Below are 288358 nucleotides of genomic sequence, written 5' to 3'. Positions count from 1 at the left end.
ATCAGAAACGTGAGTTGGAGACCTTGTCCTTCAATGGAATTTTGGGTTTAAACCTCGAATGCCTCTGGGGTTGCTATGAAGATTTATTGCAGTATAATTACAAATTAAAATTGCACATACTTCAGGTATCCATGTAAATATTTGATGTAGCCTTGCACCGGATAATGATTATCGCAGTGAAATTAATTTATACTGCCTTTATCACCCATAGTTACTTTTATGAGGTATCCACAAGACTGCTAAGGCTAGAGTTCAAGCCAATAGGAAGTCGTTATTAGCTGGCTAGTGACTAAACCGGGTCTTCCAGACCCAAGCACAGTTCCAAGCCTTTTCCAGTGTGAGCTTTTTTTTTTTAATTTATTTTTACTTATATACACACACCTGCATGTGTGTATACATGCCTGTGCTCACAGAAGTCAGAAGAGCGCATTAAATCCCATGGAGCTGAAGTTTTGTTTATTTATTTATAGTGTCTTTGACTTCACGTGTCTTGATCCCATTAATTTCTCCATCCCTTCTCATCCACCCTACACCCCCATCCCCCCCAGTAAAATGAAAAGAAAATAGAAAAGGGGAGAAACTTAAAAATCTAACCATGGAAACTGAAGTGAGACACAGTAAGTTATGCCACGAACCCTCTGTCCATTTATCTTTACTTTCAAGTGTTCATGGCAAAGTCATTGGCCTGGTTCAAGGGCTCTGGTCTCTGCTACCCTGTCGATGCTGCCCCTTGCTAGGACGCCTGGATATCCTGTTGCTGCCCTTGTGTTGTGGAGATCCTGTGGCTTTGTGTCTGCAGGGCAGCTCCCTTCGCAGCTCCAGCAGATCATAGGTGGGGTGAATGGTGGGGCGGGCCAAGTCATATCAGCTGTAGGGCTGGTCTTCCAGGTGAGAAGTGGGGACAGCTCCCCTATGCTTGCAACTTCAGGACCCGCACCGTCACTGACAGGGTTGGCTGTGTTGTGCTTCCCTGGCGAGGTGCAGGCAGGGCTGCTCTTCTGAGTGTTGCAGCAGGTGGAGGCCATGGAGAGCTCTCCACCCTCTTATGACCACAGGGCCAGCTCTTCCGCCTGCCCAGACATTACTGGGTAGGGGCAGCTCTCCACTGCCCATGGCGCCAAGAGACAGAAGGGTAATGGGGGCAGCTCTCCCCTGCTCACAGTGTTGGGACTGGCTCATCCACAGGGCTGGCTCTATTGTGCTGTCCTGGCCAGGTGCAGGGCCAGCTCTCCCATCTGCCTCTGTCATTGATGAGCTGGGGGGAAGGCTTTAGTCCCCTGCCCATGCCACCATCAGGCAGATGAGCTATGGGGATAAGTCTCCCATGCTCACAACTTTGGGGCTGGATCCCCCACACTTTCACTAACTGGGTTGATCTACTGTGCTGCCCTGGCATAGTGCAGGGCCAGCCCAAGGTGAACGTTTAAGCACAACAACCACATCCTGGGTTAACACACCTTGTTTAGCAAGAACATTTAGCCAGAAATGGAACTTCAGAAGTCCCAAAGCAAGGTTAGCACATTTAGGGGGTTTCTGAGAACGGTGGACGGCGATGGGTTAGGTCTTTGTTCTTGTTTTGGCAAACATTGTTGCCTATATGCTGGGTTCCAAGGCCTGAATGGTACTTCTGTCATGTTGTGCCAAGGTCTGGAGCCTACCAAGGTTTGGGAACCTGTTTTACTATTGTCATTGTATGTGGGGGCTGTATGAGTGTGTGTGTGTGTGTGTGTGTGTGTGTGTGTGTGTGTGAGAGAGAGAGAGAGAGAGAGAGAGAGAGAGAGAGAGACAGATGGAGGATAGACAGAGTCGGAGACACAGACAGACAGAGGCAGAGACAGACACAGACCGAGATAGAGACTGGCAGGCACAGAGGGACAGAGAGACAGAGAGAAAAGCTTAAAATCTACCTTATTATAAAATTTCCAGAGATAGCACATATTATCGCTACAGTTGCTGTATTATCGGAGATTCCCCAGAACTTATGGAGCCTACCGTTGAAAGTCTGTACCTTTGGTCAGCATCACTCCATTTCCTCTGAGGCTTTAATATAATTTGAAGTCCTTTCCAGAGAGAGGTCCCCATACTTCAAACACTCGACTACCCGGACCCCATGAGAGTGTTTTACCCTGCACTTGACAAAAAGGATCTGTGTGTGTCTTTGCACCATGCTACTTGGGCCTTCCGCGCGATGAAGCGCCCTCCTTGCGACGTGTGGGCTATCCCCCCTTTCTTCCCCACAGCGCCCCTTCTCCCAGCTGCTCCACACCCTGTCCACCTGTCTGTCCGTGTGTGGGCCTTCCGCCCACTTCTGTCTGTTGCGGTGCATAGCCTCTCCGCACTCACACACACAGCACAGGTATGGAGATGGAGAGGCCAGCTCTCATGCACCCTCAAGTTCTGGCCTTCCATCTTCATTCCTTTCCTGCTGTTTTCCATTTGCCAGCCAGTTATAAATAGCTTAAAGAAGATTTTATTTCCAGCTTCGAAGTGACATGTGCTGTCAGCAGCACCACAAAACACTCCATTGATGTTTTTAAGGGGGTGGGGAAGAGGAAATCAAATTGCTTATTTGCCCAAAGCGATGTTCAGTGAACTCAAACCCCACTGACTTGCCGTGAGACTCGGCTTTCCCCAAGGGACTGGATTGCGAAATCTGGATGGCAAGTCCTGGGGCTGAAATGGCTGGACCTCCTCAGATGAAGTGGTTAAAGCCTCACCTGAAGGAGGAGGGATGAGGGACTGAGCAGCCTTCCAAACCTGGCAGGAACCCCATGAGCCACAGTGGGGGTAGCCACTCTGAAAGCTTCAGGGCCTTATCTGAAAAGTACAAGTGATTGTTTTTCAGTTGAGGCAAGTCAGGGCAAAGCAGGAGTGAGAGAAGAAATTCCTTAGCATGCTGAGCTGTCCCAGCGGAAGAAAATCACAGCCAGAGCTTTGCAATTACAGAGGGAAGGGGCTGTGTGAGACACTAGGTTCTTACACTGAGACTGCCCGGGACAAGAGGGGTATAAACAGGCATAGACAGATGAGTAATTTGGTCGTAGTCTTTGAGGCTGGGACACAAGCCCAGTACAACGCTCCGAGAAGCTGGGGTTGCCTGGTCCCTGTTAGCAAGTGATGCTGCCGGTCATCTTGGAAGAGCAGGTTGGGGGCAGCATCACACAGTAAGAACTCTTACTCTGTGCTGTGTTCCCCTTCAGTGGATCGATGTCTTTTGACGTGGAAACTATTGTTAATTGCACCCATTCTATAGCTGAGACAGTTGGTGTGTGAAGAGGTGAAGTCATTTGCTGGAGGTCAGCAGATGTGGCTGGGGTGAGCAGTTTGGTCCTATGTAAGGAGTACGGATTTTCTGCCCACCGCTGGTCTTGTCCTGCCGACGCACCAGCCCCAATTGACACACAGAGGCTCTGTATTTGATATGATGCTGTTGGCCAGGTACTAGTTTCTTATCGGCTAGCTTTGCCTTAATTATTAACCCATTTCTGCTGATCTATGTATTTCTCTTACCAGGGAGCCGGTCAGCATTCTGCTTTCTCTGGTCTCTCCATCTTGACCCCTCCTTACTACTTCCTCTTCCTCCTTGTCTCCTTGTCCCTCCTATCTTCCTTTCCTATTGACCAACAGGGCTTTATTCATTAACCAGTATGAGAAACATATACAGAATGACATCTCCTATCATCTCCTCTTTTCTGTCTAAATAAAAAGAAGGGCTTTAACTTAACATAGCAAAATATATCACACAATAGTTATCAAATAAGAATCACAGTTAACACTATTTAGTCCATTAACATTTATCAAGATTTAAGAAAATATTTTATCATCTATTCTATCTGTGTGTGTCTAAAGTCCTATATGTAACTTATCTTTAATCCTAACTAAGGAAAACTATAACTATAACTATCTGTCTTCAACTCCTTCGAAGACCATAGAAGGATAGTATATAAACTCTAGAAATGACAGAGACATCTTGCTTTGTCAGTCACCCGAAGTTCTTTTGTAATCTCCCATCTTCAGCCCATAGGCCATTGTGTGTCTAGCAGACTCTTCAGCAAAGTAGGAAACTTTAAACTGTCTTCTTGTATTGGCAGTTTGTCAGTCACTTTTTTCTGTGTCCTACACACTGTCTGGCAGACTCTTCCATGAAGCAGGAACTCTGTAGCAATGTCCATCTTGAATCAGCAGTCATTTTTCTGTGGGTTCTGCATGTCTAGTTTATACAGCATAAAGTCAAACAGTCCAGACAAGAGTAGTATCTTGTCCAAATGGCTAGTCTTGCCATATTGGAAGTAAACTCCATAACGAGTTTCTTCGATGCCAATCTTCCTTTTTGACATAGGTGGTGTTGCCAGGAGCATTTATGTCTCACTGTCAAGAAAAACCCTAAACCATTTTAAATGCCATATTCTGTAGGTCTTTGAAAGGTTTGAAGAATGCCTATCTATCTCAAATACATCTCTGTGTATCTTGAAAAACCTAACTAACTTAACTCTAAGCTTTGACTATCATAGGTAATTATCTATAATCTGTACTACATTATACATTACATTTCTAAATGAGCTATATAAACACAATACATAAATAAGAAGAGAAATATACATATCACAAAATTGACCTTAAATTGTATCAATAAATGAAATCCATTCCAAAACAAAGTATTCATATCTATACCATAATCCCCCTTTTACCTTTAAAAATATTGGTTGTGATCATTAACCATATATAACCAATCCCATTTAAATGAAAACAAACATTTATAAACAATATTTGGGAATTTGGGCGTCGCTCTTTCCAAACTACTTCCTGCTGATAGGGGGCGCTGTCATGGGGATCCTAAGAGGATGCAGAAATCCTGGCTGTGTAGTCCTCAAGGCTGCCTTGTTCAAGCTGTTTTGAATGTTGGATCACCAGGAACACTGTTTCAGGGGGTCTGGCTTGATCAAACCACATTAGTCTGGAAGCTTTTCATTTTCTGTGGAAACAAAAATAGAAATCCTTTTCCCCAGTAACTTGTCCTTGAACTTAAATTTTGAAGTCAAAGCATTTTTAAAATATATAAATTGTATTAATCCAGCAGTATTTCCTTTGACAGTTGTTTCCTCAGCAGTCAAACGATATAAAGACAATATAATACCATACAGTATCCAGATTCTCTCCATCTGTGGCTTTTTTATTATTCTGTTTTTTTTTTTTTTTTTATTGTTTGAGACAGGGTTTCTCTGTGTATCTTTTATCTGTCCTGGAATTTACTCTGCATTTACTTTGTCCTGGTTTACTTTGAAATCACAAGTTCTGCTTGCCTCTATCTCTCAAGTGCTGGGATTAAAGGCGTGTCATGTGCCACCTCACCCAGTTCCTCTTTGTCTTTTAAAAACCATTTTATTCTTTTTTTTTTCCTTCCATGTCTATGTATATTTTAAACCTTTAGCGCGTTTTCTTAATGTGAATCTGTCTTTACTGTAAATCTTTATCTTTTTCTGGCCATGAGTCTTTTATCTGGTAAACAACAACATTGCTAAAATGAAAATCATAGTTGTTTCTGCCGTGGTTTACCAAAGATGGCGGCGGCTATTTTGCCGCCAGCAATGAGAGCTGTGGTCACTGTCTTGGTCTACGGGCAGCAAGCAGCAGGTTGCTAGCTTGGAGATGTGGTCACTGACATTGCCAGCACTAATACACACCAATAAATTGTTAGCAGAGTTATTTAAAAGCCTTGCAGTTTTTTGCCGCTTGTGCTGAGTCAGGAATCCTCCCTTAAAGGAGCCGCACAAATATCTGCTTGTCTCTCGCAAAACAGAGTCCCACCGAGAAAAATGCTGCTACTAAGAAACCTTGCTTGTCTCTGTTCTTTTGTTTCTAAAACATTTTTAAAGCTTTTGTTAAATTTTAAGTGGAAGTTCTTATTAGCCACGTGGGTGCCATTTGTAAGGAGTACAATTTTTCTGCCCTCCGCCTGGTCTTGTCCCGCCGCCGCGCCAGCCCCAAATAACACACAGAGACTCTGTATTTCATATAATTCTGTTGGCCCGTTACTAGTTTCTTATCAGCTAGCTCTGTCTTAATTATTAACCCATTTCTGTTGATCTATGTATTTTCACGTGGTCTCCTTACCAGGGAGTGAGGCAGGTGTCTGGTCTCCCTGCTCTCTCCATCTTGACCCCTCCTTACTACTTCCTCTTTCCTCCTTGTCTCCTTGTCCCTCCTATCTTCCTTTCCTATTGGCCAACAGTGCTTTATTCGTTAACCAGTATGAGAAAAATATTTACATAATGACATCTCCCATCAGTCCTACGTTTGTCTTCCTAATCTCTCTGTGTTGTCGTCTTGATGGGAAAAGCTTCAGAGTGGAGAGTAGCCCCAGTACTCCATAGGAAAAATAAAACCAATTGCATGCTTGGGCTGCTTATTGCTTTGTCCGGAGATGCCTCACACCGCCCAAGGGACAGAGAAACAATTAGACCCTGAACTAAAAGGACAATAGTGGCCCTAATCACTTTGGGCTCTGATAAGGATAATAATGAAAGCTGAGCTAATCCATGCCCTGACTCCCTTACTCTGAGATAGCCATCACCAGGTTACCTGATGCTTTAGAATCTACCACACAGGCCAGCCATCGGCCATCATTTTCCTTCTTAAAGAGAAGCAGCAGGAAGGGGCAGGGAGACAGACAGAGAGAGGGAGGGACGGACGGAGGGAGGGAGAGAGAGACAGAGAGAGAGAGAGAGAGAGACAGACAGACAGACAGACCTGGCATGTAGTATAGAGATCCCGCCCCTCCATTAGACACTCTTGGCAGTAAATCTGGAGTAGGGAAGGGGGAATGTGCTAAGAGTCTCTTGTGGCCTGGCCCATTCATTCTCTGGAATGCCATTAAGGGCACCCATTTACCTTATGCTATGTAGGAGAAACTACCAGCCAGCCTACCCAAGCCACAGTTGCCCTGCACAAACCGGCATGCATGAGCATGTGCGGCAGGCACTTCCTGGCTGAGCCAACCTAAGGCCTGCTGCTGAGTCCAGAGATGGCCGACAGAGAGACACCTGACTGGAGACGTGAGTGAGGAGAGGAGAACCCAGCAGAGTCAGCTGCCTGAGCCAATGGGACCCCGGGATGGGGTATAAAGGCCGGTTTATCCTGCTTGATAAATGAGCCTGCAGCATGCTCTGCAACTCACTGGATTTCCGGTGTCTTGGCCATGTCTCCTCACCCCCTCCCGCAAGGGGTGTCCAAGCAGGGTCACCTGCAACAATGCTATAAATGAAGTATTTGAAATGATCACTTAATTTCCTGGGTTGTTTAGCTTCCCCGCCACTGTTCTGGAGTAGAAGCCCCTAGGTGTGTTGACCTTGATGACTTGATTGTCATGTCTTCAGTAGCTAGCATAGTGGCAGGATTTGCAGTGCTTGGAGTAAATGTGTAAAGGGACTTGTCCCAGTGTGGGGTATCGGAATGAAACTGAGGTCTCCATGACAGTACCAAGGAGAAGATGCCAGATACACGAGTTCCTGGGAACTGGAGTTGGTCTGAATGATTAGAGGGGATGGGGACAATGTGTACACCCTGGGAATCTTCCAGCAGTACCGGAAAGAAGTCCATTACACTCAAATCAGTGTGTGTCCTTCAGGATCCTTCTGTGTGCCTAGACGAAGTAACACTAAAGAAATGTAAGTCAAGTATCGCCTCAGCTTTTGAGGAGTTCTTCCTCTCCACATGGAATCCAGATGAGCACATCAAGGAAGTTCAGTCTCAGTTCCTTTATGTGTAAACTGAGTGCTTGCTCAGTATAAATGTCCCCCACAGGTACCTGTGTTTGAGTACTTGGTCCCATGTTGATGGTGTTGTTTGGGGAATTGGTAACTTAGTGGTCTAATGGGGTCACTGGGGTGGGCCTCGCAGGGAATGCATGCCTATGATTCTGGCCAGACTCTCTCTGCTCCCTAATCTCCCATGAGGTTGTTTCTGTGACTGGAAAAGTAACTAAATCCCAGGTCTTCTCATTAGATGGTAAACTCTGACACAGTAGCTCCCTTGTCCCCAACAGATGGGACACGAGTGTTTGGGTACACTTCAAAAGGAGTTGAGTTTTTATTTTTCTAGATTTATTTATTCTACATATCTGAATACACCATTTGCATGTTTGTCTTTATGCCAGAAGCGGGCATCAGATCCCACTACAGATGGTTGTGAGCCCCCATGTGATTGCTGGGAATTGAACTCAGGACCTCTGGAAGAGCAGCTGATGCACTGAGCCATCTCTCCAGCCCAGGAATTGAAGTTTTAAATAGCCGAATGTTTAGAAAATGTTGGAAATGCTGTCAAGCAATGAGTTGTAGCTAATACCCATTGTTAGGCTGTTCTAGAAGTGTCAGCAGGTACAGATGAGAAGACCATGTGTTGGTGAAGCCAGCACAGACCCAAGACACCGAGGAACTGAGCCCTGTCATGACTGAAGCACCTTGCCATTCATGCCTGAATTTGAGAAGTCACTGGGAATTAAAGTTGATTGTCTCTGTAAGTTACTATTGGAGTCCCCTGAAGCAACACTTATTTCTATATGGAAAAGCTGAATGTTAAAGTTGTGTTAGACATCTTCTGGCTAAAACTGGAGTCACCTGTCTAGGACTCCAGAGCTCATTACTAGGCCCTTATCCAGGTCACTGGCCTCGCCTCGCTGCATCCACATGCCCGGTGCTCCCAGCCTTCCTGTGTTTGTGGTGCTCTGAGCCCATTCTGCTGTCTCATCCTCGATGGCTTTGCAGTGCTGTTCTTACTCCTGTGAACGCTCTTCCTCGCTGGCTTCCTCCCGCCTGGGTGCTCTTGCCTGGAGGCGCTCCCTGGAGCTCACTGAGGCTGGGGTAGTGCCGGTCCTCTTACTGGCACAGGAGACACTGGTCCTGCCACTCCTCATGCTCTCTTGAAGAGCCTGTTCTTGCTAAGACACTTCACATTCACTGTCCAGGCTTTTAGCTGTGAACAAAATAGCTGTGCAACCTTAAGGCCTAGCACAGTGTCTACTACACAGAAGATGCTCCAAACACACCTATGGTGTGATTCACAAACACCCCTGTGAATGGAGAATAAGACAAATGAAAGACAAGTACAACATGCCAGATTTCAACACACCACAAACCTCCGTGTGATTTGTTAAAAACTTAAGACCGTCAGATCCTCAAGGAAGCAGCCTGTGCAGGAGCCCTGCAGTCGAGGTTCCCATTGGTCCTGCCAGTGGCTGGTGTGGCTGTGTCATTGACAGTGAAGCCAACATCCACCTGACAGGTGCTTGATTTAATAAAACACCCTAAACTCATATCAACCCTGACATGCCCAGGGAATAAGGCTGCAAATTAAAGAGATGGATTCTCCACTCTGGTGCAAGCCAAGATTTAAAAGACCCTAGTCACTCTTATTTATAGAGTTTGGATTTCCCTTTAACCCTTGGGTTAGAATGGGACAGCTGGCTTGCCCTAAATACTAATGAGTCCTGGAGTGAAGTACCTAATAAATGTTCCCACCTTTCTACAGGGAAATCTCTCTCTGCTAATTGCTGTCAGCATCCATCAGGATCAAGGAGCAGAGAATCTCAACAGGGGGGCCTTGGGGCCAAACTCCTTCACTAGGAGAAAATATCTTCAGGCATCTGAGGGACCCTCAAGTGGCTGCCTCTTCAGGGATGTTCCAGTGTTGAGATCAAGAGTTCGTTGAAGGATGGTTCTTGGGGTTACACGGCCCTGGAAGTGGCCGGAGCCATGAGTTCTCTGGCCCTAGGGTGGTTGAGTAATGTTGGCAGATTCCACCCACCCCTTGCCCCGGTCAATCCTCTTTATCTCTTCTATGGCTCAAGTTGAGTGGGCAGATTCTGTCAGAAGTGTTCTGTTGACGGAACAAGAAAAGTTTGCAAACTGCAGATCAAATCCAGTTCCCATCTTTAGAAGCTGTTTGGGGAGTTGGGTAGGGAAGGATGACAACGTCACCTAAGCCACAGCTCAGGTACCCAGTTGAGCAGGCAGCAACACTTCCGGTATATCATGACTACCTGCGACAGACTTTGACTAATGCTCAAGCCTCCACCCATGTCTGGAGCTCTGAGAGTGCCCGTTAGGAAGGATGAAGGGCAGGGAGCTTCAGTAGATTTAACAGAAGTTTAGTGCTTGTGAATGGTGTGAATGGGGTACATATAACATCAGAGTTCAGGTCTTGATTTTACAGAGACGATACTGCAGTAGAGCAAGGGTAAACAGCAAGCAAACATCTTGTGGAATGATGGAAAACAGCCATCAGCCATACACTGTGGTAGGTAGGCATGGACAGCCATACTTGGTGAGTGCATGCTCACAGGTGACCATCGTGATGGACTAGGACCCACATCTGAGGAAGGATGCTTCAACTGAGTGAGGCTTGAGTTCAAGGAGCCAGGCAATTCCAAGACGAAGCTATGGGTGGAGCCCTCCATGAGTAGTTCAGCACCGTGCATAAGGAAGAGTGGGTGTGCCACTGGCCTCTGAATCCCTTCACTTCTTTCCCAGCTCCTCCACTGCACACCCAGCTTTCTAGAGCGCACACTCAGAGACCAGTTTCAGAGAAGCCCCACTCCGTTGGTATCTGTGTTTCCACGTCACTTTCACGATTGCCTACTGCTAGTCAGTCTCCTTTCCTCTTGTGGCTTCGTTCATGTGCATCAAAGTCCGTACTGTGCAAGTATGAGGACCTGACTTCCGATTCCCAGCAGCGATGCAAATCCAAGTATAGCTATATGCATCTATATTCTCAGGTGCTGAGGGTAGGGGCGAGATCCCAGGGGCTCATGGCCAGCCAGCATAACTAAATCAGTGAGCTCCATGTTCATTGAGAGACCTTGCCTTGAAACAATACAAAACAAAACAAAAAACAAAACCAAACCAAAAAACCTGGTATCCATACTCATATTTGCATATGTGTAAACATGCCAGGACATACATTCCCCCTCCCCCCATACCAACAGAGCCTTGTACTTGCTTTGTACACATTTAAAACAAGTAAAGACCAAGACACTGCAATTTCTCCTTATGTCCAAGTGCTCCTCATCTAATATCTGACCCAGACAGACAGCAAGGAATGCCTTCTTACTGCTGTCTTACTCCGTGCATCTGGATGCCTCGGGGAGATATGCACAGCTCTACCGAGCAGCCCTGTAGGTAGGCAGGCTCTGCGGGATGATCACAGCCATTGCTACCCATTTCAGATGGACGCTCAACAATGGCTGGCCACCTTAATGCGCTTACAGTTTCTTTGAACTTGGAAGAGCCCTGACCCCCCTTCCGAGCTTCATCCTCAGTTAGTTTTACTGCTAACATAACTGAGAAGAATCCACACCAGGAAACTTCTCCTTCACACCTCAGCCCCTTGCTTGATCTGCATCCATTTGCTCCCGACTCTCACTTTCTGACTTTCCAGTGAATGGATGGTCCCAGCTCAGTGTAAGGACCGCCTGGGTTGCTGGACTTCGTTCTTGTACCTTGAGTTGGTCTGTAAGAATATGAGTATATCCCATCATCTCATACCACGACCTTCCTCCTGTTGCCTCTGTCCCTTCGCTCTGTCTTTGGCTTCCTCACCATTGTTCTTTTTACCCCTTATGCCCCGTGTCCTCTGCTCCCTACTCCAGGTTTGCTAAGTCTTGTCCCTCCCTCTGTGGAAACCCCCTCTTAGGTCATCACCTCTCTCCATATCTGGAGAGCCCAGGGCCTCTTCTCTGCCATAACCTTTACTTCTTAGTACCTTGCACGTGGATGACGACGTTGGCCCAGCCCCACTCACAGCCTCTCGTGTGTCCAAGCTCAGCGTGTTGTGTTAGTGCTCAGTGCGTGCGTGCCGGTGCATCCTGTGCCCTTTTCAGTTGCCTTTGCCCCGGCACCTCCTCCCCCGCACCGCATCTGAGTGCTAACCACCACTGCGTTAGGCTCAGGGTCCCTTTGTCTTCCTTACCTGCACTCTCTCCTGAGCTGACCCCATCCACTGCCATGGCTTTAAATATCATGTTCATAATGACTTCCAAATTTATATCTGCAGCTCTTCCGTGCCCGTTGCAGACTCGTCTACCCTGCTGCCTGACATCCCACTTAGATGACTAATGGGCACCTCAACTTAATGCATCAAAAGGAGAAAAGTCTTCATTTCCCCACCTCACCTCCAAAGTACTTCTTCTCTTAGTGTTCTCTGTCTGAGTAAATGTCACCGCCACCCTCCAGATCACTCAAGCCCAAGCCCCAGGGACCCTCTTTAATGCCTCACTCCCCCCCCCCCGCCATATCCAGCCCACAGAGAGTGTGTACTGTGGGTGCTCGTGTTAGGAGACAGTGATAATCTGTCCACTTTTCTCACCTCCCCCTAATGCTCCAAATGCCTCAGACCGTTGTGACTGCCGCATCTGCTCATTGCCCTGCCTGCTTTCTCTTCTATTATCCACCCTCTACACATCACAGCGTCAGATCTTACCACTCACCAATTTACAGATCCCTGTCCCAAGGTGCCTTATATGAGTTCTCCTCGCTTACTCCTTCAGGCTTGGGAAGAGTGACCCATCGGCGCTTGAATGATCTTTAGAAGGGTCTCTTCTGTCTCGGTCAGTAGTTGGGTACATGGGACATTTCTGCGTAGAAGTAACTGTCACTTTGGAGCCAGACACCCACGAGCTCCGTGAAGAAAAACCCTTTGTGTGGAGTAGCTGCTTTATACCACGTGTGTGGTGTGCTATGTGCTACCCAGCATGTACTATATAACCCTGGTTGTTTCTTCCTTAGCATCCCACTTGGTCAAGGGGGGAAAAGGCCATCCTTAGGCCTGGGGTAGAGTACAAGAATAGCTTGATAGAGGGGTCTGTGTAGGAAGGAGATGTGGAGCTTTGTCTGCCTCAGACGCTTCAGAAGAAGCAACTGACTAGTGATGAAGGGGACCACATGTGTTACGTAGGGATAACAGCACTTATCAGAGTCCTCTGTGGCAGAGTCAGTGACTGGTTCCGGGAGTCACATCAAAGGGTCTTCTGGGAGGAGGTCTGTCACATCCACAAGAGCCGGGTTAGTCCAGTGGCAGTTACCGGCCTGCTCATCCCGCAGATACAGCTCTTCTAGTTCTGGCGGAGTTGGCAGTGTTGTGGGGCAGGCATGTGAAGGGACACCAGTTTTCCCTGGGTGGCCATGGTCAGGCGGGGGTGGGGAACTCTCCTGGTGCCCATTCACCTTTGTCAAGCAGTTTTTACTTTTTTCGCCTGACCAGCTTTTGGTGACTGCTCAGAATTCACCTCCCCCTGCTGTTGGTTGGGGTAAAGCCTGCATATTTTTTAGGCTTGCTCAGACACTCCACCTTCCAGAGTGATTAATTTCTTTTTGCCATACTAGACATGCCTCTCTGAATTCCCATTTCCTTCTCCTTCCTGTAGTGTGATTAGATACCCGTACCTTTTGAGCTTCTAAAGGACAGGTACAATGTGTTTCTCTACCTTTTTTTGCACCAACGTTAAAGATACCACTTGGCAGTGGACCAGGAAAGCTAGTTCTTTGCAAAAGAAGATCCTTGGTAAGGTCTTGGTGACAAAGGACACTTCTTCATTTCGGTAGCTTTCTGTAGTCCTGCACCTTACCTCCAGCCTCCCAATATTGTGACAGTATCTTCATTTTATAGATGATGAGAGTCATAGCCTATTCAAATGAAAATATAACAGATGAGGTAACAGCTTTAACTAGGACGTTGGAGCAGCATTCAAAACCCTGACAGCAAAATTTCCTGCATGAACCCACCAGGGAGACAGAATCTGAGGGACGTTGGGATTGTGGCACATCCTGCAGGAAATATTGTGTGCTTTGCTTATGTCAGTGGGCCTGGGGTCAGGAACCCCAGGGTTCTCCTAGTCCTTATGGGCTTTGATGGGATTTTGAAACAGTGTCATTTCACAGAATGATCCAGCATGGAATACAGGTTTCTCTGAGTCAGGGAGATCTGGTCTGGGCATCTCTTCCTTGTATAAAAGGCTTTATACAAGTTGTGTTTGGCAGAGTTGTGTTTGGCAGAGGTAGATTTAGAGATGAGTTTTGTACAGGCAGTGTATAGACGGTGCTCAAGACAAACCAATATGGTGGTGGAGAAGGGAAAAGCTAAGGAAGGGTGGTTCATAAAATTCCCAAGATCTCTTCCAACTTGATACCAAAGGAAGCTCTGAGCATTTCGCTTTGGGGTGCTCACTCCTTCCAGTAGGGAGCTGGGTGGGAGTCTCTTAGTCTTGTGGTCATGGGCTAAGTCCCACTCCATGGGATGTATGCACTCTGAGAACTTCCCACAAAACAAAGTGGCTGTAGCATCTCGAGAGGCAATCTTCTTATGAATAGTCTTAGGTTTCAGTCACACCAAAACCCAAGCGTAGTGGTTTGAATGAAAATAGGCACCCATAGACCCATAGGAAGTGGCAGTAGTAGGAGGTGTGGCCTTGTTGGTGTAGACATGGCTTTGCTGGAGGATGTATGTCACTGGGGGGGGTGGGCTTTGAACATTCACATGCTCAAGCCAGGACCACTATCTCCTCTCTGCCTCCTGCCTTCAGACCCAGATGTAGAACTCTCAGACACTTCTCCAGCACCATATCTACCTGCAGGAAGCCATACTTCTGCCATGATGACAGTGGACTGAACCTCTGACAAAGCCCCCTAACGAAATGTCTTCCTTCATAAGAGTTGCCATGGTCACAGCATTCTTTCCAGCAATAGAAACCCTAACTAAGATACCAGGGAAGGGTCTGGACAAAGCATTCTGAGTAGAATTCAGTAGAGCAGTCCAGTTGGAGGATTAGAGATGATTTTTGTGCACCTGGTGTAGAGGAAGACAAAGACACAATATCCCTGAGATGGGTCAGAAAACCAAGGGTACAGTACACAGTGCTCCTCTTGCAGGTGTGAGATGTAAATGATAAGTCCCGGGGGGAAAAGTGTATGAGTCTCAGCTCTTGTCCGTTTCCCCCTACTGTGGCAGAGAAAATAATCGGAGCCCTAGTTCTCTATAATTCAGGGTCAATTATACTTCCCAGGCTATAAGCCATGATGGTGAACCGGAGTTAACCTGAGTTAAGTGTAACTAGTTGCATGTTATGCATTGACGTCTTCAACCCTAGGTGGCAGAGAATCCAGCTTCCAGTTTTCCTGATTTGAAAATCTAGACCAAGCAAATGGCCAAGTTACCTGAGCCTTTCCCATAGCATTGTGGTACTTTCATCCAGGCATGGCACAAGCAGCCACTAACAGGCTGATGACTGATGCTTTCTATTTCTTGTGTACATCTGACATGTCCTTGATTCCAGCCACAGTAAAGGGGAAAAAATCACCATTCAGATAAAAGAGTGAAGATGCATTGAGGTGACAGATGGTATGCCATTCAGAGCCCACATGTGTCACACCTGCAAAATGCAGCTGCTGAGTTCTGAGATGAGTATTCTCTGGGGGCTCCACCCTGGTGTCAGCTGGTGGGGGACATCATTAGCTATAACAGATGAAGGGGCCTACTCAGCCAAACCTGTCCTTCCAGTGACAGCCCCTCAGTCAGTGTAGACCCATCTTCCTACCCTACCTGGCCTCCCCACCCACATGAACATACTGCAGCCCAAACCATACGATGGACAGAGCAACATGGTGTTGCTCACTCAGCCTGAGAATCATCCTGAAGTTCAGGGGAGGCCAAGTGAGGTCAGGGGTCTTGGGGGATTCAGAACCCCAGGAGCTAGACCCTGAAAGCCAAAAAAGCTGTGAGAGGAAGATCCAGGGCCTAAGTACAGCAAATACTCTGCTATCTAAGACTGGAGCAGATACCCTTGTTTTCAGGAAATAGCCTCTTGGTACAGAAGGGAAAATGCGTCTAAAGGCACAAGGAGACATAACAACTCCCTGGTGAAATTGAAATGTTCTATTTATTTTTCAAGACACCCCACCACCACCACCACACAAAACTCCAACTTTTCTATATAAAACATGGAATGGACTTATGTGTGTGCATAAAAGCAAGGGTGGCACAGATAGATGGAAGGAGAGAAGCGGCGGAGACCATGGCGAAGAACAGTGAGGCTGCTCAGCAAAGCGTAGTGTGCAGGAGCCTGGGAGGTGACAGGGGCCACCCCTCAGAGGGCCTCAGTGAGAGGCTCACAGGGTTGGAGTCTGCTAGGAAAGTGGGCCGCGCCAGAGTGAAGCTCCTGCCCCCCCCAGCCCCTCTCTTCAGCTTGTTTTTGTTTCAAGGTCAAGAAGACACAAAGGAAAGAAAGATCGGCAGCATCAATTTCCTAATCAAGCAAATGTTGATCCCTATGCTCTCCTCTATGAGCAATATGCCAAATGTTAGACGAAAATGACTTACTTTTATAGGGAAATCTTGTTCTCTTGTTATACATGAGGGCCAGTCCATGACAAGTCAGAAGCAGGTGTCACATCTCATTACCTCCTGGAAAGAAAAACAAACAAACAACAACCTCAAATTAGACCTGGGTGTGGAGATCTTGCTGGAAGCTCAGCACTGCCATTTGCAGACATTATGGCCTTAGTTACGTGTACAGTTTCGTTGAATCTACTTCTTTTATCTCAGACTCGTGGTCTGCCTCGTCCACCCACTGAGCGGCCAGGCAAGAACCATAGCTGAAAGAGAGCCTGGGTACAGGAGGTGGAAGAGGAACGCTGGGAAGTTAGGCCGCCTCGCTGGTGGCGCCATCTAAGTCCCCCCCCCCCCAGGTCCTATAATGGTTGAACATCAACAATTTCTACATTGAGGTTTAATTTTTTTTCAGAGGTGCTCTTGGGTTCTAAATACAACATCTCTGCGTGCATCTCAAAGGAGGGCAGCGTCGTTGCCACGTTGGAACGTGCTGGCGTGGCCTCCTGCACCGTGCTGTCCCTGCTGGCTCTCCATGTCAGAAGCCAGAATCGTGTGGTTGAGGTCCACCCAGGGATTACTTTGATGAGGCAAAGACAAGGCCACGCAGGCCGCAGGCCGTTCAGTGGGTGAAAGGCTTGCTTTGCAAGTGTGAGGATCTGGGCTCCATTCCCAGCACCCACATTAAAAAAAATTCTGGGTATGGTGTAGTTCCAGGACTGGGGAGGCAGTCCAGGCAGATCCCTGGGGCTCACAGGCCTGCCACACTAGCCATATTGTTTAGTTCCATACTAGCAGGGGACCCTTTCTCAAAAAACAAAAACAAACAAACGAAAAAACAAAACCAACAGAAAAACAAAAACAAAACAAAACCCCAAACATTAGGGGTGGAAAGTGCCTGAGGAATCACATTTACAGGTATGAAGATACCCTTTCATACATGAGAATGAACACACACACACACACACACACACACACACACACACACACACACACACGCGCACACACCCCAAAAACAGCAGGCAACTTTCAGGTGGTGACTGATTCTCACACTTGAAAACCCAATCTCCATGTCTACCCCATCAGACCCCATCCACATCAGTCGTCTGGGATGTTAGAACATTGCAGCTCATGGCTAGGGTAGCAGGGCACTGGCAGGAAAGACAATGGCTGTGAATGTGCAGGAGAAGGAGCTTCAGCAGGGGAGGGGATGAGTAGGGAGGGATTCTCAGAGGCACAACCTTCCTAGGGTATTATTCAGGATGTCACTGCTCCAGATGTGCTTGGAGGTTTGTTCAGAATGGACAGTACAGGGTAGGGAGTACTGGATCTGCCAGGGGAGGCTTCAGCCTGTGATTGAAGACATTATCTAGAGTCTCTGAAACTGTGTAATCCTAGCCCACTGACATCATCCATTCATATCTGGACTCGGCTGTATCTAGAACTGAACCACCTCTGAACAGCTCAAGTGCAGGAGTCAGTGATTGATTTAGGTTTATATTGTGTGTTTTTAATTGCTTTACTTAGAAATTGGGGTTGATATTATGGGATAATGAGTGTGATGGCTCTGGGTTGGCAGACACGTCGGGCAAGAGATTTGGATAGCCTGAATGATTCTTCCTGACTAAAGGGATCTTACTTAGGTGGAGTGTGATGGATTAGGAGCTCTAGGAAGGAAGAGGTAATGCCGGGTCTCCCCTGAATCCAGGCTGGATCTCCCTGGCAGAGCAACCACAACACCATCCAGAGCTTTCTCATTTGTACCAGGGAGGAAGTATTAAAGCATCCATTTTTTTTCTGAGTTTCAGATGCAGATGCTCTGGGGTGCTGTAGACATGTGCATCCCAGTAACACAGCAGGCTCCTGGGCACTGCAATTTCCTGCCTAGTGGTGGTATTTCTCACTCTGATTTTTTTTCAGTGTGATTACACTTTGCACACTGGAATTTTCCAAACCTCGGAGCACTGTTCCATGCGGTGGCTGGATTCCGTTGATGAAGGTGTTTGTCTTTAGGTTGTGGTGGCTGCTGTGGAACTGATATTTAAGGACTGTCTACTAGGTCTCATGCAGATTTTACCTGTGTATCTACACTATCCAAGGCAAGGATAGCCAGTCCCACTTTTGGTTGGAAGCTGGGCTTCCGCGAGGCTGGTTGATGTGTCTTGGGCCACACAAGAGACAAATGATGGGAGTCCAAGTACAAATCGCAAAGCCTCATCCTCCAGCTGGGCGTGACAGGTGCATGGTGCTGGCTCACGTTCGTGGCTTTACTCAAGAAGAGTACAGGTCTCCTGGGAGGAGAAGAAGCATAAGGGTGTGGCTGCTGTCTGTCCCTCTCCTAAGCTCCAACAGGGCCCTCTGGGGACTGTGATGTAGTTTGTAAGGCACCCTGGTCCAGCTAACTGTATCTCTCCCGTGCTTTCCCTAAGCTAAAGGGAAAGGTCCCCATGTTAGTGGAATCACAGCTTCCTTCTCTCCACCCTAACACTGGCAAAGCCACTCCCCCTTCCTCCCACTGTGCAGGAAGACTGCTCAGAAGCCATCAAGGTGACAGCTCAGAAGTGAAGACAACTCTGACAGCCCCAGATTTTCCCACAGGAGCTGCCCAGAGTGCTGAGCAGGAGGGTTGCCTATGCCTGTAAGAGAACCAAAGGCTCCCCACCCCCCTTTTTTCAAGTAAAAGGTTTGAACAGTTCCCCACACATCCTCTAAGTGGAATAAAATTATAAATGGGTATACTTCCCTGGGGGAAGGTTTCTGTGCAGTCTTTGCTGTCTGTTCAGGTCAGAGCTGTCTAGGCTAGGATGTCTGTAAATATATATCATATATGTATGTAATATTTTATTTATAAGTGCAATCTTACTTCTACACACTGAACACAGTTTGAGATATCAGGTCATGAAGGAGAATATGATAGATTTTTATCTTTAAGGAGGTCATAGTTCATGAGGAGATTATGGGGTTATGGTAAAGGATGTTCAAGTTTAGATGCCATGAGGTTGAGCTTGTCATACTGTTTGGTGAGTGATCCTGGGAGAGGAAAGTGCATGAGAAGCAGGCATTGGCCATGTAGTTTCATGTATGACAGAGAGAGGCAGGATGAATAAAGGCTCACAAACAAGAAAGGGTATTATTTGGGGGCTATAGAAATAGCTTTGTTAGTACTTACTGTAGTGTTACTCTTTTAAATAATAATATCTTATTTTGCCATAATCGTAATCATTAATGCACACTAATTGTGCTAACATTAATAGGCCTCACTGTGACACTTGCGTACGTGTGCATTAAGCTATGATTGTGCTCACTCTCCCTGTTTCTGTTTCTGTTTTTAGTGTATTACATATATCTCTATCTGTCTGTCTGTCTGTCTATCATCTGTGTATCTTCAATCTATATCTTTCATCATCATTATCATACACACACACACACACACACACATATATCTTTCTCCCCCCAATATACCATCCCTCCCTTCCTCTCCCTCATTCAATACTGTTTCTCATGGTGTATGTGACACACTATGGTAATGTTGTATGTTAGCAGGTATATAATAACCAGCAACTTCATGGTCCTTAATATTTGACAAACCTTTTTTATCAATATTAATATTATTTTTCTTATTTTGCATATCTATCCCAGTTCCTTCTCTCTCCCACCCTCCCATGCCCCCCTGCCCCCTCCCGCCCCATCCCCCACCCTCTCCACAGGGAGGGTGATGCCTTCCAGGAGGGATCATCAAAATCTGTCAAGGCATTTGGAGTAGGGCCTAGGCCCTCCCTCCTGCCACTAGGTTAAGGGAGCATCCCTCCATGGGGGATGTGACAAACCTTTTGACAGCTAATACCTCACTGGGTTTCACAGTGGCCCTGTGAAGTGTGCTGTTACACTTTCAAGTTCATACATGGGAAAACCAAGGCATAGAAGATGCCCCTTCTGAGCCTGAGCATGCTCCGTTATTGGGTCTTCCTTCACGTTCGTTCTCTATTAGTACACAACAGCTTCTTATCAATGCAGCAGCTTTAAGGCAGACACAAATCATCTCATGGTTTCTCTAAGCCGCAAGTCCCCATGGCTTAGCTGTGGTCTCTGCTGCTGAGTGTTTCCAGGCTGTAATCAAAAGGTTTTCTTTTTTGGACTACATACTCAGCTGTAGACTCAAATGGAGAGAGAGGCTGTTCTGAGCTTTGATTTGTTGGCATAACTTATTTCCTTATATCTATAGGACTAACAACAGGTGCTTGTTGTGTTTGTTTATTTGTTTGTTTTTAATTATAGCAAGGACAATAAGATTCTGGGTCAAATCTCTAAGCATCAAGACTCTCTGAAAGTTATTATTATTGTTGTTAAATTATTTTTAAATCCCAAACACAGTTTCCCCTCCCTCCTCTACTCGCATCCATCCCTTTTTTTCTCCCCTCTCCTCTGCCCCGTCCATCTGTTGCCCTTCAGAAAAGGGCAGGGCCTCCCATGGGTAGCAACCAAACCTGATATATCTAGTTGCAGTAAGACTAGGCACCTCCTCTCCTATTAAGGTTATACAAGGTAACCCAGCAGGAAGAAAGGGGTCCCAAAAGCTGGCAAAGAGTCAGAGGCAGGCCCTGCTTCCAGTGTTAGGAGTTCCACAAGAAGACCAAGCTGCACAACTATAATGCAGAGGTCCTATTAGGCTCTCTGGTTGTTAGTTCAGTCTCCGTGAGCCCTATGAGCCTAGGTTAGTTGATTCTGTGAGTTTTCTTGTGGTGTCCTTGATCTCTATAGTTCCCACAATCCTTTCTCTCCCTTCTCTGTAGGATTCCCCAAGGTCCACCTAATGTTTGTATGTGTTTCTATCAGTTGCTGGATGAAGATCCTCTTATGAGAGTTGGCCTCAGCAATAAACTGTGAGTGTAGTGGAGTATCATTAGGAATAATTACATTGACAATTTTTGCCAGTTGTGTTTGCTTCTATCCTAGGTCTCTGAGATTTCCAGCCTCTGGGCAGTTATCAGGGGTGACCTCCCTCTCATGGCATGGGCCCCAAGCTGGACCGGTCATTGCTTGGCCACTCCCACAACTGTACACAAGACAACTTGTAGGTTGTAGGTTATGTGGCTGAGTTGGTGACCCAGTCCCTCCACTGGAAGTTTTCCCTGGTTACAGGAGATGGTTAGTTCAGACTCCACTTCCCCCATTCATAGAAGTCTTAGTGTGGGTAACCCTCATAGATTCCTGGGGGGTTTCCATTGTATTGTTTCTAGCTCACCCCCAGATGCCCCTCTCCAGTTCCAGTTATTTCTCCCAGTACCCTCCCCCTCTATCCTCCCCACACCCGATTCCTACAGTTCCCATCCCCCACCCCCTGTGCACCCATGATGTCTACTTCTATTTTTCCTTTCCAGGGAGATTCATGTGTCCTCCCCCGAGTCCTAGCAGGAAAGTTCTTATGTGATATAAGCCAACCACAAGAGGGAAATCTCAGCCCTTTGCTTAGAACAGGGTCTGTCAGTGTCTTCCGTGGGGTCCTTGGGGGCATCATAAAGTCTACTCAGGACTATTATGAGGTCCTTGTTGTCCCCTTACCTGGTCTGTGACAAGCTCCTGACTCCCCTCCCAACAATAGTTCAGACACACCCTCTTTAGAGGTCTCCCTGACTATGTCCTTTGTCTTTTTTAGGCAATGTCTTCCCATCTCCCCTCTCCATTTCAGCAGCCATCCCTAGTACTTGATGCATACTGAGTGACGAGTAAGCATTTATGACCAAATCAATGAATTAAGTGATTTTTGCTTTAGGCCCAAAGAAGTTGATATTAATTACAAGCTTTACCATGCTTAAAAACCCAAATCAAAGCTGCTTTTTTTTTTGCATTGTGGATTTTCATACTGGGAATAATTGAATAATTGGATTTAAGAATCCAACTCCCCATAAGATATAATGGCAAAGAATGTTAACACATACTGTTTTAATCATGATTTTTTATTTTTCCAAAGCACTTTCATGTCTGGTATTTCATCAATAAACAATTGGGTTTGATATTTGTATAGAAAGATAAATTGAGACTCGGGTAAATTAAAAGCTTTGCTTGAAAAGAGGGAAAAGCATCCTGAGACTGTGACTCAACCTGTGGGTTTGTCTCTAGTCATTTACAAAATGTTTGCAGCATGCCAATTATCTGTTGACCACCAGTGAGGATTGAGATTGTAAATAGGTTTGCTGTCCTACCCATAAAGGGTTCATTCTCAGTGATCAAAATAGTCAGAAAAGATTGTTAATATAAAGCAAATACAGAGTGTGCTGGCAGTTATACATAGTGAACTTGGGAAGTTCAGAGGAAAAATACAATATCCAGATGGGAAAGGAGCATATAGTTTGTAGTTTTAAATTTTCACTTGTAACACTCAACAATCACCCAAGAAAACATTCTCAATGAGGGATTGGCTAGATTAGCTTGGCCTGTAGGGTATGTCTCTGGAGGATTATCTCAATTTCATGAATTGAGATGGGGAAGCCCAGCTCACTGTGGGTGGTATCATTCCATAGGCAGGGGATTCTGACCTTTGAGGGAGTAAAGAAGGCAAGCAGAACCCAACTTGCATGCATTAAAGCGCTGCTCTCCGCTGTTGATTGGAGATATGGTGTGCCTGCAGGGATGTACTGTAACTCGGAATTGGGAAACAAACCTCATTTCCCTTAAGTTCCTGTTGTCAGGGTATTTTATCAGAGCAACAGGAAAAGAAACTAAGGGCGTCTTCAAAGTAAGCCCATGACTTCACTAAAAGTTGGGAGACAAGGGAAGATCCAGCACAGAGATCCATAGAAGAGAATGCCAGCATGATATGCTTTGGGGGCTAGTAGACAGTGTCTGTTTGGAGAAGATGATACCAAAAGATGCCATCTTCACTACCCTGTCCCTTCATACTCACATCCCTCTTCTCTTTCCTTCTCAACACACGTCTCTGATCTTGTCATAAACCCTTCATTCTCCCGGTCCTGACTCATTGTCCTCATAGGACTCCCGATGCTATATTCTCTGATTATTACCTGTGTTCCCTTTGGCCACCATGAAACGTCTTTTACTTTCTCCAGACTCCAGAGTTTTGTCTTCTGCTATTTTGTCTTCTCAGGAAGAGGAAAAGAGCATGGGCAAAAGCTAAGACATGCAGAAACTTTATTGTTTTTGATAGCATATCAGGAGAAGGGCTTATGTGACAGGATCTGTTAGTAGAGGTTGAGTCCTCAGTGTATGGTGAAATGGTGAAGATACTGGCAGAAGTCAGGTCACAGTGCCTTTTGCAAGTTGTTGACAATAACTTGATTCCTCTGAAAATGTATGAATTCCTTAAAGATAACTTGAAAAGAAGTGACTAAAAATGGATATCTGTGGTTTTGGACAATAACCCCAATTTCTCTGAGGAGGCTGCACAGGAAAAGGCAAGCACACATGGCAGAGCAAAGCAACACACACAAAAGGTAGAGATAACAATATTTGCTAATAGATGGAATGTGAGGCCAGTCCATTTCAATGGAGGGCTGGCTCAGTTCACCTATTACTTGTTTAGTTGCACAAAATACGTTTCTTTTTTTAAGTCCAAGTACTGGGAAGGGTTTAAGTCAATGTCTGTCAGATATAAGTGATGTAGATTGTAGACTGATCTAGATTACTTAGTGAAAAAATTTGTAGAAGGTATCATTTTTTTTTCTGGTCCTTGTGTCATGCTTTGAGGAAGGAGCTCCAGACAATAGAGGCAGAATGAATAGTAACTATGCCACATTGTGGGCTGCTCATGGCTAAGGGTAGGTATGGCTTAAAAGTATATGCTGTGGCCTCCAGAAAGTCTCAGGTAGTGATGAGATCCTGCCTCATAGTAGCATCCCAGGTAGGTAAAGAGGTAGGCAGTATGGACCTATAAGGAGTATGGTTTTTCCGCCCGCTGCCTGGTCTGGTCCTGCCGCTGTGCCAGCCCCAAATAATGCACAGAGACTCTGTATATGATATAATTCTGTTGGCCAGTTACTAGTTTCTTATTGGCTAGCTCTGTCTTAATTATTAACCCATTTCTATGTATTTCCACGTGGTCTTACCAGCGAGAGGCGGCTGTTCTCTCCAGGCTCTCCATCTTCACTCCTCCCCTTTACTTCCTCTTTCCTCCTTGTCTCCTAGTCCCTCCTATCTTCCTTTCCTATTGGCCAACAGTGCTTTATTCATTAACCAGTATGAGAAACATATATACATAATGGCATCTCCCATCATCTCCTCTTTTCTGTCTAAATAAAAAGAAGGGTTTTAACCTTAACATAGCAAAATATATAACACAACAGTTATCCAATAAGAATCACAGTTAACAATAATTAGTCCATTAACATTTAGTAAAATTTAAGAAAATATTCCATCATCTATTTTATCTTTGTGACTCTAAAGTCCTATATATAACTTATCTTTAAGCCTAACTATGGAAAACTATAACCATAACTATCTGTATTCAACTCCTTCAAAGACCACAGAAGGATAATATATAAACTGTAGAAATGACTGAGACAACTCATTGCCTGGTTAGTCAACAGAAGTTCTTCTGTAATCTTCCATCTTCAGCCCACAGGCCATAGTGTGTCTGGCAAACTCTTCAGCAAAGCAGGAAACTTTAAACTGTCTTCTTGTATTGGCAGTTCGTCAGTCACTTTTCTCTGTGTCCTACACACTGTCTGGCAGACTCTTCCATGAAGCAGGAACTCTGTAGCAATGTCCATCTTGAATCAGCAGTCACTTTCCTGTGGGTCCTGCATTTCCAGTTTATACAGCATAAAGTCAAACAGTCCAGACAAGAGCAGTATCTTGTCCAAATGACTAGTCTTGCCATATTAGAAGTAAACTCCATAACGAGTTTCTTCAATGTTCATCTTCATCTTCCTTTCTGATTCAGGTGGTGTTACCAGGAGCATTTATGTCTCACTGTCAAGAAAAACCCTAAACCATTTTAAATGCCATATTCTGTAGGTCTTTGAAAGGTTTGAAGGATGCCTATCTATCTCAAATACATCTCTGTGTATCTTGAAAACCTAACTAACTTAACTCTAAGCTTTGACTATCATAGGTAATTATCTATAATCTGTACTAATTAGACATTACATTTTTAAATGAGCAAGATTTAGGTCCATTTTGGTCATTGCAACATACCTAGAAATGGAAGCATTCATGACATTCAGGAAACTCAGTAGATATCAAGCAACTAATTGAAGAATCAGACAGAAAGTGCTGACGTAAGATTAATGGATATAGCATGTGAAGGACTTGGAAGGTTCAGGGTAACTCCTCACCTCCCTGCTTCCTGATAAGAATATTTGTGGTTCTGTAATCCAGAGAAGCACCAGGAGGAGGAATAAGTCTGTGAGGCAGAGGAGACACTCACTTTCCCATAGTTTGTTTTCACTGTGTCTGCAGAGCACTCATGTGACGTGGAGATGTTTAAGGAATTTCTGAGTAAATAAAGAGAAATGAGGTACATTTTCTCCCTTCATGGTGCTCAAAGAATTACAGTCACAGGCCAGTGGTGCAGGGAAAACGGGGAGAGGACAAGAGGAAAAAGGATGGGAACTAGAAGGGCAAGCCTTTCGTTCCGCATAGCACTTTCCCACCCTATGGCAAGGCTCTTTCATAGCACCGAGGAGGAAGTGGAGTCACTCATCAGTCTGAGGGAAGCTATTCTGGTCTTGATACTTAAGCAGTAGGGTGTCTGACATTGATTCTATTCTGGTAGTAGTTATTCACAATCCTCCCGATTAAGTAATGTTTCATCTCTCTGCCATACCAGATTTTCTTATTTTTTTCTTTCATTTTTTTTTAAAGGAGATAGTCCTGTAATAACCCTGCTTTTCTTAATTAGTATAAGTGCTCTTTACCTGTCTTCTTAGCATTGCCTATGTGATTTGAGGAGTTAGATGTCCGATTGAGGTGGACAGAAGGGAGAAACATGATAGCCACAGAAACACAGATGCTCACGATACTTCACACCACCCATGGTGGACCGCTCAGAGCGTCACAGGGAAGAATGAGGTCCAAAGATGATAAATACAAGTTCTCAGAGAGGAGTGTGAAGATTATACTGGGAAACTTTAGACTTTCCGTAAGTTATGACCACATTCTCTTCCGTTGGCATGTTTATATGACGGGAGGAGGATTTGAAAATGGGAAAGATCTTGGGAATGTTCAAAATGAAACTATTCTGATTAATCTGAACTCTTCCCATGTGGCAGATTTGAAGGACCACATTTCTGACTTTGTTGACCCTTTGTCTCTGAGGTGACTAAGAACCTCCAAAATTTCTATAAACCCATGAACATCTAAGGATATAGGAGGTGAATATACCACTTTCACTCATGCACACAGTTCCCCTCTGTCCATACAGCAGCACAATGCAGATAGTTGCCATTGATGCATTTTATTTAGCAAGAACATAAACCCTCAGATTAATGAGACTTCTCCAAGATAACAAAGCCAGAACACACTGCATGCTCTTAGGTTTCTTGATTCTTGGTGTGAACCTTGTTTTTCACCATGCACAGTGTGTTGGGACCTTTTCCCTGACAGAGTGCCCAGTTTCCTGGGTGTTCTTAGGAAAGTTAGCTCAGTGGCCCATTTTACTTAAGTAGGTCAAGTGTCTGACACTCTCATTATGGGGCTTGAAGAAACATCATTCCCTTGCCCACACAACAATCTGTTTGAAACTCAGATGAACTTGCCGTGTGGGCTGGGTCATATCCAAACTGCACAATGACCGGGAGACAAATGAAGATTGTCTGGTAGAAGCCCAGCTACCTCTGTCGTGGAGGAAAGGGTGTAGAGCGGTCAGGGGGCCTAGGATGCAGCCGTGTTCCATGCTCATTTTAGCCATTTCTCTGGGATCCATTGTCCTTGTGTGTCACTCAGGAAGGCCAGTGTGCCCATCCCTTGGGCAGGTAAAAGAATTGAGTAATCTTTCTATCTCTGTACAACTTAAAAGCAGGGCTGTAATTATCTTGGCCGCATTTGAACCTGAAACTCGGTGTATAATTGCTTCTCTCCACATGGGAAATGTGATGAGGCACTTGCTCATTTCTTTAACTCACCAGGGAATAGCAGTTATCTAGGGGCATCTGGTTTGGCTTTTAATCGTGTGCAGGTGTTGTAAGAATCTGGCAGCTCTGAGCCTCTTTAGGTACCCCTTCACAATCTCTGCATGCAGAGACAGAGATAAGATTATTTACACCCCATTCCATTATTCACAGCCTCTTGGAATGTAGCATTAAATAATTCAGAGACCATACAAGCTAGGGGATTGATGGGAGAGCTGATAGTTTTGCAAATACAGCATCAGCAGCTACAGAAAAGTCCAGTTCCATTACAAGCACATAGGGCAACCTCTGCTAGGTATTAGGCGTTCATCAGGACCCTGGAGAGGACATTCCCTGTGATCTAATACCCAACAGGATGCCAGTTTTATTATATATGAAATTTCTCAACTTCCTGTCACTTTTTGATCTAGAGAGCTCCCTGTGGGTAGGAGGAGCCACTTGTTTATGCTAGAATTTGTATAGTTCCTGTTCAGAAATTTGTTTTGATGCATTGTTGCTTCATGAAGGCCAAGCTGTCCTTAAAGTCATTGTGTGTGCAGTCCAGTCTGGCCACAACCTTCCTAACTCTGTTTTCTAATTGCAAGGCTCATAGATGTGGGCTACCACTCCTGGTGAGCTTTCTTCTTTGAAATGCAGGATTCACATTTCATTTGTTGTTTCTAGTTTATTTTCAAGAGGAATGGATCAAGCAAAGTTAGAAGATCTCAGAGTTAGAAGACCAGATGCCTAGCTTTTTTTTTACCTGCTGTTCTCGTGGCCTTATTGACTCTGGAAACCCTAAAGGAAGAAGAGAGAATTGGGGGCAATTGGATACAGTGAATTAGCAGAAGGCGAGGAGAATGTCAAAGAGGAAAGAGAGCTTCAGGTCAGGAGCAGGAGGGGTCATTTGAAGAGGCATCCTGGGGACCCATCCTGGTTTTGTCAATGAGGAGGCTGTCTTAACTCCTGAATCTTATCTGAAACCTTCTTTTTCAAACACCATTGCATGCAGGCATAGGCAGTTGCCTGGTGGGCTCCTCCAAGCCCAGCCGCCTGGGTCTCACTCTGCATTTGGCTTAGAGCTCTCTGCTCCCCGTCCATGCTTGACTACAACATTTCTTTTGGTTCCTGTGTTGATATCTCATTTGTATGGATGAAATCAGAGGGTGGAGCTCGTCACTAGCTAACAGACAGATAAGAAGTGAGATGTCTAGGCAGAGACAGGATCATAGGTGGGGAGAAACAAGAACTCACTCTCTCTTCAGCTGGGAAGTTGGTGAGGTAAGCTGTGGCTGTGACTTGCTCCTTCATCTCTCTGATCTTCAGACATGCTTTATTTGTACAAGCAAGATATCGCCACGGGTTCCAGTCCTCTATGCAGCTCTGACAAGAGTCACATTTCCTTCTAGTCCCTTGGCCCCATGGAATTTCCCAGGGCCAGATGACTCCTTGTCTTCATGTGGACACTACTGATGACCTATAAAAGGGTCAAGACAGTAGTTCATTGTCTGATCTGAAATCCTTTAAAGAATCAGGAGTATAACGAACACTTTAAGGCTACTACTAACAGAGACCTAGTGGTGTGGTAGAGTCTCAGGTAAGGTTGACGGAGTAGACTCTAAGACAGAGTGTAATGTAGCCAAGTCCCAGAGAAACCGTGATGGAGCAGAGTTGGAGATAAAGCCTGGTGCAGTTGTCCGAAGCCAGGGAATGAAGGCGCAGCACTGCTAGATAGGTGTGTTGGGGAGAGACTAGGACAGGCCTGCTTCTTCTTGAAGAAGACAAAGGAGCTGGAGCATCTAGGTTGGTAAAGAATGAGATGTAAGGGGTAATATGGAGATGCAAGCCAAGAGGGACAGGCTGGAAAGCAGGGGCTGTGCCTATGGCCACAAATAGAGCTGGGACCCAGCATGGACGCCGGAACACGAAGACCTCTGAGGCTGTGAGGCAGCAGGAGCAGTCCTGGGGATGGTCTGCAGCCTTAGCGAATAGCGAGGAGAAGACTAGGGACCACATAGAACTGGATTAGAGCCCAAGATTGAGGGTGTGGCCATAGCCAGGGAAAAAGGTGCCCTACCTGAAATGATCAAGGAAAACCTGAGTGGAAGAAGAAGGGACCCAAGAGTCACAGAGCAGTGGCTCCAGAGAGGGGTGTGAACCCTGGGTCAGGGAATGCCTGGTGAAATCACTAAGGAACTGGGGACATGTGTTTGATTGTCATCCCAGTGTATGAGGGGCAGAAGCTATAGGATTATAATGTTCAGGCCAGTCTAGGGTTCAAGGCCGGTCATAGCAACTCAGAAAGACTTACCTCAGAGTCAAAGGGCTAGCCGTGGTAGAACACTTGCTTAGCGTGAAAACAGTAAATCAAGCAAAGAGCTGAGGTGTATAGTGGCTGATGCCTGTGGTCCCAGGACTTGGGAGGATGAGACGGCTGGATTACTGCATGTCTAAGTACAGCCTGGGTTAAATAGCGAGTTCTAGGTCACCCTGAGCTGCAATGTGTACACATTATAAAAGAAGAAGAAGGAAAAGAACTGGGATCTCATACATCAGATTTACAGCAAGGAAGCGAATCTCATTCTTCAGGGTTCAAAGCTGTAAGCTCACAGCAGATTTCAAGCATTTGACCAAGAATTTCTCCCTACTCTTCAGAATGAAGCTGCCAGGACTGTATTGCTCTGCCCCATTTTTCAAACGACGAATTGGAGGGTCAGAGAGGTTAACTGGTCTCACTGAGGCCACATGGGCAAATGACAAAGGTAGGATTCTAATCCTAATCTCTGTGACCAGGAACGGTGGCCATGTTTCATCACCGATTCCATTTACCTCCAAGTGAACAACAGTAATCACGAGGGCTCTGAGAGCATTAATCAATTCCACCTGGGTGACTTTCCATGGCTTGTAATGTAGGTGTTTTGTCAAATTTTTTTCTTTACAACAATAATTAACACAGGACAAATAGCCTTACCAGGCCGAACAGAGAAAATAAAATTGGCTAGACAGGTTCAGGGCCAAGTAGTTGAGATGGGAACTAGACCCTTCAGTGTTTTAATTCAAGCCTGTTGGGGTCTCATCCTGGTCCTCATGCACGATGAGGTTTACTACATGTGCCAAGCAGTTGATTGGAAGAGGAAGGTTGCCTTGGTAGCTGTCTGCTTCCCCATCACTGCTCGGGGTCCAGGCCTTACGGAGTGATGCCGTCTGCATGCATGACTGCAGAAGGCAAGGATGAGCAGGAATCCAGCACCTACTAAGTGCAATATTTAGAGCACCCAGCATCTCATTTCATTCTAAAAAAGAACGCAAACCTGGAAAGCAGGTGCTGTCGTTGCACCCATTTTAAGGGTAAGGAACAGCAAGTGAGTCCAGTAAACATGACACTCAACCCTTTCTCAGTCTTAGACCCCTGCTTTACAGGTTTAACCCTGAACATATTCTTAGCTGTTAGATGCAGACAGACCCACTGTCGGCAACTTGGAAAATTTCTCTCCTGGCTTAAGAATTATGTGTCCTCCGTACACACACTAAGGAAATGGATTGCAATGATGGGTTTTTCATATTTCCTTTCCTGAAAGATTATAAGCTTAATGAGGCAGGGACTAAGCTTGTGTTGTTGACCATGAATTCTATGTATCTGGCTCATTTTAGATGCTCAAGGAATACAAGAGGGACGAATAAATCCCGTTTTATACTTGTGGGACTTCCAGTCCCAAGGTGTTAATAAAATGAGTCAGAATGCAGATTTACTGTCCTTCTAGAGTTGGCCCACTCCCTACTCTTGAAAAGATGTGCTGCACTTTGTAAAGAGAGGGGGAGAGGAAAACATTGAGGATAACGCAGTCCCAGGAGACTAGGAGCTCTCTGCTGCTAGACCTGCCATCAAAGTAAGGAAGAGGGTTGCAGGGACCGGTGATGCCTGTTTTCCTAGACTCTCTCCATGTGATAATTTAGAAGCTGCTCATCTTAGAGCACATGACAGAGTGAGTGGTAAGTTCAGGAACACTGGGGATGAAGAGCCCAGACTGAACTCATGAGCCAGACCCTGGCTCATGCTCTGTGGGCGCTTTTCAGCCAGCTATCGACCCTGAGTCCATTTCTTCACTCCCGCCTCTGTCTCTGGCTTACTCTCTGCTTTTGCGTTTCTCAGGAAGGCATAGAACATGCCTTAGCAGGCATTTATCGGGCACGCTCACTCAGGACAGTTAGACTTATAATTTCAGCCTGAGGTTTCCCGCCAGTCTCCCGGAGTTTCAGGTATAATTCTAGCCAGCGTAGCTTTGTTATGTGGGGAATATGGGCATGGGATGGGCAGTCATCCTTGAAACCCATCAATCCATGTGTGGTGCTCAGCTCTGTCGGTCTCCTGCTTTGTGACCTGGAGAGGGCGTGAACGGCCATCTGCTGTTGGCTTATACTTCTGGTCTGTAAGATGGGGCTAGGGAGGGAGGCTCCTGCAAAGGTTGCTTAGAGGTCAGTGCAAGCACATTTGCCTAGAACCCTGATACAGCACACGACCAGTGCAAAGTACAAGTTCTGAGCAAATGGGCTTCAAGCTTGTTTGGGCCCAGCAAGGTAACATTGACAGAGTCACTCAATCAAAGGATCCAGACATCAGTCTTTGCACTGTAAGAACACATACAGGGTTTTTGCACGATATAATATACCACTTGCTTTCTTTGCTCATAACCATAGCCAGCTCCTATTCACAGTTCTGTGTTCGGTGGTGTCGTCCCTGCCATGCACCCTGCTGTTGGGTTGTTTGCTGCTTTGCAGCACCTGGTGTAAACCTCCAGGCTCACAGGAGGGTTATTGTTCTTTGACAGTCTGGGTTGTGTTGACTTCTTCACCCCCTAGACTCTAAGCTCAGACGACTCTGAACTCTTGGGGTTTCTCATTCCTTAAACCCACTCAGGTTTGTGCCCAGCCCAGAAGATGGCACGTAGACTCTGGTATCCATGCTGCCTTGAATTGAAGATCCCATGATTCACAGTAGACAAGAAGTAATTTATAAAATTTGAAAAAAAATTACCTATCATTTGCAGTGCTTGGTACAGAAATATAACAGGAGATTTAAATTGCTTGCTTGCTTCAATTTAAAAAAAAAAAACTTTTAATAATGGAAAAATCTACCAATGGATCCTCCAAGAATTTGTTTTCTGCCTCATTAATAGAAACTCTCCTACATGCTGAAAAGAACCTTTTCCTCCCGTCTGCTGGAGAGGACAGTGAAGAATTGACTTGCGTTTTATTTTTTTTTCCATAAACTTAGGATAGGTATTTGCTTAAAAATGAATTTTGGGCCACTGACAATCCAATTAGGGTCTTGGGCATAATTGTTCCTGTGTGACCTGATGCCTTTTATTCTTCATGGCTCTGGGGTTTGAAGTTAGGTCTCTTGGCAACAGCATATCACTTTCTGTGGGATAAAGGAACACAGCCATTTGGGGGGGATATCTTTATTCAGTAGACAAGAAAAAGGAAACAGAAAGCAGACACAAAATCATGTGCTTGTGAAGTCACGATTACGTCCTCTATGCACACACTGATAGATACATCAGTGTCTGAAACATAATTAAATAAATGTCCTGTATATTCCTACAAGCCTAGCATCTGCTCTCTTGGTACTCTGTGGCATGATAAAGATGAAGCAGTGGATATGTGTCTTGAGCTTTCATCAAACCTGCCAGAGTGAGGGACACGGGTGAGGTGGAATTGCAATCTTCCTTTCCCAGCAGAGACTCAAAGGAAAGATAGCCCAACGCCACCAGAAAGTTCAGAACTAGGCAGCAGTGTATCTGGTTTCTATTACGACTCCATTCACCTCACTGAGCTTCTAAAGTTCTCAGTAGAGAGAGCCATTGTAGGTTAGAAGGAAGGCGTACACCATTGGTCCATGGGTCAAATCTCATGCACAGTCCTATGTACATGGCTACAAAATGTGTAATTCTGCATGATTTCAGACCACCTGGCTACTTACTACACTGTAGTAGTTCTTGCTCATTCTCTTCCTTATATGACTTCCTTTATTAAATGTTTAATGGAAAGAGAATTGAGCTTAAGTTTTCCTTCTACAAAATGAAAGGTTAGACAGTGGAAGCCTTGATCTCCCAACTCTAAGATTCAATAATTTGGGGTCCATTTACTGTCAGAAAGAATGAGTTAATTATCAATACTGGAAATTCAGAGTAAGTTTCATGAAACATTGCATTTCTCCATCTGTTTGCAGAAGCAGAAACTTAGATACCCGAGGCCATATTCTTCATATAGATAGGTAGACTGAGGACTCTCTTAGTTTACTACAGTCCCTACCATTGCCTATTATCCTAACCCAATTGGTAACCTGCTTACTTTACCTATCTAGTTCTATAGGCGTGAACCCCTAGATCAGGAATTCCCTTCTCAGATTTATTAGCATCTGCCTAAAGCTCATTGGTTGATTCTGTTTTTGGTTCCTTTTTGATGTGAGTTCTCATTTCATGGGCGTGGTTAAGGCTTATTGAAGTCAGTGATTGGCCAGGCCATCAGGTTGGTGAGTGGTAGAGTTGGTGCTAAGACTTCAGGGCTCCTGAACTTCTAAACTCCCAGGGCCTTCAGTTGTCATGTCTAACAGGTATATTTTCTGTTTCATTCATAGATTCTTACCAGCCCTACACATATCTGTGTAGGACCAATCAAAATTGGATGGGTAGAACTATAATCCAATATTCTTTAAAACACTTGGATTCTGGAGCTGGTTGTATAGGTCTAATCACAGCCATCTGGGGGATTGTGACAGGAAAATTTCAAGTTAAGGCCTGCCTGAGAAATTTGGTGAAACATCTTCCCAAAATACAAAGTAAAACCCAGATGGCTAGGGTACACAGCTCCGTGATAGGGTGCTTGCCTTGCATGAGTTAGGTCACAGATTTTTTCACAGTACAAAAAACGTGAAAAGAAAGATAATTTTAAAAAAAGTAACCCGAGTATATTCACTACTTTTCTGTTGTTGTGATAAAATACCAAGACCAGAAGGAGGAGGTGATTTTGGCATATGGGTCAGGCCATAAAAGCAGGGAAGATATGGCCACAGGAACAGGGAGCTCAGAGATCACATCTTAACCACATAGAGTAAGCAGAGAGAGGGAGCAGGAAGTCACCTGAAGCTATAAGCCCCAGAGCCCACCTCACTGACTACTTCTTCAGTAAGGGTTCACATGCTAATAGTTCCGTGACCTCTGTAGACAGTGACACCAGCAGTTCCCATCTTAATTTGTTAGCATCTGCCTAAGGCTCATTGGGTGGTTCTGGTTTTTTCTCAGTCCAGAGACTTAGTATCAAATTTTAGAGTCTCTGGGTGACATTTTTCATTCAAACCAAAACACTTATCAGACCATTCTAGAGATTCAATTGCAGATTCAGAAAATACAGTGAGTCGTGAAATTTTGAGCATGAGGCAGTTTTTTTGTGTATTACTGATTTTAAGAATGTAAGGAAATAATCCTTCAGCTGTTAGAGTTTAATGGTTCCAGTCATTGAATTTGTGAATCTTGTATGAATTTAGGCTTAGCACTTTCTGGCTTTGTCATTCTGGTGTCTTCACCTGCGATACAGGGAGCCTTTTTGACATGAGCTATATCCCGGGTGTGTCACATGCTTGTCAGTGTTGGTGTAGTACTGAGACTTGATTATGCTCACCTCAGGGTTTGCTAGCTTTCTCAGCATTCAGTGGGCAGTGATATCCCTATGTGCAGTTGCACGGTTGAGATTCGGGTTCTATAAACACTTTTTATAAGTTCATATGCCTAATAAGTAGAACTCTACACAACTTCAACCTGTAGAGTCTCGTATTAATCATTCCCATCCCTGTGTCATTCCTTTTACTGAATTCTTTACTCAGAATGATAATATTAAGGTCCTTCTTAGATTTTATTATTGAACTACAAAAGTAAAACGAGACTGTTACTTTTATTATTATTTTACAGTATAATAATATAAAGATATAAGCTTAAACATAGTCTTTCTTTTGCTTAAAGGGTATCAGGTAGCACACACCTGTATTCATAGTAACTGGAAGACAAAAGGCAGGAGAGACCTGAGTTTTCAGGCCACTGGGTTATGTAGTTGCAACCTTATCTCAACAAATAGCAACAAACCAGTCAATTAGAATAATTAGTGTAACTATAAGGAAGATAAATTTCTATAGAGTTTATTCATTTGTTCTCTTGGAAGATTCATTTGTGTAGGACAAACATTTGACCCTGGTAAAAATCCTCTTCTTTTTCTACAGTCCCACTTTAGATGTAGAAAATAGTTCTGACAAATTATTATTGATGAGGCAAAGCCTGGGGTTAGTGGAACAAAAGGCCAAGTCTGTGTATAAGTGCTCAGCCTGCAGGAGACAAAGAGGCAGTGATCTAAAGAGAATTCTAGCACATCCTCCGATTCTCAAAATTAGTCATGAGATCTGCTCTTTTCTTTTTTTCCTAGGGAAATTATTACAAGATTAGCAATGAATAGTCCTCAGTAACTTCCCTTTCCTTCTTTTCCCTTTGTTTTGGTCATGGAAAATTGTAGTATTTAGCCTGGGCAGTTTAGATATCCCAATTTAGGGGGTACCCTCTGGAACACCGTAGTTAGAGGTCAGTCCAATATACTCCTTTTCAACACACCAGACCAGATCAAGGTTGGCCTTGTCCAGCCAAGGTCGTAGAGTGTCAGAACAGCTTATCTGATGTGGCACTTACGGGTTCTATGGTTCATGATGGACAGAAGCCTGATGTTTTCTTTATCTTCCTCCCTCCATTGTAAGGGGATTTGATTGAGAAGTGATCAAGGTTGTTCCCCCTACCAGTCTTCTCCTTAGAACAGCCTGTGCCGTCTTAAGAGCCATAGTCCCTTGCTTTGCTGGAGTGTGGGTGACACAGCAGCGTATTTTTGTCCCATGGGTACCTTTTAGTCTTTAAGTTTTTGTATCCTCTTCTGTTTTAGGAGGGGTTTGGTGTTTCTTCTCTTTTAACATCTTTGTGCAAATGCTCTTGTCTTTAAACAAACAAACAAACAAACAAAAAACTAGCCCCTTCTTTAATTAAAAATGCAGTACATTGTGATAGAAATGACTGAAAATCATTTTTTTATTGTAATAGGGATGTTATCAGATATAACTTGATATTAATGCATCGATGCATGTACAGTCTTCCAATTTATTTTACACACACACACACACACACACACACACTTATATAAAATCTCCCGCTGTATTTACCGATTTTTTTCTCAGGCTTTTTAATTAACCTGTGCATCTGGGGTGGACGAGTCTGCATCATTTACCACATCTGTTTCCCGTGTTCACAGTTTTTCCCTGCCATGCGTGATCCCGCCATAGATGATCTTGGACAGTTGTCTCGACTCAGGTCTCTGACTTTTTGAGCTGGCAGGCGTTGTAAAGACTTACTGTGTGGGAATGAAAGTGCCATTTGCTCAGAACCAAATCCTGGCAACTCCTTGTCTCTGCTCTCTTCCTTATGCTGTGCTCTTGGGAGAGGTCCCAAGCTATTTGGCAAGTACTTAAAGCCTTGCACGATATGGTTCCTTCCAAGATATCTAGATTCCTCCTCCACAGCATCCTCACGTTGCCCTGAGAACATCTACTTGCTCTGTGCATTTTCACACTTTCCTACATCAGTTCATTGAACCCTCAGACTCCAAACATTCAAACATCACCTTGACAATACTTCTGTTTTCATATGTCCCTTACACCATTATTCACTCCTAGCAATAGTAGAGAGGATATCTTAATGGGTCTTCCCCTGTAATCATATTAGTAAATATCCCAACTATCATCATAGAACCTTCATCCAGTAATTGATGGAACCACACAGAGATCCACAACCAAGTACCAGGCCAAGCTCCAGGAATCCATTGGAAGAGAGGGAGGAGGGAAAATATGAGCAAGGGAGGTCAAGGTCGTGATGGAGAAATCTAGAGACAGCTGAACCAAGCTTATAGAAACTCATGAACTCTAGACCAACAGCTGTGGAGACTCCAGAGGGACCATACTAGGCCCTCCATGTGTAGGAGACAGCTGTGAAACTTGGAGTATCTGAGGGGCTCCTGGTACATGAGCTAGCTTGTTGGAGCCCATTCACTATGGTAGGAGGCCATGCTGAGCTTTAATGCATGGAAGAGGGGCTTGGTCCTACCCCCAAACTATTGTGCCAGACTGTGTTGACTCCTCATGGGAGCCCATACCAGTGAGAAGGAGTGGACTAGGAGTGGGCTGGGGGGGGGGTAAGTGAGGGGAGTAGGAGGGAGAATTGTTGTTAGAATGTAAAATGGAAATTAAAAGAATAAGTAAACTATAAATATATTCTTACAGATTTTTTAACTTATCAACAATAGATGTGAGAGGATATAAGTTTGGTATGTTGTGTGTGTGTGCGTGTGTGTGAGTGTGTGTGTATGTGTGTATGTGTGTGTTTATCACTGCTTTTCAAGTCACATGCAAATACATTAATAATTATTAAATAAAAATCTTGAAGATGTTTCTGATATTATCTAAAATGATTTTCTGCCCGGCACGAACGTCCTGTGTTAAGGACCCCTGTATTTACCCCATTGTTCTACAAAGACTAGCACCTAACATCCCTTTGGTTCTGAAATGGCTCCCTGATGAGTTTTCAGTTGTACTGGAGGAGCTCATCGTCTTTGTGCTGTCCCTGCTGATGCTATGGGGACCCTGAGAACAACTTCCAAAGTAGTCAGGGGCTCATGCTGGGTGGGCGCTGAGTCAGAGAAGGCTTTTAGTTGAAGGCAGTCCCGAACTGAGTGTAGAAAAATACCTGTTTATGAAAGAAGTCTGTAAAAGAGAAACGCAGTGATGAAAATGACAAAACACTCAGAAAATGATTAGCGGTATAACACACATGGGATACAACATATTGGCGACTACGGGGAACACTGGAATGCAAAGCAGTGACTCTGAGACTGGCTACAGAGTGAAACAGGATCTAGTCATGCGGTATCTCCAAAAGGACCCTCCTCAGATGCAAAGCACGGGATGAAAGTTAAACAGCGAAAAGATAAACCACCAGAAGGTCACCACAGGAGAGCTGGAGTGACTCTAACAACATCCGGCAAAACAAAGCCTAAATTAATGTGCGCGGACTCTACATGAAAAGCTGTCATGTGTCCGTTTGCGGTTTCAGGTGGAGAAGAGGGAGGAGGGTTTGAAGCAGTGTTTGAAAGGGTAACGGCTGGACTTCTTCCCTGCACTGGCAACAGAAACGCGCGTCTCCAGAAGTGGAGTATCTGGGAAAACAGTCTCCTGCAAGTTAAAACGAAAGGAAAACCACATCTAAGGCAAAAACTCGATAAAAGTGGAATACCAAGGTTGGAACGAAGGACATAAAGGCACAGAGAGGGAAAAGGGACACAGTTCACATACTATAGCATCCACTCCCATGCCTGATTTCTCTGTAGCAACAGCACAAAGCAGAGAACAGTGGCAGCGAGCTTCTCCACGGTGGCACCTGGAATCTGCACTTCTGAAAGAGATCTTTGAGGTACCATTGCTCAAGAAAGAGTGTATTTTAAGTAGTGGGTGGTGGGGGAACGATCTTTATATATAGTTCTCTTATTGGTTGATGAATACAACACTGATTGGCCAGTAGCCAGGCCGGAAGTATAGGCGGGGCTACCAGACAAGGAGAATTCTGGGGAGAGAGGCAGAGAGAAGCGGCCAGTGAGATGCCATGTAGATGCTGGCGGGAAAAAGGACACACTGGGTGTTCTCTGGCAAGGTAAGGACATAAAGAACGCATTAGTAGTTATAGGTTAGTACTGAAGGCAGAGCTAGCCAGTAAAAAGCCCACGGCATCAGCCAGTCTCTAGTTAATGCAGTCTTCCTGTTCCAGAAGATACAGTCTCTGCTCTTCCGATGCTCTTTGCAGCCCAAGATAGCGTAAGTCAGGCCTTTCTCTACCTTATAATGGGTCATGTGTGCATGAAACAATGCCTAAAAGGTATGGCCACCACTACAATTGGAACTAGAGAAAGAAGGACTCTTTTTTTTTTTTTTTTTTTTTTTTGATACACGAAACTGAAGGAATTGGTACCAACTGACACTTGGTGAAATTCTTGCAGAGAGGAGATAATAACAGCTGGAATGTTTGGGGTATAAGAAGAATTGGTTAAGAAAAAAAGGGAAGTGTTAAAAACATGAATTAAAAACTAATCTTAAACAGTTAAGGAAAAAAAAAAGCAGAATTACACAAGCATTCTTCAAGGTAAGCTGGGAAGGAAATGAAGGAATTTCAATGCCTCATCCTACCCATATTGCATTGTAAGGTACTGAATTATGAAATGGTAAGTATGTCCAGGGAATGTGTGAGGGTTCCTAGGGTAGATCTTAAAAGGATAATAGTATGGAGTATAACTTCCAAATACAGACATGGAAACATGTGAAATGGAAATTTGAATTGAAAAATACCATTTAAAAAATTATAAATGATATAAGCAAAAGCAAAAAAAAAAAAAAAAAAAAAAAAAAAAAGAAACAAAACAAGGTCAGTGAGCACAGAATATAATGACGGAGTCAAATGCAAATGCATCAGTAACTAGAGAAACTGCTAAAGGACAAAGATGTCATGCACAATTTAAAAGTTCACTGGTCCCATGTTCACTCATACCTCAAACATAAAGCAATGGGAAGAATGAAAGGAAAACGCCCCAAGTTATAGTCCTGGAAAATGCTAAATAAATCTGCCCCGGCTACTTTAATATTAGGCAGAATGAATGCACAGGGCAAAATATAAGGTGAAATCTTGCTAGAGATGAAGGGGTTCACCATACAAAGGAATAACTTTCCATTCCTATGGATATGGAGCCAATTAAACTTTCATGCATCTAATTACACAGCCTCAATATATTCAAACCAAGATTGACGGGACTGGAAGGGGAGCAGACAATTCCAGCATCACATGAGGTTTTTAAAAACACTTCTCTCTCAATAATTGATAACATAAATAACCAAATAATCAGCAAGGCCAAAGGAGATTCAAACAGCTAATTATTCACCTTCCTCTAAAGGAGAGAACTAGAGAATTTCACTCAACAGTTGTGAATTAATTAATTTAATCATGCAGTGAATACGTGTGGAACTGACCACATTTTGAACTACAAATGAAGACTAGAATTCTGGCATTGGGGAGCATAAAGACCATCTATTTTCTCTGGCTTCAATGAGACTATGTAAGGATTATCAGTAAAATAACTAACCAAACTCCTACATGTTCAAAAACAAATACCTTATCTTACTACCATTTTATGGGTGGAGATATTTAGAATGAAGTAAAAAGTTTCAGTCAGACCCTCGTGGGATGCGTCAAAATGGTTGCTTAGAGGTAAATTGTAGTTTTGAATGTTTGTATTAGGAAAATAGAAAGACCAAAAATTAGCTGAGGTTTGCATTTAAGAAGTCAGAGAAGCAATAATGGCACCAAACCACACAAACAAAATGAGTGAAGTAGTAGTGGCAGAAACACTGGATGGCATGCTTAGCAAACCCGGAGTAGCAAGTGTCGGTAAGCCCAAACTGGACATCTCTGTGGCGTGATTGAGTAAGGGAGAAAAAAAAAGAATTAAAGATACGTATTAAACTGGGAATGGAGGTGCAGACCTGCAATCCCAGATCTCAGGAGGACACATTTTGTCTACCCAAGCATACCATGTTTTTAGCCGTTGGAGTCTGTTCCACCTGTGAAATGGAAGAATGTCTTCTGCCTTCATTCCAGTGGTGCCTGGGCAAATGTTTAAAAACTGGCTTTCCGAAAGCAAGCAAGCCAGGTATAAAAACTAAATACGAATAAGCGAACAACAACAACAACAAAACACTGAATTGAGGCTCTTGCCCATTGTCTGTGGTATAAATACTCCTGGAAACAGCCACTGTCAGTCATAGCGGTCAGGAGACCTTACCCCAGGTAACTAAGTAAGAGCAGCAAGAGTTTGAGTTCCTAAATCTGGCAAGAGTGAGTTTGAATTTTAGCTCCACTTCTAACTAATTGCAATCCTTCAAAAACATTGTTTTCTAAGCTCGTATTGCCTCGTCAAGACAGTTCTAATGGCAATAGTATTTCCAGCACAGCGTCTATCCACCCTTCCATCTAGCATGATGCTGGGCCAGGCTTAGGAGGACTAGCTGTGCTGGGAGGGTTACTTTAAGTTCCAGGTGCTTCCTCTGAGAGGCTTTCCCTGTACTTCATCCTTGGCTGGCTTCCTTCTTATGTTGGACTCTTTCTCCTATAATGCCTTCTACCTCATTTCGTGGTCTGTGTCTGGTGTCTGGGTGACTTGCTAGGCATCATCTTCATGGTTTCTCTCCATAGCATAGACTTTGAACACAGAGACTCCAAGTAAGCTCTATAGCTGGTTCTCTGCACCTTCTCTGCACCTTCTGAATTCCTCCCTCCCCCAGAGAGAGGGGCTACAGATGCCCCAAGGTTTTGGAAACTCATATGGAAAGCCATCCACAGCTAAGCGTCTCTTTTTATGGGAATAGTTGCTATGTGCAAAGCCTTGCTCATAGGGAAATGCTAGGCCAGATCCAACTACACTTTCAAGTTTATCTTGTATAGCTCTTGCTGAAATCGATATATAGTGAATTAAATGAGTAAACCAATGGTGAGAGTTTCATGCACCATCATGGGATTTGAGGGAAGCTATTTTGGGGTGTAGTGAGAGCAATTGATCTCTCTGCAATCACATCATTCAGACAACTATACACTTTGTCATTCCTAAGCTGAGAGCTGAGACTTAATGTGATTTTTCTCAAAAAATTGATGGATTGATTGACTAGTTCGTTCATTCATTGCTTCTTGTATGTAGGACATACATTTCAAATACCCACTAATGCGCCAGATGCTTTTCTGGGTTCTGGGGATACAAAGATGACCTGAATATAAGTACAAGGATCTCATTATCTAGTTGGAGGAAGATTTAAAAAAAAAATGATTAAATGGGTGCGATGATGGATAGATAGCTAGAAGAAATGCTGCCTGCACACTGAGGAAAGAGTGACAGGTCTGAGAATCAGAGCAAGCGTTTCTGAGGCAGTCACATTTGTTTGAGGCCATGCAGAGGGGACGGTTTACCAGCAGGGAGAAAGGTGGAGGTGGAACAGGAAAAGGAAGGTATTCGTGGGAGGCAGCAAGGTGTCCATGGTATGGCAGCAGAGCATGATGTGTCTGGTTGGTCCTGGGACCCTGCTGTGAATTTCTCTTACGACACGTGTGATACTCATGTGAAGGGGCCATCCAGAGCCAGCATACACCTGACATCATCTAAGCCACGAGCCCCATCCCAGCCGGAGCGGCCAGCCACCTGGGTATTACTGAGGAGACACTCTCCAGAGAGGATTTGAATGCACTCATTCATGCATGGCACTTTGCTGTTGGTCATGAAGAAAGTGACAAGAGGGACCATCCCACACAGGTCCCATGAGTCATGATTTGGAGTCCCAAGGTTCAGGGCCGTTTGTCCCAGCAGCCTTTGTGGTCAGTACCATGGCTTGCTGCCTTCCACAAATTGTCACAAATCCTGATTTTCAGAGAAAGGCCGCTTCCGTCTTCTGCTTCAAGGCAAAGGCTGCAGCGGGTTCCAGCAATAGCAGTCCCTCTACCCTCAACCACTCCTTAGATAATAACAAATCCCTTTGCTTGGTCCCCATTATTTCATTGTAAATGAGAAAGTAATAAAGTGAGGCTGCAACCGGACTAATTAAATCAGCTATTTCTAAATCCCATCGATCCGGGGAAGACAGTGTGCAGGGCCAGAAGGGAAAGTGCTTTTTGATTTGGAGTAAGCCAAATCCATTTCTGTCACAGTGTAGGGACCAAAGAATGAGAAAGAAGCTGCTTTGGCTTGGGATGTGAGGCCTGTAGGGGAAGGGGTGGGCATGCCTGGGGCTGGCGAACACCCTCACCTAGCAGGGTGGATGGAGTTAGCCAACGGTTTTTCTTCTGAGGACAAAAGGTCTGAAGCAAGAAGAAAGGCAGTTGGAGCAGGAATCTCATCCTTTGTTGCTGGGGAATATGCGACGCAGGGCGAAAAATCAGTACCAAAGGCGACAAAAATAAGAATGTGAATAAATAAATAAATGTTTTAAAAGCAACCCGCAGGAAGCCAGCCACTCTGTTTTTTTTTCTTTTTTTTTTATTTTATGGGCCAGCTAAACATCACATGTCAGTATTGAGTTTAGAAGTATCTTTTCTTTCCTTTGGAAGGTCACTTTTTTTTTTTTTTTTTTTTTTTTAAATCTGTCACATGGATGAGCCCAGCTCCAGCCACCCATGGCCTACAGTTACATATCCCTTTCCAGGACAGTATGGACTGCTGGCAGTTATTTGAAGGCACCAGCGATCGACCTACATTCCCTCAATTTTCCTCCTTATACCCAAGTCCGTGGGGATCCTCTACTCCCTCTCCCAGGATCAGTCATGATCGTGGTGTGATCTGTGCTCAGGTCACAGTGAAAAACTTGGGGATTGTGCTGAAAGCGCAGTCCCAGATCTGAAGCCCCTAGTCTGAGCCCTTTTTTTTTTTGCTGAATCACTCCTGGATGCATGAGCTCAGGGTCCTGGACACAGTGGATGATTTGTAGCAGTCCCAGGGCTTAGAACCTCTGGGTACCATTCTCTCTGTGTGAGAACACCCATTCACCTCCCTCTCCAGCTTTAGCATGTTGAAATATACACAAAGTTCTCACGACTTCAGTTTTACACATGGCCAGGAGTATTTTTTATTTGATTCAAACTAGTAAACTTTTGCAGAGGGAAGACAATGAATTGTAACGTCCAGCCCAAAAAAGGCAAGCGGATTTTATGGTAGTTGGGGAACAAACATCTAAAGGGAGAAAAAGAGTTTATTTTAAAATGGGTTAAGTTTGAGTTCAGTTGCACACAGAATGAATAACAGTAAGTGGAATTTATGAGCTATCATTACTTCTTACCTTACAGATATTTTATGGCCTTCCAAAGTAAGCTAAAACATATCAGGAAAAAAGAAAAACCCTGACAACCATCTAAACGTGAGATTTATAATCTAGGAGAGCTAAGACTGGTTTTGTAATAGAATATCACTAGAAAGTGCACTTGCTTCCTTTGGTTTTGGAAAAGGAATAGGAGGGCAGCTCAGGATGAGTGGCTAGTCTTCCTGGGTCTAGGGAAGGTTTTGTAAAACAGCCGTTCAGAAGTAGAATGGTTACTGTGAACTCAAATAAACCATCCAAATTGAGGCTAGGGAGGGGTAATTTTTCAACTCAAGCGGAGTACGGTAGGGTCAGGACCGGAGGCCAGCAGGTACCACCTCTCCTTCCCTCCCTTCACCCCCAACTCTCTGTTGTTCATGTACCATGTGAACTCATCCCTTTTAGGAATAATTTGTCATCCACACCACAGGGTGGAAAATAGACATTCTGGAAGGGGCATGCTAGTTGAATTTCTGTAGTTTTTTTTTTCCAACTTTGCCCTGTTGCTCTGATCAGTGCTCATTGTACTGCTTTTTTTTTTTTCAATGTTAATTAATATTTCAGGAAACCTTGGTGTTTAAAGCTTAACCTTGTGGTTTTGACTATTTGGGAGAGTCTCTGAAGATACCTGCATATGGTAATTTGTAACTTTGTCAAGGCAAAGTTTGAATTTCAAGGGCTGGAGCACCGGTTCGTCAGAGTGAGAACGTAGCTGGGAATAGAGCTCTGGGTGTCTTGATCTTGCTACCCTTGGCCATGTGGCATGTATGTATTATTATGGAACCATTGTGGGTAGCTCAAGCCAACTCTTCAATGTGCATCTGGATCACACCCTGCACTACGCATTCCACATGCGTTATTTCATTTATTCCTCCCCAAACCCTAGTGAAATGCTGTGTCTCATTTTGTAGGGAAACAGAAGTACTGAAGCAGTGCAAGCTGTCCTCAAGTGTCGTAACCGGTACGTTTCAGGGGCAAAATTTGAACCTAACTCTGTCCTGCAAAGCCTGACTTCCCAGTGTCTCTTTTCAGGCTCCGGAGGGACCCCAGTTATGCACTAGGATGCCGTGGATTACTTCTTTTTAGTATGTAGCAAAGCCAAGGGCACTGTTTCATGACCCTCATCACAGAACTTACCTTCTTATGGCTTCCACTTAAGTTTACAGAGACAGGCAACCAGCAATACGAATGCTAGACACATTAGTGTGGGATGATGACAAGTTCTAGAACAACTTATCAAGTCATAGGACCATGAAGAGTAGCGATTTTGGGCTTTGGGGCAGCGATTCAGTTGTACGTCCGTGGCAAGGACAGCGCATGCAAGTGCTCGGTGGTGAGGGAGTATGTCACGAAATGAGTAGAATGTGCTGGAATACCCAACTCGTGATGAGGGTGGTACCTGCAATGGTAGCCCGGAGGCCAGGATAGGCTGTGGTATGAAATCAATGGAGGGAGTTGGAAGAAGAGGCCAGAGAGGCTACGGGGACAAAGAACTTGAGGCCAGGCTTTGTTGAACTCTGCTTCTACTTGGAGGGAGATAGGAGGTTTTGAAGATTTTTTTTTTTTTTTTGTGAACAGTGAGTTGTTACGGCTTGCGTTATGAAGAGAGCACTAAAGTGTGGAGAATCTATGGAGGAGGGCACAGGCAAGGATGTATGGACAGTCCAGAAGAAGGGTTTTGTTAAGATCTTTGAAAGAGATGCTGATGATTGAGATCCAGAGAATCTGAGAAGCACTCAGGATGCTGAAGGCAGACACAACAGAATTAACTGGACCTATGTTTAGAATGTCCAGTGGTAGAGTTTAATTAATACATTTTCTTCATATCCTACATGCTGGCCAAAAGAGGAAACTAGAACTCTGATGGGAACTCTGAAGTATTTTGCTTCTTTGTTTTTGAATTTTTTTCAGAGAAATTCATGGAGTGAGGACTAATGAAAATCTTGGCTTGCAATCATTAATAATGTCTATTATCTAGTCCTGGGCTTGGATCAGAGATATTGACAAGGAGACACCAGGAGGACCTAAAATTAAAGCAGGAGCTCATCTCTGAGGGGTTGGAAGCATGGAATTTACACCCGGGACAAGCTGAGGTGGTGACAGTCGCCTTCTGCAGTGGGAAAACCAAGAACTTGTTGTTCCATGAGGAAGATGCCTGGAGAACGGGTTGTGGTCTTGGCATCGTGGACTAGCAGATGTCTTCTAGTTTCAAGGCAGCAGATTCAAGAACGATATTATGGCTCAGAACAGAAGGGCAGGATAGGGAAGTCCAACCCTTTGTTCTATCAGCCAGACTGGTGAAGGGCAATGTGGCTTTCAACATGCTTAAAATGGACAGCACAGAAATGTGTCCTCAGGAAGTGGGGGGGGGGGCTCCTTGGCTTATTGTGTAGCATTTCCTAGCCAGAGGGTCATTAGCTAGAAAGAGATGGGGAGAGCTTTTGTTCAAGCACTGAAAATATACCTCACTGCCTACTGCAGGTCAGTAGAATTCCAGCCCTAGAACTATAGTCTCATTGTTTGAGTAAGCACATTAAACAGGTAAATGCCCAACAGAGAAGATATGCATGGCTTTATTGTTTTATAGGTGCATAGGTGAGACTGTAAGTCTTACAGATTCCATCACTCTTTTAAAGAAACCATATCCAGGGATATGTGATCCTGTTCTGTTGCTTAGAAAAGTCAGTGTGGCGAGCCCCTCTAGGAACAAGGTAGTGACACTCTTCCAAGGAAACAGCGTGTAAGGTAAATGACCTGAATTTTGACCTGGTTCTTCTTCCATTTAGCTCTGCCATTGGATAGTTTATGTAATCCATTTAAAGCTTGGCTGAATTGGCTTATCCATCCTCTTAAAAAAATTGAAAATTTGTTTTGGATTGATTAATATTTGTACATATCAATGGGTTGCATGTTGTCTCCCCCCCCCCCATTGCTGTGATACAGTACTCTAACAAAAGGAATTTAGAGAAGAAAGGGTTCATTTTAGCTCATGAATCCTGATCAGAGACCATTATGGTAGGGAAGTTGAAGGGGCAGGAACATGAAGTAGCTAGTCACATCTATCGTCACAAACATAGGCTGAGAAATGTTTCCTTGAGGACTTCAGTTCAGGCTTGAGTATAATTACCTGAGTGCCAGTGTTCCCGTTTGATTTGAATGTTTATAGATATGGATGTATGCATGTGAATGTGTGTGCTTTTGTGTGAGGTATGAGTCATCCTTTGATAAATGTTCTCATGGGAATTTAGGCTCGAACCTTTGCGTTTCTATAGTCTTCTGTCTCTTTCTTTATTTTCTCTATAGCTATCATGACCAGTAGGTAGACACTGTCTCCCTGGGTTTGTGGAGCTTCTGAAACTAATCAAGTGTGGCTTATGGATTGTCCTTTCCTCAGGTAAATGTTATGTCCTTTTATGGCATCCTAATGTTCGTTGATTGTATTGTGTGAGTCACATTTTAATAGAAACACCTACAAATGGGAGAGCTTCAAGCATAGGGGGATATGTTAGCTTGTGTGACTATGACAGCAAGCTATTTGAGACAATTATAAAAAAAAAGTATCTATTTTGGCTCATGGCTTTGGAGGTTTCCATTCATGTTTGTCTGACCCATTGCTTTTATTTTGTGGTGGGAGTACAGAATGGTAAAGGCAGGGAGTATTTGCCAAGAAAATTGTTTGCCTTATGTCAGGTAACAGTGAGGAAAGAGGAAAAGAATATGGTCTTACAATGCTCTTCAAAGGTAATTCCCCAGTGACCCAAGGGTTTTAGGATAAGCTCCATTTTCTAATGGTTCTCTCACTCGCCAAGAGTGCCACCTGGGAACCAAGCCTTTAGCAGGTTGGTCATTACGAGATGTTCAGCCCTTGAGTGAATGAAACTTCTGTGAGGCATCTGCAATAAGTTTAGGTTCCAGAAGTTGATAGCAGGGGCTTCACAGGGAGACACCAGTCCCAGCTGTGGGTTAGAGTTAGTTCTTTGCTAACTACCAAGTGCTGTTTAGCCCTGGGCAACATCCTTTTCCTTTAGTCCTAATTTTACCCTCTGTCCAACAGACAGCTGAGAAGGATTCTTAGATCCTTTTCTCTCACACTCAAACTCTGATCTTAGCAGAGATTTCCTCTACGAAGACCCAGATTGACCAGAAAGGGCACATCTTGTCAGCAACAGCTGCATGCGTGGCCTCCTCCTTAGCTAAATCCTCAGAGTTTATACCTGCAAGACCCTACACTCTCACTGACGGATGTCACTTCCGGCTTTATTAGGGTTGAGTAAATTTTGCAAACAATATCTCAGTACCTTGCTGATGATATGTCTTTAAATGCTACTTAAAATACCCCTCGTACCTTGCTTGTTCTGTACCTATTTTTTTTTCTTGCACTTTGTTGGACCCCGATCAGATTTCTATAAATTCCCTAGAGCAGCTGGCAAGGAGACTGAAGGTATAGCCCAGTGATGGTGCTGTCCCAGTTTCTGACAGGTTTCATAGCTGATTTTCTGGCTTACCAGAGTAACACAGATTAAACGGTGCAAATATACATGTCCAACAGACCCAGCTTAGTACCCCTATCCCATCTCTCTGACAGGTTGGCTGGGCAGTCTTGGATAAACTAACTTGACCTCTCTGAGCCTTCCTTTAAAGTGAGGGATTATGGGTTCATTGCACAGCATATGTACAGGGGAAGAGGGGTGACAAGTGCCAAGCGTATGTCCCAGTGAGAAGACAATGTCTATTCCCAGGAGAGTAGATGCTTAGCAAAGGGGGAACCAATAAAATGATTATGACTCTGAAGGAAGACTCCTAGCCCGTGCTCAGGAAGCCTCAGAGGCCAGTGTCAGGGGTTGTAAATCAAGCCATCCTCTGTTTTAATACTGAATTAACAACCAGGCAGGGGGGAAAATGGAACATTTAAATATTTAAACCAAACATTTAATTTTTAAACACGGACATTCTTTTTATAACTTGGACTGCTCTTCAAGGCCTGTGGAAATTCCCCGAGCCTCTCTCTCTGCCCTCATTTACAGTGCATGCTAAAGACCATGGCTGCTATGGAAGCTGCACACGTGCACGGGGATAATGCACTTGCTGTGTTGTGAAGAAGGCACTTTTGTGTCCCAATAAAGGCGTTACTGATGAGTTACTACAACGGAGACTAACTCACTTTATAATAAGAAGGAAACTAAGTCTCTTAAGCAAGGGAAGGGACTTTGCATGCCACCCATGATTCCAGCATCTTGCCAGATACTGTCCTAACTTTTTGTATGTTATCTTTTCCAGATTGAACTAGCAAAACATGGAAGATTTATGCCATCATCATCTCTGTATCTGTGATGGAATTTTCTCAGGGAGGCAGACTAAGTGACCCAGAGTTGTTTTGGATAGCGGATGTTTCTACTCTGTCTCCTTAGCATCTTTCCCTTCTGTAATAACCTCTAAATTTTGCTTGTGTCCTGTCTTTTCCTCCTTTCTGTTCTTGGTGTGACTGAACTCTCATACAGTCCATAACGTGTCTGGGTCTTATGACATAGACCAGTGGCCATGGCAATTGGTTCATAGATGTGACTATGAATCAATCAGAGTCAAGCAAAGGCATTAGGTTTTTACTGGGATGCTAGAAGAGGGTGGATACTGCTTTTGGCCTTTTTGTGTATTGGTATGTGCATGCCAGAAAAGGTCATGGGATCCTCTGGAGATGGAGTTACATGTCCTTGTAAAGTACCCAATGCCACCAAAGGTGCCAGGAATGGAATTTGGGTCCTCAGCAAGAGCACTATGTGTTCTTAACCACTGAGCTATCACTTTTTTTTTTAACTTCAGAGAACTTACCATGGGAGACTATAATTTATAGATAGTCTAATTGAATGTCTGAGATCACCACATATCTTTCAGAAAATGGACTGTTCTCTCCTTTTACTGACCTCTAATTTTTTATACACAAGTCTCATGTACTGATGAGCTATGAAGCAATAATTATGTTATGTTCTTCATACTCTTCTTGAGCCATGTGTATCTAATCTGTCCCTCGTTTCACCAATCTGTGATTACTAAACACCAGAAAATTGCTTATAATCAAGTTTCTGTATGAATTTCCCATCCTTCAAGGCTTGCTGGCATCTAAGCCAAGAATCCATAGGGCACTGCCTCACTTTGGGGCACAAATCTCTTCTCAGCCTAGTTGGCATGGTTACCACCTTGGTAACATCTCTCTCTTCCCTGGGTATCACATTAAAGATGGCAGACGGTTTCCACTGCTGCTGCTGGCTCTTCTTGAACTTTAAGGTTGAACCTCTTGTTTCATGGAAGTCTGTGTAAATGCTGTTTCCCTTCTTAGCTCTGACTTGTCTGGTAAAGGGAGGAAATCTCCTAGCTTCCATTAAACCTCTTTTCAGGATCTCCAGGGCCCCTGTGTCAGAGACCCTGCTAGCTAAGTCCTAAGCCCTGAGAAGGCTAAGGGTTGTTTTCCCCAAAATGATGGCAGGTTGGTACCTATATTAACAAATCTACACAGATCCTTCCAGAAGGATGTATAGACATGAAGGATGACTTGAAGATAAACAAGTCTCCACCTACTATGGTTTGAATATGATTGATGTCCCCATAAGTTCATTATTAGCATGCTTGGCCCCCAGATCACAGTGCTGTTTTGGGTGCTTCTGGAAACTTTGGTGGTAGAGCTGAGTTGGAGATAGTAGGTCACTAAAGGCAGAGTTTTAGGGACATATTATTCAGTGATCCTCCTATTGTGAGCCCTTTTTTCCTAGATGGTCATGAAAGGAACATCTCTCCTCTACTACATATTCTCAACATGGCAATGTGCTGTCTAAATTCATAGGGAAAGCAAAGTAGTGAGCTAAAAGAAATCCTTCATAACTTGTTTCTGTCAAGTGTCTTGTCAGAGTGATGAGAAATGTGACTAACTAATAGATAGAAAAAAAACACCAAACAAAAACCAATAAATCAAACAAAAAACAAAACAAGGCCCCCCAAACCATAAAGCACTTCAAAAATTTAAGATGGCTCAAAACAAAATCTAAAACCAAAACGCAAGGCTCATATATAAAACAGCATCAGCGGCTAAAACGAATTTCATTATTATAGAGAAAGGGGTGAAAAAGAGAGAAGAGCAGTGAGGCACAGGGAAATGCACGCAAAGGGCATAATATATTTGCGTAAAAGTGATCTTATGTAACCCTGTACAATAACCAGAAGACCAACACTGGCCACATAGAGCCTCTCCTCTATCTCCATCGGGCTCTTCGTGATTTATAGATTGTTGATTCTGACCCTCCCATGGTATCTGCCAGGCTACTTACCCTCTGGAAAGACTTCAACATCCAGCTATTTTGGGTTCTCAGAATGTCTTCTAAGGGACCACATGGAAATGCAGCATCTTGGAACAGTTCATTGAGTAGATGACAGAAAAGGAACGTGGTTCTCGCTCCTCCTGGGCCCCTTCTTTCAGTGGCCATAGTTTACCTAGCAGGAGGAATTAATACCCCACCCTTCTTGATCATCATAACAGTGCCACAGCAGCGGTTGCCTAAAGCCTGGTGAGCCCTGTGTGTCGAGCCATGAAGGGCAAGAAAGTACTACCAAGTTTCTTGCTCTGTAGTGCTCACAGGTTCTGCATGGGATTGGAAGCTGTGGTAGAAGGCACCGGGCCAGGTGTTGTTGAGTCATGTTGGGTCACATAGAAAGCAGGATGAGAGGGTCTAATGTGTCTTTAAGGGTCCATTTGAGGAGAAGTATACAAAGCTTAGTAAAGCAAGAGGAATGGGTGTAAGCCATAGCCCCCAAATCCTTTCTACAGTTAACTTGCTTCGTGACTTGGATTGCATCTTTAAACCTCTCTGTGCCCAGGATCTCTCCATGAATGCTACGAGAGTGATGGCTATGCCCTTGCAGAACTGCCAGTTTAGTTCTCCTGAGCTTTATGCAGGTAGAGGACCATTCTTCCCTAGCACTTTATGTGTTCTTATTTCACATATTCAGAGAGTGAAACAAGTTAAAGATGCAGCCTCACCAGGAGAAAGTCACCAATGGTAGGTAATGAATATCCAAGGCCGTGGGCAACTTTCCTCCTGCTGGAATTCTAACAGTGTAGGCTAAATATGGCCATTGAAGACTTCCACTTAAGGCTGGTCAACTCCAAATATTTAACACATCTTATCAGGGAAGAAATGGTCACCAATCCCCAGCAATCAGCAGCAGTGACTGAAGAGAGCTGAGGGCAAATCTCATTCACGTCAACATTCTCAGTTGGTACTTGTAATGACCAAGGCGTGTTTGGTACCTTAACTGACTGTTTAAAGGTGACTATGAGACTGTTGAGTCTTTTATCTTCTGAACGTTTGCTAAAATAGGACTCCAGAAGAATTTTCAGTAGGTAATTTAAAACAAAATCTGAAGTCATTGGCTGATTTTCGTACACTTAGCCCATACCAGGCACACATTTTTATAGGTGTCTATCTTGCCTTCATAATCCCCTATGAAGTGAACTCTAATTTGTCCTCATTTTATAGATTAGGAACTTGAAATTCACAGAGTTTGAAATCCAAGCTAAGAAATGACAAACTCAGGGTATAGAATACAAGCTTTTGACCATGTTTTGATTCTATGTCTTTTCATGAAAACCTTGACTCTAATCTTGAAACAGGGAGCAGAAATAATGTTAGAGCCAGAGGACAGGGAGATGTGCAACAGATGGCTTCTTATGAATATGATGTGGCCACTGCTCCTATGAACTCACTACAGCTGTGGTCCATAGCATATGATTTGTACAAGAATCATCAAAGTATGGCAAGGGGTTATTAAGTCCCACCCCTCCCTGAGGGAATATGGGCATTTTTTGTTGTTGCTATGGGTGGGAGAGATACCATTTTCTTTAATGGTGCAGACAATGATTGGTTGCTCATGTTCCAGGAAATAACCTCCCATCCACATTTATGTGAGGAAATCTAATTCAACTCAGTAGGTCATGCATAGGAAGAAAACATAAAGGAAGGTCCTCACCTATTAGGAAGCTGAAGTGTTCCAACAGGAGGATGTTTGGGACGAGATGGGAATAATGGGAAAGGACTGAAAACTATAAACAGAAAAGGAAAGAAAAGCCTTGACTATAGGACCATCTATAAATAGAGCATCATGCCTGTGATACAGATGGCCATGCCCTTGGAAGCAGAGGGGGAGGTTTTTTTTTTTTTTTTTTTTTTTTTTTTTGTCTTTACCCAGCACAGTACTTGGCAGAGATACCTGTCTACCCTAGATCAAAACCACACAGAAGTGTACAGAAAGCTGGAGTCATATTTGATCATTTTTCCCTCCTCCTTCCTCATCAGCTGGGATTGGACTCAGGCTGTTCAGATCTGCCTTTTACCCAAATTGTTGCCATTGGCATAGTTTTGAAGAATGAACATAAACTGTAGAACACTGTAATAATGATATTTATTAACTTAGTGATGTACTGGGCACAGTAACGGCACTTTTCACAGGTTATTTCATTTAATCTCTGTGACAGCAAACCACCTGTTATCCTTACCTCATTTGTCAGATAATGAAATCAAAGCTAGGATAAATCAGCATGGATAAAGACGGCAATAGCACCACCTTCAGCACAGGGTTTCCTGTGATCATATCTAATGTGTAGATTGTGTAACTGTGCCTTATTTGCTAGAGGACAACTGGGCTTACTATTAAGTAGAATTCTTGCTAGGTGTTGGGTCCACCATGCTCATTCTCGGACGCGATTCCCCAGAGTCCTGTTCCCCTGCTGTGACTTGTTCCTACCAGTGCTCCATTGCCCATTTCTCACTTTCCTGGGAGCTGTCATGCAGGAGCCCGAGAATGGCTTCCGGGTCATATCATCATCAGGAGGCTTCAGGCATTGGTGTGAACTACTGTAGGCTTCTTTGGATACTTCTTGCCGGAGGTGGCCCTGAACTTTTGGAAGGGAGCCTTGGGGTTAGAAGGCTGGCTGCAGTTCTGAACCCCTCACTAACAGTGTCTGTGGGCTTGTAGTTCATGTTTCTTCCCTGAGCCTGAGGCACAGCATGGCTTGCCTTTACACAGTTTAGGCCATAATTAAAGCAAGCTAGTCATGAACTTTGACTTCATACTCTTTTCTCTAGTTTACCCGAAGGGGATAGTCTAAGCGATTTCCTTTGGGAGAAGAGTGTGTTGAAGAACGAAGGGAATGGAAGGGTCCTGGTGTAGTGGAGAGGGAGCGCTGAGCTCAGACTGATGCTTGACGGAAGGCCACTCAGCTACTGGTAACACCTGGGAGACCCCAGGCAGGTCACCTCCCTTCCCTGAGAGGATTTGCTTATAGTGGAGGTGAAGACACATTTCTCCCTTTCTCCCAGGGTCATTCTAAGTGTGATAAAAGGATAGATGGGATGGCAGATTGATTGATGCCTGCCTTTCCTGCACAGACTGTGTGGTTGTCTATCAAAATGTATGCAACAAAAAAAGAAAGAGAACACGTCATAGAGAGAGTGCGATGTGGCTGAAAGGAAGAGGGAATTAACCTGGGGATCACAAGTTGTCACTGTAGTAGGACCATGGATCCCTTTACTGCCTCCTACTGGCCAGTGCAGCCAAGGAAACTCCATCACTAGCATGCTTCCTAATATCCTTGACTCTGGAGAGCTGAGAACATGACATATAAAAAACTTTCCTGGCACCCAACGAGGGTCCAGTGTCACGGAATTGTCTTCCCCTTTCCCACCTGATCCCTAAGCACTGTGACCATTAGTTTATTTGTATTGGACCTGGTTTCTGTGTCTTAGAGCTAGTATGGCCACACACAGCAGGTTTTCTTTGGTGGTGGTGGTGGCTTCATGGAGTCTGCGGTTGTCATCTAAGAGGAGCTTCCCAGGGGTGCTGGGCCTCATCGCACCTCGGGATGCAAGGCTGAATTAATTGTTGTGCTTCGGTTTCTGTTGACAGGTACCTGGTCTGTGTCATCCTGGGTGTTGCACAAGCATCTGTTCTCCTTTGTTAGAAGTCATACTTGTGTCTCCTTGCAGAAGTGGAAAATAATGGTGCCAAGGAAGTTAAATAGCATGGTTAAGAGGACATGCCCCATGGATGACGGAGCCGGGGCTCCAATGCAGGGCTTTCTAAGTCTCCTGCTTGCCCCCTTTAAGTACTACTGCAAGAAAAGAGGGAGGAAGCGCTCCATTCATTATAAATCTTTTGAGGTTCTTAATTTTTTTCTGGAAAGAACGAACAAACTGTACTTGCATAAGCCACTGTTCCAATGACATGGGTGGATAGTGTCCTCTTTTCCAGGCTCTAAAATACAAAACAGCCATATGTCTGCTCCCCACGGAGCTTGCATTTCACTAGAAGAACTTGAGGATGTTAAGAAGAGCCGCTGTTGTCTGGTTTATTTAGAAAATACCCACAGCTCCTGCTTCTTTCCAATCTCCCTCTACCTCTACGCACACAGTGAGCACCTGCTGCATTCCAGGGAGATGGTAGAAGCTACACAACAAGACTAAACCTCACCTTTTGAAAGCAGGTGGATCAGCAAGATTAGGTACTTGTCTAAGGTAACACAGGTCTAATGGCAGAGCTGTAACTGAAACTGAGGTCTGGCTGCTGACTTTCATCTGGGTTCCAGTCTTCTGGTACTATTTGCGGTGTAGCCTTGGCTGCAGAGCTTTGCCTTTCAGATCTTAGCTATCTGACTCACCTCTAAACTGGAATAACTTGACCACATGGTCTTCAATGTCTTCTAAGTTGGGTATCTTTGGCAGTAAGTCTTTGACATAAGAAAGTATAGGTGTCTCCATGATGTCAAAAACTTGATTTCAAAAATCAGCCTGTGCCGCCCTCTCCCAGGAGTGAAGGAAGGTAATACCCTTCAAGAGTCCTAAAGCCTACAGGGTTCTCAGAGTTTCTCCCTTCCTAGTAGATCAACCCATGGTTAAGAGTTCAGGCAGCTGCCTGGTAACGCAGGTGGAGACAGAGCCACAGTCACTCAGGCACCCATGATGCTGGCTTTATGCAGCTGACTTATGGATCCTTCTTAAATTCCCGAACTTTGGGGTTGTTGTGACCTAACATGAACCATGAATCTAATTAGAACTAATTAAGGAGGCAACTCAATGTCTGAAGAACCAAACTTGGGAAGTTTCAAAATCAAGCTGTTGCCACCCCTTCAGCAGCCTTGCACCTGTCATGGATAACGAGGGGAAGAGGGGACATTCCCACCCATGAGCAGATGTCAGGTTTGCCTAAGGATGTTTTATTTTTGCTGGTTTCATCATATTTTCTTTTGTTTTTCTTAAGATAGAGATGTGGTAATTCAATACCAGCTCCAATTTTATGCTAGTTTAGTGCAAGACTGAAGCCTGGTTGTCATCCCCAGCCGTGTGTGATGGTATGACTTAAGGGGACAACAGCTACCAACAAGACATTGTGTTGGTTGATTCCAAACCTGCACATCAGAAACCATGCACACTTCCACGGTGGCTCCTCCATACTGGGTTGAGTAGAGAACGAGAGACCTCCGTGGATTAAATAATTTCTGGAGCCCAAACTGAAGGGTCCCAAGGTGACACTGAACATTCTGGCCAGAAGATGGCAAGGGTCAGTGAGTGGCAGAGCCCATGGGAGTTTCTGATGTGTTATAGTTTTGTTTGTCATTTTTACTAATTTTTTACAGTATCCATCCAAAGCAAGCATTGTCTCTTCTTTATAGACACAGATGCTGAAACAAGGAGCCTAAAAATAACCTTTGACAGCTCCATAGCCACGCTTGGAGGCAGCTTTGAGTGACCTAGTTCCAAAGCCTGGCATGACGCCTCTCTAATAGACACCTAACTAGATTTTACTCCTGACCAGAGAGCCAGAGAGAGGAAACTAACAGCATTCTTATATTCACCTCACAAACAGACAATGGGGAGGTTTCTGAATTTGTTTGCAAGTCCAGGACACTTAGCATCTGACAATGTATTGGTGTTCACGCCTTATGAAGTTACTGGGTTGAACTTGGCCACCATACAGATTCTGGTCAAATGAGTTTCTGTTCAAATAAATACGAAACTACATAGATCCCTTGTCTCCACGCTCATTTTGGTGCTTTTCTCCTGGAGTGGGGATCCCATTTAAGCACAGATCCCTCTAGAGGTAGGGCTAGGATTTACCAAAGGTCTCTCTGACCTTAGCCTTTACCCTTCTCACCCACAGAGGTTGATACTGGGTTTGCAAACCGACATCTTGTTTGCTTCCTCTAGTCTTTTTTACTTTTCAGAAAAGTTGCCACTGATTTTTAGTGCAGTGCTGGCAAGACTTGGAAGATGGTCTGAAAGTTGAGGAATTTGGGTCGCTTCATTAATAGAGAGGTCATCTGTAGCAAGCATTTGAACTACGTGTTTTATGACTTTGCAAATATAGTCTGTTATACTTTTCTCTTCTGGCTTGCTTTCCTTCTTCCAAAATCTTCCACCTAGAGAAAAGGTGCTTCTGCCATAATCATTTGAGCTGAAGGTCAGAGTGGGTGGAATAAACTAGAGAATTTACCTTCAGGTGTTGCCCTAAATTTAGTCTCACCTGTACTTCCTGTTCTGCAATAGTGTTCCTGGGAGGAAGGAAAGGCTGAGCTTGTAACATCTCCTGTGCAAGTACAGACTCTAGGAAGGCACCGTGCAGAGCCAAGTTAGCACTGGGATTTTCATCTAAATAGGAATTCTCCAGAAAGTGAAAGAGAGCACTCCTACACACCATTCAAGAACAGCAAGTATAACCAGTACTGTTCTGGATGGAGCAGGGCATATGGTAAATGTTTCACTGTGGGCTTCCATGAGGTCAGAGCTGAGAAAAACTGTTGCAGGATGAATATATCTTTTGATTGTGAGCCAGCTCTCCTGGGTCTTAGGACTTAAGTTAGGCATGATGGCTACTTAGATATATAATAGGCTACTTACTGGTTGTTGGTACCTTTGTCTGAAAAAAATGGGTGTTACAAAAAATCCCCATGTTAAGAGGTGCTGTGTCAAGAATAGTTGACAATCACTCCATTGGTACAGGTGGGTATAACTGAATTTGAGGCCAGTCTGGTTTATGTAGGGAGTTCCATACTAGCCAAGGTGACATAGCGGAATTCTGTTTTAAAAACAAGAACAAAACAAAGAAGAGAGAGAAGACTTTGTAAATGTGTTTTCACATGCTCTGTGGCAGGTAGCACAGTGTTCCTTCCAACACGCCACAGCCTCCCTCCTACACTCCTTTGGTATTTTCCATGTGTGTGGGGGAATACCGGATTAAGCACATACAAGATCACACTCTCCCTGTTCAGCTCTTACCTTTCTGCCTTTAATAATAACCATATACCCCTGAAAACTCAAGTTTACAGCAGCACTCTAAGCCCTATCCTCTTGATTACTTAAAAGCCGTGTGGCTTCCAGAAAGAGTTCTATTCCTCTGTGCTCCGATTCCCTCACAATGGTGATAATAGTGGCACCCACTTCCCTGAGTTCTGGTGAGGATTTAAGGGTCAATGCCTGTAACTTGTCACACTTGGCCCAGTGTCCATCCAGACACTCCAGATTTGGAAAATTATTTCTTTTTGGGAAGGGTCTTATATCTGAAGGTCTTAGATCTTTTAGGGAGAAATCAGATATCCTCAGGGTTCCCAGTCTAAGAATGATCATCCTGCACTGTGTGTGTACACTTGGTTGTTATATTGTATTCATCTCTGCAGAAAGACATTTCCCCTGAGGATTTGGGGTGTATGTGGTTATTCAGCACCAAGTATAAGCAGAGGATCCACTGGGTTGGTTAATTACCCTTGAAGGAGAAAGGAGGTCGGAGGAGGGCATATCTGACAAAGCTTATTGAGCTTTATGGAAGGAAGCCAAATCCAATAGATATTGAGCTCTCCCTTCTCTCGTCGAGGTGGCAGGGTATGGGCGTTCAGCAAACACTGCGATGCATCAGAGGTGGTTAGTCCACAGAGCCGGGAGCCTTAGTTTGCTTACTTCTTTCCCCCTATTTCATCGTGTGACCTCGAGAAAACTCAGTCTTGGGGATGAGGAACAGGGTCACAGCCTCACTGTTTTGGCTCAAAAAAATGTGCGGTTCAAGCAAAGTGAGGCTGGAAAGGTTTTCCTGCTCTGGCATGCCTTGGTTATCAATTCGATGTCTACAGCTCAAGCTCCTCATCATGGTCTTGTGTAAAGTTCAAAGCCATGGTCCATGATGGCTTCCTAAGCCAAGAGGAACTATCACAGACAAAGTACTAGCCAAGAGTAGAAAAACCATTCATTTACCTTGAGGCAAATTGTTGACCTGTGAAATGGTATGAGAGCTGAATAAACAGGTTTTGATTTAAACCACTATGTTTCAGGGTGCTTTGTTCTGGGAAAGAAAGAAAACCTGATAAACCCTGATATGTCAGACTTCGAATGTATGCTTTACTCAGCCTCCTTGGATGTGTCCATATTTTCTCCCTGCCTTCTCCCTGCCCGCATCTCTCTCTCACACACACATTTGGTACTTTAAACCATCCATTTTCTTGGAACTTTCTGAATTACTTAGTGCTTGGCACAAGCAGCTTATTCTTCTGTTCTTGACTTGTTCCTACTAAATTCAAACCATATGGTATCTGAGTACAGATAAATGTCCAAAAAGCCTTCAGAGCCTCTTTGTGAGCTTAAAAAAAATCTCACCCAAGTCCTCTGTAAGGAAGTCGTGCTTGGCCGAGGAGAAGGGAACCTAACAGCTTGAGTTCTGCCTAACTCTTCCTGAGAATGGAAACTACTTCTATACTTAGGATAATTTCTTTTCTAGCTTTGAATTAATAAGGTGGTCTTTGCTTGACATTAGTTTAGTCTGCATAGAATTTAGTAACTGGAGGAAGTCTCAGATTTTCCATGGCACAATTCTATCAGCTAATATATGGAAGAATCCCAGGTTTCTACATCAGAGATGAATACTTGCAGTGGTCTTATTTGAGTTTCTCTGGACAGTGCTTTCTTAATTTCTGAAATTTTCAGGTGTGTGCACACATGTGCGTGCATGTGCTTGTGTGTTATAAGGGTTGGATAATGCATGTACGATGTAGCAGAATCAGTGTTGGCATCCTGTTGACCTACAAAAAGCCTCTGTGACCAACCATGTGCTCTTTGGGAGAGGAATGTGGCTTGGTTGTTGCTGCATCTCCATGTCTGTCATGGTGTCTGGCACAGGGAAGACATAATGTAGGTTATGTGACCAACTCACTGCCTCAGAACTTTGCACAGCTCTTAGAAATCACTGAATCATCCCCCCCCATTTCCATTGTTTCTGTTTCATGTTTCTTATAAGGCAGACGGAAGCTTATTGCAAATTCAGTTATAAACAGAGAAGTAAACAAGACCTAATGTTTGCTGTGGAGGCATTCGTGGTCTACCAGGGAAGACAGATGCACGAACAGATGAATAAAAAGGACCCTCGGCAGTGGTCTTGCCTCTGAAATCTTGACAGCAAGCGTCTAGTGCTCACTTGAGAATTCGTTAGCCCTCTCTTTAGCGTATGTAGTTGTCAGCCCCCTGGCACTAAGATGGCAGTGAAGACTGAGCATCCGAGCCTGGCAGAAGCTTTCGTAGTCTGGGAAGCCACAAAGAGTGAAGCGAGAAGTTCGAGGGAAATCATGAAGGTCACGATGGTTCCCATTCCCACACTGAACTATAATTCTACCTTTGCAATGGTAAAAAGAAGTGCCTTGGAAACAAATCTCATTACAAGCTCACCACCTGAATTTCCTGAGCTCGGATTCCTTTATTTCTAAAGTATCTGTTGGTGGCTGGTTTACATTAGTCCTTTAAAAAAGTGTGATGAGTAAATTATTATTTACTGTAACATGTCAACTTGCCCCAGTGTCTAGAACAACACTCCTGAAATGCCAGATTTGGAGGTTGGAATTAATTTTTAGAAGATTATTGCCTTCTAGTTTCTAGGAACTTTTATGGAGAACAAAGTTATCTCAATCCTAAATGTAACATTTCCACCCCCCCCACACACATACACACTCACACGCACACATGCACACACACGCCAAGACTCAGGGAACATCAAGGAAGATGGGATATAATGGGCATAAGAACTAGAAGCTGTTTAGGAATTCCGTGGTGTGTTGTATTCTGGACTTGTTATGGCCACTGTATGCACAGATTTATAGCATCTGTATATATGGATGTATAAAACTGCTAAAAAATAAATAACAGACTTTTGCATAGACATGGAAACTGCCAGCAGTATAAAGAGGTAGCCTATAGAATGGGAGGAAAATCATTACCAATCTATACATCAGAAAGGGGGTTCACTTCTAGAATACATGAAGAACTTTGAAAATTAAACATCGAACAAACCAACCATCCAATCAACAAACGGTCTAATGAATGGCATAGACATAAAATAGGAACAGATCCAATGGATGTTTCAAAAAGTATTCAGTGTCCCAAACCAGCAGAAAACTGCAAATGAAATCAGCTTTAGAGTTCTGTCTCACCTCAGTCAGAATGGCTAGAACTATTTGCCTTAGAAAACAAATAGCAGCAAATTCTGGGAAGGATGTGGGGAGAGAGGAGCCCTCATTCACTGCTGATGTGATCATAAACAAATACAGCCACCATAGAAGTGAATATGCTACTCAAGCAACTAAAATTAGAACCTACCATATGACCCAGTTTTACCCCTCTGGAGACATACTTTTGTGTTTATTGATGCACTAAGAAAGCTAACCAACTTGGGTATCTATCAGTAGAAGAATAATTAAGATATTATGGGCTATATACACAATGGACTTCAGTTTAGCCATTAAGAAATATGAGATTATGATATTTGCAGACAAATGTATGGAATTGAAGACTATTAAGGGAAATTATCCAAACTCAGAAATGGAAATACTACATGTTTTCTTTCATATGAGGAATCTGAATGTGTGTGTGTGTGTGTGTGTGTGTGTGTGTGTGTGTGTGTGCATACATGAGTGCCTGTGTGCTTAGGTCAAGAAAATGGGGAGGGGATTGTTGCTTGATGTTTTTTACTCTTTTGGATTTTTGAGGTACTCACCAACCAGCTCCCAAATAACTCACACATGGAGGTTTATTCTTAGTTAGGAATGCCTGGCCCTTAGCTTGGCTTGTTGCTAGCCAGCTTTTCTTAACTTAGTTATCCCATCTACGTTTTGCCTCTGGGCTTCTGTTCTCTTACTTCTGTAAATCTTACTCTTACTCCGTGGATGTCTGGGTGACAAACCCCTGGCCTGCTCTCCTTGTTCTCTCTCCTTGCTTCTCCTTCTACTTATACTCTCTGCCTGCCAGCCCTGCCCATCCTGGCTCCTGCCTCGCTATTGGCCATTCGTCTCTTTATTAGACCATGGGTGTTTTAGATAAGCAAAGAATCACAGCTTCACAGAGCAGAACAAAGGCTGCACAAACAAAAGTCACAAACATTACAATAATATCCTACCACAGGGGACCATGGAAACGGGGACAAAGTCTTGAAGGAAGGGAAGAAAATAAGAGAAGGAAATGGAGTCCATGTGTCATGTGCAGTAACTGGGAGAGACAGGAGACCACCAAAAGCGAGACAGGAAAGAGCAAGAGCCCAGTGTGGGAGAGGGAGAAAAATGTAATGGCATGTGTGCATGGAAATGCCATAATGAAAGCTATTGATTTGTGTGCTAACTCAAAGTAATTAAAAAAATGTTAATTGCATGAAACTTTAGGCAATTCTTTATCTGCTTATACTCATGCATAATTAGAGATACTCAAAACTGTTTTTTAATAAATAAATAAATGAGAAAGCTTGTGTCTCCCACAGTCCTCTCTGCTTCTGTTCAATGTTTGCGTTCCACCCACATCACCTGGGCGCCTCTCTCCTCTGCCTTAGAAGCTCAGAGCAGCCAAAGGATGGTTGTATGAGAACCACCTCTAGCCATAGAAAACTGGTTCTGCTGTGACCTGTGCCCAGGAGGTAATGGCTAGTAAACCATTTATGTGCCAAGATCTGAAGGCGAAACCTCTATACCTCTATGAAATTCCCATGGGTGTCCAGGTTGACTCTTGGAGCTTTTTTTTTTTTTTTTTTTTTTTTTTTGTGGTCCTAGAATTCAAGGGATTGAGATGCTTATACTTTTGGTCATGTGCCTTTCTGTTTCTTCTGTCCCTGGTGAGGGCAGAGGCTCATGTTGCTCCTTTTAGAGGCAGAAAAAAACATGATAGTAGATGATGGTGCCAGCAGGAGGCAGAGAGACCAGTTACCAGCAGTGTCATGAATGGCAATGTCAGCATGGATGTGACCCAATAGGTTTGCTCTAGGGGCTTGAACAACAAAGAAAGTGCTAACATCCAAGCACACTTATTAATCACAGGTGTGGGAGTGAACATTTGTACACATGCTCACATGTACACACACACACACACACACACACACACACACACACACACCAATACATGAAGTCAAAATTCAGATGATTTATTTACAAAGAAGGCTACTCCTTTTCAGTGAGAAAAACGAATGTTCTTTGCCCAGAATCTTGTGGTGTATCATATTATGGGGTATGCTCTGAGAATCCAAATCCACTAGTGGATTCTTCCCTCCAATGGGATGAGTCTGAAATCTAAATCTGAATTTGTATCGGTTTCTTGAATTCCACAGCCTTTGTTCATGCTCATCTACCTAAGCTCGTGGACTCCACAAGCAGTGGATTTGGCTCTTAAACACATATTTTCTTGGCTCTGTGGCAGGCACTCTTAGTTAAGTCATTGTTTTGTGTCTCTAGTGATAAGAATAGTTTTGCCCTAGTAGTTAGTGTCTCTCTCTGGTGCAGGGCGAGGCTGCCCAGCCAAATAGCTTCCCCCCCATTTTCTGTGCTGAATATCATGTTTAAATATTTACAAACCAGAGGACCATTTATTAATATTTTCTCATGTGCCTCAGAAAAATTGTCTCTTCTTACATACACTTTTTATTTGTTTAGCTCCTGGAGAATGTATCAGTGGAGACATTTCTGTATATAAGAGAAGACTGAACCTTTCCTGAGAGTATTCAGCACTTAGCTGAAAAGCACAGACATAGGTCTCCTTCGATAGCTCTGTAATGTCACTAAGTACAAGCACTTCTAATGCCCCACTCTGCCTTCGGTGACTTCTTCTTCATCCCAATGTTGGTCCTCATAGACAAGAAACGATGGCTGTTCCTCTCACTCACTAAGCTTTCTGATTTTTCCTACTTAAATTCAAACTATATTATGATTACTGATGGATGCGGGAGGGCAGTTGGTTCTGGATTGTTCACGAAGCCGTATGTGCAAGAAAGAGAGCTGGTAATCAGCATTGCTCTGTGACTCTGCTTCAGTTCAGCTCTTGCCTTGGTTTCCCTTGATAATGGACCATAACTCGTAAGCTGAAATAAACCCTTTCTTTCCAGTGATGGTTTGAACAAGAAAGGTCACCCATAGGCTTGGGTGTTTGAACATTTGGTCCCTAGTTGGCAGTTTTGTTTGGGGGAGTTTAGGAAGTGTAGACTTCCTGGATCATCCCTTACTGAGGTGGACACTGAGATCATAAAGCCTTGCCCTATTTCCTCCTTCCCCCTCCCTCCCTCCTCCATCCCCTCCCTGCCCCATTCCCTCCCTCCCCCTTCCCCTTCCTCTCTCCCCCTCCCTCTCTCCCTCCTCTATCCCCTCCCTGCCCCATCCCCTCCCTCCCCCTCCTCCTTCCTCCCTCCCCTCCCCTCCCCTCCTCTCCCTCCCCCCTCCCCCTCCCTTCCTTCCCCTCCCTCTCTCCCTCCTCCCTCTCTTCTCTGCTTCATGCTTGCATGCTTGGGATCCTTTGAGCTTATTGCTCCTGCTACCTTGCCTGCTTGCTGCCATGCATCCCTACCATAATGTACTCTTATCTTTCTGGAAAACAAGCCAATAGAACTCTTCTTTCTATAAGTTGCCTTGGGCATGATGTCTTAGCAACAAAAAAGTAACTAACACTAACATGCTATACTAACATACTCCTCCAAACTGGTTTTGATCTTTTTTTCTTTTTTCAGAGATGCAAACTAGTACACCAGTAGGCCATGAACTATAAGCTCTGGAACCGTGACCATGAATCAAGTTAAATATTTTTTTCTTCCCAGCAGTTCTTTCGGGCCTTTGCTACAGTGAAGAAAAATCTGGTACATACTCTCCCTATGGCTGTCTGTATTCTGGTGATCCCTCCAGACCCAACCAATCCCCTTGCCTCTTTGGATTTGGAAGCTGGAGCTGCTCTTATCATTGGTAGCTGGGGATTCCACACTGTTTCCTGTTAGTCTTCTATTAAGTTTGCATACCTCTGGCTTTCACGTGGCATCACTTATCTGTCAAATGCTAGACTGATGCCACCATCATTTACTCAGGGTTATTGTGAGACAGGTTTAATGTATCGTATCTTGGCTGTGTTCTCCCTGACTCAGGGTCTTGCTTTCTTATCACTAATCTGTCATCTTTGCATTGTGATCACAACACCACTGTAGACTCCATCACTGAAATCCTAACTACATACGACTTCAAATTAACTACAAGGACACCACTATCAGAGAACATGTTTTTCTACTTGCTGTGCTGCTATAATCCATTCAGTTATTCATGAATCCATTCAGTTATTCATGACCAAATACTAGCAGGCAGGGGCCGTGGCGAGTGGCTTGACAGATCCCTGAGGATCAGTGGTCAGAGAAGGCAGGCATTTTGAAGTCGTAAGTTCTGAGACAGAGCTAGCTCTAAAGGCAAAGCCAAGGATAGAGCTTACAGCCTCAGGGGCCTCCTGTCTTAACTGCAAGATGCACCAATTAAATGGGCGGGGGTGGTAGGACAGGGTTAGGGAGGACAGAGAGATGCACGAGAAACTGTCAGACTTGCTCAGACTCCATCCCACAGAGCATGAACCCCGTGGGCTCAAGCCCCAGTCCTCGGAGAGGTGACATCTCCCCTAGATACCTGTCCCTTGTAGCAGTGTGAGTCATGGTGTCCTGCTTGCTCCTACAGCAACCCTCCATAGCCCTGAGCTGCAGGAGGATCTGCAAGTCTTCCTTTTGGGAAAAGCAGAACGGGCAGGGGCCCGGGCTTGAGCCTCCTGGGGCCCACAGCATCTTTGTCTTCTCTTCTCCTCTCCCCAGAGGGACTGTGGGGCAAAGGGGAGAGGGAGTGGGAGGAGGAAGAACTGAATGTAAGTACTTGGAACATTTGAGTCATGATGTGTCAGAGTAGAAAGGGGCCTGGGAGGTCATAGGCTCATGCTTACACCCTGTTCATACAGTTATGGATACATCTAAGCTGTTGCTTTCATCCTGTTTTGTTAGTCTCCAAACGGTTCCTGCCTATTCTTCAGCTCGAAGTGCTCACTTGCTAACTGTACCTTGCACATCACTGTAGTCAGAGGATGCTGGCACGTGATTGTCCTAAATTCTCTGCAGCTTTCATGGCTGTCTACAGGAACTCTTGTCCTGGTATCTGTGCTTTTGACGAGGGACCCCATAGGGAAAGGCTTGTTCTGTTCATCTCTGAATCCTAGTGCCTGACATATTTCACTCTATGATTGCACCCACAGGGAACATAGGACAATGTCTTGAGACATATAAAGTATGAGAGGGTTATTATTGCAATTTAGTGCATAAGGGCTAAGGATGCTGCTGAATACCCAACACTTAAAAATATAGACTCATAACAAGAATTTTGTCCCAGAAACGTCAATGTTAACACAAATGGAGACACTTCATTCAACCCCACGGTTCTTGCTAAAATGTTAAATTGCTAAAATGAGTTCATAAGGTGGACTCCCAAGATCTAGTAGTAACACCTGCTGCATGTTGTTGTTGTACAGGGTGCTTTCCCTGTCTTCTTCTGAGAATTCCAACACAGAAAGTTTTAGTCATTCTCGGGGTGACTTCCACAGACCTCGGTACCCTTGTATTAAGGAACATGCTTAATCCATCAAGAGATTCAGTAGATATATGAAGGAGTGATGCTCAGAGAAGTTATATGACTTCACAGCATCCTAGCTGGCAGTCAGACCTTGGCTGTTTTCTTCCTGTTTTCAGTGAATCATAGAGTTACTGCCTTGAATTCCAGTGGCTCTGATACCCAGGCTTCCAAATCTTGAAAACTTCAAGTAAAGCAAGTTTTATTAGGATCACCTTTAGAGTTGAGGTAATTGGCATTTGAGGGAGCTCAGGTATTTTGGGTTACTGGGCCACCGCAAATCACAATCAATGAGTTTCTAGTATAGTTCTCCCTCTCCATGGCTTGATCCTCAATGTGATGGTGCTTCGAGGGAGATTTTGAGAAGCGTTTAGGGAGTTATGAGAGATAAGTCCCCTGGCATGTGTTAATATTGTTCTGGATAGGATGTCATCAAGCAGGCAGTTATGAAGCCAGCAAGCTCCTTTGCCTCTCTTCATTCCTGCATTCACTCACATTCCTTTAGGCTCTTCTGATATGTAGCATGTAGACCATCCTCACCACACGCCTGACATATGTTACCATCGTAGTCTTGGATCTCCAGATCTGTGAGCCCCAGATGAATATCTTTATGAATTTTCCATTTTCAGCTGCTCTATTACAGCAACAGAAACGGACTAGAAGGTGGGTAATGGAGATGTTTTGTCTTTTCCCCAATGCTGAGGTGGACATTACTTCCTCTCCTGTCAACATGCATTGACGAGAATCAACATAGCATGTCAGGATCCCGTGTTGATATACATAGTGATGATTCAGGTCAGTTTGTTTGTCTGATTACAGAGTTCCTGCAGAGGCTTGGGTGGCCTGAGGTTTTCTCAACATTCTAATAAGGTCCAGGAGGAAACTTGAAAGACCCTTGAACCTGAGTCAGGAGATTGTGGTTATAGGATCTTGCTCTGCCACCATCTGGATGGCTTTGACAAGTCCCTAAAACTTCTCTTATCTCATTTCCTCCCTGTGACTGGATGGAGATAATGTCCAGTGTGGTGGACATAAACAGAGTTAGACTCTGCAATGCTGTTCCAATGTGCGGGATGTGATGATGGGTCGATCTCTGCATAGCAAGTGATTCTTCATCATACTATGTGAAACAGTCAGACACAGAGCATAAAATCCATATGGTTCCACTTATATGACGTACCTAGAACAGGCACATTAATACAGACAGAACGTAGAATAATAGTTATCAGGAGTCAGAAGGGTAGGGGATAATGCTGAATGGGCACAGAGCTTCATTGCTATGTTAAACTCCTGTAAGGAGGACTGATAGTTGCAAGATGACATGAATATACCGAGCACCATTGAAATGTACACATAATGAGGTTAAACTTTAGGTTACATGCACATTTCTAGAGTAAAAACATCAAATTAATAGTGTTTCGTACTCTTACCATCTTGAACTTCTTTCCTTAAAAAAAAAAAATCCATTCTCTAGAGTTTTGTCTAATGCAGCTTGATCATATTCACCTCCCTCAGCTCCTCCTCACACACTTCCTTTCCTACCCATCCTATTTTGTATCCTATTTTATCTCTCTTTTTAACCCATCAAGCCCGGGTTTTGCTGCCCACATATTTTTGGATGTGTGGTCCTTCCACGGGAGTGTGGTTTACTTCCTAGGGACAACACTCTTAAAGAAAACTGACTTCCCCCCTTCCTAATAGCTATCACCTGCTAATAACTCCTTCACATGTTTTCCTCACCTCTTCATGCTGGGATTTGGTCTGGCTTGAACTTGCATAAGTCTTGCACATGTTGTCACAATAACTATGAGTTCATATGTGCAGCTGCCCTGTTGTGTCCGGAGGACACTGCTTTATCTACCCAATAGTTCTGGCTTACACATTTTTCCCCTGCTTCCTCCTACACAATGATTCCTGAGCATGTCTCATTTAAGGCTGAGCATTCTGTTGTCTCTTGATTTCTACATCATGGCCGTTTGTGAATCTCTGCATTAACCACCTACTGCACACAGAAGCTTCTTAGATGAGGCATGAGAGATTGGTATAACAATATGCCATTGGGAGTTGTCTTAATACTATGTCTACTTACCAGAATAATAGTAGTAGATGTTTTCCCCTTAGGGGCCAGTACCTGCCTAGCCCCACATTCTTGGCCTGACAATGATGCAAGGCATGGCTTTTATCTTGTTGAGCAGGATTTAAATCCAATTAGAAAATGGCTGGTCACTCCCTAGACATTTATGTCACTATTGGACAAGTAGACATGTCTTGCAAGGACAGAGTTTTTTTATAGCTCACAGGGTTCCCATGTGGGTAAGGTTGAGTGGAAGCTTACAGTACTATGAAAGAGAGCCATTAGGGTTGACACTTCTAGGCCAGTGGCAGTTTAATTTCTCTGTAATCTCTGACTTGAATGTATGGAGGTCATACCATCAAGTTGTGGATAGTAACCAATAACATTGGCAGTAGACTATCTTGTTTTGGGAGGCCTATGGGACATCACTAACAAACAACTCCAAAATACATAACTCGTTCCTGACTCTGGGCTTTTCATTTGTTAGTCTGTGGTGTCTGGTGTCATCCCATCATAGGGTAGCTCCATGTCAACTCCATATATAAATATGGACACTTCTTCAGTAGCAGCTATGTTTCCATGTAAGTGATTTTTTTTTCCTTTTTAATTTTTCAGAAGTGTTTCTGTCCCCAGACTTTCAAGATAAAGGTCATCATCTTAGATTTTGCTTCTGCTTGTTTCTGTGATAAGATATCCCAACAACAGGTGTGTTCAGGAACTTATCCTCCAGGCAATTCCAGATTCTATCAAGTTGACAACAGCCATCGTATTCTCTATTCACCTTTTTGTGCCACAAGTAAAGGCACTGAGGTGAAGACGGCAAATGAGTGTTTTAGGGACACACAAGTGCAAGACTAGACCATAGGGAGAACGGGGCCCGGGCTGCAGGTGGATTCTGGAAGGTTGCAGTCTCTTTTGTCACATGCATAGCCTCTTAGCTAAAGTGGGTGCTTATCTCCCAGAAAAGGCGTTTGGCACCTTAACATTAAAGCAGAGCTAGGAAATGAATGTTTATAAAATCAGAAGCCAATTGGATGCTGCCTTGTGAGCATTTGTGCCCTTACTGCACAAGAGAAAGCTCCTCAGCTTTGTGTGTGTGTGTGTGTGTGCGCGCACACACACACACATGCTTATCACCACAGGAGGTATCTGCATCAGATGAGTGACAGCTGAGTAGTGTAACTCTATCCATCAATGATGTTTCTTCTCATGTAGAGTTGCCTTGAGCTTGGCACAGATGTTTTTTCAGTGAACGCATAAAGAACTAAGTGTGGAAAGCTGTGGAGAGGGTACAGTCACATCGGGGGCTGAATCTCAGGCTTTCTACTTGCTTCTGGGGTCCAGGGTTCAAGCCACAGACCCTTCCAAAGACTCAGTTTTCTCAGCTCTAGCAGCATGGGGATAAGCATGGCTCTTAGCCCGCTGGGTAGTGATGAGAGGCAAGTCCAAACCTTGAGATGCCGACAGCTCACATACATACATACATGTGCCAAGCAAGCATTCAGCGTGTTTGCTCTACAGAAGGCATCTCACTGCTGAACTTGCTGCAGGAGATCCAGGCCATGCACCACTGTCAGGGTGATCAGGGAGGCCTGCTGCCTCAGATGGTCACACAAGAGTGTCTGTGAGTGTGGGTGGCTGAGCCGGGTCTGAGAACATAGACTGTGCTTTTGGTCTCCCGCCTCTGGTTTCGTGGGAACAGGGAAGTCTTTTCTCCTTCTGCTGACCTTCAGTCTCTGCTGCTGTCACAGGGATGCCATGGCCTTTTCCACCCCCCCCCCCACTGCCCCCTTGGTGTCACTGTAGTCTCACAGGAGGCAAACCCTGAAAGAGAGACGTATAAACTGCAAAGCGCAGACAGCGAGCTGTGCGTGCCCATCTTGCCAGGGATCCAGTGAGGAGGCCGGGCCACCAGCGGTAGCTTTTGTGCCCTCATTCCCTCATATTTGTAATGGGAGATAGGGGTCCATTCCCTACGAGGCTGGGGACCAGGGTGCCACTATTCTCTATGATTGCTGTCCCTCAGAACAGCAATACCTGCAAATTTCTCGGGAGAAAAGTTCTGCCTGCTTGCAAGACGAGTCTATAATTACCATTTTTTTTTTTTTTTTTTTTTTTTTGATTTAGAAAATAGCGTGACTCAAGCTTGGAGTGGCGGGTACTGTGGGTTGGTACGCCTTGGTTTCTTTCCCAGAAAGTCTTCCACTAGGCACAACACACCTTTGATGAATGTACAGTGCAGCTCTTTTCTTTACTTGACTTTGAAGACCTCATTAATGCATTCCGAATATTAATTAAGGCTATTTTCAGCTGTGAAGTACAAACCTAATGCAGACACTTTTTTGGATCTTTCCCATCCCAAGGGACTTTCTTTTCTTTTTTGACCAGCAGTCCTCAGCTCGGGTCATTTGAACACAGGCAGGATGCTCACCACAGGGAGGGAGGCAGAGTGAAGAGTGAGCATCCACAGTGCTGTGCAAATGCTGTTTCTTAGATTCCCCAGACCCTCGGGAAGGTTGACATGCTTATCACTGATTCAAGTCAGGTAGGAGAACTCAAGGAAGGAAGGTATGTGGACCAAGGTTATGTGGACAAACACTCAGCATCCCGAGACCCAGGCCCTTTCTGTTCTGCCAGAGACCTTCCGGGCCCCCGTGGCTGGCATGGGGGTTGGGGAGTAGAGAGGGACACAGAAGGTAGATGATCTAAATGAATGGCTGGCAACAGAGACAAAGTAGAAAAGCACCCCAGACAGTCTGGGTTCAGCTGCTTAAAATAGGCCAAGAAATTCTTTGGCTAATGCATAATCACCACAGGGATTAAGGCAGCTCTGCTCCTTGGGGTTAATTTATGCTCCACGAGCCCCTATTAGATAAGATTTCTAAAATGCATAACAGCACCAAACTCGTTAGGGACCTTCATAAAAGCCATGTACGGGGAGCAGAAAGGAAGCCTGGTGCCTTGACGCCAGCCCAGAACAACCTGGACCAGGGGCCTCTGAGGCAGGTAGAGAAGATGGCTCCTGAGCCTCTGGCTCTCACCACCGGTAGATCAAGCAGCCCTGTGGGACTGACTTAGCCCCAAAGGGAAGCAGCATGGGTGGGAAGCACAGAAAGGGAGCTATCCTATCATCAAAATCCAAGGGTAGCAGAGCCAGAAGAGTCTTCGGAGCTCCTCTTTTCTGACTCTTCCCTGCCAGTGGCTGCTGGACAAACGGAGAAAGTGTGTCCTCAATAAAGAAGGTTCGTTGTGTAACCCTTTCATCCTCCTGGCTCCTGACATAGCCTAGTCAGCTCGAGTTCAGTGCTGAGCCTCCTCAGTTCTGAGCCCCGTGGAGACCATCGCTCCTTTGCCGTTTACTCACCGACTCCATTCAGGACAAGCGCATTGACCTCGGCAGAGGCCAGCAATGCACTCACCATGCTGTAACCGCACAACTTCTCTGCGACGGCCGTGCCATTGTACATCCCTTCCACCACAATGCTTGCTCCGCTTCCCATGACTCTTTCTCCCTCCCCCTCTCTCCCCCCCCCAAGCCCAGTCTTCCATCCTCTCCAGAGAACGCAGATGAATAAAGGCTGTGTCTGCCCATAGAGAATTCTGTCTGATAGTCAAGGTAACGTTGCACGCAGTCCTACTCTTTCGGTTTCCTTTATCTCGTCTTATTCAGTGTGTCCCTGCAGAACAATTAAGGTATCTCCGCATTGGTTTGCCTTCTCAGCTCTCTGTCTATTCAGAAAACACATACTGTCATATTAATCCTCCAGAACACAGCTCTGATCACTAGAGGTCTTCAATAATTGCTCATGGCCTCCAATAAAACCCAGGCTCTTTCATTCTCTTTAGCTCCCATATCCTTTCTAGCCTGGGTGCGGTCTTCTCTCTCTCTCTCTTTCACACACACACACACATATGTTCCCGTGTGTAAGGGCATAGGGCATATGTGTATGTGTATGCACACATATACGAAGGCCGGAAGTTGATGTTGGGTGTGTTCCTTGATCATTCTTCACCTTAAGTTTTGAGACAAGGTCTTTCTTTGAGCCCCCAAACCCTGGATTTACTTGGCTAGACCGGCTGGCCAGTGACCTCCAGGGATGTGCTTGTCTCTACTCCCGACTTCCCAGCACTGGGGTTAGAGATGCTTTGTAGTGCCCAGCTTATAGGCATATGTGGGGGTTAGAGAGCAGAATTCAGGTCCTCCTTCCTGAATTCGGCACTCAGTGAGTGAGGCGGCCCGTTCACTGATGAGCCATCTCCCCAGCCCTAGCCTGGGAGAGCTCACTGCTGTTTTGTTCCTAACGGGGGTGGCAGGTTGTGTTAGGGGTTTTGGTGCTGTGGAGAGACACCATGGCCACTGCAAACAAAGGAAAGGCTTAACATTTCTGAAGTTCAGTCCATCATCGTCATGGCGGGAAGCATCGCAACACGCAGGCTGACACGGTGCTAGAGAAGGAGCTGAGAGCTCCATGTCCAGATTGGTAGACTACAGGGAGTGAACCAACCGGCTGGAGCTTCTGAGACCTCAAAGTCCACCCCCACACCAGTGACACACTTCTCCCATCAAAGCCACACCCACTCCAAGGCCACGCCTACGCCAACATGGCCACTCCCACTCCAACAAAGTCACACCCACTCCAACAAGGCCACACCCACTCCAACAAGGCCACACCCACTCCAACAAGGCCACACTCACTCCAACAAGGCCATACCCACTCCAACAAGGCCACACCTCCTAATTCTGCCACCCCCTATGGACCCAGAATTCAAGCACATGAGTGTATGGGCCCACACCTATTCAAACCACCACACAGGTCTAATTACCAACACCTGGCAACCTTCTTTCCCATGTCCCCTTGTTTGAAACAGAGCCTGTCTGTTTCATATATCATATTTCATGTATCCCTCCATGACGATCTTTCTGAACTCTTTCAAGAAGATTTGGCACATCCCTGGATTCCTGGAAATGGTCAGAGTTTGAATTTTATAACTGCTAAGGTTCTGGAATCATACTTAAGCCATATGCATTTCAGTTTGTTCATCTGTGAAATGGGGGGCCATTTGTGGAGACTACCTGTAGATATGTGAGCCTGGGCAGATCAACCGAGCTGGTGATTATGTTGTCAAACCTGCCAGTGAGCTCCTGGGTAAAGAATCACATTTGTATCAATGACTTGTTCCTTCCCATATGTGAAACATAGTATCTGGATGTTAATTGGGTGTTAGCACTTCAGACAGAGAATAATTGTTCCTACAACATGCCAGGTACTGAGGGAAGTGAACCCAGCCCTCCAGAATCTCCTAGCCTGGTGCGAACTTTAAACACAAAGTACAAAATAAGGATTCAGTTGGATGGGGTGGGTGGGTCAGAGAGGGGACAGGGTATGGTGGGTTCTGGGGGCACTGTGGAGCACTTACTCTGGTTGGAAATAACAGCAATTATGACAAGCCTGTCAGAGAGGAAAGTGGTGGGTTTTTCTTTTTACTAAACTTTGGCTGAACCTCCGAGATTTAAAGCATATGCCATTAAGTGCTTGAATGTTTAAGAAGTGAAATGAGTAATCTCTGAAGAACTTGCTAAGCTGTAGCCCCCACAGCCAATCAGGCCAGAGAGGTCCCAGCTCATCACCGCCTTCGAGGAAGGAGTGGGTTGACTGGGAGGTTGCTCAGGAGAGGGAGGGTTCATTGCCGTGTCCTCATAGGCAGCAGGGCTGCCTGTCCCATCCCAGTCAGGGGAGGGGGCCTCCTGAGCACCATTGGATTGCTGAACTTGGAGACGTTGGAAGCCAAGCAATGAAACGAAGAACATAGCAGCCTATGTCCTGGGATGGCCAGCCGGAAGGAACCCAGGAGGATAAGAGGACGTTGTAAGTCACTATTCAGGGATGCCATCACTGTAGTCAGGAGTCCTCAGTGAAGGAATCTGAGGAGTTAGCAAAGGAGTTCCACAAGAGAGGCTGAGCACCCCGCAGCAGCATCCCTGGCGATGCAATGATGGCTGCTGCTTCAAGTCTACGAGGACGCTGTGCACTGCTTCTCCTCCCAGGATCGCTGCTGCCGTCCTTTGATCAGCCCTGGGGCGTCTGCAGGGAGTTTAGAGGGATAGGGATGAGAGGTGGTGATGGCGCTCGAAGGTCCCCTCTCCCTGAATGGGAATCTCAACCCAGGAAAGGAGGTTCTGGGTGTGTCCTAGGTAGCATGAGGCTTTAGTGCTGTAATATTGGGCTGGAGGAGACGGGATAACTGCCAAATGATAGGATTTACTTGTTTCCAAGCCTGGTTTAGAGTATCAAGAGTCGATTCCTTTACCACATGAGTCAGCCCAGCTGGGTGAGGGCCAGTGATGGAGAAGGACCATGCCACCTTGGGCTCTGGCCTTACCCAGTCTAGCTTCCTTAGGTACATGGCATACATCCCCTCCAAAAAGTGACTCTGTTGCCACTTACTGTTTGGATCCGTAGCAGCTCACTTATTCTTTCTTGTACAGCCTTACAAAAGACATCCTACAATCAAGTCTCAGATAGCGATGAGGGCTCACAGAAGGCCTCCTAAAGGTTAAATGTGTTGCTCAAGGAGGCACAGCAAGGAAGCAGCAAAGCTAAGTCCTAGGAAGAAATGAACTCAAACCTTGCCACATACATAAGGAAGAGACAGAATGATGCAGCACTTGGGAAAAGCCAGCCCCTTTTCCAGGCTCAAAGTAGGACATTGTTTGGCCAACAGGTCCACGGTGCTGAGCATTTGAAGTTCCATTAGAGGCGGGCAATAAAAATGCAGCCTGTCACCTCCTGGAGCAGAGGGCCATGTGAGCATCCCCACGCAGAGGGGACTCCTGTCTCCTTCCCATAGCTGCCATCGCTCGCTAAGGAATGCAGGCGTCCTGGAAGGAGGCTACCATCACCATCAATCAAGATACTGACTATGGCTCTGACCTGTTTGATAGAGTAGCTTGCTCACCTCCTGGGAGGGGGGCCATTGCAGGAATCCCCCTGGGGTTGGAAAAGGGCTGGGTACAAAGCTGGGTGCGATTGGTTGGCATCAGCTGCCGGTGAGAAAGCCCAGTCTTGCGGACACAAGAGCCGGTTGGGAAGGGTCAGCCACCCAGCAATTACACTGCACAGTTAGACACTCCATTTCTGGACCGGGGGCAGGAAAGTGCTAGTGTGCAGGTCCCCAGATAGATCCAGCACCCCGCCGAGAGGTGGAGATTGTTCATTCCCTTGTGACTGAAGGGAGAAAGGCACCTCAGGAAGGAGAACAGGCCCCAAGAGAAGTACCAGGGTATTTAGACACAGCCCAGCTTTGAGCTCTGGCTAGCGTAATCTGCAAAATCAGCGAGCAAGAGAAAGACTGGTCTGGCTCTGGACCCACTGTCCTCTCCTCAGAGTGAAGAGTGATTGATGCTTATGCGTTGCCATGGTCTCAGGGAGGCCTTTGTCCAAGAATGGCTGCGTAGAAGGAAGAGAGATCCAGTGCTTAGCCCTGATTTCTCTGGTGCCAGACTCAGGACCAGCGGCTGGGGCCCTTGACTCAGACACAGTCTTTTCTGAAGTTGGTATACACGGCGGCCTCAGTTGGCGCAATCATCAAACTCCCCCTCCCCTCAGCCACGCTCTCACTCTTTTCATTTTTCGGATGACTTTTCGCATGGCTTTGCTTGGGTACCATTCTGTGTCTGGGACCACCCTGACTATAATATCCCTGCCTTTTCTGTCCTGCTTTGGGGCCCTCAGCTGCCTGAGCATCACACAATGACGGCCCTCCCTGCACTGCATCCTAACCGTCTCCTCATTACTCAGCATCCTTGCATCCCTTTAGACTCCCGAATTACCATATGCTTCTCTAGCGTGGTGTACCAAGGCAGCCGGCGCTGCACATTAACTGGGGGCTGCGGTGACAGCCGTGTGTTTCGTGTCACCCAAGCCCTATTGGCTAAGTATCCCGAGACCACACAGCTACAGGGCACCAAGCTGAAATGGGCAGATCTCTGAGTGACTTTTATTTATCCGTAAAGTAAGGGTGACAACTTCCTTATGATGAAATCAAATGTTGGAATGTTGGGAAGGAAGAGTGACTTTCAGGGACTTTCTAGCACTCCACTGAAGAGCTTTTAAGCAAAGCAGCGGCTGTTGACACCGACACTGTAAGTGCTCAGCAGCCTGAGTGCCAGTGTGAGAGCAGAGACAGAAAGCAAATGACAGGGAAGAAGGCAGGCAGAGATGCAGTCAGCCCCCCACCCCCAGGTCCAGGTCCAGGTCAAGGGCTGTGTTTAGGGGTGATTTGAAAAATGAGGCTTCAGGGAGAATAGCTGGGGCAGAAGGAAGAAAGAAGCCACAGCTCGGGAGCCTGCAGCTGAGACAAACCCCGGGCATAGGAGATGGGAAAAACAAAGCAAACAAACCCCCTCCCCCCGCACAAATCCCTACCTCCAAGAGGGTCGAGAATTATAATACAGTAATAAGCATGGGGAAATGCAATTAAAACAGGAATGCAAATAGTTCTCAGCCCAGACTGCATATTAAAACCAACTGGGGAGCTTTTAAAAATACCACTGTCCAGTCTGTTCCCAGAGGGGTAAATTTAACATCTCTTGTGGGGGCGCGGGGGCTTCTGTATCCAGTTTTCTTCATCTTCCCAGGAGATGCTTGATGCCAGCAGACAGGGATGGGCTAGGCTGACCCTGCCCGTCCAGGAGGAAGACGTGAGTTAGATGAGGAAGGCTGGGTCATGGGCTTTTATGGAGTAAGGCTCAGGCACATGCAGAGGCACAGAACGGTCACGCATGGCACGATGGAGAAGGATAGGTTCTGGGTGAGCAGAGACAACCTAGACAGATGAACACCAGGAAATTCAACCCGATCCTCTCCTGTCCGAGTCACGCCAGCAAGAGAGCTTTTCCCGGCTCTCCCTCCGACCTCCTTCCACAGGTCACTTCCACCCATCGCTCCACCCCCCAATGGGCGTGGTCAGTGCCACAGAAGGACTATCTCACTGCAGGATGCAGGCCCAGAGCAAGGGACGTAGTAGAATGGCCAAGCCTAACGCCAGCCTAGAGCTGGGGAAGTCTGCTCTCACCACGGGGCAGGGAGGATGAGGCTCTGTGTGGATGGTACTGGTGAGAACTGGGGCCAAGGGTCCAGTCTATTCCAAGTGCTAATATCAACTCCAGGCAATGTGACTTTAAACATCAGAACATAGTTCTTCATCCATGGTTAGCTTCTTCATTCCTTCAGGTTCTGTTTATCACAGAGGCATCTTGGCACTCTGGACTGAGACAAGGAAGTCATCAGGCATGGAAATTACTTCTAGCTATTCTTAATCACAGACTATAGCCTTTTTAACAAGCCCCACCATCCTCTTACACTATAATTTTATGACCTGTGAAAAGAGAAACAGTTATGTCCCTTCAATCCTGTAAGGGTGTATAAAGAAACAAGTGTGGTCATTGTGGAATTGTCTGGTAATTGCAATGGGCCATGCATGTGTCCCATAGTTTTTTTGTTTGTTTGTTTTTGTTTTGTTGTTGGTTTTTTTTGTTTTTGAGTATGGAGTGCAGCATGACATCATCCCAGACACTATTGGGGTATGTGATCCCACATGACCACACTCAAATGTGGCTTCACCACCTGAATGTCATAACCTGCCTTGCCACAAATATGGTTATGTCTGGGAATTCTTTCATCTTATGCACACTGTTATGCTTCTGGCTATGAGCTGATGCTGAGAAATGCAGACATACCTGAGGAGCTGGACCAGCAAGAGTCCAGGTGGTACATTAAGAAGAAGGAGGAAGGGGGATGCAGGGGAATAGAAGGGCACCAACATCATAGACCTGAGATGAAAATCAAAGGCCAGTTTTGCTCTGATGTAGAAACTTTGCCTACACTGAGCACCATTTGTTAGTATTGTGAGTTCACAGACTCAGTAGTTTTCAAGGATTTTTTTTAATGAGCGACCTGCTCTGCCTTATAAATGACTAGGCATTGCAGGCAAGAGGAGTCGGTATTTTCTAGTGCAAAGTTGGAGACACCGGCAGGAAGTAAGGGTCGGGACTTGTACTTAAGGCCTTTTAAAGTCAAGTTCAGTGACTGTGTTTGCTTCTGGAATACCCACCCAGAAGTCTCACCATGTTCTCCAAAGAAACATATCTTCCACTTAAGAGTCAAACTATGGTGGTGTTGGAAAAGCTAAATCCTAGCCTCACCATGAGTTTTTCTGTGACACAGGAAATGGTTTAATCTCACTCTTGTTTTAACATGGACTCTCTGTGTCTGGTGTGGATATACACCAGGCTGCCCCCTACTTCAAGGCAAGCCTTGCCACCCAGGGCCAGAGAGTATGATCAGAAACTGGTCAAAGTTAAGTCAGGGGATAGCCTCCAGCCTTCACTGTCAACTTCCTCCAAGGCTGTATCTTCCTGAGAGTAGCCACATATTATCACTAATTGCGGCACGATGTAAATGGCCACATAAGCCTGACACTGGACAATTTAAACGACATTGAATGTTCCAGATGTCATAGCTAGTTTGGCTGAAGTTTCACTACATTTTCTTTGTTAACCTTGCTTTCTTTGCCTAAAGTTCTCACCCACCCCAACATCACTGTTCCCTTTTACAGGGTGGGTTCTTACTGAGTAGCATCCCGCATCCCAGACCCCTGCCCCCTGGAACTGAGAACATGTAATAACATCTCAAGAAAGTGGGAGTATGATCTGGACTGGGAGCTTGGACTTTCACTTGTCTCCCGACAATGACTGTGAAAGGTCAAGTGTGGTCAGCATTATCTACTTCTTAGAATGGCTGCAACAGCTTGTCATGTAAACCTCACAGAAATTCATCTATCTCTCAATGCTAAAACCAAGATGCTAGCGTGTTGACTTCCTTAGAGGTTCTAGGATGAATCTGTTTCATGATTCTGGCAAAATCTGGTTTGTGCATTTTAGGAACTTAGGTTCCCATTTCCCCATAAGCTGTACCAAAGACATTCATAGCTTCTAGAAGCCACCACAGTTTTTTTATTTGTTGTCATCAAAGCTGTAATAACTGGGGAGTCCTCACACTCCTAATCTTGGTCTCATTTTCTTTTTCAGTTTTCGAGAACTTATGGGATTACAGTGAACCTATTGAGATAAACCAGGGTGGACTCAGGGTAGATCAGGCATCTCAGAGTCCTTGACTGTAGAAAGGAGAGGGAGGATATTGGTGGCCTTAAATAATACAGCATGGCATTCAGGGTGTATCCTAGATGAAGAATCACAGATCTTCTGCCTGAGGACTAAACCACATGCCTCCAGCTGAGAATGACTCGCCTTAGGGAAGTCACTCCTGGTCCCCTACGAGGTACATCTCTGTGAGACTTTAGGTGGCCATGGAATCATGAAGTCACTGCTGGGCGTGATCTGAGCTTATGGAACTCACCAAATATTGGAAAAATTTCCATGGTGTTCTGCATCTTTCCAGGCCCCAGAGGAATGAAACCAGCCAAACATGGAGGGAAACCCCTCAAACTGTGAGCTAAACCAAGCATCTCCTTTCTGTGAGTTATCTTATGCCAGGAGCATTGTTACGGCTGGAGAAATCTGGCAAACAGTGTGCTTTGCTCTTTTTACAGATGGGGAAACTGAGGCTTGCTGTGCTAAGACCTCAGGGCTCTTTAAAACCAAAGCTTTCCTGGAAGTCTCTAACCAGGTCCTTCGTGAGTATCCCTCCTCAGGGCCCAGTTTTAAATCTTTTCCCGTTAGAAGGTTCTTATTTATGTTAACATGAATGAGTTGGCCACAGAAAGCACACAGAAGCAAGCACGGGCAATGAACCTGCCAGGTTTGGGCCCGAGACCCAACCTGATCAACTGTTCTGTGACTTCTCAGTTTCTTAACTTCTTGGACCTTGGTTTTCACCATTTCCATAATGAAGAGCTACTAACACAAACTTTCTGCAGTAGCTATGGGGGATCCCAAGCAGTAGAGAGTGCAGAGTCATGTCCTGTCCATCAGCAAATCCATCATCTACCATCCAGCTACCATTCTAGCTCCAGTGGACTGTTTTAAGCATTTACTCCTGTGGTCTTGGGGCCTGAAGGATTCTTGGACTTGGGGTCTGGACATTCGCTTTTCTCAACAGAAAACCCCATACCTGTCCTTCAAAAGGATAACTATTGGAAGACATTCTGAATATATGGACTGTCTCTTTTTGCCCACCTTGTTGAGATATACCTTAGACTGCCTTTCTTCGTTATTTCTCCCATTTTCTTTGATCAATGTCTTTTACTTGGACTGGTTTTGGAGGGCCTACTTGAACACAAGCTGTGATAATATTCAGATATAGTAGCGTTTGGATCACTATGGGATCGGGCACTTGCAGAAATATATTCAGTATAAGGTAGCCCGCGCAGTGATGGACAAAACATAAGAAATTAAGGCAGAGGTATCTTGGTGTGTTATCTTGGTATATTGTAGAAGGCTTCGTGAAGAAAGAGATCTCTAAGATGAGATCTTTGAAAGGTATTGACTAAGAAGTATGTGATGTTCAAGTATAAAGCGATGGCAAAGGATAAGGGCTTTTCTAGGCAGAGGGCAAAGAAAACATTCCAACATTGTGTGGATGAAGTGTGACACCAGTGGAGAGGTACAAAGAGTCGTGTAGGCCTGGAGTATGGAGTGTGAGGGCAGCAGTAGCTATAAGTAGAGATGCGATGCTGCTGCAGCGGGAGACAGGGACTCCATGACTGCATCTCCTGGCCACTGTAACCCAGTCACCTTAGGGATACACCAAGGGCTATGCTTATAGATGTGGAGTCCAGCCCAGACATTGCCCTAAAACTTAATACTCATTCGTGTTGAGAGGTCTTTTCTTCTTCCTCCTCCTCTCATTCTATTTCTCCCGCTGTGTGTGAATATCAGTACTCAACACACACACACACACACACACACACACACACACACACACACACACACATACACACACACACACACACACACACACCTGCCTACCTGCTGTCCATGGTGCTGACTTGATCCTCACCAGTATCAAAAGGTTGGAGGACTTTCACTTGCCGCCTCCCGGCAAGGTTCTTCAGAGAGAATACCTGCCCCAGAGCCTCTTTCTATGAAAGAAGAGGATGTGTCTGGAACATTCTCCCAAGACTCAGCATTTCTCACTGACTGCAGCACAGGGTCATGGCCAGCCAGGCCAGTCAGTTAGCAAGGATCAGGACTGAGTAGTCAGGGGGCCTTGAACCACTTCTGTCTGGAAGTCAGTTGAGGGTTATCAGTTTCTGCAGTTAGAGTCCACTCAGAAATTCTGAGCCCCAGGTCCTTCTGAAATGGGTGGAGTCAGAATTTCCAAGCTTGGAATTCTCCCAAATCTGTGTGGTTTAAACCAAATCGATGGATTTGATGTTCATTTGGGGAACAATTTGGTCTGACCTTGGATGGAATGTTTGTTGTTGAATCAGCTCTAAGGGTCCATTTAATTACCCAATCTGTTATCTTGTTTGCTCGGTACCAAGCTCCAAGCCAAGTGCAGGACTTATCATGTCCTTATATGGAACCCAGCCTTATCTCTAGTGCTGTGCTCTTTCTAAAGCATGGGACACCCTTCTGCCCATATTTTAACACACAGTTAAATATCCTGTAGGTGAGCCTCTCTCCATGTCCTGCACGTCTTCCCGTGAGTCTGCGCCACTCTCGGTTGTAATCTGTTTACATTATTGTTCACAGAGTGGCTTGAGCTCTGAGTGAATGCTCCATATGCATGGGTGAGGGGAACTGAGAGGGGAAACACTCACTCTGGGACGTCAGAAGATTGGAAGGATGATGAGTTTTATCAAACTCCCAGATATGATGACTTCCTGTATTTACTATGCATTATGGTGGGGCAATCCCAAGGTTTGGAGTCAAACCAGCTAGAGAGCGAATCCTACTCCGTTGTCTCTGGTTCTGTAGTCTTCAGTGTCAGCCTCAGTTTCCAGCCTTAATTTCTTTAGCTATAAAATGGGATTGGCGGTGATTACCTCACATGGCTCTCGTGTAGCTTGAGTGAGGACATAGCCTTGAGAACCCCAGCATAGAGGAAGCACTTGACTTGGATTCACAGCTGTAAACAGATGCACACGGAACATTCTGAGATGCCCTTTCTTCATCACACAGGTGACAGCGAGAATACAAGCCCTAAACAAAACATCTGGGCCTGCAGGGCAGGAAGGGCAGCGCCCATATTGCAGTGAGGTGTCTAGTTCAGGGTGTCTTAAACTTCATCCGCTTGCCTTCTCAGGAACTGTGTAAAATCAGCCAGAAAATTTCTCTTTTGCCTCCGTTTATTTTTCTCTTCTTGCACTTACAGGTGAAGGAAAGCGTGGGGTGGGGTGGGCATTTCCCTTTTCCTCTGAGTTTATAGTAATCTTTCTGATTTATTCCATTTGTCATGAGCAGGAAAGGTCTGTTTACAAAGTCAACAGAAGGGCCAGGGAGCTGCCTCACACTGCAAAGTGCTTGCTGCACAAACATGAAGAAGTGAGCTCAGAACACACGCATGAACACATGAACATGTATACACATGCACATCACATGTACACATCATATATGCACTGCTATATAGATACCTAGATAAATAGATATGTAGTTTCACAGATATGTTGACTTACATATGCATGCATACATAAACACACGCATACATAGAATTAAAAACCCAAAGAATAAAAACGTGACGTTTCAGCTCTATTTGGTTTTGGAAGCTTGGACAGAGTAGCTGGTAGGAGTTGAGAGGTGGAGGCCATTCAGTTTTAGGAAGCTGGGAAATGGCTGGATTCACCAATTTTGAGTTTGAAAGTTCCTCCTTTTTAGCAGAAACATCACATGCTCATTCATTTGTGATGCCAACCATTTTTACATGTCTATCTGATTTCCATCCATTCTAGAATCACATTCCCCTTACTTCCTGGTAAAGGACTGATCTCCCAGGACAGAGGATCACAGCCTAGATGGAATCCTGGGTGGGATGTCAAGACTTCTCTCCCAGCTGTTTTTTTTTTTCCCCTAGCACCTTGCTTCGTTGCTTTGGACAAGTGTGTTTTCATTGAGACATCACCCTTTGGAACGCTAACCTAGGGTGGGCAAGAGCTGAGCGACACAAAGGAAGTGACCCAGTGAGCCTTTGGCAGGACGGGGGGGGGGGAGTCCTTGGGCTCTGCGGTAGCTCCTCCCATGCCATCCCATCTGGGTCAGGTTAGGCTAAGGGCATAGAGTAGCATGTACTGAGATTAACGTGGGTGGGTACCAGAGGGAAGAAGGCTAGCCAGTACCCCTGGCTCCTCCTTCCACCATTGCCTTAGTGCACAGGCACGGCTGTAAGATGCACAGGAACCTTCGTTTAGCTGCTTTGGGGACCTGAGGGTAAAAGTGGCAGACACTGGGACCAACAGGGTGATTGAAGCAGAGCAGAAAATGCTTCCTAGGGACATAGGAGGGAGACTGATTAGAGAAATAAATGTTCAGACAGATGTGTGGAAGCAGGTAAGCATAGAAACAAAACAAACACAAGTGAGCAAAGAAATCAGTGTGTCGTTGCTAGGATGGCACGGTAGAGTGAACCATAGTGAGTGTGTGAGTGTGTAGAGGGAGGTAACTACCCACACATATATCAACTAGGAGAAGGGAGTCAGAGCAGAAGGGACAAGCTGCATGCCCCATGGCAGGATTGGGCCATCTTCTCTGAGAAACTGCTTACTGTAGCAGAGAAAGTGGAAGGTACCTCCTAGTCACCCCCAGGCCCAGAGGCACCCTGCATCCCATAACAGGAAGAAGGAAGGAGGAAGGCCACTGACTATCCAGGCTCTCACTCTGTGTTTGCTGCTTATTACATCATTATGGGAAAATTCACTGTAGTTCTGCCTTGACTGTGGTCCTGGGTGAGTCGTGTCCTTGAATGACCAGGCTAAGCTGGAACAGTAGGGGTGACAGTGTCAGGGGTTAGACGCAGGCTCATCTTTTGACTCTTCATGACTCGCGAAGTTCTTTTCTCGTGTGCATGTCTGGTAGAGACCATAGATGGGGAGGAAATGCAGTTAAGGGATATTTGACCTCTGTATAATAATGATGTGAGGCTCATTAGCAGTCACTTCATCATGGCTGTGTAGTGCATCCTTCCTGTAAGTTCCCAAGGGTTCCAGGTTTCTTACCTACAGCTTGTTTTTCCCTTGTTATCTTCTCTTACCTCTGGAAGGTGCTTCCTCTGTGGTCCTTAGAAGCCAGGAGAGGGCAGAAGGCGAGGGACGGAAATGTCAATGCAATAATCACTGTGTCTTCCTGACAGTTTGCTACGAGCTACTTGAGTGGTTCCTTTTAGAATCACCAAAGAATCTGGGCAAGAAATTATTAACCCTGAGCATTAGCTTTACCTCATCCACATGTTGCAGAAATAAAACCATATGACTTCAACTCTAGGGAATGTGTGTGAGTCATTAGTAAGCAAAGAGAAGGAATTGTGCAGTGTAAGAATTGTGCAATGAGAACTGTGCAATATAAACAGCAAACTTCAGGAAGGTTCTTAATCATAAGCCTGTCCAGCTATGGATACTTGCCAGCTGTTTCCCCAGTCTGTGCTCCTCTGAGGATCTGAACACAAACTTTAGTGTCCTTCCTTACACATGAGCATGACCACTAAAAATGCATGGTGCTAACATGTCTGTCCTGGATTTCTGTTACAAATTCAGTAAATCAAGAGTCTCTCTCTCTCTCTCTCTCTCTCTCTCTCTCTCTCTCTCTCTCTCTCTCTCACACACACACACACACACGTGTGTGCACTGTATCCACGTGTAGTATATCCCTGTTCATGCACATGTATGAGGGTGTATATGCCCATGGGGAGACAAGGCGCTGATATCAAGTGTCTTCCTCTAGCTCTCTCTACCTTAGCTTTTCAGGCAGAGCTTCAAGGCGAACCTAGACCCAGAATTTTGGTTCCATCTACTGGCCACCGAGCCCTTAGATCTGCCTGTCACTACCAACCCCCCCCCCCCAGAGCTGTCCACACCTGGACTTAATGTGAGTGTTGCAGATCTGAACTCTGATCTTCATTCTTTCCCAGCAGAGCATTTACCCACTGAGCCACGTCCTCAACCTTGCTTTCAGATTTTTAATTTACAGTTCCATAAGGGTTTATGTTATATTTTGAACACCCCACATGTCCCTATATCTTCCCTTTTATACTTTCACCAGACAGCCCTTTAAGTATGCATACATGTTTCATGTAACTATATAAATTACAGGAACCACAAAAGAAAGAAGATATGTTCTTTATCTCTCTGCGACTGGCTTAATTAACTCAATATTTCTAGCTAATTTGATTATTTCTAGTTGCACCATTTTCTTGTAAGTGGTGTAAATATTATTCTTATTTATGGTTGAAAGAATTCCATTGTGTGTGAACACAATACGCTCTTTGTCCAGCCTTCTATTGTTAGACGCCCAAGTTGGTCCTATAACTTAATTGTAGTGAATAGTGCTACAGTAAGCACTGATGGGCAAGTGTCTCTGTGATGTGTTGACTTGGCGGCCTTTGGATAGATGCCCAGAAGTTTATAGCTGGGTCATATCATAGATCGAGTTTTAAGTTTTTGGAAAATCTTAATAATGGCAAGAATGGGAACAAAAGGGAACCTTTATATACTGTTGGTTGGGATGAAAACTATTCCATCAACTATGGAAAAGGTATTCAAAGTGTCCAGGAACATGACCATTCAGATCAGGTGGAGAGAAAAAGGGACACTCCTGCCAGTCCCTGTGGGTGGCAGCCTGGGCTGGAGAGCAGAGGAAGGCCAGGCAGAAATAGGAACAGGTTTCCCTTGCAGTGTGCCTTGTATGGCTGAGGGAGCAGCTGTAGAGAGCTCAGGTTTGTGACATCATACAGGCAGTCTGCAACAAAAGGGAATCGGTACACTGTCGATCTGGCTCCACAGACTTGTCACTGTGTTTGGTTTTCTTCTGTAGTACGGGCACATAACAAAGATAGTATTTGAGATGCATGCAGGCGCCATACAAATTAGTGTTTTCAATACAGTGGGTCTCAGTAAAATAACAAGCATAATATGAAACCTATAATATAGAGCTTTGACAAAGGAGCATAGGGATCCAAATGGAGGAAAGATGGTCTCTTAAGCTGATAGCCACATATAAAAATAGCATCCCAGCATGGAGCTCATGCCTTCCTCAGACATGAACTCAAAATGAAGCAGAGACCTCAATGTGAAAATACAAAACTGTAATTTCTGGAAGAGAAGAACCTAGGAGGTAAAGCAGACAGCCTCAAGTTTGATAACATTTGATACAAACTGAGTTCATATGCCATGAAAGATGGGTTTGTAAGCTAAATGTCATTAAAATTTAAAAAAGTCTACACTGTGAAGGACTCTGTCAAGAGAATGAAAAGACAAGCCATAGAGGGGAAGAAAGTCTGCACAAAACACTTACCAGATAACGACTTGTTGCCCCAACTTCATGCACTCTCAAGTGTACTAGTAAGAACATACCCAACTAAAAGCCCAATTAAAAACATGCCAGACACCGCCAAGGGAACTTTACCAAAGAAGGAACGAAGGTATCAAATAGCAAATGAAAAGCACTCCGCCTCACAAGCATCAAGGGTGTAAGAAAAAGAAGGGCGTGGGCTGTATCAGTTAGAATTTACAAAACACAAACTGCTGACAGGACCAAGCGCTGGTGAGCACGGAGAAATAGAAATTCCCCTGCATTGCTGCCGGGAATGCCTCCTCCTTGGAGGAGGTTTGGCAATTCTTATAGAACTAAACAAGCTCTTAGGCATATGGCCCTACGATTGATCTCACAGGTATTTCTCCAAACAGAATCCAAAACGTACATCCACACACAAAAACTGTTCATGGCAACTTTATTCATAATTGCTGTAACTGTCAATGTCCTTCAGTCAGTGAATAGATAAACACAGTGTGGCATATGTAGACTGTGAATTTTCATTCTGTGCCAAAATGAAAAGAGACACAAAGCCATGAATAAAATGAGAATGCATAGTACTGAGTGACTACATCCAGTCTGAGCACACTGTGAGTGGACATCAGTGACATTTTGGAGCAGGCATAACTAGGACAGTAGTAAAAGTTTGTCAAAGGTTAGGAGGGTGTTAGGGATGTGCAGGCGGGGCGCAGAACACTGAAGAACCCTGGGACAACCTGTGTGCTATGGGAGGCACGTGTCACAAAGCATTTTCTCAGTGCCTTAGAATGCAGAAAGGCAAGGATCAACTCTAAGGCAAACTGTGGGTTTTAGGTTCCACTGCAGTGGATTATAACAGCCTGTAGGGGGACACAAATAGGCTATGCATATTTGGGGTAGTATATGCGAATGATTAAAAGCAACATAAGTATTCCACACAATAGAAGCCGAAGGATCATTGCCAAACTTTTTAAGAGGCTACAATTACCTTGGTACCCAAACTACACAAAGACACAACTAAGACAGAGAACTACAGACCAATCTCCCTCATGAACATTGATGCAAAAATACTCAATAAAATAAAGGCAAATAAAATCCAAGAACACATGGTATGTACTCACTCATATATAGATGTTAGACATAGAGCAAAGTTTACCAGAATACAGTCCACACCTCCAGAGAAGCTAGGAAACAAGGAGGACCCTAAGGGAGACATAGGGGTCCCCCAGCGAAGGGGAAAAGGACAAGATCTCCTGAACAAATTGGCAGCATGGGGGGAGGAGGGAGGGATGTAGGAGAAAGAGGAAGGGAGGAGAACATGAAGGATCAGGAAGATTGAATCAGGAGATGAATAGAGGAGAGCAAGAAAAGAGACACATCAATAGAGGGAGCCATTATAGGTTTAAACAGAAATCTGGCACTAGGGAAATGTCCAGAGATCCACAAGGATGACCCCAACTAGGAACCTAAGCAATAGCGGAGAGGCTACCTTAAATGCCTTTCCCCTATAATGAGATTGATGACTACCTTATATGCCATCCTAGAGCCTTCATCTAGTAACTAATGGAAGCAGAAGCAGAGATGCACAGCTAAGCACTGAGCCATACTTCTGGAATCCAGTTACAGAGAGGGAAGGATAACAAACAAAGGGGTCAAGAACACACTAGGAAAACCCAGAGAAACAGGTGACCTGAGCAAGTGGGAACTCATGGGCCCCAGTCTGACAGCTGGGGAACCAACATAGGGCCAAACGAGGCCCCCTGAGCATGGGTGTCACCTAGGAGGACTGGGCAGTCTATGGGACCCCGGCAGTGGAACCAGGATATAGCCCTGGTGCAAACGGACTTTGGGAGCCCATTCATTATGGAGGGATACTCCCTTAGCCTAGAGACATGGGGAAGGCCTAGGCCCTACCCCCAAATGATTTGACATACTTTGAAGATCCCTCATGGAATTCCTCACTCTCCCTGGGGAAGTCTATGGGGGACATGGGAGGATGGGAGGGAGAGGGAACTGGGATTGGTATATAAACTAAAAAAAATATTAAATAAATAATTATTTTAAAAAGCGAGATAATAAAAATGCAAAGCCAGTGAAGCATAGATGTGTGGTGGATAGTTATGATGGACAGAGTTTCCCTCATTGTAAGTGACCAGTGTTTGGTATATATCAGCAAGGGGTTGGGTTCTTGTCCACTCAAGAGATCCCCAGCTCTCACAGTATTTATTCTTTTTTGTTTATCTGCCTTATCTCTTCTCTCCCCCCAAAAAAACCCACACCAAACAAAATGAAATAAAGCAAACAAAAATTCAAACAAACAAACAAACAGACAGGAAAAGCCAACAGGGTAGAGACTTCACTTTCATCTCTACATTGGTTCCCAGTCACAAGCAGCAGGTAGTCCCAGACTACCTCCTCTCTGCTCACACATCACCCAGAGAAGATGCCAGGAGGGCGAGCCTTCCTGCAGCCTCCATTCCTCATGGCAAGAGCTGTGCTTGCGTCTCCAGGTACAGTGTAAGTAGATACCCACCCTCACCTTTGTAAGGAAACTTAGGGTTGTCCCAACCATCCCTTTAAAGGCTGTCATTCCATGCCTTCCGGCTGTCTCCAGGGTTAATCCTGGAGCTCAGAGGCCTGTGAAACTCAGTTCCTCTGTTGCCTCCAAAATATTCTCCCTACTGAAAGCCCCCCCCCATCCGTTATTGTGAAGGCATGCTACATGAAGGCCTGTTCTGCTGGCATCTTGTTTGCATGACATTTGAGCAAAGAGTAGAAGTATCAGGAATATTTGTTGCCTACATCTGGAAACCTCTGTTGAGATGATATCACAGTCTCTCTGCTGTTGGATTTTGTTGTTGTTGTTATTGGTTTTAATTTTTGCTCTAGCGTTTGTTGAGAGTCCCTGGCCTTGTGGACGGGCATATTTCAGGCTGAGGATGCGAAGTTCAACAGTGCACAGCAAGTTGTAGTGGTTTGAATGTTTAGCTCTCCCGTGGGTCTGAAATTGCCACTCATCTGGCCCTCCTTGGGTTCTGTAGGCATTAGCTCAGCCCTACCATATCCAGGCACAGAGTACCTATTTCGGAGTCCTTTACCTGACAGAAGACATTGTCCAAGACCATTGCTCTTCAACTCAAGGACTTTCTTAACACTTTCATTTCTAAACGAGCTCTTCAAATAAAGAGCTTCTAAATGTCTCTAATGAACTGAACCAAAACTGCCTAAAACTGGACAGACACTGAATACATGCTGGTTTTAGTAATTGTTTTATTTTTGAAGTTTCCTACATGTACACAATGAAATGTTATACCTATCCCCCGTTTCTCCCCTTCAACTTCCCCATATCCTCCAACATGCTCTCCTGACCAATTTTATCCCCCCCCCCCTTTTTTTTACACTTTTTTTGATAACCTACTAGTTGGTGCTGCCCATATATGCATGGGTATAGGACCATCTCCTAGAGCAGAGGGAGCTTAATCATAGCTGCATCATCAACAAAGAAAGATTGTTCCTCCCTGAAGCAATTACTCATTGCTAATGACCCTTCAGTAAGGGGTAGGACCTGGATATCATCTATCAACCTGTGCCAGAACTTTGACGACCTTGACCTTTGAGTTGATCTTGATCATGACTGCTCTAGCCTTCAGTTATGTTATGTTCATGCACAAGAATGCATCTTGACCATGAGAAAATAATTCTGTCTATATCTTAGCTACGCGGTTTCCCCCCAAGACTCACCTGCCTCCCTTCCTTTGAAGAATTTAACATCTCACACTTGCTGGCCCTGCACTTTCCAGTGAACTGCTACACTGTCAATGCTAGTTCCCCATGCTGTATAAGGAGGTCCCTGGGAAGGACTGGGTCCATTCGCTGAGAACGTCTAGAGCCTGGAGGTCAGTGCTGTCTTCCTCCCTGGGGTCCATTGCAGGCATTGCCAGTCAGGCACAAAACACCTTTAAAATATTGCTGGAGACAGATCCAGGGACAACAGTGAGCTTTAGGAATGGTAAGAATCTATTCTTTGCCTACATGTGCCTAAGTCTCAGTTTGACCAGGTCTCACCTTACGCTGACCTGGCTGCTTGTTGCCTTCCCTTGCCTGGTTCCGTGCTAGGTTTCTCACTTGCTATAATGGCCGCTTTCTTGCCCGTGAATATGTACACCTATGGCAGGGAATTATCCATCACCCTGCCAGCCCCTGCTCATCTTTTTAAATTTACGTTCAGCGCCTTGACAGCTCCATTTCCCCTTCTCTGCTTGCTCCCGAGGAAGCAGAGCCCAGTGTGGGAGCAGCCTCACCCGCAAAAGCTCGCCTGCATTTGTTTTATGACACACGTGGCATTACTGCAGAGTCTTATCAACATGCTCAGCATCCCGAGTCTTGAGACACTGTGAAGTCGTTTCCTTGGCTGCAGCCTGCACCAGGATTCCATGGCGCTCCAGGCGAGGACCTTTGGTCCTTCCATTTACCAAGAAAGCTGAGGCTGCAGGAATGTCTGAATCTAAGTCCAAAGAGTCCCCTTGGGGGTAAACAGTTTGAACACAGGGGAATTTATTTGCAGGTGCTGTAGAAACGCTAACCGACTCAGAGCATCCCATCCTAGAAAAATGATGAAGTTCTCCAGAGCCGTGCCTAAGGTTATTTCTGAAAACCCAAAGCTTCCTATTCCTATCTTTGCCTTGGTCTTGTTTTGATCCCACTTTGACCATATGGGTGTATTATCTGATATCTCTTCTCTCTTCTTGGGAGGCTCTTTAGGACAAGGACAGTTTCTTTTCCCGCTGGATCCCAAGAGTAAGCCACAGTGCCTGTGAGTTCAGGGACACCAAAGACAGAATTAAGAAGAATGCATAATAAAGAACCTGGGCTCGTTTGTTAAGGTTTCTGAGGTTAGCTCCCACTTTTGGGGTGTGTGTATATCACCTGTGGTTTTTGTGTTTAACAAGGTGGTTGGCTTTACAGATTAAGCAGAACAGAACAAACCATTTTCATAATAAAAGAGCAACACCCTCTGCTCTTGTGTTTCTTAGGAACAACCACTTTCAACTCTTCTAACTGTTCCTCCTGGTGGTTCGCTTCATGCCCTTAGATGGAATTCAATAGCATATTTCTATAATTGATGAGGATTTCACCTCACTAATAAATACCCCCTTTAGGTGTTCCCACATTCACTCAGAAGACTTACACCGTGGTTTAAATTTAACTTTTCAACAAAAGTTTCACTTTTATAAGTTGAGTTTGCTCTAGAGCCAGGTTGTGTACCCCCAATCCTGTTTTATTTCTTCTATAGCCTTTGTGGTATTTCATCATCTCTTTTTTTGTATCACACGGCCTCCTTTATAATTTTATGTTGCGTTTCTTCCTCCAGAGAGCAGGTCCTCTGATGAATATTTGCATTGCTGTTCTCCTTGAAGGCTGATACACATGACTCCATCCTACCCACCCCTCACCTGAGTGGAGGTCTCTGCCTCCAGCATCTCACCTCTCCGTATTTCATTACCTATTTCCTTATTTTGCAGGAGCACACCATTTCATGCTGCATAAATAGTAGCAAACATTCCAGGGCGTGTCTGAACATGGGGTTACTTGTTAGTTGTATTAGGAGACAGTGAGAAATGTTAAGAATATTCAACCATGTCCTCTCTGGGTCTACTGGAGGTAGAAGCCTGGAAGCCAGAGTGGGACGTTTGAACATGTGGTGTTCTCTTGTGTGTTTTTTCACATTGTTCTTTATAGTCAAAATGGTATGGGACTGGTGACTAGGCTTGAGATCTTGCATGTTTTTCTCTGCCCCTAGAGAGTAGCTGCAAGATTAAGCCTTCCTCGTGCGGTGGGGAGTATTGGTCGGTCAGACTGTTATTGTGAAGGGCACAGGCTGGCCAGACGGTCTCCACAGTCTTAGGGGGTCTGGCTCTGTTTTCCGCTATAGGAACCTCTTCACACACTTTGGGAGCAAGGGCCCATAGGGCCACTGTTGCTCGGGTCAGAGGTCTAAGTCCTCTCAGGGGATCATCAAGGTAGTGCTAGAGAAAGCTGCACAGACCTGCACATTTCAACTGCTGGTGAACACATGTGGTGGCTCACTGATACTGTCCCCAAACTGTTCTTTAATCATCCCCGAGTGGAGTAGCCCCTTGACCTTTCAGGTCTGTGGCTTCTAGTTAGTGTGGGAGTCCAGAGGCCACAAGGTTCTTACATTCTGCGTGGCTATAAACATCATTGATGTAAATCATTTTGGTTTGAGGATAATTACTTTATTTGCCTAGTGCCCCGTGTTCTTATTAAAAAGTAAAAAGTTTAGTGCCATCCATATTCCCATACTGTTCTTTGTAACTCGCCCTATATAGGTATTTAATATATATATATATATATATATATATATATATATATATATATATATTTTAATTTGGAAATTTCAGATGTACTCTCATTTGGGACGTCAGACTTTTAAAAATCTTCTTTGTATTTTGTAGTCAGAGAACAGTTGTGTACATTCATTCTGGGAAATGATAATATCTTACCATCTATTTTCTCTGATTTCTTGGGAAACTATTAGTTGGACACTCAACCTCCTGGATTGATCTAATTTTCTTGTCTCTGCTCCCATATCGTTAATTGCATATCTGTTTATTCTACTTTCAGGGAAAAATTCTTAACTTTATTGTCAAACATTTATTTTGAAGTACTTTAAAACTTGAGTCATCATATTTTAAAAAAAAGATTCCAGGAATGCTCCCTTGTTCACCATATCTACCATTTATGAATGCATTTCTCTTGCTTTATGGATTACAACTTCTTCCTTTATTTCTCTGAGAGTATTAATTACATGCTCCTTGGAGATTTTTACGTTTCCTGCATTACTACAGTTGGCACTGGCGTCTTCATTCACGTCTCTCTTCTCAAGTAGGACAGTTCCTTCAAAGTTCACTGGGTCTACGTTGTCTCTGCAAAATAATGAGCTATGCTATGGCTCCACTTCTGGGTCACAGAAGGCCAGGGGACATCGCCTTAGGGAGTGACATGTCTTTTCCTCAGACTCAGCTTTTTTTTTTTCTTTCAGAAAGATTCTTGAATCCCAGGGCCATGGCTTTCCTCCAGTCACGTATATAGGCATTCCTCCACTTTTCATCAATATACACCCAACACTCAGCTTAGTCCTCCAGAACAATAAACCTTTCTCACAATGGGTCAGAAAGGGGGCTTCGATGCTGACATCTCTATTACTCCAGTCTTCCCGTCGAAGGCAGGGTTTAGATGATTTCACCAGACCCAAGATAAATGCTAAAGAACATGAGCCAGCCCCTCTTCTACCTGAACCTGAAACCACGCCCAAAGGGTGTGGCCACCACCACAAGTTCACTGGCCACGCCCTTTGCCATTACATCCCCTCCCTTTCCACCCTGCCTTCTGTTGCCAGTGTGCACCTAGAAGAGTGGATTAGACTGGCCTTTTCCCACACCGGCACGTGTGGCTGACATGCTCCCCGTCCAAGCCATTTACAGTCTTCCTTCCACGTCCCATCTTCCCAGTCCGTGGCTGAAGAAGTTTCTTATTCTGACTGAAGATGACCAGTGAGTGTCCTCCCCCCTCCCCCAGCTCCTGCTATTGGCGAGTGTTTGGGGAGGGCGGAGGTGGGCAGAAGTGTATTTAGTCTGATGTCTTAAAAGAAGTCGTCTTGAAAATCTTTTAGGCAAGTTTCCTTCAAGAACTTTTTGTCATAACCGAATGCTAATAAACTTTTGGAGGCCCCTCCTCTCTTTGCCTGATCAGGACTTGCCCTTGAGTAACCTCATCTTATCAGCTTGGAAGGCTTAGGAAACTCCGTTAAAAGACACCCCGAGATGTGCTGCCCGTGGTGGGGGAGGGGTGCGGTTAACCATGCAGAGGGCTAGCTTGGTTCAGAGCGCTGTACTGAATGTGGGTGTCGCTGGAGAAGACCAGTTGGGGCACAGTTTTTCAGCGCGATCTCCTGGCCCAGCTCCCTATATTGGCAATGCTTTCCTGTCACCCAACTCACCTAAGTTCTGGACTGTTTTTTTTTTTTTGTTGTTGTTGTTGTTTTGTTTTTTGTTTTTTGTTTTTTTGTTTTTTTGTTTCATGGTGCAAGATAAAAAATAAATTCACTGGCACATGTAAATGGACATTCTTTCCCACCCACCAGTTCCTGATTAAACATTCAGAGGCTTAATATTAGTTATAACCATTTGGCCAGTGGCTCAAGCATATTACTGACGAGCTCTCACAATTAAATTAACCCGGTTTTACTCATCTGTGTATGAGCACAGGTCTGTGGCTTACCGGTAATGCTCTGGCATCTTGCTCCTTCAGAAGCTACATGGCGTCTCCCTGGCTGTGCCTTCTTTGTCTCCATATCTCTGTTTGGATTTCCTGCCTAGCTATATTCAGCCCTGACTTAGGCCAAAACAGCTTTATTAATCAACCAATAAAAGCAACACATATTCACAGCACACAGAAGGATATTATTGCACATCATTTTTAACTTTGACATTGTAAAATTACATATAATAAAATAATAGTATATTTGTGTTTGATAAATTTAACGAAAATACTCTCACCATCTATCCTATCTTTGTGAGTCTAAAGTCTTATATATAATTTATCTTTTATCATAACTAAGGAAAACTAAGGAATATAACTATATTTAGTCTTCAACTCCATCAAAGATTCCAGAAGGATATAATATTACCTAAGTAAACAGGAAGTACATTGTAAGCAACTTTTAAAACTCCAGAAATGACAGCCATATCTGACTGCGTGGACAGTCACCCAACGTTCTTCTGTAATGTTGGGGCATCCATCTTTATTTAGCCTATAGGCCTAGAGTGTCTGGCAGACCTCTCAGTGAAGCAGGGAATTTGAAACTGTCCCACCTGTATTGGCAATCTGTCAATCATTCTTTTCTGTGTCCTGCAGAATGTCTGGCAGACTCCTTCCATGAAGGAAGAACTCTGAAGGATGGTCCCATCTTGTTTCTGGCAAGTTCAGATGTCACTTTCCTGTGGGTCCTGCATGTCCAGTTTATACAGCATACAGCCAAACAGTCCAGGCAAGAACAGTTTCTTGCTCAAATGGCTAGCCTTATCACACTTAAAGTAAACTCCATAAGGTGCTTCTTTGATGCCCATCATCCTTTTGAAGTAATTGGTGCTGCCAGGAGCAGACATATCTCACTGTTGAGAAAAGTCCAAGTTCTTAAAATATTTTAAATGCCATATTCTGTAGGTCTTTGAAGTGTTTGAAGATTACCTATCCATCTGAAATGTATCTCTGTATATCTAGAATACCTAACTAGTGTTTCTATAAGTTTAACTATTATAGATGTCTATTAATCTGTATTTTTAACTATATATTATATTTTTAAATGAGCTGCATAAACATAATGCCTTATACAATAGTGAAAATGTACATGTAGTATAACAAAATTGACTTTAAGTGTGTATCAATAAGACAAAATCATTTCTGTGTTACACATGCATGCATGTGTACACACACACACACACACACACACACACACACGCACGCACACACAGAATTTACACTTATTTCACTCTGTTAAAACACAGCTAAGACTCCATCTACCCCATGACATCAATTACTTCTCTGTATGATTCTTTCTAGAGCTTTGATGCAGTTCTTCAGCTGAAAATGGAATTTCTGCAGGTGTTACCTTTATTGAGGCATAAATACCTTTTAACCCTTTGTAGCTGCTGAGACTCAGAGCAAAAGGGCTGACTCCAACTGTCTGGCAAGTATTACTATTATCTGTCAATAACACTGCACAAGCGTCCAGCAGCTTTTGCCTCAGTTTTCAATCTGTAAAATAGGAACAACTATAAAACATTCCTGGTAAGATCTTCTGTGAGTATTAAGTGAGGTTGCCCAGTGAAATTAATCACAACATGACATACGATATAGAGACTCAACGTCACTTCACGAATGTCATTCATCATTATAACCTTAGTGGAGTGTTGGGATGGAAGGAGGGCGGGCATCTGCTTTCCATCCTCTGCTGAGAACTCGAAGCTGCGCACCTGGGCTGAGATTGACATATTTGTGTAGGTGCTTGAGGAGCAAATGAGCTTACACATTCAGAACACACAGCTCATGGCTGACCTGCAGCCATTCCTCCTGGTAGACACTCAGTTTGTGATTGCCGACGAGGATGTTTATACGTGAAGCCAGTGACAAGCCCGGAGGACATGCAACTGCGTTAGTGCCCGATTGCCCGACTTTCTGCACCTCACCTTTCCCCCCATCTGTGAATGGGCACAGAAGTGGCAGACACTTGCCAATACCATAGCATTGAAGAATATGACTGGTTTTATATAAACTGTGAAGGGAATGGAGTGTCCACGCCTGCTCACAAGCATGTGAGGTAGCCTAATGACAAAATGAGAGGAAGCCTTGTGTGCCTTTTCCTGTGGATGTGTGAACAAAGGTCTGTGCCACTCAAATCCAGCTTAGTGAGGCAGTTATTTCCTGGGGTTATTTCCTGGAGCATGGCTAGGTCAAAGACAGCCACATCAACAAAACAAACAAACAAACAAATAGATAAATAAATCCCACCCAGCATAAGTGACAGCTAACAAAAGCTGGTCCCCGAGCTCCACGCTCAGCTTTCAGGAAGCTCCACTGCAGAGCTCCTCCTCTCTGCTGTCTTAGTTGCTTTTTCTGCTCCTGTGATAAGGGAGAAAGGTTCACTCTGGCTCACAGTCCAATCAAGGGACTGTCCATCGGCAGGGAAGTCAAGGCCGTAGAAGCTTGAAGCAGCTGGCCGTATTGAGTCCGCAGAGCAAGGCGTGAAGGTATGCTTCCTAGCACTTGGCTCACAGCTGCGTTGTCTACGGCCCAGGATACCCTGCTGCAGGAGCAGTCTCACCTGTAGTCAGGATGGATATTCCCACCAATTAACACAGGCCAGCTCAGAAGCCCATCTCCCAGGTGACTGTAGAGTATATCATCCCGTTGACTACTAACAGTAAATATCACCCACAGGAATTGTTTATTGCTTATATGACTTTGAGGGAGGGCCTTGCAAATCTTGTGCCTTTCTCGTAAGTTTCATTAGTTTCCCGAGGTTTGCGGGGTCATTCCCTCACCCCCTCACTCCCTTACCCCCTCACTCTCTTCCCCCAGGAGGGAATGTTTCGGTTCAGAGAGGATAAGTATACAAGAAGGAATGCCTACAGGATTCTGTTCAAGATAAAGCTCTAAAGCCAAATGCTGCATTTTCCACATGTGGTTACTTGAGTCTGAGTCTGGTGGTAAAGAGTGGCTAATTAGTGCCAGAGTGTCTAGACTTCCCTGCTATCTTTGATTTTCAGTAAGCCTACATTGTGTGTGTGTGTGTGTGTGTGTGTGTGTGTGTGTGTGTGTGTGTGTGTGTGTATGTTCAGGGAGAGACGCTACCACCCATGATCACAGTGGGAAGCAAGAACTTATTACCAAGTTATTTGTTTACCTGAAATCCACAAATTCTGTTTTGATGAAAAGGGGCAATAATAAGAGGCTACCTGTTTCTTCTGAATCTCTGCATGGAGACCCGGGATCACTATTCAGTGTCTCTGAGCCAAAAGAAGACTACTTTTCAAACATACCCTTTATTTTTGTAATTTTTCTCTGTTGCCACTATCTCATACTTCCAAACACCCCTCCCCGCCTAATTCCATCCTATGAGAATCATCTGTTCATTTCTAAGGGTCCTACTTCATCTCCTGTATGAGCCCCAGCACACACAGCCTTCCAGAGGCAGACCTCTGCACTCAGTTCCTTGTGGGCCCTGTTTACATGGAAGCTAATTATTTTTCCTTGTGCAAAAGATCACGTTTGACTTGGCAGCTGTGCACAGCCTCCTGGAGTGGGGGGATGGGGGGTGAGGGGGTGAGGGGATGGGGGGGTGAGGGTGTGGGAGGAGAAACAGAGAGGAATTTCACTGTTTCTGACTGTACATCAGGTAGCCTAAAAATACTCACAAATTGGCCCTCTCTCTTTCCTAACCAGGCTGGGCCCTAATGGAAAGACAAACTCTTCTGAGAATTCAGAAGGACTATTACTTCCCACGGATGGCATCGTCTATAAATAGCAATGCTTTCCAGGTAGTGTGATGCTGCCTTGCAGAGCCCGGTGCTCATATTATTCTGGGGGAGATTTAATGCTGCAGGAAAATTCTGTGAGCCAGAAGGTTGGCTGGGAGCTCCAAAGCTTGGAGATAGACACAATGAGCTTCCCCAGAGGGAGCCCTGCTCTCAACACCAACCCTGTGAGCAGAGGCACCTGGGAAACACATTTGCATCAGATGAGCTGGGATGTTCAGGATCTCGAGGCAGAGAGCTGCTGCCCATCAGAAATGCAATGCAAACCGTGGATACATTTAAATTTCTTCTAGCAGTCACATCTTTAAGAAGGGCATGACATAATTTTAATATTACATCTTATTTAACCCTCTAGATACAAAGCATCAGCATTTCAACATGCAGCTACATAGACAGGAGATCTTCTGCATTCCTTTTTACTGCATGTTTGAATATGGCATTCATTTAGACATCTCATGCATCCCGAGGTGAACTCTTACATTTTATTGGAGTTATGCACATTATGCTTGAATGGTTAGAAAAAGATTTCCAACAACTCCAAGAGCTTTCTAATAAGTGACTTGAGTCCTGATGGTGAGACAAGTATTGAAAATTATCAAAAGTAAAAAGTAACTTTTCAGGGTACCAACCACATTTCAAGGACTCAGTGGTCGTCTGTGGTTGGTGGTGACTATGCTTCACAGGGTCAGTGTCGGCGATGAGACAACAGAATGAGATTGGCCCCACTTGTGTGGGCAGAGCCTCTATCTAAGATCTACTACTCTGGTCTGGATAACCTTGGGTGTGTAGCTTAAGCTCTTGCTGCATCAGTTTCTATGTCCTTAAAAGAGAGGTGTGGCACGTGAGGGGTGTATGGAGGGTGACATCCTGGCATTATGCTGATCCCACCCCCTGACAAGTGGCAGGGTACGCACAGGCACACCAGCATTCAGGCAGTTACTTAGCCAAAAGGGCCCTGTGTTGCGTGGCTATGTCGTGCGTGTGCTGTGTGGCTGCGTCCTCTGTACTCATGCGCAAGCCCTCCCTTTTAGGCGAGCGCCTCCCACCTGTTCACCCCCTTCCATCTCTGTTCCCAGTTGGGCGACACCTTCTCCTCCCTTTGCTCCCTTTCCCCAATAAACTCTACGCGGGTGTTGATGAGTTTTGTGGTTCGTGTTTCATCACCCACAGCTGCAGCAAGCAACAGCTGTGCCTTGAACGAATTTGTGTCTTGCCTGGAGTTGGTCAGGTGGAGACAGTCTGAATTGACGGTCATGGAAAGGGTGCTAAGGCTAAGGAGTGCAGGGTGTATTCGGATGGTAGAGGTGTGCCTGATGTGTTAGAGCGAGCTGACTTATCACCACCACAAAGGCTCACAAGGCTGTTGATTGATCTTCAAAGCTGGCCCGAGTCCTTGTGTTGTCTTGGTCCTGTGCTGGTCTAAGTAACCATAGCTGCTGTGAGTTCATAAGATCAAGGACATGTCTGTGATTCTTTGTTTTTTATTTTTTTCATTAAAATTAAAATAACATAATTCTTCCTTCTCTTTCTTCCCTCCAGTCCCTTCCATGTGCTCTTCTTGTTCCCTCTTGAAATCATGGCTTCTTACACACACACACACACACACCTGCAAAGACAGATAAAATAATGTGATTCCTTATGGCTTTTTCAAATATCCCTATTCCTTCTCTCTCTCTCTCTCTCTCTCTCTCTCTCTCTCTCTCTCTCTCTCTCTCTGTTGCCCTCCTTTCCCCTCTCCAGGTTTAGTCTTTACCACACCTTGTGAAATTTTAACAATATAGTTGCCTCTACAATACCTGTACTGTGATAAATAACATCCTTTGACATGCCAACAGAGATGGAGGAAATATCACAAGGCCATACTTCAAGTTGAAGAATGATAAGCAATTAATTACAAGTAAGCCAATTCCAGGTGGTCATCCCTAAACACATACATATGAGCAATGATAAATGGAATAAGCAAGTAATATATATGTATATAGACATATGTATGTGTAACAATAATTGAAGGCAAGTTCATAAACTTTATAGAGTTGAAAAAGGACACAGAAGAAATAGGAAGGGCACAAGGTGGGGTGGAGACAGCATAAACATACTACTCGTTTACAAATTGGTAAATAAAATAATACAAATATAAAAAATAAAGGTGGTGTGGTTTCCTCTGGACACATTGAGTAGATGAATAGTTTTTATTGGAGAATAAACAAATTGTTTGCCACCACTGGTCTGTGAACTGTATTGGGGGATAGTACAAGAAAAATATTCAGTAAATGTATTTGAGAAGACCAGCTATGAAGCACTAATAAGATGTGAGAAATTGTGGCTCCCCTAGCTCCACAGGGACTACAAAGGCTGGGAGTGAGGTCATTTATGCCCAGCAGCTGGGGCTGGGTACAGATCCACCGTATAGGCGTAAAGGCCATAATCAATTGGAAATCCGGGAGTCAGCAAAGGAGTCACTGAGTTTGTACTAGGGACTGTGCTTATTTAAGTCCCAGGCCAATGAGGCAAGGTGGGGCAGTGGAAAAAGCGCGGGTTTTGCAGTCTTAGCTGTTGTAAGAAAAGCGTGCAAGAGAAAGATGCCATGTAGCAGGGCCCAAGCAGAGCGATCTTAAAAAGTGGAAGGGGGGGGATCATTCTCTGGTGACAGGAGTAGCAAGAGAGAGGAAAGGGGGGGGAGAGGGAGAGGGAGAGGGAGAGGGAGAGGGAGAGGGGGAGAGAGAGAGAGAGAGAGAGAGAGAGAGAGAGAGAGAGAGAGAGAGAGAGAGAGAGAGAGGAAGGGAGAGAGGGTAAGGAAGGGAGGGAGAGGGGGAGGGAGAGGGGAATAGAGGGAGAGGATGGGAGGCGGGCGGGCCCTTTTAAAGGGAACATGGTGAATGTGCACAGGTGATGCTCTCAGTGGCTGCAGCTGAGGGCGTGTCCTGTCAGGACCCCAAGGGCAGGCCAGTGCAGATGCCTGAATACTAACACTAGCTACTTGCTTTAAATCCCAGCTCTGACATTTAAAATCTATGGGGCTAGAGGTAAGTCATTTTGCCTTCAAGCTCCAGTTTCTTTCCTTGTGGGCAGGGGCAGGAGCTCCTGAGTAAAGTGGCTACACTGCAGGATTGGGTTACTTGATGTCCTGGACATAGCCCATCCCCAACCTCTTCTATGCAGCTGCTGCTTTGCATACATCCCCAGAGCTTCCCTTGCCACCTGGCAGCGTCTTGCTTGGGCTGCCGTTTCTTGCTTCCTGTCTCAGGACTTCTCTGAGATGGCCATACTCACCTACTCAGCCGCCCTTATGAAGCAGCCGAGAAATGTAGGGGAGGTGGCGTGTCTCGGCGACACCACGAGAAATGGAGTGTGAGTTAACTGAGAGCAAGCTGCCCTCCGTGGGACGTCTGACAACACCGCTTATTTCAGCTTTCCTCCCTGTGACCGCATCTTCTGTCTGGGTGCCCTTGCTGTACTAGGACCCAGATCCTGAAGGCACAGTCCCTGTCACCTCCCAACTGCTACAAAAGAGCTGACAGGCCACGCCCAGCTGCAGCCATTTTCCTTCTCCACTCTCATAAAGAACAAAGTTTCCAGGCTCCTTGGACATGGGTCCTTCCAGGTAGCAAAGTCTCAAAGGAGAATGACTACAGGGAGTCCAAGTGAGTACTGTCACATCCCATGTTAGCTAGGCCTGCTGTTCTTATACATGCCCCTTGTCTAAAAAATGGCCCTAGACTTTTCAATATCTGCTTCAGCCGAAACTCCAGAACAGCATAGTGTCTCTTAGTTTGGTGATACCAACTGACACCCCCACGTCCTTATTTCCTCATAGGGGACCTTGAAGGAACTGGCCTTGCTCTCCAGAGATAGGCTAAACTTTTTATCTCAGACCCATTCCTCTCTCCAGATCTCCAATAAATCCTTTGCCTGAAGAATGAAGTGATGCCATGTCTTTCTATCAAAACTTTTCCTCCATTAATTCTAACAGCAAAGAGTCCCACGATGTGGCTGTAGAGCAACAGACACTGGCCCACAGTTATGGATGCCCAAAGGCTACTACACTCAGGGTACCAGCATCCTATGGTCCTCCAGAGGCTCCCTTAGACAGTCCTTCATTTTCTCTGTCAGCTCCAGGTGGTTCTGATATGTCCTGGCTCGTGGCAACGTCACCGTCATCTCTCCTTCATCTACTTGGGTCTCTACACGACCTTTCCCTGTCTATGTATCATAATCCTAATTACCTCCAGTTTCTTTCAGTTTGAAGCAGTGTCTGGATTCAGGGCCATCTTAAATCCTGTAGGGTCTCACCTCAAGATCATTAACTAGTTACAATCTATGAAGATGTTATTTTAAAATAAAGGTCACTTTTGCAGCCTCTGGAGATGAGGGCTTGAGGATATTTTTTTATTTTTTTGAAGGACACAATTCAGCTTGCTGCTCTTCATCTATTGTCTCCCGTGGCTGTTGGTCATCAGTAACACACACACATACACACACACACACACACACACACACACACACAGAGGCTTTTTCTCAGGCTCTGCTTTAGGGGAAACTGCCCTGTGACATTAAGACTGGGATAACTGTTCTCAAATAAACTATAGTATATTTTGGTATTGTTTCAAGGACAAATGGATGGAAATAACAGGAATGTGCTTTCTCATGTGGAAGAAATGGTTTGGGCAGTTACAGTGTAATGTTTGACATTCTGAATTCCAGAAATACAACGGTGACCAGGAAAGCACCTCCCTGTCAGAGAGTTCATAACCCAGTATTTTGAAGGATTCTTCCTCAGATACGTGTGATGTCCAAAAATTGTACAATTTCCCCAAGTGCCATTGGAGCCCTCCTCCCTAAATATCCTCAGATGAATAATAACAGGTCTTTCATTAAATCTGTTTCAAAAACATTTGTTTCTATTTCTTTGTTTTGAACTCTTCTAGTAATTAGGTTAGAAGGTGTGTAGTCCCTAACAAGAGTCCTATGTTTCAGAGTGATTTGTATTATTATTATTATTATTATTTTGCCAAGTTTCCAGGTACATGATCCTCAACTTAGTCTCCGAAGTCTTGATCTTTTGTAATGGATGGACACTCTCAGAACTGTGGACAGTCATTGGTGTGAGAACACCCTTATCTGTCACCAGTACATCAAATACAGTATGCTTCAGGAAGTTTCAGTGATGGAGTCTGTCTTTGGAGATGAGTTAGGAAGATACAGGAAGCTGATACCTCACAGTTCCTTCCTTTTAGGGCAGGTCCAAAGTCCATGAGGGGTGTCAGCTCTCTGTTCCTGTCTTTTGAGACCATCAGGAACTAGGGATACAGTACTGCACACCCCAGCCTGGACAGTCTGTCTTAGAGCCCTGCCCAGTGGCCACACTTACTGCAAGGCTTCTTCCATCATACACACTGTCATGATTCCAGGCCACACCCAACACTGTCTCTTTAAGCTGCATGGGAATTTCATTCTTAATGCAAGTACACTGCTTTTGAAAGCAGCTTTCCTTAGGCTTTGGCCTTTAGCAGAACATTGCCGTTCGTTCCAGCCAGCTTCATCACCCTGCATCCCTCAGCGGTTGGTTTCCTTCTTGGTCTGTGTACTTAGAAGTCTTCTTTCATGTTTAGCTCCTTTTCCAACTTTTTCCAGTCTTCTGCTGTGAACTGGTAAATGTCAAAGTTTGCCAACATGATGGATTTTGCAGCCTGGCATTACCTGCTTTTTTTTTTTAATTTAAATTTATTCATTTTACATACCAACCAGTTCCCCTTCCCTCTCCTCCTTCCACCCACCCCCCTCAACCCTACCCCCATCCATTCCTTCCATATCCAGTTAACAAACCTTAGCACATCAAGTTGAGGCAGGACCAAGCCTCAACCCCCACCCCACCATATCAAGGCTGAGAAAAGCATCTCACCACAGAGAATGGGCTTCAAAAAGCCAGTTCATGCCCCAGGGATAGATCCTGACCCCACTGCCTGGGGCCCCACAAACAAACCAAGCCACACAACTGTCACCCATATGTAGAGGGCCTAGTTAGGTCCCATGTAGGCTCTCCAGCTGTTGAGTGAGAGTCTGTGAGCTCCCATGATCTTGGGTCAGCTGTCTCTGTGGGTTTCCACACCATGATCTTGACCCCTGCCCCTTGCTCATATAATCCCTCTTTGACCTGACTCCCAGAGCTTGGCCCAGTGCTTGGCTGTAGATCTCTGCATCTACTTCCATCAGTTACCAGATGAAGGTTCTATGATTACAATTAGGGTAGTCACAACCTGATTACAGGAGAAGGCTACTTCAGGAACCCTCTCCACTATTGCTAGGAGTCTTAGCTGGGGTCATCATTGTGGATTTGTGGGAATCTCCCTAGCACCCGGTTTTTACCTGACCCCATAATGGCTCCCTCCATCAAGATATCTCTTTCGTTCTTTCATTGTTCTCCCTCTCCATCCCTCCTCCAACTTGACCATCCCATTCCTTTAAGTTATCATCTCCCACATCCTCCCTCTACCCCCTCCCTCTTGCAGTTTACCCAGGAAATTGCATCTATCTCCCATTCCTAGGAAGATCCATGCATCCCATGTATTACCTAGTTTCTGTGGGGCTGTGGATTGTAGCCTGGTTATCTTTGCTTTACATTTAATATCCTCTTATAAATGAATACATACTGCCTTTTTGGTTCTGGGTTACCTCATTCAGGATGATTTTTTTTTTTTTAGTTCCATCCATTTGCCAGAAAATTTCATGATGTCATTTATTTTTTACAGCTGAGTAATACTCCATTGTGTAAATGTACCACATTTTTTATTCATTCTTTGGTTGAGGGACATCTGTGTTGTTTCTAGGTTTTGGCTATTACAAATAACACTGCTATAAAAATAGTTGAGCAAGTGTCCTTATGGTATGATTGAGCAGCCTTTGTGTATATGGCCAAGATTGGTATGATTGGGTCATGAATTAGCTTGATTCCCAATTTTCTTAGAAAGCTCCATTCTGATTTCCAAAGTGGACACTGTCTACTTTGAAATCCTTTGTTGCCAGTGATCCTTTCTTCCTTCCTTCCTTCCTTTCTTTCAAAAATTTTCTACAATTTTTTAATTTAAATTAGAAACAATCTTGATTTACATGTTAATCCCGGTTCCTTCTTTCTCCCCTCCTCCACTGCCCCCACCAATCCCCATCATATCACCTTTCTGCTCCCCAGGGATGGCGAGGCCTTCAAAGTCTATCACATCATTTGGATCAGGGTCTAGGCCCTTCCCTGTGTGCCTAGGCTGAGAGAGTATTCTTCTATGTAGAATGGGCTCCCAAATGCGTTTGTACATTAGGGATAAATACTGATCCACTACCAGAGGCCCCATAGACGTCCCAATCCTACTAACTGACACCCACATTCAGGGGGTCTGGGTCAGTCCTATACTGGTTTCCCAGCTATCAGTTTGGGGGTCCATGAGCTCCCCCTTGTCCAGGTCAACTATTTCTACAGCCTGCTCTTGACCCCTTTGCTCATCACTCCTCCCTCTCTGCAACTGGATTCCAGGAGTTTGGCTCAGTATATAGCTGAGGGTGTCTGCTTCTAAGTTTTAGGAGGTTGCATTTACTAATTGTGGATCTCAGTGTCTGTATTACTGATGTTATGTTCAGGAAGTGGTCTCCTGTACCAATTCATTCAAGGATACTTCCCACTTTCTCTTCTAAGAGGTTCAGTGTGGCTGGATTTATTTGATCCATTTGGACTTAAGTTTTAGGCCTGGTGATATATATGGATCTATCTGCAGTCTTCCACATGCCAGCATCCAGTTAGGGCAGTGCCATTTATTGAAGATGCTTTCTTTTTTCCATTATATAATTTTAGCTTATTTGTCAAACATCATGTGTTCGTAGATGTGCGGGTTAATATCAGGGTTTTCAATTAAATCCCATTGGTCTACCTGTCTATTTTTTGCACCAATACCAAGCTGTTTTCAGGACTAAAGCTCTATAATAGAGCTTGAAGTCAGGTATGGTGATGCCTCAAATGTTCCTTTATTGTACAGGGTTGTTTTTTGGCTATCCTGGGTTTTTTGATTTTCCATATAAAGGTGAATATTGTTCTTTCAAGGTCTGTGAAGAATTGTTCTGGGATTTTGATGGGGATTGCATTGAATCTGTAGATTGCGTTTGGCAAGATTGCCATTTTTACTATGTTTATCCTACCCATCCAAGAGCATGGGAGATCTTTCCATTTTTCTGGTAACTTCTTTAATTTCTTTCTTTAAAGGCTCAAAGATTTTATTATATAGCTTTTTCACTTGTTTGGTTAGCATTACCCCAAGATATTTTATGTTGTTTGTGGCTATTGTAAAGTGAAATGTTTCTCTGATTTCTTTCTTAGCCCATTTATCATCTCTATTAGTAAGGCTACTGATTTTTTTTTTTTTTTTTTTTAGTTAATCTTGTTTCCTGCCATTTTGCTGAAGGTGTTTGTCAGCTAGAGGAGTTCCCTGGTAGAGTTTTTCTGGTCGCTTATGTAAACTATCGTATCAACTGCAAAGCTTGATTTATTCCTTCCCATTTTGTATCCCCTTGATCTCCTTTTGTTGTCTTATTGCTCTAGCTAGAACATCGAGTAGAATTTTGAAGAGATGTGGAGAGAGTGAACAGCCTTGTCTTGTTCCTGTTTTGAAGGAATCTCCATTTAATTTGATGTTGGCTGTTGGTTTGCTGTATATTTCTTTTATTATGTTTAGGTATGTTCCTGTTATCCCTGATCTCTCCAATACCTTTATCATGAAGGGGTGTTAGATTTTGTCAAAGGCTTTTTCAGCGTCTACTGAGATGATCATGTGGTTTTTCTTTTTCAGTTTGTTTGCATAGTGTATTACATTGAGATATTTTCGTATGTTGAATCATCCCTGCAACCCTGGGATGAAGCCAACTTGGTCATGGTGGATGATTTCTCTGATGTCTTCTTACATTTGATTTGCCAGTATTTTATTGAGTATTTCTGCATCAATGTTCATGAGAGATATTATAATTCTCTTTCCCAGTTATGTCTTTTGTAGCTTGGGTACCAATGTAATTCTAGCCTTGTAAAAAGAGCAATGGCCTTTCTGCTTCTATTGTGTGGAACCCTTTGAGGAATATTGGTATTAACTCTTCTTTGAATTTCTGGGAATTGTGCACTGAAACCATATGGCCCTGGGCTTTTTGTTTTGTTTTGATTGGGAAACTTTTGATGACTCTTCCTTTTCATTAGGGGTTACAGGTCTGTTTAAATTGCTTATCTGTTCTTTATTTAATTTTGGTAAGTGATATTTATCTAGAAAATTGTCCACTTCCTTTACATTTTCTAATTTTTGTGGAGCACAGGTTTTCAAAGTATGACCTGAAGATTCTCCAGATTTCATTAGTGTCCATTGTTATGTCCCCCTTTTCATTTGTTAATTTGCATGTTCTCTCTCTGTCTTTTGGTTAGTTTGGATAAAGGTTTGTCTATCTTGTTAATTTTCTCAAAGATCCAGCTGTTTGTTTCCTTGATTCTTTGTATTGTTTTCCTACTTTATTGATTTCAGCCCTCAATTTGATTATTTCCTGGCATCTACTCCTGCAGGGTTAGTTTGCTTCTTTTTGTTCTAGAGCTTTCAGTTGTGCTGTTAATTCTCTAGTGTGACTGTTCTCCAGTTTCTTGATGTGGGCACTTAGTGCTGTGAACTTTCCTCTTAGCACTACTTTCAAAGTGTTCCATAAGTTTGGGTATGCTGTGTCTTCATTCTCATTGAATTCTAGGAAGTCTATAATTTGTTTATTAATTCCTTGACCCAGGAATGGTACTATTACACATTGTTCAGTTTCCATGAGTTTGTAGATTTTCTGCAATTTGTGTTGATGTTGAGTTCTAACTTTAAGGCATGGTGATCTGAAGATACAGGGGGTTGTTCCTATTATTATTATTATTATTATTATCATCTGCTATGTTGCTGAATATGTGAGTATGTGGTCAATTTTAGAGAAGGTTCTGTGAGGTGCTGAGTAGAATGTATATGCTTTTGTGTTTGGATGGAATGTGTTAATGGATCTCAGTTAAACCCAATTAATTAATTCTTTTGTTTTTTGTTAAGTTTCTGTCTGGTGGTTCTGTCTAGTGCTGGGAGTGGGGTGTTGAAATCTCCCCCTATAAGGGTGTGAAGTTTTATGTGTGATTTGAATTTTAATAATTTTTTTCCGAATGTGGTTGCCTTTTTTGGGGGGCATAGATATTCAGAATTGAGACTTTGTCCTGATGGATTTTTTCTGTGATGAATATGAAATTACCTCTTTCATCTCTTTTGATTGATTGTTAAATTAGGATAGCTAAACCAGCTTGTTTCTTGGGTCCATGTGATTGGAAAATCTTTTCACAACCCTTTTTTTTTTTTTAAGGTAGTATCTGTCTTTGAAGTTGAGGTGAGTTGTGTTTCTTGTCTGCAGCAGAAGGATGACTTCTATCTTCCTATCCATTTTGTTAGTTTGTGTCTTTTTATAGGAGAGTTAAGACCATTAATATTGAGGGAAATTAAGGACTATTTGTTGTTAATTCTTGTTTATTTTGGATTTGTTGTTGGTTGTGGTAGTATGTGTAGATTTACCCTGGTCTTTCTTTTTGCTGTTGGTAAAGTGGTATTATCTATTGCCTATGTTTTTTTTGGGGGGGTGTAGTTAACTTCCTTGGGCTGGAGTTTTCCTTCCAGTTCTTTCTGTAGGGCTGGATTAGTAGATATGTATTATTTAAATCTGGTTTTGTCATGGAATATCTTGTTTTCTCCACCTATAGTGATTGAAAGCTTTGCTGGATATAGTAGTCTGTGCTGGCATTCATGGTCTCTTAGTGTTTGTAGAACATCTATCCAGGACCTTCTGGCTTTCACAATTTCCATGGCAAAGTCAGGTGTAATTCTGGCAGGTTTGCCTTTATATGTTACTTGGTCTTTTGCCTTTGCTGCTCTTAATATTCTATCTTTATTCTGTATGTTTGGTGTTTTGATTATTATGTGGTGAGGGGACTTTATTTCATGGCCCTCTCTATTTGATGTTCTGTAAGCTTCTTGTATTTTCATTGACATGTCTTTCTTTAGGTTGGGAAAGTTTTCTTCTATGATTGTGTTAAATATATTTTCTGTACCTTTGAGGTGGGTTTTTTTCACCTTCTTCTATACCTATTATTCTTAGGTTTGGCTTTTTCAAGGTGTCCCATATTTCCTGTATATTTTGTGTCAGGGATTTGTTGGACTTAAGATTTTCTTTGGTCGATGAATCTACTTCTCCTAGTATATCTTCAGTGCCCGAGATTCTCTCTTCTCTCTCTTGTATTCAGTTGGTTATTTTTGCATTTACCTAGCTTTTCTAATTCTAGCATTCCCTCAGACTATGTGTTTTTTTTCTTTTTCTTTTTCTTTTCTTTCTTTCTTTTTCTTTTTTGTTTGTTTCTATTTCTGCTTTCTAGCCTTGCTCTGTTTGAACTGTTTCTTACAATTTTTGGTTTGTCTTTTCCTCCATTTCTTGAATTATTTTGTTTTTTTCTTCCATTTCTTTAAAGGATTTTCTCATTTCCTCTTTTCAGGTCTCTATCATATTGACAAAGTTGTTTTTAAGGTCTTTCTCTTCTGCTTCATATGTATTGGGATGTTCAGGTCTTACTAGTGCTGAGTCCCTAGACTCTGGTGGTGTCATATTGGTTTTCCTGTTGTTGAATGTTTTCTTTATTGTCATCTTCCCATTCCTTCTTCCAGTGGGTGCAGGTTGCAGGTGGGGTCTCTTCCTTTCCTGGTGGGTATGGGTCTTAGGTTCTTTTCTGGTGGGTGCAAGCAGGTCAATACTCCAATTGGTCTCATGATGGATGCAGGTGGGTCTGAGAGACTCCCTTTCTGGGTGGTTGGAAGCTGGACTAGCACTGCAGTGTCAGTAGACTCTGGATGGCTTGATCCACCTGGGGCAAGTGGACCTGCCTACAGTCCCCAGGCCAGAAGATCCCAAAGAGGGCAAGCAGAAATCGGGCAACCTTCTGTTTCATATTACTTAGTTCATGTCTCTGGCCACACTCTAGGCTTTAGTAGGTATATCTGTGGATCCATGAGTCCAGAGTGGGGATACTCCCTGTTCCTATTTGTCTTCATCTTCCACTGCTGTTTGCTCAATCAGGGATGGAGACTCTGTAGATTGTATCCACCTGTCTTTCTATCGATTCAGACACTGACATTCTTTATTTCCCTCTCAAGTCCTATTATAACACACTTATAGGTTTTTTTTTCCTGTATGTAGCTCTGCAATCTGTTTAATATAGACAGGAGAAGAAACAGAGCCACGGTGTTTATCTTGTGAGAAATGGGGGTCCTTCTCCACCCTTCCTTCTTCCTACTTTCTGTTATTTCTCTGTATGATGAGGAGTCTGGGAAGTTGAAGCTAGGCTTCTAAGATTTCTTTAATGTATAATCTTGTTGCATGGCTTTTGAAATGGCAAAAGTGAGTCTTTCCAGTTATCATTAGATTTCGTGTCTGAGTAGATGTTGCCTCAGTAGTGAATGCATCATAGTGTCTGTGACAGTGTTTTTGAGGGTTCAGAGGAGACAGACAGCAGTGATTTCCTAATCCCCAACAGATGTTCTTTGGGATGTGTTCTTAAACTTCTCACTTCCTGTGATGCTGTAACCTGGACCCTATGCTGATATATTGGTTGGAGAGGAGATACTACAAAGAGAAATATGTCTGCTTTAACTGCTATCTACTAACCAAACATTTTTTTTTCTAACGATGTCTTAGAGATGCACTAATCTATGGGTATGAAATGCAAATTTAGACAGCAGTTAAACACTATGTCCATTTAGAAAAAGAGCATCAGTAGGTTCATCTTGAAACCTATGCACCCCAGCTGAGTTCTTAGCTAGAAATACAGTCTCAGGTATTTGTTTCTTCCTTTGGAGTGGTCCTTAAGTCCAATCAGAAAACAGTTAGTTACTCCTATAACATGTATGCTACTATCACACCAGCATCATATTTTTCCAGACTAGTCATTATTGTCACTTACAGTGCCTTCCACTGAGTAAGAGTATTGATGACTTTTACCCATCAGCATCCTGTATAGCACCTTCTAATATAATAAGAAAACTAGCCAGCAGGGAGGAAGCTTCCCAGCAAGTGCCATCTTGACTTCTCCATGTCCTTTGACAAAATGTGTGGTGTCTTCAAGTTATGGTGGGAAATCAAGATCAGCATGTATTATTTGGGGAGTATCTGCAGAATATCCTTCACCAACAACTCAAATGGGGGTATTCCACATCTGAAACTGGGCTAATAGGCTACAAATGACTTCTGGGAGGAGCAGTATTTACCCTTTGTAGGGTAACTTCAGTAAAACTCTCTTAGGTGATACATGTACATATAAGTTAGTATATTTCCCTGTGGTATTTTCAAGCATGCTTTATATATATTTTTTTAGTTATTCCCCCGCCCTCCTCTGATGTGTTGTCTCCCTCAACCCATGTAAAACTCCCTCTCCATTAATTTCTCTTTCCCCGTCATATCACAAAAAGTACTTTGTCCTTAGGCAGTCACTAACTCTTAGAGGAGTAAGCTTCAGCCTCCAGCATGGTATTTCCACCAAACTGTACAGTCCAGACAGCTTCTGTCTATTGTTTGGCCAGGAGGGTGTGGACTCGCAAGGCCAGTGTTACTCAGCACTTAGATTGATTAACCTTCCATGTAGTTTCTCTGTATTTTGGATTCTTGGCCAGATTACTGCAGTAGGCGCATTTTATCAACCAGACAACAGTTAGTTACCCCTACAACATTTGTGTTGCAATTGTGCCAATGAACATATCTTTTCAGACTTGTTATGAAACAGAAATTGGCATACAAAAATATTTAGATTTTGGCCAAGGGGATGGGGAAGAAGTCTAATTTCCACCCCATCATGTGTGTGACTGTCTTTCAGTTTATACAAAGCTATACAGTAAAGACTTACCAGTTTTAACCATCTCCCAGTTTTTACAGAGAAAAGAATTTCAGAGATTTATGGGATATCAGACCCCCACCAATTTCAGTTCTGGCAGAGTCCTTTGTGCTAAGTCTATTTCTTTGTTATGCAGAGAGTAGAAACCATTTCTGTGCTTTCTCTAGAAGTCAGTTTCAAGCTCTAGACGCTTGGATTCCCTTTTGCACTAGTCACAGTACAGGGAATAAGCATCTGTGGTGTGCTCTGCCATCAAGGGAACATCTGTATTACACAGCTCCCCACAAGGCTTAGATAGTATGTGAAAGGGCGAGAAAAGAGTTCAAAAGCCAGATGTTGCAGAGGACTGAAGAAAACCACTCTTCTGGACATAAGAGGGACTCTGCACTCATGAACTCATAGTAGCCACTTAATACATGCATAGGACCAAGCCACTCAACTTTCCAGCATGGAGGGATGAGGGCACATGAGCTTCTACATGTATCTGAGGAGCTATTGACAGTTGATGGTCTGGGGGCAGGCAAAGTTAGTTTTCTTTAAGTGTGTGGTTCCTGGTAGATGGATCAAACTCTTGAGTGTGTGTGGGCAACACCACCTGCACTCAGTGGCTCATTTAATATTTTTAGGCAGAAACAAAAAGTGGAGAGAGTTGAATCCTGTAAGAGTTAGGAGGAAAGAATTGGAGTGAGTGAATGTGTTCAAAATATATTGTATGAGTATATGAAATTCTAGAAGAAGTAATACAAATATTACATTTTGAAAAAAAAGAATTGTTTGCTGTAAAAGGCACATTTCAATTGATAATTCTTTTTAAAAAATACCCAGCATTTAGACAAAGAGCTGCATGGGACATAAGAACCTCAGTAGAGTTAGATCTCTCTTCTTAGCTGAAGATCCCTTCTATCCCTCCTCATTTCAGGATGGACACGAGGACTCTTAAGAACCATCTATGCATAACAAGATCAAAGAGTAGAATGAAACCAAACTTTTCATGTTTGGAATGCCGGGTCCTCCAACTTTCAGGCCACAGGGTCTTTTTGGACTCACTGAACTGCCTTTGAGTCTCCATGCCCTCAAAGGGGCATCCAGACAGAGGAAACCAGATATGTCTGTGCATCCCTGGATGTTTCCATCATGCTTCTCTCTAAAATCAAAGGTATGAGAAAAAGATGTAAATTACATATTCGGTGAATATTGCCATTAGGTGAGACCTGGGTCATAATGTTAAAGGTGATAAAGGAAAGCAAGTGATAAAGTTATTAGCTGGAGGTAGTCAGGGAAATTTCACCCAAAGCAATGGGTGAGCCTGATGAGGGAGAAGATTCATGGAAATGTGTGTAGCTAGTTATAGTACACGAAGACTCCATGCCTTTCTGCTGAGCCAGTAATTTTAATATGTAGACATTCTGGGCCCATCAGTCACATCTCGGCTCAGAGGAAACATTCTGGTTCTGTGGGAAGGTCTCTAGATTGCTCTTAAATATTTGGCTCAGATACCTCTCACATGTCATGTTGTCCTTTCTCTTTCCTTCTTTCCCTCACATTGTAACGTCTGTCCATCCATTAGTCATCATTGTATCCATACTGCACTCATTGAGTTTATATGCTTCCTCATTGTGAGGGCATGATGTGGCCAAGGGCCAAAGAGAGGTCTTGGCATTGGTTAAACCAGAGTGAGAATTCTGGCACTGTCATTGTGCTGGACAAGTTACTGAGCAACAGGAGAGACATGAATAAAGAATATATATTGGTGCTGATTCCCTTCTTAGTGCCCCATGCCTTAAGGAAACTCTAGGAAAGTTACATGGCATCATTTTGTTCCCTACCTCCCAGTGCCAACTTACCAGGGACAGGAGGGCCAACTGGTAGGAGGTAGAGGCAGATGATGGAGCAGAGAAGTAGGATGGTCAGACAGTCTAGAAGTGCTGATTCTCAAGGGTGGGTGAAACTTGGCCAAGAAGCTAAGAGCATATGTCCTAAAATGGTAAGTCCCTTCTTGTACCACCCCCAAGACACGGCACAGTGCTACCAGGACTGCAGATGGAGTTCCAGTCATTCAAAGAAGAGAAAGGGCATGGAGCTGTTAAGACAGCTGGGCTGCATCAGAAGTGCTACACTAAGCCCACTCACACATGTGCTCTCTCAGAAGCCTCTGTGGAGCTTAGTCGATGCAGGAGAGGCGTCTGTGGTCCCGCTGGATGTAGCTTTCTGTGGTTAGTCGCATGCTCCGTAACGGAAGTTGATTGAAAGTGTCGGTGTCCGAAATTTTTCATGTGCTGCTTGCATTTGTTTCCACCTGTGCACCAACCCCAAAGCAGGAATTATCATTTCCATTTTACTGGTAAGGAAATCAATGCTATAAGAAACAAAGCAGTTCTTTTAAGTTTACGCTGCTGGGTTTGCGTTTGGGTACTTTTAGCTGCAGGACCTGTGATGATCTGTCCTAACTCATCTGTTCATTCACTCATTGACTCCTGGAAGTGGTGAAAGTAGACTAGATCCCTGCTCACACGGTGCTTTCATTGAGTGTGATATAGAAAATTAATAAAAATGTATAATTTTATATGTGGTATGTTTTGTAAAGCCAAAACAAATAAACAAAGGAGAGCATGGGGTGGCTGGCAATAGGGGTTACTTTAGACTTAGTGTCTTGAGAAACTTTGTGTATTGACTTGGCAATGATCTGACACTTGAGTGAGAATAGTAGTCAGCCCAAGGATAGATCCCACCATCACAAGCTCCATCTATCCCATCTCACCCCGCTTTGTGCCGTCTACCCTGTCTCACCTCATCCTCTCCTACTGATTCCTTCCCATGTGTCCCATTCTGTCCCATCCCATTCCGTCTGTCGTCCTACCCCATTCCATTTCTTCTCTGACCCGTCCCATACTCTCTTAACCTCGTACTATCTACCTTATCCCATTCTGTCTCGTCTATATAGTCCCCTATCATTCCATCTCATTTCATCCTATCCCATCAATCCCATCACATCTCATCCCATCCATTGTAATCCCATAATACCCATCTCATCTCATCCAATTTCATCCTGTCCCATTTCTTCCCATACCATACACCCTGAAAGCCATACTGTTGAATACAGAAAGGCTCTCCTTGCATTCTGATCATTGATTTCACACTTAATCATGGGCACTTACATATCAGGATTGGTAGGAATATTACTTGGTAATTCACCCCGTAACTATCAGAATTCTTTGAAATAATTGTCATATGATAATGCAAAGAGCCAAGCTGAGAAGAAAAGCATGCATATCTCCATTTTATTTCAGCCAAATAAAGAGAAATAGAAAAATAAATTTCATTAGCAGTGACCCTTTTAGTCAGACAACTCTTTGCATCACCTGATAGGTAGGGTCTGGCCCAACTGTGCCCAGTAGATGAGTAAATACTGGCTGAGTATTGTTGAATGGGGAGTTGGATATTTACATTTCTTTCTGATTGTGCAAGATCTTTCCTTTTCATCTACAGGACAATCTACTGTTTGAAACATTCACCATGTTTTAAATCTATGTTCCTCCTCTTGCCTCCTCCAGATTCACCCCATCAATCCTCAGTTTCTCTGAAGTTTGAAATCATCAAATGGTAGGACTCAGATTTATGTATTCTTTCATTCATTCTGAGTCACAGAACCATTTGGAGTGGTTTAAAGAAGGACTTTTGTACAGCTGTAAAGAAAAATAATGTTATGAAATTTGTAGGAAAGTGGATGGACGGGTTGTTCTTGGGGGAGAGGTTCAGTCTCTTGCCCCCATGCCTTGTTCTCATAGTCTATCTCCATCACTCCTTTCTCTATTTTGCTCCTGTCTACAATAAGGTTAAGAAGCTCTTACACCAAATGTTCCTTCTGCCATGATGCTGAGCTCAAGTGTGTGTGCTAAGCAGCCAAGGACTGAAAGAACCGTGTGAGTCAGTGAGCAAAATAGAGCCATTCTCCACTTCTTTTGTTGGGTATATTGTCACAGTGACACGAGAGAAACTAATATGGTTGTAGTTTTGTGGTTTATTCGTCTCTCTATTTTTGCTTGGTTTTAGGTGATGCTCCAGCTTTGTTTGAATTTCTTGCTTATTTTAATGTATAAAAACTGGCAAGAAAGGTCTACACACATGATCTGAAAAAACAAACTGACAAACCACCAAATTCTTTTTATTGTCTCCTAGACCTGCCACATTGAGAGGGGCTCTCTTCCTTCCACAACAAATCGCTGCCTTCAAGGTTACCACTGAACCCTGCAGTGTTAAATACAGTAGCTCATGTGGGCCCTCATGCCTCTTGTCCTGTTTGCATCCTTTGCACAGATGGTCCCTCATTCAGTACTCATTGTAACACTCTTCCTTTGCTATCTGGATTTCTGGGATCTCCTCATTTCTCTGTGGCGGCTCTCTCTTGATCACCTTTTAGCTGCATCTCTTTTCCTGACCTTGAAACTTTTGAGGATTCAGAGCTCAGATCTAGAGTTCTTCGTTTTTCATGCTTACATTCTGTTTTGTGATCTCATCTAGTCTTGGAGTTTTAAAAAGCATATATCCACAGACAACCTCCTTTGCACTTCAGATTCTATACTACTAGATATCTCATTTGAATGCCTAAAAGACATCTTAATTTAACATGTCTAAAACCAGATCTTCCCCCAACAAACCTGTTCTTCCTCCAAACATCCTAAGCTTGGTAAATGAGTTCTCAGTAAAAGTCCTTCTGCCTTCTCTGACTAAAATCCTTGGAGTTGTACTTAGCAACTTCTGTCAGACCCCACAGCTAACCCATTAGCAAATCATGTTGATTGTGCTTCAAAGCATGCTGCTCCTCTGATCTCCAGTATTCATTCTCATCTGCTCCACAATGTTCTTTGGCTTGGATTATAATACGAGTTCTTTTCTTCCCTATCCAGTCTATTTCGAATACCACAGTCATTAACAAATAGCAACAGTAATTGTAATTACCATATTGATGCATTATTGGAGTTCACACTTGCAGATATCTCATTTATATCTCAGGCAGTATAGGAACGTGGGAAGATTTGTAAAAATGTCCTTCTCAAAGTTCTCTCCTTCATTGTTTAATCAAACATTAGTCAAGGTTACCTTTTCGAGGGATTTTGCAGATGTAATTAACATCTCAAATTAATTGGCCTTACAGTAAAGGTACAGGCATTATCCCATCATCTGATGAGCTTTTTTTTAAAAGTAGAATTTCCCCAAGCTGGTATCAAGGAGTAGAGACTGGAGGCAGGGACCCTGTTGCTTTGGAAGGAGAAGGGATGGCGTATCAGGGAAGCAAGTGGCCTATAAGATATGGGAGTGGCCCCCAGAGGAGAGCTGGCAGGGAAATGTGGACCTTAATTGTACAACCACCAGAAGCAACTTGAACAAATATGCTTCCTTGGGGGTTTTCAGAGAACAGACCACCTCATACTATGATTTTAGATCTCCATCTTTTATAGAATATTTCCGTCTGCATTTTCACCCACCCTCGCGATATTCCACAAGGTATATTTTAGTTAATTTTCTATTCATGACTAATGTAACTTACAGGGGAAAAAAAGAATCTATTTGTGGCTTACAGTTCCAGAGAATGTGTCCGTGACCATCATGCCAGGGATCATGGTCGCAGCAGGCATGTAGGAATGGAGATGGAGCAGGAGATGGAGCTTACATTTTGATCTATAAGCAACACATATGGCATGAGCATTCAAAACCTCAAAACCCACCCTCTGTGACATACTGCTTCCAATGAGGCCACACCTCATCTTCCTTCCCAAGTAGTTCCACCAGCTGGGGACCACATGTTCAAATATATTAGCCTATTGGAAGTATTCTCATTCAAACCACCATAGGGAATTATTGTCAATCTGACAAGGAAAGCAAAGGGCACCATCTCCCATTTCCCCATCTCTTCCCGTGGCCTGCTCCCAAACTACCATCTCATTAATGTTTCTATGGTCACTCAACACAGTCAGAGTCCCTTTACTGCTATAGATGTGGAAGTATCTGGAAATCCCGAGACTAGGTTCTACCATAAGACCAAAACCCTAGGTGTCAGGGTCAAATGAACCCCATCAAGCTTTAAGAACATTATACACACTACTGTGTAAAAGGAAAAGATTTCATTTTCATTTAAAAAAAAATCAATATTTTTATCTTGATTAGAACTGAATGTAAACCCACCCCCAGGTCACATTCAAGAAATTGACTCCATCCTTCAAATGTGGCAATGAATTCAGGCTACCAAGGAACAATGGCTTTTTTTAAAAAAAAAAAAAATAAGTATTGCAGTAATAAGATAGCAAGTATCTCTGCTTACATTCTAGATCTGAAATAGCCTGAATGCTGGGATGTGGGGAGAGGATGTGGGAAGATCTCCTTATCCTGGACTCTTGTGGAGACAGTGGTCCTAACCAACTCTTTCCTGGTAGGGGTATAGAGACCAGGCAGATTCCACAAACTCTGAAAACCAAGCTCTATAAGAGTGACAATTTAAAGCCTTCTGTGTAGCCTTTGGTGTCCCAGCTTCCTCCCCCAGCCGCTGGTGTATTACATCTACTCCTAAAATCCCAGGAACTTGGAGCTGAGAAGACATTTGTTTCATCATTTGACAGATTGGTCTGTAGCTCAGATAAGGCAGTCCTTTAAGAAAAAGCATACCAAGAAGATTTAATTACAGTTAGTTGGAACTAAAAGCCCCATGCAATACAATGAAGGTACTGTTATTATTTCTAATTATCTCTTGTGGCAAAAAAAGAAATGTATGTTTTATGCTACTTCACCTTCAGGAGAGAAGTGGTTTCCCCGAAGACTGTAAGGAGCCATAGGTGGGGCCGAGACTTCAGTTCACACTCTGCTCAGTAACAAGAGTAGTGCGCTTCTACTTTGCTTTCATTGTTGATGTTTCCAGTAGTAGTCTTTTTAAAATTTATTTTATTTTTTCTTGTTTATTGAAAATAGATTTTTTTCATGCATATGTTCTGATTGTGATTTCCCCTCTCTCCACTATTGAAAATAGATTTTTTATGCATATGTTCTGATTGTGATTTCCACTCTCTCCACTCATCCCAGTCACTCTTTAACCCTCCTCTCATCTGGCACCACCCCAGTTCTCTCATTAGAAAACAGAGAACTAAGGGATAATAATATAATATAAAGTTTTAAAACAAAATACACAAATTGGAAAAGGGCAAAACAAATGGAAAGAAAAGAGCCTAAGAAAAGACAAAAGGAACTGATATATGTGCATAGGCACACTTGCTCACACATTCAGGAAGCACTTAAGAAACAAAACTGGGAGATATAATATATGTGCAAGATAGATAGATAGGTAGATGATAGATAGATAGAGGATAGATTGATAGGTGATAGATAAATACGTAGATGATAGAGGGTAGATTGATAGATGATAATAGGTAGATGATGGCTAGAGGGTAGATTGATAGATGATAGATAAATAAGTAGATGATAAATAGATAGATTGATGATAGATAAGTAGGTAGATAGATGATAGATAGATAGATGATAGACAGATAGATGATAGATAAATGATAGAAGATAGAGGATATATTGATAGATGATAAATAGGTAGATGATTAATAGACAGATGATAGGTAGATAGATAGATAGATAGATAGATAGATAGATAAAAGTAAAGCAACATGAACAGGTCTGCACCAGATGAGGTCCTAGAGCCTCTATCCCTAACCCAGAAACTATCCCCAAATGATAACCACTTACAAATGAAAAGTTACTTTTCTCCAAGGAGTCTCCCTGGGGAAACAACCTACTTTTAAGGGTAGGCTCAAATGTCTATAGCCATAGATGGCCAACAGAAAATGTCCTTACACCATCTTCAGTATAAGTGAACCCCACAGACTACTCTCTAACAATGCGAGACTAAAAGGACAGGCTGCAACCTTCATAAAGAGGATTCAAGGAGACATGTTTCTGTTGGTGTTTCTTCTCTCCACCCCATCTATAGACCTTGTTCAAGGAGAAGCAAATACCCATTAGAGAAACACATGACATTGACAGACAGCTAAGGGATCTAACCTACCAATAACAGTAACTTTTCCCTGAGTCCAACTTTAAGATATACATAGCCATAGCCAACACCTTGACTGCAGTTTCATAAGAGATTGGGAGTCAGGGAAGGTCCCAGCGGAGCAACTCTCAGATTCTAACCTGCAGAAAGAAACAACAAATGTGGGGTAACCTCTTATATGGCAATAAGTAGTAGAGGCTATTCCTCATACTAGCACTACCACAAAAATAACTACTGCTTCTAAAATATCTCCTAGTGTCAAGAACACATTCTAAGATCTCCAAGTGCAACAACTTGTATTCTACGTTCAATAGCCCTACTCCATGTCCAAGACTGACAGGGACACAGGGAGGTAGGTGCAGCAGTACCTACACATCTAAGATCCGTGTCTGGAAGTGAAGCCTTCTCTAGAGTTCTTTACCACCAAGAAGGGCCACAGTGAGAGAACAGACTCTGCTGTAAAAGCTGGTTTGCCATAGCCTGGTTGAGTAGATGCTTGGGATGCTCTACCAGTGCTGGTGTGAAAAGGCAGGTATACACAAGTCCTCCGAGAATGTCCGTGACCTTTAGACCAGTGCAAGGAGTCTCATTAAGTATCACATTTTGAGACTCTGCTTGAATGGCTCTCTGGAATGTGTGCTGTCATTTGGAAAAAAAAATTAAATCCCTTTGAAGGGCAAAAAGAAACACATGAGGACAGTCTCCTAATGTTTGTCCTTGGAACTGGTACCTTACCATTCCATCAACTAAAGTACATTAAGTAGCTCAGCTCCATACCAGTGGTGCAGAAACTGCTCCTGTTCTTGGAGGTAGGGTGGGGAAAGGAGTCGCTGAACACAGATCCCAGCTCCATGTTCAGATCTGCCATCAAGGAGACACAGAACTAATTTGGAAGACTACATCCAGTACTAAGGTGCAGCTCTTTGTGGCTTTAAACCTATGCTTTTTCTTTAAGAAAGCTTCCACAGTCCTAGTACTGAAGGGTTCTTAGATTCTCTATGCAATAAAAAATAAATTAACCATAGCAACAAGGTGCTCTGAGGAAACCCAGTAGAGGCTAGATTAATTAGAAAAGGAGCTTCAACTGGGAATAGTCAGGGACCCGATGGGTTTGAGCAGTGGAAAATACAGGAAGGTTAAGCAAAGTGGACACAAATGAAGTCCGATACTCATAGGCTAGCAAGGAAGGGAGATCCAGTGGAGTGCTGCTGCTTGAACTGAGACACACTGATGCAAGCTTTCTCCAGAGAGAGGTCACAAGTTCCAAAGCAGGGACAGCCCTAGAGTACTCTGATGGGGCATGGTGAGCAAAGAGTTCTGCAAGTGAGGTAAAAATGTACCTGAGCAGATAAATCTTTCTTCCTTACCTCCTTAGTGTTTTGTTCCAGAAAGTTAGAAACAGAGAAAGGGGTCTTGGAGCAACAATACAAAAGAAAAGTGACTTGGTAGCTTTTGATGTCTATGTTGAATGCCTCTGCCATTTTATTTAGAAAACAGTTATTCTTCCACCACAGTTTTGCGCTTCTGTACCAGGCACGTAGTTACTATTGTAGGAGGCTACTACATCGTCGAACAGGGTTAAGGTATTTTCCCAAAGGAACCTGAAGGCGGTGAGAGGAAATTCTCATGACCAGTCCAACAACCCATGGTGAGTCCTACAGTGGAAGTGAGTGGGAGTGTTGTGCGGCATCCTGGAGCAGGTGATGCAGACACCTGGAGTATGGGCCTAGAGGGTAAGAGGGAGAACTGTGTGCGCACAAAAGAGTGGCTTGGTGAAGAGAGTGCTGATGCATGATGGGAATGTGGGTTCGTGAGAATGAATGCATGAGAGCTAGGAACCTACCTCACCAGGCGTACAGGAGGGCTCACATCTCCTCCCATCCTTCTTCTGTCTCCCAGCTCCCGTAGGAACCATTCCTGTTTCTGTCTACTTCAGGGTTAGTGCTACTGTTGACTCCATGGACTTGTTGATGCACATCTCTGCTGATTCTCATCTTTCTTGTAATATTCCTCCTTAGACTTTAAGGCAGTTGGAAACCCACTAAAGATTTCACTGTGCTGGGTTAAGTAAAGCCTTTGCTTCTCCCTGGGACTTTTGTTTTGTTAATGAAAAAAAAAAAGGACTATAGTTTTTTTAAAGAAGAAATGTTCACTTCCCTGAGCTCTATGGTTCTTTGGACACTGAGGTCTTATTCTCATTTCTAACATGCATGGTCTACCTTAGGGCCTGTCAGCACTTCACTGATGAGTCATGAGACGCACAGACCATCTTCTAGGCTCTGTGTAATGTGTGTAAGGACTATGAAATTTTCTGTAGTCCTATTGATAGGCATTTTGGAATCATAGGCATTGGTTTCCTCAGGTTGTGGGAAAACAAATCTATGCTTATAGAAGTGTATGCCATTTTTCCCAAGACCATAGAGGCAGAACAAGGCATAGCTAGCATCTGGACCTATGTCTGAGTTCCAAGTCTGCGATTCACAGAACATTGTCACTTCCCTCTTACTTGTTCAACAAAGGCTGATGAACCTGCAAGTGTCTCCTCCCCCAAACTCAATAGACCCAAGTCCATCCTAAACAAGTGCCCAGCATCCATGGTCACAACAAATACTCTGGTTATGGCAACATATCTCCCTCAGCTTTTCACAAAAATCCACAAGTCAACTTCCTTCCGGATGCTCTCAACTCAACAATAGCACGTCTGTGATTATTTTCATATATAGGACAAGTCTGTTGGGCTGTGATGACAATGAGTGGTGTGGTTAATAATTTACCAATTTCTAGGCCAGAGGATTTACAGAAATCAGACTGTTTAAAGCACTTCAGAAATGCAGAAGAAGCCTTAAGGCCAGTGAAACTGGACCCGTGTGGCCTTGAGAAGTCACTAAAGTCTTCACATTCTCCATTTTATAAAGCACTTCTAATTGTGCTGTTTCACACTTGAACACACTGACTTGTGGGGCTGGCAAAGGAGTCTAGCTAACTTGAAGCCAAGATTATAACCAAACCCCAAGGCTTTATTTCAGTGATTTAACATGGGCATCCATCTCCCCTCTCTTCTCACATTCTTAAAACACAAGTAAAGGAATAGAATCACATGACCCACAAGAAAGGCAAACGGGAAAGACACTGACATTTGATGAGAGAAGTCAACAGATGTCTATCCACGAAGAGAGTTCTCTAAGTCAAGCCCTGGGATCCTGGCAATAGGAAGCATAATGTTTGCTCTTGACTGGAGCACAGAAGTACACTGGGACTGAACACAAGAGGCCTAAAGAAAACCTGAAAACGAGGGAAAGTTGTAATGAAAAGCAGAATACCAGAAATACTTCATGGAAAATTCATTAATATAAAACATAGAAAGATTAACAGAAAATAGAAAAAAAATGATAGCCAACTAGAATATCAATCCAGAAAACCCACCATCTGATGGAGAGCAAGAAAAGGAGGGGCAACAGTGGCTTTTAAAAGTATGTCTGTCTCCAGGGAGATGGGATCTATGCTGTCTTCCCTACTCCTTTTACTATGAACAGAAGAGACCCTGGGCGTCGTATATACAGCGTATACATTAAGAGTGTGGTATATGCAAAGAACGCTGTTATGCAGCCAGACTCAGGGCTTGGACAAAGGTAAGTTCACAAGCTGGTCACTCCTGAATCACCAGCAAGTATGGACAAAAACAAACAAACAAACAAAAAAACTCAAAAAACAAAAAACCCCAAATCCAACCAAAACCCACTCTTTATCCAAACAAGGCAGCCTAAAAAGGCAGTCCTATAAATCAAGACGTGCTTTACTCCAAATGGTACGGAAGAAACTGTGCCCCCCCCCACACACACACACTAGGCAGAAAAGCGCTCAGTGGGGGAACCTCAGCTCACTCTCATGCATCTGTCATGGAGCCATTTACCTATGATGGTGTTGGCAAAATCCAAGGAAGGATTCTGGATCGCCATGTATGCTGGTCAGTAAGACATGTTCCCTTGCCTTCCGCGGTGTGAAAGAGATCAGATAGGAACCCTGGCTTGCTCCTGTAAACAGCAGGAATGGAGCTCTCCTGTCATGCCCTGTGCGCGGTGTGGCGTCAGGTAAGGCTTAGTTGGAAGTGGGGAGTTTCACTCCTGCCTCCCAGTAGCAATCGAACAATTCCAAAGCAGTAATAGAGAGAGTTTCTGTCTCCTTAGCAGTAACCAAGAACACCCTGTTGGTGTCAACAGAAGCTTGCACAGTGTTTGCATGTCTAAGGGCAGGAGAGATAATTTGGTGCTTAAGAGCACCTAGAGCTATTGCAGAGCACCGGATTTAGTTCCCAGCCCCAACAATGGTGACTTGTGACTGCCTATAACGCCAGTTCCAGGGGATCTAATACCTTCTCCTGGACCCTGTGTGCCTACAGTACAGTAAGTCATGCAGTGACACACACACATAAACATAAATGAAAACAATGAATTTAAAATAGAACTCCATACTTCTGACTTCAGCCATGCCTGGCAGACCCTTGTAAACACTGCTGGAAGTATCCAAAATGTCAGCTAATATACAAGTTTTATCCAAAATCTTAAAATGTATTATCCTTATGTTCAGGGCCCAGAGAAGAATCAATCTTTTTGCCAACAACCAGGAAAGCCTCAACCTAGAGAAAATAGAAAAAAAAAAAAAAACAATTAACATGAATGATGATGTGGCAGGACTATTAGAATTATCTAACAGGTTTTAAAGCAGTTATGCTTTAAAAGGCAGATTTTTAATAATTAATTAGTGGCATTTTTGCTATGAATAAAAAAAAGTCTCAGAAAAATCTGAAAATATGAAGAGTCAAACAGAAACTTGGGAGATTTTAAAACTAAAAACTGTAACAGCCAAGATAAACAGTTCAATGTATGCACTCAAAAGCAAAATGGAAGAAACAGAAGAGTCACTGACAGAGAGAGATCTGTGGGAATTACCTGGTCTGAACAGCGAAGAGAATAAAACAGGCTAGCAAAAACACAAGACCACATTCCTGTCCTCACCATTCCAGTGAGACGATGGAAAGGAGGGCCGGAAAAATGCTTGAAGGAATAATGACTGTAAATGTCATGAATTTGGCAAGTAGCATGTTATTCATGAAAGTGAGAGAGGCTCCATCCCAAAGCAGTCCTCACAAGGTCTAGCACGGCCAAACGTCAAAAATCTTAAGACAAAGAGGCCACGTTTTAAAGAGCATGGGAGGAATTGGAGGGAGGGAAGTGGTGAGGAGTTGGGGGGATAATGTAATTATTTTATAATCTCAAAAAGTAAACAAAAAATTACAATTAAAAAAGAATTGCACTTTTAGTTGTTGTGCTAATCCATTAACATAATTATGTCATTATAACACAGCATTCAATACTTATTTAACTAAAAATTATAAAATGAGTTTTCAGGGATAACAACAAATAGAAGATGGGTAAGAACAGAATGGAAGGAGAAATGGAAGGGCTATTTTATTTGTGTCAACTTGTATTTTGTAGAACAGACTTATAAAACATCAAAACAGAAGTTAAGCATCACAGTATAAATGTTTTAGCTAAAATATAATTGTGTGTGTGTGTGTGTGTGTGTGTGTAGCACAAAGCTAAGAAATTGACACCAGTTACTTTTAAGACTAGAGAAGGGAAACACCGTTAATGACTTGCTTGTAAATATTTAGTAAACTTTAACTGTTAAAGCATTGCACACGTATTTCATTTATTAAAACAAACAAACAAAAAAAAAATGAGGAAGTAACCTAGCCATAGATTTGATTCATCTAGTCGGTTACTCTGTAGAGGTGGTTTGGTTGGGTGAGACATATTCACTCCCCTGGAAATGTTCTAGAAGACAGAGGCTCACTTTCAAATAATCTCTCAGTACCTTCACTGCACCTGATGGTGTTGATAACGACGTAATAACATGATTAGATCCTCCAGTGTGTGGAGCCAGTGAAGGGCACAGGAATACAATGGTGATATGTGCTACTGTTCATCTTCTCGACTCTTATTTGAGATCTTTGCCTCTGTGAAGATGGAGGATTTGGGGCAGTGATAAAAGAGCAGATCCATGTACCACCCTAATGATCCCATCTTTCTCCTTTATAAACCACTGAATGCCGAGTGACTGGAAAACAGCTGTATTTAAATGCAGCCACCAGCCCAGCTATACCAACAAGGAAAGAGAAAAATCAACACTATGGATGGTTTTTTAATTGGATCAAAACAGGGTCATTTATTGAGCTCTCCACATTGGATAGGCTAAGATTTCTGATTTGCACCATGCTGTATGCATAATTTGGAGGAGTCTACCAACAGGTAGAACGTCTCCCATGCCTCATGGAGCTGGAAATTTACAAACCATCTCTGCATGAAGCCTGCATCCACAGGAACCACACCATGGTACATAGAAGGTTCTAGAAAGTTATCTGCTTCTGTAACAGGAAGGAAGTTAATGATGATCCTTAAATATGCCTTGTTTTTTAAATCAAAGAAAGAAAAATGTTACAAGAGAACCCATGGTTCTATTCATGAAAGGTAGCCACCAATGAAATGGGGGCTATTGTTTTCCATTCCATTAAGAGAGTGGTGGGAATTAAGATAGGGAATGCTGTATTAATGCCTACACTTTTGTTTCCTTGTATTCTTCGTTAGTTTTCACTTGCAGCAATCCATGTCTTAAAAATCTGGTTACCACAGATTTTGAACATTTGATATCACAAGGTAAGCACTTCTTTACTTTGATAGTGATTTTTCTGGGAAAGAAAAGGGGAGGTACAGAGAATATTTTCTAAGTCAGGCTTCATGCTGCTATTTCTCCCATACCCAATCCTTTGAGCCTCACTGTGACCAGTAGGGAAGCACCATATCTCTCATTGGACAGGTGAGGAAACCTTGACATAGGCTATAAAGAGAGCCTAAATTTTGACTCACATCTGCGATTATAGTGTCTGCTCTACCTAAAGCAAGATGTGTAGCTAGAGAAGCAACACACTTCATCCAAGTCATCTTCTGACTACCAAAGCCTGAGCATAGCTCACTGAAGAGCCAGACAAAGGAGGGGGGGCTTACCATGTGATTTACTCTGCAAGTAGGGGTACATTTGAGATGCAAAATGGTACTGTTAATAATTGTAGCTGATTAACACCAATTGCAGGAAGCCTCCCTGAGACAAACAGAGGTGCAGATCATTCTACATGAGCAAAGCTCATAGAGCACTGGGTGGGTTCCTCTTTGCAGGAAGGGCAACCCCAAACAACAGAGCTGAAGTTCAGGGCAGCTGGCATTCTCGCTCAGGTCTGTATGATTCCTGAGTCCCAGGTTCCTTTCCAGCATGGCTTCTCAAAGGTCCCAAGTCCCACATCTCTGAAGTTCAGATTCCCCGTGGGGCTGGACATGAGATAGACACTGCCAAGAGCATCCCTCTAGTGCCATCACACGAGGGACACCATCTTCTTTTCAAAACTGTTTATTTCCAGAGACATCCTGTCCTCTCTTCCCCATATGGAGGCTCCCTCTGCACCAGGTCTTGCGGACTTGGAAGGAAGACAGAAGCTTCCCTTGTGCCAAGTGCCGCATGCTCTGTGGTCTCAGGATTATTTTTCCCATCTGACTGCCCCATGTGTGTTCCTTCATCCAGGTCCATGTGCTAATCTGTTCAGTCAGTAGTTTGATAATCACTGCTTTAATTTACCATGGTTTTTTTTTTTTTTTTTTTTTTTTTTTTTTTTTTGAGGAACAACTCTAGGCAGAATCTCTGTTAACTGGTGAGACTAAGAGAAAACTAAGGTATTCATACAAGTCCTTAGTCTTTAAGGGTCTCACAGACCACAGCAGGATGCAGATAGTTCCCGCTGTGTAATAAAGAAGGTGCCAGGGACACAAAAATGGCCATTTCCATCTTAGGGATAGTCAATGACATTTTCTTGGGTGAAGAGATAGAGGTACTGAACAATATACCCACTTACCTTTTATCCATGGCTTGCCCCTCTGATAACTGGGCTGGAGTAGATTTGTACCTAATGAGCTCTGACTGGTCCATATAATGGTTTCCCAGATACCTGGTAGTTTACTATGGCAGGTAGTTAGTTACAGCAATGGACATGCTCCAGAACTCCAAGTCTCTTGAAATTGGGCATCATAATCACATGGGGGGATTTATTAACAACACAATGTTTTAAGCTTCACTTTTCAAATTCTCCATCACAGAGCAGAGAGCACAATCTTTGCATCTCACTGTACTGTTGTACTTGAAGCATCCCTAGTCAACGCAGGTGGGTCACACATCCAGAAACTTTGAGTGGAGAAGCTAAGGACAAGGCCAGGCATTTCAGACAGAGGCACGTTAAAGAAAGTCTCAGTCATATGAAAGCACAGTGAGTTGACGGATGGAAGATGACTCAATGACAGGGCGTTGGGATGTGTAGGACTAAGGCAAATGGTGGGTGGAAGGAAATGAAAATGCTGGAGGGTAGGTAGAAACTAGGCTCTGATTCCATGACATACTCATGCTGACAAACCTGACTTCATCATACAGGCTGTTGGAAGTGAAGTGTGGGAGGTATTTTAAGGAAACACTGGGAAAATTTCCAGTGAAGTTCCACAAGATAAAGGCCCCAGAGTCTCTGTGAACAGAGATCCCCTTCACCCAGGAGTAGCTATGCTGGCCTTTGGGGTTAAGTGGCCGTTGTTGTCAGCATATAGCAGTTTCCCTCTTTGCATTATCTCTGGGTAATTGTTTGGTGTCCAGAATGATGTATGCAGCAGAGATGCCCAGTGCTGGTCTGTGAGGCTCTAAGAGTCAGGTGGGAGCAGAGGGCCCTCACCGAGAAGAATTGATGGGGACAGAGAGCGGAGACATTGTTCTGTCAACACTTGTTCATGTAGAGGGGATAAGATAGAAGAAATCAATAAAAGATGGGAGTGATTATTTCATACTTGGCTCTTTATACATAGATCCCTACTTCAGAATAACTTATGGCTTAATAGTGATGAGTATTCATAATCCCAATATCCCAGTTCAGGGAAAAAAAAAGCCACTTGCTCACAAGCCAGCCTGTGAATGCCATGTCCTCTTGATGGTGACCTTCCTCCTTCCATGTGTTCTTCCCACTGTTCCCAACTTCTGTTTATACTGCCTTTCCTAGAAGCCAGCCTGCTCAAGCCAAGGTACTAGAGAGTCAGGAGTGAGAGTGAGGTAGCCTCCAGCCTCCTGCCCTGCCTGTAGGGCAGACTGCAGGCGGCTTTGCCATGTGGCTTCCAGTGCCCTTCACCCTCCAGCCTTTGCCACTTCACAGCAAATGCCCCAACTCGTCTTCTCTCCTGTCCACTGGGCGCTGTGTTCTGGGAATATTACCCAGTCTAATGTGGCGTGCTTTTCTCACTAATGAATGCGCTGGGTGTGTGCCTGGAAGTCTATTAAAGCTCTTGATTCATTAGTTTTTCTCTGTTCCCTTGGCCTAGAGATTCTAACCCCGTCCCACTGTCCATTGGTGCCACCCTTGTTGATCCAGCAAGAGGGGGAAAGCCCACCGGGGAGGGGATGAAGACCAACAGTACAGTCACTGCTCAGATTTTTTTCCTTTAGGTTCACAGGGCACTTCTAGTGGTCCCAATAAGTCAGACTCGGGGACAAGGACAGGGATATTGCTCCTGTGGAATCCATGCCTGGAGAGAAGTCTCATAAAGTCAGTAATCACTCAAGGGCTGAGTCACAAGGATTATAGCTACCAGAGACTATCAGTGGTCATTAGATTCCATGTGCCCTCTAAACTGCACTAGAAACTTTTCAATTGGCACCTGCTTTGAAAAACAGGACTGGTGTATCAGAGCCTCTTCAATTCCTGTGTCTGGGAGGCTAGAAAGGACCTCAGCCAGTGTTAATCAGCATCCTCATCTTATGTTGAGACTATTCTAAATATACCTTTGCCTATGATTTCTCTTTTGCTTATTTTTATTCCCTATATTGTTCACTCCTCTTCCTGGTCAGTTTCTCCTGGAAGCATGTGACTCGATTACCCCATCACCCCAATCTTTTACCCCGCATCTATATACTAGAACTCTGCCAAAAATGGCTATACCCAAGCAAACTGAACCAAGTGCACAAAACAAAGGAATAGTTATCAGAAAGATGGCATTGAAGCCAAGTCCTGGGGAATGACTAATGCCACCAGGAAGAAATACTAGAGGGCTTGTGTTTATCTTTAGAATTCTCACACCCTAAGTCTCATCTTCTCAAGGTCACAACTGGAAATTACTTTCCAAGGCAGGTGAATGGATTAGCAGGTAGATGAGTGAAGAGGTGGATGTATGGGTGTTTGGATAAAAAGGTGTGTAGATGGGTGAATGAGAGGATGGATGAATAGGTGGATAGATGGGTGGATGGGTGGGTGAACAGGTTGATGGATGGTTGTGTGGATAGGTGAATGAGTGGATTAGTGAATGGGTAGATGGATTGGTAGGTGGAGTATTAGAAGAGGGGCACCTTGAACAGTTTCTTTACAAATGTTACTAATACAGCCAAGCTGTGAGTATATTAGGAATTTTGACTCAAAGAAATTTAAAATTTACAGCATAATACTGACTTTGTAAAATGCAGCATTGGTATAATTTATTACTATTTCATTATGTTATTCAACAAATAATTATTTTACATAGTTCCAGCAGGCAGTAAAGTAAATATGTTGAATTCATATCTTTAAAACACACAAGGTGGCTTTCATATGAGATTGCATGAAATAAATGGTGATTCTCAAGTTCCAGCCAATGTGTGTTTGCTGTGAACAGCATGAAGAGGCCCCACAAACCAGAATGATTTGGAAGCCTCTAGAATTTGCCAATGAGAAGTTCTAGAAACCTCCTAGGGATGAGTGATGCAGTTTGAGCACTCTCCACACCTTCTGGAGTTAATTGACATCAAGTGGAGGGAATCTCAGGAGGGCAATTGCTGGCAGTAACTCTGCTCACTTCCAAACCTCAGGTCTGATAATCCAGGAGAAATATTGTGTGTGAATGCGTTCATGAGAAAACTAATAGATTCACTGAGAGGGAGGGAGGAGTTGGGGTTGAACAGTCCACAGTAAAAGGCTCACACAAAAGCTTGGGCAAAATAAAGGAACCTAGAACAGTAAAAATGTGCCCCAAACACTAAAAGTCATCCATGAAGATCTAGTTGAAATTGAAGAGCTTTAAGAGGGAGGTTTTACACACCCTCAGACGGCCCCCAAAAGAGAAGATTTAAAATTGAATTTCCATTTTCCTCTTATGGGCATTGCTTCTTATTAATATTTCCCCTGTATTCCAGTTGCTAATTTTCATTTGGCTTCACCAAAGGACATTATCCTATATTTACTCCAATGCAGAAGCTGAGATTCTGCAATGAAGCAAGCCAGCCAAGGCCACACAGCCAGTACGTGCTCAGCGTGAGCCAAGGGAGGAATCATTTCTTGGTCTGCAGCTTACCCTTCAACTTACTAACCTATTCATTCTCAAAATGACTTGTCTCCTGCAGGGATATCTTCAAAATGTTGTATTGAAACAAAGTATAGAAAATGTACATTATTAATATACAATTGGGATGCATTTTCACATCCTGCATGTATTTCAAGAAACGCACTAACATAGAAGCACAGGAAAGCCTACTGGTGGCCCCTGTTAACGCTGTCTCGAGGGTGGCCACTGTCCTTGTTTCCAGCAGTCTGTTAATTTTTCCTGCTTTTAATAACCACGTAAGTGTGCACTCTGGCAAGCCCCATCACTGGGCATGGCTCCTCTCACTTTTTTTTTTCTTTGTGAGATTCTTGCATGTCCTTGCATGTGTCTGTGAGTTATTCATTATTATTGCTGCTAAAATTCTATTATGTGAGAATACCACAATTTATTATTCATTTTATGTTGACAAGTACTCAGGTTGTGTCTAGCTTAGGGCCATTACAGACTGACTGAGATCATGGGGGATGTATGCATCTTCATTAGATATGGACTAACAGACTCCCCAAGCAGCCGGACCAGTCTTTTCCCTGTAGCAATTCATGGCAGTTCCCCAATGCTCTATTTCCCCAGGCTCTTAATATTTCCTATGGTGTTAAATTTGGTCATTTTGATAATGACAGTGCTGCTTTATTATTGTCTTTAAACTCAGATATTTCGTGAATAATGGACCTGATACACTTCATTTGTTTATGAAATCCACAGGCAGCGTCTGGGCTCAGGCCACAGTTTCAAGACACAACAGACAGAGAACCTTGATCAAGCGAGACTGGGGAGTGAAGGTGTGGCGGACTTTGTGGGAGGGCTGGCTTCTGTCCTGGACTAGCCACACATGAGACAGCTGAAGATGGAGATGATGGAGATGGGAAGATAGAAACAGAGATGGATGGATAAAGACGGATTAGATACAGTATTATCCCATTTCCCAATACTACCACATAAAAGAATTAGAGCCCCAATATATAATATTTAGGAAGGGGACAAACATTCAGTTCATAAATTAGCAAATAGTACACCCTCATGTAATGTTAAAATCTTGGTCACATGCCGGGCACTGGTGGCACACACCTTTAATCCCAGCACCCAGAAGGCAGAGTCAAATGGGTCTCTGTGATTTCAAAGCCAGCCTGGTCTACAAAGTGAGTTCTATGACAGAGCTGCATAGAGAAGCTCAGTCTCGAAAAACAAAATGAAGCAAACAAACAAAAACAAAAAAATCTTCAGTGGCTTTTGTCTGCTTCAGTTACTGATGCATAAGGGAACTTCCAGGAATTCTTTACTATAGCAACACTTAAAATCAAATCCATTATATTAATGTAATTTGCTTTCCTTTATTTAGTCTTTACTCTGTTACAGGCAGGCTCTTTACTTACACTATACTATGAACAGACGTAAGTCAGTTTGTCAAACAAGGCCATTAAGCAGATAGCCATGTATTTATGTACATGTAGGTGTACATGCACACTGAATGCCAACCCTCCCCCTAATCCTGGCTTCCTCTTTTCCCTCAGTCTTACCAGACATGAATGTAGGTTAGTGAAGTCCATGGCAGACATGACTAAGAAACACATTTCCTTCCAGATCCATTGAATGCCTCTCCTTCATTTATTCAGTATCGTTAGCTGGGGGGGGGGGGTCGTCTGCTTCCACATACTGTCCTTTTTACAGGGTACAATAGCATACAACCCAGGAGAAAATCTCACTCACATCAAGTTTACAGTCTATATCTCTGTAAGGTGAAGAAGGATTGTAGAAACCAATCATAAGCCAATACCCCTCTGGGGTGTGTGTGTGTGTGTGTGTGTGTGTGTGTGTGTGTGTGTGTGTGTGTGTGTGTGAATTCATGTTACTACTTTGGAGTTAAGCAAGTACAGGAATAAATTATTGTTTAAAAGTGAAGCTGTGTCTACAGAAAGATCCAGCTTCAGGAAGAAGTGTGTGATGGGATGTGAGGGATCTGAGTGACCTATGAGAATGCCACCTGCAATTAGAGTTCTTGAAAATTTAACTTCTCTAATAGAGGATGCAAAGAGAAACCTCTCATGATTCATCTCCAGTGCAAGGTGATGTTATAGTCTCCTAATAAAACTCTTGGAGAAAATAGCTCTGTTTCATTGTTCACAGAATGGAAACGCCACTTAATTTGAGGGGAAGGCTTCATGGATGCATATTTCATTCTAGGACTCATTATTTGTTATAAATTCACAAGCATCTAAGTATACATGCACACAAAATGTATAACATGTGCATTGACTTAACATGAGTCCCTTTAGATCATCATGCAATTTTTATGGAGAAGGAATAAAAATTCATAATTTGGTTAGTTTCCTTTTGGGCTGAGACATTTCATTAAATGCGTCTCATCCCTAATTCCAGCCTTACCTGCATGAGTGACCACTCCGTGTTTCTGGATTTTATTCTGCCTTTACCCCCCTCATTTCAACAGCCATTTGTGATTCCATGTTGGCTGACAGGGTAACGTCCTAACTCCTGAGGGTTTCATCCAAGGCTGTGTTCAGCCCACTTCTCTGCCCTTCTCTCCTGCTTCCCGCTGTAAGTGTGTAAGTTGTGGGCACAGCAGTGCTTTCGGCTTCCAGCTCCACACCAATTTACATGCCCTTAACCCTACGAGACAACCTCCCAGGCCACTGCTACTGAAGATTCCTGCTGTTTCTCCTGAAATTCTCTTTGCTCTCCAGTCTCTCAACCTGATTGAACTCTTTGAGAAAGCCCAGTAAAAATGCCTGCCCCAATAAAGAGTACTTGAAAGCACTGGAAATCCAGGCTCACCTGGGCCCTCATTATGGTTTTGACCTTGAGACAGCTCTTTAAGCGTGGCAGACTAGTCGATTCTTTACCCTTAACAGGGGTATGATAATGCCTGTAGCATTTTTTGTGGGGGCGAGGCAAAAAATTCAAAGGGTTTTGCACAGTAACCCGAACATTATGGGTGCAGACTGTGTCTTTTCCGTTTTTAAAAATACATTAGGAACACCACCCCATGGCCTAGTATTTTACCAGTAACACGTGTCCAAAATAAATATTCGACTATTTACCTCTTACTGAGGCTTATAAAGAAGAAAGAGGACACTACAGGAAGTGGATATAGGTGTGTGTGATGCTGAAAAATTGTTAAAGCATGGTACAGCCTAGTGCAGAATTAAGAGGAGCATGACGGCGGGATTCGGTGGCAAAGCTGGCCATTGGCAGGGCAGAAATCGATCCTTTCGCGCTTCTTCAAGCTCCAGTCAGCAGAAACGTCACCTTGCAGGCAGACCTAGAGGACTGAGGCTTTGAAGGGGTCTCAGAGTGTCCTTACCTGCTGTGAGGGAGGAGAGGAGTGAGAGCACATCAAACCCATCCATACCTGTCCACCCGGACAGGCTGCCAGGAGCTCTGCTCCCAGTGGATGGGTTTTGATGATCATATAAAGGCAAGCGCTCTGCCATTTTGCTAGCTCAGGAAAAGAGGCCTTGAGTTTTCACCAGTGTCAAAGCAGAAATAAAGACTTTCTCTGCCTGGCAGGGAAAAAGAGTGACCCACACAGAGCTAAAGACGGAGGCTGAGTTCTGGAGGGTTTGCTGCAGGCAAAAATGAGGGGGGAAAAATGGTGTGACTTTGACAGCAGCATCTTCCTTCTCTACTTAGAGGACAATTGAAAGCTGGTCTGAGGTTCAGCCCCTAGGATGTCATGTGACATGAGAGACACTAGGAAGGAGTTGTCCAAAGACATCACACTCACTGGAACTCTGTCACTGAAAGTCATGTCCTTGAATATGCGAATGGAGTTAGCTCAGTGAATTTGTGTTTTGTTTATACCAGGCTCAGGCCATAAAAAATGTTAAGTGCCTTACCAGAATGTATTTACTGTATACTAAGGTGCTACGGTTTGAATATGAAATGTGCCTAATAGCCTCATCTTTGAATCCTTGGTCTCCAGCTGTTGGTGGTACTTCAGGAAGTCCTGTAACTTTAGAAGTTAGAAACTAGCTGAAGACTGTGGCTCAGTAAGGACATGTCCTTGGGGTATATTATCCTTGGCCCCTTCTGCTTCCTTCTCTGCCTCCTCTCTGCCAAGAGCTGAGTTGAGCAAAGGACCAGGGGTCAGAATGAATCCTTCCCCTCTGTCAACTGCTTTTGCCAGGTGTATGGTCAAAGTGATGAGAGATCTAATTAATACATGAACGATAAAGAAGAATTAAAAAAAAAAAAAGACCAAGTAGAAGTAAGAGAAGAGAACTACAGAGGTGTAAAAGTACTGTAATTATGAAGTCATCGGGGTCTGTGACGTGCTACAAGAATGCTAAGTTCTGCCTCTTGGCTAAGAAAACCCAACAGAAGATAGTTGCACGATGCCCTCTGTCAGGTAGAAGAAATACAGACACTTTCACAGTAGAGGCTCCAAGGAGCCAAACAGAAGTAGCAGCAGCAACTGTTGTTTGCATGTTACGTGGCCTAGGAATTGTCCTAAGTGGTCGTATTATTTCATCTGTCTCACAGTGGCCCACGGAGCGCACTGCTGGATAGAAAAACGGAGACCCTGGTCCTTCCTTTGTGCCTTCCTGAAGCACAGTACTTGTGACTCAGAGACTGTGTGGAAAGAGCGCCTTCAGCAGTTGGAATCGTCACAAATCTGTCCCAGTGCAGAGCTGAGCAACATACCTGGCTGTTGAAGCAATGACCTTGGTGGCTTCTTATTCCCTGAATCTTCAGGTATTGTGTTTTCCCAAGTCATGCATAACCTTATGACATCCCCCCCCCCGCCACACACTTTTCTAATCTTGAGAGATTGGTGGCTTCCTGAAAATTCATTTACATTTTTTTTTAATAAATTGCTCTGGCGGGTTCACCTCAGCTTGGCCTATGCTGTCCTCCAGAGCTCTGTGGTCCCTTGCTTCCCTTCATTGGGTCCTTTTCATCTTAGAACAACTTGATACATGGACCAAACCTTGTCCAGCACAGGCAGATACTAATATCTACTTTATAGGTAAAGCCACTGAGTCTGGCTCACACCTGTAATCCCAGTCCTAGGGAGATTGAGACAGGAGGATTGCCATGAGTCCCAGGCCAGCTTGGGCTTCAGAATGGGCTAAGGATAGACGGGGCTATAGTATATACACATCTACCCCACAGCAACAACAAATAACTTAAAGTTTGTACAAAGGCACATACTTCATGGAGTAGTGGACATCTTAAACTCTTCCATTTTAAAGTTGGAAATCATACAGAGAGGAGTGGGAGAAAGAGAAAGCAAAGCTGTTTACATCCCAACCCCTCCTACCTGCAGCCTCAACTTATGACTTGGGATGAGTCCAATTTCACCTGAAGCTTGGGCAAGCCTATGTGTTTCCGTTTCCTCTGCTGGCCTCCTGCACGAGGCCCTCAGTGTCTTATGCCCTCAGTGTGGGAGTCATGGATACTGTGCTTATGTTAACTGCTTCAGGGGGACATGGAGCTTGACCCTGGCTGGAGGAGCCATTAAGTCTGATGGTTCCTCTGGGGAAACTTCCCACACTGCTGTTCGTGACAGTCCCAGAGCTTCGGACAGGCAGCTGGATGGAACACACCCTCAGGGCTGCACAGCAGAGAGACATGCCTGATTGCCCGTTAAATTGGAACATGCACTAGGACATCTGGAGCAAGGGAAAGAAAAATGTCAGCAGTGTCATTGGGGCTGAGTGGTAGGATCAGGGCTGGCAGGAAAGGGCCCGCCTCTGTCACTGGCTAGCGGTGTGTCTATGGACAGGTTATTCTGGACACTTCTGGATTTGGGTTTTCTTTATGAATACAGGGATTGGATCGCATGACTGGGAAGGGCCCTTTAGCTCCAGGAGGGTGTTGTGAAATGTGAAATAGTTACTCAGTTTCGAGAGTGCCACCAAATGCAATGGGATCACACATTGGTCAGTGCAAAGCTGAAAACATGCGCCGTCCAGGAGTAAGCCTGGTGAGGGCCTGCAGCAGGTAAGAAGGTACCGGGGTCATTCCCAAAGCAACGGACTCTAAACAAAGCTTGGTGGGTTTTGTTTGGGAAGCCCACACATACCAGATAAGAGAGCGCTCAGTTTTCTCTAGTCAGTTACAGTTAAACAAATAGAGAGGACATTTTGAAGGTGTGTTAACACAGGAGTTTGCTTCTGAAGGTGCTTGCCCCTCTTGGCTAACCGAAGCCTGCGAACACAGACTCTTGGATTTTGCAGAGTCGTGAGTGCATTGGTTGTGTTGTGTTTCCTCGTAAATCACAGTGTAGTGCAAAGACTTGCAAGAGGCAGCACAGGGAAGAGGGTGGCCAGGCTTGGATCGGGACTCACCTAATCCAAGATGCGCTCACCAGACACTAGCACCCCCGAAGCTAGCATGGTTGCTGCACCAGCTCTTGGCTGAGCTTCCGTTCACCCTGCAAAGACCAGTCCAAGAAACTGGCAGGGGACTTTGCTCCTCAGTGATTTGGGGGGGCCACATGGAAGCAAACAGGGTAAGGAGGAGAGAGACGACAAGAGAGGAAAGGGTAGAAGAAGAAGAGGAGGTAAGCAGGAGAGGAGGAAAAGACAGCGGCGGCGTTTGGCATTTAACACATATTTGGAGAAAAATGATACATGTGCATCGATTCCTTTTTCTTTGAGGTTACTGGGTCAGTGGGAGAGAGTCTCCAATCCTGCAGTCCAAGGGCTGTCCTTATTAAGGCAGGGCCATGCTGTTCCTGGATGACTCTACGGCTCTTACTTTCTGGCCATTTGCTTGACTTACCCCTTGTCCAAATTCCCTTCCAGTTCATTCTGTCTCAGTGCCTCCCCCCAGGTCAGTTTATCTCAGACAGGAGGCACGTAACTAACGTCTTAGCCCACTCAGTTCCTCATCGGCAGTACTGCTTTCGATGCACTTTGTTTTCGGCAGTGGGGAAAAGTAGAGCTGAATATGGCGACGGAGAAGTGACAGGCTCGGGTAACACCTACTCAGTCTTCCTTCCTTTAGTCTTTTGATGTTTATCTTCACATATGTGAAAGGCAACCTTACGTTGCTGTTTCTTGATTTAAGATGTTACTAATTTTGTGTCAGATCCAATCTATTGAATCTTATTTTTGCAAGATAAGGCCTGTATCCCCACCACCCCATTAACCCTAGACACCTTTAGCATACACAGATGTCCTGTCCCACACGCCTCAGGAATGACAGTTTTAGATACATTGCTATTCAGTGTTTATGTTATTATTACCGTAGAATACTGTTTTTTGATTTGGACTGTGTATCACCATGATTAATTTTCTCTTGTAGCACTTTTTATTTCCCCTGGAAATAATAAGAACTTGACATTTTGTTTGCTTAATTGTCTCTATTATTATTATTAATTTGATCCAAAATCTCCTAAGATATTCAAACTCCCGGGCATTCCATCCATTTCTTCTCTTTGGAGGATGCTTTTATGGAGCTTTCCTAGTGTTGGACCTGCACTTAGTGTCCAGGGGCCACCATGGACCCACCCTTCCCCATCCTTGTAGGTCCCTTTTGTCTTTTATGTCCCAGAGTCAATGTTTTCATTTTCTTGATCTATTTAGTTCTTTTGCTTTAGACAATCATTGTACTCTCTGATACCTTCCTGACAACGGGTGCAGTTAAAACTGGATTCTCAAGGCTGAAATGTCTGCATATTTCTTTATTCTGTCCTCATACTATATCGAGAGGTGTGTATTTTTTTTTAAAGGCATGCCTTCATCTTTTTTTGTTTCATGACTTGTTTGGGGATAAGTGAACAGTGTTGTTTTCCTATTGGTAGTTTATATGATAGTTCCTTGTCACATTCTTATGAATTACTTTGAATATTATACTTGGTTTGGTTTTTGTTTCCCCCCATTGAGTTGGGCCCTGGGATCCTTTCAAATTAAAAATTCAGCTCTTGGATATTTTCTTAAAATATTTCTTAAGTGACTTTTATGCCTTGTGGCATTTTTATTTGTTTGTTTTTTGTTCCAGTTTTTATTTCAGGAATATCTATATGTTTTTAGAGATATGTTGTATCTCTATAACCCAGAATAGCCTTGAAATCTCCTGCTGCCTCAGCGTATTAAGTGCTGAGATCACAGGCATGCCCAGCCACCCTCAGGTTTTATCTCCTTATTTGTTACACAGGTTACCTGGCCCACAAGCCTCAATGTCCTGTCTCAGCACAGGAGGGTGGTGTTAGAGATGTTTCATGTGGGTTCTGGGGATCCAAACTTATATCCTCAAATTTGCTCAGCATTGTGGTTGATCTCACTCATCAATTTGATAGAATCTAGACTCACCTAGACAGTTATCTTCTGGCATGTCTTTGAGGGATTGCTAATAATAATTGCAGCTGAAAGGCTCACTCTACACGTGGGCAGCAACATTCCCCAGGATAGTGTTCTAGATGCTTCAAAAGGAGAACACTAGCTGAGCCACACCATTCCCTAGGCTTCTGTTCTAGATGCTTCAAAAGGAGAACACTAACTGAGCCACACCATTCCCTAAGCTTGTGTTCTAGATGCTTCAAAAGCAGCAACGTTCAATGCACTCTGCTTCCTGACTGCAGAAGCAATGTGACCACTGGCCCTTTGATGCTTCTGTATTGTTTTCTTTTCCATGGTGGCCTATATTCTCCTCAGCACAATGGCCTAAACTCTTGAGCTACTAGCCAAAAGCTAGAACACACCTTTTAAATATTTTAAGTTGACTTTTATTAGGGTATTTTATCATAATAACAGACAAAGTATGTTTTCCCACTGAGTCTTTGTCACAAGTCTACCTGTGCTGTATGTATGTATGTATATAGTGTGTGTGTGTGTGTGTGTGTGTGTGTGTATGTGTGTGTGGTGGGGTAGGAATAAAAGAGAAGTATAGTTTACTTTGAAGAATGTATTGTCTTCTTAAGAAGTAAACAATACTGAATGGAAGCTATCTCTTGTCTCCAAATGCTCTGGGTGTGTGGGTGTCTCTCATGTCAGTAACAGTTTTGGTATGAAAGTTGGAAAATAACAAAGCTTATTCATCAAAGCTATCTACTTCTCCAGGTTTTTTTTTCTCTCCCTCTCTCTCTTTCTCTTAAAAAATTTGCCTTATTTGGTTGGTAAATTGAGTTTGTTTGCATGTCTTCATCTTAACCCCCTAAAATCAGAAACCCTAAAAAGATCATGGCCTTCCTTAAGCAAGTAGACTATTTAGGGTAAAAGCAATTAATTTAAATGTCATTGTCAACTTAACATCAGTCTGCAGAGTTAGAAATTCTCTCCATTCAAAATGTCAACCACTTTCTCTATGATTGATAGGAAATTGGAAATGATTTATCTAGATAAACACACATCCAAGGGAAATGTCCAGCAAATTTTATTTAGAAGGGTAAAAAGAACCATTTGCTAGGAACTATGACAGCAGATGGTTTAAAGTCAGTTAATAAAACTAGTAATAATTGTGTCTATTTAATTTGCCAAACACAAAGGCTGTGATTAGAGGTCAGGAACAGTTGTGGTCTGGCCTCTTGGGATCCAGAGGTATCTGAGTCCTATGACCAGGCTAGGGAGTGAATCAAGGATTCAGGGTGGAGGACATGGCTTCTGGAAGCATCTAAGAAAATATCTCCATAGTAGACTTCATTGAAGCATCGGGGAAGTAGTTACACAAAGAGTAACATGATGCCAATGGCAGGGACAGCTTGATGCAAATAACTACAGAGTCCTCAACAAGTGGAAGCCATAATGCTCCATTGGGTCAATTACAGACTGAGGACACAGAAAGCCAGAAAACACTACAGCCTCCTATGAAGACTTGTGGCTAATTCGTCAAGACAAATTCTGTTCCTTAATGAAGCAGCCCGGCAAGGGATGAGCTATAAGAAAACATAAACAAAAATATTCATAACAAAATTAGAGAGCACTGATTGTTAGTATCCAGGCATCTGTACTGGCCTGCCCTTGGGGTTCTGACAGGGTTCACCCTCAGCTGCAGCCACCGCGAGCACCACCTGTGCACATTCACCTTGTTCCCTTTTCAAAAGGGCCCTGCCCACCTCCCATCCTCTCTCTTTCTCTCCCCTCTGTCTGTCCCTTCTCTCTACCTCTCTTGTCCCAGGAGGCTAGTCCCCCTCCCCTCCTCTTCCCCCTTTTTACAATCCCTTTCCCTAATAAAATCCCCTCTACTTGAACTCTTGTCTCATGAAGTCTTTCTCTTGTGCTGTTTTTTTTCTTTTTTAAATTACAACACTGATATTCGTAGGATCACTGGGAGACTCTACAGGCCTGAGAATTAATGGGGAGTACAAGAAGTGTGAACATTTTGTTGACACTCTAAAAGATAGTGTCATGTACCAGAGACCTACTAATATGGAGATCCATCAACTAAGCAATACTGCCACATTGCCTCATGGAGTCTGGACTCCGTCTTCCTTTCCTCTCTCTGTGTCTCTGGCATCTGTGTCTCTCTGCCTTTTCTCTACTATTCGACTCAGTGTCTCTGTGCTTCTATCTCTGACACACGTTATGTATGTATATAGACACACACATACACATGTTTACATGTATCTCTCCCTCCCTTCCCTCTTCTCGTTTTCCCTCTCCATGAAACAGATTTACCCAGCTCAGCTCTCAGCCCATAGTGAGAAGTCTGTTTTCCCTGCAGTGCTTAGCAAATCACATAAGAATTCAGTTGTTTTTTCACATTTAGTTGAGATCTTGGTGGTTGCTCTATGCATGTGTAGTTCATTCACCAACTAACAATTAGGGAAGAGTTTGTATCCTTCCCCTCACATCCTAGCTGGCGTGGTTTTCTTGAACTCTGTTCTCTGAGTCTTCAGTAAGATTTCAGCTGAATGCTAGATTTTTTTTTTGAAAGAACGGACTAAATTTACCCTCAGGCATAACAAATGAGAAACTCATTCATTCCATCCTTTGTAAAATGTACACGTACAGACAAGTTCCTTTCTGTTCTTGATCTTCTCCAAGATTACTGAACACACACACACACACACACACACACACACACACACACATTTTTCTCATCTCTCTGTGTCTCACCTATGGAAGTGTACACTAATACAAGAATACAAGCCACTTTACCATTACTGAAAGCGGAACTATAAAACTCAATTTTACTAGACAGCAAAATGTTATGTGAACCAGGGAAGGCAATAAGCTATGGCTGTGCACATTTTTCACGTGTTTATGTCTGCTTCCACACTGCAATAGTGGCGTTGACTGCCTACAACAGAGATGTGCAAAACTGAATGGCCCACAAAAGTCTAAAACATTCACTGTCTGACCCTTTCTAGGGAAAGTTTGCCAATCCTTAATGCATAAAAGTGAATAGGGCAGGTATCCTAGGCGACTCAACCCATCACTAGGATGTAGACAAGAATTAAATGGCAGATAGTTTCACTTCCTGTGTTTCTGGTCTGAATTTGCTTAGTAACAGCATGTGTGGTTGATTAGGTCCAGATCCACCTACTTGGATAAATTGGGAGGAAACTTCGGGGAAAATCCTCAACTAAGCTTACACAGATGGAGAGACTGCAACACGAACTTCACTTGGCCTAATTTCCCCAGGTAGTGTGTCCTTGCCGCTACACTGCAAGAACTAGTGATTTAACTTTCAGATGAGCAGGGAGCGCTTAAGGCAAGATCTCATTATGTAGCCCAGGTTGGCCTGGAACTCCATGTGTAGCCCAGGTTAATTTCAAATCCAATTTTCTTGCATCTGCCTCCCAATTTCCAGCATCACAGGCATGCTCTACCAAGCCCACCTCTGCAATTCAGTTTTTCTTTCTTTTCCGTGAGGCCGGTACAAAGAGAAGTGAAAACTGCCTTTACTATATTTGTCTATTCCTTTTCTGGTTATATTCCAAAATTATACTTCCAGCCAGGAACTTTGATGTGAAGGCTCAGTCTTGGGCATATAACTACTCATCCACTATTTCCACTCACAGATTAGACATATATTCCCCAATTAAAGTGTCAAGAAGGAGAGATGGAAAGAGAAAAATCATCCACTTCTCCCTCTTCAAAGCTGTTCCACTCCTTTGGAATATATGCCCCCCCACCCATTTTTCTGGCAATATTACCTGCTTATTGAATGTAAAGCTGAGTGAGGGCTATTGTGGCTAACTCTGACCTCTCCTCACTTGGAACGTTTAGCTCACATTCTTAGTCACACACTCTTAACACGTTAGCACTCTTGCAGGAAAGGGGAATTGCGATTTGGCAGGGTGTCTACCCAATCGTGTTGTGCTGGTAGACCTGGGCCTTGCATTGAAATGTGCTGCAAGACAGTATAGTCCCTCTTTATCCACGTGTTGGCTGGTGACTTGTGTGGGAAGCCCATCTAGGGGAACCTCCATGTGGCTACCCGAGAAAGAGCTTAAAGCTGGCTTTGGAGAAACTGCTCCTGGGTCCTGCAGACACTTTCCAGGGTCAGAGTCTGAGAGACGAATGGAAGTCTTCACCTGGTCCCTACTTTCCAAATCAGGCTTGGGCGCTGTCTTAGGGTTTTTATCTCCGTGAAGAGACACCATGAGCGTGGCTACTCTTATAAAGGGAACATGTACACAGGGTGATATCCTGGGCATAGGAAACCTCAAAGCCTGCCTCCACAGTGACACACTTCCTCCAACAAGGCCACACCCACTCCACCAAGGCCACACCCACTCCACCAAGGCCACACCCACTCCAACAAGGCCACGCCTCCCAATAGTGCCACCCCCTTTGGGGACCATTTTCTTTCAGACCACCACAGACGTAGAACTATTATTTATCATTCTCACGATTTTTTTCCCCCTAAGTATTAACCGTCTCCGGGATGCTGAAAGGGAGGCAATGTGAAAGCATATTTGGTCACAGAATATCAGTTCTAAGTTTCTCATAAAAATCAAGTGAAACATCTTAAGGAAAGAAGAAAACTGTGTCCTAAAGACGTGTGAGGTGCCAAGGTATGGTCACCATTCACCTGGATTCTTAGGATTTGAACTATCTACATAGTTTCCCTCTATCTTTGCCTCATTTCAAGCACTATTATTCTCTTATCTACTTATGGTAGAGTGGGGACAGTCACTCCCCCCTCCCCCCCCCCGCTGCTTGGCTCACAATCACCTCTCTGGACCGTGTGGGTACGTCCTCCTTTGGGATCCAGCTAGTCCCCAGAGAGCTCCACTGAGCCCGTCCCCTTCATCCGGTCTTCTTCTCGGTCCTCGCTGTGTGTGCCACACTTGTCAGACATCGCCTGGCCGTCTCCCATCTCAGCAGGGTTGACCCCCACCCCCTCACTCGCTACGCTTCTGCCGGTTCCCCCCATATTGTCACCTCATCACCCGCCAGGTGGCGTGCCCATTTTAAGTGTATTAGCCATTGTCGACCCCCCTCTTCTGGAATGCGCACATACCCTGTGGCGATGTATGCCATTACTCCCATTATTAATGCATGCAACGTGTGCAGAATATTCAGCACGGTGCTTGCTGACCGTGGGACCCAAAGGCCTCCTTTCATACTGAAGCTCACGTCTCTGTCGTACTGTGGCTTCGTTTCCACGTCCACAGCGGTTCTCCCTTACTTCAGGAGGGGCCACTCCCCAGAATTCCAAGACGGCCGCTTTCCCCAATGCTGTGCTGCCATGGTAGCACTGGATTCAGAAGAGGGAACACCTGTGCTGCTGGCCCTTCACCTCCTTGTACTCAACATGCACTTCTGTGACCTATTAGTCTCCCCCAAGACGCCAGTGCAAATGTGCTGCACGTAGACTGCCGTAAGTTGTTTTTTGTTTGTTTGTTTTATTTACTTTTTAGTCTTTGGGGGCTGCCACACAGCTCCCAAATAAATACACAGAGACTTAGGAATGCCTGGCCCTAGCTTGGCTTGTTTGTAGCCAGGTTTTCTAACTCAAATCAACCAATTTCTCGGCTACATTTTGCCCCGGGCTTTTTAGCTTTCTTAATTCTGTGTGTCTCTCTTGCCTTCTTTCTCTGTGGCTGGTTGTGTGACTGGGTGGCCGTCCCCTGGCTCTCCTCCTTTTCCTTCCCCCCCCTCCCTCTACATGTTCTCCTCCTCCCGTTTATCCTCTCGGCCTGCCAGCCCCACCCATTTCTCCCTCCTGCCTGGCTATTGGCCATTCAGTTCTGTATTAGATCAATCAGGTGTTTTAATAGGCAAAGTAACACAGCTTCAGAGTCAAACAAATGCAACATAAAAGAAAGCAATGCATCTTTGCACCACTAAACAGATATTCTGCAGCATAAATGAAGACTTCAACTAATATTCCACAACAGGCTTCAAAGGGCAACTTGGATTATTAGGGTAGAGGAGCATGGGAATCGGAAGAGGATCAACTTTACTTTGAATGCCCAACTTTATAGTCATTCCTATCCTACAGAACATTTCTTTTGCTGGGTCCTTTTAGATGATAACTTTCTGCCAGGTTGCTATGTGTTCTTTCCCTATGATGACTATTCTTTCCTTTCCTTATTTTTCTGGGTATTCTGGACCAGGTGAATTCAATTCTATGCAACAACTATAGGATGGCTTCAGAGCTCACATTCTACCGTTGCCCTTGGTCAGTGCGCGTCTTCCCCACGTCTCCACCCAGTGACTTTGAGTGTCTGTGAAAGCCACAGCAAACCTCTAGGCAGGTTTTCCCTGCCACCTGCCATGTCTCTAAATGGAAATCATTAATGGGAAATCAGGCTAGCTAAAGACCCCGGGCATGACAGAATCACTTTCATCCTTCTACATTGATGATTCTTAATCTAGCTGAGTATGAGAATTACCCAGGGAGCTGTTAAAAACCCTGATGCTGTGGATGGGGAGGTGGCTTGTGGGTTAAGTGCTTGCTGAACAAGTAAGAAGGCCTGAGTTCAGATCTCCTGGACCTGGATGCAGCAGCACATGCTATAATCCTACTTCTTCAAATGTTTGATGGGAACTAGAGGCAGAAGAACCCCTAGAAGCTCCTGACCCGGTCGTCTGGATCACATACAGCAGTGAACAACAGAGACCTTGTCCCAAATAAGCTGGAAACAAGAACTGACATACAAGATTGTCCTCTCTACTGCATATCTGTGCTCACAGGAAGAACACACACACACACACACACACATACACGCACGTGCACACACACATACCAAGCAAACAAACAAATAACAAAACAATAAAAATCCCTAATACTTAGGCACCTGTGAGGCCAGTTAAAGAAGCATCCCCAGGGTGGGCACAAGTCCTGGCATTGTGTGCCCTCAAGCTGTAATGAGAACCGTTATTGTATACCTCTGCTGGCTGACATGTGAAGCTCACACATCTTCCAGGATGTGAGCCTTAGAAGTAAAATGAAGCCAATGTTTTCACAGCTCCTGGAGGAGTGCACTAACCCCAGGGAAAAGAAACACACTATGCTCTAGAGTTATTCATGTCCATAGAAGTGATGTTGCATCTCCCTGTAGAGCAGGACAAGGAAGGAATCCCTTTGTGATGCCATAGTAGACAGTAGATATGTGGTAAATGCTTTGTAATCATGGAGGGGAGGCAGCTTACCCTCATGTGCGCGGTTAGGAAACAGACTTGTATGAGTTTTTTCTACTTTTGGGTAGTAGGGATGTTTGTTTGGGCCTGCCTTTACCTAGAAAAGCAGGCTGAGGAGGAAAAACTGAGGCTGTGTTAGTGTGACTCTATTCCCCCAAGGGAAGAATCTTCACACATCCCCCAGTGTGTGCTAATCCTTCTCTTTCATTAACCAGGTAGCAAATTTCCCTGCTCCTGTCCTGGGATGGCTCATTAGCATCAGACCCATTTTCCTTCCCCTGAGGCCTGTTTTGAGATGACTCTATCAGGATTCTCAATGTGAGCTGAGAGACTCATGTCTGTTTCTCATAAATGGCTGTCTGGGGATATGGGCAATCGGTGGTTTTTACCTTTCAGCACCTGGAGGTGGGATTTTACACCAAAGACATGATTAAATTCTATGACAGATTGTGTGTGTGTGTGCGTGTGTGTGAGTGTGTGAGTGTGTGTGTGCGTGTGTGCGCGTGTGTACATGTGTGAGTGTGTGAGTGCGCGCGTGTGCGTGCGTGCGTGTGTGAGTGTGAGTGCACGCGCGTGTGCATGTGTGTGTGAGTGTGTGCGCGTGTGTGCGTGTGTGTGTGTAACAGAGACAATGCAATTTTCTCAACCCCATTCCTCTGCCTTACCATACAGAAGATTATATTTCTCAGTCTCCACTGAGGTTAAATCAGAATCATGCATTTGCATTTGTCTGGTGGTTTGCATAGAAATTATATAAGCAACTTCCATCCCCAGCCTTAAAAAGTATCTAATCATGCACTACTCTCTTCCTTTATTGCAGCAAGCAACCCCACCAACTGGATTTTAAAATAAATTTCTCATAAAATAGAGAAATTTGAATCTCTTGAGTGGAAATTGTATCAGAGAGTCCCTGGCCTCACTGGACCTCACATAGACTCAGTTAAAGTGTGAGACTTTGAAGTGTGTCTGCCTACAGCAGAAGCTGTGAGGCATAGAGATGCACCGTACTTCCAACCTACGTATAAAATACAGATGACCTTAGGACATATTTGTATGCACACAAGTACAAAGACAATTACATGAACAATGACAGTTGTAAACACACACACACACACACACACACACACACACACACAATTTCAGTTCACCCATAAGTGTTTGCTCCGGCTTACAAGGCACACTGGCATGTCTTTTGTTTGCCTCTGGCATGCAAATACACAGGGAGCCATCCAATTCCTAAGTAGCAGCATCTCTAGGAGTTGGGAGCTTAAGCTGTATTAACCACGCTCCCTCTCAGTTCCCAACTCTGTCAATCCCCCTTAATTGACAAAAAAATATTCACTCTGGGTCCATTATCTAGACAATACAAAGTCTTCAAATTACTCATCCAAGGCCTTGTCAGATTCAAGCTGTCCTTGAACTAATCCCTTATGATGCTATCTCACTGTATGAGATGGGCTTGGGTGAGGGACAGGGTCTGAAGTATGTGATGTGTCCAGCTGGGGACAGACAGGTTGGCAAGCAGACGGACTCAGTTCTGAGTCCAAGTGCCTGTGTTTGTTCTGCTCTTGTTCTGGAAGACTCGCTCACCTCAGTTCACTACCATTAGATGAGATCATGGAGAAAGTGCTCCGGCGGCAGCAAACATGGCTGTGAGCCTGCTGGGTGCCATGCTGTGGCAGATGATGACTAGACAATCATCAGGCTAGGAAGCTTTTGATTAGAAGGCAATGAGCAAAGGTATTGTAGAAGGGGCAGGAGTGGGAGAGTGAAGGAAGTCGTCCTGGAGGTGGACCTTGTGCTACCTCTTCAGGGATTGGATAGAAGCCTGACAAGTCAACAGAGAGGAAGAAACGATAGGCAGAGCATTAGCATCCTCAAAACCACAGAGGTGTAAGAGCAGAGCCCTCTCTGTGGGTCTCGGTACAAAATCGACCTTATATCTTTCATTTCAGATTTGTGTTTTCCATCTTAGTGTTTTAAGTTATTTTTTAAAAATTAAAATTATATTTGCTTACTTATTTCATAGCTCCCACTGTGTGTGTGTGTGTGTGTGTGTGTGTGTGTGTGTGTGTGTGTGCGCGCGCGCGCGCGCCTGGACATATTAGAGGACAGCTTGCAAGAGACGGTTCTCCCCTTCCATCGTGTGGGACTCAGGATTGAACTCAGGTCGCTAGGCTTGGCAGCAAGTGCCTCTTGTGGCTGATATACCTGACCACCCTTTATTTAAAAATCTTTACGGGTTTTAAAACCAAGATCCACGACGGAATACACGGGTTGACTTTCAAAGACTGACATTCCAGATCACAAAATTTTGTAAGAAATGCCTTACGAAAACAAAACAAGACAGAAAAACCACCACAACAAATAACAAAATAATGAACAAAGATTGATGACCCATGGGCCAGAAAGTCTGGGTTATCCTAAATCATCTTTTTATGTCTAAATGTTTAGAGTGGGTGCTTCTAGCTTGTACTGCTGTGAGGCTATTGGATTAAGGAATGGTTTCTAGGCCAGTCTGTCAGCCAAATTAAGATTTAGGTACATTATATAAAAGCACAACATTTAAGTGCGGTGTCTCAGTCCTGCTCATTTTCCATATTGGGGATGATTTTTGAGAGGGTACGTTGGGAAATTTGCAGAATATCTGCTCATTTGTGGTGTTTAGTCATTTAGGTCCTAATTTCTCTCCATCCAGAGCCTGGAAGAAGTTATTTCCTCAGACAGAAATAAATGCCATTGCCTCTCGAAGATTTTGACAGCTGTGAGATGTTTCTCATGCCACTCTCCATGTTAGGCATGCAGGTTGCTCTGTGTGTCTAGAGCCTTGCTGGGAACACAAAAAGCAGAAATCAAGATTTGGAGGTTTTAACTGAGACAAATACAAGGCGTTAATGTGGGAGGAAAGTTGAGATGATCTGGGTGGAGGGAGGATCTTCCTGTGGATGATGTCCACGAGAAGGCCAGGAACATTCTGGAAATTTTATGCAAATTTAAAGATAAATGCAGTGACCCAAAGGTTTGCATCAGTTAAAAGAAACACCTTGTTTTATATTATTTTTTTTAAAGACCAAAATGTCTGCTGCTTTGGGTTCTTCCAGGTACACAAAGTGCTGCTCCCTGAAACATCTCAGAATGAATCTTTTTTTCCAGATTAGGAGCCTTCCTTCATAGAGAAAATGACTTCTTCCCAAACTTTGGTGCAGTAGCTCACAAGAATCACTTTGTTACCTCCCCAACCGTTCACGTTAAATCATGTCTCCATTCTCCACATGCTCGGGCATGGTCACATTTTGCTTAAGAGCTTCAAAACACTTGAGTGTGCGTTTTCAATGACACCAGCAGTCTGCCCATGCCCTTTCCCTGTTCTCATGACTCTGTTCCGACTTGACTACAAGCACATCTTCTCAACAGTTGACACTGTTCCCTCTGTTTGCAGCAGGCTCGCGCTGTCTGGCAACCCACTGGATTTTGTCTCATTCCTAAGCAATGGCATGGGCCTGAACACACCTTCTTCGTGTTTTGACATGTGTCTTCTCTGAGGAACTTTTACTTTCTGACATTATTCATAAGAGAATTGATTTAAACGAAGAGATATTTGACATTACAACAAAAGCTCTCAGCAGCCTGGTAAAGTCTGAGCATTAGCAGTTTTATTTTTTCTTTTCTTTCTTTCTCTCTCTCTCTCTTTTTTTTTAAATTTTTATTCAGATGGTTTGATGGCTTCATTATGCTGACTCTTAAGATTTTTTTCCCCCTTAAAACTCAAAACTCCAAAATAATGGGCTGAATTTATTAACATTTTAATCAATTATCAAATTCACACGCATGTAAATTTGTGTGTGTGTGTGTGTGTGTGTGTGTGTGTGTGTATCTGCGTGGTACACATTTCAGTAACAAGCCTCCTGTACTGGTATAATGATAGTGACTTTATTTTTTTTTTAACCTTTTATTTATTTTTTGTGGCTTTCACATCATGCATCCTGATCCCTTTCATTTTCCTGTCCCTTCGTATCTGTCCTCTACCCTTGCAACCTCCTCCCCACCCTTGCAAATAAAATAAAATAAAATTTAAGAGCAAAGAAAAGAAAAACAAAAATCTCACAGTGGAAGCTGTAGTGTGACATAGGAAGTTACACAGTGCACCCTTTAGCCCATACATCTTCAATTGCAAGTGTTAGTTGCAAATAGACATTGCTTTGGTTCGAGGCCTCTTCTTTCTGCTGCACTATCGATACTGGGCCTTCACTGGGACTCCTCTTGGATATCCTGCTGTTGCTCTGTGTCAAGAAGATCATGTAGCTTTGGGTCTGTAGGACCAGCCCCTTCGCGTACTCCAGCAGAACATAGATGGGGGTGGATGTTGCAGTGGACCAACGCATAGATCTGGTTCTGGGCCTGGGCGGTTGCAGGGTTGGTCGGCCCTCCAGGTCTCCCCCATCCTCACCACCAGGTTGAGCTCTCCGGTATTATCCCAGCAAGGAGCAAAGGGTAGGGCCAGTTCTCTGCTCTCACACCCTCAGGGCTGGCTCATCCACACCTACGCCACCCACAGCGGCCCACTCTACTATGTTGCCCAGGTGAGATGCATAGGCCGCTCTCTCCAGTGCTGCAGCTGGTGAAGGGCAGGGGCATCTCTTCTTTCCACTCTCATGATGGACCTCAAGGCCAGATTTCTCCACCTCCTACAGGTGGCGAGGGGCTAGCTCACCTTCCTGGGGTGGCTTACCACACCACTGACCCTGTCAGTAGGGTCTGCTCTACTGCGCTGCCTAGGCAAGGTACAGGGACTGCCCTCCCTAATGCCACAGGTTGTGAGGGGCAAGAGGGAAGGGCATCTTTCTGTCACCAAGGTCACCACGTGGCAGATGAGGGTGGCAGGGCCATCTCTCCCACTCTCATTCCCTCTGGGCCAGTTTGCCTGTGTCCCTGAGAAGAGGATCTGCTCTGTTGACCTGCCCGGGTGAGGTGTAGGACTGGCAGGGCCAGTTATTCCCAGTGTTGCAGCCAGTGAGGAGTGGGGTCAACTCTGTGTAGCCCTGTCCTCTCCGCCTTTGGTGGTAACAGGACCCATGGACATCAACACAGACCAAAGCCGTGGCAACAGCATGGCCCCAGACAAGGGCCTTGGCAGCAGCTCAGGCCTGAACATCACCATGGCCACAGGTGGCAAGTAGGCAACCGACCTCAGCCTGTTCCTCACCGCCTTCACCTCTTCAGATCAGCTTCTCTCCGCGGGACATGATCCATTCTGCCATTCTTTCTCTCCCATACCACATATACTCACCTTAATAGTTCCCGACTTCCCAGCGGGCCCGTGTTTTCTCCTCACTGTCTGGGGCAGGCATGTGGGTCTCATTTTCCCGTTCAGTCCTAATTAGTAGCTTTATTTTATGAGTGTAGAAGCAGGGTTTGGGAAGTTGACCATCCTCTCCACCATTTTATTCAGAAGTTCTGATTAAAGCACCAGTAATTGAAAGAAGGTAACCTGACCTATGGTTTTAGAAAGAGTCTCCCAGGTCAATAGGTTACACGCATGTCAGTTTTGATGTTTATGTTTCGATGATTCTGTTTTAGTACTTATTTATTTTACATGTATGTGTGTTTTGCACATGTAAGAATATTATATATGTGACTGGTGCCCAAAGAGTCCAGCAGAGTGTCTCAGATCCCCTGAAACTAGAGGTAGGAATGTTGTGAGCTGCCAAGTGTGTTCTGGGAGCTGAACCCAGGTCCTCTGCAAGAGCAGCCAGGGCTATTAACCTCTGGAGTCATCTCTGCAGGTCCCTGTTTTAATGATTCTAGCTTCAGGTTTCTCTTCCTACAGCAGCTACAGTAAATGCTATGCTGGAAGAAGGAACATTTGCAACACACTTTGCAGAATGGACATGCTCACTTCTCTCCCACATGACCACTCAGAGAAAAGCTCTCTACTCACTGACAGCATTGCCCCGCAGATTCATTCAGAGATCTAGGCACCATCCATAATATGACCTCTCTTCTGTAACAGGTCCTGAGCACAGATGGATCTAGGTGGATCACCATGACTGGTATGGATAAAGGAGAGAGACAGAAGAAACTGGGTTACAACATCCACTTGAGAAAAGTTCATATCACCCTGCCTTGCTAGCTAGCCATGTGCCTGCCAGTATTAAATGTTTTACTATGAAAGAGGAGGTCATTTATGAACAAATATGTAGCAGTCTATACAACACACACACACACACACACACACACACACACACACGGCGGGGGGGTTGTTAGATTTGTATACTCTAGCAATGTCTATGCTGTTCCCATCATTAGAATGGGTTATCTGTCAATCTGTTTTCTTTGTACGTTTTGCTTCTGGAAGGTTAGTGAAGGCAGGCCTGGACGCAGAATGATGTCCAGATATAATGCACACTTCGTGATTATTTGCTGATGAGCCTTACTAAGACAAAAGACCTGGCAAAATTGGATGCCCTCTTCCTTTTCAGTGCTAATAAAGAAAGACAATTAGGGTTGCAGAATGATTCTTGTTGCCCCCCCCACCTCCACTTCCTAGACTTGAAAGGTGACCTTAGGGCCTGAAGGTCTAGTGGTACTCAGCTAATTGAGGGTTGAGTGGGATGAAAGGACTCTTTCTTTAAAACACAGAGAGGGAGAACAAGCCAAAGGTCACCAACATGCAAATGTGTGTTAATTATAAGTTCATAGCCGCATCCCTGCTGTACAGCTTCCACACCCTTTGATCTCCGTAGAGACTCTGTCCCCATTTAACCAAAGATGACCCCTCTGATCCTGCAGGCCAGTGCACCGCAGGTGACCCGAGTCACAGTGACAGAACTGGACCCTCTGCGGACACAACATTTCTAGAGATTATTAGTTCAACCGGAAACTCAGAAGATTGCTTCTTTTGATGAAAACCCTCGGGCACTATATTAACAAGTTGGTTATACAATAATACGATACCAATGGTGAGCCCTGAAATCATGCATATAAGTAACATACAGACTGAGCAGGTTGTATTTATGTATCTATGTGTGTGTGTGTGAGAGAGAGAGACAGAGACAGAGGCAGAGAACAACTGATAAAAAAAGAGGTCATAAATTGGATGAATAGGAAAGAGAGCATTTGGGAGGGTTTGAAGGGAGGAAAGGGAAGAGGAAATGATATAAATTATATTATAATCTCAAAAATAAAAGGAATAATAAAAAGGAAAGCACTTTACCATACAGCCCGTGTATTAGGATCCAGACGTCATGGGGGCCTCCTCCCTGTGTTCTGGCAGGACACACTCAGGCAGTACGTTGGTCAGCCCAGGTCCTATGGCTGTTACATCACTAACTAGTCTGCACAGAGGTGCAAAAGTCCCTTTAAGAGGCAAACTTCGCCTACTTCCCTCCTCTCTGCCATTTCTATGAGGAGGGAGACAGATCTCTCTCTGTCTCTCCTCTCTCTCTCTCTCTCCTCTCTTTCCTTCCACTACTCCCTTATCTTTCCCCTATAAACTTTCCAGGTAAGTTCTGTACGTTTCTCACCCACCATTTATCCCTGGCCAGTGATCGGATACACTGAGGGCCCCCCTCCTGCTGCATTCTGGAACATTCCCCGAACTGAGTAGTTACTATGAGAATATAAGATGGCAGGACATGAGAGCTGAGGTAGACTTTATCTAGTACTCCTGGCTTAGAGTGATCCCAGGGCTGAAGACACCAGGCCACTTAGCAAAGGGCATCCGTGAGGAAAACTGGACTGGAAACCAACTTCTTTGGGTCTCCAGCCCTAAACGCCACCCCTGCTGTGGTGATCAGCCATGACGGTTATTGCTGTAGCAATAACTTTCCCATCGGCTTGGTATCACTACTTATCAGATACTTATTTTCAGAGTGTTCCCCCTTCTCCTATCTGTGGACACTGGTGGGCAGCCCTGTTCTTCCCCGTGGGGGCTTGTAGCAAGCGAGAAAGTGAAGCTGTTGCCACTGTTACCATGCTGTTTGCCTAGATTTCTCCAAACTTTCCCCATGTATTTGAATTTACCTATTCAGTGGATACATTTGGTACTAAAAATGGGTGTACATACCAGCATAAAATCAGGCCTCGCTATGCTGACCGCATACTCTGATTTCCTGTAGAGAGAATTAGCTTAAAGAGTTGCTTTACGAAGCAATCCCAAACTTAATTTCTTCCCCCTCCTTCCCTGCTCACTCCCTTCCATCCCTTTCTTCTTTTTCCTCCTAGGTTTTCTCCTCGATTCATGTGTAACGTTTTCATTCGTTTCACAACACTGAGGCATCTTGCATAGTAAAAGCTCTGGTGCCCTGGTCCACACAGGAGGAACGTTTTAGAGAAAAATTTACGCGGAACAGAGTGAGAGCCACATCCTCCCTAAAGCATTCAGCATTCAGCGCTCATTTTATCAGTGTGAAAAGCAGAAGGCGAAGGAGGCAGACAGTCTCTGCTTCCCAGGAGGCTACCTACTGTCCCACTGTCTGAGGACGGACAGAAGTCATTTCAAAGCACGTATTGCCCATTTTATTTAAGCAGAGCCCCACTTCACAACTTCAGGTGAACTCCATATTTAGTTAAGATTTCTGCTAGCTAAGGCAAACGTGTGTACTGAACCCTGCAAATCCAACCTTTCCTTCCAGATGAGCAAAGGTTACAGCTAGAAAGTGAATCCTGGATCCCCACTGTGGGCAGCCAACCCAGGTACCTTGCTCCTGTCCTTTGCAAGCAAACCTGAATCCTAACCTGGTTGTTACTACATTCTCGGTCTTTGTGTAGGGTAAACACTCTGTGTTCCATGGAAAGGTGTAGCAAACTGTTTTTAAGCAGTTGGAGTTTACCCTGCCTTTGAAGCGTTTTGGTTGTTTCTTTGTATTAGTCATACACGGTGTTAGGTTTCATCTGGAGACATTCTTTATACCATGCTGACCATCTTCTCCCCTCACTCCCTTTTCAGTCCTCTCTCTTTCTGCCCTGCCTTGGGTCTCTCTCCTTCCCCCTAGTTTCCTCCTGAGTTCATGTCATATGTATGTGACTGCATTTCTATATACATGTATAGTTTTAATTTCTATAAAGAAATGCGGTCTGGCTCAGGAGGTAAAGCCGCTTGCCATGAAAAGCCCAACCATCTGACTTTTCGAAACACATGCAAAGGCAGAAACAGGGAACTGCCTCCACAAAACTGTCCTTTGACCCCCTCATACATACGTGCCTTGGCACATTGTACACACACACACACACACACACACACACACACACACACACACACACACACAGTCATGTTGTTTATCATAGCAACAGGGAAGCAAACTACAGCACCATGTTTATAAACATCATTTTTGTAGCGTTTACTATAGAATATACAGGTAGGAAAGCTTTATTTGCCATTGGACAATGGCAAAACTATGTGGAGAAACCATCTTGAATTATTTTCCAAAACTGAGTACCTATAAATGGATTTCTAAAAGCTGTAAGCCGTGATGTGGTTCTTGAGAAGCATTTGATATTTGCCCAGTTGGTTTTACTTTCAAGAGGAGCCTCTTGTAGAAATCCCATCAGATGCTAGCACAGATGCTTAGTCTTGGATGGAGTGATGGCATGGAAGGATTTGTTCAGCAAGATGTAGAGCATTCTGTGGAGGGACAGTTCTCCAAATATGCACATACACACACACACATACATATAAATACACACACACATAAATACACACACATACATATAAATACACACATATATATATACATATAAATACACACACATACATGTATATATATATATTCACAGTCAAGCGTGAGCACTGTTTCTACCCAGATCCTCCCAGAATCAATCCTCTTTTACAGTTGCTCTGCTTCTACATTGGAAGTTAGTCTTCCTGTTGACTCTGCCTACCTCACATTTCTCACATTCCAGAATGGCTAACTTGTTTACAAGTTCTCACTGTGGGCTTGTTTTTTTTTTTTTTTTTTTTCTTCTTCTTCTTCTTTGTTCTGCTGTTTGTAGAGAATTCCTACTCACTGTGAAGGGTACAGGTCCTCCAACTTCTACCCCTATAGCCATGTCCATTCCTAATTGGCAACTGCACCCCTTTGTCCAGTAAGGAACTGGGGGTTTGGCATCTGCCACCTCCAGGAAGAGCTGTGGAGAACAGATAGCTCTGTCTGTGTAATTAGTCTCTCACTATCCTTTGGCTCTCTGGATGTTCTGTGATGCCTCCCATTAACCCAGTACCTCATAGACCTGTCTCTAGGGAATATTTCCAATCAGCTGTCCCTCCTTGAAAATATAGCCTCTTAGCCCTAGTCAGTTAGTTGTCTTTCTTCTTACCAGGGCTTTCTTGCCACTGGAGTAAATTTTAAATTATAATCATTGGCACATAGGCACATTCTACACTTTCCGAGTGACTTTGCATCACAGTAGTTTTTGTGGTTTTGAGAACACAGACTTGGTGGGCCTCTCTTTCTCTTCTGCTTGCTGTTACTGGGACTGTCAAGGCCATGCAAAAGAGGAGGTGGGAAGCAAGACACTTTACAGGTAATAAAGACATCTCTCATATTTCACAGAGGGAAAAAAACGGCAGCATGTTAGAAACGGAGGGGAGAATTTAGAGCATATGTTTGGAATCTATAACAACCTAATTTGCTCCCCAAAGACAGTTCCTTGAGAAAGGAGGTCGGTTTGGTCAGAGGAAGGCAATTGAAGGGAGCCAGGGCTCTTAGCACTAGGGAGGTTGTTAGCATAGACACTTGGGGAGGAGGCAAGTAGCACTAGATTTGTAAATATTTCCTCCAGCTAGTTGCTTGTTGAGAGCCAACAGGGGGCATGTTTACAGGCACCCCCATCTCTCAGATGAGTGTGCCCACTCAGAGTCAGGAAGGGGTTAATCTAATTGAGACTTTATTGGCTTATATGGAGAAGCTGAAGGGAAACCACACAGAGGAAGTCATGAGCCTTCATGAAAATTTAATTTGATTTCGTGAAAGGGGAACAACTTGTATCTGGGCTTGCTGTGTTTAATATTAAAGCAAGGATGGCCTCCTAAGACAGTCATGGAGCTGGGTAAGGCGTAATTCCACAGATGGAGTGGTGTGTGTGTGTGTGTATGCACATGTAGGACAGAGGTTGATGTTGCTCTCCATCGTGTTTTTTAAGGTGGGATCTCATTGAAAATGGTGTTTGCAGAGTCAGGTGTATTGCTGGCCATCGAGCCGCAGGGATCTTCCTGTCTCCCATGGCCCTGGGATTACAGTCTTATGACAGCAGGACAGAACTACTTTTACTTGACTGCTGGGGGACCTCGTACAGGTCCTTATTCTTTCATGACGAGCATTTTACTTATCAAGCCCACCTCTCTAGCTAGGGTTTTCACCCCCCTTTATTTTTATTTATTTTTTGTTGTTGTTATTATTGTCTAAAATAAACACTCAAAATGGCTCACAACTTTTGCAAGGCTGTTTTGGCATTTTCCTGTTTGTTAGGGTTTGAGTTTAAAATGCCCCGCCCACCTCACCGACCAATGTGCCTGAACACTTGCTGCCCAGTGGTGACCCTGCTAATGAGACGTTGTGAGACCTTTCAGAAAGGCGGTCCAGCTTGAAGGCATGACAGGCCTGTAAATGCTCTGTGGTTCTCACTCACCCGGGCTCTCTGCTGCCCAGTCTGGCTGAAGAGATTGGCTTCCAGTGCCAACCCTTAATCACCACGATGGACATTCTCGTCTGAACCACGAGCCAAAGGAAACCTCAATGCCCTTGCTAGGCGCTTAGTCACAGTGGTGAGATAAACTTTAATGTAGTAGACATTATATTAAAGAGAAGTCACCGGCACTATGACCCCAGGAATAATGAGTAATTGATGGCAACTGTAGGTGATGATGGGGGTGGCTAGGTGGCCAGTCCTGTGAGCCAGGCACCAGCCTGGCTGTGTACGGGTTCTGAGATACCTGGAAAAGAAACCGTTTTATGAAGCCTCTGCAAGCTGGGCACACTGTCCTGTGGTCAGTGTCCTCCTTTCAAGCAAACACAGCCGTTTGTTTTCCTTTAAGTTGCTCTTGGTGCTTAGTGAGTCAGGTGAGTGTGCACCCAAACCAGTTGTGCTTGTGATCAAATGTCTAACTCTCTACTAGGGAGCTTGATAAAGTGGCATGGGGGCGGGCGGTGATCTACTATGGAAAGAATTCACCTGGGTACTGAGCTGAGTGTGATGTCGAATGCCTGTAATTCCAGTAGGTGGGAGGTAGAGGCTGGAGGATCAAGGGTTTGAGGTCAGCCAGGGCTGTGCAAGACCTTATTTCAAAATAACAAAACAAAACAAAAATAAAGTGAATGTTTGAGCACCTGTATGGACCAGGGTCATTACCAACCTCTGCCACTCCGTAAACGCCCACTCCAAGTTCCACATTATACCAACATACTTACATTAGGACTCAACAGTAGGCGAAGGTCAGGGAACTTAGGAAACTTGGTCAGGGTTACTGAGGGAGTCAAGCCCCAAGCCTGTTGCTATACCCCAGGTAACAATGGCTCTCTCCTTGCTGCGTGGCATCACATGCATCATGCGGGGTACGGATGAGCGTACCTTTGTGTAGAGTCTCCCACAGAGGGGCCGGTCTGAAAGCATGCAGCCTCATCTGATGCTGTGATAGCATTAGACCTGCTCCTCGGTGGGGATGCAGATGTGAGGTATGTGGGGATGCAGATGTGAGGTATGTGGGGATGCAGATGTGAGGTATGTGGGGAAGCAGGAACCAGGGCAGGCTCCTGGAACCCAGAACCCTGGTTGAGCATAACAGGAGGAGCACAAACAACCAGGGCTGAGTCTCACACTCTACCTGGACCATGCTAGCCTCGTGTTACAGCAATCCCCCGGTGAAACTGTCCACATGACCCCACTTGGCCAGGTGCTTTGGGTACTAGAATGCAGTAGACAGGTGGAAAGCAAGCCTTCTCCACCTGTCTGCATGACATCTCTGTGCCCGGCTTCTCCAAATTCTGTTTTAATTTTCTGCCAGGTAAATAGGGCTCTGTCGAAAGGCTAGAAGTTGCTGACCTTGTCTCATTCAGCAGTGGAACAGCATGAGTGAAGGAGGGCAGGAAGGGGTGGGCGGTGACTCCCGGGACCTTCCAGCCTCATTTGAAGTGGGAAATGCTAAGCCTGCCATATTTAATGGCTGGCCTGGGAGCTCAGTTGAAAGCAGGGAGGCAGAACTTCTCCTTGACTCTGGCTGCCCTGTAACACTGCCTGGGGCCATGCTAAGTGGTGCCTCCATCCTGGCTCTGGGCAGGGCCAAGGGACCAGCAAAGATTTCCAGGCAGCAGCTTGCCTAGTAGACACCCCCCCCCCCCCCGTAAAAGAAAAAATGCTGTTTCTTTGTGGAGGGTCTCTAACTGGATCCGTTGCTTTTCTTATTGCTGTAACCAAAAGCCTGTCAAGAAGTAGAGTTTATTTTGGCTTACAGTTTAAGGGATGCTGATACTTAGTCTACTGTCTTGTATACGTGTGTGTGTGTGTGTGTGTGTGTGTGTGTGTGTGTGTGTGTGTGTTAGTCTGGGACCATAGCCTGTGGAATAGTGCCACCTGTAGAGAGGGTGTGACTTCCCATCTCAATTAACCTAATCTAGAAACTTCCTCATAGACATGCCCATAGGTTTGTCTCTTAGGCAGTTCTGTGTTCTGTCACGTTGATCATATTAACCAGCCCATAATGTTCCCTGGGGAACTACGGAAAGCATTTGGAACCTTCCAAGAGCAGTACTGGGGGGAGGGTATGAGGACAGGGAGGATGACAATGAAACTGGAAGTTTCTATGAAAGTCTAGCACCCTGCACCTTTTACTAGTCATCAGCTGCCTTTTTAGGGACCAAATCCCAATGACTGGTCAAGATGGCTAATTGGAAATTACCCTCTTTCATGACATTGTCCTGGGTTAAAACCTCTCAATTCTCTGGGACTGCAGCACGTACACGTGGATGTCGGTTTGATCCTTGAATTACTTTTGAGCTCAGCATAAGTCTTCTGGGACAAATGCCTACTGCCTTACATTTCTCTCTGGTGTCACAGCCAGCAACAGCTACCTGTGTGGTTCCCCCAGCAAAGACATTTTCTTCTCTACCTACTGACATCTGATCAAAGTCTTCTTTTATCAATTACAGAAAATACCCCTAAGACTTAAAAGGAAAAAAAATAAAGATAAAGCTGCAGAGTCAACACTTAAATAAAGAAAGCGTCTCCTTGCCTTTTCAGGATGACTAATTAATGATGTGAGTGGGCAGTTTGCCGCAGCCCTCGTTGATTAATTTATCACACGCCGAAGCCTTTCTCATTTGCCTCTCAGTTCAATTAGTTAAGTGTTGGGTATGACAAGCAAGCAGCGTCTCTAGACAGCTCCCACTTTTCCCACATCATGGACTTTCTTCCCCAACCGAATTGGTCCCTCTCGAAGTGAACTCTTCCAGGCTAGTTCCAGAAACCCCTCTTCTGGGACCTTCTCAGGAATGAGTGACCTAAGACCAACTGTGGCTCAGGACAAAGCCACAAACTCGTTAGCTGTCCCAGCCACTGATGAATTGATTGCCCGGCCACCACTCCCAGCCCACTCTTTGATTGGAATCAATTCCATTCCCTCCAACAGATGCACTGGTGATATCCTCTAAGGAATAACAAGCTGCAGCTTGCATGTACCTGGTGTGCCATCCTCCCCAAAGTGGCTTTCACACCTGCTGTGATGCAGGAATGAGAACAGTAATTACTGTCATCTCCATTTACGAGAGGGGAGACTTATTTGTAGACAGACGAATGTCAGCTCTCGGAGTTCACCACATCGTGTATCTAACTGCCACAACTGATACATGCTATGCCATCTTAGGACTGAGTGCTATTCAGCCAGAAACATTGATTTAGTTCACTCATCTGGGAGTCAGCTGAAGTCACTGGGTTTGGCTGATGCAGTTGGTTCTGCTTTTGGAGTCTTTTCATTCTGCAGAGCTAGAAGGCTGCTCCGATGCTTCTTCTGGTGGTTATGATGAGAACTCACGACCCTAGATGTGGAGCTGGCACATACTTGCTTATATCTTACCCATTTGTAGAAAGCTGTCGCAAAGCTAAGTCAAGTAAAGGATTAGGAAATTGTCTCTGCTCCTTTCCTTTTGTGGGAGGAGCTGCAGGCACATGGCAGACGCATATGCCAAGGAGAGAGAAAGACTCCTTCCCCAGAGTGCAATGAACTACAGTCACCTGCTCTGCAATCTAGACTAGGCTGGTCTGTGGGCATGTCCTTGAAGTGTTGTCTTGTTTGCATCAGTTGAGATAGGAGACCTTACTGTGGATGGTACCATTCCTTACTCAGGTGGTCCAGTGTCGTGTGACAGCGGATATGGTAAGCTGAGTGCAGGAATGCGTGTGTTAATTTATACCTGCTTCTTAACTATGTATGGATGCAATATGATCACCCATGTCCATGTTCTGCTGCTATGACTTTCCCACAATGAAACACAATTAAAAGTCTGAACAAGTTTTTTCCCAAGTACTTTATCATTTCATGTATAAATATTTGAAGGGCTATCACTATTGTATAGGCTTTTTAAAGAATGACTTAATAGAGTAGTTCTATGATCTACCCCCCACCCCATTCATGTGTTAGAAACCATCCTTAGTGTAAAGTATTAGAGGGTGGAGCATTTTATGGATCCCCTTTCATGAACAGGCTAATGCTATCCCTTTATAAAAGGCTTCAAAAGGAGTCTAACTCTTTTTGATGCCTCCTGTCAGTGAGGACATTCTTCAACTCAGCTGGAGGAAACCATATTAAAGGTGCCATCTTGAATACTTACAGTAGTCCTCAACAGGTGTCAATGACTTGATTTTGTACTCCTAGCCTCCAGAACTATGAAGAACTAATATTTATTTTCCATGCTTCCTGTAGTAGTTGGTTAGAGCAATGCACATACAAGAATAGGAGACAGGTTCTGTATCTATGGGGCTTAAGTTCTATTGAAGAGGGACAGAACAATGACTAATGACACAGTGTGCTTCTTTTATGAAGGGCCAGAGAGCATATATTTTCAATTTGGGAACCCCAAGGTCTCTGATGCTATGATTCATCTCACAGGAAGCACATGAAAGCAATCGAAGACTAAATAGGCATGACTGCATAATAATATAACTTTGTTTACAAAGCCAAGCCAAGTAGGATTTGATAGATGGGCTTACACGTTCCACATTTGGGTGTACATAATTAAACTGGGGTGATGGAATGTGTGGTGATTTGAGTGAGAATGCCTTCACCCATTGGCTTGTGTATTTGAATGCTTGGTCATCAGTTGGTAAAACCATTTGGAAAGCATTTGGAGGTGTGGCTTTGTTGGAGGTGTGCCATTAGGAGTGGGGTTTGGGGTTTCGAAAGTCAGCCCAATTCCTTTTTGTCTCTCTGTGCCTTCTACTTGCTAATAAAGATATAATCTCTGAGCCACTGCCCCGGCACTATGTCTGCCTGCCTGCTGCCATGCTCTCTTGAAAGGATGGTCATGGACTCACACCCTCAAACCGTAAACCAAAATTAAGTCTTGAGTAAGTTGCCTTGGTCATGGTATCTGGTCACAACAGTGGGAAAGTGACTAAGATAGACTGGCATGAGAAGGGGTGGGGATGAGAGCAGATCTTGTTGAACATGTCGCTTGAGCTGATTCCTAAATAGCAGAAGGACATCAACCAAGCTAAAGCCATGCGAGAGAAGGTCCAGGCCAAGGGAAGAGCTAGCACTTAGGGACAAAGTTTAGAAAAGTCTGACTAATGAAAACAACCAAAAGAGGAACCGTGTGGTTGAGCATATGGAAAGAAAGGGGGCCTAAGGGGAGGTGTAATCCAGGTTAACAAATTCAGGTCTTATAAGAAGTGTAATATGAAGTGTAAACGGGGGAAAAAAATCATACCAGACACTTCTTAAAAATATCATGACAGATTGTGTTAGAATTTCTGCAGTAGAGGAAAAAGTGTAGTAGATAGTTGTGTTTCTGTGCATTGTGTAAGACAGGCTTGAACTCCACTCCAATCACAGCAAATTTCTGCGGCTTTATCAGCCAGCTTCCCGCTCTTGTCCCCACGCCATGTAGTGCCTCCTACGCTGTACTTGATGCCCCTGAACCATAAGCTCCTCCCTTAAGTTCCTTTTGGTCGAGAGTGTCCATCACAGCAACAGAAAAGTAACTACTACAGACCTCAATGCGGTGGTGTAAGTTAAAATAAACCCTCTCTGCCATAAATGACTTTTGTTACGATATCTTATCATGGCAACACCAAGACAGGTGCCCGCGAACTTGTTAGAACCCAAGCGTAGGAGGGCTCCTTCTCAGCTGCTTCACGGGATGTTGACTAGAAGAGGGTCAAATATTCAGTTAACAATATATGGAAAAAGGAATACCTTCATCCCAGCATGGGGGAAGCAGATGTGGGTGGTCTGGAGTTTGAGGCATGCCTCAGTGACTCTGTTAAACAGTGGAAGACAGGAAGACAGAAAGAAAGGCAGAAAGAAAGACCCTAAAGTTTGAACAAATGACACAGCAAATCAGAAAAATGTAAAATAAAATAAAACATGAATCAGCCACAAACCCGCATACTTACAGGGTGTTAGGCATCAGTTTTTATGCTAGGATGGCAAGGGTGGTCTGCCCACCAGATGACGTATCAGTAACATTCTTTCTCACCAGCCTGGTCCCACAGCCTCATCAGCCCCAAATGAACACACACTAATATAATATAACTATTATATTAGTTATAATAATGTTGGATGGACCCATTCCTATTAATCTATGTATTTCCACTTGGTCTCGTCTTACCGGGGAATACTGGACCTGCAACTCCTTTGCCAGCTACATGATAACTGCTCAGCGTCTCCACCGAGAAGAGAGCCATTTCCTGTTTGTCCCTGCTTGTATCCTAATTCTGCCCAGTTATGTCACTTCCTGCCTCTCTGAGCAGACCTCCAGACATCTGTGGTTAGCTAGAGGCAAGTTTCTGCCCAGCTATGTCACTTCTTGTCTGGCCAATCAGCCAATCAGTGTTTTATTCAGTAAACAGTAAGAGAAACATATATACAGAAGAACATTCCCCATCAGTAATGGATGAGCAGAAATTGACAAGATGCATGCAAATCTTAACAGGCAGAGTGGATCCAAGAAACAGGTATTCTAGTACAGCACTGGAAATGATTGTTCAAGACTTTGGAAATAACATGCTAGTGACCAGTCACCCTTATTCGGTATCTTCAGGTTTCAGTTGGATACCAGGTTCACAAGAATAACTCCTGCACATAGCCAGTGCATAGAAGAAAATACCAAGGCAAAGCTTCCGTTATTAGAAAGTGGCACTCTGAGCCAGAGGGGCAATTTTACCACCATTGCAATAGCATAGTCTTTTACGAGAATGGAGGTGAAGGGGAACAGGACTTTCATAGCATTATTTGAAGGTGTACGCAAGGGTATTTTATCTCCGAAATCCTGGCAAAGTGTCTAAAGCCCCTTCCTTATTGCTGAATCCCCGAAACCCTTCAGTTAACTCCTACCCCAGTCCCCCCCAAAAGGAGCACAAAGCATGAGTCTATCTCCAATTGTGATGGAAGCCTGAATTTGATGGAACTCAATCAGTGAAGCTGATAAGTGTGTAGAGCAGGATCCATAGCTCTAAGAGTTACTGTGACTGTGGCAGCCATTGATAGGAGGAGAGAGGACCCTGAAATACCCTCTAAATTAGTGTCCCAGAGAGATGAACCTTGCGGATTAAGTTTCAGACTACATGGAATAGGGAAGGAGTACTGGAAGAGGCTCTCAACGCAAAACCATGGCAGCTACAGAGGACCAGCATATTTATTCTGGCCCGCCCAGCAAGATGCTAGAGGGTCATTTTCCGACCTATGGGTCCAGTAAGAGACGCAGTCATCTGTAAAATAGAGACATGCATGCCAGTTCTGCCTCTCTCAGACTTGCTGCCAAGCCCCTATGAGATAAAGCTCCCAGCATTGCTTAGACAGCTGAATGGTGCCATAGATGTGTAAACTATTATTATTTTCCCACCCGCTGCCGTTAATGGCTCGGTGGTGCCCTACAACCAAATCTGCTAAGGAAATCTAAATTCTCGCTGAAGAACAAACAAAACAAGTCCATCCTGTCTTGGCGACCATCAGGAAAATAAGACATAATAACATCCTTGGGGCAAGGGGAGAAAAGAAAAAACAAAACTCTGGTCTTTCTTAACTGCAGCCCATTTACAAACTTCAGGTCCCAGGGTTCCAACTCAGCCGACCTGCTCCACAGTTCTATTCCTTTTTATAGTTGATAAATGGCAGGATTGCAAATTGTGGGGGGCGGGGTTCTCCCTGACAGGGTTTCTGGACCTTTCTGCTCTTGCAAGATAGTATTTCGAATGACACTCAAGTAACTCCAAGCTGTCAACACAGGAGTGGCTTAGAGGCAAATGTGACGTGGGACATAGTGTACCATGGATTCATGTGTTGTCTCCTGTGTGTGAAGAGGACACAGACATGTGTGCATGCCTGTGGGGGTCAGAGGATGGCCTTGAGGACCATTCCTGAGGTGCTGAACACCATTGCTTCTGCATCATGGACTCTGGCTGGACTGAAAATGGACTGAATAGGCTGGATTGACAGATCAGCAAACTCCCAGGATCCACCTGTCTCTTCCTCTCAGTGCTGGCATTAAAACAACGTCACCCTGCTCATCTTTCATGTCAATTTGCGGGGTTGAACTCATGCTCTCTGCTTGCCAGACAAGCACTTTACTAACTTTTCTCCCCATCTATTCCCTGCACCATTTATGTTTTTATCCTTTAAGGAGACAGGTTTTAGCTTTTGCAAACCTGAAATATAATGCAACTTTTGGGGTTTCTCAGCACACTGCTCGCCTCCATATATTATGGTAGCTTCAAGGGAATTAGAGTGCATGGAGCCACAATGTTACGAGCTTTACGATTTCAGCCAACTTTCTTACTTGCATTGACAAGTCCCCGAGTTCCAGTACACCCTGGGATCTTCACACAGTACTTAACGTTTGTGAGAACATGCTCCATTCCCAGCAGTGTCACACCAATGGGCATTCAGAATCTGAATCTGACCCTTTTGATTTTTCTCTTACTTATTCCCAGTGTCCTCTGGTCTTACAACCAGAATTCTCCTTATCTTGAAGTTAGGATATAGGTAAACTAAAGCCTTCCAGAGTCAGCAGAGATGTCCCCACCCACCCCCATGCCTAACCCTCACCAGATCTCTCCCAGTCACCAGTATTCCCCTCTGTCAGAGCCTGCATCGAATGCCTTGGGTTTAATGGGCAGGCAGGATCAAGCAGGGGATGTCTAATCTGGCCACTTGTCAGCTCCATAGCCTTGGCTTGTTTGCTGTGGTTGACTCTTGTCACATGTGTGATTGCACCTGCTATTTTCACACCCTGTGTCAGCTCTTCCTACGCCAACCCCAGGCCCCACCTCGTGTGTTTACTTAGATCAATGGGCCGCCAGTAAATTGGCTCAAAGAAGGAATGTAACAAGCCCGAGTGTATTGAACTTCTGCCTGAGTGACTCCATGGAGGAGAACTGAGGTGGCATCTGCTGCCTCCTCACAAGAGTGAATTCTTTAAAGCCCGGCTGCAGTTGATCCCTCAAACCCATTTAGCCACATGAGCGACCCGGTAGGAGACCAACCTTCTCAGCTGAGCCAACTTCCAAGTTTCAGAACTGTGAACAAACAGCTAACGGCTGTTTTAACAGTTCAGGGAGTGTTGGTGTTAAGCAATAGGGACCTGAAAATTTGAATTGTGGGGTGCTGTCTGAGGGACTTTCTGGACCTTTGTCTTCCTGCAAAAATAGTATCTCAAATGACACTCAGATAACTCTGAGGTTCACGTCTACCAGCACACTGACCTCACGTGGGTTCCTATTGAATAAGGCAGTACCCGATGTTAATCCCGTATTCCCCACACCCACTAACTGTAGGACCACAGGCCAGGCTCTCCTGAGGCTTCGGATCCACTATCTGTGGGACAGACACACTACTGCTTACGAAGAGGATCTTGTGAAAATCCGTTAGTCGTATTATTATTATTATTTTTAATCATTGACAACAAACGTGATAGGCAACCGAAAGGAGGGAAGATTTATTTGGGCTCAGGGTATCAGAGGCTTCAGTCTTCTGTCACAGTGCGAAGGAAATGTCAGAGAAGCTCACAGTAGGGGAGATGGGGAAGAGAGAAGATGGGTGGAGAGGGCGAAGAGAGGGGGATATGCATGCACAGTCTAGCCAGCTTTCTCTTTTCCCACTTTTATCCCATCTGGGTACCTTATTCAGGGTGGATTTTCTCCCCCTAGTTAATCATCTCTGCAAATGACCCCACTAACACCCTGGAGTGTGCTTTGTTAATCTCCCAGGTAATTCTCAACTCAATCAGATTGACAATGAGATTAACCTGTCACAAAGAATAAAATGAGATAAGAGCCAAGAGCAGTTTCTAGTATGAGATACTCAGCAAAGTTTAACGATCCAGGCATATTCAACTGGCTGTACTTTACACTGCCCTGGGGGAGTTTCTTGGTCCCCAGGAATAATGAATTAATCACCACAGTGGTGAGGAAACACTAAGCTCTAAATACATGTTTGCAAATGAATAAGCAACTATAACTTTTCTGGATTAATCTGGAGATTTCACAGGAAAACTCTAAAGGTTGTTTTTTGTTGTTTTTCTTTCTTTTCCTTTTCTTTGCAAAGCAATAGTGTGAGCTCTTGCCTACAAAGTTATTTTAGTTTAAAGTTTATTAAATTGATACAGGAAGACATAAATATTATGTGCATATATACATTTTATATTAGTGGGGTGTGACATGGTGTTTCAATGCATATGAATACTGTGCAATGTCCAAATCAGTGTGAACATATCTACCTCCCCAACATGTATGATTTCCTTGTGACAACACATTCAAAGTGATTTATTGTAGTTTATTCAAAAATCCCATATGTCTTAGGGTACTGTTACTGTAATGAAACACCATGATCAAAAGTAAGTTGAAGGGAAGTGGGTTCATTTGGCTCACACTTTCACATCACTGTTCATCGTCAATGGAAGTCAGGATAGGAACTCAAACAGGGCAGGAACCTGGAGGGAGGAGCTGATGCAGAGGCCATGGAGGGGTGTTGCTTATTGACTTGCTCCTTTTGGCTTGTCCAGCCTGCTATCTTAGAGAACCCCAGAAGTCCGAGGACGGCCCCACCCACAATGGGCTGATAGCTTCCCCATCAATCATTAATTAAGAAAATGCCCTTGACTACAGCCAGGTCTTATGGAAGCTTTTTCTTAGTTGAGGTTCCCTCCTCTCAGATGACTTTAGCTTGTCTCGAGTTGAAATAAAGCGATCTGACACGCCATACATTAATATTCTCCCTGTGATTTCCTATCACATATTCCCCTCAACTTTATGTCTTGTCTTTTTTTAAAAGAAATATAACCCGCCAAGTTCAGTTACTGCTGCACAGGTGGGGACAACCATTGGACATGGTCAACTTACCAGTTTCACTCCCCCTAAGAAAAGTTACTCTCCTTCTTCTAGCTGCCATCAACTGCCACTAGCTCCTTAGTTAGGGATGGGCTTCATGAGTTCCTCCTTAGTCCATGCTAGAATTTTTACCGGTGCTCCCTTGTGTAGATAACCACAGTTTTGTTTTTTGTTTTTGAGGAGTTATTCTCATATATATATATATGCATGCAACAAGGAAGTAATTTCTTGAAGAGAGCATTTCATAGCACCCCTCCCCATCCTCTGGCCCTTAACATTCTTTCTGCCCCTTCAGTCCTGTTTCCTGAGCTTTCCAGGTTAGACTGAAGTGAGCGGTGGTTAACGTAGAGGCGTACAGTGGTCAAAATGCTGAGAGTTAGAGCCCGAGAGTGCTCAGGCCTTAATGGGATGCCAAACCCAGGCATTCTGCTCGGTTTTTGTTTTTGAGCAAGTTCCTCAATTTCTGCGAGCATCATTCTAACTCCAGCTTACTATGAGAATAAACATAAGATCTAGTACATAGCAAAGTCCAGCGCATCTCCATTGAATGTTTTTATCCATAGCGTCTTAGTTTTCCTAGGGTATACTTACAACCAGTCATAAGAATGGGACACAGGAACGTTTTACCATGTCAGACAAAGTTTGAGCGGTAACTGATGTTTTCTGAACACCTACAGTATAACAAGCAGGCCACCTCATGGGGCTGCAGACCCAGTGGTAAATATGACAGAGAAGTTGACCACAACGAACTTAAACAGACAGGCGAGCTGTCTAATGTATGATAAAAAGCGTTGCCACCCTACGTCAACCCTGCTGCACTCTCTTTATACCTGTAGGTCTGACCCTGCCAAAGCTGAGTCCCTATGTCTGACCCTGCTACCTACACCCCCCTCCCCTCAGCTTGAGTTTCCCTTAGGTCAGTATCTCTCCCAAACCTGTTTTCTTTGCTTTGCTGTACTAGGCACTATATTTTTCCATACTTGGAATGCTGTCTTATGTTTCCGCATAACTGGCACTTCCTTGTCCTGAGGATTTTAATACAAAGGTCCCTTTCTCGGAAAACTCTTTCCCGCACTGTTGCCTGGAATTGGCCAGTCATGCATGGCAAAACTCCACTGGGACATCAAAGTTTGCCTTAGTGACGGCTGGCGTTACAAAAGAATAGTGGCCAGAGCCATGCTGAGCCACCCTTGTCTTTTCTGATCTTGCATTTTAATAATTTCCCAACCAGATCCCAGTCTCTGTATACTTTTTAATCCTTTTACAATGTTTTTCAGAGTACTTTCCAGCACCCAAAGGAATCTACTCATTTTTTTCTTTTAAACCTGCACACACAAGGACGACAATTGCGTAAGAACAAAGTCTGCGACACTGTAGTCTACACTGTGACCCAGAGCCTAGATGAAATATCACATGTGTTCAGTAAGCACATGACAGCTCCACAGGCTCACATGGGGGGAGGCGCCAGGGAGGAAGAGGAGCGGGGGCAAATGCCACAAGATGGCCGTGAAGGAGCACGTGCTTCTTTCTGCTTCTCAGTTCGCCTCCTCAGAGGTCAGTTCTCTGGGACTGTAGTCCTCTCATCAGACGCTGATGGCTGCTTCCACACTTTCAGATAGGAGCACGAATATATTATTTTAGTCTGGTCTAAGTACCAATCACTGGTCCCCTCAGCAATGCTCATAAGAGCACTGGTGTCATTTGGCTAACAACCTAGAGTGTTTCCCCAGGAAATTATTTGTATTTCTGGACAGATTCTTGGTATTTCTGATGGAGAAAAACAGAAGCTCCTCAGATGAAGGGAACAGCCAATGAGTCCCTTTACTCAGTGGAGATGGTTGAAGGATAAAAAACCCAAATCTACAGGACTGGGAAGGGGGTTCAGTTGATAAAGTGTTTGAACACATCATGAGACCTGATTTTGGATGTCCCGCATTAAGTAAGAGCTAGGCTTCCTAACACATGCTTGCTGTCTGAGTTCTGGGGAACCGGAGAGAGGTAGATCCCTGGAGCTCATTGGCTACCTAGTTTAGTTCAGTGGTTCTCAACCATCCTAATGCTGTGACCTTTTTATATAGCTACTTATGTTGTGTAACCCAACACAAATTATTTTGGTTATTTCATAAGTGTAATTTTGCTATTATTATAAATAATAACGTAAATATCTGTGTTTTCTCATGGTCTTAGGCAACCCCTCTGAAAGGGTCATTGGAGGTTGAGAATTGCTGGTTTAGCTAAATTGGTTAACTCTAGGTTCAGTGAGAGACTTTGTCTCAAATTATAAGGTGGAGAACAAACCAGGAACATATCTATTATCAACTGTTTCGATGCATACAGAAATACATATACACGAACACATACATGAATACACACACACACACACACACACACACACACACACACACACAGAGAGAGAGAGAGAGAGAGAGAGAGAGAGAGAGAGAGAGAGAGAGAGGTGGGTGGAGAGAATCCAGAGCCATGTAGTTCTTGGTAATCAGTCATATGATGTTAAATGCACACACAATGACTTTGTTTTTCTTATCTAAGAAATAAGGCACACGTGGAGTTACTTCTGTGGTCAATTCTAAGTTGTGAATTCTACAACTTGGTAATTGTCTAAATAAACTTGCTTTTTGTTTTGTTTTTAGAGACAGGGTTTCTCTCTGTAGCTTTTGGAGCTTGTCCTGTCACTCACTCTGTAGACCAGGCTGGCCTCAAAGTCACACAGAGGCCTGCCTCTGCCTCCTGAGTGTTGGGATTAAAGATGTGCACCATCTTGCCTAGCTTAAACTTGATTTCTTGTTCAGATCAAGCTGCTTTCAGCTCTGTTCTCTGAACTCTGTCCACCTAGTTACACTAACATTTTCATTGTCAATGTTCAAATTTCAGAGCCTAGAAAATGCACAAAAATGTCAGAATTAGGGACAAAAGTATTTTGTTAATATCCACAAGAAACATAACAAAAGTCGCAAAAGAAGGCCAACAGAAAATACCCAGACCCCTAGAATAAATGTCGTAAACATACTTGAGGGAAAATAAAGATGTATGTAAGAAAAGATGAGTCTAACTGGAGAAGATCACAGTGCTCGAGTCGAAATGATACAGGGCTCGGATGGAAACCCTGAACAGATGGATTGGTACAATCCATTCCTCTCAGTCGTGAGGCTCAGAGCCTTTGGAGAATGTGTTGTAAATCCTCTAAGTATCCCCAGCCATTATCCCATTAGTACCTCTGCGTGCAATAGTGTGCTTTGAGACATTGTTCTCTAAAAGATCATTAAAAGCAGAGAGCTCTGTTCAAGCTGAAGATCCAAGCAAGCTCAAGTGCTTAAGTGATTCTGGCTACATTCAGCAACAGCTGAGATGTCTGGAATCAAACTGAAAGTTAATTGAACAACAGAGAATTGACAGCTCGTAGAGAAGAGGCAGGAGATGGGTGACTTGAAGAAATACTGATGCGTTGGCGACACTTTTCCTTTGTTTGCTCCCTACGACGGAGGGTTGTGACAAGGACACCATCCTTAACAGCAGTTAGCCTGATACCAGGCACAAACTCAGGGTGAGGCTTTGTGGAATAAATGCCTGTGTTAACAGTAGTGATGCTCACAGTCCCCACAGAAGCTTTGTAACTCCTCACAGTCGACCTCAGTAACTTTTCCCCTCTGACTCTCCTCTTAAGCCAACCTGGCTTCTCTAGGGCTCTCTCACACTGAAAAGAATTCATGAGTGCTTTTAAAGTCTTGGCATCTGGGGTAACAAACTGCCAGCGAAGCTTCTTTTAACAACGTTGACCTTAGAAACACTCCCCATACTCCTTGGAAATGCTTGAATAGATCTTGATCGTCTTCAGAGAAAAGGTCCAAATATCTTAGTGTGGCCATCAATGTTCATCACCATCCAGTCCTCAGCACACACACCTCCAGTCCAGTCCTTGGCACGGTTCCATCCCATAACTTGAGGTTCTCCATGCTGGCCATATTTCTCCTGGATTCTTAACTTTGTGTACCATACTCTTCTTTTTCCAGAATCTCCTATTCTTCTGCTCCACCAAGCCTGAGCTTTGTTCATTTCTTTAGATGTAGGCATTGATGGATCTACCCTTCAGTCTTCTTATAAACCCTTCATTTATATAATCATCCTTGGACTCATTATTCTGTGCTAATATGATTATCTTCTGCTAATTCTAGGTTAGAAGCGAAGGTTTGGGATTGTCTATCCTCCATCCTCAGTTCATGACCACAGATTATTGGTTAGTGAATGAATTAATAAAATTGTGGGATAAACATCAGTGCTATGGGATAAACAACTTTTTTTATGGTAAATAACGCTGAAATACGATTTCAGTGTGTCACTGCGATTAGAATGATGCGCTGAAAACCACAGCTTTTGAAGCTTCTTATGATTATTACATTTTTCTGTAGGAAACTAAGAGTCACCTTGAAGGCACAGAGTAGCGGCACCTTAGAGCAGATACAGGGAAGGGCCATGCGCAAACGGGGTTTTATGCCAGCTTTCCCTCTAGAATCCGGATTCATGCTGTGACACCGAGGATGCTGAGAAATAATTCAAGACAAGTGCCAAAGATCTCCTACACTTCTTTAATGTCAGTTGTCCACAGTGTAGGTTGGAACTCTTCTTTTTGGTGAAGGTGGAGTGGAGCTGGGAAGAATCCTGTCCATTCCACATGGAAGTCATTTTGTGCTATAGTTTCGGAGTTCAAGCCCAGTCACAGCTATCCAGATAACTCACAGCGCATTGTAGATAAGATAGAGAAGTTAGCAGGCAGAGAGATGAATGGATGTGATGGACACCTGAGAAGGTCAGGAGTAGATAGGAAGACTATTCTTGCTTGGAAGAATTTATACTTGATAATTTATTATATACTGGATACAAAGGAGACATCAAATCAACTGCGTTGACCAGTTTGCAGACTGGAATCCTGGGACAAGGTGATGTATGCCCAGGGAGAGGTAAAATTACCTTAACAATGCTATGTGCCTGGACACAAATGAGAAGTGATCGTGTGTTCTCCAAACCAAGAGATTTATTCTGATTTTATAGCTTATTTCACTGGAGGGGGGGGTGTCCATATATGTTACGTTTGCCTCACAGGACCATAAATTTTGCCTCTTGCAATAGTATATTCTACACAAAGAGCTCAAGGCTATTTGAATCAGTGGTAGATGTACCTATGGATGTCTAGGAGTGTAACCCCAAAACATCTCAGGTGTCTTTGTAAACTAGAGGTTTGGCCTTTAAAGTTTTCTGGTTATCAGGTGATGGCCATGAAGAGATGGATATGAAAATGAGGCTGTTCTAGGTCTGAGTATGAACAGAGGGCAGAGCAAAGGGCAGTCCTACCACACGGGATGATGTGCGGCTCTTGCTCTGGACACAAGTACACAGTGCAAACACAGTTCTTGAAGAGAACAGAAGAAGGTAGGATTAATTTTGAACATGGAGAGATGTAGTAAGCTCGAGAAGGATGTGAGAAGCAAGCCATCTTTCCCGTCAGCAACCTACAGCATCTGGAAGAGCTCCAACTGTGTCTCAGGGGTGTCATGAAGTAGGAAGATGAGTGTGAAAATTATGAAGTCATGTAGGCATTTGCATTCATCAGAATTCATGCCGATGCCACGGGGAATAAATTCACCCTTGCCAGCCTCCTAAGAGGATGGCTTAAGGGCATATTAATATTAAGTCTAAGTTGGAGGCTGGAACAGTGCCAAAAGGAAAATTATCTGTAATAAGAACCGTTTGTCAAGTAAGATGCCCCAGAAATATAGAAAAGCAAATAAACCTATGACCAATGGACTACTCTTATTAGAGGATCCAAGAAGTAGAATCTTGGCCCTATGAAGAACCTGGATATTTGGTGTGTCCCCAAGATGAGCTTCTTGTCATCTTACCTTCCTGAGACCCCCACCAATGTGTTCAAATTTGCTTTTAAAGAGGAGTGAAAATACCGTTTGTCATCCCGTGTGTGTAGGGGGATGTTAGAGATCTATACCCTCCTCAGTTGCTCAGCAGTTTATTTTGTGGGAGCAATCTGTCACTAAACCTAGGCGCACCAGTTCAGCTAGACAGGGTGGCCAGTGATCGCCAGGCTTCTGCCTACTTCCATGTCCCCAGCGCTAGGAAGGATAACAGGTATATACCATCACACCAACGTGTTTACAAAGCTGGTGGGAATCAAACTCAGGTACTTATGCCTGAGTGTGAAATGCTTTGCTGACTGTGAACCGTTACCTATAGACCTCCGGTCCTCTTTCTTCTCCAGGAAGAAGCAGTGATATAGAGAAATCCAGGGAAACAGATGACATTAGCTTCTATTCTTAGGGAGAAAAACTCTACAACCCAGACATATGATGGGATTTTTAATTCATATTTGATGTGAGAATGTAGGTCATTGAGGGAAAGATTTGAGATCAGGAATGAGAGGATCCTACACAGAGACATGTCTGAGCAGAGCTTTAAGATAGAAGAAAGGGCCCATAGGAGCATAAACATTCTTCATACCTGGGGAGAGGAGGAATTGTCAGGGTGTGAGGGAGTAAAGGACATAGGGGGTTATATTTGAATTGCCCTGGGTTCAAATCCAGCTAATCCAATGTATACCATTTTGGTGTATACCATCAAATGCTTGAACACTTGGTTACCAGCTGGTGGTGATGCCTTGTGGGACCTCTGGGAGGCAGAACCTGGGTAGCAGAATATGGTGTATGGCAAGTGAGCTTTACAGACAGTATCTGCCTGTGTTCACACCCAAACTCTCTTCCTGGTCCTCAGAGACGCCAGCAAGCCGCTTCAAGTTCCTGCTGCCACAGTCTGGGTCTGTCATTAATTAACTCTTCCCTGTCTTCCCCACCGTGGCACTGTGAGCAAAAATAAATAATTTTCCAGCTTCCATTGCCCTGTAAGGTATCACAGCAAGAGCTTGAAAAAACCCAGCCTCCTCACTACAGTGCTGGTTGCGGGAGTAGATTATTGAACCTCTCAAGCTCAGTTCCCTCCAGGGGTGTGGCTATCCCCTGTATACCCAGGCACAACTCCTGGTGCCTGTGCAGTGTGCCCTGTTGCCAGTCAGCATAGGGAGAAAGCTGAGGAGGCGCCAGCAGAACTAGGGAGTAGTTGGAGCTATGCTTTACGGAGGTTCTCCTGGCCACCTCGGTGTTTTAGAGGAGGGCTGTAGGTCGATCCTACTTTCGTTTCCTCTGGAGGCCCCTTCTCTGAGCCTGTCTAGAACTGTTATGAGCTGACTCACCCCTCACCTCATGCGCCTCTGAGACTGAGTTTTCAAGGGCAGCCCTTCTCTTTCAAAGTTTATTTTCCCCCAATAGATCAGGCCAGATCACTGCCTGGGGTGCACATGGTGTATGTTGTCAGCTCTTAGACATTTCCCCACATTGCCTGCCTGCCCCCCCATCTCTGATAGGTAACCTTGGGCCTTCAAGTGAGTCCAGGAGCTTCACAGTGACATTTCCCTTAGTGGCTTATCTAAACCCACGCTGCGGCGGGATAATGAGAGGATGTGGCTTAACTGGGGCAGCGGTGGAGATGTACTTGCCGCAGAGCTAGGAACTCTCAGGCTCTGGTACTCTGTGACCTTACACCAGCAAGAGGGAGGCTTACAGACGAGGAAACACACCTGGAGAAGCGGTCATGGCTGCACAGCTTTGTTATTGGGGACCCTAAGGATGTGCAAGAGCCATGTGCATGTTTCCCTGTGGGTCTCGGAATCACAGCACCATGGTGGGCTGCCTTACATGGGCAGGACCTGGACTGAGCCGTGCAGCCATAAGGTAAGGAAGGCTGTGAGGAAAGGTGTGGTCCTTCTGGCTGCAGACGTCAGTACGATGGTGCACTATTCGGTGGCTGATGAGAGTGCAATGAACGTTCAAGTCTGGACCGTTACTGTTGTCGCCGATTGCTGTTTAGCTGGGTGGAAGGAACAGAAGCAGTGCACATAGAAGGCACAAGATGCCGATCCCTGCTTACTCATATGAATGGAAGATACAGTTTTTATTGTTGTTGGATGATTTCATATATATACACACACTGGATTTCAATTATACCCACCCTCAGCTCTCCCTGGACCCCAACTCACATCCTCCTTCCCACTTCATGTCCTCTTTTTTTTTATTTTAATAACCCACCAAGTCCAATTAGTGCTGCCAGTATGTACCTGGAGGTAGGAGCATCCATTGGAGCATGCACAGTCTCGGAGGCTCTCTTTCCCCCCAGAAGCCACCAACTTCAAATAGCTCCTCAGTGAGGGTTAGGACCTCATGAGCTCCTCCCACATCCATGCTGGAATGTGACCTGGCTTGATCTCCCGGCATCATCCGCAGTTTCTGTGAGTTCATGCATGCAGCGTTTAGCCCTGACCTCTAGTGTTTACATTTGTTTCTCTAATTCCCCTTCTGTGATGTTCCCTGAGCCTTGTTGGGAATGGTTATGATAGAGACAGCCTACTTAGGGCTGAGCACTCTGTAGTCGCTTATTCTCTGTACTTGACCAGCTGTGAGACTCTGTGATAAGCGCAACTCACTGTGAAAAGAAGTTTCTCTGATGAGGATTGAGAGCTATTGTTATAAAGATGTCTTAGTTAATTTTCCATTGCTGTGTGTGTGGGGGGGGGGGGTGGAGGGGAAGGACATGTGAAGGCAACTTACGAAGCAAGGTATTTATTTAATTGGGCTTACAGTTTCAGAGGGTTGTAATCCTTTGAGTCTGAGCAAAGGCATGACAGTAAGAAAAGCTGACATTTCACAAACAAGTGGGAGGCAGAGAAAGAGACACACTGGGAATGGTACATGTATTTTGAAACTCAGAGCCTGCCCCCAGTAACACACCTCCTCCAACGTAGTTGTGCCTCTTAATTCTTCCCAAACAGTTCCACCAAATGGGGACCAAGAATTCAAGCCTTTGAGCCTATGGGGATCATTTTCATTAGCCATCATAAAAGACAAGTATCAAGAGGGTAGTTTGACACTGCCCACTTAGTAAGATAATAGCATGAAGTTCTGCCCTAAGGCCAATGACTTCTTCAGTCATGGGGCCTTGGTTGGTTTTGAGTATCAGGATTACATTTCCCCCCATGGAACAGAACTAAAGTTCATTTAGAAAGCCTTTGTTGTTACCCCCTTAATGTTTATGCCACCACTGCTTCAATGAGCACATCTTGCCAGGCTAGTTGTCTGATCCTTATTCACAGCCAAATAAATCTGTGGATGAGTTTTCTCCCCAGCATCCCACATAGAACCTTCCTGGTCTATGAAAGGTAGTTGGGATAGAGAGGAAATTTGATTTCTCCATGGCCTGTGACCAAAGTGTGCATATATTCATCAGTAGGGTTTAACCATCAAGTTTTAGAGGGGGTGACCAAGAACAATGGTGACAGTATTACTTGGCCAGTCTCAGGAACCACCTCATACTAACAACACAAACGAGGCATCACACACTTGGCCCTGGGCTTCGTGTTTGATTACCCCCGGCTTCTGGGAGCAGCATTACCTCTTGTGTAAAGTTGAGTGTCTTCCAAAGAGTCCTTCATGTGAAATTTGTCCATGGAAGATCATTCAAAGTTACCTTGATTTCAAATTTTAATGTTGGGTTTATTAAGTTTAGTCTCAAAAATTTCAAATTACAGAAACTAATTGTTTCTTAATTTTCTAACATTTAGCTGTATTACATTTATTGTTACCATATTCCTTCCACCCCAAGACCTTCTCCTAACCTAGTTCCATATCTACTTACCTCCTTCTTCTCAAGTGGTCTCCTCCTAGTTTTCCTGTGAGTGTGTTGGGGGGAGGGTGGTACAAGTGGTCACAGCTGCCATGAAAATTTCACAATTAGAATATAGCACTTTATAATACTCTTTCCTATATCCAGATGCTCACATTGCTCACGTTCTTCTACGGTGCTCCTAGGGCCACGGAATGGATTATGTAGATGTTCCTTTCCGGGCTGAGTCCTCCACTGTCCCTTATTCTTTCTACTGTGACAGGCTGGGTCTTTCATATGCCCCTGCCAAAAGTCAAATTTTTGCATGCAACTTAGAACACTTTTCTTTACTTAATTCATGTATGACGGAAAATTAAAAATCACTAATAAGGAGATCCTGATTAATATTTAGTCCCCGTTATAAATTTAGATTTTTTTTTCAACTGACTTCATAATTTGGATTATTCTATTTTAAGTGCTTTGATTAACAAACCAAATTTCTGAGTACTGAAGCCTTATAAATCTAATAGATTATGCTAAACTCATAAACACCAGGTGATTCTTATGATACTGTAAATGTTCAACTGTGCTGTATATAAATCTCATAAAAATTCAGCTTAAAAGAAGACCAAATCAATTCTTAAATTACTCACATTAATTTTAATCACAGTTGAACTGCTATCCCAGTAAACCAATCTCTATTAAGATTAAAAATTCCTTTATAAATAATTTATTTTATAATAATAAATTAAAAATACCTAATTATTATAATTTTGGTAAATGCACAAAGATTATATGTATATATACTAAAATGCTAACAATTGCTAATTTTGGATGGTAAGATTTGGTTTTATTCATTTTCTTATTCAAACCTTCCTTCATTTTCTATGCATGTGTCATTCCATAGCCAGGGAATAAGGTAGCTTTTAAACCTGTTTTATGAGTACCTGTTTAGGGATCAGGTCCATGTTTGGGTTGATAGAGAGAACCCCAGATATTTGGACTCATGTCCTCTTCTCCGGCTGTCTGGATCCTAGATCTGCACACTTTTTATGGCAAGCAGCCTCCTTTGGCAAAGACTTTATGAGTTAGTGTGTGGGCACTTGTTATGTCAGACTCTGGAATTTTTAAATTTTTGTTATTATTTTTTAACACAGAGAGAGGGCATTTATGCTAGAGCCACTTCTCACAGTCTACACCTCCCAGGTAACCATACAAATTAAAATTCAAATAGAAGAAATAGAGATTGCAATATGTTGTCGTGAGACTCGGTAGGCAAGTTCATTATGACTCTGTAGCAGACTCCCTGGCTGGTTGCATTAATTTTGTTATGCTGTGGAAAAAAGAATATTCGGTCTATTTGTTTATCCTGATCCTTATTAAACTGCAGTTTCTGGTGTCAGAAGTGGGATCATGTTTTTCACGCCATTCCCTTCCCCCTTCCTTGCCAGCATGGCTTTCCCTTGGGTCGTCTTGCTGTATCCTATCTGCAACTTTAGCCAGCCCTGTATGGCCTCCCCTTTCGCATTTCAGATACGTTACCGGCGTAGATGCCATTGCCGGGACTCCTGACATCGCCTCCCTAGATTAATCTCATTTCACTTTATTCTGTGGGTGGGGCGTGACCTTGGTTTTGTGTCTTTCTATCCCTTTTGTAACGGTTAGTGTCACCAACTGTAAATGTGGATAGCACCATTACCCAAGTTGGGGTCTGAGACGGCATTAAAAAAAGGGAAAGCTAGCTGAGCACCAGCGTCCATGCCCCTCTGCTTCCTGAGGGAGGGTGCAATGTCGGTAGCTGGCGCAAGCACCCGCTGCCATGCTCCGCACCATAAAGGACGCTGCCTAGAGATCTGAACTGGTTCCTCCCCTTCCACAGCCTGACGACCCAGGCACAGCTGCTCCCGGCCACTGGGCAGAAGAGATGAACTGGTACGCACTCGAATAGCTTCCAGGCATATGTCTGTTAAGGAATTCCTGTGTCTGCTTATTCTTTTATTTTGGCTCATCTAGTTCTGTCCTTACTTCCCAGCCCACCTGAAGCAGACTGATCCTTGAGACTATCTCTGTTGCCATCCAAGTCTTCCCTGGGTGACCCATTGGGAGCCAGCACCAGGAAGCAGCCTCCCACTGCCCTCCCCTGCCAGTCGGAAGTTGCCTTCAAGGGACACGGAGATTTTTGCCAGAGTAGACTCCATGTCTTATTAAAGGACTTGTTAATTGGGGCACCGTACAGCCCTTCGTCGTTTTTTTTTTTTTTTTCACATCAGACAGCAGTTCTGTTGCTGTTTACATTTGCTCAGGGAGCATTTCACAGGGGTTGTTTATTCTTACAGGAAAGCTCAGAGGTTAGCCCCGCATTTCAGAGTGAAAACCTGCCAAAAAAAATCCACCGCAAAGAAGCTGAAAATAGATGCAGTGTTGATTCATCAGCAGCCTCTCTGGGTGCTTTATTAGGGGCTGGCACAGAACTTGAACATCACCTGAATACACCAGGCTGGAGGGAAGGGTGTCACTGGCGGGACCATGGAGACAGCACCCGGCAACTGTGAGAAATCACACCGCCAAGTTTGACTCTAATGAAGAAGAAAGTCTAATTGGATGTCAGTCATCCTGCCAGGGTCTTCTTAGTGGCCCGCCCTCCCAAAGGATGCTTGCACAGGTGAATGTGCGCCCAGTCCCTGCACGCTTGGCAAATGGAAGCAGACCATGTCTCCCCTTCCTGTCTTCCCAGACTCGCTGTAGACTCGGGCTGCTGAATTGTAATTCCATGGCAGCTTCATTCGCCCGGCACTCAGTCTGTGGCGTAACTAGAATTCCATAAATATTTGTTGGCGAATTCAATAAATAAATAAATGTCAAATCCAATCCGTCCCCTAAGGCCCATTTCAGATTCTCATAACCTCAGAATCTCTCCTGACACTGCTTTTAAAATGGGAACAAGGCTGGGCTGGAGAGATGGCTCAGCCGTCAAAGGCTAGGCTCACAACCAAAAATAAGATGGGGGCGGGGCAATCCCAGGAGCCTCGGGGTTGAGCCACTTTGTTGTCCCTGAGCAGGCCTTCCACTGGTGAACTTTGTGTTTGTTTTCTCGTTGCTACTACTGTGGTTACCGCCATCAGTGCAAGACTCGTTCGGCAATTCACCATGCTCCTAGTCTCCACAAAACTCCGTTATGTAAATTACCTTCAGTGGGCAGGTGGAGAAACTGAGGCATACGGAGGTTCCAGAATAGGACTCTCTGTCACTGTGTAGAACTTACTGTTTGTTGGGTACAGTTTAACACCACATAATCATAGGATGAATGCTCAAAGTGGTTCAGTTTGCTGAGGCATAGCCTGGACTCACAGAAGGGCCCTGTATATTCAGAAAGCCCTCAGTTCCAGACAAGCCATGAGACAGGTTGAGGCAGGAGAGGAAAGGTCACTACCTACCTCCAGGCCCTAACTGACAGAGCTGGAGTCTCACCCCGCAGTTTAAGCACCTCAGGGTTTATCTCTCAGGAATGCAAGGAGAGGAGATCTCTCCTCCATTGGGTTACTAGAGAAACAGACACCAGTCTCTAGCAAAAGATTAACAGAGTTCAGGCTTTCCTGTCCCTTCCCAGTCAGACTATTTCCTTCTCTTCCCTTTGCATCTTGGATTCAAAGAATCACAGCAGGCAGTGTCCAGCTGCTAGCCTTCCACTCCTGCCTGCCTGCCTGCCTTTGCTGAGCTGGTTGGGCTCTCCATTCCTCGCATGCTGTTTGAGTCTACTACAACTTGTTGAATTGAAACAAACAAATGGATTGAACTGGAGAATATCTCAGGGCATCTTACATATCTGACCTCTCCTGTGTTTTTTCCTGTCTTGGTTCCCGTGACTCTTAGTCCTTCCTTGTTTCCTTTTTCTTTTGCAGTTTTCTTTTTACATGCTGCTGTTTTTCAGAGTTCTTTCTGATGGGAGATGTCATTCTGTAAATATGTTTCTCGTATTGGTTAATGAATAAAGCACTGTTGGCCAATAGGAAAGCAAGATAGGCGGGACTAGGAGACAAGGAGGATTGAGGAAGTAGTAAGGAGGACAGAGAGAGACGAATGCCAGCCCCTCTCTCTGGTAAGGTAAGGCCACGTGGAAATACTTAGATTTATAGAAATGGGTTAATATTTAAGACAGAGCTAGCCAATAATAAACTCGTAACAGGTCAACAGCATTTATATCTGATACAGCGTCTCTGTGTGTTATTTGGGGCTGGCGCGGCAGTGTGGTCAGACCGGCGGTGGAAAAACCTGCTCCTAACATCTTTCTTTCTATCTTCTTTGCTGTCCCGATGTAGTTTCTCGTTAAGTCACTACCATCATTTTCTAGACTTCCAGACTTCCTGTCCCTTGAGTTCCAGGCATACACGCACATGTATGGGCATGTGTGTGCGCGCACGCACGCGCACACACACACACACACACACACACACACACACACTCACACACGTAGACTAGTTAATATAGGTTATGTTGCAGTAAAAAAACAGACCCTCAATTGCCATTGAATTATATACCCAATACTTTCTAATGACGCATATACAACCAATGATTGGAGGCACTCACAAAATCACTAAGACCCAGAATTACGAATGCCCTGCTGGTTATGAACGCATCAATTCAACACATGTCTCTTTGGCATGGCAAGAGTTGAGTAGGGCATGAAGAGATGCCATGGCTTTTGAATACTTTAGCCTTGAAGGGCTACATAGCACCTCCGACCCAATTTAGCAAACGTAAGCCATGTGATGTGCTTTAATGCAACTGCTGGTAAATATGAGGACACTTAAGATAGTGGAAACAAACATCTCTACTATTTCAAGTGACTCCTGACAGCTCCACATGGTGTACACCAAGGAAGCTCACCGTAAGTGGGCCTCTCAAGCACGATAATATTATCATGTGCAAAGGTTTCTACCTTGTAAGTTCATGACCGTGGGGCCGCGTGCCTACACTGTACACGTGCCTGTCAAGTACCACTTTCTCTCTAGTTTTGGCAAGCTCTGAGAACCGATTTCATGCCCCGCATTTTGCTTTTCCCTGGCCTGTTCCATTGTAACCCTTCTCGTTCTACCCTCCTTATATGTCTCCATCAGCTTCCTGGTATCCCTTTTCTGTGTTTCTCCTTTAGCCCCAAAGCGTTAGCTCTAGTCAGACCTCTGTAGGTCACCCCTTCCTTCTCAAGGCTTTGTTTGCTTTTCCTAGTGTTCTAGTCAAATGTCCACTTTATCCTTGCTTAAAATACCTTTAATGTCTACCACTTTCTCAATCCCAAAGGCACTTGAAACTCAACTTCTTACATCTCCCCTCAAGTCTGCTTCTCTGGAAAGCGTATTTCTCGCGTAAAGGAGCTCTATTCTTCGAGCTTCCCAGTCCAAAGCCCAGAGTTCCTTAGTTCTCCTCCTTTTCTCACATCTCGAATCATATTGACAGATACTATTTTTGCCTTTCAATTGGCCCTTCAGTCCTTTGGGTTCTGTATCCAAGCAGTCTATTAGTTGTGGATTAAAAACATATTTTAAAACCATGCCTTTGTACTGTATGTGTGTAGCCCATTTTTTCCCCCAGTGTTTTCTGAATAAGGCAATACAATAACTATATTCTATTATACTGAGTATGGTAATTAATGTAGAAGAAATTTAATGTCTGTAGGAGGGTGTTCCCATGTCCTGTGCGAATACTACACCACTCATGTCTATGGAATTTAGCATCCTTGGGTGGTTTTGGCTGTCCATTCAAATCCTATCCAGAACATAACCAGTTCTGCCTACCTCTCTATTTACACTCTAATATGAACCATCCACATATTTTATGTAGGTTATATTAGTCTAGGAGCCTTTTGCTTATTCTGTCCTGTTTCTACTTTTTTCCCCTTCCCTTCTGTGTCAAATAGATTAATAAGTACCGCCACACATAAATGCGTCTTAGTGCTCAAAACCCTCCAGGGATTTGGTCTCACTGTGATTGGATGAGAAAGATCTCATGGGCTCAGGTTGCCCCCTTTCCAATCCAGACAGCTTTGTGGGGGCTCCCCCAAAATCTGTCCATTTCAGTGAACTGATCTGCTTTCTCTTCCTTGACCCACATATGCTCAACACTGGATTCTAAACTTCTGGTCTTCTCTGTAGAGGGCCCTCCACATGACAAAGAGATGAATTCAGCAGCCCTTTACCCTCCATCCCTCCCTGCCTCCATTTTTACCCATAGTTTCAGTCACACACACTATCCATTAGTCCTCTTTACCCTGTTTATTGTCATTGTCTCTTCTAAGAGAAGGCACACTACTTGTGGACAGGAGCTTTTATATGCCTGTTTAGTGATGGATCCTCAGTATCCTGACATGTGCCTAGGGGGCACTAGAGAGTCAAAATGCATTTTCAAATTGACCCGAGGATGATGGCGAGCCTTCTTAGCCTAGCTTCCATCTCCATGTTAAATCTCTCATTTGCTCTACCTCTTCTTGGTTCCATCTCAATGTTCTTTGAACTGGGATTTTTGCAATCTGTCATGCAGCTCTGCAAGGTGATTGGAGAACAGTCTTGGCCACCCTGTTGCCATGTGGCTGAGATGTGTGACTCGTAGTTTGAAGCCTAAAACAGTCTTGTTTAATCGTGTGTGTCACCCTCATAGGTGGCAATTCCTCTGGTTTGTAGACTTGCCACTGCATTGCATCTACTCTGACTCCTAGAATTGTAGACAGAGGTTTCTGTCCCTCCTGTTCTCACAGCCTTTAGCCCCAAATAAGCACATAGAGGCTTATATTAATTATAAACTGCTCAGCCGATGGCTTGGGAGTCTTACTGGCCAGCTCTCTCTTAGCTATTAATCCAAAACTATCAATTTATGTATTTCTACACAGCCTTATCTTACTGGAGAATGCCTGGTGTCCTGTCTTCCCAGTAGCTGCATGGCCTCTCTCAGACAGCTCCTCTCTGCCTTCCTTTTCCAAGAATTCTCCTAGTCTGACAGCCCTGTATATACTTCTTTCCTGACTACTGGCATTATTCATCAACCATAAAAGAATCATATATTCTCAGCATACAGGACATCCCCATCATAGAATGTGTAAAACATTTTTTTTGTTTCATTATGTTTTCTTAATGTTTCAATTACCAAATGATACCCCTCTTCAAATATGTGCACAATACAGACACACAGACACATAGACACACACACACACACACACACACACACACACACACAGAGGGGGGGCAGATCACTGTATCACTGTTTCCCTTTCTGTTTCCAATCACTCCCCTGTCCTATAAAGCCATTCGGACCCCTCATTCTTCTCAGCCTCTACCCCTAACCCTCTCATGTTTCCACTCACACAGTTGACCGGTTGATGATTCACCTCATTCCATGATAATGTAATATACCAACCAGTGTCAGTCACTGTTGCCGGAGGAACTCAATCATTAGGTCCAAACACAGTCTGCAAGTGCCCATCTTCTCAGACACTTCCGGTCAAAACGCCCGCAGCTTCTCCTCTCCACACCAAACGCCCCAGGTTCTCTGTCCATTCCTCATGTGGTGATTTAAGTCTGTGGCAGCTTTTAGAGAAGTAAACATTTTGTTGCTTTAGGGAAATATAGAACTTGTAGGTATAGAGCCATTAGTCAAATATGTCTGAGCCTTTGTGACGTTTTCTGGATGCTGCTGTCCCCTGAGAGATGCCGTGCCTCGGTGGCTCTTTTGACCTGTGCAGGGGGGTCTCCTTATAGCTAAAGAAACCCCAAGTGCCACGAGGCCACATAACCCCCGCAGAGACAAAGACCTGTGGCTTTTGCTTGGATTGAAGCACTGAGCGGAAAACCAGAAAGTCAGAAAGTAAACAGAAAGGAGAGAAGGGGGCTGAAGGGAGGGAAAAGAGGAGAGGTGTAATAGAAAAGGAGGGAGAGAAGAAAGGGGGAGGGGAAACTCAGTGAAACGGAGGAGGAGGAACAAGGAAGCCTGGGCCCCATGACATTTGAAGGCCTCCCCAGTTGTTGCTTCCAGTTTTCCCATTCCCAGGGTGGCTCTGAAGGTGAAAGTCCTTCGCCATTACCGTACTTCCTCTCCTCACTGCTGCTGAGCAAGTATATATATGTACATACATACATACACATATACATATACATATACATATACATATACATATACATATACATATATATATATATATATACACCGTGCCAGGCTCCGCTAGTCACGAGGTCTGTTCGTGTAGCACACCTTTCACAAAAAACACAGTTCCCAGGTAAGACCACAGTGTACTATAGAAAATAGGTTGTCTCTCCATAAATCACCCAATCATCTCTTCCAGCCTGTGACTTAGAGCAAGCGTTCCCCTCCCTGGCTCGATAGCCAGACACGGCCGCCTCAGTCATGAGCATGGGCCTAGGTGTGGGAAATCTGAGCTCCTTATTGCAGCCAGCTTTGCCTTAGCGGTTTATATGGCTGACTCTCTAGTAGGGAGAAACTGAACCCCTAATTCATATCCTTTCCACTAGACTACGGTAGTACTGTAGTTGGAAATTGAGAGTTTAATTTACACCCCACATTTCCACACATAAGTCTAGCTTGCTTTCCTGCAGAGTCCAGCCAGTTTGCATTCCTCAAAACCGTGTGGCCAGCTAACAAGTTACTTGTTTGCTGATGTGTGCTTTCTCTCTCCCTCTCTCTTTCTCCCTCTCCCTCTCTTTTTTGTTTTCTGGTGTGCGCATGCATATGTCATCCACTTATTTTTTCTTTTCTTTTCTTTTTTTTGTAGATAGAGTTTTTCCACCAGTCTCTATTTGTTAAGTAGCTAGGCTGGCTGGCTAGGAAACCTCAGTACTCCGCCTGTCTCGACCTCCCCAGTGCTGGGCTTACAAATGTACACCCCACTCCTGGCTTTTTATGCGGTTTCTGGAGGTTGAGCTCAGGGCCATGGTGTTGCAGAGCAAGGCTCTTTTCATACTGAGCTACAGACACTGCAGCCTCACATCTTTATTTCCCTCTTTTACTGGTCCGTGAAGTCACTTATGATACCTTATTCATTTATGTGCCCCCAGTATCCAATCAGCCGTTAGCACTTAGTAGGTACCAAGTGCGACCAGGCTGAGAAGATGATGTTGGAAGCCCATTCCTGCCTCAGCATCCACACGTGTGTATCTACAACAGCTTTCCGAATTCTAGCATTTTATTTCTTTGCTTGAATATCCGAGCGCAGGTTTTCACACTGAGAACTCATTGTGCACCCCCAACCGCATGGTTTAAAAAAAAACAATCCTGGTGTCTCAGCAAGGTCTCGAAATCATGAAAGGTCAGAGCCCTCCACTCTGCTGATTTGGGTCACGGTTTCCTTGAGACTTCCTCCGCCTCTTCTGTGATTAAAGCCACACTTGCCTTGCCTCCCGCTTTTTTAGCAATTACACTAATTAAGCTAATTTTTCTTTGTTCTCTCCATACAATTTGCATAAATGGCAAATTTATATATAGTGTCCCTAATTCTCCCCTAACTGCTCTGTAATTAACAGGATGCTCAGGCTAAATATAAATAAGTGCAGAAGGAAAAACAGCCTTCTGCTAAAATACCGATAAATGCTGGGAGAAAAGGAAGGACAGGGAAGAAAACAGTTGTCAGCCCGTTCTGAACTCATTGTGCTTGATTGGGTCACAGTTGGAGGATGCCAGCTAAAGGTCAGCTTCTGCATGAGTGTCTCTCTCGGAGCCCTGCCCCCAGGAGCAATAGTGGGACAGAATTTGGGCCATTTTCTTGAAATAATAACAATACTGAACAATTTCTCCAGGTTGCAGGGTATTACGGTGTAGGCAAAGAACGATATAACAGCCAGGAAATTGGGGCATGAGTTCTAGTTCTGACCAACCAGGGCACCTTGAGCTAGGGGGACATCAAAACCAAATCTCAGATCTCTGGACACTTCATAGTGTCAGTGTAAAGCATCCTATAGCCCTGTTAAATCCTTATCTCCCAGATGCTAAAAGACTCCAGTGATGAAGATATGCTTAAAGTAGTTTGAGAGCAAAATTGAGACATCCTTCTATGAGTATAAGTTATTACATATTGCAAGTAGCTCATACTGGATTTTGATGGAGATAGTAAAAACAATCCATGAACCCTGGTCTTAATTGCAGCTGTAGTTGTGGCCCTGGCAAAAGTCCTTAGTGTGTTTCAGCCCAAGTTCCTTTTTTTCTTAGAGACTAAAGAAATAGCACTGAACAGTGCAATGCCCAACACGTGAAAACCCTCAATGCAATTTTTATGTTTTGGTTATCCAGCCACATAACCCAGCCTTTCCTGGGGTCCGGTGAGTGGATAAAATTGGATTTCCAACCAAAGATTGTGAGCCTTAGCTGACTCAAGAAAGACATCTCTGGAATCCTTTACTTTAAATTCTGGAGCTGTGGTCACGGTCGTCGTAGTGACAACACCATGATTTCATTATGTTGTCGTTTTAGACATATCTGTAGAGTCAGCTCTGCACTGTATATGTCCCCAAGCCCAGAAAACCTGGACATGTACCACACTCTGCTCTTTGTGGGGAGGTATGGGTAAATAGACATGGTAGAAGGCTGAGTCAGAGAAACAAATGCTGGTCTCAAGAGCTCAGGGGGAGCTGAGGCCCCTCCCTGTATCCAAAAGTCTCCAGAGAATGTGGCGCATGACGCCCACACAGGCAGTCTGTCTCAATGTGGCTTGAAGACCCCTTAGGACTTGTCTTACAATCTTTTCATCTATGCCTCTTAAAATGGGTATTTTTGCACATACTTTATATTATACATCATATACTAGAATATGCATACAATTCATAAATAAGTCATACGCATACACAGGCATGCCCAATCATAAGATTTTTATTTATAGTGGAAAGGAAAGCTTGTTACAGGAAATGTTTGTTGGCATCCCCCAGTGGCTGCTGACTGCTATTTGAGCACAGAAGAAGGCAGAGTTTGTTAGAATTTCAGAGTCTTGGATAAGACACATACATACACTCTCTGGGTCTCCTATTTGCCACTCACAGACAGAAAAAAAAAAAATGTTAAGGCAGGATAATGTATAAAATCTTCTTTGTGGTAAATAAAAAGGTATTCTGTATTTTTTTTTCACTCAGGGTAAAAATCTGAGTGTTTAGAAGACTAATTTGAGTAGCAGTTTACACACACACACACACACACACACACACACACACACACACACGCACACGCACGCACGCACGCACGCATACACACACGCATGCACACATATGCATATAAGTGCCAGGATGTCTGCAAAGTAAAACCATTTTACACTTCAAAAGCACAACCCTTGCTGTTTCATTGTTAAAAGGTGAAACACTGCATCTGACTCATTGGCTGAGTAACAGACATGGATGCCCACTACAGACTTGTGTTTCTGTATCACGTCACATGTTAAGGGACGTGGTTTGGGAATGGCTGCTTTGGCTCTGTTCATTCTGGCTCCACGTGTTTTCTCAGTCTGCATTTTGCAGTCCCTGTGCAGGACACACTCATGCTGAAAGCTCCACTCACACATGGCTCAGACCCTGCTTCTCATAAAGCGAAGCCCACTCAGTGGAACAGGACCATGGTAGGAAGGGGAGAGGACATGGCGAACCTTAACATCCTCCACTGTATTATCTTTGTTTTGGCGTCTCTGAAAACATTCTTGTGCCTCTACTTCTCTGTTAATGTTGTCTTTTACTTCTTTAGCTGAATAAAATTTGGTGATTTTTTTTTTCTTTAGTGAATTTCAAGCAGTATTTTATAGGAACTTTAAGACTGGATACTCTGCTAAATAAGTGATGTCAGTTGGTAGGGAGGCTCGGGTGCATCTGGGAGGATGAAGGGGTGAATGTGATCAAAATGCATCGCAGCAAAAGAACTAGTGAGAGCAAAATTGAAACAACTTGTAGTCTTACAGATCCCTCGTCAAGTACAGCCAACTAGATGGAATCATTTTTGGAAACAGAGCTGAAAAGACAAAGGCATTCTGAGCATACCAGGAGATGCTGGGGGAATGATGCCAATTCTCCAGTCTATGCTGTGGCTCCACAACGGGCTGTCAACAAAACACAATGGCTTCAGAAAACATGTGAAGAGAGAACCCAAAATCCAGCCAAGAGAAGTCTGTAGTGTGATGTAGCCAGCAATTGAGAACCAAGGCTAACATAGAAACTCCCTGTAACCATCCCTTCTTCTGCTTGGGAAACCAGAGGTAATAATAGGGACGAACCACTCCAGGTCAGGTGACTATGACCAGGCTCCAGGCCAGGGACGAAGAACAGGACAAACACTGTACATGAGCATAGGTTTTTACTGTCATCTTGATTGAATAAATCAACTCCCTAGGGCATTAGTGAGGTAAGCCCCTGAGTGAGTTGGTGGGGTTGTTTCCAAAGAGGATTAGCCCCGAGTGTAAGACCTGCCTTGAAAGTGGGTAGTATCATCCCTTGGGCTGGGATCCCAGACTGAACAAAAGAAAAAAGGTAGCTGGTATTAGCAGTCCTCTCTACTTCCTGGTCAGCCCAGGTACAAGAAGCTCACAGTAGGGACAAGCTACCCCTGGCATTATGTCTTCCCTCTCACAATGAACTGTATCCCTACACATCATGAGCCACATAGATTCTTTCTCCCATATGTCACTTCTGGTCATAGTCACATGGAAAGTAACTAACGCAGATAGGCATTTCAGGAAAATAAAGACCCTACTTGTAAATACACCTATTTACAGGGAAGCATGGGAATGGTACAGTAGCCTGGGCCTGGGAAAAGACAGGAGGTATCGCATCTCTTCAGTCTGATAGTCTCAGGGAGAAAATTCCAGTTCTCTGAGAAAGAAAGCAGAGTGGAAAAGACAGCCTGTAAGCAAATGGCCTGTGTGTGATAGAGGGATACCCCGCAGTCCCATGGCAGGGACAGAGCTAAGGAGATGAGTTACCCAGTGTCTCTCTTTCAAACCATCTTCTGTTGTTCTCTGCATGTTCTTTTCAATCGAGGCCGGGGTGAGCCAGCCAGAAAGACTACAAGGAGCCCTTAATACAGGTGGACAAGTGGGTGAGCAGTATGGACAGCCTTACTCAGAATGTCCTCAGCTTAACTCGTGAGTCCACCTACATTGTAAAGGAACCCTTCTCCCTCGGGTTCTTAGACGCAGGACATTTTCTGACCATACAAGGACTATCCATCTGGGTATTATGTAAAATAACCCAAGATGCAGAACATGTAATGCCCCAAACTCAACCACCAAACCCAAGGGCTTATACCAAAGATAATTGCTGTGTCAGCATCTCGCCTGCAGAGGAGTGCACGGGTGCACATGTTAGCACACACTCTTGCTGCCCTCTCCCACCTTGCTCCTCACATGCCCTGTCCCTGAGGTATGCTTCCTGAGATCATCTGCCCAGTAAACTACCTTACCTTCATCCCGGACACAGTCCCAAGACGTGGAAAACGATCCTGATGGACAAACGGAAACTATATATATAGCTCAGTGCTTTTTGGGGAAGGGTGTTGAAGCCTAGAGGAAAACAACTTGGTATAGAAATATCATCATGAAAACAAGCAGCCAGCCTGGGATGTCAGGTGTGGTGATGGGCAGCTTCCCGAGAAGTATGACTTCCAAGTCCTGTCTTCCTTCAGAAAGATGCAGGCTTTCTCCAAACTGAAAATGCGCAGAGCCGGAAGGTGAGAACTCTGTCCCCTCTTCCTCTCTGCAGGAGAGGGGATGATTGGAAGCCTGTTCTCTATCGCGCTCTCCTCCTGCTGTTTTGAAAGGTTCTGATATGAGGGAAAATATCCTCTCTGGGGAGCCCTTGCCCTTTCATGATTTGCCAAACACCTCCTCAGCCAGGTACCCAAAGTGGGGCCGCAGCTGATTGAGATTCAAAGAGGAAACATCTAAATGAAGGGCCGGCCGAAGAGAAAAGACTGTGTTTATTGTTGCTCTCTGGCATCCCTGGCAATCTTCACCAGAGGAATTTCCACAAGGTGCTGACTGCCTGCCAGGCGGACTGGGGAAAGGCTTCACAGCAGGAGCAGCAGGCACATCTGTTTAAAAGAAGAAAAGTCCTTGGTGGCGAACTGAAGGTGTTTGATGCACGCCGGGGAGACTGCCCTAAACAGTCTTGGATGAATACCTCTTAATAACCTTTCTTCTACCTGAGTATGACCCCTGTGATTCTTAAGAAAAAATAAGTCTGAAAATGGAGGCTGGGGCTGCAGCCCAAGCCCCTCATTTAGGTGGGAAAGGGAGGTCAGAACAAAGGAATGAGAGACATATGCAGGGCACGCGAGTAACAGACAGAACCCAGTACCCACGCCTACCCAGTTCGGAAGTAGCAGGGTGGTGGCTACATCCCCAAGGGCCCCAATGTCCTCCAGTGTGGAGAATCCACTCTCCAGTCTTGCGAAAACCAAATTCTGCATGCATTTGCTTGAGCACTAATCAAGAACCCAACTCTTTATTATAGTGAAAGAACAATGATATGATATAAAACCCAAATTGACCTGCCCCCAAGACACCACAGTATGTCAAGAGACATGGGTTTTAAAAGTTGGCAAATTTATCCATCCTAGAAAGCTAGAACACCGGGGGGACAGGTCAGTGCACACAGAAGAGGGAGCACACAAGCACACTCCACATCCTCCATCCCCACCCTGAGTTAAAGACTGTTCTGCAGAATTTCACACTCACCCCAAACTCCAGATTGTGATCATGTCTGTAACCGGGGTCTTGGTGAGTATAAATAGTTAAAGTGACATCAAACTGGGTCATTAATACATCAAATGCCATAATGAGAAAGTCATGTGAGGAAACATAGGCAGGGATCAGAATAACAGGGTTACAAGGGACAGAAAGAGTCGTAGGCAATGCCCAGAAATCAAAAGACAAGGTTATGCCAGATCTATCCCTGTGGGTTTTAGAGGAAGAGCAGCACTATCCACACAGTAATTTCTCACTCCCAGCCTCCCGAATGGTGTCAGAATATATTTCTGTTCTTTTAAGCCATGTAGTTTGTGGAACCTTGACGCATCAGTCCTAGAAGGTTAAGGCCGTCTTCAAGCTGAACGGCTTAGTTTCTTCCTACAGCGTACAGGGAGCTGTTCAAGGACACATTGTGTTTAATGTAAGGCTGACTCATATTTCTATGTCAATCACCTGCACTTTTCCCTACATTTGAGCTGACCTCAAAATATCTGTGTCATGAAACTGCTGCACAAAGGGACTAAACTCCTACTCATGCAGAAGACAGGCCAGAAAAATTACCGAGGGAAGCTCCCAGGCAAGGTGGCCCATGAGACAGTTCTTAGAGGATGATGAGGAAGAAGAGTCCATATAAATGGCAGAAGAAGGACAAAGGCTTAGAACTGAAAACAAGGGTATGTGTTTGTGTCTCTGTGTGTACATGCATGGAGAAATGTAAGCATGTATGTGTGAGACATTAGCAAGTAGTTTCTGAAGACCTAAGGATTGAGAATAAGAAATCTCAGTTTGAGGTCAAATAAAATTGGCCCCCATAGGCTCATAGGGAGTGGCACTATTAGGAGGTGCAATTTCGTTGGGGTAGGTGTGGCTTTGGTAGAGGAGTGCTTCACTGGAGGAGGGTTTTGAGGTCTCAGAAGCTCAAGCCAGGTCTAGTGGCTCATAGTCTCTTCTTGATTCTTGTGGATCCAGATGTAGAACTCTCAGCTACCTCGCCAGCACCACATCTGCCTGCACGTCACCATGCTTCCCACCATGATGATAATGGACATGAAGATAAATAGAGGATTGAGTCCAACCTCTGGGACCCACGCGGTGTAAAGAGAGAATGAGCTCCCGCAAGTTGATCTCTGACCCCCCACATAAACACTGTGGCATGCATGTGTGTGTGCACACGAAAATAAATAACTGTAATAAGAGCTTCTGACTTAAAAGATCAGATGGGATTATAATACTTGTTTACATTTACAAGAGCAGTAGACTCTACTGTTATATATTCTGTGTTGAGTTGAGTATCAAAATTTGTAACAGTTGAGGTCAACTTGCACATAAGATTTTGCTTCAACAAAAACATTGCACTTAATAATTAAGAAAGAAACTCATGCCTGGTACTGTAAACTTAGCCAACTACCCATGGCTAGAGATGTCATTGGTCCTAGAGGAGAACCTAGTACTAACATTTTCCACATTTATAACTGTGTTCTAAATATTTATCCTTATATTCACAGACACAGTGGCCCTTATCCCTCATCATTTTTAACAGACCAAAGCTACTACAGAGATCCTACTGAGTTTAGTTAATTTGCTCATATTTATGTGTCTTAGTTAGGGATTCTGTTTCTGTGAAGAGACATTATGAACTCAGCAACTTTTACAAAGTAAAACATTTAATTGGATGGCTTACAATTTCAAAGGTTTAGTCTGTTATCACTATGGCAGGACATGATGGAATGCAAGCAGATATGGTGCTGGAGAAAGAGCTGAGAAGTAGCTATATCTTAGTTCTGCAGGCAACAGGAAGTGGACTGAGAAACTGAATGTAGCTTGAGCATATATGAAACCTCAATGCCGAACTCCACAGTGACACATTTCCTCTGACAAGCCCATCCCTACCTAATCTGACAAAGTCATACCTCCCAATAGTGCCACCCAATTAACTGTTTTATTATTTTTTGAGAATCTGTGCAATATGTTTGGAACATATTCACATTTCCATCTTTTTCCCTCACCTCCAGCACCATGCCATCCCATTTCACAAACTTTGAAATGACTTCTTTACCCCACTGAGTTTGTGTTGCCCAGCTACTATTAGTCTTGAGGCCTGCTCTGGTGTGTGGCCAGTCTACCAGAGGGTTACTTACATTAATAAAAACCAGACTATCCCTCTCCTAGAAGCTATCAAATCCCAATAGCTCCATATCTACCTATACTATCTTTGCTGGGATTTTGTCTGACTAGAGCTTGTGTAGGCCTGGTGGATGTTGTCATAATTGCTATGAGTTTATGTGTGCATCTGCCCTGTTGTGTCTGGAAAACACTCTTCCCTTAAGGTTATCCCCCACATCTATCTTTTTACAATCTTTCTGCTTCCATCTTCTGCAAATATCCCCAATATTTGTGGTGAGAAATAATGATACGAAAGTCTGATTTAAGGATGAACATTCCGTAGTCCTAACTTCATAGTTCTCCAGGCATTAACTCCAGAGTCTCTGAGTTAATCTCCATTTACTGTAAGCAGTTTCTCTGCTCAGTCTTAGGAAATACCCTGATCTATGGACACCTCAGTAAGTCATTAGGAGTCCTTTTTTTTTTTAAATACTATATCCATTGACAGCATAATAGTGTCGGGTTCTCTCCTAAGGCCTATGATCTATCTAGCTACAGGCTTTTGGCCCCTATAATAGTGCCTGGTATTTCAATTTATTGAATTCAGTTTTCAAATCCTGAATTGTCTTTATCATTGCATTCAACTGTGTGTTTGTATTTTCTTAGACTTCAATTAGGAGTTTATTCTTATCCTCCTGAAGTTCACTGAGGTGTCTGTTTATGTCCTCTGGAAAGTGCTTGAGTTTTTTGTTTTTTTGAAAGTATTTATAAATTCTGTGTGCCGGGGTTAATCTAGGTAATGTTTCTATAGAACTAGTGGTCTTTGGGGGAGCAGGAGAAGAAAGTGTATTGTCTTTGCATTTCATATTGTTTGTGTTTCTGTAATAGGACCCGAGCGTGTAGATTTATTTAGTCAGTTGTGTATATGCCCTGTCCCTGTTGAGGGGGAATTTGGTTCTGTTTTTGCTGTTGCCCAAACTTAGTTGACTTCAGATCAAGCAGGAAGAGTTTGTAAGTCAGTTCTTCAGACACTCAGTGTTGACTTTTATTAAAGAGTCTTGGTGACTCTAATTCAATGGTAACCAAGTAAACATGTGAATATGCTTCCTAGCCGGGTCTGAGCATAGGAGGCTGGTGTGAGGCTAGCGAGCTGAGTCGAGTTCTTATATAGAACATGCAAGTATGACTCCTTGTTGGGCCTGAGCATGGAAGGGTGGCATGGTCAAGAGTTTCGTGTGACATAACTATAGACAACTCCTGACTAGGTCTGGGCATGGAGAGGTGTCATGGGCAAGGGTCTTTGGCGACTCATCTGGACAGCACACACATAGATAAGAGTCCTGTCTGAACCTGGGCAAGGGGTGTAGGTGATGATCTGGTGTGTGTGTGTGTGGGGGGGCAAGATTACACTTGTGTAGATTCTTGTTGGAGCCAGAAGAGGGTGTCAGATCCCCAAGGGTAGAATTATGGGCAGTTTTGAGTTATTGATTTAAGTGCTAGAAGTTGAACTCCAGCCATCTGAAAGAGCAGTGAGATCAGTTAAGTTCTGTACACACACATGCACGCACACATGCACGCACGCATGCATCTGTATTTACAATATCCTTATTTGTTTATTCTCTTTTTACTTTGTCTTTTTGCTTCTTTCAGCTTAGGCTTTATCTTTTCTTCTAACTCATAAGTTAAATGTGTACTTCTTGACATTTAATTTTTCCAATACATAGATTTAAGACAATATATTTTCCTCTAAGTATCCTTTAAATTGCATTACTTAAGCTTTAATGTGTAATCCTTTTATCATAATTCACTCCTAAGTTCCCATTATGATTGCTAATTTAGTTCATGAATTATTAATTGTGCTTCTTCAATCTCTAAACATATGTTTTGTTTGTTTCTTTGCATGATCTCACTCAAATAAGATGGTGGCAGTCTATTCACTTTTTCAATAATAAAGCAGAAGGTTTGCTGATAAATGTCCTGTGGATGTAACAAATACACCCAGTTTATCCTACAGAAAACAAAAGAGCAAACAAAATTGCTTTATTTCATATACCAAGTGAGTGCACAGCTGCATTGAAAGGTTTTATTTACCACTAAATTTAGTTCTATTTTTATGGGCATGCAATATTTCACTCAGCCTACATGTAGTTACAGCTGCCAGCACTGTAGTTGATGCTGAGTTTGCACTTTATCAGGTAACAGTCAACCACACAGTTTTGTGGTTGGCCAGGAGAGGATGCACAGGGAGGTTAGAGAAGCAAGATCTGCTGGGGGTGGGAGAGGGGGCTGGAGGAGAGGGGTGGGGGAGAGGAGGTGGGGGTGGGTCTGCAGCATCTGCAGAGGTGCAATGCTTCAGGGAATAAGCAGCAACCAGCCAGAGACTGGAGTGTAGTCTCCAGGCAAGAGGACCAGACTGGACCGAAGGGGGGGGGGTCACAGAATAAGTGACTTCATTCTAATGCAAGAGTGCGAGTGTGGCGGTTTGAAGGAAAATGCCCCCAAAGGGAGTGGCACTATTAGGAGGAAGTGTGTCACTGTGGGGGCGGGCTTTGGGGTTTCTTTTTCTCAGGCTTCCCTCAGTGTGACTATCAGCCCATTTCCTGTCGCCTGCAAGATGTAGGACTCTTGGCTCCAGCACCACATCTGCCTGTGTGCCGCCATGTTCCCCACCACCATGATAAGGGACCGGACCTCTGAAACTGTAAGCGAGTTACCCAATTCAGTGTTTTCCATTCATGAGTTACCGTGGCCACGGTGACTTTTCATAGCAATGGGAGACTCTAACTAAGACAGCAAGCTTAGAGCCACTTCTGAGTAGTCTGCAGAAATCAGGCCAGTGATGGTTGTGTAAGGGGCTCTTCACTTCTTCCCTCTGTCCTTCAGTTAATGAACCTCTTTGCTCTTGCTCAGATAGAGAGAGAGAACGCAAAAGGCCGCAGATGGTGATAGCATCCTCACCATGTTTCCGGCAATGTGCTTAGGGCTTTGGTACACCTTATTTCACTTCACTGTCCAGGGATCAGTGGTAAGCTGTCCTGCTTCACGTTACAAACATGGACATTGAGTGTCAGGTTGCTAATACTTACCTGAAGTCTCTGCTTAGTTGTGTACAACTAATTTCAGGAAATTATCCCCCTGAATTCATGTGTTGTCTAATCCTCCATGTTATTGTGTTTAGAGATGGAGCCTTTAGGAGAAAAATAGGTTTTGATGAGATGGGGTATGTGTGTGTGGGGGGGTGGGGGGATGGGGTGGGGGGGGCTCTCATGATGGGATTGGTACCCTTAAAGGATAAAAAAAAAAAAAGAGAGAGTCCATCCCACTCTGAGGATACAGCCTTCAGTAGTTCAGAAAGAGTGTCTTTGTGGGAATCTGAATCAAGCAGCACCTTAATATTAGAATTCCCAGCCCCTAGAAGTGTGAGAAATAAATTCCTGTGGTTTAAATCTGCCAGTCTATGGTAGGTCGTTATGACACCCTGTGCTAACATGTATTTACAGCTACAAAGTAGCTGAGATAGGATTTGGTCCCTCAGGCCCCAACATAGTAGAAACCATGCCCTCCCTCCTTGTCTCTCTAAAAATCAGGGCCTAGGTTTGTCTTACGGCCCTCCCAAAGGCAATAATGCTGAGTTACGAACATTTGTCAACATTACCACAAGCTTTCCAGCAGTTGCATGCACACACACCACAAGCTCTCACAGGTAAGGTAAGCCACAGCTACAGTCAACTCTAACAATTTTATCAGGGATTTTTAACTACAAGTAATAATAATCAATTAAGCATAACTTAAACAGTAGAGATTTTTGCTTCTCTCAGTAATGAGATGTCTAGAAGTGGTGATCATTGTCTTAAGCCATTCAGTCAGCATTGATGAAGCACATGGTCTCAGGATAGAAACGCACCCCTCCAAAGGCAGAAACAGGTGCTCAGAGTTACTAACAAATCCATTTTTATCATAAAATGGGGGAGTAGTTATTACTGAACCTCTGTCCCAAGTTCAGGAAACTCCTTCCTATGCCCTGTTGGCTCAAACAGTCTTTGTTGCCTGAGACCTAGAAGTAAGAACCTAGAGTTTCACTGCATCAGAAGCAGGGCATGCTAGGGATCATAGAGAAGTAGACACGATGCTTTGGAAATCAGCATGTCTGGCTTAGGAGTTCAGTACAGCTTACTATCTGCTGATATACTAACACCTATGATTATTTTAGAGAACAATTAAACTATTGTTGAAGGGATGGAAGTTGGCTGAATTGCTTTCAAAACTGAGAGCCAGTCATGTACATCAGTTTCCCAAGGAATATTATTGAAAATCTACTTCATGTCAAGTTGTGTATTGTTGACACAGAGGTGAAAATGGATGACCATATAAATAATGATGATGGTGATGATGATAGTAATGGTGGTGGTGATGATGGTGGTGATGTTGATGATGATGGTGCTGATGTTGATGATGATGAAGGTGATGATGGTGATGATGATAGTAATGGTGGTGGTGATGATGGTGGTGATGTTGATGATGATGGTGATGTTGATGATGATGGTGCTGTTGATGATGATGGTGCTGATGTTGATGATGATGAAGGTGATGATGGTGATGATGATAGTAATGGTGGTGGTGATGATGGTGATGGTGGTGGTGGAGATGGTAATATTGGTGATGATGATGGTGGTGATGGTGGTTGTATTGTTGCTGCTGCTGCTGCTGCTGCTGCTGGGGACAACAATGATGATGGTGATGGAGATGGATTCCTTTGTGGTGGGAAAAAAGAAAACTAACAATCTCTGACTGCTATTATATCTCTTTACCTGTAGGGGTGATGGGGTAGTAGTTATCATAAAGAATTTACTAAGCATTCAGTTTCCCTTTTCTGCCTCAGGCAGGGAATGAGCTGAAAATACTGAAATGTGGGTCAGTGAAGGCAGGATTGACTCTCAGGGGCTTAGTGAGTAAACACAGACAGACAAACCCTGTGATGTCAAAATTCTGGGGAATATTAGATCTCCTGGTTAACTTCACATGTCCGTGATATCAGGCTATAGCATCTTAGGTTTTCCACTGTAGGACCTGAATAACATTATGAGCTTTTTCGTTCTTCTAGGCTGAGATAGGCAACAGTCATGTCCTAGTTATAGCCCATGTGAGAAGGGAATTGCCACACCTCTGATCCCAGGACAGCCTTCCAGGTCTCAGAGGAAAGGAGGGAGGAGAAATGGAGGAGAGAGAGAGAGAGAGAGAGAGAGAGAGAGAGAGAGAGAGAGAGAGAGAGAGAGAGAGACTGAGACTACTGGGAAGAGCCAGCTAGACTTGCAGGTCATGAGAGGGGCGGAGCAAGGGTCAGCCCCTTTAAACTGAGAGCATATGCAAGTAAGGCTGAGAGAGAAAAGTGAAGAAAAGCATCGAAACAATGCCCGCACAGCTGTGTGAAAGCCCTCACCACTTAATCTAAATCCTCCAGTCCTTACTGCAACCTGGCAAGGCACAGAAATGTTAAACAGTGTGTCAGGAAGCAACAGAAATGTCTTTGCAACCAGGCTTCACCCTGCCTGCTGAATTTTATTCAGGACACTGGGGTCCTGGAATGGTCTGTTCAAATGGGCAGCATGAATGGGAGGTAGTCCAGAGAGGGCACTAAGGCCAGAGGGTAGTGTATGCCAGGGATGACCACAAGCTCCGAGAGCATGCTCTGTACTTCATTCATCTTGTGCCTGGTGAGTAGCAGGTGTCGGGGGATGTTTGATTAGGTAAATGGATGGACCGATGCCTGTTATAATTAGCTGCATCAAAGGCAAGCTATGGCGTTTACTGTTCAGTCCCCAGGTAGTGAAAGCCTGGAAAATTTTCTCCAACAGAAGTGAGAGAATAGCACTGCCATGACCATCTTGGAAGAAACATGAGAACTCTTCACTCTCAGCTCCCATAGTCCAGTTTCTGATTGCACTCACAAAGGATGTCTGGGCCTTTGCAGCCAGCTTGGATTGGGTTAATGGTGCAGTAATATGAGTCTGGTATTAAGACGAAAAATCCTGGCATAGGTAAACAGCGAAGCTGGAGTTGAGAATCCTACCCAGATATCTTCCGGCCTGCTGAGCCCTCTGGAAGCTACCATACCCCTTCTGGATGTACTGCCTCAAAGGCTAACCCTTGGACCCATTTCTGCTTGCCACTCTTGTCCAGTCCCTACACTGTGAATGCCTCTCTTCCAGTGCACTGTCTGCTCCCGTTTGACCTCAAGTCACCTTGGCATATACTTCTGGGATGTCTTTGAAACGCGCCCCCAGGGTTGTAAAATGCATGGCCCCTTTCTGTGGCATTGCTGCCAACATCTCCCCGTCCAGGCTGGGAAACAGAGCAAATAGCAATCAATATACTCTCATAAAGGGAAGAGGTTGAACAGATAACATGCTTGTAGGAACAGAGAGTTAGCAGTGGGCATAGAAGCACAGAACATCTACTGAGAGAAGTTGCAGGTGCCTGGGGAAGCTGGTCAAGGAGGGAGCCCATGAGCGCTACAGGTGGTGGAGACGTGGAGACAGGTCTACGCAAAACCATCGGAGTTCACATTATGACACTGTATTCTCTGCATGCTGCACACATGCAACAGTATTTGATGTTTCTCTGCTGCTGGGTTTCGGTCTTACCTTTGTCCAGTCTTCTTTGTTGACTTCTCATTCTTTTTGGGGGGAGGTGAATGCTCATTCTGAGCCATTGCACACTGCAAGTCCATAAACTTCCTTTTGATTTCACGCGGATGAAGAGTGAATAGACTGCCTTGGCTCTCAGGAGGACTTTGAACCCCAGACTTCTGAATGAGTGTTGAGTGTTAAGGCCACAGGGCCTTTTGAAGTTAGGCTAAGTGCATGAGTCTTTGGAGCTGGGATTGGGATGTAATGACTTGAATCTCAAAGTGTCTCACAGGTTCATGGTTTGAGGACTTTGTCCCATAGTTATGGAGCTGTTTTGAAGACTGGGGAACCATTAGGAGATATGGCAGACATAGATCATTAAGGGCGGGCCTTTGAGGGTTATGTCTGTCTGCCCTCGCTTCAGGCTGTTGTAGTCTGCCTCTTGGTCTGCCATGATGTGAATAGCGTCACACTCCTCGGACCCGGCACAGAGACAACTTTACCTACTGCTGTCACCACTGGGAGCTGAAAATTCTGAAACCTCGAGCCAAAATCATCCTCTTGATTTGTGTCTTTTTACTTTGTTTATTCTTCTCTCATGTATTACACCCCAACCACAGTTTCCCCTCCCTCCTGTTCCCCAGTCCTCCCCGCCACCAGACCCACTCTCCCTCTGTTTCCCTCCAGAAGAGGGTAGGCCTCTTAGGTATATTGACCAAACACGGCATAGTAAGTTACAATAAGACTAGGCACATACCCTCCTATCAAGGCTGGACAAGAAAACCCAGTAAGAGGAAAGGGGTCCCAAAGGCAGTCAATAGATTCAGAGATGGCCCTAGCTTCCTCTGTTAGGAGTCCCGTAAGAACACCAAGCTGCACAACATAACATATATGTAGAGGACCTAGGCCAATTTGTTTCTTTTAAGACTTTTGTCATAGTGGTGTAAAAGTTGTGTGTGTGTGTGTGTGTGTGTGTGTGTGTGTGTGTGTGTGTGTGTTTCTGGGGCTGTGAGTCCTGGGCCACCATGTAAGAGCCATAGAACAAATGTCCAGTGCTTAGTTTGAATTAGTATTAAATGCTTTTGGACACAGTGCTAATGAAACATATAAAATTGAACTGATTTCCAAGTAGTTCCTTATAGTAAGACATAGAGATCATATTAAGAGAGCTATTGGTTGGGCATGTTTTTCTCAGAAGGCAGGGGTAAAAAGATATAGCCTGCATGCCATTTATCTGTCAGAAGAAATTGTAGACTGAAGTTGTGCTCAGTGATTGAAGGGGTGGGTTGAGCATGCCCAGTTCATATTGTTATGCTAGGTAAGGGCCTTGAATGACGTCTGTGACAGGTAGGTATCAGGCTGCCTCTTAGAATATCACTGGACATCATACCATGCTCATTGTCTCACAGCACAATCCATTCAGTTGGATTTACCTATGCAAATGCTCTTCTCTCGATCAGACCAAAAATCTTTCTTGTCTGTGTCAAAATTCACCTCCATTTCCTCATGCCTGTGTAGGCTCTCGTTCCTTCGTGTGGAGTTACAAAGAGTACCTCTTGAGTATGCTCTGTCTTCCAAGTCACCAGCTCGCTTGTGGCTGTGAGGCCATCCACGCTCAGTTCAGCCCTCTGTCCTCCACTGATTCCTGGAACCCACCCACACCTGGAGCATGTCCTCAGCCCACTAGAGAGAACGACCAGTGTGTGCAGAACGGCCTTCTATTCCAGCCAGCAAAGCAGGCTGTTGAGCCACTTTGGCTTTCAGAAAATTATTTCTCCTTGTCTCAAGATAACTGTTCCTGCTTCTGCCTTTGGGGCCACCCAGAAGGCTTTGTTTGTATCAGTTTTATTTCACAGAACAGTAGGGAGGCAGAGAGGATGTGGATTCGAGAGGGAGATAGAGTAAAGGTACAATTGATAGAACTCTTTCTGGTTTATACACATTGCAGGTGGATTTGTAGCTCTAGGGGGTGTGGTGGTTTGAATGAAAATGGCTCCTAAAGAGAGTGACACTATTAGGAGGTATGGCCATGTTTGAGTGGGTGTAGTCTTGTTGGAAGAAGTGTGTCACTGTGGACCCAGGCTTTGAGGTCTCGTGTATCCTCAAGCCACGCCCAGTGAGACAGTTCACTTCCTGTTGCCTTTGGATCAAGATATAAATACTCTCAGCTCCAGCAATCATGTCTCCCTGCATGCTGCCTTGCTTCCTGTCATGATGATAATGAACTAAACCTCTGAACTGTAAGGCAGGCCCAGTTAAACCGTTTTCCTTTGTAAGAGCTCCCATGGTCATGGTGTCTCTTCACAGCAATAGAAACCCTAAGATAGTGGGCTTAGATTGGTTTGCTAGACCCCACCTCAACTTTCATTACAGCCCCTGGCCAGACACCTGTTGCCCCCTAGCTTCTTCTGAGGAAGGCTAGCCCTTACTTTGACTTTAAGCCAAAGGATTTTGCTGCCTCTTTCTCTGTCCAGGTCTATCTTCCTAGATAAGGGTGACAGGTTGGGAGTATTATTCAGTAAAATGAGGTCATCCAAACTAAGTGATGTCTCCTGTGGAGAATGCATGCTTCATACAGTATGAACAATGTAGCTGCATTGCCTCTCAGAGCTGTTTGGGAGTTAAGTCTGCCCTTGCAGAGAGAGGGCAGAATGATATTTTGTTGGATTTTTAATGTCTATGTGCTTTTAAATAGATACGGACGTTTTATTTGTTTTTATTATCACCTTTGAAGCCCTGAAATATTGGTACCCCTTCTTATACTTTACTCTGATTCCCATTTGTAATGAAACACAATTTTCTATCTTGAAATATGTTCTATTTCTCCTAGTCTTTTGCTTTCTTAAAAAATGTTTTCAGACTTTTTTTTTTTGTCATTGATGCACTTGTGGAGTGAATTCGGTTATAAATATAGATGTAGAAGCTGACCTCAGCTTGAAAATCCACCATATTCTTCTAGCTGATGACAAAGGATTGTGACAAAAAAAAAAAAGAAAGAAAAAAAAAAAGAAAAAAGACAAACAAGAAGAAAATGTGATGTTGATGTGTTTAATTCTTAAAAGCTATTTACAAGTTACAAATGAGTAGTCAAAGACTTAGGAGATGACTCAGGGGTCCAAGCACTTGTTGTGCATGCAAGCTCGAGGACCTGGGTTTGATGGTCTGTATGCAATTCCAATTTCAGAAGATAGAGATGGGGAACATACCCCCCCACAGACACATATGCAAACCTGCACACACATGACAATGGGGGAATGACTGACCCCCATGAATTTCTTCATTTTTATTCGTTTTTGGATTATACATGAGGCTACATGCGTAGGTCTTCAGTGGCAAGAACAGATGGAAAAGGGAATGTGGGTTTGTTATTAGGGCTGGAATGCAAGGAGCTCAGGTAATTCTCACTAAACTGGTAAATTGTTAGCCTTTACTTATATACAGAAAATGGGATGGATGTAATCTTTTATGAATCATATGGGATGGTCCAAAAAATTGAGAGGGGCAGGGGAACCCTTGGATAGCTGGTTGGCTATCCAAGTGAGGTGAATGATATACAGAGACAGCATAGATTTGGGAGGGAATTCAGGCAATACAGAGGGAAGAGAGGAAGAGAGGAGGAAGGGAGTGTGGACGGAAGTTTCTGTTCTGCCTGGCCCCACCACCCTTCAGCCCCAAATAACACACTATAAACTGATGGCTCAGGCCTCTCTCTGTTAATTATTAACCCATTTCTATTAATCCAAGTATTTCCATGTGGTCTCATCTTACTGGAGAATGCCCAGACTGGTTACTCCTTCATCGGCTACATGGCATCTCTCTATCGGCTTCGCTCCCCCACGAACTGTCTTCTTCTGGTAGCCCCGCCTATCCTTCCTGCCTGGCTACTGGCCAATCAGTGTTTTATTCATCAACCAATAAGAGAAACACACACACACACACACGGAAGAACACCCCCCATGAAGAGAGCCAGAGAAGCACACATGGGGCTGGGGGTATAGAGGCAGAGAGGAGGAGCTTTAGGAAAAGAAAAATGCTTCATGAAGAAATGTAGGTTTGGAGTGTTAGGACGTGTATTTTGCTCTTCTCTGGAACCACAAATAAACTTCCTCTTACGTTATAACTTTTTAAAGAAATCAACATTTCAATTCCAGACCTTGAGCTAATTTTTGATGTGGTATAGCAGGAGAAAGTTTGGTGCGTGCGTGCGTGCGTGCATGCGTGCGTGCGTGCGTGCGTGCGTGTGTGTGTGTGTGTGTGTGTGTGTGTGTGTAAATGCATACACATTCTGGGATGTGTACATTTCTAGCAAGAAGCTGTGTCAGCAGAAACTGGTTTTCTGGTTAGAATTACAATGATGTGGAGAGATTGTAATGTTGCAGACCCAGAGGCTAATTATCTTGGACCAGATTTAGCGCCATGAATAGCCATTCTTTGCCCATCTCTGTGAATGATAGTTTAAAAAAAAACATAAAACAAACAAACAAACAAACAAAAAACCTTTTTGAATTTCTAACCTCAACAGAGCACTAGTTCCTACTAACTCCGAAGCTAGGAATGTCATCAGCATCCAAGGCCTATAGAAAATCTTTGCCTACGTGGCTGTTACCACTGCTCCTATGTATCCAGCAATATATTTTAAACTCATCTGATGACTTACGTGTCTTCAGTCTGTAAAACCATGAAAGGTTGTAAAACTCTTTCTATGTTGAAACATGAAATTTAGAGTAACTGAAATCTGTCTCTGTACCATCCTCATTCAAATCAGCTTCAGAATAATCTGCCTTCAGATATCTGGAGCATCATCAATATATGTGTATGCATGAGTTCATCGTGTGTGTATGTGTGTGAGTGTGACTGTGTGTGTATATGGTGCATGTGTATATGTGTTTGTACGTATGTGAATCTGTGTGTATGTGTGTGTATGTGTGTGTATATATGTGAATGTGTGTGTATGTGTATGTATGTGAATATGTGTGTGTGTAGTGCACGTGTATGTGTATTTGTATGTATGTGAATGTGTGTGTATATGTGTGTGTGTATATGTGTGTGTATGTATGTGAATGTGTGTGTATGTGTATGTATGTGAATAAGGTTGAGCTATATACTCAACCTTACAATCTTTACAGTAACCTTGTGAACGCCAACCCTCATGCCAACCTGGTAGGGATTTTTGTTTGTCAACCAGGAATTCTTATCCAGGAAGGTTTCAGGGACCAAGTCCTTAGGGATAAAGACAACAGAATGAGAAGACCATGTGACACCCCGAGCCATTCTAAAAGACTGAACTTGGCCAACTGCTGCAACCCAGATGTAGCTGAAACCTCACATTGTGTTTCATTCTTAAGTCTTTATCACTGGATGAGATTGCAATAGAAGCAGGAGCATGCATACACACACAGCATACACACACACACACACATACACACACACGCGCGCGCACACACACACACACACGCACGCATACACACATGCACATATGAATAATCAGGCAAACATTTTTTGAAAAGCAATTTTGGCAGATGTTCCTTATGTTTCATTAACAAGTCAAGACAGATCACTAAAATGGAAAAATACAAAGGACATTTTCATATCCTAAGTGGAGGATAATGGATGGCACACAATTGATACATGCTCAACATTTCTTATGCCCAAGTAATTTTGAAAGATCGTTGCTCCTTGCTGCTTATAAGAGATGAAAGAACACCCATAAAATGCAGGTCAAAAAAAGCACAGCTTGAAAAAGCAATTAAAGCAACCCTCTATTGCTCTCTCCAGTCACCTCTTTAAAATTTATGCTGTGGGCCCACCTTTTCATGCCCCTAATAAAAACAACACAAATGCACTTGTAGCTTTTTAAGTCATTTTAGGTCCCAGCCACTGTTTTGATTTAGTGCCCAAGTGACCACTCAAAGATCTTAGCCCAAAGTAAGAGGTTCTATAGCGAGCCTTCTCCATTCTTTTCCGCATGGATGCTTTTGCAAGAGCTCCTGGTTGGGAAAGGTGGGGCCTTGGTGGTTGGTTTCTCTATTCCTGACTTGTGTTTTAACCATCACGTGAGCTCCAGCTTCTTTTCACCTCCGTCTGTCTGGTGCTAGTAGGGGTGAGATGAGAGGTAACAGTGGGAGGACCTTCTATGGTGGCACCCCAGGACCTGGCAGAATTACCGGCATGGCTAGCTAGCATCTTCAGACATCCTGCTTTCTAATAAACCTCAGAAAGTGCCCCGCCCCAGATGGAAACAACTGTATCTTGATTGATGCCTCCCTCTCTTCCTTGCTTAGCTGCTAGATTTCTGATTATTTTATAATAATGAGATCTCACCACAACTCACATTACTAATTTCAAAGTGCCTGCTCTGGCCCTTTCTCAATTGGAAGGGTCCCACACTACCTCACTGGCTTCTGGAAAATGTTGCTGTGTCCTTTGCTCCGAGAAACCCCAGGTCTCTAGGCAATAGCATTTCTTGGGTTCCATCCAGAAATCAGTGGTTACCTGCCTCCCCTCTGTGCTTCCTTGGTTAGGAGTTTATCTCAATGCAGGAGATACTTCATGAAGCTTCAGGGTGACACACTGAGGCCTCCTAAAACCAGAGGTGACACGGAATGCACTTATGTAGACATCTCTGCAAGTTTCCTCTCTTCATCATTTTAACTTTCTTTGCAACTGCAATATGGAAGAAGCTCCCTGGACAGGCTCCCTGACATTTCCTTTTGAGTTCTACCACTGGGGATCTGAATTTGAATTTCTCATGTGTTACCTCCTGGCACTTGCCAGAGGCTTTGGATTTAACATCGTGCTATAAATTTGCATCAAGATATCTTGTGTGCAAAGATCTCTCTCTCTCCCTTCTCTCTGTCTCTGTCTCTCTCTCTCTCCCTCTCTCCCTCCCTCTTTGGGCTCTCATCCAAATGTTCTCTGCCTATATGATTCTGTGACTCAGTATCTAAGATGCATCCTCAAAGTCACAGATGGAATGACTCAGCCCTGTTTTGTACTGTCTCTAAAGCTCACACTGAGTAAAGCAATTCCAGGAGTGAGGAGGACAACACTTTGTATTACTCAGGTAGGGTGGTTGCTAAATGTCTGGTGCAAAGCCAGCAATCATGGATGTTTAATAAATATTGTGCTTCTGTGCTAGTTAGAATGGGTTAGGTTATCCTGGAGTAACAAATAACCCCCCAATCTAGAGAGCTTTCCCTAGGTAACATTGAATGCTTCCTCATGCTAGACTCTAGAGACTCATCTGGGCAGCATCCCTTCATGCAGTGACTCAGCCAGTCAGGCCTTTTAAATTTCATGGCTCCATTTCAATGAGGTATACTAGGGCTTAGTGGTTAAGAACACTGACTACTCTTCCATAGAATCCTGGTTTGATTAACAGCACCCACATGGCAGCTCATAACTATCTGTGTGTGACTCATGCATGTTGTGCTCAAACAAGCATGCAGGTAGAACACCAACCAATGTACATAACTAACCAAAAACAAAAACAAGAACAACCCAGACAAACAACTAAATTTTTTTAAATAAATAAACAAGTAAGTAAAAGTTGTACTAGAGAAAAAGGAATAGTAGGAAGGTATGTACCAGCTATCCTGTGACTTAGCACTGGAATCTGCAAGTCACTTCTGTGACATATTGCCTAGGACTGCTCATGTGGACTAAGGCACGGTGAAGGGTTTGATGGTAGTGTGAAGAAGCTAATCACCCTAGTCTCAAATTCTCCATCTAAGCGCTTCATGTAGAGACGCTAGTAGGCTGAATCCTGAGCTGACTAGTTTGACAGATACTAGGGCAAGAGGAGTGCCATGATGAAGGAGGAGGCTGCCACACCAAGTCCATCCTTGTCTAACATTATGAGCTCCCATCTGTTGGAAGATGCATAGTCCTTCGGTCTATTGTTTCTGCTCCTAGCAAATACTTAACCAAGGACTCGAGTAACCATGGGACTTGGCATTTGTTCCCAATGTGGAATGTTCAAAACTGTCCATGAAGAACGTTGGGCAAGCAGGAAGAAGAACATTGAACTGCTGCTAAAAAATGGTCTCAGGAGAAACAGTGCCAAAGTCTCTATTCTTTTAATCAAATTTGACATCGCATAATGTAGTAAGTCAAGTCCAGCATTTCGCTTCTTTCTTTTTGGCAATGAAGAGTTAGTAGAAGCCACATTTTTTTTTTAATATTTAATTTTGGCAACTCGGTTGAGGGCTTGTAATACTCAGCTGGGCTGAGGCACAGAAAGACTTACAGATGGGATGTGACAAGTCCCTGCACTCAGGTGTTCAGCACCTGGCGCACAGTGGATAACGTTTGCGTATGTCCTTCAGTCCAGTGCACCACAAAGGTCTTTCTGATGGAGTAGACTGCGTAATGTGAGCCAGGGACAGGGGAAGCGATTGGGGTTCAGAAGTGAGAACTGTTCACTGTTCAATGTTTTATTCTAGTTTGTTTTTGTTTGCTTGTTTGCCTGTTCATTTTCTAAAGAAAGAGAAAGGGTGTGGAGTTGAGTGTGTGGAGAGGATCTGGAAGGAAATGGGTGACAGGGCCTGTTATCAGAATACACTCTATCAATAAATTAAAAATTTTTAATTATATATAGGGTCCGCTCATTTCCCATCCCTATGACAAAACACCCAAGAAAACAACTTTGAAGAGGAGGGGTTTGTTTCAGCTCAGAGACTCAAATGTTTCCATCTGCCAACCCCCCAGGGCCACTCATCTTGGGCCTGTCATGAGGAAATACATTTTAATGGAAAGGAAAGGCATGGAAAAACAAAGCTACTCACTTCATACAATCAGGAACTGGGGAAGGGTGTTAACGAAGACAAAATATGGTCCCTATTTGCATGGCCCCTTCAACTTGGCCTTACCTCCTAAGCTTTGTCACTTCCCAGTAGCATATCAAATCATGATTCATTCATTCATGATCGTGTTGCTCCCTGAAAGGCCATGAGCTGGAAGTCAAGCCTTTAGCACATGACCTTTGTGGATATATTAGATCCAAAACGTGACAAGGGCTGTTTGAGCCTGAGGAGTTCTGAGCTCATTTCCAAGTGGTTCTTGGACCATCCAACGTGACAAAGAAGAAAGCTGGAGATATTAACACCACAGAAATGTGTTCTGTGTCCAGGGAGCTGGGTGCAAGAGAGGAACACTGGGCTCCTCTGCCACCAGACTGTGGCTTCAAAAGCCCTTTGCACTGCAAGCTTCAGTCTTCCCTTAAGCTATTGGAAACATGATGGTAGCAAGGCAGCAAGTCTTCTCTTGTTGCAAAAAACGAGCCTGAGTTTCAGAGACGCGAGCTAGGGGATGCTCTGATGTGAGTGTGGCAGTTGCCCCCGGATGTTGCTTATCATCCCTGCCCACATTTCACACCCACTCCACACATGGAGGAGACTTGCTTCCCCAAGCTCGCAGCACTGGTTGGGCAAAAGCAGGTGTTCCAGTCACGCTGGTCTTCTTCCAGACAGAGTGCCCTCTTCCACTTCTGCTCACACGTTGGAGTGCAGAAACGTGGGCACGAGTTCCTGAAAACGGGAAACATCACCTTCACCAGAGTGAAGACTTATGCTTCAAAAATGTGTAAAGCATATTGCCTCCAATAATTTCTCTGAGCACCGAAGCCATTTCACAAGTGAAGCATCATCGGGGACGCTACCAGCTTCGCATCCTGTGCTTTCTGAGGAGCTGAGAATTTTTCCTCCTTTCCAAAGCAATTAATATTCCATCCCCGAGGCATAATTCAGCAAGCCTATGAAAACGGAGCTTTTATCTGATGAAAATGAAAAACACTCATTTAGCCTGACTTTCACTGTTGAGGAAAGTATCCCATGACCCACTGAGTCCTGAATCACCCCCAAAGTCCATAGTCGAAAACATCTCATGTTATCAGTATCTCGAGTTATTTATTATTCAGATATTAAATTTGGAAGGTTGTGAGCAGAGCAGCACTGATCCAGTATTTCAATATAGAAAACCTTCATGGGCTTAGGAGTCACCAGTTTATACACTGGTTATTAGGTGGGTAGCAACTGACTCTTATTTTTGTAGAACTCTAATGCAGTTAGAAGAACTTGTTTTACTTCTATTACATCTTATGACCTTTGCTTTCAATCCACCTGCAAACCATCCCACTAATCTCTCATTACTCCCGGCATAGTACCCTCTTCTTGGTCCAGTTGCTCAGTCTCCAGTTCTACATGCAAAATTGTGATTACATGGTACATCTAGGTAATTCATCAAAAGCCTAAGTTGTCCCATCACTCACTTGCAAGGACTCTTATATACTCCATCACCCACAGTAGGAAGTAGGATCTGCTTTTCCCAGGCTTCCAAGACCCTCCATATTTTATACTGTACAAGTATCACCCAGCACCTGTTCCCCATTGTGGCTTAGTCTCTATCCTGTGGCACATGTGTGCTAATGCTGGCATCTCTGTCTGAGGTTCTGATCCTTCCCTAACTCTTCCAGATCTCCTGGCTGACCCCTGGGCCTAAACATAGAACTCCTGAGTTCAACCTGACCTCTTGGTACCAACTAAGGCCATTTTTTCTGTATTTTCAGAAAACACTTCCTATTTTTGGGCCAGGTACCCTAAATTGTCATACTCCATTAATTTATTCATATCTCTTTTGAGAATATCTGCTCCCATGAACTTAGAATCATTATTATAAAAACACATGCTCAGGGCTGGAGAGAGGGCTCAGTATGTAAGAACATTCACTTCTCTTTCAAGAGGTCCTGGACTCAGTCCCCAATATCCATATTAGGTGGTTTACAATCATCTGTGACTAGGTTTACGGGACCCAAACTCCCTCTTCTGGGCTTTGTCAGAGTCTGCGTGTGTAGGATGCACATAAAATCACAAAAGTGCACACACACACACACACACACACACACACACACACACACACACACACCCCACACACTTAAAAGGTGTTTCACAGTAGATTTGGATTAATGTTATTTGAGTGGATGCATGAACATCCTGTGAATGATAAACGTCTTGTCAATGAACAGTGCAAACAAGGAAACTACAGCTTGATGGTTTGAGTGATTATTGCCCAACCAAGTTAAGAGTTTTTCTACACACAAATTGATCCCTCTATGTGTTTTCAACAGCACAAACCCAGAGCCTTAGGGATACTGTGTGCTCTTAGGGAACGTGTCTTCAATTGAGTATCAGCGGAGAAGACTCCAGTTCTGAACGTGTAAATTTTCTATGTGAGGAAGCCAGATGTGACAGAAGGAAAGCCAGCGGTGCCGGTGATCATGAGGTGAAGGCCACCATCCCCGTTTTTGAGCTCTCCTCTACAGTCACCTCAGAAAGGATTGGAAGGAAGTCAACACAGCTGGATGATCCCATTAACAACCAATAATCTAGGAACGCTGCTAAATTCATTTGAAACTGAACTAGCCACAACTCCCCAAGGGTCCATTAACCTGTGGCTGAAATTAGATTATGTAGAAATAACATTAAATAAAGAGCCACAGTGTTCAGTTAATTGAAAGGCAAAGTTGTGAGTGAATGATGAGCTCATTCTCTTTGAAAGGCAGAATATTCCATCACCCTAAGACCCTTGGGGACCAGCTGCGAGTACCTAGATTGAGGTTAACCGTAGAGAAAGCACATATTCTACAGGAATCCTCAAAGCCTATTTATTGTTTAAAAAGAACATTTTGAAATTAAAAAAAAAAAACTTACATGCTTTGGCATGATAGTAAGGTTCTTTAAGTTTAAATCTTGGATCCAGGATCTGCTAGCTCTGAGGTCTCAGAGAAATTATATGTCGTCTGAGCTTCAGACACAGTAGTCTATTGACTGGGGAGGGGTGATTGTAACGCCCATCCTGTGTAGAAGAAAGCCATGGGCGTAGGTCATTGCACTACAAGAAAGAAGAGACACGGAGGGGAAGAACTGTGGTGCTTCAAGGAGACCCCCTTCACCCGAGGAAGAGAGCTAAGGGCAACTTCCTTCTGACTTGACCTGAGATGGAAGAACAGGTGCCACTGAATGAGGCATTGATCTGGAGACCCTTGAGCGTCTCTTTGCCCCCAAATGCGAGACGGAATTCATTTTGCCCATGAGAACTCCCTGAAGATGGGGAGTTGTATAACGGGACGGAGAGCTTCAGTAGAGTGCTAACCGCGCACTCAGGATGACAGTGTGGCTGCATGGGATTTGTTCCATTAAGTGCAAAGCACGCCTTGCAGCAATCATACTCAGCCAGTTCTATTCGACCAATGAGCCTCACAACCCTCAGCTTCTCTAAACAAACACTGTTCAAATATAAAAAGAAAATCATTTTAAAAGGAGACAAAACTGTCTGAAGGCATTTGCCCACCCCATGAGAAAACACTCCAGGCTCAGACCTCTGGAGCCACCAACACACCTACTGCCTGCATGGCCTCCTCTGAGTGCCAGGTTGCCTGGTAACCCTAAAAACACAGGGCTAGAAAGGAGTCTGACAGACTAAGTGGGTGCCCGGCCCAGCACAACCCAATTTAGTAGACTTAGTAGGCTTCTTCCTGAGGAGAAGTGTGTCTTCTTCAATGGGACCTACATTCGCCATTGTTCCCGACTGCCAGCCACACTGTCAGTACATAGAATAGAGAGCGGGAGGGGGAAGCAGCATGTTTCACTGAAAAACAGGCTTAGAAATGAGTGTGACCCCGGATAAGACATTTCGCTTTCCTGACTCACACTTTAACTTACTTATCTGTAGCATCGGAGGTGCTGAAAGCATTAAGTGGTGGGAAGTGGGGGAAAGAGCTCATGAGCTTGGCATTTTGACAGGCATAGCACAAGGACAACAAATAGCAGACATCCCTCCTTCCTGCTCGCTCTTCCTTCCCTCCCTCCCGTCCTTCTCCTCCTCCCTTACCTCCCTCTTTTCGCTCTCTTCTTTCTTCCTTTACTCCCCCCTCTCTACATTCCCTTCTTTTGCACACTCCCTGCCTTCATTCATTCCTTCCTCCCTTCATTTCTCTCCTTCCTGCCTGCTAATCTCCCCCTCTCATCATGGCCTCCTTGAACCTGAACAGAGCCATCCATTATTGTTCTCTTGGGCTCCCTCTCTTACTGATACAACTGGGTCCTGCTGAGGACCAGCTCTTCTCTCTGCCACAGACAGATGGCTGGAGAAGATGTGAGTCCCTACAGAGGACTATAATAGCACCGATTTGGAGCCTCTCAGACTGCCTGTCTGGGAAGGTATCCAGAAGAATTGGGAATACAACATGACTTTCTCAAAATGCAGTGTATTTGTGACCCCTAACATAGTGAAGAAGCATGCGAGGTCCACATGAAGGGCCTAAGATCTGATTGGCCTGAAGCACTAGGGACTGAGACTCCAAGAATAACATATGGGTAGTAAGAAGCATTATCTGCATGGCTGGACAGACTGGCACTCAGATGGACACAATAATCTCAAAATTACACAACAGGTATTAAGTAGAAGCAGGTAACATGCCTGGTCTTCTGAGTCTAAGCCAGGGTTTTTTCATTGTGATAGCTGCCTTTGTATGTTTAACAACACCTGGATTTTCCACCATGTAGACAAATAGATAACTCAGAAGTGTAAGCATACTTTTTCTAATTTTTATTTTAACAGTCTGGCTTCAGTGTCATTTGCACTGAAGGGCTTCTCAACATCAAGTCTAATGGAAGAAAACAAATTTCCTTTCCAAATTAGTATAAAGGAAATGCTGGTGGCTGGCCAAGACCCCAGTAAATTTAGGGCTCAAGATGGTTCCCTCTGTGTGATGAAAGAGCCAGAATGCAGCTGTGTCAACCAAGGGGCCGATGCAGGATGAGGTTGAACCCTTACCAATGGAATGCTTTCAGCATGAAATGTCTGGTTTATTTGGTCTACTTAAACTAAGCTTATAAATCCCTAGAGCATAGTTGTCTTAGTTAGGGTTACTATTGCTGTGTCAAAACACCATAACCAAAGAAACTTGGTGGGGATATCATTTGGGTTAGGCTTTCACATCACAGTTTATCATAAGGACAGGAACTCAAGCAAGGCAGGAACCCGGAGGCAGGAGCTGACGCAGAGGCCGTGGAAGAGAGCTGCTTACTGGCTTGTCTCCCATGGCTTGCTCAACCTGCTTTCTTACACAATTCCAGACCACCAGTGCAGGGGTGGCCCCACCCATAGTGGGCTGGGCTCTTCCCCATCAATCACTAATCAAGAAAATTCCCTATAGGTTTGTCAACAGCCTGGTCTTAAGGCTTAAGGAGGCTTTTTTTTTTTTTTCCCAAGTGACACTCCTTTCTCTCTGATGACTCTGGCTTGTGTACAGTTGACATAAAACTAGCCACTACAATAGTCAGGTTTGTCTTCCAAATGCTAGTTATAGCTATGTAATTACCAGACGATATAATGCAGGGGTTCTCAGTGAGGGGGCAAATACATCACTATCAGGCCCCATCTTGACGCAATGAAAAATCTCCCAGGGCCTTGTCATTGAATCTGTCATCACTGCTGCTCATAAACTATCCAAACAGCTATAACATGACCTCCTTGGATACAGGATCCCTTGCTTCTAGTTTCCTCACCTTGGGCCAGCATTCACTGTGGGACCTCATGCCTGTGATGAATTAATGAATCAACTAACTGTGTATGCTTGAGAGAAATACACAGTTTGTGTTCTATATAAGGCCAAGTTGGCTAATTTTTAATGTTTGTCATAATCTCTGAGGACTGCTGTATTCTATTTTGTTTTTTAAAAGCCTCTCTGGCAGCTGGGCAGTGGTAGCACACAACTTTAACCTCAGCACCTGGGAAGCAGAAGCAGAGGCAGAGGCAGGTAGATCTCTTTTTGTTTAAGGCCAGCTTAGTATACAAAGTGAGTTTCAGGACAGCCAGAGTGGTTTCACAGAGAAACCTGTCTTGAAAAAAAACAAAACAAACAAAAAGTCTCTTTGGGTTTGTGGCAAGCAGCTTATAAAGGAAACATTAAAAATTGTTTAAAAGTATAAAATATGGATCAAACATGTTTGAAGAAGTGTATTTAAAGGGACAAAGAGTCTACAGACAGTTGAGGTATCAGTTTAAGCTCTCTAACCCCAAAAAGAGCATCTTTCTTGACTGATGAGCTACACTTTGGTTCATTTCCAAATCTGAATGGCTCAGTCTCAAACATTCGCTTCTCAGTCATGCTGCATGCACAGAAGGACAGGCAGGGTGAAGGGTGGTTCATTCTTCTTGGTCACTAAGGAAACCAGGTCAACAAAGACTCCATCTCAACTCAAGCTCCCATCATCCCTCAGGCATAGCAAGGAGGATCTGAAGCCCACATGTGGGCTATTAAAACTACCATCTGTAAGTGACACACATCATGTATGTTCCCGTTAGCTGGGTAAAACAGGTGATTGTCAAGCCTAACATCAACAGGGAAAAGAAGAACATTCCTCTCAAAATTCTACAAAGGAATTGAGATATCGGTGAACAAACAGGATACTACCCAAACACTGAGTCTGCAACTCAAACCTGACAATGATATTCACCAATGGTTTGGAAACATTTACTTGCATCAGCTGAATGCAGGACTGTCTCCACAGGCACTGAAGAAAGTGAGATTCCTTTGTTTCAAGCTACAGTAAACAGAAAATGGGGAGACTCCCAAATCAACCTCAAGGTTATGATACTCTTCCAGACATACCCACAGGCTATAGCCATAGAAAGAAGAAAACCATCTTGTGAAGTCAAGGAAGAGTTGGCACTGGGTAAGGTCTTGAAGTATTCTCTTGTTCTGACCCAATAGACAAGGGCTGGGTAGATAAGTGACCCCAGAGAAGGTGACAAGGGCAAGCTACATACATGAGTATGGCTTTTCCCCCAACCAACTTCGCCTACTCTGTCTAGCTTGTTCTGGAAACAGATTGTAACACATTGTCCATATGCATCCATTATATGATTCTAAAGCATGTGGAAGAACAGGTCAGTAAAGACAGAAGAAAGCATTTTGCATAACAAATACAAAAAGGTCAGCTTGATCTAACAAAGATGAAGTTATACTTTAGAGGTATGGGAATTAATTTTGTTCAATGACTAACCAACTCCATTGGAAGGACAGAATCAAGTCCTCGATATTTGGGAATCTATGATAAGAGTTTAACTTTGAATCAGTACAAAAATGAATGTTGTGATTTTTAAAAAAAAAAACATCCAAAATAATCGAATAACTAGTGGAAAAATGTCCTCCTTCACATCACAACACATTTAAAAACAATATCCAGATATGTAAATGACATGCTTTAAAAGTAAATTTTGGAAAGTATTATATTAAATATTTAGAAGTAGTTTTAGTAACAGGTTGGAAAAGTTGTTCCATAGAAAATTCAAGACATTTCATACTATAAAGAAAGACTGACATATTTGATTATGAAATGTGCTTTTTTGTGAGAAATAACATAATAAATTCAAAAGAAAAGTGACAGAGTAAGAAAAATATTTCAATATATGTAGTAAATGGTGAATAATCAAAATATTCAGAGAGCTCTTTACAGTCATTTATTTAAAATCTTTATATAATTAAAAGCATAATAAAAATCTTAATGTAAAAATACTATTTAATGTAAAATATATAAAGGCTAATAAACATCTGAAAAGTTGTCAATTCCAAGAAATACCAGTGACATGTTTATTGATATTTTAAAAATTAAATTATTAATGTTTAAAATAAAAATTAGCCACTTAAATTCAGTGATAGTGAAATTCTTGAAAATAAATGTCCAATGCAAATCATACTGATTAGGGACACTGGCTAGAAATGCAGAGTTCTTGGTACCACAAACCTTCTCAATGTACCTTTCAACAACTATATTGCCTTTCTCTGCTGTACCTTATTTTAAAGATGCCCATTTCCCAGGACTACTGTGAGATCAAATGTGGCAACATGGGAGATGCTTTGAGCAGTGGCTGGCACACTGCATGTACTTGGCAATGATTAGGGTTTATTACCCCCTGCCAATGAGAGCATCAAAGTTAAAAATGCATGGCGGTTTCATTCAGATAACCACCCACAGGCATAAATTTCGTTTTACAAGAACATCCATTTCAACATTTTAATGGTAAAAATTTATAGACTACTTTAGGTGTTAATTAAAAGAAAAGGAGTTGCATAAATTTTTGCACAGCATTATGCAACTGTTTACAAAGAATGGGCCGGATCCCTGTTTATCAAGATACAAGAATCTACATGTACAAATCTAGGGATTTATGAAAAACCAAAGTCAGAGACTCACTCCAGTAGTGCGAAATCTTGGAAGTTTGGAAGAAAAAAGGGGAAATAATGTGCAAGCAGGCTTCAGTGGGGAGAATAATGAGAAGGGGGAGCAGGAAGAGTAGTAGATGGATAGCTATTGCTAGGGATGTTTGAAGTTTGGAGACCTACTGTTTAATAATCTTCCCATAGGTATGTGTTGATATGTTAGTGTAAAAGAGTTTTGTTGGGTCACCCTACATAGAGTTTCATGCTCATATCAGAAGCTATAGGGTGTGGAATAAAAATATTCCAGCGCCAGATGTGAGATATATATCTACTTTCACGTTGTTCTTTAAGCCTGTTTTAGAGACCTCCCCTGCCCAAAACAATGCAAGATATTACCATCGTTCTTGGTTGTTTATCAGAACCCCGCTGAAGAACCACACACTTTGGTTATAGGACATGGGGAAATCAAGTTATGACTACTATGGGGAGCCCACCAGACATGACCACTCAGACACAGTCTGTAGCCAACTCAAAGTCTTTATTCCCCTTGGCTGGGACTACACTCAAATATTCAGAACCCAAGTATGGCTCCAAATGTTTAGGGTAAAGAGTTTTTAAAGGCAAAAACCACATCCTGGTATCTTGATCCTCAGCTGCAAGGGAAAATTTTGCACAAGCAAGCAGTTTAATAGAAGTTAAGACAAGCAGTTAGCTGGGAGGGGAGGTTTCCACAACAGGCAGCTTAACAGAAGCTATAATAAATCAAGTGGAGCGTCTTGACATCAGATGCCTAAAGTAGACTTGGATAATTTTCTAGTCCATTGCTTTAACCACTCGGCCATGACTACACACGATTAGATTTGGATACTTTTCTATGTGATTCTCCATCAAATTCTAGTCAAACCTAAAATTACCTCATCAAGAATACAAAGATGGAAGAACCTTTGCACTGTCTTTTCCATTCACACTGATCAGGAAACTTTGTTCTAACTGGCCAGTTTTCATACTACCAGAAGGTGCTATACTGGCCTACCCAGCTGTGCATCATGTGAACTACAACTCTCATGGGTGCAATGATGGAATGGATGTTTTGTAGTTACCAACCAGATTTCTGATTGGACTAAGGCCTCCTCCACTGGGAGAAGCTCATTCACGATAGTGTAAATCTGGCCCAAAAATTCATGGTCATGAAATTCAAAATTCCCAGTGCTGAACCTATTATGATAATTATTATTCCACTAAGTGATCATAAAACCAAGGTTAGTCTAAGCTCATGTCTCTTTAAGCACAGCTTGGTACAGCCCTCAGACCTCATCAGAGAATTTTGTTCACATAGTAGACAGTATTTGATGGAGGAACAAGCAGCTCAAGTGCAGAGCATAAATGTCTGCAGAGTGCTCATCCACAAATGGGACATCTGTTACAGCCCGTCTCTCAAAGCCCAGGGGCCATCATTGGAAGAGGAAGGCAGGAAGATCTTAAGAGCCAGGGGTTAAGGAGGACTCAAATAAAACAGTATCTTCTGGCCATGACAGGAATGTTATACTGTACTCATGAATTCCCAGCAGCTGTGGTTGACTGCACAAGACTTGCACAAGAGCCAGCCAGCTAGCATTCCTGCCTTAGGGGTTAGGTGCACAAAAATTGTACGTTGACAGCCATTGGCGGCTGATGGTTTCTGAGGGAGAAGACGTCAGCTTTATTGAAGGATGTGGCCCCTGGCAGGTCGACCACTCTCCAGTGAATGGCCCCATAGCCATGCATATGTGGGCAGCATGATTTGGACTTGGGTAATAAAACAAGCTGATACAAAAGTGGGGGGTGAGTGTTGAAGCTCAGTCTGGACTGCCCTACTCTTACTGACCCTTTCCCGGCGTCTGCTCACCTTCTTTTACCTTCTTTTCTGTCTCTGCCAGGAGTCGGTGGATTTTCTTGTTTTGTTTATTTGTTTTTCCTTAGCAAAGCATGACACCCTCAAGTTTACTTCTCTATTAAAAATCTTTACTATTTTCCTTTTCCCCCAACAAAAATTGGGTTTTGAAACCAGTTCATCTGTGCTGCTGTGAAACTTGCGTGCAAGCTGCTGACAGCCCGAGTCTTAACACTCCTGGCGGACACAGAAGGGTGAGAGGCAGTGAACACTACAGAGAACCCACGGACCAGGCTCTGCCCTGGCTAACTGTTGGCCCAGGAATCATCTTCCAGTTTCTGCACTCACTGCATGGAGGGCTCAGAGCACAGGCCACTTATAACCTTCTCAGAGCTCAATGCAATTTCGATGGCAATGAGACCATTGAGAAAGAAGGAAAATCCGGAAAAACAATCCCCAGTTCCCTTGTTTTGAGAGCTCAGAATGTCCAGGGAGAGCATCTTGGCCACTGCATCATCATAGTATCTAGTGAGGCACCCCATACTGCTCTGCTGAGAGAGCATGAGGCCTAGGAGTTATAGAGAGCACAGTCTCCTCTCTATGGGAAAGAGCCTCTTGAGAAATGTGAGTGGCTCAAGGCTGGGGTGAGAGCCACTGCAGGCATGTTGTCAGAAGCTCCAGGAGAGCTCACGCCCCACATCCTCCTAGAGACCCGTCTGCCCATCTCTGCTTCCTAGTGAGGGGCAGTGTTTTCTAGCCACGGGCTCCAGAGTTGAATAGATGTGGGCTCAAAGCTTTGGTCTGTCAATGGTGAACCCTGAGATCTGATACTTTGTAAAGACAGCTTATGTCTTCACACGTGCAGTGCTCAGTTTCCAGGGTTCTTCTCTTCTCCTTGTCTGTACTCTCTTGCTCCTGCCCTTTCCATCCACTTCATGCATGGTCTCCCTCTTGAGCGCCTCTCGCATCCTCTCTTTTCGTCAGTGTGTCCATCCTAGATGAGTGCTTTCCCTCAGTACTCTTTCTCTTCTTCTATCTCCAATGGAAGACAATGGGCTGTCATCAGGGCAGATCAGAGCTGTGTGTATCACCACAGCTATGGATACAGCAGGTAGCTAGGAAGCACACCGTATGGGAACATAGTCTGCAATGCATCATGAGAACTGTGGGTGAACAAGAGATGGTGTACGCTTTACAAGGTCCATCTCTTATGCATGTAGAATTCACTCTCTGGAAATACTGGATACAGCACTTTGTGTAGACTCTTGCTCTCAAAATTAGCAAATGAAATCTCCAGAAATGAACTTTTTCTTAGTCCTTTACACCTTAGTATGAAATTGACAGCACATTTCCTGTCTCTCTTCAGTTTCCATCCTTGCAAAAGCTTGTGTGAATCAAGAATCATTCAACAACAAAGAGAAGAGGGGGAAGGATCCATTAAATGACCTTCTATGAAAGCACTAGGTACTCACAACATCCTTCCCTAACCCAGGCGGTCTTCTCTTGTGCACCCCTCTCTCCTTTAAGCCCCCAGGGGAACAGGATCCCAGCAGGCGCTCTGCTGTCTTCACACCTACATTTCTATCTTGCCAGCCAGAGGCAGTTTGTTTCTTTGTTTCTGTGCTAAGAGGCACAGCCTTGTTTCAAGGGAAGTGTGAACAAACAGACCTGAGGCAATTCTTCCTCTCCATCTCCCCACCCACCCACCCACCCCAACAGCTGCTGGTCCCTCCTTCTCACCCCCCTCCTCCCTCAGCACTTTCTAATACCGCAGAAGGACAATGCACAGGGCAGGGTGAGCATTCTGAATCTGTCCTGGATCCACTGGGGATTTCTACAATCTGGTGGCTTCTCTTCCCCACGTGAGCAAATGTTCTAAGGGTGTTGTCATCTCTACTATGCAGTCAGTTTGGGTAGGTGGACCAATGTGTACATGTCATGGATCAGTGAAATGCACCTTACTTTTATTGATAGCGGTGTCCACACCGCAGTGACAGGAAGTCCATGAGAAAGTTTACGGGAGGTATTAATGATGCAATGCAGAGCAGTCATTGGGGTGGGGCTTTTATGCCACAAGACAATCTGTCCCCATTCGGAAGACGCGCTCCTCATCTGTAGAGTAGGGTTACTTTCTTAGAGCCTACTATCTAAAGTTCTGGAGATTAGAGTTCAGCCCATTGGGTCTGAGCTGAGAACCATCACACAGGACTGTATCTCTTACTCAGATGTTCCTGTTGACATGAACCACACTGCTCCGCTGCTCTGTCCTCTGTCCTCACCACGGTGTGTCTCTGTCAGCAACACAAAGTAAGTCCAGACTCGGTTATTTCGATTCCGGGTTTTCCTAGCCAATGGTATCCCTGCCAAGTTTTCCTCCAAACTCTCGCTACTTTGGAGGGTTGGCCAGGGTGTGTTGGGAAAGTATATTATCTCAAAGCTATTGTACTCTGGGGAGGATGTGGCTTGGCAAGCTGAGTTTATCTATGTAGTAGAGGCTCCAAACACCTGTGTCTTGCTTGACTCCAGCATACATATGACAGGGTAGAGGCCAGAGTCTGGATGTCCTATAAAACTCCCGAATGCCTGTCTTCTCTAACCTTTTCTAGCCCTTTAGTTCTTTGGGCATCATGTACCTTGTGCATAGTTTGGAGTGGGAAAGAACAGAAGCCACCCACATTTCCACCAGTTGCTTTCCCTTCACAGGGAATCTACCACTCACTGAAGTGACCAGTACAACAGTCCTAGGATGCATAATTTAAGACCATATGGAAGTCCTTTCCATGCAGGACAGATAGATGGCCACCTTGCCTTTAAGTGTAAAGGCTTCTGTAATGTAGGCTCACCAGCCTTGTCCTGGTGCGGGCATTAAAAAAAGGAGTTTAATAAAAAATGTGAAGTGCTTAATGGTAGTAAAGGGTTCCTTGAATATTAATCATAATTCCCAATGTTTATTAGGGGATGTGGGCTATGGAGTCAGGCCTTCCAGGCACAAATTCCAACATCTTCCCTTGAGTTGGAGAACTTGGCACAACTTAGTTGCAATGTTTTCTTTCATCTGTAAGTACAGAGAGCCAGAACAGCACCTCTGGTGTGGTGGGGTGACAATACAGATTGAAGGTGCTTCAAGATATGCAGTATACATTAGTAAGAATCGAAGTGCAAGCTGGGTCTTAGAAAAAAGTAAGGGAGAGAGGATAAATTCCTACCAGTTGCTGTATCCCATACTAAGTGTTTGTTTTTTGGGTTAGACCCCAGAAGTCTTCTGTAGGTCTGTGATACCCGTCTTCATGTCAGTACATGACGAGCACAAAGAATGATGTAGTTTCTCCACGATGCTGGTCATGGCATTTCTAGCTATGCTCTTGAAATTCCGAATATCCGTTCTCTTCCTTTCCATGATGCAGCCATTCTGGTTTCCATCCATGTCCTGGGCACCCCATTCCCCTCTGCTTAGTTCACCTGGGTAAATTCCAGTCCTGTCTGGGATCTAGGCTTATAGTAGGATCAACTGCGAACCTACGGTTTTAACTGGTAGTCCTGCAATAAGCAAAAGCTTCCAGGTTGGGATGCCATGGCCTGCAGGGTGACCTCCAATATCCCTCTCTCCAATTGTCTCCTAAGTATAGTCTCACAAGAGGTGAGAGTAAAAGAGATTATCAAATTACAAGAAGAAAGTGCCTCGCTAGGGAAAGGCTAGCACTTTCTGAGGGATGTATAATTAAAGCCCGGTAGATTAAAATCCCTTTAAGAAATGAGTAATACAAAGATTAAGGCTCATCTGATACAACTTCCCTGAATAGCTGCTCAAAGATTTATAGGCAGAGGATAAATCAGCTCTGGAGAGAAGCAAATGCATCTTGCTGATAGCTTGCATCTCACAATGGAATGTATATGTTCAGGAAAGGAGCTGGCTGCAGTACGGGGGGCCAGGACCGGAGGCTTTTCTTCAAATCCATTTTAAGGTGAAAGGGAAGAAAATCCCTTCCTATGAGTGGGTGGAGGCCAGTGCCCTTCTAAGGATTTGACACACTGAATTCCTTTCTTAGACAGTTATGCTTTTTTTTTCCATGCACAGAAAATGGGCAAAGAAACCTAGAGTAATTAGGAGGTAATGAAGTTGTCAGAATAAGCTATTGACCAAAGAGCAGACAAGGGAGGAGATGAAAAATTTAAACGGTTCTAATTTAGCCGATGTGGAAGCCGCACATCCTTCGGCCATGTGGGAATCATCTTCAGTGTCTAATGAATGAGGTTTCTGAGCAATGCAGGGAGCATCCCAGAAGGCAACGGGAAAAGGAACTGGAGTCAAAGTCCAAACTGATCACGGTGAGAGTAATATAAATTATAATCAGTCCCTGATGGTTTTTATCCATTTTTGCAAAGCACTTGAGAATATATTATCTCATTCAATTTTCACAGAAACAAGAGGAGAGAAACATCTAGAGGTGTGGGTGTAGAAACTCTGCCTATTGGCTTGGCAAGGTACACAGGACAGTATCTGCTACACAGAAAATGTCTGACACTGATACTGATTCCAAAGAGGGAACAAACAAAAATGAAAACAAATGCTTCCCTTTACCACCAGGAAAAAACAATATCTCAGTAAAGTATTCCTAACATAAGAGCACGGTGGTCAGGGGTAGGAGTTTGAATGTTTTTCATTTCAAAAGGATCCTGATACCCAACAACCAAACACAGGCAGCTATGAATTTTTGGACTCCTTGGGGTAGGGCCTCACTCATATTCTTGTAGCCATCTAGCATGGCAGCTGCATTTTTGGACTCCTTACCATCTAGCATGGCAGCTCTCGTATATCTCTCAGGCTCCTCCAGGCTCAACAGGATTATGCTTTCTCCCCTCATCCTCCATAAGACAAGTTTTTTTTTTTAATCTGTGTTTTCCATTTTATTTAAATAACAACTTAATATTTTGTTTTACATAGCCAGTTTCCCCTCCCTCCTCTCTTTCCATCCCCTCCCCTTTCTGATCTAGATCTACTACCCACCTGCCCATCCACTCCTCCTCCATCTTCATTCAGAAAGGGACAGTCAGGCTTCCCATGCACTTGCAAAAAGCATGGCACATCAAGTTGAGGCAGGATGGAGCTCCTCCCCTTACATCGAGGAGGGGCCAGACAATCCAGCACGGGGACCAGGTTACCAAAAGCCACCTTAGCACCAGGGGGAAGTTCTGCCCTGTATGTTAAAAGTCATATGAGAGAGCAAGCTTCAGGATTGTCACACACATGCAGAGGGCCTAGGTTGGTCCCATGCAGGCTCCCTGACTGTCAGTCCAGAGTCCATGAGCTCCTGCGATCTCAGGTCAGCTGTCTCTGAGGGTTCCCCCATCATGACTCCCCATGAGGAGACGTTTTCTGGTGGTCAAGCTCCGCAATGCCTGCCACTCTCAGCCTAAGAAGGTTCTGTTAGTGCTACTTTGTGAGAACATTCTGAAGGAGAGCTGGGGGGTCTAGAAGATCGTACAGCAGGACTGGCTGCCAAGGAAGGCACAGCACTAGGAGGAGGGAGGAGCAGAGAAATAGTCTTGTGGGTGGCCAGCGTCCTCTGTCCCTTAGCCCAGGTGGCAATGTGTCTGTCATCCGGTCTTGTGCCCTGAGGATACAAATGAGCTCATTTGGACAAGGGTAAGCCAACATGAGGTGATGGGGGCGGGATTTGTGGCGCGCTTCCCCGCTCCCTCCTTCAATGCCTGCTCTGTTCTGCTTCCTTGCTCATCTCCTCCACCTGAACACAGAGGCTCACCCCCCCCCCAAAAAAACTCACTATCCTGCCTTCCAGCTTTTGTTCACCTTGCAGCTAGTTCCCACAGGGCCCCACCCTCAGCAACCCTTCAATGGAACCATTTCCTACCCCACTGATGATGTGTTCGCTATCATCCAGTAAGATAAGACAGGAGACAAACCTGAAGTCCCTTTACTGTCGCCAGGAAACAACTTTAGACACTAGTCTCTTCTCTCCCGGGTGACCAGCCACACCTGTCCCCACAAGCCACCAGGCCTTCTTGCCCTCAGTGAGTGGTAACTGTTTGCCATCTCCCCAGAGAATACACAGTCTAGAAGAGCTTCCATGGACCTCCTCCTTACCCGCTATATCACTGACTTACCCCCCCCCACCTGTGCACAAATGCCTGAACTTACTGCTTTGCTCTGGGCAGCTTCTAGAATCAGCTGGCACATTGAGTTCTTGACTTTTTTACTGCTACATCCACTAGAGAGGGGACTGACTCGTGTGGACCCTGTTTTCCAAATTCCCAGCATCATTCTAGCCAGGTAATTCTGCCCAAAGGGAAGCTATGCTGTGCTGCGTACTGAGAGAGAAATTGTAGGTTAAGTACCCTTTCTGCAGAAGGACAAAGCAGAGGGCTCTTTGGGTAGAAGTCATGCATAGCACTGACTGTAGTGGGGATTTGTGGATTTATACTTACTGCCAAGCATAACAAGGTGTATGCATTAACTATGAAGAGCCTTTTGTGTGTCCATCATACCATACCCTAACGGGAGTGTTTCTTTGAGATGTTGTAGATGTGTGAAGCAATCTCTCTTCTTGGTTAAATCCCAAACAGTTCGTTTTCTAGAATTAAATGTAAGGTTTATCTTTCACCTTCTGGCTTAAGAGTCTGATTACATTATGATAACTTTCAGACCCCCTGAAAAGTGATTCTGCTTTTTAAACTGGTTGAAGATCTGAAGAGTCATACTATTAATTCCTTGCTCCATTCTTTCAAGCCATTGTTGGTGGTGTCAGCCATGGCTTCCCTCCTGCTCCTCCCTCACCAAGATCCAATAAATGTTTTCCTTGACAGGGTGACAGATAGCTGGCTTTTTGTAAATTAATCAGAATGGGTGGGCCTGAGAATCATGTATGGAATTGGGAATGGGGTTTCTCACTCATCACATCATCAAATGATGATGCCCTTGTAGGGTCTTGTGTCCTTTCCCCTGAATTGTGACCTCTGCTAGAAATGTTAGTTCTCACCTAAAAGATGCTTCCCTTGGAGGCCCCAGCACTGGCTGGTTTACAGTGGTGGAACTTGTCAGCTGGTTACTATCGACATTGAGCTCTGCTTAAGATGTACTGAATCCTATTACCAAGGGACACTGGGGTTTTTATTCAAAAGAAAACAGGAAGTATAATTAAAACACACACACACACACAGAGAGAGAGAGAGAGAACTCACAGAAGGATTGAAAGAAAAGGCTGGGAGGTGGGCAGGGCCCTTTAAAAATGGAACATAGTGAATGTGCACAGGTGGTGCTCTTAGGGGCTGCAGCTGAGGGTACACCCTGTCTGAACCCTAAGGACAGGCCAGTACAGATGTCTGAACACTGACAATAAGATCTGTGTCCTTTCCCTGGACACTGGGGCACGGCATAGAATGCCTATGTTTAGTAGCAAAAGCTAATGTCCAAGTGTAGAAGCGTGTAAGGGAAGGCTTATAGAATACCCAGGCCTGCAAGGGGTGTGTGTTATGACCTGCTCCTAGAAAAACAAACAAACAAATAAATAAAAACTACAAAATAAACAAATCCCCAGTGCAACAGAACAGAACCAACAGCAAATTAAAATGCTGATTAAGAGCAGCATTAACATGGGGTTAGTGTGGGGGGGATACCCCAAGGACATTGACCACAGTCAGAGGAACAGAGACACCGAACGGCTCTGGATTCTTGTTAGGTTCAAAGCAACTAACGGCTGCTTTTATTTTCCTTCTCTCTACGGTGTTGGGATTTCTGTTACTCTGTCACAGTGCCGAGAAAAAAAAAAAAAAAGCAATATAGATACTGAATGACTTTCAAGACTAAGCCATCTAGGTGCCACGAGAAATCTGTGTCAGTAGGAAGTCCAAGCATGGGGGGGGGGGGTAACAAGGAAGGGAGGTACAAGCATAAATGAGGAGGGTGGCATCATCTCGCCTCCAAATGATCCAGCTGCCCTCCTGTACAGCAGGGATCCCCCTCACTCCGGCCCCTGGAGTGTGAGAGGCTGTGCCGGACAAACCAAGACCAGTTTACAGACGATCAAACAGAACAGGCCTGGAGAGATGGCTGAGTTGTAAGAGCACTTTGTGCATAGGACCAGAGTTTGCTTCCCTACACTCTATGGTGGGTCACAAATTCCCGAGGCTCCAGTTGCCAGGGACCCAGTGTCCTCCTCTGGCCTCCTTGAGCACCTGCCACCTAGGGCACACGGTGGTGACAAGCATTCCTACACAGACACACATAAAAGCCTGAGGAGCAATAAGCAAATGGAACAGTCTCCTAAAGTAATCACTTTAATTGCATAAATGTACAGGGGTACATGCCGTACGGAAAACGCAGTGTGAAATAGTGTATAGTGATCAAATCAGGAGAATTAACATTTCCATCTTAGCAAAAATGCTGATTATGTAATAACTGCATATTTAGGAGGTACAGCATGGCATTTCGACCCATGTATACCATACGTTCTGATCAAGGCAGGGTAATTAACGTTTCCAGCTTATCATGACTTTGCGTTAGAGTTCCTTCTAGTTATTCATAAGATGCATAACAGGTTGCTGTGAACTTCAGTTGCCCACGGTGATGTACAGCAAGCAGCAGCTGTTCAACCACACAACTGTGACACAGCAAGAGACACGGGTATGTCAACTTAGGAGTTCTCAGAGGACTAACCCTGCAAGCCGCGCTTTCATGGAAGCTGGCCGGGGGCAGCCACTGGATTGACTGGTGGTCAGGTAGGAGGAGAAGCCTCCCATGGGGCCTCTGGCAGAAGACACTTCTCTTCAGTGGTTCTAGCTTCCCAGAAAGATGTTCTCCACTCCTAGTTTTGTCGGGTGCTCTGGCACACCGCGCCTCCCCTGAGAAGTTGAGAATGGCCCCAGCTATTGCTCATTACAGTCTATGGTCTGTGATCTCGGTCCTTGTACATTTTTTTCCCTTTGGGGAAAGTAAATATTTAGCCTTCTTAGTTGGGTTGTCATCCAGCGTTTCCTCTTATAACAAACAATCCTTGATGTCTCCTTGTTCATGTGCTATGCTCTCAAGCTCTTCCCACCCCACTCCCCACGCCCCATTCCTCTATATGCTTAATTACTCACCTTCTCCAGCCCTAGGAGGCTGTCAATCTCTCTGTGAAATACAAGCCCGCTGCAAGCCATCCTCCATGCCCCACCCCCACCCCAGCACCTGGTACCCTGCTTTTTTTCCTGACACACTTGATACCTTTTAGAACACGAAACAATTTTTTTTAATGTTTATTTGCGATCGTCTTTCTTTCTATATAAAGTCCCACGAGATCATTCCCTCTTGTTTCTGTTTAATCATCTATCCACGTGTCTCACATGGGTCTGGCACATGCTATGTATCCTATAAACATTTGCGATGGGAATGGGTGAATATTTTAAGGAGAATCCTAATATCTAAAGCATGAAGAAGCTGAGCTTCTGTGATAGGATCTGGTACAAGGGGCTGAGCACTCAGGCCACTCCCTCTCTCCCATCTCTGAGATGTCCTCTTTGGAATCTACCGAACACAGCTTAAATCCCATAACTTAGAGGATTGCTCGAAGCCGCAACTTGCTATAGAAAAGATCACAAGACTGAACTGACCACTTGCCACTTATGATAATGTTTGGTCCACAGACATCCTTGCTGAGTGCCCTGTATGATGCTTTGGTGTGCAAATAAAAACTTAGAAACGAGCAGACTTTGTCACTGAAAATCTCAGGGCCTTTAAGTTTTCAAGAGATACCTAGGGTATTTTTCAAGTGTACTGATGACTGACTCCAGGTCCCTAGGTCTGATGAGACACATTTGGGGGTAGTGAAGCTCTCCCTAACAAGAGCCACCACCTTCAACTCCATGTTGTAATGGTCATAATCACCATGAATAATTAACTCATAATTTCTATCTCTATCTTAAGTGCTGCTAGTAATTATGTATTAATACCAGACCTACACGTGTGTGGCTGCTGTGATTAGCAGTTCATCGTGAATGATTAATTGCAGCTCGCTTCTTAGTCCACATTAATTAAGTGGCAGTCCTGAGATGATGTCATGTCAGGGAGCCTGAGGAATGAGGGCTCAGATGGATTTCAGAGCTGAGTCTGTTCCCTGGCCTCATCGGTGATATGACGCGGGATGGTAACAAACTCCAGAGCCTCCGTTTCTCCTTTCTGAAATGTTTTTATTTTTCCCTTGAGAATATATAGTAAATTTTGATAATATGCATTCCTGTTAACTCCTTCCATATCCTCCCTCACCTCCCTACCCATCCAACTTCTTGTTCTATCAAAAATAAACAAATAAGCAAATAAACAAAAAGCAATGCCCATAGAATCCGTCTTGTGCTGGCCAACTATTCCTAGACATAAGGACTGCCTTGGAATGTTCCCCCCCCCGCCCCAGTGAAGAAAACTGCCTTTCCCTAACCAAGCAGCCATCAACTGCCAAGACATCCTTTGCTAGGAGGAGGAATTTGTGCCCACCTCCCCATGCTGATATTTGGTCTGGCTGGAGCTTATGCAGGTCTTGTGGACGAGGTCTCAGTCTCTGTTAGTTCTGATGTGTGTCATGTGTCGAAAAAGCTGTTTCTTTGAAGAGCAGAGGATGGGGCAGAAAGATTGTGAAAGACTGGGTTCCTTTTCCTTCTTAGAGTGGATTGTTTTGATTCAGCATGGGTGACTAAGGTAGTAAGGTCCCTCCAGCTTCCACTGGTGAGGAATTCAAGCCCACATTCCCACTCAGATGCCTCCGCCGGCCTAGCTTTCTTTATCCCAGCCTGTGTGTCTCATTGATCCACTGCTACGGCTCGTGTCGTGTTAAAGGCTTGATCCCCTGGTGATGTGGCAAGCAAAGCCATAGAGCCTTCAAGAGGTAGGGGAGCTGCTCGAAGGTCTTCAGGTCATAGTGGGGTGTCTCTTAAAGGGTTTGTGGAAGCCGGCCTCCCTTTTGGTCTCTGCTCCCTCCCTGTCCACTCTGGTTTTACTCTGGCGTGCCCTGTCCCCGTGCTGTGTCTTGTCACAAACCCAAAGCAGTGAGACGAACTGACTCAGGAAGAAGCCGCTTAAACGAAGAGTCAGAGTAAAGGACGATAGGAAGGCGATTAGCACAAACACACGTGCCAGGGACTATCAGAGCAGTCTCTAGTGTAATGCCTGTAAAAAACGACTGCTAAGTTCTTTCAGTGGTGAGTTGTAGTAACAAAGCAGGGACTGCCCGTGTTCGCTGGACTCTGAAGTGTAACTAGCAACAATGTTCAAGAGCTGTGCAGACACACACACACATGGGCACACATGCTTGTAAAATATGGAAAACAATATATTGCAAGGGCTTAAATGCTTGTCAAAGCCCAGGGAAGCCGAAGGAGCTTAGAAGAAAATGAGATGATCTTTATCCAGGCAGGCTGTAGGGTCAGCAGCTGGAGGGTGTCCGCGCTTCTGCAAGAGCATTTCCATCTGTAATGAGAAGCAGGTCCCCAAAGGTTGAGCACAAGTCAACAGCCCAGAGGTAGAATGTCAGTTGGAACTGTTGGTTATTTAGAGCCCAGACTAGAAGAGAGACAGGGACCTTTCTTTCTCCACACACTGCCTTGAGTCACCAAGAAATCAGATATGGTCAGGCCCTGATTAGACTGCTTCAGATGACAACTTCTCACACTCGCAGTGGCATAAAAACAATGTGCATCTGCTGGGGAATATTATTTTAAGGTTTGTGACTTGTGTTTATGTCTCATTTGTTTAACTCTGCGAAGCTGTTACCGTGCCTGTCTAAAGCACCTGATGGTCTAATAAAGAGCTGAACAGCCAGTTGCCAGGCAGGAGCAAGGACAGGTGAGGCAGACAGGCAGAGAGGATGTCTTTAAATAGAGCCATGTTCCATCTCCATTTTCCAAAATGGGGTGGGGGGCAAAGCTCTAACATGTAAGATCATCACTTAGGATAAGATTGCTTTCCTGGGTTTCAGACTTAAGGAGCAATTCTGAACAGAAATCTTGAAGACATGATGTAAATGAAGGAAATCTCCCTCTCTCTATTACACACACACACACACAGAGAGAGAGAGAGAGAGAGAGAGAGAGAGAGAGAGAGAGGGGAGAGAGAAAGAGAGAGACAGAGAGAGAGAAAGCTCCAAATCTTGTGGCTAATATAAATAAGGAAAACACTAGAAATAAATATAAAGTATTCTTTAAGCATGATTTCATTTTCTTCACTATCTCCCAAACACATTTGGCCCATTCTCAGTCCCACTTGTAAAGCTGAAGTTGGAATGATATAGAATACGGTAGACACATGGAATGGACTCCTGCACTTGGGCTCTCGTTGCATAGAAAAAAATTACAGTTGACCAAAGAAGGCTCAATACCAGGCTCAGAAGGAGACTGAGAATCTTTCCCAATATTGTGCTCTAAATGATAACACCAGAGTTGACCTGGGCATCTGAGTCGATAATAGCAAAACTTGGTTCTAGTTTAAGAAAAGCATCCTTAAGTAATGGGTTCAGTCGCCACATTTTCCTCTCACTAGTACCACCACCTGCACATATTTCTTTCCAGCCAGGTACATAAGGCTCTATAATTGCTGTTGAAAGTGTCCTGTGAGCCATGAATGTGTCCCAAGGTATTTGTACCTGAAGGTCAATTGTAGACTTGATGCGATGAATTTTAGTCCTTGATGCGATGAACAGTCTGATGAAAACAAATCCATGATGAAGAGAAACTCATAAGCGCTGACAGGTATCTTAATAACTGAATCCTGACTGCATACAAGCAAACACATTTTTAATTGGGCTTCCTTGGAGATCACCTCCTCTGAGATGTCCCGAGGAAGGTTCCTGTCTGGCATTCTTGTGTGAAGGGCACTTCACAACTTTGGGTACTAATTATCCTCGGAGGAAAGAGGACAAAGACCTCATCCAGCAGCTGATTGCGCAATATAGGTCAACTCCCCAGAGCTGGTATTTTGTTATTTCAATTTCTCCAAACTCATTATCAGGAGGGACCCATGCACTCTCGATTTACCAGATCCCAAATGAACACCAGGACCCAACTCCTCTGTAAACTTTTCAGAGCCTTCATCTCCAAGGGCAAGAGAGAAGTGACAGTAAAACACAGTGGCAGGAAGATTAACTTGGAACAACAACAAAAACAGGATGTTTATGTGGGAAAGCATGCGGCTTAATGACAGTGTTCTGATTTCTTTCTTTTTCTTTCTTTCTTTTTTTTTTTTTGGAAGAAAATAGCAGCCACATTTTTGCTTGCTTCCATGGGTCAAGAGTTTAGATACAGCTAAGTAGAATGCTTCATCTGTGTTCCACATGATGTCAGTACAGGCAGTTTGGGATGGAAAACAAAATAGATTCACTCATTTTTTTTTTTTTTTTAGGACCATGATACTTGATGTTAGTTGAAAGCCTCACTTCACCTCTACACATCTTTCTAGTTACCTCTATCATAGCCTGTTGCCTGTTATAACAAAATGCATGAGGTCAGTATTTATGAAGAAAAGAGGGTTCATTTGACTCACTGTTTTGGAGGCCAAAAGTTCACACAATGTGGCAGTATGTCTAGCAAGAGCCTCATACTGTGTTTGCAACATGGCATCATGGCTAGCATTGCAATGTTGGAACACATGTCAGAGTGGTGAGTGTTATGTATAGAAGAAAACCTTGGCTACTTGGTGAGAGGGGAAGCGAATAGGAACAGAGAAAGCCGAATAGTATTACAGCATTACTCTCATGGTGATCAGTCTAATCCTGTAAGAGCCAATGCACTCCCATGAGATGAGCAGCATTGTTCTGCCCTGAGCATCTTTCCCTAAGCTCCGCCTCCACAATGATGTGCATAGATTATAAGCCCCACCTCCACGATGATTTGCATAGATTGTAAGCTCCGCCTCCACAATGATGTGCATAGATTGTAAGCCCCACCTCCATAATTATTTGCATAGCTTGTAAGCCCCACCTCCGCGATGATTTGCATGGATTATCAACTTGGCAGGATCTAGACTCACCTACTAGACAAACATCTGGGCACGGCTGTGAGAAAGTTTCTACCTTAGGTAATCTGAGGTAGAAAACCCACCAAAGCATGGAGGAGGACATTATTCCATGGGCTACTGATCAAAAAGAAAGTGATCTGAGTATCAGCCGTCTGCTCTCTGCTCTCTGACTGTGGATAGAATGTGACTGGCTGCCTCAAGCTCCTGCCACTATGCCCTCCCAGCCATGATGACCTGCACTCTGTAAGAGTGGACCAAAATAAACCCTTCATTCCTCAATTGCTTTGGTCATACATTTTGTCACAGTAGCAGAAATGCTAGTTACTAACAGTCTCTAACAGTTCTACCACCTCTTGGTGCTGCTATGCTGGCAACCAAACTGCACACAGACCTTTGAGGGGCAAACTGTAGCAAGTGTCCATCAACCAGGAATCTAGAGATGGAAGCTTTCCCCCGGGATGGACATTATTTTTGAAGATCTTACCTGTAATATTAGTCCGAAGAAGAAGATGGAGATACTGAGGGTACCAATAACGGGAAGAAAAAGGAGTCTGTCCTCCCACTCCAGGCTCATGACACATACTTCTTAGGCTTCTTCTGCCTCTTTTGTGTGAAGTAACTTACATGCTTACATGACAAACACATTGGGTAGCTTCCATCAATTTTCTTTCTTAGGCATAAGTTGGGGTAGAGGTCTTGGTGTGTCTCAGTGTGAGATTTCTTCTAACTTCTCCCTGGTACACGACCTTATGGAATCTAAACCATATGTCAATTATGAGCCCATCTTTCAAATCTACTGCCCACACATTATGTCTCTACTTTATCTCATTACCCACCTGGCTGCAGACTTCAACAGCTGTTCCATTCCCCCTGAAGAGTCCACTTGTACCAAACCATTAGTGAGCAATGTAGATTAACTGACAATTATGCAATGGAGAAAATTCACAAAGCACAACCCTCAGCAAAATTAGGGGGAAAAATATATCCCTTGTTACACATCTCTCTTTCCTAATTCTATTCTCTGCAGGGTCTCTGGGAGAATGTTTCCCTCTCCAATTTCCTCCCATTAACACCCAGGTTGCTAGAATCCTTTCTCATCTCTGCCAGATAGTTCTAGATATTACAAATTCTAAGTAAGTCATTCCCTTCTTCCTAAATACTTGGCATTTCTTAGTAGCATCTTTCTATCTGTTTTAAAAACCCAGCTTTTGAACACTGTGAGGTAGAACAGAGAGGAATGTTTTGACTTGGTTCTAATCCCCTTTCCCACCATCACCATCATCATGACTGAGACAACAGCATGACATGAGCGTAGAAGTTACCTCAGGGTTTCAGTCCTTCTGACTTATTTGTACCCTGAACTATCCCACAGGCATCTACTGAGATCCCCAGTGCATTTCCATTGTGCAGCCTTACTATATGATGGCTGGTATGCCTGCATGCATCTAACACTTGTGTACCTGCACACTGTAAACAGAATCGTGTGCAGAGGGATGGCAGTAGAAGGAAATAAATGGTATGATAGAAAACTGGAGACATTTCTTTAGACAGATGTCTAAGGACTCCCATGAACTTGGGACATTTATGCTAAGGATGCATTCTCTTACCAAACTCTTGATTTCATCCTGTCTTCTTCTTACTTCCAAGAGAATCAGTTCAAGGAATGTTAAAAAAAAATCATCAATGTGAATAATTCCAGACTCACAACGACCTTTGAATGCCCTAGAGAGAGCATGGGGCTCTCACTAGAGTTCAGAGGCAGGTTGAGCCCTAATTGTACTTAGTGGGCCACACTGCTCAGAGGAGTCTCCAATGGCACAGTCAGGGAAGGGAAGAAGCAACTCTGTGGACTTCAAGTATTGTGGGGGAAGAGTATGTGTTGTGGCTTATACACAAATAGAAGGCACTGGGAAGTGGGTATCCAGAGGATGTAGAGATGCGGGGGAGAGGGTTCCAGAAGCTTCACCAAGTTGTGTAACTTAGACCCAGAAAGAAAACTCAAAATTACAAACAAGTCACAAAGTGAGCTCACAGGGGAAGTTGAAAGGGGGTCTGTGCAATGTCTCTCTGGTTAACAGTTGCATTGACATAACTGTGGCCTTATTCAGTAGCTGGGAAAGTGAGTTGGGTGCGAAAGACCATGGGTAAGTAAGACCTGCTAGCTCTCTTCATGTCTGCTTATTGATGTGTATGGTCTCTAACCCTTCTGATGTAAGAGGGCCAACGTTATTTCTACCCCCAAGTCCTTTCCTGGCCATTCTTAAGCTAGGACTGCAGCGGGAAGGGCAATGAAGAAATGGAGTCTCCAGCACTCCAGGTCAGGGTGAGTTCCATGCTGTCATCTTCTGTCTGATTGTTACTCATAAAATCCCTAAGGCCAGACCCTTACCTCTCCCTTCTCCCAGTGAATAGTTTTTGATTATACGTTCTGTTCTTGGCCACTGAAATCTCCCTGCACAGTTTCAGAATGCTCATCTCTGCCTAAGGCTTTAGAAGAACTGGAAAGAGGATCCCTGTGACTCTTCCCAGGAGGAGACTGTGTCTTTAGGTTAAAAACTAGAACTCTTAGGTGAAGAGACAGAACTGCCACTGGCTTTTAAAGATCATCTAATATCTATTATTGTCTTTCCAGGTGTTTATGTATTTAATAGTAAAATGATAATCCAGTTTTTATTGAGCACTTAGTACATACTCGATATATGCTGAATTCATTACAGCAATTGTATATTTTATTATCATATTGGCCAGTGAATTATGAACTGTTGAACAAGTAGATGAGACTAATGAGTTCCCATTATTCTTTTCTTGGTTACTAGACAGTCTGAGATAATGCATAATTCTATATACTTAAAATATATCATGAATTAATAGACTTGATGAGTAATGTATAATTATATAAGAAAAATTAATAGAGAATGAGTTGAGAGGTATAGGGTGGGTACTGCAACATATTATACTATGGCACCCTTAGTGGAGAACAGACAGCAGTGGATATAGAAAATACACTCAGATTTGCTTTATCTGGGGTCTCAGTGTCACATATACACAGGAGATAGGTCTACAGTTTGTGATAGGTGGGAAGTTATAACTCAGGCTGTGGAAAGCTGAAACCAGAGTAGAACTTCATACTAAGTAAAACATAGAATTAGAAAAGCTACAGCTACAGAGAGTATGAATTCAAAAGTATCCCTCCCTATAAAGCTCTGTGGGAAATAAAAATACCACCCATTCAGTACAGATGTTTTTGGCAACTGCACTCCACAATGCAAGTTCAGAAATCTCAGCCTAGCATATTAATATAAAGCATGATCCTTGGGTTATGTCATCCCTGAAGCCCTTGAGGAGAGCCAAATCTAAGTGCTGAGAAGCACAGATTTGTTCCCTAAATACATGTGTTTCCCACAAGACAAAATTAGCACTCTGAAGATGAATTAACAAAAAAACATGCACAAATTACATGAGCAATGACTCACCACAGGAGAATTTCAATGATCCTGGTTTATCAGGGGACCCAACACTTCCAAGACATTGAGACAACAGAACAATCCAAAGGGACTACACATACACACACAAAAAATATTCTAACAGCAATAATCAAACAACTAGAAGAGCAGTAACAACAAGAAGACAATAAGATATTTTAAGGAAAACTTTATTAATTTACAAGATAAGGAACTTGAATGACTAGATGGTAATAAGTGAGTTCATGAACTTAAAAATCTACCATGTTGGAGGCTGGAGAGATGACTCAGAGGTTAAGAGCACTGACTGCTTTTCCAGAGGTCCTGAGTTCAATTATCAGCAACCACATGTTGGCTGACAGCCATCCATAATGAGATCTGATGCTCTCTTCAGGCATGCATTCATACATACATAATAAATAATAAATAAAATATTTTTTAAAAAAATCTATCATGTTAGTCAAATATCAAGATACAGGTGAAGATGACTAGGGAATAGGAATATCAATCTCAAGAGCATATTCAATACATCAAAAGATAAAGCATGGGAGGGAAGAATAAGAATATATGCTGTATATAACAAGAAAATCAAGCATTTCATTAGTATGATTTGTTGAAGTCAAAAGATTGGGCAAAGGTGGTATTCAAAGATAGGGGATTTCTAGAGTGCATAAGATGTATTATCAGAATACAAGTCCTCAACAATAGGTGAGTTGTCCTTTTTCAAGACAAAATAACGAATAAAAAGGTGAGGAAGCCAAATTCATCCTGAGTGTGAAGTTTTTCATTGTAAACAGCCCACCAGCACATACATAATGGAAATTCATCTTTGGCATCCTGCTTGAGGGCTCGTATCATGACTAATCCATGGAGACCTTAGTGCTATAAAAACCCTCCAGATCCTGTGGGGCTCATACCCACTTCCAATCATGTAGCTGTCAAGACAGCATTTCCTGAAATACATTTATACCACATGGTGCTCTTCTCAGGATGGGGAAGGGTTAGATGAATTGGATTGAGTGGTTATGCTTGAAAACACTATACGTGATAGATCTTTTCATTGTTAGTAAATGTCAGCACATTAAACCAAATGATTAGTTTGAAATGATGATCTCTAACTCTATAACCCCTTCCCTCCTAAATACGGAGAACTCTTGCCTTTCATAGGACTATCACAGCTCTAGCAATTTGAAGACCAGAATGCATCCTCTAGATAATTCCATTGTTATAGAGAGCATTACCCACTGAAGCATCCCCCTCTGTTTTCATGTAGTTGTTATGAACAGAGTTATTTTCTATATGAAAAGGATATGTTTTGTAACCTTTGGTTCGCTAATGAGTATGACCTGTAAGGTTGAAAAACCGATAACGATGGTGATCATGATGATGACAGTAGTGATGATTATGAAGATGGTGATGATGTACTGAGTAATGATAGAGATGATGATTATGATGTTGATGGTTATGACAGTGATGGTAAGGATGGTATTGATAACAGATAAAGGCAAGCACTTGGCTTTACTCTGTCCGTCACCTGCATCATATTTTATCATCTTCACAATTGGCCTGGGTTTGGGTATTTATTATGTTCATTGTACAAGTGGGAAAGCCCGGGCTCAGTGAGTTTAATTACCTCAGCCAGATCCACATAACTTAGTCAACAGCAGAGGTTATATTACCATAAAACTTGCCCCTTCACCTCTGTCTTCTTCCTGGGCAGCAAAGACCCTGGACACAACCAGCCAAGCTGAAGATTAGCTGACACATTTCTTCTTTTAAGAACATATGCTGTTGGATATTAATGTCCAAAATGAAGATCGATATTCTGTGATTGCAAAGTTTGAATGAAGAATATGTTGGCACAACTTTCACAAGTGTGTGTCCTCTATGCAGCTGGAGGGCCATTTGTACATTTAATGTACATGAAAACCATCTGCACACCCTGGGTACAATAATCAACAGAATAATTTATGAACACAAGGTGGCTCACAGGTGGGGAACTGCTGTACTTTATATCTCCTCTGAGTTTTAGTGACCACCTGAAGCACTGGGTTGAGAAGACTCCAGAAGTCCTCAAGGAGAAGCATAATCGATAAGAAATGCCTTGTGAAAGGAAGGAAGGAGGGATCTGTGGTTATAGGAACCATGTTATAGGTACCAAGCATTCGCTATCCCTATTTAAGGAGAACTACCCATATGCTCCCAGGAATGGATCATCTTTAAATTAATGAATGAGTTATTATTTAATGCTATTCAAAGTGGAAGGAGAAATTATCCAAATTTTGCATCTTCAGGCGACAGTGAGCTTCACCTCCCACAGCACAGTGCAGATGGGAAGGAGTACTCTTTCCATGACTTTTACACAGGTGTGACGGCCGTACCTGACAGAAACGGCACGAGGGGGCGGTGGTTTGTTTGGGCTCATGGTTTCAAAGGGCTTCATTCATCACGGTGAGAATGACATGGTGGAGCAGCTCAGCTTACAGCAGTGGGAGTCCATGTCAAACCCTGTTCACACAGCTCTGGACCAGGAAGCAGGCAGAGTACATGAGCTGGAGGCTAGGTAAACCATCAAAGGCTCTCCTCTATTTCCACCATCTGCTATAGGGCTCCCGAAGGTCCCACAGCCTCCCCAAATAGCACCACTGGCTGGGAACAAACACTGAAAACAGGAGCCTGGAGGTATGTTTCAGACGCAAACTTTAGCAACAAGCAGGAAGCTCGTAGCTCTCAACTGACTTTCCAAGACCTGTAGCTAGCAAGGGTTAGACATGGCTTGTAGCTTTTCTGCCTTTGTAGGCCTGATGGGTAACGCGGTTAAATAAGGACCAGGATAAACAAATAGGCCGAATAGATGTTTATTCAGGGAGAAATAACTTACAACCTAGACAGATGAACACCAGGAAATTCAACCCGATCCTCTCCTGTCCGAGTCAAGCCAGAAAGAGAGAGCCTTTCCTGGCCCCTCCGACCTCCTTCCACAGGTCACTCCGCCCATGGCTCCACCCCCCAATGGGCGTGGTCAGTGCCACAGAATTATCTCACTACAGATGGGCTCTTGGTACCCCCAGAGTTCAACACAATGTCTCTGTTTAACGAGCTGTCTTACTGTGATGTGGGATGATTCCAGGATACCCGACACTTCTCCTTGCTGGCTGAAAACTCAATCCTTTCAGAACACGAACGACTGAGGAAACGCACTCTGCTAGACCAGACCGTGCCTCCCAAAGGCGGCAGGTTTGCATCACGACTTTACATAAATGCTCTTGGCACTGGCAGTGGGCGGTAGGCAGGAGGATGGCTCTGCCATGAGACAAATATAGAGCTGCCATCCTTAAAACTCCAGCAAGAGACTAACCCTTAAGGGAGACGCCATGCAATAAATAATTTTTGCCACAACGCATTGCTTCCCTTTGCATAAATTTAACACCCCATACTCTGTACAATATGTGATCTTCTGCAAACTCTCCATAGACAGAAAATAGCTCTGGTGAGATGTGAGAGAAGATTAGTGACAGACTGGAAGGGAGAGACGACACACTGGAGAACTTGACCCCAATGCCAGCTCTTCTGCAGAGGTTATTATTTTCTGAGAATTGAGAAGTTTCCAAGAGTGACAGCAATGATGTGGATCACCAGTGTGACGGAATCCCCAGAGCACAAATTCTAATTTTAGACTCCACAATGTCGGTCCTCAGTTTGTTCTACCTGGCTGCAGGCTTCGACCTTCCTTCTCCTCCCCATTCCTGTGGTGGACATATCCCTCACCCTAGACATGATGACCAGCCTAGGCAACGCGCTCAAGAGCCAGTCGTGCCTCTAAGGAAAGGTTAACAAAACTTAGTCAACTGCTTTTTCTCCAGTTTGTACATCACTACAGGTTGTCTTGGAACTCTTGATGCACATATGCAAATTAGTAGATCTATTTCTGGAGTCTAGATTATTAGATGTTTCTAATCTGTTTAAGACGTCTTGTGCTTCTCAAACTCGGCCTGTTGGCAATCGTTATCTTTAATTTGGCATAGTATGGCATGCACTTTTTGGTCTACATAGTTTGTGTAACTTTGGTGTTCTGTCTGAAAAGAATCCCTCACTCCTGCAGAGGGGATACCTGGTGAGGTAAGCTCATTTTCTTAGTACTTCGTCACTGCCAGAATTCAGTAGCATAATTCTCTTGAGTTGTCTTCCTCTCACGCATGTCGTTCTGGGAATGCCACATACAACAATCCGTTTTCCTGTATCTATAGACTTCAGTGTGACCACACAATCTGTGGAATTTCCTTCCGTTCCTGGAAACTGGGAATCAGGAGGAATTCCAAGGGACAGGCAAATGACACACTCAGCCAATTCCAGGCATGTGGTTTGATGGCCAAGGTGAGAGAAAATGAACCACGCGCGCATAAATTTGGCCACAGGCTTTCAAGTTTCAAGGGGCAGAGCCACTAACTTGAACAGAAAACAAAACCCGTGGGCCCATGTAAAAAACAAAAGTTAGATTATTCCAGGACGAGTGAAATCAAGGCTAGCAAATGAATGACACCATGTGCTGCCTCTCTGCATTGTGTTCGCTATGAATAAAGCCTCTCCTGATCCGGTAGCCAGTGTGTGCACTGACAGTGCCTGGCTGAGGTTGTTCACACAGGCCATCTGGAAGAAGCATTTCTGTCCCAACTGCTTCAGTTCTAGTAGTGACTTACTTAGACTCTCCCAGTCCATACCCATGGGCCCTGTTACTAATCCCAAATCATAGCTTCCAGTGATTCGTAGGTATCATTTGGTCATATAAAATCCAAAGAAATGGACGAATGGACAGACAAACCCTAAACAGGCCTATATGCCTAATGTGGTATGTGTGAGCAGCTATATTCCTATGGTCCCACTGCTTCTTGTCACCCAGTCCCTGCCCATGCATTGCCATCATCATCCAGACTGTTTTCCTGATCTCTTAGTCCCACTAGAACTTTGCGGCCCTGGATACTGACTTTATGACCTTTAGCTCTGAGCCAGTGCTGGAGGATTGCAGAGCTCCAGCCTTCCTACAGGATGGATAGTCTCCTGGTTAGAGTTAGTAAACATATTCACTGCTTCCCTGCTGTGCCAATGCACCCAGTAACCAACCGTTCCAAATTTTTTCCTTCCCAGCTTGCTCTTGCGTGAATGCACTCAGTCGCAGTGAATAGCAGTACTCTGTTTCCAATTCAGAAATGCAGAGGCCATCTCTGCTAGCCAAGGTTCTCTAGAGGAACAGAATGGATGGAAATGGTATTAACTATAAAGGAGATTTATTACATTGGCTCATGTGATTCAGCCTGGGTAGTCCAACAATGGCTTTCTGAACACTAGATAGTTCTGAGGTCCCTATCTAGTGCTGGTGGCCTTGGGGAGGATTCTTCGTAAACCAGCCCAGAGACTTGTTTTAGTTGGTCCCAGATCCAATCAAGTTGAAAATCAAGATTAACTGTCACACCATCCTTCACTTTGCTCACACACAGGTGCCCACAAAGGTCAGAAGCATCTGATTCCCCTGTAGTTGAAGTTACAGACAGTTGTGGACCGCCTAATATGGGTATTAGCAACTGAACTTGAATCCTTTATCAAGGCAGTAGGCACTCTTAGCTACTAAGCTGTCTCTCCAGCCTCTATCCTTCATTCAGGTAGTAGATGCAGCTTCTTTGGGTACATTTTTTTTCCTGGGAAAATCTTATAGCATTCCATCTTAGTTCATTTTATACTTCTATAATAGAATACCTGAGGCAGTAACTTATAACCAGTTTGGGCTTTGCCCTAGAGACTGGGCAGACCAGCCTTGAGATGATGTCTTGAGACCTTGATGCATCATCATATGAAAGAAAGCATCACCATGTGAGAGACCATGAATGGACAAAAGTGAAGAGTGGGTTGGTATCACCTTTCACCCCGTGCTCAGGATAAACAGACCATTGGTGCAATCAGGGCCCTTTGGTGATCCAGTTTCTCATAAATGTGAGATTCTTAACACTGTTGCACTAGGTAGTAAGTTCTCCACAGAGGAACTCTGTAGAAGACCCATTTTAATTTATAGAGCTTGACAGAGTTAAAATTCACAGATGGTATCCTAACCACAGAGTTTCTACTGCTACTTATTTAATGCCTGCCTTTCCAGGGAGATTAATTCTATAAAGTGAATCCTGTGTATAGTCCTCCCTGTTTCCCTCAAACCTAGTTCCCCATGAATTTAAGGACCGATAAATATTGAATGAGTTAATTTATGAATGAATGCCACAATACATTCAAGCAGTTTCTAAGGCCTACCTAAATATTCATTATCCTGGAATGTCTCAGAGGAAAGCCTGTGAGCAGGGCTGGAGCAGGCAGAGCTCAAAATACTTTTCCAGGAAATATCTTGCTCCTTTCCTTCATTGTCTTCATGCTAAATGCCGGTCATCCCTGCTGCTACTATTGTGTTTCTCTTATTGGTTGATAAATAAAGCTGTTTCAGCCAATGGTTTAACAGAATAAAGCCAGGCGGAACATCAGAACAGGTATAGAGAGAGGTAGTAGGTGGCGTTGCGGAGCTGCCACGTAGCCACAGGAGAGTCAAGAGGTCAGGGCATCACGGGTAGGCCAAGGCCACTTGGTGATACACAGATTAATAGAAAAGGGTTGATAATTAAAGGAGAGCTAGCCAGTAAAAAGATGCCCAAGCCATTGGCCAAATGATTGTAACAGATATTAAACCTCAGAGTGGTTATTTCATAGAGGCTGCAGGGGTCCAGTGGGCAGAGAGAAACCAGTTCAGTTGGATGGAGATAGACAGTGAAAGTATCCTTCTACACATGCCTGCTCTATATTGAGCTATGAAGGAGGAGTGTCCAAAGCTTGCTGTGACACTTTCTAAGCTGTCACCAAAGAGGTGGTTATGCTGTGTTCACTAAGTCATTGCATTTCTATTTCATTTTGAAGCCCTTTCTCCTCTATAGAGAGTGAAGGAAACATTTCATTGACTTGATTTATCATCATCTATAAAAAAACTAAACCAATAAATTAGGGGATAGTTTTAGGTCTTATAAAAAAGATTCACTAAAGGGATTCCTTGAAACACTATGCTCTCTAAGGACATTTAAAATTGGATTTGATTTACAAAAATTTGATTTGCACATAAATACTCAGAAACACATTGATTGCTTTAAGTGAGCTACACAGGGACATGACTACCTTTAATCTTTTATAACAAAGGTGGCAATTAAAATTGCCTTTGCTAAGCAGTTCTGAAATTGAGGGTTCGATCTCTTTTGCTGGTTTTCCCTCACCCAGAAGACTCCCCCTCTCCCCAACCCTCCCTCTTCCTAATTAAAGTAGGGAAAGTTTGGATTCTTGGTAGAATACAGTTCCTGGTCGAGTCCCATGTTCTTCTCCTGGACACTGTAGAAGCCAAGTACGAAGTTTAATTTCATTTCATTGCCCTCTGTTAACGCAGTGCCTTTATTACTACTTTTCAGAAGCACTGTTGGAGGAAGGTTCGTTTGTTGATTATTAAAGAGTATTTGTTTACCATAGGATTTGATGGACCCATCTTCCCCAGCCATATTATTATTTTTCACACCACCTCCCCAACAGTCTTTGCTTGGGGCCTGTTTGTTTGCTTTATTTAGCCTGTATTAGGTATAAGGTACCTAATATAGAATTCTGACAGTACTTTGCTCCATCTCTAGATTGAATTTCTTTACAGATCAACCTCTGTAATTCATTTCCCAACTGGTCCTGGTCAGTGCAGCGTGGCTCAGCTTAAGGTTAGAGAAACTAACCATGGTTGCTGATGGGGTGCCTCAAAGACACCTTCATGAAGACGCTCTTTGATAGTAACCTGTCAGATTGACCCGCAGTCTGTCCCAGAGTCTGGCTCTGAGCTCCTTCTAAGTCCCAAAGTTGTCATTGTCTTGTTCTCTTTGATTCCATAAAGCCAGAGGCCAGAGAGGCTTTTTACAAAAACCAGCATGTGTGCAGATACATGTGCCATGCACTTTGTGATATCTTAGTCCAGATCAGGCTCTACTACAAACTGGCTGTTGAGTTTCAGTGAGTGGTTAGACCATTTTGAACGTCTGCTTTAGCTTCTAGATTTTAAGACAGTTGGGCTTGTTGGTTCCTGGATCTCTACTGCTTTCAACATGCCCAGATTGTGCATGAAGAAAGAGACGCCTTGTTTTTAAGCTCAGTGGCCACCAGTGGGGTAAAAGTGATGGAAAAATCTTTGTGTCTAAATCATGGTAATAGCAAATGTTCTTTGCCGTGTGTCTGACCCCCAACCATCTTTTCAGAGTTCCTGGTTTGGGGTCTTTGAACAAACCCCAATATTTCTCTCTAGTCCTGCTTCCTTCCCTGTAAAATGGTGACAGTCTGCTGATTGTCCATTAAGAGACAGCACTATTGACAGAGGTCACCAATGTGAGTAGCACAGTAGAATGTAAGGGAGATGGCAGAGAGGGCACTGCTAATCAGACAGATGCTGCATGCCAGAGGGCAGGGACATGCATACCACCCTGGAGCCTGGTAGTTCTGACTTTCTCTTCTTTATTTTTCTGCTCCCTCTGTTGCAGCTGTGGTTCATACTGGATCAGAAATCATGGCTTGTTTACATGTTGAGTGCAGGGGCTCTTTACCTTGGGCAGAGACACTGATCCTTCCCAGGGTGGGGGTACAGATTTATCCAAGGAAGCTCAGCCAGCCTGTCCACCCCACCTGGACGAAAGCACCAATACCCACCAGCCAGCCAGTCACATCTCTGCCCATCATATCAAGAGCACTTGGTTTAGAAAATCCCCAGGGATGGAAGCAGTCATGAGGATGATCCGATGTCATATGTCTTTAGGTTAGCAGAGACATTCACACACTATTCAGTAAGGACATCACATGAGAGAGGTTAATGCTATTAATTTTATTCCTTCAATGTTGTCTCTGTAGGACTTAGGTTCCGGGAGTATAATTATACTCAAATTATATATAGCAATGATTTTTAAAATATTTATGATGTCCTACATTTTTACTCTGAGCAAAGTTTTGCTCTGAGCATATTACATAAATGATTCCACTTGGTCTATTCTTTGCAGTACCTCTGTAAAGTGTTCATTTAGTAACCTTTCTGGAATGAATGGGCAAAGTGATGAATTAATACAATTAAATAATGAACAAGTGTTGACTGCTTTCGACCGACATGCTAGGCCCCGTGTTAAGCTTTGGAAATTCAGATATGAGCCAAAAAGCCCAGAAGGCAATTCTCATTGACTTTAGAGTCTAAATATGTTGACCTTCGTTTGCAAACAAACAAATGGAAAATACAGCAGATGAATTAACTTGACCAAGGTCATACAGCATGATGTCGTCAAGACAGGAGAGAGAAATAAGTTTGGCTTTGGCCACAATGAAATAACTCAAAACAGACAGACCTTTCTGACCCAAATGTTGATAAAAATGATAAAAATTGTATGAAGATAATGTTTCTAGGCACTGGACATCAAGCAACTCAGAGCTGAAAACCTGAAAAAGAAAATGATACTCTCACAAGGTGAACCTCACCTTTTTTTCTGCCTTACCGGGTCACTTTCTCAAGCTGCACATGGAGATGTAGGGTCCAGGGAAGTGGTATTACTGAGCTGAGAAGGCCGGTGTCAAGTATGCTCCAGAGAGTATGAAAGTGGAAGGAGCCATTAACAACAGGGGTGAGATCTATGTGTGGGGGAGAATCCTGCATATTATACACAGGGAAAGACTGCATACTACAGCCTAAGGGAGAGGCATCTGAGGTAAAACCTAAAGTGAAGTTGCCAAGGCCATGAAGACATCAAAGATGATAGTGTTCCAGCTTGACAGGAGTCCAAACCATGCTGAACATGTTAGGTATCCAGTTGAGATACAATTTCAGAAAAGATGAGATTATGAATTAAGGCCAATTTCTAGAGCTCAGTTCAATCCTTAGGACAAATAGCACAGGCTTAAGAAGTTATAAAATTGGGACTGGAGAAGTAGCTCAGCAATTAGGAGTGTTTTCTGCTCTTCCAGAAGACCTGAGTTCAGTACCCAACACTCATATTGGGTGGATCACTACCATCTGTAATTCATTCTTTCTTTATTTTATTATTACTATTATTATTGTTATTTGTTCAATGGCAATGTTGGAATGCCGAATGCTGTTTATTGAGGGGATGGAGTGGGCTTATATACTGACTCACAGCACAGTGGAAAATAACAGGCTTATTAGGCTTAGCTCCTCCCCACCAGGTGTGTGTTAGCATAACAGGAAGAGTAACAGTGACAACTGTGGGTTGGGGACGGGGGGGGGGGCAGGAAGAGTACCAATAGTATCTCTGGGGCAAGAAGTTATGTGCTTCAGGGGATCTGACATCCCCTTCTGGCCTCCATGGGCAACTACAAAATTCACACGTTCACCCACATAAAAACAAATGCTGGACACTACTGGATAACAACTTAAAAGCCCATTGCTAGGAATTGGTTGCCACTTGGAATTGTTGGCTAGTAAGGACTCATAGACCCCCAAACATAGCAGGCTTTTCCAAAGCTATTGGCTCTCCTCCCTGTCTTGAATGTAAGATCCTTACACATTCAAGACACTCTGTACTTGAATTATACAACATGGAGAAATTAAATAGGTACTTACCTGGAAGCTTCACACCTACTAGCTAGCTTTAAAACTTGTTAGACGTGAAAAAGAAATAGTAAGACTAAGCTATAATCTGCAGAAAAATAATCAATGGATACTAACCCCACGATAATATATGCATTAAAATTTGAAGGCAAAGGCTTTAAAACAGCTATCATAAATACATTTAAGGAAGATGTGTGTGGGGGGGTGTTTCCCAGAGGAAATGGCAGTTACCTGATGATCACTGGGCCTTCTTATCCTTTCCAGTCAGGGGCTGAGATATTTTATAGATTAAACTTGGGTGATAGGGAATTTGAAATCACCCCTTGCCTCCTTGGATTCTGATCTCTCACTGCCTGTCTAGATGTGGTTGGGCACTTTGATGACCTGGTAAACCCTCCTCTTCACACGGTGGTAATGTTTTCAGCTAACTATGGGGCCCAGACTTTGGACAGACATGACCCAAAGCGTGGAGCAGAGCTGGGGGCTCCTGAGTGGTGACTTGACTATGGACCTGGACCCATGGGAACTCAGGATGGTGCCAACCCACCTGTAGTTGATGTACAAATGATAGAAATGACATCTGACTTATTAGGGACTTAACTAATATAGCATCCCTGTGTTCATTTGGGGCTGAAGCAGCAGGACCTGTAGGATAAGCAACACAGGGGATTATCAAAAGGCTACAAAGGGGAGAGAGAGAGAGAGAGAGAGAGAGAGAGAGAGAGAGAGAGAGAGAGAGACTAATAAACCTGTGTGTATGTGTTTATTCATCCATGATACTTAGACTGCCATCAAGGGACAGAACCTCATGACACCTCTGGTGAGCTTTCAAAGATTGTGGCTTCCAATGTGAGACAGTCCTGGAGAAGAGAAGAAAGGGTATATGAGTAGAAAACTGCAGCTGTCAAGAAAGAGTATCTCCATACACTAGCTGCTCATAAAGATAAGCCACTCTGGAGGCAGGTCCCACACCACAGTCACAGAGTCCTTCTTCACCTCCTGTGACTCCTGCTGACCCATCTCCATCACTGATGTCAATAGAGCCACCTGCTTTGTTCCTTTGTGTTGTAGTTAATTCCACACTTTGACCTTATGTGGCAAACCAGGAATCCTCTGGATCTGGGGTCAGCCCAATATTCCCAAGTTCATAATTACCAGTCAAATACTGCCCTCTTCTATGACCATGTCTCAAGGAGGAATGGCTACCGTTAAACCAGCCACACTGGTCGCTTCTTATGGGCTACAATGAGGCCAAAGAAGTACATCTGCCATCCTGTCCAGCCAGCAGGCCCAGATAACCAGTCTGTAAGTGTTAATTCCGCTATGCAACTGTCTCCACCCTGACTACAGTTCCTTCAGTTACAACAGGAATCTCAGCCCTCAACTAGAAGTTACCATGCTACAGCAACCTCCACTTCAGGCTCTTGACCTGGGTGGCCTCTAGAAATCCACACTCTGGTGTTTGTGAAGTGGCCTTTCCTCTTCTCCAAACCCCTGAGGATTCATCTGCTGGACATAAGTCCAAGATGCTGCTTTTGAGATACAAGCTTGGCTTCTGGTAGTATGTGACCTCTATACCCATGGACCTTCACGTCTCTGCCTCCCTCTTCTCTCTTGAGCAGAGGCCAGACCATGTAGCAGGGCCAGTATATTTCCTGTAATTTGGGATTGCTTTTTACTCTCAAGAGCAAGCAAAAATATCAGGTTAATAGCACAGGGAAGGGTGAATGGAATATGGAAGCAAAACATGGCGGGTTATTAGAAGAAACACTTTGGTAAATTGTCAGAGGACTTGCCTAATGTGTTATTAAAATGGTGGGAGAATACTTAGCTTTGATCCTAGGAGAAAAGAACTCTGGGATAGGAAAGGCTTGGGTTACAGCTCTGTGGTAAAGCATACTGGTTTTCATCCAAAATTAATAAGTGAATTTTAAAGAGGAATGGAAATGCTGATTTAAAATACAATATCCCTTTAAAGGGGAACTGTTATCAATCTATATAGCACTTTAAGAACAAAGATTTGGGGGGCTGGGATTATGGCCTAGCACACTAACGATACTCTGAGTTCAGGCCATGGGCAGGAAGATCAAAAGTTCAAGGTTACTCTTCTATATAAGCAAATTTGAGGCCATTCTAGGGTATGTGAGCCAAAGATAGAACCAAGGTTTTAAAGAGGATGGTGACCTGTGTCTATAATCCCAGTATTTTTGAAGGTGGAAGTAGCAGGATTCTGAGTTCAAAGTCACCGTGGACTTACATAGCTAAAACTTGTTTGAAAAAAAAAAACAAAAAAGTTATAAAGTGCTTCTATAAACTAAATTATTTCTCAAATTTCTATGGGAAAACAAAGCACACATAAAATACTAAAATATTGATAAAGACTGGGAGGTTGTGCTGTCTGATTTTGATCTTGCTATGAATCTCCACCATAAATGTCATGTGTGCGTGCGGTGGACAAATAAATCAATAGGACATAGTGAAAGTATCCAAAAATAGACCCACCCATTCAGATCAATTAATTCCAGTAAATAAATAAATAAATAAATAAATAATCAGTCTGCAACAAATGGGGCAGAAAAGGAACTCAACACTCTACTACTCAACCATGAAAATGGATCCCAGACAGAGTGTGTGTGTATGTGAGTGTGTGTGTGTGTATCTGTGTCTGTGTATGTGTGTCTGTGTGTGTGTCTATGTGTATGTGTGTGTCTCTGTGTCTGTATGTCTGTGTGTGTGTGTTTGTAAGTGTGTGTATGTGTGTCTGTCTGTATGTGTGTCTCTGTGTATGTCTAAGTGTATGTGTGTATGTGTTTATGTGTCTGTGTGTGTATGTATATGTCTGTGTGTATGTGTGTGTGTGAGTGTGTGTGTGTGTCTGTGTGTGTTTATGTGTATGTGTGTGTATGTGTGTGTCTATGTGTGTGTGAGAGTGTGTGTATATGTGTGTGTGTGCATATGTCTGTGTGTGTATGTATGTGTGTGTGTTTGTGTATAAAAAATGATACTATTCACACTACTTTCCAGTTCAAATACATTTTTTTTGAACTCTTGATAGGTAAAGAGTGCTTAGAAAGGACGCAAAAACCTCTCACTGTAAAAGAAATAAGAAACAATAAGTAAAGCTTTATCAAATGTAAAAACTCCCAGTCATTAAGAAACAGCCATTTAATAAGGTGAAAGAGAATGCTAACAGGTTGAGAAACCATTCATGTGCATCTTACGAAATATTTGTGTCTCTAATATAAAATGATCCTATGGATCAAAAAGTTTTTAAAAAGGGCATTATAAGGCTCAGAGTTGAACAGGTATATTATGAAAGATGATCTCTAAGCAAGAAATTAGATTATATAACAAATCCACCATTGTTAGTCTTATGAGAAAAGAACAAAGTTAGTCCACAGTGAACTATCACTATAAACCTATTAAGATGGCTAAAATTGAAACAATACAACCAACTGTTGGCTAAGCTACTAAGCATCCAGAATGTCCCTGCACCACAGTGATGATAAAAAAGCTTTGGGAAACTACTTAGTAGTCTTTTACAAAAATAAAATCCGAGGTGCTAGTTTTGGCCACTTCGGGCTGCTATGCTCATGATTCACACTTAGACTGGGCCTGCAAAAGACTGGACCTGTCAACACTCAGTCATAGATGAGAGAGGGTCTGCTGGAGCCCTGCCCTGGGGAACTTCTGGGTGTTGACAGCTGCTAGGATTGGGGGAGTCATTGTCTTCAGTGACCTAACTACTGGCCAATCCTTCATCTCCCAAGGTTAGCTTCACACCTATTCTCACATGGAACTCAGTGCATCACAAAATGAAAACAAAATGAAAATGAAGGGTATGAACCTGGGAGGGGGACTTTTTAGAAGGAGGAAGGTTTGCAGGGCTGGGTGGGAGATATTAGAAAATAGAGGTGTCAGTGTGATCATATTGCATTATGTACATGTAGGAAGTTACTAAAGAATGAATTTAATTGAAAAAGAAAACGTTATAAACATACATATTCACAAAAACCCACCAAGTTAAATTCTATTTCTAATTATATCCTATGACTTAGCAATTCTATGCCTAGTAATTTGCTCAAAATACATGAAAATATATGTTTAAGGTTACGAGGAACCTGTTTTCCATACTCAACGAGACAACTGCACATAGGAAATCACAGTAGTTGTGACAGTATGGACAAGAGATGCACAAGCTAAACCCAGATTAAAATCCCAGCATGGAAAAAGGATTTGGGCATAATAATGCACCTCAATCCAGGAAACACTGGCAATTGAAAGCTTCTGGAGTATCTGGTCTGTGGACCAGTAACAGTGCCACACCCTTTTGGGTGTGGTTTCTGGCAGACAGAAGCAGAAAGAGAGGAGCTTGAGGTCTGGCTTTGTTTTTGGCGCTCTTTCTGTTGGGTCAGCTGATCAGGTAGAAAGAGCAGGGAAACGCTCTGGCAGGTCTTTGTATTTTTCTGTGTAATTGTTCCCCAATAAACACCCATTTATCATTTATCTTGGGTCTAGTGATATAATTAGATCCTCGCTTTCAAAGAGTCACTTTTCCTTAAGAGTATGGCCAGTGCTGATAGGTTGCCCAAGCTCATACACCCAAGAATATATCCTTGAGCAGAATAAATATGAGCAGAATTAATTGGACTTGATTTTTTTTTTTAAAGGAACACAAAATTGTGTAAGGAAGGAAGCAGGGATTGGAAGCAAAGTTGGGGCGGAAGGTAAATATGATCAAAATCCATTGTACAAAATTCTCAAAAAATAATACAAAAGAAAAATATGCTCGTGAATGTTATAGCTCAGTTAGATAGTGCTATTCTAGAATCAACCAGTATGCCCACCAACAGAAAATGTGGAAGACTGTGTTGCCATTTTAATCTTACGAAATTCTAGTAAATAAGATATGCATCCTGTGACAGGCTGATACCCACAGCAACATAAGTACATCTTAAGAATGCTGTATTAAGGTGGATTAAGACATCGATCAGTAGTTAGGAGTACATATTGCTCTTGCAGAGGACATGGGTTCAGTTCCTAGCTGTCACATGGTGGCAAACAACCATCCATAACTTCCATTGGAGGAGATCCAGTGCCCTCATCTGGCATCTGTGGGCACCAGATATATCTGAAGTACACTTGAATACAACCGGAAAAAACACCATAAGATGTAAAGTTTAAAAACAAATGGCTACACTTTTTTAAAAGAATATTGTATTTAGCGAAAGTAGCCTGCCAGAGCCCAGGCTGATTTATGGAATACGAACATGAAGTTCATATTCTTTGATACAAACTTCAAGAACATCAAAACTAAAGTGGTCATTGATATCAGAACACTGGCTGCTTCTAGGATAGTTGGGGTTGGACAGAGAGTTCCAGATAACTTTCCCAGGTGATTGAAATACCCTTATTCTCACTGATGTTTTTTGATAGAGGGGAGTATGTAATTGCAAAATCTCATTATCTGTGTATAGAAATTTTGCATCAGTTAAAATAATCCAATCTATCTGACTTCAAAGACCCGACTTTCTCACATCCTCTGCTGAGCATCAGCAAAACTTAATCCCTGGGAATTTTGCCACCACTAGGGAAGGCAGCACATTGCAGAGGGATGAGAATGCTTCTTCTGTGAAATGAGCATAAGGAAGATAATTGTTTATGAACTGTAAAGGTGATAAACATATTTATAATTGTTTCAAAGGCAATTACTATAAGCTGCTGAAGCAGTATTGTGTCTCTGGGGCTTGGAAAAAGTGGCTGCCTGTTGTTGCCTAAGAAATCACCACAAAACTACGTGCTTAAAAGAGCAAACTTTGTTCTGTAACTTATGGGGATCGAGAACGTGACGGGTCATATAACTGAGTAGCTCTAGCTCATTGCTGCAATCCGTCTGTTAGCTGAGGCTACAGTTCAGCCTGTGGGCACTGACCTGTCTCCTTTCTTGACTGGCTGTTAGCAGGATAATGAAGTAGAGCTGGTATGTAACTTCCAAGGCTAGGGTACAAAACTGTCTTTAGCTTTCATTTGGTCTGTTCCACTTGGTCAAAGGGAAGCCAAGGGCCTGTCATGTGCATGTATAGTCTGTAGAGAGGCTGGGTGAGTGAGAGTGAGGATATAAGGTCTCCTTCTAATAGGTAGAGTAGCATTCACCTATCATCAAAGAAGCTTCTCTTTGCAACAGAAACTATTACAGAAAGCCACAACTGGTCAACATGTAGAGAACAATTCATTATGGGTGACTGTCCCCAATAGATTCATCTGCAATACTGCGCCCAAAGCCCAGAGAAATGGAGACAGTGGAAAGGTTGTAACAGCCAGAGAACCAGGCAAACGGATGAGATTACGTCTCCTAGAAATGTAAACCTGGCTTCCTAAGAAAGACCAGAAGAAGTACAACAGTGTAGATGTACTATGGAAGCAGTCCCACCCCTGGACAAAGAACTACAGGCAACTAAGGAAGGCTGAGAACAAGAGAAGTTATCTCTAGTTGGTTGTCTAATACCAAATGGTCAGCCCTGAAATCGGGTGCATATGAGCAACAGTAAATGAACTCAGCAGGTTGTGTTTACATATTTACACTCACACGCATACGCACATGCACACACACACACACTACATGGCAGGGTTTTGAAAAAAGGAAAAAGGAACAAGATAATTATATTTTAACTTAAAAATATTCAAAGATTAAGTGACGAGTTATTTTTTTTTTAACATGTGGAAAATGTCTTAAGAAAATGGATGAAACAATCCGTGCCAGTAATCTACCACGGAAGGGTAAAAGTTATAGGAACTGTCTCAGAAAGCAGGGTGGCTGAGGGTGTCCCTTTCAAAAATATTTTAGGATCCCTTTGCTTCAAGAAGTGAAGTCACTTGAAAAATAAATTAAGTGGAAGTCTGTATGGAGTGATGTGAGATGCTGCTCTGACTGTGACAATTCAACCATACTCTCTTTCATCTGAATGCTGGCTGGGGTCCTATTGATCCTTACTGGGCCTCTAATACCTTCGAGTCTTGTTTTTTTCTAAAGCCGAAGTAAAAATAAAACACATTAAGGTTATTGTGAGAACTAGCATGAACTAGAGTGCATGCAAATTACTGCCATAGAGACATAATTGTGAGTAATTAAATGAGCATGTTCTCAGATATCTTTGAAGTCCTAAATAAACCTGTGTCGGCGTGAGTGAAAATCCATAGCATGCATGCATTTTCCTTTGAACCCTATCACTGGGCTGGGTAATTTGTTGCACTTTTCATCAAAAGGAAATCATGAAATCTTTTCTAACCTCATTGTGGATGTGAAACTTTCACCCTTAAGTGGGATCCAGCTTGCTGAAGGAATTCAGAATCCAACCTTGCTTGGCTTCTGCCCTCTGGCAAGGATCTGTGAGCAGGTTAGGGCATCACAGCATGGTGCATGTGGATAGCTTGGGAGTAAACACATGCCCCTTTGCTTGGAATCCCACAAGCGATTCCTGTGAGGGCCCTGAGAGACTAAGAGCTTTTCCATGTCCCTTGTCCTCATCCTATACCCAACCTTGTATCATGATGAAATACAGCCTACATCCAAATACATTTCAAACCTACCCTCATCACCCAATTCTGCTAGGTGCGTGTGTATGGATAAAAGTGTCTCTCATGGGGTTTTCCTGTATCTGCTGCTACGTCTCAATTAATTTTATGAAGCAACCCCTAGTGGTGTGGTAAAAACCCATAATATCAGCACTCATCTTTCTCAACAAAAGGGGGGGGGGACTTTTAATGGATTCTCATAACATAGAAGCTCAAATTTGTTAGCATAGTCAAAAGGCCTCTTGGGACTATGTGATCCTGCTGTGGTCCTTACCTCAACCTCAACTTACTCAGTTCCACCCACAGCTCAGTTCCTGACAGCTCGTTAGTATTCCAGCTCATTCCCTCTTAAGATCTGTATACCGCTGTTTCCTTGTGTGGACCATCTTTCCATCCCTTTGATATCTTGTCCATTCTTACCTTTCTGGATCAGTTGAAATGACACTACTCATAGTGGTCTTCCTTGATTGTCAGTACATCTCTTCTGCTTACCTTCCCGTTTTCCCCAAGTACTTACCCTGGTTTCTTATTATAAATACATTTATAAAAATAAATAAGTAAATACCTTTGTGCTTTATCTTATTTAATATTGAACTAATCCATTAATCCATTTGATACAAAAACAAGAGTAATGTCCTAGGCCTGATCCTAGAAAAATATTTTTTTTTTGTGAATATATACATGCAAATGGGTAAATGAGTGTTTAGTTAAAACCTGAACTACCTCCAAAGCCCCAACAAACAATCTTTCCTGGAGCTTCACCTATGGAACTAGGAACCCAGTCTGAAGTTAGATTCTGTTACTAGAAAAACAAATTTAATGCTCTTGACCTCAAATAGGTTATGGAACACTGGATTATGTTACTCCTAAAGTCCATGTACCTCTCACAATCGGTTTCTATAATAAGAGGGTCCACACACTGGGAAACAGGAGTTTATCACTGAATATAACAGAAGCCCAAACTCAAAGTAAACAGAGTCTCTAAGTACTGTTGAGGTCTGTTTCTAGTATTTCTCCTTCTAGTTCTGGGTTTGAGCATTCCAAACCCAGAAGCTCTGTTTGCTTCTGGATTCTCTATCCTTTGAGGAGAGTCCATGTCTGAATGTAAATTTCACTGGAAGGACAGAGCATCCTTTGAGGACAGTCCATGTCTGAATGGACATTTCACTGGAAGGACAGAGTGTCCTTTGAGGACAGTCCATGTCTGCATGGACATTTCACTGGAAGGACAGAGTGTCCTTTGAGGACAGTCCATGTCTGCATGGACATTTCACTGTAAGGATAGAGTGTACTCCAGCCAGTAGGACTGATGGATTAGTAACAGGAATGCCTTGCGCCTTTAAAAACAGAAGTGGAAAAGATAGCATCTCTTTGACTACACTTGGCTGAAAGAGCCTTGTAAATACATATTTTATTATGGGTTGCTATGGGCTTAATTTAATATCTGGAGATTCCACTACTTTGGAAAATCAGGACAATAAAAAAATAAAACATTTTCCCAAATCAGAAATTGTATCTGAAACTTAAATGAAGAGATTTGTCAGAGAGTCCTGATATTATGAGAAATATGCTAATTAAAGAGTGATTAGACTTGTAGCTTCCTTGCATAATCACAAGACATATGAAGTTTGGAACATCTAATAGAAGTGGGTTGCAAGAAAGCCGAAGAGTTATATAATTGTATTGTCGTTATGTAGAAATCTGTAACCTTCCCTGTTTTCTCTCTTTGAATCTAATTTACTTACATATAGAATGACTGTCCACTACTCAACTATGCTTACTATGTGTATATGCACTTTAACGAGCTATATAAGAGCCCTTTCCCGATATGTACAGTTTTATCACGAGGCAAACAGCAAACTTGGTGAGTAGTTCAGGAAGAGGTCAGTGGGAAATGAAGAACGGGGGTCATACATAGCATGCATACTACGCCTGACTATTAAAGTGTGATTTGTGGGAATAGAACTCAGGTCCTTGTGCTTGCAAGAGAATCACCTCAACTGCTGAGCTATCTCCCCAGCTTTTGTGCCAGAGGTATGCTGCTCATATGTTCTTGCATTTATTTCTCTTAAAAACAGTGCAAAACAAGTAGTACTGTGAGTAGCACTTGGGGAATCCTGCCTCTGTTCTGATCTCTTAAACCTGGACCCTAATCAGCATGCCATTTTTTCTGATTGGAAAGTTCTGTGTCGTCTGACCATTTCTCTCCTCAGTGTCTGAAACTTAGATATGAAATGTTCAAGTTGGGAAAATGTTCAGGATTATCTAACTTAAGGAAGACAAATAGAAATTCATCTCATAGTCAATGGAAAGAAAAGTCTTACTTACAACTAACTAATCTTATCTGTTTATAAGGCACAAAATCCAGGGCCCAAATACTATTCTTAGGTGCTGTTGAAACTATTAAATCATTCTCAGGCATGTTGTTCTACTTTCACAAAGCTGTGGATGCAGGCATAGCATGACTTTGTTTAAGCCGGGGTGGCGGGAAAGATGATTCGAGGAGAGTGGTACACGTCTAAGAACGATGACAAACACCTGTAATCCCAACACCTGAGAGGCTGAGGGTGGAGGATCACGACTCCGTAGTCAGCCTGGGCTGCATGGTAGCAACATGTCTCAAATACATAAATAAATACAGCCAAAAACTAATTTAAAAGATGACTCAAGTGTGGGAAAGCCTGGGAGAAAGTAGGATGGAGTTGCAATGTCCAAGATGGAGAATTCAGAATTGAAGAAGATCCAGTGGCCATAAGAATGGCTGAATAGGGCTGATCAGAAGACAGGAGGAGACAAGAAGACTAGGGACAGACAGAAGGGACACCTAAAACTTTCAGAAACTTCAAATGTAGAGAGATGGAACTCAGAGACTTGGAGCTAGAAATGAGACCATGTCCCCACTAGGCGGGACAATCCGAAAGACTAGAGGGAGGTGGACATCAACTGCACACTTTACTGGTTGTTTTGGGATGTGTGGATACATTCAATCGTCACAACTACATTGTAAGGTGGGTAGTCAAACTCTTGACGTTTAGATAAAGCTTTGGAAAGTGATTAATATTATCATCTAATTTATCAGATAAGAATGCATAGAGCTGAAAATAGATCCCTGATCTTTTATTTCCAGTAAACTGATTTTCTAGTGGCTTAGTCACTATCAGAAAGGGTTATTTTGCCCTGTACAGTACATTTAGAAATGTTTGAAGCAGTTTGTTGTTGTTGCTGCTGCTGTCACACTGGTAATTAGAAGGTAGAAGCCAAGGATGCTTCTGAATATCTTCAGTACACAGAGTAACCCCCACAGGGAGTCATCCCACATGCCAACCGCACTGATGGAGAATCCTGGATCTTCATGGATGATGTCAGAAGCATTGCACTTCAAAGCAAATGTGTTTTATTTAAAATTAGCTTTTTATTCCTCTTCAAACATTTAGTTTGCATCCATTGTTAAGTACCAAGTTCCACCGTTGTTTAGGCTCTGGTGATACAGAGTTGCATAAGGCTCAAGATCCTGCCAACAACATGTCAGCTAGTAAGAGGGCATTATTTACTACATACAAAGACATTAAACTTGATGGGTTTATCTAATAGTAGAGAGTCAATGAAGAAGGGGCAAGAATGTCCCCCCTAAAGCTTTGACTTTTGGAGGATCATAAGAGGGAATACTGGACTAGCCAAGATGGCTTAAATAATGAAATAATTATTACACAGGTCGGAGGACATGGGTAGGATTCCCAGCACTGGTTTGAAAGCTGCGCATGATCCACATTTATAATCTCAAGATGAAGCATGGAGGTGGGAGGTAAATGCTCGAAGACAGGTGTAGCCCAGGAATTCATTAGACAGCCAGCCCTGCCCACCTGATGAGCTTCAGGTTGAATGAGAGACCGTGTCTCAAAGTTTTCCTAAGTCATTTGAGGAAGACACCTAGCATCAGAATCTGGCCTCCACTTGTATGTACATTGAAACATATGAACATGTGGGTGTGAAGTGAGAAGCCACAAAAGTGTAATAGTCAACTTATTAAGGGGAGGAAGTGAACTCACAGATGCAGAGCAAGGCAGATGGTGCTTCCAATCCCACACTGCCTCTCTGCAGCTTGGTCTCCAGCCATGCCAGGCGAGAGCCAGAGCAAGGGAGTGAGCATGCTTCTCCTCCGGCTCATCAGTTGTCACATGGCAGATGTGAGCATGCCCTAGAGCTTGCTGCCCCAAGGCTGTTGACGGAATGAGTTTCCACAACAAACACGTACATACAAAAACAGAAGGCAGCTATGCTCACCACTATAAATGGGAAAACAAAAGGATTGGCCCCTGGATGGGAGAATCTGGGGAAAGTGGGCTTCCTAGAATTCAATGAAGAAAGCATCTCTAATTGAGGTAGTAACCACTGGGACATTCTGGTCTGAAGCCCACACCAAGAGAAGAGGCCACTAGACGTCGTCTGTTAGTTATGGTCATGGTAATAAAAAAAACAAAAAAACAAACAAACAAACAAAAAAAACCCCAGCATCACCAACAGTAATGGAAGGGTTTGCTTTGGCTTATGGTTCCAGAGTGGGAGGGGAGGCATCCCATAGGCAGCTGGTCCAAGCTTCACCTCCCGATGGTTCCACGGCATCCCCAGACAGAGACAAGGACTGTGACCCAAGACTTCAAACCACCTAAGCCTCATTCAAGCCACCACATGCTCCAAGAATGTCAGCTTACCTCTCCAAGGCTTTGTTTCATTTTCCTGAAAAGAGGGTTTTTCAGGAAAAACTCACTGTGAGGGTAAAATCAGCGAATGAAGACAAAAATCTTTTCACATTGCTTTTTGAAAGAGATCACCATACCCTCCAAGAAAGTTGGTATACCTACATCTTTGTTTTTAGATTTTTCTTCCTAGTAGAAAACATAACAAAATGAGTTTTCTGATAGGGACGAAAGGGAATTATTTATGACCCAGATTTTTTGCAATAATTTGGATCAGACATGCTATAGTGTAGACCTGATTTAGTTTTAAGCTACAGTGCTATTTTTCAAGTTCACTAATAGTGCTCTTGCTAAATGGTGTTCTTGTAAGACATTCTTAAGCTCACTTAGCCAGTCTCCTGACATTGACTTAAAAGTACCTTTGCTGTGTATAAGCTGAGTGAAGATGTTTCCCCAAGGGATCCGGAGAGTTCAGGAAAATGGGGAACAGTGAAGCAAGTGATGGGCAAGCAGGCAGCTGAAGTGTCCATTGAGATGAAACCTGCACCGTACACCAAAACAAGCACTAAATGGACACCCTTGGCGTTTTGCTGTGTGTGTCTTTGTGTCTGTGTCTGTTTGTGTGTGTGTGTGTGTGTCTGTTGTCTGTGTGTGAGTGTGTGTGAGCGTGTGTGTGTGTGTGTGTGTGTGTGTGTGTGTGTGTGTGGCTAGCCTCCCACCTTTGAGGAAAGGGCTTTGCTTTTTTTTACACAACCAGGCTAGCTGACCTCCAAGCTTCTAGAGAGTGTCTTTTCTCTGCTTCCCGTCTCACAATGGGAGTGGTGGGATTATGGGTGCATGCTGCCACATTCAGCTCTAGATTGATTCTGGGAATCCAAAGTCAGGTCTTCATACTTGAACAGGTTCTTTACCCAGAAAGCAACGTCCCCAAGTCATGGCCTCTTTGTTTTTGTTGCTGTTTGGTTGGTTGGTTTTTCTGGTTTTTTTTTTTTTTTTTTTTTTTTTTTTTTAAGTAGAAATGTTTATAGCACAGGCACCAGACATTATTTTGAATACTTTGTAAATATTCATGCATTTGTTCCTTTCAAAAGTCCTGTGAAGTTGGTAATCCTGTGACACCTACTTCACCATTGTTGACAATTGAAGGGACAAAATAAAGGGCCAAGTGAATGCCTTTGGGGGGAAGGGAAGGGCTGCCAAACAGACATGTGCAACAGAATTTGTGTGAGAGGTCTGTTGGGGGAGGGAGAAGGGAGAGAATGAAAGCATGCAAGGTCGTGTCAGAGTGGGGCAGACAGACAGACAGAGAGAGATGGAAAGAACAGGGAAGAGATACAAGAAGAGCGATAAGAGAAGGAAAAGGCAGGAGGGGAGAGAGGCAAGAGACTGAGCTGTGCTTGGCAGGCACTTTTTTTCAGGGTTTCTCTGTGTAGCTTTAGAGCCTGTCCTGGAGCTCGCTCTATAGACCAGGCTGGCCTTGAACTAACAAACTCTCAGAGATCCTCCTGCCTCTGCCTCCCAAGTGTTGGGGTTAATGGCCTGAGCCACCACTGCCTGGCTCTGGTGGGCACTTTTAAGGGGCACACATGTAGCAGAGCTCATAGGGCAAAGGCACCTGGCAACAGGTGATGGATGACATTAGCTGCTTTGGCAGCAGAGGCAGGCTGCTGCGTGGTGGAAAGTAACGGCAACACCAGGACTGATCACCTTTCATGGGTCATCTAGCAGGTGCAGGGCATAGCTGGACATGAACATCTGTGCTTGCAAGAGTGCTGTGTCCTTCCACTGTAGACATTGGGCATAGAGAGGTAAAAGGATTTAGCCACAGCTGATCTTTGGCCGACATGGGACAAAAGCACATTTACAATGTCAGCCATCAGTCAAAACAACCAAACCATCATGTGCGGTTGGCTTTTGTACATCAGATGAAGACTGGGGTTTTTATTTGATAATTTGAAAACATCTGTGAATAGCGGGGAAGAGGGATAATGTCAGATAGCTATCCCTTGAATGTAACCCCACTGGAAGTTAGATACCATTGTTTCAACAAGCCCTTGCTGATGCTTCTCAGTCTGCATCACCCCCTAATCCCTAGGCTGCTAGCTCTCAGAAGAAAACAGAGTTGGTGTAACAGACCATTCTTAGAAACACAGTAAGAACAGGTTTGGGGCTTTACTAAAGCAAAGTACCCATACGTGAAATATTTGCTCCTGGCATCTGCACCACCAGAGGTCATCAAGTACAGCATCCCTGGCCATCGTGGGGAAACCAGGCACCAAATGAGAGTTAGGTAATCATGTTTCCCTCTGGGATTCACATGGGCTGCAAAGGAATTAACGAGGCTGAATTAAGTTGGGGCTTGGAAAAGGCAAGCTATTTTCTACTCGGAGCAATCTGTTAAGATCATTGAAATCTGGACACATGAGTGTAAAGCACATCTCAGGGAACCATTTCATCTAGAAAGCAATGCCAAGTGATTGTCTGGACGAGCCCTGTCCAGCCCTATTACCTCCAATCTTATTTTTGGCAGGTCTCTGTAGAACCATCTAGACAATATCATCTCTCAACAGTGTTACACTAGATGTGCCTGAGAAGTTAATCCTGTCTCTTTTTTTCTGCTTCTCCTCCTCCTACCATCCTGTCCAGAAAAATCCCAAGATAAATTCTACAGTGGGCAAATTACTTTATTTCTGATTGACCCTGGCTCATTACAAACAAAGACTATGCATGCCTATGCAAGGCGGAGGTGAAAATAGAAAACAGTTGTTTTGTACCTTTGACATTGAATGCATTTTCTCTTGATTAATATTGGCATTTAGACGTTGCATTCATCAATGAAAGATTTTTAGCAATATTTGTAACTATTGAATAAAGAAATTAGCACATTCTCCCTCTTAGTATAAAAAAAAAGCTCTGGCCTATCATTGACTATTTGCAACAATATACATGTCAATGGATGAATAGATACGTGGATGGCTAGACTGATGGATAGAGGGTAAACAAAAGGGTGGATGAGTAGATGGATGGATGATGGATGGATGGAGAGATGGTATGAGCATAATAGTATAGATACATGTCAATAAGCTTAAAGCTTACATAGGCAATGAAGTGAGTATAGAGAAAAGGTGTTAGAATATCACTATCGACAGTTATTTTTAGGGTCTTTTGTATAACTGTGTGTCAGATACAATACCAATGTTTCAGAGGTCTTTTAACACAACCACAAATTTTATACTGTTATACCCACTTTGTCGTTGAGAAAAATTAGGCTCAAATTAATGAGTTATGATCAAATTTATAAATCAAGTAAATGACCAATGAGAATTTAATCTTGAGATAGGCACACTGATCCAGGCACAGGGTCTTAACTATCAAGTCATTTTACCAAACAATGCAATTGTCTATTGTGCTGAAATACATGGATGTCATCCACTCTGTCACTCAAGGCAATAATCCTTACCTCCATACGCCATCTATGACATTCATAAGGCTCATGGTATTAGACAAGTCATAATCTCACAGCAGCTTGCCTTTCTTATTAGTGAAATGAATGAACTGATCTGAAATCTTCCCAAAAAGACCCTACTGTATTTAGTATGCACTGAGTCTGGTGTCCCGGACCATTTCTACTGCCTTTGGCTACCTGGCTTTCAGACTGTTGTGGCTTATGGGTTCATAAGTAAATCACTAAAAAGATGATCTGTATCTCGGCATCAGTCATTAACAAGCAGCCAGGTTTATTCACTGCACTTGTCAGGATCTGGTTTCTTAGAACATTTCTAGGATATAAGAAATGTCTGTTATCCTTAGAATGAAGGACCATGAAGGACTTCCCATTTTGAATATCAAGTAAGGATGCTGGAGAATGTAGCTGAGATTGTCAAGACTGGACTTTACTTAGTTTGAAGCAAGAAACAGAGCCTAGCCAAACAAAAAAGTTATCTCTTTAATCTTTTATCTGCAAAATGCTGCTACACAGCGGGGCTTCCTCAAGTATCCCATCGTTCCACAGTGGCTCACACATGGAGTAGACCCCCTTCCAAGCAACCTGCTGAGCCTTCATGAAGCTCACAGGGATGCAGTAGCCATTAATGGTAACATATGGTTAGCTTTTCTTTGCTTCTAGCCTGTCTACTTTCCTATTCTTTTCTTTGCTTTCAACATCCTGCATTCACAACTGCTAAATACTAAAGCATCAGTGACAGTTAACATCTTTGAGTCTGGCTAGGACACTTGAGATTTACACATTTGTGAATGTCATGCTTGTATGTGAATTCAGTATCTATCTGATTGTGATAACCCTATTTTCACCCACTGTCCAGTAAATTTCTTATTCAACTTATTGTTGACGTCAGCAGGAATAATGCAAATGCTTGGTTTGATGCCCTTCACAGCTACTATGGCACCTTTGAATTCCACTAGTATAAAGGAATATGTACACATGCAAACATATATAAAAATCTGCTCTGACTTTCATAATTTTCCACTAGACTGGGAGAACAAACCAAGATACAATTTTTTCAAATAATTTGTCACTCACAAAAATTTCTGTACATATCCTCAGACCAATAGGGGATTAACCACGATGTCTGAATCAGAACTTTTATTCAAATAAGATGCCCTATTGACTCCAGTGCAAATTTAAGTTTGAGAGGCACTCTTTTTCAAACATGTTTTGAAAACCGATAATGCCTTAATACCAAGCCACATCCTCTTCCTCTTGTATCAGCATCACTGAGGGTGATGACAAAGAGAATCTTCAAAATCTAAGCATGTAAGTTACAATGTGGAATTTCTTGAGTCGGGCCTATGTGATACAATTTGGAGAAGCCACTCCTTGAACTTTAGGCATTGCCATATTCATTGAAATCTCGGTTAAAGAAGCAAGAACTTCTAAGTGGTAAGAAGAGAAGAGGGGAACACAGTCACCTTTTGTAAAGTGTTTTCCCCTTCCTGGTGACATCATGACAGATTTGCCCCACCGAAGGTGGCCCTGCTTTTGCAGACACAGGGCGGAGCTGACACGTGCTTCCTGGGTTTGCGGTTCCAGAGCAGCACATAAGGATGCTGGAAGGGAACACAGCGCGGCTCTGGAGAGAGCGAGAACACGTTGTCCCTAATCCATATCGAAAACAGGCTCTGTTCTTGAGGAGCAGCCAAAACACGCATTTCTCACCAAAACTGAGTCATACTAAGAAAGCAAGTAGAGCCAAGATGCAAACTTTCTTCCCAATAGTATCCTTTGAACTATTTCTCTGTGAATCTCCACCATCAAGCCTAAATGGATAGGAAGGAAGCATGGCATAAAGCAAGGGCCTGGAGAGGTACCCACTGGAGCATCTGGGCTTGAATGCAGACTTTGATCTGGCAGGGATTACTGTTGTAGCGTAGAAAATGATAAAATCTCTCAATCTCATCTCCTGGAACATTGTGAAAAATACAAATTTCCCACCTAGCTACACCCTTTGTCTTTTCCCGATACTGTCATCAATATTCAGGAGAGGCACGCTGACATCTCCCGGAAGAATGAACCAAAAGAGGTAACTAAGGGCAAGTTCAGGGCAAAGAAGTCCAGAATTCTCTCTAAGTTTAGTGGTGAAATCAGTTCAGCTTTCCCAAGTTATTGATTCATTTAGTTTTGTCTACACTAGTTAGTTTTTACCTATTTTCGTGGGTCCAGCTATGACTTTATCCCAATAACTTATAGTTACTGATTTAGGTGGTCTCAAATTTGAAATTACTTCAACTAGATACTATGATATCCCTTTTACACACACAGAGAGAGAGAGAGGCAGAGGCAGAGACAGAGACAGAGACAGACAGTGAGGCAGACAGAAAGACAGAAAGATTGGGGTGGAGTGTAATTCACTCAACAGACTTTGACATCCCTCCTCTTTGCCTCTTTAAAGGAGGCCACTGGTGTCATCATCCAGTTATCCCTGTTCAAAATGGTTCCCACCCTTAATCTCCACCTCCCTTCCTTTCTCCACTAAAAATTGATAAGCAGCTCCCATGAATATGGAAGCCAAAGTGTCCTTCACATGCAATCACACTTCCAGCATGATCCCAGCCTCTGTCCCGTGTCACCCAGAGCACTGCCCCTGCCTCCCATGCCTGTCCAGGCCTTGAGACCTTACAGTACTTAGAATGCAAATCTGGTCATGTTACTCCTCTCTTCATCTCACGGCAGCTTCCTGCCCCTAGAAGGGAAGTTCCTCAGCTGGTCTACGGCAGGGATGCTTTGGGACAGCTCCATGAAACCCTGAAGCTTTGGCTTTCACCAGCTGTCCCTGGGATGCATGCTGTTTGCACCGTGGATGCCTCTATTTCCAAGTGCAATGTGCTATTGTTACTGTGAACCTGGAGCCACAGCTTTACTTCCCCTTGCTCTTACTCTTAGGACAGTCTTCCCCTTCTGCCTCCGACAGAAAGTTGACTTACAGAGAGAGAAGTTCAACTGGGCATCTGATTATTGTACTCAAGTTCCCGGTGTTTCCTTTGTTTTGGCCCTTAGTAGACATACACTATTTTTTTAGTGACAAGGGTGGACTAGATGAGAATTTCCATGAGAAGAAAAATGTCATCTTTGTGCCATATTTCTGTTCATAGCCAACGAGGAGATACCTACTACTGTGTTAAACTAGTAAACTACCTATACCCAATGTCTAGCCAGCCATTCACATTGTTTCTAACTTAGGTCAGACCTTCATCATCTAGTGATGATGACCCAATTACAAGTCTTCCTTGCTTGTTGTCCTGTTTCCTTCTGTAGAGCAGCGTTCTTCCTCTATGCTTCTGAAATGCAGATTTGATCCTTTCCCTTCCTGAGTTAAAAATTTTCTGTAGGTAACTATTGTTCAGAGGATAAAATCCATCCACCTCAAAATAACCTCAAAATAATACATAGATAAATTTCTTCGCAGCCTTCTCCAGTTTCAGACATCAGGTAATCTGGAATGCCCCACAGATTTCCATGCATTTCAGGTATTTCTCATACTATTAAAAACATTGCATTTATTTGAATTGAAATGGCCTTCTGATGCGTAAAAACTTAATTGTCTTTAAAGATTCTTTACATGTATCCATTATGAACAACATATCATATACTATATATCAATGTCTGCACCAGGCACCACAGCTCAATGTTGGACAAGCAAAACAGAATTTTTTGCCCAAAAAGGCCAGAATCTCATGGGGAGAAAGGGACACCTGTGTTTCCCATCCTAACTAATGCCTGTCCTGATGTGAAACCTGTCCCCTGATTCGCCCTGCCTCACTCTGCCTGGCAACATGTCTATTCTTGCACCATTCTGTTTGCATGGATGTCAGAGTATGCAGGAAAGAGCCGTGCCTCCAGATCCGGTGTGCTCACAACACAGAAGTCCTGGCACACGGTAGTTATTAAATAAATACCTACAAGATAAAGGTGTAAGAACTCACTTAGTTTTTACCAGTACTCGAAGTTCTCGGGAGAGGGAACACAGAATATCTGTCACAGTTAGAAGAAATGCAGTGCTCCATGGAAGAAGAATGGGTGAATCTGGGCATTCCCCACAGAGAGTTGCTCCACAGCCAAGTGCAGCAAAAGGTGTCAGCCGTTGTGAAAATCTACAGATGAGTGCAGGCTCTCCCACTCTTCAGGGTCTCCCACTGGACTCAACCCATAGGCCATCCCATTTCAAGCATATATTGACTTTGAGATTTGGTTGCCACTGGTATAGAGAAACAGATTTTTGTTTTTAAATTTTAATCATGATTTAGAACTGTTGAAATATTTATCAAAATTCAACATGACTTTTTCACATGACCGATCAGCAATTTTGTACTAATGGGAAGCTGAAGCCAAACTAAGTGACTATCACTAAGGAAATGGATTCATATAATACAGTACTTACACACTTCTAAATTACATGCATTGGGAAAGGCACTGAACTTTATAAGCTTAAAATAGCATGGTTAGTCAAAAACAGAATAGAAAAATAGTAAAATAAGAAAGAACAGGTATTTCAGGACAGTGTTATTTATATTTTTAAATGCATACATTCAAAATGGTATGCGGTTTTGCAAGTATATGAATGTGATTAAAGTATATATATATATATATATATATATATATATATATATATATACACACACATACATATATTATATTGCATTAAGATGGTTGATCATAACTATTGGAAAATTGAGGAACAAGAGGAAAAAATAAAAAATAATAATACCAGAATCTCAAATGAGCTAACTTGTTATCCTAAAAATAAAATTCCATATCCATGCTCCTGTAAGAAGCACAGGTACCTTACCCTCGGCTACACCACCAAAGAAAACATCTTTTCCCTCCCCATCAATGGCTGAAGTGGGTTACTGTCTTCTGGGTGCCTGCTAGATGCCCCCATCTCAATTACCCTATTAAAATAGCATCCTGTGGGTACATTGGGAGTTCCCCTTTGTGCTGAAAAACCCTCCCAACGCCTTTCTGCTACAGACCTTGGTTGTGCTGGCACAGTCTCCCAGGCCTGATTCTAGCCTGTGACTACCTTCAAACACTGTGGCTTATTAAGGGCGGAGTCTGGGTCTTGTTGCATGGCGTAGCCTGAAACGGAGCGTGAATTAAATTCTCGTGTATGGATGCTACTGAACGAAAGTGCTAGTGCTTCTTGGTCTGGTGCTGGCTGTTACCTAACCCTGCCATTGAACCCTTTCTTCTCTGTGTCATGCGCAGTTGACATGATATCTTTCAGTGTGTCACTCCTGTATTGAAATGTCTGCGTCTCTTATGGGGCAGGGTCAGAAAGTTCAAGGACATAGGACGAAGGGAAAGGGGTCTCGTGTCTTACCCCACTGCCGTTGCCCGCACATTGTCCAGAATGAGCTTCTGTACAGATAGAATGCTGTTGCCCTATCTGGGAACATCTTTGTATTTCCTGCTCTGAGCACCCCCCCACTATACTTTACCATGGGATCTTTTATAATAAAAACAAACAGAGAAGAAGCTTTTAAAGACAGAGTTCTGGATAAATCATATCTGGCTAAAGCAAGGCTGTCCTACGTAAGTGAATGATTGCAGTTCAAGAGCTCATAAGACTTGCTCCCATAAGGCAACACAGCACTTGGATTCTCATCAGAATAATGCAAAAAAAAATACAGATAAAAAAATTGACTGCAGATCATTTTTTGAGACCAGTTAACAGGATAAGCAACCACAGAAAGAAGTATTTACCTCCGCTTCACAACTAGAAAACCAAAGTTTAGCAAACTGGATGCGTTTTACATCCTGAAACAAAATTAATGAGAAGAATAAGCATTTGAACTCAGGCTCATTTTATGGTAAAGCCACGTGTTCTTTGTTATAGTAAAGTGACCCCCCCCCCGCTTGTTTGGTGATGACTGGGTTGACCCGCACACCAAATACTGTTTGGCATGACTTCACTTCTGTGCATGCTAGTAGAAGGTAGACATTGTTCCATCCACATGACACTTAAATCCAAGCAACAGGTCAGTTGGGCTCCCCATCTAAGATTACAGAGAAGAAAAGTGGCAAAGCTAAATCAAAACAAGCTACTGGTTTACCTCTGATCTTAGTGCTCTTCAATATGCCTCAACAAGTCTCAGAGTAGATGACCGACCCCAGTACTCTTTGCTTCTTCTCTAAAATGTCTCGATCCCTGTGCTTGTGGGCATGAGCCAGGGATCCATGGCATCTATTAAATGTCTCTGCTCCAGAAATATATTGATGCTTGCTTTCTCTATAGAGTTTCATTGAATTCCAATTAGTTTATATTCTTTGTACTTGAAGAAGAGAAGGTGGAGTTTACTATCCTTTCTCAGAATCAGGCCTGCAGATGACCACAGGAGAGACCAGGAAGAAATAGAGGAAGCATGGCTTGTTCTGGTGTGGATAACAGCTTCAGATGAGAGTGAGGGGAACATCTATTTCTTCATACGACCTGTGAGATACACATCATGAAGTAATTTGTGTATTGTGGACGCTTGAGGAATAAATATGAATAGAATAGGTGCTTTGTGGTAGCAATACTCTCTGAGGGTCATTAACCATTGGAATGTGAGCATCAATCCAATGTCTGGGTAAGACAGGAGTATTCAGTCCTGGTGTCTGAGGTGTGATCTTCATTTATTCTCAGATGTCTTTTCCAAGGTTCATCTTCTTGGAGAACAATGGTAGAGTTCAGGGGATGAGATGACCTTGTGTAGAAACAAAGACAGTGACTGCATGGATGATATTGTTTACCCCTTAACCCACCCTAAGTTTTTCTATGAAGCCTCAAATATTTTCACTAAAGGAACAAGATGAGTTGCAAAGCCAGTATTTTTGCATGAAAAGTATGCAAAGGATGAAGCAATACTATTGAATACTCCTTGCAAGTTTGACACATAAGGAGTATGTAATAGTCCACTAAACATTCCCATTACTGGAATTTAAAGTTGTTTCTATTTTGTCTAGTTTAATGCTATGTTATTTTAATCCTTTTGTATGTAAATACCTTTGTGAGAATTTACTGTTACTTACATAGAAGAGTATACTAGAAGCAGATTGCTAAGTCAAAAGCCCTAACACTGGTGGGAACACTCACTGGTAAACTTTTTTGAAACACAAATTTTCAACCTCTATGATTTTGAAGTGTTTCAAACACTTGGCATATGGATTGCTATTAAACACGAAGCCAGGTATCTCCTGTCCCCTACTTATACCATTTAATTCTGTGCCTATGTTTACTTAACACCGATAAGGTCACCTTTATTTGACATTTTAGACACAATCTTTCTATCTACTTTTGTGTTTTATAGTCTCAAATATAAAAATAAATCATCCTCAATGTTGGATCAGAAATAATGTTTTCTGAACCTCTAACTGAATTATAGATGGGCTCACTCTGGTCTCTCCTCCCTAAGTTGAAGGGAATGTTCTAGTCGTGAGCACGATGTATATTAAGATCTGAGCTACTCCAGTACAATGTGTGAGTCATAGACTGCCCAAATGGTATCCTGGAAAATCATGCTGCAGCTTCATCAATAATGGCAAATAACTAGATACTGCGGGCGGTGGCTTTGGAGGATCATATTTCCTTACACTTCGCTTCCACACACCTGTACAAACGGGCACATTTCCATGTCATAGCATGTCTGAGGGCAGGCAGTGTGCTTGTAAGAACCAATAAATAAGCTTGGACATGGGGGACCATGTGGTTCAGTCACACAAACACCAGAGGACGAGCAGCATTGGGGGCTTTGGGCCTCCAAGGTTCAAAGCTGGGGGGGCAGGGTGGTGTCTCTGAAGTACAGTCTCAAACAGGACCTGGAGAGCAGTAGCAGGTGGAGCTGAGAGACGCCAGCTGTCCAGAGCCGACAAGGAAGGAGAGTGGAAGCTGCAAGCTGGGGGCGGATGCTGTTTTTGTGACATTTTCTTCAAGTGGTTTTTGCTTTCCGTTCTAAGATATTTGTTCTTCTTTGATCCAACCAAGAATTTGTTTTTCCCATTACCGATGATGTTATATGTCATATATTTGTTTATGTCTTTCCCCACTCATGCCAGAAGGATCCTTACCTACTCCAAATATGGGGGAGTATTTGTGTACACATGCCTGGTCGCTTTAGGAACAAGTGCCTGTCACTCCAGGTTGATGCAGTAGATGATCTGAATATCAGTTATGAAGCAATGCTGGAGTCCAACACTGCTCTAGAGGCCTCTCGGTGACAAGAAGACATATGGCAGAGTTATGCAGGCCTTGGTTGAGTTTGTCCAAACGAAGCCTGGCAGTGAGAAGATGCAGGTTCAAATTCTAGCTCAGCCACAGCCACTGACACAGCTCTCCACTTCCTCGTGTGTCTGACCAAGGCTTTCAAAGTCCAATGAGTTTACTCTTATGCACAGTTAAGCCAACAGAGTGCATGCTCTCTGCACTGGGAACTCAAGCCATCATTTTTAAAACCCCCCTTCCACTCCTATCCCATTCCATCCTTGATGGGGGAATGTCCTCCTGCATATATGTTTCTCTTATTGGTTGATAGATAAAACACTATTTGTCAATAGCCAATAGAGGCAGGAAGATAGGGCAGACTAGGAAATGAACAGAATTCTGGGAAAGGTAGGCAGAGAGAGACCACAGGGAGATGTCATGTAGAGATTGGGAGAATAGGATGCTCCAGGCATTCTCTGGCAAGATAAGGCCATGTAGAAATACATAGTTTATAGTTATGGGTTGATAATTAAGACAGAGCTAGCCAATAAGAAGCCCTAGCCATGGGCCGATAGTTTTATAACTAATATAAGTCTCTGGGTGTTCGTTTGGGGCTGAAGTTGCAGGACAAGAGAAATGCCAGCGACAAAACCTACTCACACTGATGGGACCTCACCTGAGTTCTCCGTGTCCATCTCCTCAGTACACATTATCGTCTCCTGAAGCTATACCTATGCTTTGGAGCTGGAGTGTGGCCTCCTCTGACAGACCTAACAGAACAAGGAGACAGGATGTGCTATAGATTATAGTGTGAGCATAAATCTTCAGAGCATTTTTAGATCCTTTCTAGTTTCTGTGTGCGTTTACCTCCTGCTCTGCCTGTTAACGTAGTTTGTTTAGTGAAACATCCCATTGTGACTCACAATGCTCTGGGTATACGAAATTTTATCATAGTGTGAACTGGAATGTTAAGGAAATAACAGCAACAGAACTGATGTTAGAGGAACAGTTACATTCTGGAAATTTCTACTTGTGGCCCTTCTCTGATCTACTCTAACTCGGGGTTCTTCTTACAGAGAACTCAGGGAAGGAAGCCAAGTCTCTGAAGAGTGAGCTGGGGAACTTTATTTGCCCTGGATTTCTGCTTTTCCAAGTGACAGACTCAGAGGAATAGCACTCTGAACTTGGTGAGTGAAGCCTAAAGGGTGTGGGGACCAAGTTAATGATGATTGGTTAGAGGGAACAAGGAACCGCATCCAGGCTACATATTCCCTTCCCCACAGTCTGATCATTATAAGGGTGATGCTCATTTTCACTTTTCTGACTCTTGTGTGTTGCTGTGTGATTCATTTAAAACCCCGAGAATGTCCAAGGATATTTAATTCCCTACTTTAAAATCTCAAACATGAAAGGGTTTGTTTGGAACCTTCAGAAGAGGTCCCATGTTTGAGACTAGCCTGATCTACAGAGTGAGTTACAGGACACCCTGTCTCAAAAAAAAAATTCTAAATTAGTGAATTAATAAGAAGCAGATGTGATCACTTGAAGCCCAGTGTTGTGTGTAGAGATTCTGTTTCTGGCATGGCCGTGGTGGAAATCTTCTGTGCTTCAGAAAATGATCCTCTTCTGTGGTCTGTGGCATGTTCTACTGTGTGTGTATGAACAACTAGAAAGAAAACCAGCGGTAGGTGAATAGTGATCCTGTGCTGTGTCTTTCTGACTTTAGGCAAGTATCAGCTCACATGAAGATCTTCCTGGCCCTTCCAGTAAGACAGGCATTGCTTCCATTTATGGGCTTTTAAAGCCAGTGGTAGGAGGAATAATCATTTTACTTCTTTACTTTGTTTCTCAGTAAGGGTTGTAAGCCAGGACTTAAAATTGAAAGAAAAAAAATGACTAAATTCCACATGAGCTACAGAGGCACTAATGTGTAAGGGTTGGACATTGAAGCTAAAACACTAGTGAAAGGGACCAAATACAGCTACACCCTTAGATAAATAAGTCACCTTGGCACTGATACCTTATCCTAAGTGGTGGATTATATGTAAGAGACCCAGTGGTGATCATGAAGAAGAGAGGAAGAAAGACAGAAAAAAATATGGAAAGATATATAAAGATAGAGAACAAAATAGGTAGATAGATAAAAGATGATGATGAAGATAGGTAGATAGAAGATAGATTGATTGATGATAAACAAGATATGATCAACTGAAAGATTATAGAGTTTCCTATGCTGTAGGGTTAATGTCAATTTCTGAAATTGAGTTGGGAAATAAGTAGTAATAACATGTCTGGTTTTGTCTACAACAGTGGATGAATTCAAGTGTTTGATTAAAAAATAACATCTTGGGTATCAATGCAGGAAACAGAAGTAGAGGGTAGTAGGATAGTAAAGCCTTAGCAAAAGGCAGGTGCCTTTGACAGGGGTTGTGATCTGGATATATTCAAGATAGCAGTTAATTCCTAGAGGATAAGAAAAGCAGATGTGTGGAGGAAACAGATATGTGCCTGGGCCTAACATTCTGCACAATGGAGTGAATGGAGCAGGAATCGTGGAAAGCTGCAAGAACGAAACAAGTCTTTTACAGAATGAGAGTCAGGGGCTGAGCGAGCAGATGGTGATGCTCTGAAAGTTAGTCTGGGACCAGAAAAGTCTTATGATGCTTATACTTGAAACAACGGGTAGACATTATTTAGGGCAATTCAGCAACCCCCTTCTTAGACTCCCAGGCAGTTGGGCTAAATGGTTACACAGAGAAGGATGGCAGTACAAGTAAAATGCATACCCAAGTTATGGGGTTGGATCCAGGGAAAGTATGGTCATCATAGAGGAACCCTGCATGTTGTCAAGGCATGTTGACACCAGCCTGCTAAAAACCATTCCTATGTGTGTGTTCAGAGGAACAAAAGTCCACATTCAGCTTGAACTTGTGGATGGTTCTGGAAGCCCCACCTGTTCTTGACTTCATCTGTTTTGCTGCGTTACACTCACTAGTTGAATCCAGAAAGCTCTTGAAAATAAAATTCTCATCAGTAAAATTGAATGAAAATAAAAAAGAAACTAAACACTGTGCCAAGAGGGTATAAGAGGAACAGCATGTTTAAGAAGCAAGCAAATCAGTCTAAGGGACCTCAGACAGTGGAACCAGGGTACATTCCTGGTGCACGAAAGGATTTTGGGAGCACATTCCCTATGGAGGGATACTCCCTTAACCTAGAAGAAGGAGGGAGGGCCTAGTCCCTACTCTCAGTGACTTGACAGATTTAGATGACTCCTCCTGGAGGGCATCATCCTACATGTGGAGTGGGGGAGGATGGAAGGGGATGGTGGTCAGGGGGCATGGGAGGGTGGCAGAGAGGGGAAGAGGTAGAGAGGGAGGGATGGAGAGGGAACTGGCTTCGATATGTAAAATAAAAATAGAAAAAATAAATTAATAACAAAGAAGCAAGCTAATGAAAAATGCCACCCAAAATTTTAACCATGAGTTTAGAAATTAGGAAAAAAAAAATTGGACCACAGTTTTAACTGTGTGTCCAGGCTTGGGGAGGAGGAATATCCCATTCTTTCCTTAGGCTTGAACAAACGCAAATGCAGAGCTAAGGGGAAGTAATACTCCAGGGTGAGGCCTCAAAAGAGGCATCACAGCTCATGAGACTTTGGGTCCAGCGTCTCAGAGGCCATGGACTCTGCTAAGGATCCCTTTCCAGTGAGAGGTAGAAGCCGGCATGAAGTGATAGTGACACAGAAGAGTAGAAGCCGCGTATAGGCTGTGCTGGGTGACAGGCATTCTACCTCATGGTGATACAAGAACCAGAGCCACCATAGCACTGCTAGCAGCTATGGACACAAAGTGGGTATATGTGGTGGTTTGAATGGAAAGTGTCTTCTCCCATAGGATCATATGTTTAAACACTTGGTCCCAGTTGGTGGAGCTGTTTGGAGGGAGGTTATAGAGGCTTCAGGAAGTAGACGGAGCCTTGTTGGGGGAAGTACTGCACTGGGGTATCTTTGAAGATTTGCAGCCTCATCCTTGCCGCTTCCTGTATGTGGATGTCATTTCCTGCTCCTGTCTCCACTTACTTATTGCCATACCTTGCTTGCCATCATAGATTCTAGCCATCCCTCTAGAATCATAAGCCAAAGTAAACTCCTCTCCAAAAGCTGTTTTTGGTCAGGCATCTTATCAATCAGATAGAAGTGTCCCAGCAGCCGCCATCACAGAGCAGAGGCAGAGGGCACAAGGAGGGTTGGCTCACAGGGAACCAGATTGACCCGACATATGTGTTCTTCACTCTAGCCAACGAATCTGGACATCCCGGACAAGCCACCTGGCCACCGCAACCAAGATTCAGCATATTCCCTAAGATATCCTGGCATTCTTTTGTATTATTTGATGGCAGTGATTATCTCAATTAAATTAGAGGTCAGAGCGTAGGAACATCATTTTTTCCAACATAGCTAACGGAGGGGTGGGTGAACACCGAGTAAAGAGTAACCCTGCACCTCTGTTCTCTCGTTAGCTCTTTGGACGCTGCGTGGTGGAACAACAGTTGGGTTTCAATCAACAGCAAGTTCTTGAAGATGTACCATTACAGCCTAGGGCTGTCCCTGACTCTGTCTGTCTGTCTGTCTGTCTGTCTGTCTCTCTTCCTCCCTTTGCTCAAAGTTTCGTTGTCTGCTGCTCCCCACTCTCGGTTTTAGATCCCATGTACATAGATAGATTTGCTTGTTGAGGAAAATGAGCAGAGACGTAGTACATGCTTCTCTAAGGAGTGGGTGGGGGTTGGTAAGCAACCACTACTCCTGTACTTTGGATAGCCAAGTTCTGCCCAACGGAGGGCGTATAGGAAGCCCAGGCATGCCTCCATGGATAGTCTTCATCCTCCAATCCTTTGTTTTCTCTATTCGTATTGGCTACTCTTCTTGTCGCTGCAACAACATGCTCTTCAGAAGCAATGTAACAGAGAAAGTTTAATCTGGCTCATGGTTTCAGAGAATTTCAGTCCATTATGGTTTGGAGGGCTGAGTGTGGGAGGCTCCTGCCTCTTAGCTAACACTGACTTGGCAGCTGGGCCAGGAAAAACAGAAAATGGGAGCAGAGTCAGAGATGAACTACAAGTGTCAAAGGCAAAAGCTCTGCCAGCCAGCCCATGTCTGCTTCCTAGACGGTGCCGCCAGCTGCGCCGCAAGTGTTAGAAGCACATGAGCTTATGAGAGACATCCCACTTCCAAACCATAACGGCCACAAAATTAAATTTTTCAAAAAATTTTCCCAGTCTGCGAACAGGTGTTAAGTAACTTGATGCTACAGATTATGCTCAGAGAGTCTCGGGGATAATGTAAGAACTTGTGGGAAGTGAGTCTCGGGGGATGAGGCTGGTGTTGTTTGAGCCACCTGCTTTCACACCCACGCTTTGCTTTTCCCAGGACTTCAGAGACTCGGTGGTCAGATACACTGAGAGGTGCTCTGCCCTTACCCAAAATAATAGTGTCATGCTCAGGGCATTGCGTTTAGCTTGCACTATCGGATATGTATCTTAAGAGGAGACAGAATTTCTATGTCCATTTCAGAGCTAAAGAAACTGGCTTAGACAAGTCATGGGGCCAATCTGTGGTCACAATCACAGCTTAACCCCAGCACAATCAAACTTAGAGACTCATATCTCCAACCTCTCTCTCTACTCAAGGGTATTTTTCTTTTCTTCCTTCCTTCCTTTCTTTCTTTCTTTCTTTCTTTCTTTCTTTCTTTCTTTCTTCCCTCCCCCCTTTTTTTTTGAAACACCTTTTGTCATTTTTTTTAAGAGGGAGGGAACATTGCAGTTTTACCTCCAAACCAACCTTTATCAGACTTAAACAAACATGGAAAGAATGCCCAGAAATAGAAGTCAGTGGAGGGTAAGGTGAGGACTGTGACTAAACAGGGGCCTAGATACACAGTCGGAGGAATTTGAGCAAAATCTTCACAGAAGTCAGGTTGTCGATGCACAGCAAGTGCCTCTGGGAAAATAACTATACTGGGGCATGGAGACGCACGTGGAAGGTCGTTTCCTAAAACATTACTTGTAGGAGTGAAAAGCGATGATTAGAACATCCCGAATATCCACCCTCAGGAGGACTGGTTAATGCATTAGGCGAGTCTACCCGATGAGCCGCACTGCATCACTTACAACAGTAGCACAGAGCTGCGTGAATTAGCTTAGAAATCTGTCTGTCTGTTGACGCTGCAGAGTTCCAGGAGAGTGTGCAGAGCAGCATCCATTTCTCTGAAAAGTAAGTACCAGTGGGGAGGGAGAGGCTACACAGGGGAAAAAAAAGAGGGTTCGGTAACCGGACCTTAGCAGCGCAGGCATCTACAGGTAGTGTGGAAGGGACACTGAACCCGTGGAACGCAGGTCTTAGTCTTAGCTCTGTCACCTTGGCCATGTTTCTGGGGGGGGCACTTTAGGCCCCTACTTCCTGTTCCCTACTCAATTCTTTTCCTGCTTTTTGTTTTCTTTTTCCATCATCATGTATGCATTGTGTGGGCATGTGTGTGGGTGCATGTGTTCACGTGTAAGCATGCATGTACCAGCCCAAGGTCAATGTTTAAATCTCCGTGGCTCTACACCTTTGCGTCATTGAGGCAAAGTGTCCCATTCAAACCCAGAGTTCCCGAATCTGGTTAGTGTCAACAGCCAGTTCTCCGTGTGACGGTGAAGGCTGGCATCACAGGTAGGTCCCCACGCCAACCAGTGTTCATGCAGATTCTGTGGACCTGAACTCCAAATGTCATGCTCGAGTGGCAAGAGCTTTAGCCAATGAACCACCACTCCAGCCCTTGTTCTTTCCTCTTGGTGTGGACTGGACCGTGAGATGGGATGGTAGATAGGCAGTGTTAGTCTGGAGTGGGGTACGTACTAGACAGTTAAAAATGACGTCTATTTTGGTGTTTGTTTGGGGGTGTTTCTATCATCTAGGGCAGCGTAAGTAACATCCCCAAACGCAGCGGCTTCAATTAAAAAGAAACCATTTTATTATGACTCGTGAATCCAGTGGGCAGGGTGTGGTTGATTCTTTGTTCTCTCAGGCATCCCGAGTCACTGGGGGAACTTAGTCCTGAAGCTTCCAGATTGTTTTGCTCACATCTCCAGCATGGGTGGCTGGAGGGTTAAACTCAGCCTGTGCTCTGGGTTAGAGTCGCAGTGTGTGGCCTCTCCGGGTGTGTGTGGGAGGTATCCACTGTCCCTTCTACCCACGGACTGGCTTCCTGTCAAGAGAAACCAGCAGAAGAGGTCTGGTCTGTAGTGAACCCACGCGAGCCACACAACACCACGTTGACCACACCCTCGGATGACAGGCAACAATGAGTGCCTCCAGTCTCCCTGGGCAACAAGAGCATCAGGGTCTCCTTGTAGGTAAGCTAGGAGATGTACAATGTCACTGTGGCTGCCTTTGAAAACGATAAACTCACACAGGTCCTACACCCATGCGTTTTACTACTGTACAGTTATGCTTGCATCTATCCCAGTATGCTTCTCCATAGACAAAGACATGGCCACCCTTTATGTAACAGGGACACATGAGCACACAGAGACCCAGAGATGTGGACAAAAATACACATACATTCAGCGCCTGAATCACGGCTGCTGAGGAGGCAGACCTGCCTGCTTCATGTGAAGTCTGAAGTGTTTGTGCAGAAAGGCTCTGGAAGGGGGACGGAGACGCTCGCGGCAGTATATATAGAGTAGGTTTTGCCCTTTACAATGAGATGATGCATTTCATTTTGCTTCCCCTGTTGCCATGGTATCTGTCACTTTATTTATAACTGTGTCTCTTCAGTTGTATCCATGTACTTGAGAGGCTCTTCTGTTCAAAGTAATAACATGTGAGGATGGGGGGTGAGGTGTGCAGCAGGCAGAAATCCGGGTGTCTGTCCTCTTTCTCTGCCCTCCCTGGGCCGTCTTGCTAGCGCTCCAACTCCCTGCCAACAAAGGGGTCTATCGTGCATTCTGTACCCTTTACCTGAGGTCTGCACTGTGCTCTCTATGACCTCGAGAATTGTGTGACTCGGGGCAAGCTGCTCAGTCTGTTTGACACCAGTGCTCCTGCCCGGTACCCTTATAAAACAAGAACGCTGAAGAGGAGCTTACTAACGTCCCTTCCCAATCTACGATGCCCCGCGACGCTTTGTGTGCCACCACATGGCTGGCTTCCTCTGCTCTCCCCCTCTTAAATGTCACCTCCTTCTGAGGAGGCTTTGTTTACTCCCCCACCTCCAGTAGACCTTCCTGGTGCTGTGGTCATAGCTCACAGCCTTAGATCTAACCCCTTTGTTGCCTTCTATATGCTGGCTCTCTGTTTGGAAGCTCACTCTTAACAGCCACTCCAACCTGCCCCCCTGCTCAAACCGCCTCCTGCCTCTGATGGTGAGCCGCCCTCAGGAAGAGCTCCAGACATTGAGGGTTGGCCTCTGCCAGGCACAACCTTTAACCAAACAATGGATGCTGGTAGCAAGTGAGTGCTGAAGCTCCCTTGCCCATGACATTCAAAGATCTGGAGTTTCCCTGTGGACGGGCTCCGTCTTCTTTCCTTGGGATTTGGCCTGAAGCTGCTCCTTAACCATTTTCTTCTTGTCTGTGTCTCTTTGTGTCAATTCCCTGTCCAGAGGGGTTTCTCTCAAGAGGCTTCCTAATGCATCACTCTGCACTCATCCCCTGTCCTGGTCTGGTCCCAGGACAGCCACCCTAAATCACCTTCTAATGAGGTGATTCAATGAGCCATCATCACCCTCTCCATCAACTTTCACTTCCTCAACTGAAAAGAAACTTGATGTTCTTTCCTGCCAGTGTGGACTGGGGAATTAAGAGAGGCAATGCACGTGCAGTCTCTCTGGGGTCATCTTTTCCTCTGATCACCACCTACTTTGTGAAAGGATCTTCTCTCAGTTAAAATCTTCATAGAAATGCCCTCTGAGAACTTCCATATGAGCTGAGCAAGGGTGACGACAGCAGACATCCCACGGTAAACTCACAAAGCCTCAACCCTACCCAAAGAACTACAGGCAACTGAGGAAAGCTGGGGGTCAGAGAGGTAGTCCGCCACAGGGAATAGCACATGATTGGCCGTCCAATGTCAAACACTGAGCCCTTAACACTCACATACAGGCAACATTATATGCACTCAATAGGTTATATTTGGGAATATATGTGTATATACAAATACATATATGCATGCAATAGCAACTAATAAAAAACGAGGCCATGATTTGGAGGGAATGTGGAGAGGTGTTTGTGGGTGGATTTAGAGAGATGCACGGGAAGGGGGAAATACTGTAATTAAATTTTAATCTCAAAAATAAACACAAAAAAAACCTAAAAAATAAACACAAAAAAACCTACCCATCACACTGATACCGAGGAAACAAAGCCTAAAAGCAAATGCAATGTAATTACTGTGCCACAGCCACAGCCAGGCCTGTCTGATAGCTGCTCGAACTGTGACCATTAAAGCTGCAAATCCGTTAACAGTGCAGGATCCAGCAGCCAAGCACCGCCCACCCTGCACAGACAATAGAACACACTAGGAAACATGGGAAGAGAATACCAGAGACTTGCTTTCCAGCCTTGGGATCCCTTTTTGAAGGGTGAAAGGCAAGGCTTGGATGGGCACTTGAAAAGAAGCTGAACTACACATCATTCTTTCCCTTCCTCGCCATTGCATCGGTACCGTAAACGTTGGCTTTGTGTCTCTCCCAGTCAGGGTCCTGCAGACTCAGATGTGAGACCCACTATGATGCTGGGTACGCAAAAGCCTGGGGGCTTTCGCCTGCCCCTAATTATAATGAGCACCATTTTTTTCCTTGAGGCTAAGAACAAGGACTTTAAAGGACCCAGAAAATGGTCTGGGTTCTGGGGACGCAGTTTGATCATCTTGAACACTCCTTCTTCCTTTCATCTGTTTCTTCACCAGACCTCACTGACCCCAAAGGCCCATGGCTCTGTCTTCGAACGCAGCAAGGGTAGGGCAGTATCAGGGAAGGGTTTGAAGGCTGAACTGCACATGAGGCTATGGGAAGAAGCCAAGAGCAGAGTCTGGCACTCAGAAGTCATTTTGGATGCTTGACATTGCTGGGGTGCCCAACTGGGGAGAAACCCTCCTTAAATAGGACCACAGCGTCTACCTTGTCTGGTCATCAGGAGTCCAGGAAGCCAGGAATCAGTTTTTCAAAGTGCCACTTGCCATTGACAGATGCAAGGAGGAAGAGGAGCTGCCTCAACGGGCACCAGGTCCTTGTGGGCAGTGCCAGCACCTCACCCCATCCTTAGGGTAAACTCTGCGTAATGCAGAAGCAAGGGTCCCAAAGAAAAGGTGTTCACTCTAATGTCTGTGTGGCTTTGCCCATCTCAAACAGCAGGATTTGCTGCTAACACTTGATTTCCTAACTGCAAACATCTCCTTTAATAGAAAATGGCCCAGGAGTGAGGTGCTAGGGATTCACATTTAATTCCTGTCTCTGTTTACATATTAATAACTACTGTCCCTAAGACAATCATTTAACCATCCCAAAGATGAGGTGCTGCTACCTTCTGGAAAATGACTTTAATCAAGGCGCTAACTCAATCTCTTGGGTGAGACACCTCCAGGTGACTTTAGGTTTGCCTAGCTGCTGTGCCTTTCTTACACCCACAGTGATGTGTTTGCATGTTCAGGAACTTTCCTCCCCTCTCCCCTAATTTTTTGCAAGACTTCTCTTTTGTAATCTTCAGCTCCAATCTGGAAAATAATAACAATAATATTTAAAAACGGTTAATGAGTGAATGAATTTAGTGAATGCATTTACAAGGTATGAATCTTTTATAAAGCTAAGGCACCCTGGTGCTGACTGTAAAACCTCTTTTGGGTTAGAGGATAGTTACCTGCTTTGGAGAAATGCTCAGATGTGGGTGGGAGGCCCTGTCCACAATTCCAGAAAGAACACAAAACCCAGGACCAACATTATGATCCCAAAGTCATCTAACCAGACAGACCTTTCAGTACACAGGCAGAGACGGTGGCTGGGATAAAGAAAGAAGAGGAGGAAGAAGGGGAATTAAAGACATCCAAGCTCAAAGCCAGGGTTCTGTATGAGGGGCTGGAGGAAGGTAGTGGTATGGGTTGGGATGTACAGGTGATTTGCAGAGGGCCCCATGTAGAATTGTCTGCCTGTGCTTTTAGTGGCACCCCAAGCTCAGCTCTCCTCATCTGTTTTACTGCAGTGGTATATCACTAGGCAGGATTTGATGTCTCTTCTCTGGTCCTTTTTAGACTACAGTAGGATAGAAAGTAATAAAATAACAGTAATAGGAACAGAAATAGCATCACTGGGTTTTCAAGTTGAAATGTGTCACGAGAGCCATGGTAGCTGCCCCAAGTGGTCAGCCTCTCTTCTTTACTAGCTGTCAGGAAGCTGACAGTCCTGTGATGGGGGAAGCAATGGCATCAAGGGCCTCGGTTCTCACCGACTTGTAGCTCATACCTGTACCAAAGCCCGCACGGTTGGCACAGCTTGGGTGCCTAGATGCTTCAGGGGACTACCGGGTCACACCACCTGTCCCATGTTTCAGCACAGAGCCTCTTACCTGTGGTCTTCATCTTCACCAACTCTGCTCTTCAAGTCCTGATGTGTTTGGAGAGTGTGGCCCCCTTTTGAGTGGGTTCTCAGATTGTATAGTCATGACCTTGCCTCCTATAGAATGGTCTTCATGGGGATCCGGATGGATGGATAAATGAACATATGGTATTCAGAACCAATAGTTACTAGCCATGAGCCCCTCAGAGTACTGCCCAGAGTCCCTTACTCATTCCCAAATGCAAAGTAAATGAATAAATAGACATTGTTTTAAAGTCTATCTAAATGTGCTCTTTACTGTGGCTTGTATTGGTCCACACTTTGTATTAGCTTTTTCCATGTATAAAATAACGCGTTAGCCCTTGCGGTGACTCAGTCAATAAAGTGGTCACCATGCAAGCATGAGGACCTGAGTTTGGATCCCCATCACCGCCTAAAAAACTAAGTGTGGTAGTGAACAGATATCTGTAATCCCAACCATGGAGAGATGAAGCTAAGTGGATTGCTAGAGCTCACTGGCCAGCCAGGCTAACTGAATAGGTAAGCTCTAAGTTCAGTGAGAGACCCTGCCTCACAACATAGGGTGGGGAGTGACTGAGGAAGACCCCCTCTGTCCTCCATGCACATATGCAAACACTTATGCACCCACAGTAACACCCCCACACAAACACGCCACATACAAAACTATGATAATACCTAATACAGTTTTATAAACGACTTGACCTTCTGCTGTTCCATCTTCTCCCTTGTGAATCACTGGTTGCTCATCACTCTGGTGTCTGATGTGTGTGTGACTCCAGCGTTGATTTTCACAACCAACCTAAGATGAAATGATGCTGGGGTCTTCTGGAAGCCTAGTGCTCTTGAGCTCATGGAGTTTACAAGCCAACAGAGAAGAGAAGCAATGAGCACGTGGAGAGTAAATGGCTCAA

The 288358-nt window shown here is 43.9% G+C and overlaps 1 pseudogene; it reads left to right on the top strand.

Moving 5' to 3' along the window:
- Positions 1-146883: 146883 nt before the first annotated feature.
- LOC127235231 (TOX high mobility group box family member 4-like) lies at positions 146884-253320 on the top strand (annotated as a pseudogene).
- Positions 253321-288358: the final 35038 nt, after the last annotated feature.

This window comes from Phodopus roborovskii, unplaced genomic scaffold, assembly GCF_943737965.1.
Source record: "Phodopus roborovskii unplaced genomic scaffold, PHOROB, whole genome shotgun sequence".
Taxonomy (NCBI): domain Eukaryota; kingdom Metazoa; phylum Chordata; class Mammalia; order Rodentia; family Cricetidae; genus Phodopus; species Phodopus roborovskii.
Note: the sequence above shows the minus strand (reverse complement) of the source record. Positions and strands in the feature narration are given on the sequence as shown.